At 47.1% G+C, this 244809-nt stretch overlaps 1 protein-coding gene across 3 annotated transcripts; it reads right to left on the bottom strand.

Moving 5' to 3' along the window:
* Positions 1-33959: 33959 nt before the first annotated feature.
* Positions 33960-239954, bottom strand: HDAC11 (histone deacetylase 11). Of its 3 annotated transcripts, none has more exons than XM_063940608.1 (10): positions 239783-239953; positions 176519-176667; positions 123478-123578; positions 103347-103463; positions 94852-94894; positions 92828-92904; positions 92470-92532; positions 90671-90767; positions 85058-85236; positions 33960-36279 (listed from the first exon to the last, which is right to left on the bottom strand). In XM_063940608.1, coding segments are annotated over exons 1-10 (1014 nt in total). In that variant the 5' UTR covers positions 239785-239953; the 3' UTR covers positions 33960-36093. The 3 variants fall into 3 exon arrangements, with proteins under 3 accessions (XP_063796678.1, XP_063796680.1, XP_063796679.1); XM_063940610.1 differs by lacking the exon at positions 239783-239953 and adding an exon at positions 175010-175035 and having other exon boundaries at positions 176519-176645; XM_063940609.1 differs by lacking the exon at positions 92470-92532 and having other exon boundaries at positions 239783-239954.
* Positions 239955-244809: the final 4855 nt, after the last annotated feature.

Raw genomic sequence — 244809 nt, 5'->3', positions numbered from 1 at the left:
GCGGCGACGCGCGGCTCCTTATATAGAATCCGAGTCTCGCGATAGAATCCGAGCCTCGCGAGAATCCGACAGCGGGATGATGATGTTCGGGCGCGCTCGGGTTAACCGAGCAAGGCGGGAAGATCCGAGTCGCTCGGCCCCGTGTAAAAAAAAATGAAGTTCGGGCGGGTTCGGATTCCGAGGAACCGAACCCGCTCATCTTTACTTAAAAGGTGAAACTTACATGCGAAGTGAGATATTTGCAGCCTTTATTTGTTATAATTTTGATGATTGTGGCTTACAGCTTAAAATAACCCCAAATCCAAGATCTCAGAAAAATTAGAATATTACATAAAATCAATAAAAAAAGGATTTTAAATACAGAAATGTTGTCCCTCTGAAAGGTATAATCATGCATATGTATTCAGTACTTGGTTTGGGCCCCTTTTGCGTGAATTACTGTCTCAATGCGGCGTGGCATGGATTCTAATAGCCTGTGGCACTGCTGAGGTGTTATGGAAGACCAGGATGCTTCAATAGTGGCCTTCAGCTCTTCTGCATTGTTCGGTCTCATGTCTCTCATCTTTCTCGTAGCCCTCCCACACAGCTTGTGTTTCCGGTCACGTGGGTGCGTTCCAGAGGCTGTGGAACGCACGCCACTTCCGGCTTCGCGGCAAATAGCCGCTATTAGTATTTTCAAGCAGCTTGTTTACATCTTATGATGCCTATACGTTTGATATGTACAGTGGGCAATGGTACAGCTGACGGGGTTTATCTGTATTGCAAGTTCTGTTGTCACTGACGTCATGACGTCAGACGCCCGTGCGTCAGACGTCAGACGTAAGCCAGACGCAGAGGGGAGCGGACGGGAGCGGAGGAGGGAGAAAGTTGCCGCTCGAGCTGTCAGTGACTGGCGGCTGCGAGCGGCCTGCACCGGTTCTGGCGGAGTTGAACTGCGGCGCCCTCTACTGTCTTGGGCGCCTGGAGATCGAGCTCCACTGGAACCACCCTCCCTATGCCCCTGGCTGCAGCTCTCTCTACATTGATGCTGCTGCAGCACCTCTCTCTGCTCCAGCTGCTGCTGCAGCACCTCTCTCTGCATTAAAAGCTGCAGCACATCACTCTGTCTCTCAGTCTGCTGCAGAACCCTGCTCTACCCCTCAAGTTGCTGTGGTGCAGCTCTTCTGGCCATCAGAATGCTGCAGAACAGCTCTCTCTGCCTTTCAGGCTGCTGCAAAACAGCTCTCTCTGCCGCTCAGACTGCTTCAGCGCAGCTCTCTCTACCCTTCAGGCTGCTGCAGCACAGCTCTCTCTACCCCTCAGGCTGCTGCAGCACAGCTCTCTCTACCCCTCAGGCTGCTGCAGCACAGCTCTCTACCACTCAGGCTGCTGCAGCACAGCTCTCTCTATCGTTCAGGCTGCTGAGGAACAGCTCTCTCTGCCGCTCAGGCTGCTTCAGCGCAGCTCTCTCTACCCTTCAGGCTGCTGCAGCACAGCTCTCTCTACCCCTCAGGCTGCTGCAGCACTGCTCTCTCTACCCCTCAGGCTGCTGCAGCACAGCTCTCTACCACTCAGGCTGCTGCAGCACAGCTCTCTCTATCGTTCAGGCTGCTGAGGAACAGCTCTCTCTGCCGCTCAGGCTGCTTCAGCGCAGCTCTCTCTACCCTTCAGGCTGCTGCAGCACAGCTCTCTCTACCCCTCAGGCTGCTGCAGCACAGCTCTCTACCACTCAGGCTGCTGCAGCACAGCTCTCTTTATCGTTCAGGCTGCTGAGGAACAGCTTTCTCTGCCTCTCAGGCAATTCTGGGACATTATTTTAATTGAAGCATAGTGGGATTATCAGGTTTGGGATAGCAGTTCTGGGTTGTTATTACTATAATTGAGGCATTGGGATCATCAAATTGGGTGGCTGGTGGGGCAATTTTGGTGCATTTATTTTATTGAGAGTTTAGGGGGGTTTCAGGTGTGTGGGGGGTGGAAGGGGGGGTGAGTGTCACGTTTCAGACATTATTTTCATTGAAGCTTTGGGAGATTATCAGATCTGGGGGGCCAGTTTTGGGGCATTATTTTCATTCAGAGATTGGGGGGTTATCAGGTCTATAGGGGGTCACATTTGGGGCTTTAATTCCATTGCGGAATTAGGGGGGTTATGAGGTCAGGTCAGTCAGGGCATATACAATGTTTTTAATTTATTTGAATTAAACAAGTAGTTAAATACAGCTACTTCTATTGTTCTATAGCTCTATTTCTATTGAATTTTTACCCAAAGAAAATTACTAATTTCATCAAATTCTAATTCTGTAATTTCATCACATTCTAATGCTGAAAATGCAGGTAAAGTTTAGAAAATCCTGTTTTTTTAGTTTTGCCGCATTTCTATATGTACCAAGCTCCGCAATGTGATATATTCTGGAACTTGTACCAGGTGGGTAACGCTCACATTTCTCTGACGTCCTAGTGGATGCTGGGAACTCTGTAAGGACCATGGGGAATAGCGGGCTCCGAAGGAGACTGGGCACTCTAAGAAAGAATTAGGACTATCTGGTGTGCACTGGCTCCTCCCTCTATGCCCCTCCTCCAGACCTCAGTTAGAATCTGTGCCCGGCCCGAGCTGGTTGCACACTAGGGGCTCTCCTGAGCTCCTAGTAAAGAAAGTATTTGTTAGGTTTTTTATTTTTCAGTGAGATCTGCTGGCAACAGACTCACTGCTACGAGGGACTAAGGGGAGAAGAAGCGAACCTACCTGCTTGCAGCTAGCTTGGGCTTCTTAGGCTACTGGACACCATTAGCTCCAGAGGGATCGAACACAGGCCCAGCCTCGGTCGTCTGGTCCCGGAGCCGCGCCGCCGTCCCCCTTACAGAGCCAGAAGCAAGAAGAACGTCCTGGAAATCGGCGGCTGAAGACTTCGGTCTTCATTAAGGTAGCGCACAGCACTGCAGCTGTGCGCCATTGCTCCCTATGCACACCACATACTCCGGTCACTGATGGGTGCAGGGCGCTGGGGGGGGGCGCCCTGGGCTGCAATTAGAGTACCTTAACTTTGGCAAACAACACATAATATAGCCTAATAAGCTATATATGTGTAAAAATCCCCTGCCATAATACAATTATAAGAGCGGGAGAAGTCCGCCGAAAAAGGGGCGGGGCTATCTCCCTCAGCACACTGGCGCCATTTTCTCTTCACAGTGCAGCTGGAAGACAGCTCCCCAGGCTCTCCCCTGCAGTTTCCAGGCTCAAAGGGTTAAAAAGAGAGGGGGGGGGCACTAAATTTAGGCGCAAACTGTATATAAAAAGCAGCTATAGGGATAAATCACTTTCTATTAGTGCAAATCCCTGATTAAATAGCGCTGTGGTGTGTGCTGGCATACTCTCTCTCTGTCTCCCCAAAAGACTTTGTGGGGTCCTGTCCTCAGTCAGAGCATTCCCTGTGTGTGTGCGGTGTGTCGGTACGGCTGTGTCGACTTGTTTGATGAGGAGGCTTATGTGGAGGCGGAGCAGGTGCCGATAAATGTGATGTCAGCCCCTGTGGGCCGACACCAGAGTGGGTGGATATGTGGAAGGTATTAACCGACAGTGTCAACTCCTTGCATAAAAGGCTGGATGACGTAACAGCCATGGGACAGCCGGCTTCTCAGCCCGCGCCTGCCCAGGCGTCTCAAAGGCCATCAGGGGCTCAAAAACGGCCGCTACCTCAGATGGCAGACACAGATGTCGACACGGAGTCTGACTCCAGTGTCGACGAGGTTGAGACATATACACAATCCACTAGGGGCATCCGTTGCATGATTTCGGCAATGAAAAATGTGTTACACATTTCTGACATTAACCCAAGTACCACTAAAAAGGGGTTTTATGTTTGGGGAGAAAAAGCAGCCAGTGTTTTGTTCCCCCATCAGATGAATTGAATGAAGTGTGTGAAGAAGCGTGGGTTTCCCCCGATAAGAAACTGGTAATTTCTAAAAAGTTACTGATGGCGTACCCTTTCCCGCCAGAGGATAGGTCACGTTGGGAGATATCCCCTAGGGTGGATAAGGCGCTCACACGTTTGTCAAAAAGGTGGCACTGCCGTCTCAGGATACGGCCACCTTGAAGGAGCCTGCTGATAGAAAGCAGGAGGAAATCCTGAAGTCTGTATATACACACTCAGGTACTATACTGAGACCTGCAATTGCCTCAGCATGGAGGTGTAGTGCTGCTGCAGCGTGGTCTGATACCCTGTCAGATAATGGTGTTACCCTCGACAGGGATACTATTTTGCTAACCATAGAGCATATTAAAGACGTTGTCTTATATATGGGGGATGCACAGAGGGATATTTGCCGGCTGGCATCCAGAATTAATGCAATGTCCATTTCTGCCAGGAGGGTATTATTGACCCGGCAGTGGACAGGTGATGCTGATTCTAAAAGGCACATGGAGATTCTGCCTTATAAGGGTGAGGAATTGTTTGGGGATGGTCTCTCGGACCTCGTATCCACAGCAACAGCTGGGAAGTCAATATTTTTACCTCAGGTTCCCTCACAGCCTAAGAAAGCACCGTATTATCAGGTACAGTCCTTTCGGCCTCAGAAAAGCAAGTGGGTCAAAGGCGCTTCCTTTCTGCCAGAGGAAAGGGAAGAAGGAAAAAGGCTGCACCAGACAGCAAGTTCCAAGGATCAAAAATCTTCCCCCGCTTCCTCTAAGTCCACCGCATGACGCTGGGGCTCCACAGGCTGAGCCAGGTGCGGTGGGGGCGCGTCTCAGGAACTTCAGCGACCAGTGGGCTCGCTCACAGATGGATCCCTGGGTTCTGGAAGTAGTATCACAGGGATACAAGCTGGAGTTCGAGGCGACTCCCCCTCGCCGTTACCTCAAATCAGCCTTGCCTGCTGCCCTCAGAGAAAGGGAGGTAGTACTGGCGGCAATTCACAAGCTGTATCTTCAGCAGGTGATAATCAAGGTACCCCTCCTTCAACAGGGACGGGGTTACTATTCCACAATGTTGTGGTACCGAAACCAGACGGTTCGGTGAGACCCATTCTAAATTTAAAATCCTTGAACATTTATATAAAAAAGTTCAAGTTCAAAGTACCTCAAGGGTGTGGTACAGGACTGTCATTACCAATTCCAGACGTGCCGTCTGGTCTGTCCACGGCATCGTGGGTATTTACCAAGGTAATGGCCGAAATGATGATGCTCCTCCGAAAGAAGGGAGTCATGATTATTCCGTACTTGGACGATCTCCTTATAAAGGCGAGGTCCAAAGAGCAGTTGCTAGTCGGCGTGTTACTATCTCAGGAAGTGCTGCATCAGCACGGCTGGATTCTAAATATCCCAAAGTCGCAGCTGATTCCTGCGACGCGTCTGCTGTTCTTGGGCATGATTCTGGACACAGAACAGAAGAAGATATTTCTCCCGGAGGAGAAGGCCCAGGAATTATCATCTCTAGTCAGGGTCCTCCTGAAACCAAAGCAGGTGTTGGTGCATCACTGCACGCGAGTCCTGGGAAAGATGGTAGCTTCTTACGAAGCAAGTCCCTTCGGCAGATTCCATGCAAGGATCTTCCAGTGGGATCTGTTGGACAAGTGGTCCAGATCGCATCTCCAGATGCATCGGTTAATCACCCTGTCCCCGAGGGCCAGGGTGTCTCTGCTGTGGTGGCTGCAGAGTGCTCATCTGCTCTAAGGCCGCAGATTCGGCATACAGGACTGGGTCCTGGTGACCACGGATGCAAGCCTCCGAGGTTGGGGGGCAGTCACCCAGGGAAGAAACTTCCAAGGACAATGGTCAAGTCAGGAAACTTCCCTACACATAAATATTCTGGAACTAAGGGACATTTACAACGCCCTGAGTCAAGCAGAACCCCTGCTTCAAAACCAACCGGTTCTGATTCAGTCAGACAACATCACAGCGGTCGCCCATGTAATCCGCCAGGGCGGCACAAGAAGCAGGGTGGCAATGGCAGAAGCCACAAGGATTCTTTGATGGCGGAGAATCACGTGATAGCACTGTCAGCAGTGTTCATTCCGGGAGTGGACAACTGGGAAGCAGACTTCCTCAGCAGGCACGACCTCCACCCGGGAGAGTGGGGACTTCATCCAGAGGTCTTCCAGCTGATTATGAACCGTTGGGAACGGCCACAGGTGGACATGATGACGTCCCGCCTCAACAAAAAACTAAAAAAATATTGCGCCAGGTCAAGGGACCCTCAGGCGATAGCTGTGGACGCTCTAGTGACACCGTGGGTGTACCAGTCGGTTTATGTGTTCCCTCCTCTGCCTCTCATACCCAAGGTACTGAGAATAATAAGAAGGAGAGGAGTAAGAACTATACTCGTGGTTCCGGATTGGCCAAGAAGAGCTTGGTACCCAGAACTTCAAGAAATGATCTCATAGGACCCATGGCCTCTGCCGCTCAGACAGGACCTGCTGCAGCAGGGGCCCTGTCTGTTCCAAGACTTACCGCGGCTGCGTTTGACGGCATGGCGGTTGAACACCGGATCCTAAAAGAAAAGGGCATTCCGGAGGAAGTCATTCCTACACTGATTAAAGCTAGGAAAGATGTGACCGCAAAACATTATCACCACATATGGCGGAAATATGTTGCTTGGTGTGAGGCCAGGATGGCCCCAACGGAGGAATTTCAGCTAGGTCGATTTCTGCACCTCCTACAGTCAGGGGTGACTATTGGCCTAAAATTGGGTTCCATTAAGGTCCAGATTTCGGCTCTGTCGATTTTCTTCCAAAAAGAACTGGCTTCACTGCCTGAAGTTCAGACTTTTGTAAAGGGAGTGCTGCATATTCAGCCCCCTTTTGTGCCACCAGTGGCACCTTGGGATCTCAACGTGGTGTTGGATTTCCTAAAGTCGCATTGGTTTGAGCCACTTAAAACCGTGGAGATAAAGTACCTCACGTGGAAGGTGGTCATGCTGTTGGCCTTGGCGTCGGCCAGGCGAGTATCAAAATTGGCGGCTTTGTCATGTAAAAGCCCTTATCTGATTTTTCATATGGATAGGGCGGAAGTGAGGACTCGTTCCCAATTCCTTCCTAAGGTGGTATCAGCTTTTCATGTGAACCAACCTATTGTGGTGCCTGCGGCTACTCGGGACTTGGAGGATTCCAAGTTGCTGGACGTAGTCAGGGCCCTGAAAATATATGTTTCCAGGACGGCTAGAGTCAGAAAAACTGACTCGCTATTTATCCTGTATGCACCCAACAAGCTGGGTGCTCCTGCTTCAATGCAGACTATTGCTCGCTGGATCTGTAGCACGATTCAACTTGCACATTCGGCGGCTGGACTGCCGCATCCTAAATCAGTAAAAGCCCATTCCACGAGGAAGGTGGGCTCTTCTTGGGCGGCTGCCCGAGGGGTCTCGGCTTTACAACTTTGCCGAGCTGCTACTTGGTCAAGTTCAAACACGTTTGCAAAATTCTACAAGTTTGATACCCTGGCTGAGGAGGACCTTGAGTTTGCTCATTCGGTGCTGCAGAGTCATCCGCACTCTCCCGCCCGTTTGGGAGCTTTGGTATAATCCCCATGGTCCTTACGGAGTTCCCAGCATCCACTAGGACGTCAGAGAAAATAAGAATTTATTCACCGGTAATTCTATTTCTCGTAGTCCGTAGTGGATGCTGGGCGCCCATCCCAAGTGCGGATTGTCTGCAATACTTGTATATAGTTATTGCCTAACTAAAGGGTTATTGTTTGGAGCCATCTATTCGAGAGGCTCAGTTGTTGTTCATACTGTTAACTGGGTATAGTATCACGAGTTGTACGGTGTGATTGGTGTGGCTGGTATGAGTCTTACCCGGGATTCCAAATCCTTTCCTTATTGTGTCAGCTCTTCCGGGCACAGTTTCCCTAATTGAGGTCTGGAGGAGGGGCATAGAGGGAGGAGCCAGTGCACACCAGGTAATCCTAATTCTTTCTTAGAGTGCCCAGTCTCCTTCGGAGCCCGCTATTCCCCATGGTCCTTACGGAGTTCCCAGCATCCACTACGGACTACGAGAAATAGAATTACCGGTGAGTAAATTCTTATTTTTTATGTGGCATTACCCAGTAGAAACCTATGGGCTTCTTTTCGCATTTCCCCCTCAGAGGGAACAAATTGTATCCCTTCCAGCAACCACCGCGGTGCGCAACACACTACGCATGTGTAAATAGACCCAGAAGTCCCTTGATCGCTAATCGAGAGAGTTAATACCGCCAGTTTGTACTTTATAAGTGGAGGAATATATTGCTTTTTCGCAATATGACAGAGCATTGCTTAATACATCCCGCCTTTAGGCCTCTTAGGGACTTAGGGGGAGATGTACTAAGCAGTGATAAAAGTGGAGAAGTGAGCCAGTGGAGAAGTTGCCCATGGCAACCAATCAGCAATGATGTAATCATGTAACATTTATAATTTGCATACTATAAAAGCAAATAGAGCAGCTGATTGGTTGCCATGGGCAACTTCTCCACTGACCCACTTCTCCACTTATATCACGGCTTAGTACATGTTCCCCTTAACAAAGCCGGCCCTAGGCATAGGCAAACTAGGTAAATGCCTAGGGGCACAAGCAGCTTCTGCTAATTAAAATTATATGCAGCATGCCTATATTCTGTGTGTACGAAATGCATTACTAATGGGTGGCATTATGTGTATAAGGTGTACTACAGTACTTTGTGGCGTAACGTATAGAAAGGGCACTACTGTGTGGTCTAATGTAAATAAAGTGCAATATGGTTTGGTGTAATGTCAATAAGGGGCAATACTGTGAGGAGTAACGTGGTACTACTGTGTGATGTAACGTGAATAAGAGACACTATTGCATGATATAATGGGAATCAAGTTGTAGTACCGACCGTGTGGCATAATTTCAGCTGGGGGTGATACTGATGTGAATGGCCAAATATTCTCTGTAAAGCGCTGCAGAATATGTGTGCGCTATATAAATAACTGGTAATAAATAATAAATAAATATTGTGTGGCCATGCCCCTTCCCAGCAAGAACACACCCCGTTTTGGGCTGCGCACTGAATATGCACACTATTCCTATTTAAAATATAGGGGGTAGGAGCACCAAAATGAGGACTGCTATGGGTGAGGGGTGATGGTGCTGGGAAAGGGGTGCAGGGTCAGAGGCGGAACTAACAGCAGTGCTAGGGGGCACCAGCCAAAATCTTTCCTAGGGCATCATATTGGTTAGGGCCGGCTCTGCCCCTTAATATTTCCCGCTCTGGTAAAACAGCAACAGGTGTTTCCACTAGGCCCGGTTGCAAACTAAATAACCACTCTGCAGCGGGGTACACTGGAATTCCACAGGGAATAACATCAAGGTGTAGAGTTGGATCTTGATCCGAGGCACCAACAGGCTAAAGCTTGGACTGTTCCCAAGATGCACTGCACCGCTTCCTCTATATCCCCACCTCCAGGCACTGGAGCTCAGTTTGTAAGCTGGTGCCTGCAGTGCAGGCAGCTAACAGGATGGGCTGCTCTAAGCAGCCCTAAAAAGAGCTTTTCTGAGAAGAAAGAAGACTTCAAGGGCCGCAGCACAGGCACTAGTTGCTATATGTCATGCTGACATATCGTGCTGCGGCTCCCTCACCTCCCGAAGCGGCTCTGTATACTCCAGCGCAGTGCTTAAAGTGGTCCTAGAGAGGTGGTGGAACTCACCCCCCGGCGCCCATGCAATAAAAGTATTGTGCGCGCCATAGGCAGGCGGCCCAAAAAAAGGGGCCTGGTCTCAAACTGAAAGGGTCGTGGTCACACAATAGTAATAATGCCCACAGTAGTAGCACCCCTAATACACATAATGCCCACAGTAGTAGCACCCCATAAGACATAATGCCCACAGCCGTAGCGCCCCTTTTACAATGACCACAGTAGTAGTGCTCCTTATGCAATGGACACTGTACTGGTAGTGCCCCTTATATAGAGCACATGGTAGTGGTGCCCCTTATGCAATGCCCCCAGTAGTAGTGCCCCTTATGTCCCCAGTAGTGATGCCCCTTATAAAGTGCCCCCTTTACAATGCCCTCATTAGTAGTGCCCCCATTAGTAATGCCCTTAATGGTAATGGCCCTGTGTAGTATTTCCCCCAGTAGTAATGTTGCCTGTAGTAATGCCCCCAGTCATTTAGCCCCCTGTAGTTTAGCTCCCAGTAGTAATGCCCCTGCAGTTATGACCCCAGTAGTTTACCCCCACTTTAGTTTAGCCTCCCAGTGGTAATGCCCCCAGTATTTTAGCCCCTGTAGTTTAGTTCTCTTGTAGTTTGCCCCATGTAGTTTAGCCCCCAGTGGTAATGCCCCCCTGTAGTTTAGCCCCTGCAGTTATGCCCTCAGTAGTAATGCCCCCCAGTAGTAATGCCCCCAGTAGTTTAGCCCCATGTAGTTTGCAACAAGTAGGAAATCCCCCAGTAGTTTAGCCCCTGCAGTTATGCCCCCTGTAGTTTAGCCCCCCAGTAGTTTAGCCCCCAGTAGTTTAGCCCCATGTAGTTTGCCCCCCTGTAGTTTTCCCCCTTGTAGTTTAGCCCCCCTGTAGTTATGCCCCCAGTAGTAATGTGCCCCTGTAGTTATGCCTCCAGTAGTAATGTGCCCCTGTAGTTTGCCCCCTTGTAGTTTGCTCCCAGTAGTTAGCCCCATGTAGCTTGCCCCAAGTAGTAATGCCCCCTTGTAGATTAGCCCCACTGTAGTAATGCCCCTGTAGTTTGCCCCCAGTAGTAATGCCCCTGTAGTTATGCCCCCAGTAGTAATGCACCCCTGTAGTTAGCCCCATGTAGCTTGCCCCAAGTAGTAATGCCCCCAGTAATAATGCCCTCTGTAGTTTGCCCCCTTGTAGTTTAGCCCCCCTGTAGTAATGCCCCTTGTAGTTTAGCCCCCTGTAGTAATGCCCCCCTGTAGTTTAGTCCCCAAATAATATGCCCCCAGTAGTTTAGCCCCTGTAGTTATGCCCCCAGTAGTGTGCCCCAAGCAGTAATGCCCCAGTAGTAATGCGCCCCTGTAGTTTGCCCCCAGTAGTTTACCCCTTGTAGCTTGCCCCCAGCAGACGTGCCTTAAAAAAAACCAAAAAGCAACATACTTACCAAGCCTCGCTCCCGCGTCCGACCGCTGTGATCCTCCCGACGTCCGGCTCCCTGCACTATGAGAGAGACGTCATGACGTCTCTCTCATAGCGCACACTAGAGCCGGAAGCAGGAGCTCAGTACTGAGCTCCTGCCGCCGGGCTTCCACTGTGCGGGGATAGCCGGGCGCCGCTGATAACAGCGGGCGCCCGGCATCTCCCTGCGGCGTCGGCACACATCGGGTTAGGTGAGCCGGAGGAGGTGGAACTACGCTCCGTCTTCAAGTGGAACTGGCGGAACGCAGTTCCACCCCGTTCCGGCTCACTTTAACCCCTGCTCCCGCGCCCTGGTTGCCGGGTACTTACAGCGGAGGCACTCCGGTTTCATCAGGCACACACATACCGTCGCTGCTCTCCTGGATCGTGTGGCTGCACATCTAGGGAGGAGGTAAGAGGGACCCGCCGAATTCGCGATCCGGACGCGGTCTCCGGAGACGGACCGTCCACTGGCTGTGCAGGGACCCCACTATTTCCCCCAGGGCAAGGAGCACAGGTCGGATTTACTAAAATCCGTTTCGCATAGGCTCCATAGTACCTGGTGGTGAAGTCCAGCAGAGGGGATAAGGCTCTGACCTGTAGCCCCTCCCCCAGACACAGGCGCCATCTACAGCAGATGTTCCCGCTCTGGAGCTGAATCTCTCTCTCTCCCTCACTCCTTGTCAGCGTTTAGGCGCCATTACACAGAGCTGCGCTGATTCTGGGACTGCTGGGCACAGTCTCCTCTGTAAAGCCGCCTGCCTCATCAGCGCTGTGCTTTTACAGGACACTTAAGTATTCTACATGTCGTTTAGACAGTGCTTGTTAAGAACAAGTGCATAATTATATGAATATTTAGTACAAGTACTCTGTGATATACATCTAGTGTTTACTGTGCATTGTTATATCTGTATACATACATAGCTCTATGTAGTATTACCAGTGCAGTTTTATTGTTGTATGTAATAATTTCTGCATTGTACATGTGACTCTGGGTGCCAATAGCTGCTGTGTGGTTTCCATTCAGTGCATCTCACACATATTGCTATCCCTATATTCTGTACCCTGAAGGGGGCTAAATGCGTCATGGTTATATATATATATATAATATAGTGTTTCACAGAATATACTATTTGGTAATTTTCTCTGTGTATTTTCACATCCCTATACCGCTTAAATCCTCTGTTTGTGTTCTGCGTTTGCAGTCACCTTACACAGTGGGTTTTGGTCCGGTACTGTGTTTGTCTGGCTATATTGTACTACTACGCCCTAAGGCTACGTTTCCAAGTAATGTCTGCTACACAGGGTGGGAATTCCGTGGATGATCCTGCCTCATGCAGTGCTGACGCCACGGTTTTACCTGAGGAAAATATTTCAGCTGAGGGTCCAGGTACTGGGTGTTCTGCACCCCCTAGTCAGCCTGCAGCACCGGTGGCACACCAAAACCCACCTTGGGCTGCTTTCTCTAATATGCTGACTACGCTGGTAACAATACTTACGCCCCCTGTGGGACCTCCTGTGCCATTACAGCCGCATATTGTCCCTGTAGTTAATCCGCCATGGGCGGATACTCTGTGAATTCAGTTACAGCAATTAAATCAGTCCTTGGTTAAACAAACACCTAACCCCCGCCCTCCTAGGACCAAAGGGTCATCTCAGCGGGCAACTTCTTCCTCACAGTCCACTCATGGTTCGGATACTTCATCCGATGAAGATGGGGAATATACTGATCCATCAGACACTGATGCAGCTGCTTCTGATAAGGTATCTATAACACAGGTTTATGTACATGACCTAGTGTAGGCTATCACACTGATTCTTCAGAAGGATGACCCTCCAGATACGTCTAAGAAACCTGATAAGTTCAAACGTCAGAAGGTTACTAAATTAGTTTTACCACATTCTGAACATTTAGTTGACATACGTCAGGAATCCTGGGAGTCTCCAGGAAAGAAATTCTCCCTGTCTAAATAGATGCTAGCTTGGTATCCTCTCGCTGCAGAGTTAAGTAAAAATTGGGAAACACCCCCTCCGGTGGACTTACATGTCGCACGTCTTGTGGTATCTTCTACTCTGCCTGTCACTACCGTCACCTCTCTGAACAGACGAATAAGTGTGTGGAGGGTTGTTTGAAGTCTATTTACACTCTTGTAGGTGTTGTACATAGACCTACTATAGCAGCTTCTTGGACTGCAAAAGCTATTGAAGCCTGGGTTCAAGAATTTGAGGCAGAGCTACATCTGTATATTTCTGATAATGCCAGACAGTGTCTTTCATATATTACCACAGCCTTTCATTATATTCAGGAGGCGGCCTCTGATGCCGGTGTCCTGGCAGCCAAAGCGTCTACTATGTCCATTCTGGCTCGCCGGACTTTGTGGTTACGGTCCTGGTCTGTGGATCTGGACTCTTAAAAGACCTTGGAGGTGATCCCTTTAAAGGGAAACATCCTTTTTGGGGAAGATCTGAACAAGATTGTTGCTGATTTAGCATCTGCTAAAACTGCATGCCTACCGAGTACTAATCTTTTGGCTCAGAAAGCTAAAAGTACCACCTTTCATTTCTTTCGACCTCCAAGTAAAGAAAGGCGTCAGGCATACCCAAAACAGGCTCTAAGCCCAAACCTAAATGTTCCTGGGCTGCCCTTCAGCCTGCTTCCAAACCAGCTAAAGGTGTATATACTGGCGCCGGCTGTAGGTCAAGTAATGATGGACATAATACAAATAGAATTAGGTAAAATATAACCACTATTTTATTAAACAATCTTAACAGATGTAAATTATTAAAATATAGCAATTGCTAAGAGTAGTAAAATATAGGATCAAAATTGTAAGGAACCACTGGTTATGTCCTTTAGGTGTAATGTCCCAAATTTCTGACTAGGACTCTATTCCACTTAAGCTCACAAGTTCAATTGAAGGCATATATTGATACCAGACTTGCTTCCGGAAGAGGAACCCCCTAGGAATCTCATACATGAAGATCCAAATTGGCAAACAGGGATGTATCTGGGTCTGTAAGTGACTTGTGCTGGGATAGCTATCTGTGTAAGGACCACAAGGTGTTTTTCCAACAACAACTCTGACACTATGGACTCTTTTGCATCCACCGGATCCACCTCTTTTATCCTATTTTTCTGTATCCAAACCAGCTAAGCCTGCTGCATGATGGGACGAGCAACCCCCTGGGGGACCCCAGGGTGGGAGGCCGACTTCTGCGGTTCGCCCAGGTATGGTTACAGACCACTTCAGATGCCTGGGTGAGGGAAGTCGTTGCTCACGGATACGCCATCTCTTTGAAGAAACGTCACCCTCGTCAGTTTTGCTCAACAAATATCCCTTTGGATCCGTTAAAAGTAAAAACTCTACATTTGGTGGTACAATCCCTCCTGGACACAGGAGTGATAGTGTCGGTGCCTCTGGCTCAGAAAGGCAGTGGGTACTATTCAACTCTGTTCCTAGTTCCGAAACCGAATGGATCCTCCTGGCCCATTCTCAACCTCAAGTCTTTGAACAAATTTGTGAAGGTTTCCAAGTTCCATATGGAAACTCTTCGCTCTATTGTTCTGGCCTTGGAGCCCAAGGACTATATGGTGTCCCTGGACATACAGGATGCTTACCTACATATACCTATTGCCATGTCGCATCAGCAATATCTGTGGTTTGCTATTGGCAACCTACATTATCAATTCCAGGCCTTGCCTTTTGGACTGACTACGGCTCAGCGAATCTTCACCAAGGTCACGGCGGTCATGACGGCCCTTCCCCGCGGTCATGACGGCCCTTCCCCACCGTCAGGGTATCAGGATCCTGCAGTATCTGGACGACTTGTTGATCCTGGCAAACTCCCCGGATGTTCTCCTCCGTCCACTGAAACTGACAGTTCAATGCCTGCAAGCCCACAGGTGGCTCATCAACTGGAAGAAATCCTCCCTGGTCCCTGCTCAGAGCATGGTGCACCTGGGGGCGTTACTGGACACACACAACCAACGGTTGTTCTTGTCTCCAGAGAAGGTCCTGAAACTTCAGAACAAGATAAGATGCTTACTATCTCGCCCACGTGTGTCGATACATTCTGCAATGCAAGTACTTGGCCTCATGGAGTCGGCTTTTGACAAGGTAGAGTACGCTCAATTTCATTCTCGTCCTTTCCAATTGGGACAGCCTGCCTCACCGGATCAGGTCTCACATGATTAATTTGACTCCGGAAGTTTGTCTCTGAGCTGGTGGCTCCAGGACCAACGATTGAGCAGGGATCGTCCCTTCTGGATCTCCAACTGGGTCCTCCTAATGACGGATGCCAGTCTGTGGGGTTGGGGCGCGGGGTTGGAGAAACACTCTCTTCAGGGTCGGTGGACCAGGGAGGAATCTCTCCTTCCATTAAATATTCTGAAGTTGCGGGCAGTGTTCAATGCTCTGAAACTGGCCTTACCTCTGGTACAGAACAGGCCTGTTCAAGCACAATCGGACAACGCCACCACACTGGCATACATAAATCATCAAGGTGGCACTCGAAGCCGCATGGCAATGATGGAAGTGTCAAAGATTATTCTATGGGCGGAACGCCATCTGCCAGCCATATCGGCAGTGTTCATTCCGGGGGTCCTCAACTGGGAAGCGGACTTCCTCAGTTGTCAGGACGTACACGCAGGAGAGTGGAGCCTTCACCCGGAAGTCTTTCAACTCCTAGTGGACAAGTGGGGCCTACCGGATGTAGACCTGATGGCGTCTCGATACAATCACAAGGTTCCGGTCTTCAGAGCAAGGACAAGGGATCCTCAAGCAGCATTTCGGCTGCCGTATGTGTTCCCTCCGGTGTCACTCCTGTCCAGGGTAATAAGGAAGTTCAAGCAATAAGGAGGATTACTACTTCTAATCGCTCCAGCATGGCCCAGACGGCATTGGTTCTCAGACCTGCACGGTCTCTCGATAGAGCGTCCTCTTCTACTTCCGCAATGCCCAGACCTCCTCGTTCAGGGCCCTTGTGTCTACCAGGATCTGGCCCGACTTACTTTGACGGCGTGGCTCTTGAAGCTTCACTTCTGAGGGCCAAAGGATTTTCTGAGGTGGTCATTCAAACTATGTTGAAAGCCCGTAAACCGGCTTCGGCTCGGATTTATTATAGGGTCTGGAATTCTTACTCACCTGGTGTGCAGCTAAGAATTATGATGCATACAAGTTCAGTACTGCCAAACTTTTGGCTTTTCTGAAACAGGGCCTGGACTTGGTTCATATTTCAGCCTTGTCGGTATGGTTTCAGAGAAAAATTGCGGCTCTGCCTGACGTTCATACTTTCACTCAGGGTGTTTTACGGATTCAACCTCCTGATGTCCCTCCTGTGGCTCCTTGGGATTTGTCGGTTGTTCTGGATGCCCTACAAGAGTCTCCATTTGAACCTCTTGAGTCTGTGAACCTTAAATGGCTTACACTTTAGGTCTTATTTTTGCTGGCTATTGCTCTGCTAGAAGGGTTCCAGACTTGGGTGCCTTATCCTGTCGGTCACCCTTTCTAATTTTTCACCATGACCATGCGGTTCTTAGAACTCACACTGGTTATCTGCCTATGGTGGTGTCGTCTTTCCACCTTAACCAAGAGATTGTGGTTCCGGCCTTTATCTCTCTTGGTTTGTCCTCCAAAGAACGGTCTTTGGATGTGGTATGGGCTTTCCGTATATATGGAAAGAAATGGGTGCCGATGCACTATGCAATCATTACTGTAAATTACAATATATAATATATATCTTAAGAGATTGATAGCATATAATTGGCCAATGATATGGGCTTGCGCACCGCGTCAATGTCACCTCTATCGAGCAAGTCCCTAACACTTTGGGGTTCACATTGGGGAGCAAGGCACCCCCAAATCAGCCCAGCCATGAACCCCCCCCCCCAAGGCATCACACTAGTAGAAAATCGTGAGGTGTAATAAAGTATAGGATAAGCATAGGTAGTTACTGAGTGTAGAAAGTGTTTTAAAATTAGATATAAAGTGGGTGAAAAAATATACATAGATAAAATAACACACATAGGAGGTAGTGGTTCCGGCCTTTATCTCTCCTGGTTTGTCCTCCAAAGAATGGTCTTTGGATGTGGTAAGGGCTCTCTGTATATATGTGAAGAGAACCGCCTCTCTTAGGAGATCTGATTCTCTCTTTGTCCTTTTTAGTTTTCACAAATGTGGCTGGCCTGTGAATAAGCAGACATTGGCCAGCTGGATTAGAATGGTGATTGCACAAGCTTATGTACAGGCTGGACTTCCAGCTCCTGCTACTATCAAGGCCCATTCTACTTGGTCTGTTGGACCTTCTTGGACGGCCCGCCGTGGCGCTTCCCTAGAACAATTGTGCAAGGCGGCTACGTGGTCCTCGGTGAAAATGTTCATCAGGTTCTATGCCTTTGATACTTCCGCCTCCCAGGATGCTTCCTTGGGACGCCGGGTTCTTGTGTCCGCTACAGTGCGTCCCCTCCCATAAGAAACTGCTTTAGGACATCCCCGATGTTATTCCCTGTGGAATACCAGTGTACCCCGCTGCAGAAAAGGAGATTTATGGTAAGACTTACCATTGTTAAATCTCTTTCTGCGAGGTACACTGGATCCACAGGGCGCCCACCATGACGCACTTAGCTTCTCTGGGTTTGTATGGCATTAGGCGCTCGTACCTTCTCCTGTTGTGAGAATGTGGTTATATGTGGCTACTAACTATTGTCGTCTCTTTTACCTGCTACTGCATTGGACTGGTTAACAAAACTGAACTCCAGTGCCTGGAGGCGGGGTCATAGAGGAGGCGGTGCAGTGCATCTTGGGAACAGTCAGAGCTTTAGCCTGTTGGTGCCTCGGATTAATATCCAACTCTACACCCCGATGTTATTCCCTGTGGAATCCAGTGTACCTCGCAGAAAGAGATTTAACAATGGTAAGTCTTACCATAAATCTCCTTTTTTCTGTTTTCTGATTTCAACACCAGAAGAGACTGATGATATTGTAGAAAAAATGAAGCAGTGTTTGACGATACCCAAAGAAATTATGTATAATAGTGCATTTGGAACTTAAAAAAAATTGTAAAATAAAGTACACTATTTTAAAATTCCAGTTACACTATTCATTTCATATTAGTGAAACTTTGAACATAAAATTAGGTATTTGAACAATAACATTGTTGTTAAAAACAAACAAAGGGAGAGGAATCAGCAGCAGAAAGAAAGAAGTAATAATGCCACTGTATAGGTCATTGGTACGGCCTCATCTAGAATACTGTATTCAGTTCTGGAGGCCATATCTTCAAAAGGATATTAATACATTAGAAACTGTACAAAGGAGGGCAACTAAAATGGTGCATGGCCTACATCACAAAACATACCCAGAAAGACTAAGAAATCTCAATATGTATAGTTTCGAGCAGAGAAGGGAAAGGGGGGACATGAAGAAACTTTCAAATATATCAAGGGTTTTAACAAAGTCCAGGAGGGAAACATTCTCCAAATGAAGAGAAGCAAAAGGACACGAGGACATGCACTGAGACTGGAGGGGGGGAGGTTCAGGGGAAATTTGCAAAAAAATTATTTCACAGAAAGGGTAGTGGACAAGTGGAATAGCCTCCCATCAGAGGTGGTAGAGGCTAAGACAGTAGAGCAATTTAAACATGCATGGGATAGACATAAGGATATCCTTACAAAGAAATAAGGATCAAATAAGGTTAGAGATAAAAAATAATAAAAAAAAAAAAAAGGGGGCAGACTAGATGGGCCAAGTGGTTCTTATCTGCCGACAAATTCTATGTTTCTATGTTTCTATGTAACACTACAAGGCCCGGCTCCAGACCTACTAGCAAGGGCGGATTGGCCATAGGGCTCACCGGGGAGATTCCTGGTAGGCTGACGTGTCTGTGGGACCTGTTTTGTGTGTTGTCATGTGGCCTCACACCCCACATGACAGGCAGCCCACCACACTCAGCACACTCATTGTCCCCATTCATTCTGTTTTCTCTGACGTCCTAGTGGATGCTGGGAACTCCGTAAGGACCATGGGGAATAGACGGGCTCCGCAGGAGACTGGGCACTCTAAAAGAAAGATTAGTTACTATCTGGTGTGCACTGGCTAATCCCTCTATGCCCCTCCTCCAGACCTCAGTTAGAATCTGTGCCCGGCCAGAGCTGGGTGCTCCTAGTGGGCTCTCCTGAGCTTGCTAGAAAGAAAGTATTTGTTAGGTTTTTTATTTTCAGTGAGATCTGCTGGCAACAGACTCACTGCTACGTGGGACTGAGGGGAGAGAAGCAAACCTACCTGCTTACAGCTAGCTTGTGCTTCTTAGGCTACTGGACACCATTAGCTCCAGAGGGTTCGAACACAGGGCCTGACCTCGATCGTCCGTTCCCGGAGCCGCGCCGCCGTCCCCCTTGCAGAGCCAGAAGACAGAAGAGAAGCGATGAAATCGGCGGCAGAAGACTCCTGTCTTCATTAAGGTAGCGCACAGCACCGCAGCTGTGCGCCATTGCTCCCACTGCACACCACACACTCCGGTCACTGTAGGGTGCAGGGCGCTGGGGGCGCCCTGGGCAGCAATAAAAACACCTTTGGCATAAAAATACACATAATACAGTCTGTGACTGTATATGTGTAAAACCCCCGCTATTTTTAGTCAGAAACAGGACAGAAGCCCGCCGCTGAGGAGGCGGGGCCTTCTTCCTCAGCACACCAGCGCCATTTTCTATTCACAGCTCCGCTGGAAAGAAGCTCCCCAGGCTCTCCCCTGCAGTATCCTGGTACACAAAGGGTGAAAAGAGAGGGGGGGGGGGGGGGGGCACATAAATTTAGGCGCAAAATTTGTATATACAGCAGCTACTGGGTAAACACTGAGTTGTAGTGTAATCCCTGGGTTATATAGCGCTGGGGTGTGTGCTGGCATACTCTCTCTCTGTCTCTCCAAAGGGCCTTGTGGGGGAACTGTCCTCAAATAGAGCATCCCCTGTGTGTGTGGTGTGTCGGTACGCGTGTGTCGACATGTCTGAGGTAAAAGACTCCTCTAAGGAGGTGATAGAGCGGATATGTGTGTGACAGGGTGTCTCCGTCGACAACGCCGACACCTGTTTGGATATGTGTAAGTGCTAAGGTGAATTTATTGCACAAAAGGTTAGGGAACAGAACGGAAATCTACCCATGCCTGTCCCTATGTCACAGAGACTTTCAGAGTCTCTCAATGCTCAGTATCCAAAATAACAAACACTGGTATCGACATGGAGTTTAACTCCACTGTCGACTACGATAATGCAAAGTTACAGCCAAGATGGCTAGAAGGTATTCAAAATATGATTATTGAAATAATAGATGATTTGCATATCACTGATGACTCATCTGTCCCTGACACGAGAGTACACATGTTTAAGGGGAAGAATGCTGAGGTAAATTTCCCTCCTCTCATGAGGAAAAAGAGCGGGAATCTCCAGACAAGAGACGGCAGCTTCCCACAAGAGAATTCTCAGGCTGCATCCTTTCCCCACTAGGGCCAGGATATGTTGAGAATCTTCCCCTGGGTGTCCTGTTTGCACAGACGGTAGCACTTGCTATTCTCAGGGATCCTGCAGATAGCGTGCACATTCTAGTATACTACCCAGACCGGCGATTGTGTCGGCATGGTTTATAGCGCTGTGGCAGCGTGGACAGGTACCTTATCAGCAGAGATTGAGACCCTAGTATGCATATAGATATAAATATATTAAAGATGCTGTCTTAAGTGATAGATAGATATATAGTTATAAAGCATGCCCAAAGAGACATGAGTATACTGGGTCATAGAGTCAAAGCTATGTCGATCTCTGCTTGACGTGTCCTGTAGAATATGCATTGGACAGATGATGCCGACTTAAGAGGCATATGGAAGGCTGAGGATTGTGTGGAGAAGGGTTCTCGGGCCTGGTCTCCACAGCTATAGCTGGTAATTCTGCTAGTTTGCCTTATATTCCTGCACAGCCTAAGAAAGCACGACATTATTAAATGCAGCCTTTCGAATAAAGAAACAAGAAAGTCTGAAGTGCCGCCTTTCTTGTCAGAGCCGGGCAGCTAGTTCCCAGGAACAGAAGTCCTCCCCGGCCCCTACAAAATCCACCAATGTCGCTGGGGCTCCACAGGCGGAGCTAGGCCCGGTGGGGACCCGCCTTCGTAAGTTCAGCCACAAGTGGGTTCACTCCCTGTTAGATCCCTGGGCAATAGATATTGTGTCTCAGGGATACAAGCTGGACTGTGAGAAGATGCCCCCTCACCGACGGCCCTGCGGGCTTCCCCCCAAGAGAGGGAGCCAGTGTTAACTGCAATTCACAAATTGTATCTTTAACAGGTGGTGGTCAAGGGTCCCCTCCTTCAACAAGAGGGTGTTATTATTCGACCATGTTGTAATCCCGAAACCAGACGGTTCGGTCAGACCCATATTGAATTAAAAATCCCTGAACATATACCTGAAAAGGTTCAAGTTCAAGATGGAATCGCTAAGAGCGGTCAGTGCAAGCCTAAAAAGGGGGAGACTTTATCGTGAATCGGGACATAAGGGATGCATACCTTCATGTCCCCATTTATCCACCTCATTAAGCGTACCTCAGAATTGCGGTACGGGATTGTCATTACCAATTTCAGATGTTGCCGTTTGGTCTCTCCACGGCCCCGAAAATATTCACCAAGGTAATGGCGGATATGATTGTGCTCCTGCGGAAGCAAGGTGTCACTATTATCACGTACTTGGACGATCTCCTCATAAAAGCGAGATCATGAGAGCAGTTGCTGAACAGCGTATCACTTTCTCTGGAAGTGTAACGGCGACACGGCTGGATTATATATATTCCAAAATCGCAGTTGGTTCCTACAGCTCATCTGCCTCTCCTAGGCACGATCCTAGACACAGACCAGAAAAGGGTTTATCTCCCGATAGAGAGAGCTCAGGAGCTCATGACACTGGTCAGGAATCTATTAAAACCAAAACAGGTGTCAGTGCATCACTGCACTCGAGTTCTGGGAAGGATGGTGGCATCATACGAGGCCATCCCCTTAGGCAGGTTCCATGCGAGGACCTTCCAATGGGACTTACTGGACAAGTGGTCCGGATCACCTCTTCAGAGGCATCGGTTAATCACCCTATCCCCCAGGGCCAGGGTGTATCTCCTGTGGTGGCTGCAGAGTGCTCACCTTCTCGAGGGCCGCAGATTCGGCATTCAGGACTGGATCCTGGTGACCACGGATGCAAGCCTCCGAGGGTGGGGGGCAGTTACACAGGGAAGAAATTTCCAAGGTCTGTGGTCAAGTCAACAGACTTGCCTTCACATCAATATCCTGGAACTAAGGGCCATATACAACGCCCTAAGTCAAGCGGAGATCCTGCTTCGCGACCAACCGGTTCTGATCCAGTCAGACCGCAGGGGTTCATGTAAACCGCCAAGGCGGCACAAGGAGCAGGGTGGCAAGGGTAGAAGCCACCAGAATTCTTTGCTGGGCGGAGAATCAAGTAAGCGCACTGTCAGCAGTGTTCATTCCGGGAGTGGCCAACTGGGAAGCAGACTTCCTCAGCAGGCACGACCTCCACCCGGGAAAGTGGGGACTTCATCAGGAAGTCTTCACGCAGTATGCAATTTGATGGGAACTGCCTATGGTGGACTAGATTGCGTCCCACCTCAATAAAAAGCTAAAAAAAGTTTTACGCCGGGTCAAGGGACCCTCAGGTGATAGCTGTGGTCGCACTAGTAACACCGTGGGTGTTCCAGTCGGTCTATGTATTCCCTCCTCTTCCTCTCATACCCAAGGGCTGAGAATTGTAATAAAAGGAGGAGTGAGAACAATATTCTTTGCTCCGAATTGGCCAAGAAGGACTCGGTACCCGGAGCTGCTCTCAGAGGACTCAGGGCTTCTGCCTCTCAGACAGGACATGTTGCAACAGGGGCCCTGTCTGTTCCAAGACTTACCGCGGCTGCATTTGACGGCATGGCGGTTGAACGCCGGATCCTAGCGGAAAAGGGCATTCCGGATGCAGTTATTCCTACGCTGATAAAGGCTAGGAAAGACGTGACAGCAAGGCTTTTTCACTGTATATGGCGAAAATAGGTTGCTTGGTGTGAGGCCGGGAAGGCCCTACAGAGGAATTCCAGCGGGGTCGAATCCTACACTTCCTACAGTCAGGAGTGACTATGGGCCTAAAATTAGGATCCATAAAGGTCAAGATTTCGGCCCTATACATTTTCTCTAAAAATGAACTGGCTTCACTGCCTGAAGTTCAGACGTTGTTCCGGGGGTGCTGCATATTCAGCCTCCTTTTGTGCCACCGGTGGCACCTTGGGATCTTAACGTTGTGTTGGATTTCCTGAAATCCCACTGGTTTGAGCCACTTAAGACCATGGAGCTAAAATATCTCACGTGGAAAGTGGTCATGCTATTGGCCTTAGCTTCGGCTAGGCGTGTGTCAGTATTGGCGGTTTTGTCATGTAAAAACCCTTATCTGATCTTCCATATGGACAGGGCAGAATTGAGGACTCGTCCCCAATTTCTTCCTAGGGTGGTATCATCGTTTCATTTGAACCAGCCTATTGTGGTGCCTGCGGCTACTAGGGACTTGGAGGAGTCCAAGTTGCTGGACGTAGTCCGGGCTTTGAAAATTTATGTTTCCAGAACGGCGGGAGTCAGAAAGTCTGACTCGCTGTTTATTCTGTATGCAGCCAACAAGGTTGGCACTCCTGCTTCGAAGCAGACTATTGTTCGCTGGATCTATAGCACGATTCAGCTGGTTCACTCTGCGGCTGGATTGCCGCATCAAAAATCGGTGAAAGCCCATTCCACAAGGAAGGTGGGCTCTTCTTGGGCGGCTGCCCGAGGGGTCTCGGCTTTACAGCTTTGCCGAGCTGCTACTTGGTCGGGGTCAAACACGTTTGCTAAGTTCTACAGGTTTGATACCCTGGCTGAGAAGGACCTTGAGTTTGCTCATGCGGTGCTGCAGAGTCATCCGCACTCTCCCGCCCGTTTGGGAGCTTTGGTATAATCCCCATGGTCCTTTCGGAGTTCCCAGCATCCACTAGGACGTCAGAGAAAATAAGAATTTACTCACCGGTAATTCTATTTCTCGTAGTCCGTAGTGGATGCTGGGCGCCCGTCCCAAGTGCGGACTCTCTGCAATACATGTATATAGTTATTGCTTAACTAAAGGGTTATTGTTATGAGCCATCCGTTAAATGAGGCTCAGTTGTTGTTCATACTGTTAACTGGGTATGGTTATCACAAGTTGTACAGTGTGATTGGTGTGGCTGGTATGAGTCTTACCCTGGATTCCAAATCCTTTCCTTGTTGTGTCAGCTCTTCCGGGCACAGTTTCCCTAACTGAGGTCTGGAGGAGGGGCATAGAGGGAGGAGCCAGTGCACACCAGATAGTACCTAATCTTTCTTTTAGAGTGCCCAGTCTCCTGCGGAGCCAGTCTATTCCCCACGGTCCTTACGGAGTTCCCAGCATCCACTACGGACTACGAGAAATAGAATTACCGGTGAGTAAATTCGTATTATTCCATCTCTGCAGTACAGCAACTCTGCCATCCAGTGATGCTGCCATGGCTACATGGTATGTTACACCTCCTGTGCTGCCCATGTCGGGCCACTTTCACAAAATTTTACAGGGCCACTCTTAGGGATTGGGTAAAAACTAGAACCGTCCGGACCAGGTTACGCTGGACCAGATTCCTGCAGCAATCTTAGCTAGTAGTGCGCATCCCAGTCCAGGGGTGTCTTGTCTCGGTGGTGTATATGACAGAAGTCCCCAGGAAGAAAGGGAGGGAGATTATAGCTTTTCTGTATGATCCAGGGATGTGGTAAAAAAAGGAACAATGCGGACCATACGGGTAGGCTGTAATATCTCTCCCCAGTAACCTCTGACACATACACCCAACACTGATGGGACACCCCCCAGACCGGGGCGGACAGGAATATGCACTCCTACCACCACAATGGCTGAGATAGCTGCGGTCCGGACCATTCCGGTTTTTACCAAAGCCCCCAGTAATGCTCCTTACACGAAATGCCCCCAGTAGTGCTAGTTACACATAATGCCCCCAATAGTGCTAGTTACACATAATTCCCCCTGGCAGTGCTAGATATGCATTATGCCCACAGCAATGCCAGATACACATAAAACCCCCAGCAGTTTCAGATACACGTAATGCCCTCAGTAGTGCCAGATACCTGGAATGCCCTAAGCAGTGCCAGATACACGTAATACCCTAGCAGTGCTAGATACATGTAATACCCATAGCAGTGCCAGATACATGTAATACCCCCAGTAGTGCCAGATACACGTAATGCCCCCAGTAGTGCTCACTGCTACTGGGTTTCTGCAGCCACCGCTGCTGCTGGCCTGCTGCCGCTGCTCATGTCTGAGAGGAGGGGAGGAGAGCACAGCACAGTGCCCATCTCTCCTATCCCTCACTGAGTCTGGTCTCCAGTGGCCATTTCAACTATGGCGCCGGCTCGTGAGCCAATCAAAGCTCGTGGTCTGGCAGCCAATCTGGAGCCGCCACTGCTGGTCTGCGAGCTCTGATGGCCGGCACCACATTTAAAAATTGCAGAGCTCCCTTACTAGCCCAGCGCCCCACGCGGCCGCTCCTATTAGACATGCTTGGAGCCAGCAGTGGGACAGTGTTTCTCATATCCAGTCCTCAGGACACACTAGCATTGTATGTTTTCCATGTCTCCTCACAGAATTACAAGTGAAATAATAAGAACGACCTGTGGATCTTTTAAAAATGTATCAGTCAGTATTGAATCCACCTGTGCTCCAGCAAGGAGATTACGGAAAACATGCAATGTTACTGTGTCCCGAGAACTGGATTTGAGAAGCACTACTCTAGAGGACTTGTTATTGGTAAGGATATATAAGGGGGCGGGGGGGTATTCAACTGTTGGCAAAGGGGGCAAATTGCAGCTGTCGTGGCATATAAACGCCAGCAGCCCAATTCGCACCCTTCATCCGGCCTAATTCGAACCCCTTTCACTTAAAAGTGATTGCTACCCTTTGGCAGTACAGCTGCTATGGGGCCCATCTTCCCTGTAAATGTGTTACATAAATTTTTCACCACTGGGTGGTACAAAAGGGCTCTTACAAGCTTTTGCCTTAGGGCCTGCAGTATATCTAGGTATGCCCCTGGACCTGCTCATTTTAATGTGACAGGGGCACTGTAGTATGGCATAACATGAACAGGGAACACTGTATGCCATAATGTGAATTGGGGGTACTGTGTTGCATAATGTATACTGACAGCCCTACAATGTGACATAACATGATCTGGGGTACTATTATGGTTAAGAAAATTTAATAGGGACCTATTGTGGGGGCATAACATTATCAACTGATGCACAGAGGAGTCTCTCTAGGAGCTTAGGGACAGGAGTCCTTTCAAAATATTGCTATGGGGCCCACAAAGTTCTGGCTACACCCCTGCCCTACGGGGTAGCAAACATTTTTGAGCTAGATTCTGCTGCCGTAAAGTGCAGGGAATTCAGCTGGACGAACAAGTCGCCGGCAATTGAATTCTCCCCATAGGCTTATACTTAATGGCTTAATGTAATTGCTATTTGATCTTACCATGTTTATGGAAAATGTCCAAATAAGCGCATATCATTTTGCTTTTTAGTGATTATTTATAGAAAATAAAGTGTAAACAAACCTTACTCATAAATGAATGTTATATCAGAAACATTTTTCTTTTGAATAAGAAACATAATAACTTGTACAGAAACAGTCAATGGGTGATTCCCTAATATCAAGCTGAAGAAACAGACCAGACACAATCAGGCAGAATGTGTGAATTATTAATGGTCATTTATTAACACAGAAGTCTCAATAGTGAAATCACTGGAATACTGTACAATCATAAGTCATTTAGTGTATTTAGTTAGTAAAAGGTGCTTCCAATACTAATTTGCTGATGATAAAATACTCAAACCCATCTTCAGTCCTATAAGACAAATAAATCTATACAGTATTAGGATATACAGATGTGTCCTCCTAGCATTTGTGCGATATATGGCGTGAATTAGACTCTCCACAACAGGTAGAGATTCTCACTTTTTCCTAAATTTGAGGTCTTACCCACATGGCAGCTGCATACAAATCTGCTCACAGTGTACCAGGGACACTAGATTAGTACATTTGTCACAAAGGAATTGGTAAGATGCATGATGCTGGACACTCATAAAGGAAATGTCCAGATTTGAGTCTTAGGGCCTAATTCAGACCCGATCGCTGCAGTGGCAATAATAGAAGCCTGGTACCCTTCTGGCGCACTACGCGTGCGCACCCAGTGAAAAACATCTCACTGGTTTGATCGCCTCTGCCTGATTGACAGGCAGAGGCGGTCGCGGGGCGGGAGGGGCGTGCCAACGGCATTAGAATGCCGTTGGTGGGTTGCGGTCTGGACAACACATGCGTGTTCTGGACTATTGCGTGGGTGGGCTGCGGCAGCCGCATGACGTCACGTGCAGCTGCTGCAACCCAGAATGTGGCGGGCAGCCGCCTGCCAGCACAGGCAGGGAGCTACAGTACTTGGCGGGTGCGAAAGCACCGCTCTCATGCGATGCTTTCGCACCCATGCAGGGGGTGGGGGTGGGCCTGACATGCGGGGCAGACTAGCCCTGTGCTGGGCGTCCCACCGCATGTCAGAGAAACATCCTAGATGTGCTAAATTTAGCACATCTACGATCAGCTCTGAATCACCACCTTAGTTGCACATAGAAGTACCTGCAACTCCAGCCCCAGTAGTCACCATACACTTGCATAGTAATGTTGTTAATGCACGGATGCAAATATGATGTTTGACGTGGCTAAAGACCCATACACACTGGGCGATTTTGAGCTCAAAGTAGCTCACTTTTCTCTGACGTCCTAGTGGATGCTGGGTACTCCGTAAGGACCATGGGGAATAGACGGGCTCCGCAGGAGACTGGGCACTCTTAAAAGAAAGATTAGGTACTACATCTGGTGTGCACTGGCTCCTCCCTCTATGCCCCTCCTCCAGACCTCAGTTAGAATCTGTGCCCGGCCAGAGCTGGATGCACCTAGTGGGCTCTCCTGAGCTTACTAGAAAAGAAAGTATTTGTTAGATTTTTTATTTTCAGTGAGATCTGCTGGCAACAGACTCACTGCTACGAGGGACTTAGGGGAGAGAAGCAAACCTACCTGCTTGCAGCTAGCTTGTACTTCTAAGGCTACTGGACACCATTAGCTCCAGAGGGATCGAACACAGGGCCCGACCTCGATCGTCCGTTCCCGGAGCCGCGCCGCCGCCCCCCTTGCAGAGCCAGAAGACGGAAGATTCCGGGAGAAAATCGGCGGCTGAAGACTCCGGTCTTCAATAAGGTAGCGCACAGCACTGCAGCTGTGCGCCATTGCTCCCACAGCACACCACACGCTCCGGTCACTGGTGGGTGCAAAATGCACATAATACAGTTCTAAACTGTATATGTGCCTAATCCCCCGCCATAAATATTATTAAAAAAGCGGGAGAAGCCCGCCGCTGAAGGGGCGGGGCTATCTTCCTCAGCACAGCCAGCGCCATTTTCTCTTCACAGCTCCGCTGGAAGGACGCTCCCCAGGCTCTTCCCTGCAGTATACACTACGGAAAGGGTAAAAAAGAGAGGGGGGGGCACATAAATTTAGGCGCAAAAAGGTTATATAAGCAGCTATTGGGGGAAAATTCACTTTGTATTAGTGTACATCCCTCTGTTATATAGCGCTCTGGTGTGTGCTGGCATACTCTCTTTCTGTCTCCCCAAAGGACTTTGTGGGGTCCTGTCCTCAGTCAGAGCATTCCCTGTGTGTGTGTGCTGTGTGTCGGTACGGCTGCGTCGACATGTTTGATGAGGACGCTTACGTAGAGGCAGAGCAGGAGCCGATAAGTGTGATGTCGCCCCCTGGATGGATATGTGGAAGGTATTAACCGACAGTGTCAACTCCTTGCATAAAAGGTTCGATGACGTAACAGCTTTGGGACAGCCGGCATCTCAGCCAGCGCCTGCCCAAGCGTCTCAGAGGCCATTAGGGGCTCAAAAACGCCCGCTACCTCAGATGGCAGACACAGATGTCGACACGGAGTCTGACTCCAGTGTCAACGAGGATGAGACAAATGTACAATCCACAAGGGCCATCCGATGCATGATTACGGCAATGAAAAATGTGTTGCACATTTCTGACATTAACGCGGTTACCACAAAAAAGGGTATTAGGGCCCTCATTCCGAGTTGATCGCTCGCAAGCAGCTTTACACACGCTAAGCCGCCGCCTACTGGGAGTGAATCTTAGCATAGTAAAATTGCGAACGAAAGATTCTCAAAATTGCGATTACACACCTCTTAGCAGTTTCTGAGTAGCTTCAACCTTACTCGGCATCTGCGATCAGTTCAATGCTTTTCGTTCCTGGTTTGACGTCATAAACACACCCAGCGTTCGCTCAGACACTCCTCCGTTTCTCCAGCCACTCCCGCGTTTTTCCCAGAAACGGTAGCGTTTTTCCCTCACGCCCATAAAACGGCCTGTTTCCGCCCAGAAACACCCACTTCCTGTCAATCACACTCTGATCGCCTGAACGAAGAAAAAGCCGTGAGTAAAATACCTACCTGTATAGCAAATTTACTTGGCGCAGTCGCAGTGCGAACATTGCGCATGCGCACTAAGCGGAAAATCGCTACGATGCGAAGAAATTTACCGAGCGAACAACTCGGAATGACCCCCTATGTTTGGGGAGAAAAAGCAGCCAGTGACTTTTCCCCCATCTGATGAGTTAAATGACTTGTGTGAAGAAGCGTGGTGTTCCCCAGAAAAGAAATTAGTGATTTCTAAGCGGTTACTAATGGCGTACCCTTTCCCGCCAACGGACAGGTTGCGTTGGGAAACATCCCCTAGGGTGGACAAGGCGCTCACACGCTTATCAAAAAAGGTGGCACTGCCGTCTCAGGATACTGCTGCCTTAAAGGAGCCTGCAGATAGAAAGCAGGAGGCTATCCTGAAGTCTGTGTATACACACTCAGGTACTATACTGAGACCTGCTATTGCTTCAGCATGGATGTGTAGTGCTGCAGCAGCATGGTCTGATTCCCTGTCAGATAACATTGATTCCCTTGACAGGGATACTATTTTGCTAACCAGAATTAATGCAATGTCCATTTCTGCCAGGAGAGTATTATGGACTCGGCAGTGGACAGGTGATGCTGATTCTAAAAGGCACATGGAAGTTTTGCCTTATAAGGGTGAGGAATTGTTTGGGGACGGTCTCTCGGACCTCGTATCCACAGCAACAGCTGGGAAGTCGACTTTTTTACCTCAGGTTCCCTCACAGCCTAAGAAAGCACCGTATTATCAAGTACAGTCCTTTCGGCCTCAGAAAGGCAAGTGGGTCAGAGGCGCGTCCTTTCTGCCCAGAGGCAGGGGTAGAGGGAAAAAGCTGCACCAGACAGCCAGTTCCCAGGAACAAATATCCTCCCCTGCTTCCACTAAGTCCACCGCATGACGCTGGGGCTCCACAGGTGGAGCCAGGTGCGGTGGGGGCCCGTCTCCGGAACCTCAGCGACCAGTGGGTTTGCTCACAGGTGGATCTCTGGGTTCTACATGTGGTATCTCAGGGATACAAGCTGGAGTTCGAGACGTCTCCCCCTCGCCGTTACCTCAAATCAGCCTTGCCAGCTACTCCCAAGGAAAGGGAGGTAGTACTGGCGGCAATTCACAAGCTGTACCTCCAGCAGGTGATACTCAAAGTTCCTCTCCTTCAACAGGGACGAGGTTACTATTCCACAATGTTTGTGGTACCGAACCCAGACGGTTCGGTGAGACCCATTCTAAATTTGAAATCCTTGAACACTTATATAAGGAAGTTCAAGTTCAAAATGGAATCGCTCAGGGCGGTTATTGCAAGCATGGAAGAGGGGGATTTTATGGTGTCACTGGACATCAAGGATGCTTACCTACATGTCCCCATTTACCCACCTCACCAGGAGTACCTCAGGTTTGTGGTACAGAACTGTCATTACCAATTCCAGACGTTGCCGTTTGGTCTGTCCACGGCACTGAGGGTATGTACCAAGGTAATGGCCGAAATGATGATACTCCTTCGAAAGAAGGGAGTTATAATTATCCCGTACTTGGACGATCTCCTTATAAAGGCGAGGTCCAAGGAGCAGTTGTTGGTCGGAGTAGCACTATCTCAGGAAGTGCTACAACAGCACGGCTGGATTATGAATATCCCAAAGTTGCAGCTGGTTCCTACGCGTCTGCTGATATTGGGCATGTTTCTGGACACAGAACAGAAGAAGGTGTTTCTCCCGGAGGAGAAGGCCAAGGAGTTGTCATCTCTGGTCAGAGACCTCCTGAAACCAAAACAGGTGTCGGTGCATCACTGCACGCGAGTCCTGGGAAAGATGGTAGCTTCTTACGAAGCAATTCCCTTCGGCAGGTTCCATGCAAGGAACTTTCAGTGGGATCTGTTGGACAAGTGAGGATCGCATCTTCAGATGCATCGGCTGATTACCCTGTCCCCGAGGGCCAGGGTGTCTCTGCTGTGGTGGCTGCAGAGTGCTAATCTTCTCGAGGGCCGCAGATTCGGCATTCAGGACTGGGTCCTGGTGCCCACGGATGCAAGCCTCCGAGGTTGGGGAGCAGTCACTCAGGGAAGAAACTTCCAAGGACAATGGTCGAGTCAGGAGACTTCCCTACACATAAATATTCTGGACCTAAGGGCCATTTACAATGCCCTAAGTCAAGCAGAACCCCTGCTTCAAAACCAGCCAGTGCTGATTCAGTCAGACAACATCACGGCTGTCGCCCATGTAAACCGACAAGGCGGCACAAGAAGCAGGATGGCGTTGGCAGAAGCCACAAGGATTCTCCGATGGGCGGAGAATCACGTGCTAACACTGTCAGCAGTGTTCATTCCGGGTGTGGAAAACTGGGAAGCAGACTTCCTCAGCAGGCACGACCTCCACCCGGGAGAGTGGGGACTTCATCCAGAAGTCTTCACGCAGATTGTAAACCGTTGGGAACGGCCACAGGTGGACATGATGGCGTCCCGCCTCAACAAAAAGCTAAAAAAGTATTGCGCCAGGTCAAGAGACCCTCAGGCGATAGCTGTGGACGCACTAGTGACACCGTGGGTGTACCAGTCGGTTTATGTGTTCCCTCCTCTTCCTCTCATACCCAAGGTACTGAGGATAGTAAGTAAGAGAGGAGTAAGAACTATACTCTTAGTCCCGATTGGCCAAGAAGAACTTGGTACCCAGAACTACAAGAAATGATCTCGCAGGATCCATGGCCTCTGTCTCTCAGACAGGACCTGTTAATGCAGGGGCCCTGTCTGTTCCAAGACTTACCGCGGCTGCGTTTGAAGGCTTGGCGGTTGAACGTCGGATCCTAACGGAAAAGGGCGTTCCAGATGAAGTGATTCCTACGCTGTTAAAGGCTAGGATAGACGCTGCCTGAAGTTCAGACGTTGTAAAGGGAGTGCTGCATATTCAGCCCCCTTTTGTGCCTCCAGTGGCACCTTGGGATCTCAACGTAGTGTTGGATTTCCTAAAATCACATTGGTTTTAGCCACTTCAGACCGTGTCGTTGACGTATCTCACGTGGAAGGTAGTCATGCTGTTGGCCTTGGCCTCAGCTAGGCGTGTGTCAGAATTGGCGGCTTTGTCCTGTAAAAGCCCATATCTGATTTTCCATATGGACAGGGCAGAATTGAGGACTCGTCCCCAATTTCTCCCAAAGGTGGTATCAGCGTTTCATTTGAACCAACCTATTGTGGTGCCTGCGGCTACTCGGGACTTGGAGGATTCCAAGTTGCTGGACGTAGTCCGGGCCCTGAAAATCTATGTTTCCAGGACGGCTAGAGTCAGAAAAACTGACTCGCTGTTTATCCTGCATGCACCCAACAAGCTGGGTGCTCCTGCTTCTAAGCAGACTATTGCTCGCTGGATCTGTAGCACGATTCAACTTACACATTCTGCGGCTGGACTGCCGCATCCTAAATCAGTAAAAGCCCATTCCACAAGGAAGGGGGCTATTCTTGGGCGGCTGCCCGAGGGGTCTCGGCTTTACAACTTTGCCGAGCTGCTACTTGGTCGGGATCAAACACTTTTGCAAAATTCTACAAGTTTGATACCCTGGCTGAGGAGGACCTTGAGTTTGCTCATTCGGTGCTGCAGAGTCATCCGCACTCCCCCGCCCATTTGGGAGCTTTGGTATTATCCCAATGGTCCTTACGGAGTACCCAGCATCCACTAGGACATCAGAGAAAATAAGAATTTACTCACCGGTAATTCTATTTCTCGTAGTCCGTAGTGGATGCTGGGAGCCCGTCCCAAGTGCGGACTTTCTGCAATACTTGTGTATAGTTATTGCTTAACTATAGGGTTATTGTTCTGAGCCATCTGTTGAATGAGGCTCAGTTGTTGTTCATACTGTTAACTGGGTATAGTTATCACAAGTTGTACGGTGTGATTGGTGTGGCTGGTATGAGTCTTACCCTGGATTCCAAATCCTTTCCTAGTAATGTCAGCTCTTCCGGGCACAGTTTCCCTAACTGAGGTCTGGAGGAGGGGCATAGAGGGAGGAGCCAGTGCACACCAGATGTAGTACCTAATCTTTCTTTTAAGAGTGCCTAGTCTCCTGCGGAGCCCGTCTATTCCCCATGGTCCTTACGGAGTACCCAGAATCCACTACGGACTACGAGAAATAGAATTACTGGTGAGTAAATTCTTATTTTAGCATTTTGAGCTACTGTGAGCTCAAACTCGTCCAGTGTGTATGGGCTAGCAATGAGCGCTGATGCATGCTCCCGCATCATCGCTGTCGTCTGTCGGGCTGAAGCACTTTCCACAGTCTCCTACTGTGGAAACTAAGTGCTTCACCCCCCCCCCCCCCCCTCCCCCCCCCACCGAACATCGCTGGCACAGGGAAAATATCTCAGTGTGTATGCACTTTAAGTCAAGAGGTCTGAGCTAACCCAAATGGGGCTATTTGTGGCGATTTGAACAAAGGTGTATGTGGACATGTGTTGGTTTTAGTGCGGCTATCTACTGTTGGACAACTGCTTCTCTTGTAATAATTATCCCCATTAGTGCAAATGTAAAAATTAAGATATCCTTTATTGGTGGTGCCCACTGTTGGGGTCATTATTGAAGAGGAAGTGTTGCCAATTAGTGCCATCTAGTTAAAAAAAAAAAACGATACATCCTGCATGTTACCTGATTGCCGAGATCCTCTAGGATAACTTTAGCCTTGGTCACTAAAATGTTCTGGCTGTGGATTGTATTTAGGGTCGGATTCAGAGGCAGACGCAGTTTGCATCGCTGCTGTGTCTTTGGATGCAACATCAGATCACACGACGGCTACAGTTATTGCCCATCTAAGTAAATCTAAGCTTAACGGGCAATGGAATACAACTGCCTGGCCTCGGAACACCTTCAAAACAGGGATGTGCTCCCATTTTGAAGAGCCAGGGCCGTAACTAGGTGTGTGCCAATGTTGCCTTGCCCACAGCGCAAATGCACTGAAAGAGCACCATCTGGCAGCACATCCCTCACCCGCACAGCTGCTATATCCAGTCCGACTCACTCCCGCCAGCGCCGCCGCTGCTGCAATGGACTCGGGAGCGCTTCCGCAGCCTCCAGCTCCCGGGACATGAGTGTCCACCTCTGGATGCCAGATCACCACTCCCTGCAACTCGGGAGAGACGTGCTGACATCAGACGTCTCTTACTCTGCCCTTCGCCCTGCCCTGCACCGCGAGGAGCTGCTAGCTGGGGGAGGAGGAGAAGGACTCAGGCAGGAAGGAGAAGAGGAGAGGCCTGCCAGCTGGTCACAGGAAAGTATAATACACACATGCACTCTCTCTCTCTCTCATGTGCAAAAAGGGGGACTCTGCTGCCTAATATGTAAAAAGGGAACTCTGCCTGCTTCATGTGTAAAAAGGGGACTCTGCCTGCTTCATGTGTAAAAAGGGGACTATGCCTGCTTCATGTGTAAAAAGGGGGACTCTGCTGCTGTAATGTGTAAAAAAGGGGGACTCTGCCAGCCTAATGTGAAAACAGGGGGACTCTGCCATCCTAATGTGTAAAAAAAGGGGACTCTGCCTGCCTAAGGTGTAAAAAAAGGGGGACTCTGCTGCCATAATGTGTAAAAGGGAGCTCTGTACCACCCCCCTTCCCCATGAAGCCATGCCCCTATATTTCTTTACAGCGCGCACTGGCCCTGTTTTGTATATGGGGGTGGGGCCTTGATGCTGTTTCTTGCACACAGCGCTAAAATGTCTAGTTACGGCACTGTGAAAAGCTGTCATCCTTCCCCGTCCGTTAACAGTGCTGCGTCTTGGAGCTGTGAGCGATCTCGCAGCTGGAGACCTACACATGTGCAGATCTCTTAATATCGATGTAGTACACAAACCGTTGAGTTGCAGTAGAACACTGAATCAGGCCCTTAGCATGACTGACAGCTGTTTCTGCCCCCTGCTTCCGGTTAGCAGCCCTAGAGCTATCAATCACCACTGCCCAGAAGCAAAAGCTATCTCCTTGTGTGATGCAGATGACATTCAGATGCAGCATAACCCACCAGGAGAAGGTTCCTAAACACCCTGCAAAAGTAATTATTGACGCTGCGTGAGAGATTATCCTATTCCCCTATTGCTACAAATACAGCTTGGCAACAAACTGACAAAAATTACTCTCTAAAAAGAGAAGCCCAGAAATTGTGATAAACCACACACTAGGAATATGTTTGGATGATTATTTTTTTACTTACAGAGCCTCTTTTAATGTGTACAATGTAAACAGTGATTAAACAGTGTTATGTCCTTTTTCCAGCTGAACTGTAATGAAATGGCTTTATAAATGTATTACCAAGAACAATGCCATTGGTAATCATTCAAAATCAAGGTGCTCCAGCATTTCCTGCTTCTTTTTCTTTTCCATCCAAATAAATACATAGTATTTTAGATTTTATATTACATTTTTTAAAACAAAAATGACTTTCACATTGAGTCAGTTTAAATGTCAGTTGAGCTTTCAAACCAGAGATCAAATACCAGAGTCATGTGATCCTGACAAAGTCTTATCAATAAAGCCTTGGTTGTGCAGATTGAGAATGGAATCTGCGATTATCCGCGCTGTCCTCTTCTGGTATCCTCCAGAGGTGACCATCAGGATAGGGATTGAGCGGCTTCTGGCGATGCGGAACACAATCTCATCCCTCTTTATAATTCCCTAATCATAAAAGCACAATATAAGGAGGTCATGTTCTATACAAACAATCAACGGTATCCGGACCCCAGGTCGACAACAAAAAGGTCGACACACCTTAGGTCAACGCCAATTGGTCGACACACCTTAGGTCGACATGGACAAAAGGTCGACAGGAACAAGGTCGACATGGAAAAAGGTCGACATGAGTTTTTCACAATTTTTTTCTTTGTTGGAACCTTTTCATACTTAACGATCCACGTGGACTACGATTGGAACGGTAATCTGTGCCGAGCGGAGCGGAGCGAAGGCACCATGCCCGAAGCATGGCGAGCGAAGTGAGCCATGCGAGGGGACGCGGTGCACTAATTGGGGTTCCCGGTCACTCTACGAAGAAAACGACACCCAAAAAAACATAAAAAACTCATGTCGACCTTTTTCCATGTCGACCTTGTTCCTGTCGACCTTTTGTCCATGTCTACATTTTGTCCATGTCGACCTAAGGTGTGTCGACCAATTGGCGTTGACATAAGGTGTGTCGACCTTTTTGTTGTCGACCTGGAGTCCCAGACCCCAATCAACAGAGTATCAGGCTTACAGGTTATTGACTACTGCAGTGTCGGTTCTAGCTACTTGGAATGTATTTTAACATTTTCAAAAATTAAGGGGCTAATTAAGACCTGTTCGCTCGCTAGGGTTTTTTTGCAGTCTTGCATTCGCATAGTCGCCGCCCATAGGGGAGTGTATTCTCGCTTTGCAAGTGTGCGAACGCATGGGTAGCAGAGATGTACAAACAGATTTTGTGCAGTCTTTTAGTAGCCCCGGACGTACTCAGCCGCTGCGAACACTTCAACCTGTCTGGGACTGAAATTGACGTCATGAACCCTCCCTGCAAACGCATGGACACGCCTGCGTTTTTCCAACCAGTCCCAGAAAAAGGTCAGTTGCCACAAACAAACGGCTTCTTCCTGTCAATCTCCTTGCGAACGCCCGTACGAACGGATCCTTCGCACAAACCCGTTGCTGAGTGGCGATCCACTTTGTACTCGTGCGGCGCGCCTGCACATTGCGGTGCATACGCATGCGCAGTTTAGACCTAATCGCCTGCTGTACGAAAACACAGCCTAGCGATCAGGTCTGAATTAGCCTCTAAGTTGTTTGATCTGCTGATACACAACTCCGTGTCAATGTCAGTATAATATACAAGTGTACATTATGGGTTTGATTTACAGTTGGGAGAACAGTAACAATGGAGCAAATAAGCATCATGTTACAGTGCATGTGGGGCAGATTTAAAATTTGGAAAAAAGGTTTATCCTGCACCGGCCTGATTAAATATATGAAAGATGATAATACTTGGGCCAAAATTGGACAATATTACTAGGTATTAATTATTCCGATCTGTCCCTGTGGCGGTGCGCCCAGAGTCAAAGAGAAGGTAAATACAACAAAAAAAGAGAAAGTATGACCCTTGTTTGGGCGCACTCTTATTGTATCTTAGTGTCTACTGATGAGTGATGTGTCTAAGATATGATATAGTCTTTATTTCTACTCTTAAAATAAATGGGGACTAAGCAAAAACAAAGCTTAATAGTAAAGTTGGATATGAATGAATATTGACATACCAACAAAGGCAAAAGAGAGAGAAAGAAAGGGCTGTACTATCGGTGCACATGAGGAGGATTAGATCTGGTTATCACATCCACCTGTTTTAATTATAAAATTTAACTTTTATTAATATATGCTTAAAATTGGTGCGAAATTAATTACACACAAACTAGGAGTATAGGCGAAACATAGAGGTTAAAATATGACAAAAACAAAACATGAAAGTGCGATGAGATATAATAAAGGTGATTAAAGATTAAAAAATGTGTCCGCGTGTTTACTCTAATGTCTGAGTAAGTATAATATATTAATCCTTAGTTGTATCATTAATTGTTTTATTTGTTCAGTCAGTAAACGATTTCTAAAGGAGGCATTGGAAGATGTAAATGAAACGAATGTAGGTGATATACTGTCGGATATATGACACACTGTTCTTATGCTTAGGTGTATATACTGTTATTATCCCAAGAAGGAGGACGCCTTCTTTATTAGGGACTTATAACACCTTAAGATTGTCCAGAATCAGCCTAAGTGTACTGACGGGTTGAGTATGAACAAAATATCCTTATCCGTATGACACTCTGTTACAATAACCACCTTCTATATTGGAGGCTGATGACACCTTAGAGCCGTTCGAATTCAATTCAGATATGCTGAAATGCAGTTAAATAAAATTTAGATAATTATATTGTTGGGTGTGTGACATGTTGTTGTGATGTCTGTATATTCTCACTGTTCATATAATTTAGGATATTAGAGTGTACACACTATTATTATCCCTAGAAGGAAAACACCTTCTTCATCAGGGACTGGTGACACCTTTAAGTTAATCGGAATCAATTCATATATATTGGAACCTTCATCATAGTGTATTGTCAGGTTGAATCTGGGTAACACAATATCATATATTTGATCTATTGTGACGTGCTGGTGTACACACTATTACTGTCCTTAGAAGGAAGGCGCCTTCAATATTTATGGACTGGTGACACCTCCCCAGAACTCAGTTCGCTCCCTTATCGGGTTCCTAATTATCTGCACTGTAGTTGTATTTAGTAGCAGATAAATATATAGTGATCAGTTCCGATATTCTGATGTTCAGAGTGTTTCTACCATTTCAGGGAAAGACACCTCTATTATTAAACGACAATGATATCTTTCTGAATAGTTGTATGTATTGACCGATAAATTATATGTCACCACCCAACATCTCACTAAATTATAATACAAAAAGTGTATTGTGGCTTATATAGACCACATGACTGCAGTGCATACTTTCTGAATTACTTGGAATGTTGAGGTTAGAAAAAAGGGAAATTATCTCTATATTCAGCTCAACTGTGTCCTTGGTGTTTTCATGTATTTATTACAGAGTGTGGTCTGAAACATTTATTGCAGTGATTAGTGTTAGATTATATCACAGGCGTTTCATAACATTCATTATCTTTTTTCAACTCAATATAATTGCCTATTATTCCATATATCGTTTCAAAAAATCTATTAACTGGTGCAGTGTTACTGGTTATCTCACTGGTGACTGCAGTTCTTAGTGGTTCTCTAATAATACTAGTGCAAAGCAGCTGATAGAGGATTAATAACCACTAAGAACTGCAGTCACCAGTGAGATAACCAGTAACACTGCACCAGTTAATAGATTTTTTGAAACGATATATGGAATAATAGGCAATTATATTGAGTTGAAAAAAGATAATGAATGTTATGAAACGCCTGTGATATAATCTAACACTAATCACTGCAATAAATGTTTCAGACCACACTCTGTAATAAATACATGAAAACACCAAGGACACAGTTGAGCTGAATATAGAGATAATTTCCCTTTTTTCTAACCTCAACATTCCAAGTAATTCAGAAAGTATGCACTGCAGTCATGTGGTCTATATAAGCCACAATACACTTTTTGTATTATAATTTAGTGAGATGTTGGGTGGTGACATATAATTTATCGGTCAATACATACAACTATTCAGAAAGATATCATTGTCGTTTAATAATAGAGGTGTCTTTCCCTGAAATGGTAGAAACACTCTGAACATCAGAATATCGGAACTGATCACTATATATTTATCTGCTACTAAATACAACTACAGTGCAGATAATTAGGAACCCGATAAGGGAGCGAACTGAGTTCTGGGGAGGTGTCACCAGTCCATAAATATTGAAGGCGCCTTCCTTCTAAGGACAGTAATAGTGTGTACACCAGCACGTCACAATAGATCAAATATATGATATTGTGTTACCCAGATTCAACCTGACAATACACTATGATGAAGGTTCCAATATATATGAATTGATTCCGATTAACTTAAAGGTGTCACCAGTCCCTGATGAAGAAGGTGTTTTCCTTCTAGGGATAATAATAGTGTGTACACTCTAATATCCTAAATTATATGAACAGTGAGAATATACAGACATCACAACAACATGTCACACACCCAACATTATAATTATCTAAATTTTATTTAACTGCATTTCAGCATATCTGAATTGAATTCGAACGGCTCTAAGGTGTCATCAGCCTCCAATATAGAAGGTGGTTATTGTAACAGAGTGTCATACGGATAAGGATATTTTGTTCATACTCAACCCGTCAGTACACTTAGGCTGATTCTGGACAATCTTAAGGTGTTATAAGTCCCTAATAAAGAAGGCGTCCTCCTTCTTGGGATAATAACAGTATATACACCTAAGCATAAGAACAGTGTGTCATATATCCGACAGTATATCACCTACATTCGTTTCATTTACATCTTCCAATGCCTCCTTTAGAAATCGTTTACTGACTGAACAAATAAAACAATTAATGATACAACTAAGGATTCATATATTATACTTACTCAGACATAAGAGTAAACACGCGGACACATTTTTTAATCTTTAATCACCTTTATTATATCTCATCGCACTTTCATGTTTTGTTTTTGTCATATTTTAACCTCCATGTTTCGCCTATACTCCTAGTTTGTGTGTAATTAATTTCGCACCAATTTTAAGCATATATTAATAAAAGTTAAATTTTATAATTAAAACAGGTGGATGTGATAACCAGATCTAATCCTCCTCATGTGCACCGATAGTACAGCCCTTTCTTTCTCTCTCTTTTGCATTTACCACAGCTGTAGTTGGTAGCACCCCCATAATGAATGATAATTATCAATAACGTAATTGGGGTCCTTCTCTTGGAGCCTTGACTCCGAGTCTATATATAAGAAATTGTGTGTGTGCAGATACAACATCGTCTTCCATACCAACAAAGGAAAAGATCAATTCCTGAAAAAATGGAATGTACAGATCTTAATTATGCTTTGATAAATGCATATAGGAAGATATTTACATGCCATGCTGCTTTCGTCTGCCAAAGATCTGTACAAACTGTGTTTGTATTGATAAAGCCCTAAATAGGGTTGATTTCGTGAGAGGGAGAACCCACAGACTGAAATCTGACCCTGATGATTTACCCACCCAGTAACCCCCAATGTTTATCCCTTACCAGCAGATGAACCCGCCCAGCGTGAGGCGACCAAGCAGGCTCATTTACCCAGATCCCGCCCCCAGCCACAGTCATTGGTTGCTAGTAAATGGAGGGGGCTTTAAATACCCAGGAACTCAGTATACATAAGCTGCTCTCAATGGAAGTGAACAAGCCCGTGACCGGGTGAAACGCATTTTCCCTTTTCCCTGCCTACCTGAAGACTTCATGGGTGATATTTAATACTTACCTGTATTATTGAACTGGTTTTGATGCTCCAGCTTAAATAATCACTATTGTAGTGAGATTTTTTGAACATTGCTACTGCGGGTGGTATTCATGTGACCGCCGGTCAGCTGACCGACAGTCAAATGACCTCCTCCACCAGCCCGAGGGCTCACTATCCCGATGGTCGGCATGCCGACCAACAGGGACTATATCCACTCGTGGGTGTCCACGACACCCATAGAGTGGGAATAGAACCTGTGGCGACCGTAGGTCGCCACTGAGCCCGCAGAGTGGCGAGCGCAGCAAACCCGCAAGGGGCTTGCTGCACTCGCCCCTCCCCGCCGGGGTCCCGGCGTCGGTATGCTGCCAGGATCCCGGCGTCGGTAAGCTGACCGTCGGTCACCTGACCGCCGGTCAGCAGTACTACACCCGCTACTGCTGACGCTCTTAGGGGTACTATATCCCGGTACAATCACTCCTTGAATCAATAGGGACAGGTAGAGGGGGGTCCCGCATTCCTGCAGGTACCTCACCTACCTTAATACCACAGGGTGATATTTAACTATTACTTGCTTTATATTACCAGTTCTGATGCTCCAGCTAAAATACTCATTGATGCAGTAAAAAAAAATTTGGCTCTGTGATTGCTGGCGCTCCCAGGTGCACTTTATAACTGTACAATCACTCATTGAATCAATAGGGACAGGTGGAGTGTGGTCTCACAGTTAAGTCTGTCTTAGGTATCTCAAACTGTGTTTTTTCAATTCTATATAGTCCTGTGTACATCACGCTTGTCTGACAATTGTATGTGGTTTTGAATATATAGATTGGTACAACTGAATAGGTTCCTTATGCTCCAGTTAATTACTTATCGTTTCTAAAAAAGAATTATTATGATTATTACTACTGGCGCTCCTATGTGATGTGTATCATATAACCTGATAATCACTCACTAAATGCAATAAGGACAGGCGGTGGTGTGTGGTCTCGCATCAGGTCCACCGTAGGTACTGTGCTTACACGTCCTCAGGAGGTCTTCATTCACCTCATTCTTCCTGTTAGATTTTATTTACAGTACAGAAATGTTGGGCTATTATTAACATCATAATACTTATCAGAAAATCAAGAATGGTACAAACAGATGTATACAAAGCCAATGTTGCATCCAGTACTATATTTGACTCTCAAAGGGACCAATAGGGACCCCACATTTTAGTGGACCTATTATCAACTGTTACTCTTCTTCATTGTTTTTCCCATTCTTTTCTTCCTTCTGTGAACTCTCATCCACGATTCTGGGGAGCGTGTCCCCCCTGGAGACACATCTCTTCCGTCTAACGAGGACAGCAGATTCACTCATACAAGATCTATCACCATTCTTCTTCCCCATTTTTTCCATTATCCCTCTCTCCGGAGAAAACAATCCCTCCTTCCGGTGCACTCTCATTAGTGGCACAGGGTAAGTCTTCCTACGACCATACCCCTACGCCCATGCCCAATCTCGTCCGATCTTGGAAACGGAGGTGGGCTAGGTCAGTACCTAGACGGGCGACCGCTAGGGAATACCCAGTGAAGTAGGAAGACCACATTCCCTGTGGGATAACACTAACAGCAGGATCACCACTTACACTTATTCTCACTATTTCTAGTAATTAGATCCCACCCCTGTCTTACCCTTTGCATTTTATCCAAGACAGGGGTAAATCATCAGGGTCAGATTTCAGTCTGTGGGTTCTCCCTCTCGCAAAATCAACCCTATTTAGGGCTTTGTCAATACAAACACAGTTTGTACAGATCTTTGGCAGACGGAAGCAGCATGGCATGTAGATATCTTCCTATATGCATTTATCAAAGCATAATTAAGATCTTAACATTCCATTTTTTCAGGAATTGATCTTTTCCTTTGTTGGTATGTCAATATTCATTCATATCCAACTTTACTATTAAGCTTTGTTTTTGCTTAGTCCCCATTTATTTTAAGAGTAGAAATAAAGACTATATCATATCTTAGACACATCACTCATCAGTAGACACTAAGATACAATAAGAGTGCGCCCAAACAAGAGTCATACTTTCTCTTTTTTTGTCAGATTTAAAATTTGCAGAGGGATTTAGATTTGGAAGAATTGTGTCCTGGCTCAAATCTAAAGCTGTCCAGTAATTGTGGGCTACATGCAAAATTCATGCTGCATGTATAAGCAGCCAGTATTTGCTCTGGCAATTATGAATACAACTCTCCATTCACAGATGCTACAAGTGAAGTCGTTTCCCGCTCATTATTAACTGAAGCTATAAATGAAGTTAAGGGTCTGCATGTATGAGGAAAAAAAAAGATATTATGATAATAAAAGTAGGTTTGATGTGATATGACAGTTTTATGGTTTCCATTATGCAACTTCTCAAGTTTTTTTGTCAACCCACAACACTAGTTATAGAATGCTGTTACAGGATAAAAACGGGCATAGACCTTGAAATGCAGACAATATAGCAGGTGCCCATGTGCGAATAAAGTATTGAATGCCCCCAGACTGTTTCAGGTTTGTATATTACCCTTATTGACATATGTAATAGAAAAGCAAATATTGAAACACAGGTTTGCAATTATTCCAGGTTCCTGTTTGATCCATTGCTTCCTGAGCAGCCATTCCTCCAAATAATGTGTTTAGGACACTGAGACTGGTTCAGTGTTGCATATAAGTCTATTGTAGAATTACAGATGTGTCCTCATATATCTTTGCTGCAGTCACACCAAACAGCCCCTCTTGGCACGCCAGCTCCTCTGAGACTCTGCTAGCGTCGGGCATCTTTTTGCTGTGCTGATTCATTTTATATGTGACACTTGTATATCTGTGTGCGGCTGAGTCTCTGAATCTGCATACAAAATGCTGCGATACAGTGTCCGTGTCTTTTTTTCCATAGTAAGTGCTGTTGTGTTTCATATACAGACTCAGCCGCACACAGATTTACAAGTACCACATATCAAATTAATCAGGACAGTCTCCTGGTGCGTCCTAATCACATTGCATTGTGACTTAGGGCCTGATTTATGTTTGTAAGTAAAGCAAATTATCAAGCAACTGCGCAAAGTCATGTTGTACTGCAGGTGGGGAAGATGTAACATGTGCAGAGAAACTTGGAATATGTTCAAATTGAAATCTAAATTGCAGTGTAAAAAAAAAGCTGTCTAACATTTGTGGGCTGCATGCAAAAGCAGCAAGTATTTACCCTGCACAGAAAACATATAACCCACCCAAATTTAAATATCTCTACACATGTTTCAAAACCTGCAACATGGTATTGCCCAGTTGCTTGATAATTTGCTTTACTTACAAACATGAATTAGGCCCTTAGACACATTTTCGGCAATATAAGAGGCCCATCGCTAGCAGAGTTGCACAGCACCTGTCAGCTCACTCGAGCCAGGCATCTCCCGCTGCGTGGCGTATTGAAGCTAGATGTATGAGGACATATCTGTATGTATCAGAGTTGTACATATCTCAGCCACATTTCCACTTGTGGCTGAGTGGGTGTAACTGGAAAGCAATGGGGCGCTTTCAGGGAACGTAGGTGGAATTGTGAGCTATTCAGAGATGAGCATATGGAGAAAACCTTCTGGTTTCAGATCATGATGAAGACCACTTTCACAAGCGGATGGATAGGGGCACTGCGTGCCTGCATAGATGCAGCTGATTTACAGTACATCCGATTCTGAACCAGCTCCACTCTGTCTACCTGCTCCATCTACTTTCACCACAGCCCACAACTGTTCTGAAAGTTACGATAAATAACTTCATGTACTGTGTCCTTGTTCAGCTTAGCATCTATTAGTGGCAAACTCAACTTATTTGCTGCGCATGGGTGTGCACTCGCACTGTGTGCACACCCGCTGTCCATATGATTACATAGTGAGTATGCTCCCGTGAACCAGCTACAACTAATCGCAATTGCAATGCAGGTCACTCGTGGGCTCCATTCACGGGTAAGATGACAGCAGCCATATCTGTATAACAGGTTTCTTAAAACACTTTTTAGCCATTGGAAATCTCTGATTTATAAGCCCCGTACATCAGGGATGGATTGGAGCAATTATCCAATCCCCCAGCGCCGTGGTTTGGGAATTAGGAATATCCAGCATGTTGAATTTGCAGATCCCAAACAAAAAATGATAGGGATCAACAAATCGGGAACTTTTAACATGCATATTCCCTGATGGATCAAAGATCATCAACAGAGATTTTGCTCAGCGGATTGGGGAATCACTATCTGATATATGGTCCACATTAGAATGTTTATTTCTCTTACGTCCTAGAGGATGCTGGGGACTCCGTAAGGACCATGGGGATAGACGGGCTCCGCAGGAGACATGGGCACTTTAAGAAAGACTTTAGGTATGGGTGTGCACTGGCTCCTCCCTCTATGCCAATCCTTCAGACCTCAGTTTACTACTATGCCCAGAGGAGACTGGGTGCATTACAGGGAGCGCTCCTGAGTTTCCTGTCAGAAAGTATATTTGTTAGGTTTTTTATTTTCAGGGAGCCTGCTGGCAACAGACTCCCTGCATCGAGGGACTGAGGGGAGAGAAACAGACCTACTTTAATGCTAGGCTCTGTTTCTTAGGCTACTGGACACCATTAGCTCCAGAGGGATCTGTACGCAGGTCTCACCCTCGCCGTCTGTCCCAGAGCCGCGCCGCCGTCCTCAACGCAGAGCCGGAAGATAGAAGCCGGGTGAGTATGAGAAGAAAAGAAGACTTCAGAGGCGGCAGAAGACTTCATGATCTTCACTGAGGTAACGCATAGCAGTAAAGCTGTGCGCCACTGCTCCCATACACCTCACACACGGCAGTCACTGTAAGGGTGTAGGGCGCAGGGGGGTGGGGGTGCGCCCTGGGCAGCATATGAGCCTCTCTTTGGCAAAAATATATATATACAGCTGGGCACTGTATATATAAAGAGCCCCCGCCAATTTTTTAGTATATTTGAGCGGGACAGAAGCCCGCCGCCGAGGGGGCGGGGCTTCTCCCTCAGCACTCACCAGCGCCATTTTCTCCACAGCACAGCGCTGAGAGGAAACTCCCCGGACTCTCCCCTGCTTATTCCACGGTGAAAGAGGGTTTTAAAGAAGGGGGGGGGCACATAATTTGGCGCATATATATATATATATATATATATATATATAAACAGCGCTACTGGGTAAACATATATTTATTATGTTTTTTCCTGGGTCATATAGCGCTGGGTGTGTGCTGGCATACTCTCTCTCTGTCTCTCCAAAGGGCCTTGTGAGGGAACTGTCTTCAGATAAGAGGATTCCCTGAGTGTGTGGTGTGTCGGTACGCGTGTGTCGACATGTCTGAGGTAGAAGGCTCGCCTAGGGAGGAGGGGGAGCAAATGAATGTGGTGTCTCCATCGACAACGCCGACACCTGACTGGATAGATATGTGGAATGTTTTAAGTGCTAATGTAAATTTATTGCACAAAAGATTAGACAAAGCTGAAGCTAGGGAACAGCCAGGGAGTCAACCCATGTCTGTCCCTATGTCGCAGGGACCTTCGGGGTCTCAAAAGCGCCCACTATCCCAAATAGTAGACACAGATACCGACACGGACTCTGACTCCAGTGTCGACTACGATGATGCAAAGTTACAGCCAAAAGTGGCTAAATGTATTCGATATATGATTATTGCAATAAAAGATGTTTTGCATATCACAGAGGAACCCCTTGTCCCTGACACGAGGGTACACATGTATAAGGGAAAGAAACCTGAGGTAACCTTTTCCCCCTCACATGAGTTTAACGAATTATGTGAAAAAGCTTGGGAATCTCCAGACAAAAAACTGCAGATTCCCAAAAGGATTCTTATGGCGAATCCTTTCCCGCCAACGGACAGGATACGGTGGGAATCCTCCCCCGTAGGGTAGACAAAGCATTGACACGCTTATCCAAAAAGGTAGCGCTGCCATCCCAAGATACGGCTACCCTCAGGGATCCTGCTGACCGCAAGCAGGAGGTTACCTTGAAGTCCATTTACACACATTCTGGTACCTTACTCAGACCGGCAATTGCGTCGTCCTGGGGTTGTAGCGCTGTAGCAGCATGGACAGATACCTTATCAGCGGAAATTGAGACCCTAGATAAGGATACCATTTTATTGACCCTAGGGCATATAAAAGATGCTGTCTTATATATGAGAGATGCTCAAAGAGACATTAGTCTACTGGGTTCTAGAATCAACGCTATGTCGATTTCTGCTAGACGAGTCCTATGGACCCGGTAATGGACAGGTGATGCCGACTCAAAGAGGCATATGGAGGTTTTACCTTACAAGGGTGAGGAATTGTTTGGGGAAGGTCTCTCGGACCTGGTCTCCACAGCTACAGCTGGTAAATCAAATTTTTTTGCCTTATATTTCCTCACAGCCTAAGAAAGCGCCACATTATCAAATGCAGTCCTTTCGATCACAAAGAAACAAGAAAGTACGAGGCACGTCCTTTCTTGCCAGAGGTAGGGGCAGAGGAAAAAAGCTGCACAACACAGCTAGTTCCCAGGAAAAGAAGTCCTCCCCGGCCTCTACAAAATCCACCGCATGACGCTGGGGCTCCGCTAAAGGAGTCCGCCCCAGTGGGGGCACGTCTTCGAGTTTTCAGCCACATCTGGGTTCACTCACAGGTGGATCCCTGGGCAATGGAAATTGTTTCTCAGGGTTACAAGCTGGAATTTGAAGAGGTGCCTCCTCGCCGGTTTTTCAAATCGGCCCTACCAGCTTCTCCCCCGGAAAGGGAGATAGTGTTAAATGCAATTCACAAATTGTATCTTCAACAGGTGGTGGTCAAGGTTCCCCTGCTTCAACAAGGGAGGGGATATTACTCAACCCTGTTTGTAGTCCCGAAACCGGACGGTTCGGTCAGACCCATTTTAAATTTAAAATCCCTGAACCTATACTTGAAAAGGTTCAAGTTCAAGATGGAATCGCTAAGAGCGGTCATCGCCAGCCTGGAAGGGGGGGATTTTATGGTATCTCTGGACATAAAGGATGCATACCTTCATGTTCCCATTTATCCACCTCATCAGGCGTACCTGAGATTTGCGGTACAGGATAGTCATTACCAATTTCAGATGTTGCCGTTTGGGCTTTCCACGGCCCCGAGGATTTTCACCAAGGTAATGGCGGAAATGATGGTGCTCCTGCGCAAGCAAGGTGTCACAATTATCCCGTACTTGGACGATCTCCTCATAAAAGCGAGATCAAGAGAGCAGTTGCTGAACAGCGTCTCACTTTCACTGAAGGTGTTACAGCAACACGGCTGGATTCTCAATATCCCGAAGTCGCAGTTGGTTCCTACGACTCGTCTGACCTTCTTGGGCATGATTCTGGATACAGACCAGAAAAGGGTTTATCTTCCGATAGAAAAAGCTCAGGAACTCATGACTCTGGTCAGGAACCTATTGAAGCCAAAACAGGTGTCAGTGCATCACTGCACTCGAGTCCTGGGAAAGATGGTGGCATCATACGAAGCCATTCCCTTCGGCAGGTTCCATGCGAGGACTTTCCAATGGGACCTACTGGACAAGTGGTCCGGGTCACATCTACAAATTCATCAGTTGATCACCCTATCCCCCAGAGCCAGGGTATCTCTCCTGTGGTGGCTGCAGAGTGCTCACCTTCTAGAAGGCCGCAGGTTCGGCATTCAGGACTGGATCCTGGTGACCACGGACGCGAGCCTCCGAGGGTGGGGAGCAGTCACACAGGGAAGAAACTTCCAAGGTCTTTGGTCAAGTCAAGAGACTTGTCTTCACATCAACATCCTGGAACTGAGGGCCATATACAACGCCCTACGTCAAGCGGAGACCTTACTTCGCGACCAACCAGTTCTGATCCAGTCAGACAACATCACCGCAGTGGCTCATGTAAACCGCCAAGGCGGCACAAGGTTTTAGAGTGGCAATGGCGGAAGCCACCAGGATTCTTCGCTGGGCGGAAAATTATGTAAGCGCACTGTCAGCAGTGTTCATTCCGGGAGTGGACAACTGGGAAGCAGACTTCCTCAGCAGACACGATCTGCATCCAGGAGAGTGGGGACTTCATCAGGAAGTCTTCGCACAGATTGCAAGTCAGTGGGGACTGCCCCAGATAGACATGATGGCGTCCCGCCTCAACAAAAAGCTACAGAGGGGGGAGTGGGGGCGTGGCCTGGAGCCGGACCAAGGTGGCAGCACGGACGAGGAGCTCCTCGGCTGCATTCATCTTTTCATCCCCATACCTCTCCCCCCGTGCCTCTCCCCCCTCCTAATTCCGTCCCCTCTCTTCTGTGACCCCTGCCTGCCGCTGGACTACGGCCGCGGAGTCGGGGAGCCGGTATACTGGCTCCTGCGGATTGCGGCCTGTCCGATACGCGGAGGCCGGGGCCTCGATTCCTGACTGGCGGTGCCGGAAGTCCGTAGAGGCCCTCCCCGCGGCTTCTACCGAGGGACTGCGCTCGGCACCCCTTGCCTGGACCCTTACCCCGAGCCCCGCTGAGCCTCTTTGCGCCCGAGGAGGCCTGGGGACCTGACCGGACTCGGCCGCACAAGCTCCGTACACCCGGCGGTGGCGGCCATCTTCCCCCCTCGTGTGCCGGAGGGCGCTGCGGGAGACGCACGACCCGGCCGCCACCTCTACACTTCCGACGAGGGACAGGGGCCTCTCTCCTGCTGCAATCCAGACGGGGGACAGCAGCTGCTCTCCTGCAACCCTCCAGACGCTGCTTCCTGGAGGACTTGCTTGTGACACTGGAGGGAACATCAGCCTGCTCTCCCTGTGCCCGTGGTCTGGTGCCGGATCCGTGGGCCCTCAGTGTGATAACGGCCCGTCAGGTAATTTGACCGGACCCCCATCCCGTGTGAAGCCTTTTCCTGGTGGGCGCAGCTCACTCTGCCCCCCTGACCGCCTGTGACTCCATATTACACCCAGGCCCGGGCCCCTGGATTGCTGGGCCCCTTGCTGCGCCCCTCTGGCGCCTACAGTCAGGCCTCTATAGGAGACCAGGGCCCTCTCCCTGGCTACACACAGCTCCACGAGGCCCTGCACCACCTTGCTCCCCCCACCCCCTGTGGGCCCTCCGGTAGAGCCGGGCCTAGGCCCCCCCGCCTCTGCTGTCTGGTCGTGGTGTGACCCCGGCCACTGGCTAGTCCGTGTCCGGGCCCCATTTGCACCAGAGGGCTTTGCCCTATACTCTTCCTGACGGCCTAGCCTCTCCATGGGACCGTGGGGACCCTCGCCTCTGCCGGAGCCCCCCTGGCCCTGGGCCACCTGCCTTGCTAGGCGAGCTACGCCGTGATGTCTCCCTAGAGCTCCTGCCTCACCCCCCCTGGCCCTGAGCTCTGCTGCCGGAGCGCCTCCTCTACTTCACACCCTCCTCATCACCCTCCTTCTTATATATTCACGATGCCCAGGGGCAGCAAAAAGTCACAGGGCTCCGACCTCACACCATTTCTCACCAAAAAGAGCACCCCAGCCATACTCAGGCCCAATGCTCCGGACCCTCCCCAGGGTTCCTCCGACTCTGAGGCCGATGGCGATGACCTCACGCCCCTTACCAGAAGAGACTTCCTCTCCCTCCTCAAGGAGGTGCGGGATGTTAAAACCTCCGTCCAGGCTCTTCACTCCCTGAAATCCGACATTGCCGACATCGGCTCCAGGACGGACCACCTTGAACGCCGGATGGAAGAGGTGGTGACGTTCCAGCAAACGGTTGAGACCGACTTTCACCAACTCCGCCAAGATGTCGCCCAATTGAGGGAGGAGCATGAGGATCAAGACAATAGGGCGATGAGAAACAACCTGAGGATTCGGGGCATCCCTGAAGAGGTCGAGGCGGCTCACCTTAACCTCTACCTTAAGCGCCTTTTTGCCCTTCTATTGCCTGACACCCCTGAAGAACACCTCCTCCTGGACCGAGCACACCGAGCCCTCCGCCCTCGCTCCCAGGACTCCTCTCAACCCAGAGATGTCATTATCAGACTACATTACTTTACTGCAAAGGAGGCTATTATGAGGGAGGCCCGACGGATGGGCTCTGTGACTTTCCAGAATGTCCCCCTGCAGATCTTCCAGGATCTCTCCCACCGCTCACCCTCGCCAAAAGTAAAGCCCATCACTTCCCTGCTTACCCGTCACAATGTGAAATACCGATGGGGCTTCCCTTTTCGTATCCTGGTGTGGCATCAGGGGAAGCTGCTTACAGCCAGGAATCTCCCCGAGGCTCAAGCTCTCCTATCCAAGCTGGGCATCCACAACACTGAACAAGAGGTTTCTGCTCAACGCCCTCCACCGCGGACACAACGAACCCCACCTCAGCCTCCTCGATCGGAATGGTTACCGATCCCAACGTCAGCAGCCTCGACGATTCCACCTCCAGTTCCCTGATGGACTTCCAGCTTCCTGAGTTATTGTCTTTCTGTAATTGTTTCGACCTTCCCTGGTCGACCCCCCTACCCGGGGAGTAGTTTCACTTTTGTTCTCATACATCTTGCTCTCCCGAACCCTTAGATCAGAGGTTCTCAAACTCGGTCCTCGGGAGCCCACACAGTGCATGTTTTGCAGGTAACCCAGCAGGTGCACAGGTGTATTAATTACTCACTGACACATTTTAAAAGGTCCACAGGTGGAGCTAATTATTTCACTTGCGATTCTGTGAGACCTGCAAAACATGCACTGTGTGGGCCCCCAAGGAACGAGTTTGAGAACCTCTGCCTTAGATGGTTCTTAACTGTTTGATTGTTATCTCTTACTACAATGTTGACATGTTTATTTGCCCCTATGTTGCGTAATGCTAAACTGCTTCCTTTCTTTCTTGTCTTGTTCTCCTTTCGATTCCTTGCTCCTCTCTTCTTCTCTTTTTGGAGTTGGCGCTCCATCTGTCCCTCTTCCTCGCTTTCTTTCCAGTTTTCTCCCCCAGGCTCCCCCAGGGGTGGTGGGCCTCCTGGCTGTGGCTATGCGGTTGGTAATCCACCCCCCGGACTCCATCCCGCGCCCCCTTAGGTCCTTGAGCCCTCTTGCTGACCTAGGTGCCCCCCAGGCACCTGGTATCCCTTCCCCCTGTCAGCACTACTGGTCCTGGCCCCTACTGCCGGACGACCACCTACCTTCCTCCCCCTTCCGGTCTCCTTCCCTTCTTCCCCCTCTCACACCAAAGTGTCTCTTGTTTCTTCTCTTCCTTTGCCCTCTTTCTTTCTCTTTCCTCTACTCTTTATGCTCTACGCTTCATCTTCTCTGCCTACCTCTTTGTGGCTTGCCCATGGGTCTCCGAGTTCTGTCCTTTAATGTGAAGGGCCTGAACAGCCCCCAGAAGCGAGGTAAGCTCTTTGACTCCCTTAAACCTCACAAGGGCGACCTGGTCTTCCTCCAGGAGACCCACTTCCTCCACGGCTCCCACCCCGCCCTGCGCTGCAAACCATATCCTGACTCCTTCCATGCCTGTGATCACTCTGCCAAAAAACGCGGGGTCGCGATTTTGCTCGCCCGCCACCTCACATTTGAGCTTCTGGACTCCCACGCCGATAAAGAGGGCAGGTTTCTTATCTTAGTGGGGAAACTTAATAACAAACTTTGCACCCTCGCCAACATTTATGCCCCTAACCAGCAGCAGGACTCATTCTTTACAAAATTGGACACCCTCCTTACCCAAGTCCGGCAAGGCGACCTTATTCTTGCTGGGGACTTTAATTCGGTACTGAATCCGAAATTAGACCGTTCTCCTACCCCTCCTACTACCTCCCCATCAGACTCTCGTCACTCCCGATCCCTCCTCCGCCTCATGCGATCCCAGCTTCTCTACGACTCCTGGAGGATAAAAGACCCCCTCTGCTCGGGACTATACCTTTTATTCTGCCCTTCACAATTCTTACTCCCGCATTGATATGATCCTGCTCAGCCTCGATTTCGCCCTGAACCTTCGCGCTGCCCACATACATCCCCTGATCTGGTCTGACCACGCCCCTATCTCTTGTGATCTCTCAGGACTGCTCTCCCGCCCTCGCCCCATGACTTGGCGCCTTAATGACTCCCTACTCCATAGCCCGGAAATAAGCTCCCAACTTCGGGACACGATTTCCGACTACTTTGCCTTAACCGACTCCCCTGATATTTCGAGGCCCACTCTCTGGCTGGCACACAAGGCAGACCCAACATATGACGTCCTCCGATCCGGCGGTCTTGTCTGAACTCCGTATGGTTAAGGCGGAACTTAATCTCCTTCTCTCCAGACGGGTGGCCAAACGTCTTAAATGGCTTCGCCAGTCTTTCTATGAGAAGGGAGATAAAGCAGACAAGATCCTGGCGGCACGACTCCGCTCCACGAGAGCCAAAACCAATATTATCTCCATCCGGAACTCTCTTAATCAGCTTGTTCATGATCCCAACGCCATCAGAGCTGCCTTTCAATCCTACTACGCTGATCTCTATAACCTCCCACCCCCCCTGCTTGGCTCTCCCTCCCCACCCCACCCTGACCTGGTCTCTCACTTTCTCTCAGCGGCCAACCTACCCCAGCTCCCCCAGGACGCCATGGACCATCTCAACAGTGAGATCTCGATGGAGGAAATTGCACAGACTATACTCATGCAAAAAATTGGTAAATCTCCAGGCCCGGACGGGTTCACGGCTCTCTACTACAAAAGATTCTCCGATCTCCTGTCCCCCCACCTCCACTCCCTGTTTAATAGGATTGTCCATGGCGACCCCTTCCCACCTGAGATGCTGGAGGCTAGAATAGTGGTGATCCCCAAGGAGGGCAAGGACCCCCTCAATTGTGCCAGCTACCGACCAATATCCCTCCTGAACCTGGACTTGAAAATTTTTGGCAAAATACTAGCCAACCGCCTTAACCCGTACCTCCCTGCCCTTATCCACTACGACCAGGTGGGGTTCATCCCGGGCCGCCAGGCGAGGGATAACACCAGACATGCTATTGACCTTATACATATTTCGAACTCCAGGGGCTCCCCCGCCATTATCCTCTCCCTAGATGCTGAGAAGGCATTTGATCGGATCTCCTGGAGCTTCTTGAGAGCGGCCTTGGAGGCCTACAGCTTGTCTGGTGGCTTCCTCACTGGTATCCTGGCGCTGTACCCCTTCCGCCACGGTTTTAATCAATGGAATCCCGTCCGCTCCGGTCCGCATCGCAAACGGAACACGTCAGGGTTGCCCTCTCTCACCGCTAATTTTTGCCCTTATTATTGAACCCCTAGCTTCTCAAATCAGAGCCCACCCAAATATACATGGTATACAAATAGGCCGTACTGATCCCAAAATCTCTCTCTTCGCCGATGATGTTCTACTCACACTGACCCAACCCCTAATCTCACTCCCTAATCTTTTTTCAGTACTGCACTCTTACAGCCTCGTATCTGGCTACAAGATTAATTACTCTAAGTCTGAGGCTATGCTACTTCATGTCCCACGTCGAGAAGCTGAATCCCTTCGGGCCAATTTCAATTTTAAATGGCACTCCACCAAGATTAAATACCTAGGAATCTACTTAACCACATGTTATGACTCCCTTTTCCGGGAAAACTTTCCACCTCTTCTCACCAAATCACTCGCTGACCTCTCTTCCTGGAACAACCTGTTCATCTCGTGGCTGGGTAAGATCATAACGGTTAAAATGTCTGTAATCCCTAAATGGCTCTATCTTTTCCAGACCCTCCCTGTGGCCGTTCCGGCTTCCTTTCTCCGGACTATTCATCGTGCCCTCATGCGTTTCATCTGGAACCATAGACCCCCCCCGCATCGCCGCTAATACCCTGAAGCGACCTACCTCCGCTGGCGGAAGAGGGCTCCATGATATTAAACTTTATTACCTGGCCTCCCACCTGTCCCATATTGTCACCTCTTATGCCCCGCCGGGATCTACAGCCTGGCTAGATATTGAGGCAGCCCTTGTTGGTCTCTCCGATATGACCCCCTTGTGGGGTCTCCCACCTGCCTCCCGGCCCCCAACCTCCAAACTTCTCCCCACGGTCACATTTAACCTCAAAATTTGGGACTCTCTCTCTCGGAAGATGGGCCTCTCCACTACCCCTTCGCCCTTGACCCCTATCTGGCAGAACCCGATGTTCCCCCCCAGACTCTCGACTACGAGATTTTGTCTATGGACGACGTTGGGCTTTAAATTCCCGATTAACTTTGCCGATCGAGGCCAATGGCTGTCCCTACCTGATCTTCAAAAGAGGACCCCTTCACACTCGCTTAGCCCTTCCAATTTTTACAAATCCGCCATTTCCTAAGCTCTCTGCCCTCTCCCTCCCTGCTCCGTGCCCTCACCCCTTTTGAAAATCTATGCATTTCTTCTCACCTCTCCAAGGGCCTGATCTCCCAACTTTATTCCCTTTTACTAGACATTTCTCTCCCTTCCTCCCGACTCCACGAACTTGCTTGGGAGCGCGACCTGGGGCCCCCCCCGGAAGGTGCGGAGTGGGAGGACATGAGACTCGGGATAGCTAAATCCTCTATTGCTACGGCTTTTAAGGAGACGGCCTACAAATTCTACTATCGCTGGTACTATACCCCTGACAGGCTCAGCAAACTTTTTCCGTCCTCCTCTCCTAGCTGCTGGAGGAATTGTGGAGCTAGAGGAACGATGCTACACATATGGTGGACTTGTCCATCCATCACCCCATTCTGGAATTTGGTCCACTCCCTCCTTAACTCGCTTCTGGATTCCCCTGTCCAGAAGGATCCATGGATCTTTCTGATGTGCTACCCTCCCTCGACACTTTCCAAATTATCCCAAAAACTGGTTGCGCACATTCTAGCAGCGGCTAAATCGCTGATAGCCCTCAATTGGAAGAACCCCTCTGCGCCCTCCCTCCTGTCTCTCAAAGCCAAAATATGGCATATTGCATCCATGGAGAAGATCACGTACTATCTCCATGATCGAGGCCATATCTTTGAGCAGGTCTGGGCCCCCTGGCTCTTCGCCGAACGCGGACCTCCGCCCTCCTCCTCCCCCCCAGACCATATCGCAGTCCCATGGGCACCGCTTGTCGCTCTGACTTACTTCTCTTCCTTCCTGTCCTACCTTCTCTCTATTCCCTACCTCTTCTCCTTTTCTTCACTGTCACCTCTTCCTGTCTCTCTTAGCCTTGTTTCTTCCCATTCTCCTTCTTCTATTTCACTCCAGGACAGACACTGTGAGTAGGATACTATCCGGTTCCCCTCCCTATGTCCCCCCCCTCCTCCCTTTCCCCCCCTCCCTGAACCCTATAAATATTTCCCATTGTTCATTTTTCTGTTTGTTTTAGATGTTATCTGAAAAATTGTGGTTTCTGATGGACATTCGGTCATACGACCATCTGCCCTGCATGCCTATGTATTGTCTGCCTACTCTGTTTAACCACACATAAATAAAGAATTAAAAAAAAAAAAAAAGCTACAGAGGTATTGAGCCAGATCAAAAGACCCTCAGGCGGTAGCTGTAGACGCCCTTGTGACACCGTAGGTATTCCAGTCGGTCTATGTGTTTCCTTCTCTTCCTCTCATACCCAAGGTGTTGAGAATAATAAGAAAAAGAGGAGTGAGAACAATTCTCATTGTTCCAGATTGGCCACGAAGGACCTGGTATCCGGATCTGCTGGAAATGCTCACAAAAGATCCGTGGCCTCTTCCTCTATGACAGGACCTGTTGCAACAGGGGCCCTGTCTGTTCCAAGACTTACCGCGGCTGCGTTTGACGGCGTGGCGGTTGAACGCAGGATCCTAGCGGAAAAAGGCGTTCCGGATGAGGTCATTCCTACGCTGATAAAGGCTAGGAAGGACGTGACAGCTAAACATTATCACCGTATATGGCGAAAATATGTTTCTTGGTGTGAGGCCAGGAATGCTCCTACGGAAGAATTCCATCTGGGCCGTTTCCTTCACTTCCTACAGACTGGAGTGAATTTGGGCCTAAAATTAGGCTCCATTAAGGTTCAGATTTCGGCCTTATCCATTTTCTTTCAAAAAGAATTGGCTTCTCTCCCAGAAGTACAGACTTTTGTGAAGGGAGTGCTGCATATTCAGCCACCTTTTATACCTCCGGTGGCGCCTTGGGACCTTAACGTGGTGTTGAGTTTCCTTAAGTCGCACTGGTTTGAACCACTTCAAATAGTGGAGTTAAAATATCTAACTTGGAAGGTGGTCATGTTATTAGCCTTGGCTTCGGCTAGGCGAGTGTCGGAATTGGCAGCTTTGTCTCATAAAAGCCCCTATCTGGTTTTCCATATGGATAGAGCAGAATTGCGGACCCGTCCTCAATTCTTGCCTAAGGTGGTGTCATCTTTTCATATGAACCAACCTATTGTGGTGCCTGTGGCTACGCGAGATTTGGAGGATTCCGAGTCCCTTGATGTAGTCAGGGCTTTGAAAATTTACGTGGCCAGAACGGCTAGAGTCAGAAAAACAGAAGCACTGTTTGTCCTATATGCAGCCAACAAGGTTGGCGCCCCTGCTTCAAAGCAGACTATTGCTCGCTGGATCTGTAACATGATTCAGCAGGCGCATTCTACGGCTGGATTGCCGTTACCAAAATCGGTCAAGGCCCATTCCACTAGGAAGGTGGGCTCGTCTTGGGCGGCTGCCCGAGGGGTCTCTGCACTACAACTATGCCGAGCTGCTACTTGGTCGGGTTCAAACACCTTTGCAAAGTTCTATAAATTTGATACCCTGGCTGAGGAGGACCTCCTGTTTGCTCAGTCGTTGCTGCAGAGTCATCCGCACTCTCCCGCCCGTTTGGGAGCTTTGGTATAATCCCCATGGTCCTTACGGAGTCCCCAGCATCCTCTAGGACGTAAGAGAAAATAAGATTTTAAACCTACTGGTAAATCTTTTTCTCCTAGTCCGTAGAGGATGCTGGGCGCCCGTCCCAAGTGCGGACTACTTCTGCAAGACTTGTATATAGTTTTGCTTACATAAGGGTTATGTTATAGTTTTCATCGGTTTTGGACTGATGCTATGTTGTTTTCATACTGTTAACTGGATTAACAAAAATCCTTTCCTCGTACTGTCCGTCTCCTCTGGGCACAGTTTCTCTAACCGAGGTCTGGAGGAGGGGCATAGAGGGAGGAGCCAGTGCACACCCAAACTTAAAGTCTTTCTTAAAGTGCCCATGTCTCCTGCGGAGCCCGTCTATCCCCATGGTCCTTACGGAGTCCCCAGCATCCTCTACGGACTAGGAGAAAAAGATTTACCAGTAGGTTTACAATCTTGTTTTTCCTAGAAACCAACATCATGGGGGCATATGTAATAGGGTCTGAGTTTGCCAGAGGTGTGGGATGCCGGCCGATCTCTGATTTTTTTAAAAGCGGCAATCATTTACAAAGCATGGTTTTGCATTGTAAATGATTGCCGCTTTAAAAAAAACCAAATGTCCGAGATCGGCCAGCATCCCACATCCCCGCAAACTCAGACCCAATGACATATGCCTCCATATACCTGATTTGACATATTATTGTACTAGAAATGAGTTCCTAGGAGTATGAGCCGTAAGCACCCAAAAGAAGACATAGGTTCCTTTAGAAAATATATCATACAAGGTGTATTGGGCAGTTTCTCATTCCTAAGGGTCTGCTTATACAGCATGTTTCCCACCTGCAAATCAGGAGCACAAAGGTATTGTTAACTTTGTACATGATCATGTGTGCCAATTATTCCACCTGTAATTCCATACAAACAGTCAGACACCTGTACTCTCACTTTGTGGACTGGAGATGAGAATCCTTATCCTGAAGAAAAAAGTAGGGAACAGTGGCCTCGCTGTCAGTTTGACCGCAACAGTGTCTACATTCCCCCTTTGTTTTATCACATTTTCTATGTGTGGCATCCCACTCCCGAGTGATACCCCTTAGGGAGGCAACAGAAAAGACTACAAGCTGTGGCTTGTTTGTATCTGCAGTAATTGTGCTGGACGGTAACAGTGATAAGCTCTGGAATTGCACCCTGGTTGCTAGGCAACTGAACTGTAAAAGGCAAGGACAATCCGGAGGGTGTTAGGACCTAGGAGAGACTGACTGGGGCTGAAGAAGAGCGGGAAGACGGAGGAGCTATATATATGCTGCAGAGGAGGATGTGACGTCAGATGCGAGAGGAGTCTGCTCAGACGGAGCGACTGTACCTGACGGAGCTGAAGCAGCGTGATCCGGGCAGAGAGAGCATCCCACATGCGGTGGTGAGGTCAGGCTCGGCAATGGAGAGAGGAGCAGTAGAGCAGTGTGTTTGTGCCACTGAGTATCTGAGTGGCGCTGACTGGAGCCGAGGAGACATGGGCAGTGCAACGCGTCACCAGCTGAGAAGCGTTACTGATGTGAAGCGGTCCCTGCATAACAGATCATCACTACAGTCCTGGGACACGTGAGTCTGGCAAACCTAGACACTGAGGTGTGAGGTACGCAGCACAGTGCGGTGGGGCAGTAGAAAAGGCTGCAGTTCTTACCCAGCCAATGGAGCAACAGAAAGCCTGGGATAAAACCTATAACACTGCAGTATAACAAAGTGACTGTGCATGAGTGAAAAGCCCCTTGATTAGTCTTCACAGCGGCATAACACAAGCATTAAGTTACCTATCCTACGATGGACCCCAAGATTGGCAGGACACATTTATAGTCAAAGAGACTCTGGTCATTAGTGACTGAAGAATCACAGTTGTTTAAATCGCATTGGTAATAGACAGAGACAGAACGATACCCCAGAGGGAATTCTACAGAGGCCACACGAACTGAGATTTACATTACGGTCAGTGACATTGTTTGGGCCCACACTGGATACTGCCCATATTATTACTCTTGGCGACATCTTAAACTGCCACCGTCAGTACTTGTGCGTCATAAGGGCAGCAAGACCAAGCGACAGACTAAAACCCTGTGCACAGGTGCAAGTGACAAAGTGGGGCATATATATATATAGAGGAGAAAAGGGGGGGATGAGGGATATGTAGCGACCACAGTGTTAATTAATACAATTAAAATTGCCAATTACAATAGAAACTATTTATTACCATAAAACATAAAAGAGACACATATAAAAATGGGACAACAATACATACACAGCTGAACTAAAAGCACTTAAATGAACGTATTAAAACTAAAGTAAGATCAAGTAAAACAGAATTTCCTTATCTTAAAATGGAGGTAGGTACCTGGCGGCATTTGAGCACTTAAAAGGCAGACAGTGATGGGGTATGACACTTCGGCTGTAACTAACTCTGCTATCTTGGATCTTTTGTGGGCATATAATGATGGAAAGCTTGAGAAAGGTCCGGATGGACCGAAACGTCGCTGCTATTTCTCTGCCATGCATTTAAAAAAGCCTTGCAGTTTTGTATTGTGAGTATTGGATTAAAAATACCTTAAAGCTTGCTGAAGTTTGGAGAGTGCCTATGTTTGGACTATATCGGAAATTCCCTTTGCGTAAGTGGCTTTCTGTGTAGTGCACCCCGCTGGTGTTAATCAAGATGAGAGTGCTGGACTTCTTCTATTATATATATATATCAGTGGAAAAAAACGCACTCATTTCCAGATAAATAGATTTGGGTGCTGCAGCCTCATATTATAATATTAAGTCCTCCTGTGTAGAGCATACCTTCCAGCAGCCGTTCACATAAAGACCAGCACACCACGTATAAATGTCAAGAGATTCTTTAAGAATTCATTAAGTGCAGAAATTGCTTCAAACAAGGTTTCATACAGCAACAGTCATTGTAACAATTCCGATTGATATGGGTAAGCTTAAAACCATGAAACTTATCGTGTCAGCTTGCAGACATACCATCCTTTCATATTAAGCCCGACAGCCGTTTCGGTGCATGACCACCTTCCTCTAGGGCTCCATACATAATAGCCAAAAGGTTGCTGATTAAATAGCCTGGGCGCCCGTCATCAGCACACTGATGTCTCACACATGTGTTACCCCACTCACCTGTCCGTTCACGCCGCACTAGCCTCCGTCTCCACACAGCCACTGTGAACCGCACGCCGTCTGTCGCTGGAACGCATTTCCGGTTCCGCTCTGTGCGGCCACTTTCTTGTCCGTACGGGAACGCGGCTACTGAAGAGCGCCGGCCCGTGGTGCACATCCCACGTACCGGCGGCCGCTTCACCCGCGCTCTTAGGACATAAATCCACACTCACTACTCTAGAGTGTGGAAACCGGACTCGAAAATACAGTGTATCAGACTGCAATACGTGTTCCGCTGCTCTAGCCTGGGGATTGGTTCCATGTCTAGGTTCCATTATATTCTTGCCCCCAAAGACACTTCTTGCAGTCTCATATATGCCCGGTCCTTATAAACAAATATGCATGGAATTAAACAGAAAGCCAGCCGGTCTGTGATGGTCACAGGTTAATGTAAGGTCACACAGCGCAGAACACCACTGAAGCCTGACAGGCGCCTCACGGCTATTCATTAATAAATTCACTACAATAAGCAATAATCCAGGAAAACTGAAACATTGCACCAACTAATCTAACATAACAAAAAAATGTGACAATAACAACAGGGTTTTTTTGTTTTTTTTAATACTGTAACAACACTGTCATCTATTATCACCTACACTAGCAGTTCATATGAACTAATCTAATAGGGGATTTAATAAACCCTTTAAATATCATCCCCTGTGCAAGCAGCCCTCTTAAAATCCTATAAGAAAACATTTAAATTCAATTCCTCATTAAGGCCTCCTGGATACATTGTATCAAATTTATAAATCGGTTCACACTCCCGCTGGAGTAATAATTTATGACAATCTCCTCCCCTCTTCAGGGGTCTTATTTGATCCAAGGGCATAAATCTAAAGTCCTTCAGTGTGTGTCCGGCTTCAGCAAAATGTTTAGCTACTGGTGGCGTGCTCTGATCAATTTTAACCATAGCTTTTTTAATGGACGAGCGGTGCATTCCAATCCTCTCTTTCAGCATCCTGATGGTTTTGCCGATATATAACAATTGACAGGGACAGATTATGAGGTAGATAACATATTTGCTATCACATGTCATATGTTGTCGTAAAAGATGTTTCATTCCCGTCTTTGGATGTATAAAGAGATCACCTGTTATTAAATGTTGGCAATTCACGCATCTCCCGCATTGATGTGAGCCATTCTTTAATTATAGCCAATTGTGTTTGGAGACTGTTGGGCTTATGTCAGATGATGTTAATTGATCCTTTAGGTTCCTGCTTCTTTTGTAGGCAAACAATGGCTTATTCTGGCAATATTCACACATAATAGGATCAGTCTCCAATATATGCCAGTGTCTTAGTACAGAGTCTCTCAAAAACCGTGAGGCTATGGAAAAGGTGCTAGGAAAAATTAACCTGTTGATTTCTTTATCCTTTCTATTGCCAATCAATAAATTTTCCCTATCTAGGGTCAAACATTTCTGTATCGCCTCATCCACATCATGTTTATTATAGTCTCGTTGGATAAAATCAGTCCCCATTTTCAGTAAAGCTTCATTCAAGAGGGCGGGGTTAGAGGTTATCCTGACCACTCGTGACAACTGAGAGAATGGTAAACCCAGTTTCAATGGTTTGGGGTGAAAACTTTCTGCCAAAAGTACCGTCTTCTTATCTGTACTTTTCTTAAAAATCGATGTCTCAAAGACACCATCCTTAATGGAAATAGATACATCGAGGAAATCTATGCTAAAGGAACTGCTTGCACAAGTGAGCCAGATGGTGCTTGTAAGACTGTTCAAATGCGTAATGAATTCATTGAGGCTTGTTAAGTCACCAGTCCATACCATAAAAATATCGTCAATAAAACGAGCAAAAAATGCTATATATGACGAAAATTTGGTATTATTCAAAAAATGTGTTTTTTTCATATTCATGCATGAATAAATTTGCGTATGCAGGGGCCATATTTGACCCCATTGCTGTTCGTCGCAGTTGTAAATAAAAAGAATTTTCAAACAAAAAATAATTCTTATGCAGAATTATATCAATTAACAGCAACAAAAATTCTACTGTAGGACCTTTATAGTAGGGACTGGCGACAATGGATTTTTTAATAGCCTCAATTCCTTCTATATGTCCTATGTTGGTGTATAGACTAACAATGTCGCATGTGACCAGTAGACACCCTGGTGGAGGATTACCGTATGTCCTTAATTTAATCAAAAAATCTGTTGTGTCTTTCAAAACAGTGGGGGTGTTGAGAACTATCGCTTGTAGGAAAAAGTCAACGTATTGAGACAGACTCTGGCAGAGAGAACCCCTTGAAGAAATAATGGGTCTCCCTGGTAGTTTTAACAATGATTTGTGGATCTTTGGGAGTATGTATAATAAAGGAGTGACCGGATTATCTTGTGTCAAAAATTTTGATGTAGCCTCATCTATCCAAACATTCCCCAATCCCAGGGCGATCACAGCATCTATCTGCTTATACCCAAATGTTGGATCATAAAGTAACTTTTTATAACAGGCTGAGTCCGCTAATTGTCTATACACCTCTGAAATATAGTCAACCCGATTTAGAACTACCACCCCTCCGCCCTTATCTGCTGCACGGATGATAATGGAATCATTGGGGCAGATGTATTAACCTGGAGAAGGCATAAGGAAGTGATAAACCAGTGATATGTGCAAGGTGATAAAGGCAGCAGCCAATCAGCTCCAATATGTAAATTAACAGTTAGGATCTGATTGGCTGCTGCCTTTATCACCTTGCACATATCACTGGTTTATCATTTCCTTATGCCTTCTCCAGGTTAATACATCTGCCCCATTATTCCTAAGACTCAAGATGGCTTATTGTTCTGCCTTGGTCATATTGCTATAGGAACACTTTTGCTTCTTTTTTTTTGTGTAAACTGTTTTTATTGGTTACAGCAGCAGACAAAACATTACAGCAATACTTTTCAAAAAAGAAAAAAGAAGGGAGAGGGAACAAAAACATCACATAACATATATATGTCAGTACGCTACGCATAGAGCGCCCCTATTAGAAAAATAATTTGTCTGCTTTACTGACAACATTAAAACTTATAAAGGAGGAACATTTTAACAAAACAGCTTAGGAAAAAGGGAAAGAAGAGAAAGAAAGAGAAGAGAAGAAGGAGAGGGGAGAAGCGAGGGAAAATTAGGATGGGAAGAGTCAGGTGTAAGAGTCTGCGCAGTAGGTGTAGACTATTTGGGAGGCGGAGGGGCGTTCTCCATCAATTATGGGTCTGAGCCATGTTATAGAGACATCGTTGTCGGAATATGAATATGGATATGAGTATGAATATGGGTATAAGTATGAGTATGTTTATGATTATGAGGGGGGTTATGTCGCCATGTAGGACCGATACAACGGTGTGTCCTTAAAATCGTACCAGGGAAACCAAATAGCTATAAAATTAACTGTTTTCCCGGATGAGAAGGGGACTAGGTCTTCCATATCTAAAAAGTAATCAACCTTTGTGAACCATAATTTAATCGAGGGTGGAGAGGTGGATCTCCAAAGGATTGGAACCACCGCTTTAGCTGCGTTGCTAAGATGTTTCAACAGGGAATGTTTGTAGGAGTGTGTTCCTGCGGGGGTGTGATTGAGGAGCCAAAAACCTGGGTCTTTCGGAATCTCATCTCCCACTATCTGTTCGGTGCATTTAAATACCTCTGCCCAAAATGGAGTTATAAGAGGGCAATCCCACCAAATATGTATAAAACTCCCTAGGGCGTTTTTGCATCTCCAGCACAGGTTCGAGAGAGAGGGAAACATTTTATTGAGAACACGAGGAGTCCTATACCACCGATATATAAGTTTATAGAGGGTCTCTAATGTCGATGAGCATAGAGAACTCGCCTGGGCGTTCTTAAATACGGAATCCCAGTTAATCTGCGTAGGTAGCCCCGACAATTCCTTCTCCCAGGAAGCCAGAAAGGTAGGAGGTTGTGGAAAAAAGTTTTCCATGATAATCGTATAGATTTGTGAGATAGTATGTGTGGGAGAACTGGGAGAGGTGCATAGTTTTTCAAACCCGGTGAGATCCCTAGTTATGTCAGAGAGGTTCTTAGAAGATGATATGAAATGATGAACCTGCAGGAACCTCCAAAACTCAGCACTATGTAGGTTCCAAGAAGACTGAACATCTGAGCTCACCAGCTGACCGACTCTAAAAATCCCGGCTTCCGCCCATGGAGCGAAAGCAGTCCCTTGAAAGCCAGGGGCAAACTCGGAGTTATGGAGAAGCGAGGTTAGGGGGGACCATTTTGAGGATATATGCCACTGGGATCTCAGCGTGGCCCATAGTTTGAGCGTGGGGGAGACCGTGGGGTGTGAAACCTTCGGGAGGGTAGGAAGCCAAGGTGAAATTTCAATATAATGTGGGAGACAGCCCTCTTCCAATAGGACCCATTGTTTGCGGTCTTTGGCACGCGTCCATTCCAGAATCCAATTCAAGTGCACCGCGTGGTAGTAGTTAGGAATATGTGGGAGTTGTTGCCCCCCTTGATGTTTTCTCCTAAACAAAATGTCGTGTTTAAACCTGGGTGTCTTACAACCCCATACAAATGCGCGAATAAGACTCTGGACGTCTCGGAGCCAAAGCGAGGGGATGTGTATCGGAAGGGTCTGGAGAAAGAATAGTATCCTAGGGAGGGCATTCATTTTGACAATGTTAATCCTGCCGAACCAGGACAGTCTTAGTTTCTTCCATTTCAGGAAGTCTAGGCGAATCCTAGCCAATAAGGGGTTAAAATTTAGGGAGAACAATTTGGATAAATCATTGGTCAGTAACACCCCCAAGTATTTTAATTTATGATCATGCCAGGTGAAAGGGAAGGCATGTTTCAGGTTTTCTACTATAGCAGGAGGAGTAGTTAAATTCATAGCAATAGATTTGGAATAATTTATTTTGAAGTTAGAGAGGGCTCCAAACTTCTCAAATTCTGCCATCAAGTTTGGCAAAGAGGTGACCGGTTTTGTGATTATAACGAGTAGATCGTCGGCATATAAAGCCAGTTTGTATTCGGTCCCCTTTACCAACAATCCCGAAATACTCGGGTTAGCCCTAATGCTTCGGGCTAATGTTTCCATGCAAAGGACAAAGAGCAATGGGGATAATGGGCAGCCCTGTCGCGTGCCATTGGAAATTGGAAAGGAATCAGAAAGGGAGCCATTAATCCTAATTTTGGCGGACGGGGAGGTATAGAGGGATAGGATTCTGTGAAGACAGGCATTACCAAGTCCCAGATGCTTCAATATACCAGTCAGAAAGTCCCAGTCCACTCTGTCAAATGCTTTTTCGGCATCGGTCGACAGTAGGATTGATGGGGATGAAAGCTGGCCGGCATAGTGAATCATGTTGAGCACTTTAGAGGTATTATCCCTAGCTTCTCGGCCTAAAACAAATCCAGCTTGATCTCCATGTATCAGACCAGGTAATAATAGTTTAAGGCGGTTTGCAATCAGTTTTGCGAAAAGTTTTATGGCTATATTTAATAGTGAGATTGGCCGGTAACTGGAGCAAAGACTGGGGTCTTTACCCTCCTTGGGTAGAACTGCAATATGGGCTTCGAGCGATTGTGGGGAGAAAAGTGATTGTTCTGATATGGTGTTAAAGGCTCTCGTGAGTATAGGGATTAATTTCTCTTTAGAAGCTTTGTAATAGGCAATAGTATATCCATCAGGGCCGGGACTCTTGCCATTGGGAGAGGATTCAATGGCTTTCTGAACCTCCTCAGTGGAAAACGGGGCATCTAGATCTTCTACTTCGTCTACGGTTAGCGTGGGGAAATCTAAGGCCCGTAAGTAGTCGGCTATGGCTGTTTGATGGGACAGAGAGGTTATACAGAGTGGAATAATATGTCCTAAAGGCCCTAGCTATGTGGGGTGTCTGGTGTTGGGATTGGCCGTGACTATTTTTAACTGTATGAATAAAAGTAAGAGCACGTTGTTCTCTAAGTGCTTTGGCTAGTAATTTCCCAGGCTTATTGCCCCATTGATAGTATCTGCTACGGCACTTCCGATAAGAAAACTTGACTCTATCAGAGAGTAACCTATTCAGATCTGCCCTAGCAGTTTCGAGATCGGCATAATGTTGTGGGGTTTGGGATTTTTTGTGTAGAAGCTCGAGGGATTGTATCTTAGACAATAAACCCCAAAGTTTCTCTCTCTGCTTCTTACGGAAGGATCCTATTTGAACACAAACCCCCCTAATGACACATTTGTGAGCTTCCCAGACTGAGACTTTGGAAATGTCATCTAAGTCGTTGGTACAAATGTAAGAATCTAAAGCGTTGTCGATTCGGGACTTACAGTCTGCGTCCTGCAGGAAGGTGTCGTTAAAACGCCAGGACCACTGGCGATGTGTATTGGGAGGCAAGCGTAGGGTGAGGTTAACTGGGGCATGATCTGACCACACAATCTGTCCTATAGAGGCATCAGAAAGAAGGTGTAAATGCCGGTGGCTCAGAAATAAGTAATCAATTCTGGAATATGTCTGATGTGGGTGCGAGAAAAAGGAATAATCTATCTCAGTAGGATGTGTCAGTCTCCATGTATCAATCAGCTGGTGGTCGAGCAGGGCGCGCCTCATTCCCCTATGCTCCCTCTCTGGCCTACAGGAAATCTTTTTAGAATTGTCCTGGCGGGGATCTAGGGCCCAATTTAGATCACCTCCCATCACGACCACCCCTTCTAAAAGAGGTTCCGCGTCATCTAGAACTGAGGATATAAAGGAGGGTTGTTTAGCGTTAGGAGCGTATATGTTCAAGAAAGAGAAACGTTGGCCGTGTATGTCGCATTTCACCAGCAACCCCCTACCCTCAGCTATTCTGTGGGAGGCAACATTGAGGACAGGCAGATGGCGAGCTAATAATATGGCCACGCCTAGTGTCTTACCAGCAGAGTTATTAGACAGGAAAACATGCGGATAATAGTGAGATTTTAGGGACGGGACGTGTCCCATCTTGAAGTGTGTTTCCTGAATAAAAGCAACGTCAATTTTCTCATCTCTAAGCCATTTGAGAAGTTTAGACCTTTTTTCAGGAACATTCAGCCCTTTGACGTTAAGGGTAGTTACGTGTAGATAATTCACCCCCATTATCAGACAAATCTAGTCGCTTCACATTAGTCTTCCCTACGGCAGACCCAGGGGAAGGTGAGGGAAAGAGCAGCAAGAGGAGGAGATAGGAAAAAAGGGAAAGCGAGGAAAAGAAGAGAAAAAGATGCAGCGTGGGAGACCACGCCGAAAGGTACTTTGACAGTAAACAGAAATGGTACTACTACAAAAAGGACTGCTGCAAAAAGGACAGGAGCGGAATCCTGCCGACTCCCAGTCCAAAAAAACAGGGGATGCAGCATAGTGGGGTCCTGCGGGGGGCCCAGGACAGCGACTATTCTCAAGATAGTATCTAGATAAATGTGTGGTATTACCGAGGTGTGCGTAAGGCACGAGTGAAACAAGAGTAAAAATATATAACAATATAAAAGTATACATGCTTATATAAGAGCGTACAGATAATTCTTAAATTATCAAACCAGGCTTCATGAAACCGTGGCATCTGCACACTATTACCCAATTACAAAAACCGATCTCACGTGCACTATTTAAGATAGAAAAAACTCAGTGTATAACATAGGTAGCAAGTAAATTCACGTCCACTCGGGACAGGCTTCTCATTCAGGGAGGCTTTGAAGGACGTGGACCAGGAGTGGCTCCCCGCATCCGTGGAGAACGAACTTGCTGCCACGCGTCGTCTGGAGGGAGTACAACAGGCAAGTCCGGCAGGTGGTGAAAAGCGTCCCAGTCTGGTACCGGAACCGGAGGGATTTCCAAGATCATGAAGAAGGCCTGTAAATCCGAAGGTCTAGAGAGACTTGCGATTTTGCCACCGTGAGAGACCTGGAGGGAGAAAGGGAAGCCCCATCTGTATTTCAGCTCGAGTTTCCTGAGAGAGTCTGTAAGAGGTTTCAATGCTCGACGTTGTTGTAAGGTCGACCAGGCAAGGTCAGGAAATATCTGAATCTTGTCGCCTTGAAAGTCAATGCTGTCTAGCTGACGGGCCGACCTCATTATTTCCTCTTTTTGGACATAATAATGGAGCCTGCAAATCACGTCTCGTGGCTTGTCGGAGGGTAAGCCCCGAGGACGGAGGGCTCTGTGAGCTCTATCGAATATAATGTCCTTGTTCGGATCCAGGTCAATAAGTTCTCCGAATATCTTAGATAAGGCGGCTATCAGGTCCACCTGCTGGACACTCTCAGGTAGGCCCCTGACTCTAATATTATTTCGCCGGCCGCGATTATCCATATCCTCAATTCGTGATTTTAGAAAGGAGATATCGTCCCGTTGGTGAGATAACACTTCATGAAATTTAGTCAGAGAATCCACAGTAGACGATTCATGGCGTTCCAGGATATCGACTCGAGTCGCGATTTGGGACATATCTTGTCGGAGCGCTGTCACTTCCTGAGTGATGGTGGAAAGTAGGCGAGTCTCCAAGGCCGAGAAATCTTGTTTCGTGGGAAGTGTCCTTACATGAGACAATATCTCGCTTATCTCCGCAGACAGAGAGAGGGCCTGTGGGGGCAACGGAGTCCCAGGGGATGCCATGTCGTCCACCGGGTCGTGTAGACTCGGGGAGGTCGGGACAGTAGAAGAAGCAGCGGGGGTTGAGGTTGGAGAAGTTAAGAACTGACGTAGGTCTGACGAGTGTCGGTTCGCGGGAGATGGGATCGCGTCCGGCTTGGTCTTGGCCTTTTTTTTCTTTATCCCTCTCACCATGAGATCGGTCTTTAAATAAAGCGATTTAGAATTACCCTTTCACATATCTTCTGCACTGTAAAGCATGAGGGTCGTCGACGTGCAAAAGCCCCCACGTGGTCTTAGGGTGACATCAGGCAGGCATGCATATGGCTAGGGATCTATACGTCAACTCACAATGGCAGTACATCCGATATGGCCTGATGGGGGCGTAACTGCGGGACCCCGGGCCAGTAAGCAGGAAACCGGTCGACACCGACACCTGAATGGATGGATGGATGGATGGATGAGTGGGGGGGGCACTTTGACGGGTTTTATATTGCTCAAAGGCCTGTGTGGCCCAGCCTTATGTGTATCCCTCCCCTCCCCCCCCACCCAGGCACCGCAGGATACTGACCCAGGGATCGCAATCCCACTTAATAGCCCAGCAGGAGTGAGATCTTCAGCTCTTTTCACTGAATCCAAGATGGCCGCCGGGCGCCCTCCGACGCCGTCTCGCGCGTCGCGTTGCCGGGTCCCCACCGGGCAAGTATGTGTAGTTTGGAGCTAGGGGCAGGGAGACACTTCTAGCCGCGGCCAGCGGCTAGCGGCAGTAGGAAGGACGGAGCTCCGGAGGAGGTCCGCGGCCCGAGCAGCGGGTCCCGGAGCCGTCCCCGGCCTGCAGCCAAACTCGAGGTCCCGGCCTCCCCAAGCCCCGCAGGCCACAACCCGCAGGAGCAGTTAAAACTGCTCCCCGATTCCGCGGCACTGCAGGGGGCTCAGCAGGGGGTGCAGGAAGGGTAGTAGAGGAAGTGGGGTAATCGAGGAGGCGCAGGAGGGAGAGAAATAGTTAGTTTGAGCCGTGGATCCCGGAAGCTCTCATAAAACCTGTCTGCCTCCTTCAGTATCCAGACCACGCCCCCCCCCCCCCCCCCGTTTTTGCTTCTTAATATATGGGATGGTGTCCTGTAACCAATCTCATAAAGGTGTTTATTGATGGATTATTACAAGGAGGATCGAATGTGCTCTATCCGCCTGATCTTGTCTAGCAAAAAAGTTTTTCAATTTCAATTGATGATGAAATTTATGTAATTCCACTTCGCATTCAAAGGCTCTCTGCCTGTAGGTTTGTACAAATGACAAGCCCTTAGACAACACCTCTGATTCTACCTCTGTGAGTGTATGGTTTGACAGATTAAAAACCGTCACTTCCTCTGTCCTCTGCCCGCAGTTTCTCTGGCGGTGCCTATTCTTGCACCCGCCCCTCCTGCAACGTTTTGGTATTTTTTGTTTCTGGTTCTGACCAGTGAACCGTCCTTTAAAAAAGACTCACTATTTGATGTAGACTGGTCAGAATCAGATAGGAAAAAAGGTTTGTAGGCGCTGAGCAGGGTCGTGCAAATATAACACTGATAATGGCAGCCACTTGGTAAGGAGGTAGCCAGCCTCCTAAAAGTAAAACAACTTAGAGCAAACCACCAAGTAGGCGCACAGTACCAATGATGTTGATAAAAAAACAATTTATTGACATAAAAACAATAACAGACTCATTAAAAGACCACAACAATACACAGAGCTCTGTGTATTGTTGTGGTCTTTTAATGAGTCTGTTATTGTTTTTATGTCAATAAATTGTTTTTTATCAACATCATTGGTACTGTGCGCCTACTTGGTGGTTTGCTCTAAGTGGTCAGAATCAGATGTCTGTGACTCAATATCTGTGTATGGCCTGTCTGGTCGCCTCCTTCCATCCAATCTGGGTTTCCATTGGCGTGTTCTTAGTTCTTTATAATCTTCCCTGACCTTTTTGTATTTGTTTTTTTTAAAGGTTAACAATTCTGCTCTAAACTTAGAAACATTACTCTCTAGTTTATTTAGCCAATCAGAAGATGAATCGGTTCTCAACATTTCTAAACCCCCTGTCTCACATTTCAGTATTTCCTTTTCTAGAACCTGGATGTCAGCATTGACCTGTTGTATTACAAGCACCATTAGGTCCAGACTACACTGATTCAAAATATGGCACCACTGTTTGCAGAAATCCTTATTGTTCCTGCCAATTGTGGGCTGGTTCTTTATCCTGAAGCCACGTGGTATGCATTTCTCCTTATGGTATTGTGATAGTGTGAGGCCATGAAGTTCCAACTCAACCTGCCTCTTTTTCATTTTTAACAGATCAGCATAAATCTTGGCTGGACTATCAACATCAAATTTCAGAGAGTCTGTATTATTGAATAGAATTTTGGAAATATCCTCTTCTAGGAACCTTTTGGTGCCTGCCAGGTCACTTGCATCCAGATCCATATTACTTATTGTGTGTTCCAATAATCAATAAAAAAAAACAGACAGTCTATTTCTTCAATATTTACTAATGTGATTTATATGTTCAACAATTAAATTGATATGGTGCTGGTTTCGCATAATATCTTGCATAAACATCAGTGGAAAAAAACGCACTCATTTCCAGATAAATAGATTTGGGTGCTGCAGCCTCATATTATAATATATAGTCCTCCTGTGTAGAGCATTCCTTCCAGCAGCCGTTCACATAAAGACCAGCACACCACGTATAAATGTCAAGAGATTCTTTAAGAATTCATAAAGTGCAGAAATTGCTTCAAACAAGGTTTCATACAGCAACAGTCATTGTAACAATTCCGATTGATATGGGTAAGCTTAAAACCATGAAACTTATCGTGTCAGCTTGCAGACATATCATCCTTTCATATTAAGCCCGACAGCCGTTTCGGTGCATGACCACCTTCCTCTAGGGCTCCATACATAATAGCCAAAAGGTTGCTGATTAAATAGCCTGGGCGCCCGTCATCAGCACACTGATGTCCCACACATGTGTCACCCCACTCACCTGTCCGTTCACGCCGCACTAGCCTCCGTCTCCACACAGCCGCTGTGAACCGCACGCCGTCTGTCGCTGGAACGCATTTCCGGTTCCGCTCTGTGCGGCCACTATCTTGTCCGTACGGGAACGCGGCTACTGAAGAGCGCCGGCCCGTGGTGCACATCCCACGTACCGGCGGCCGCTTCACCCGCGCTCTTAGGACATAAATCCACACTCACTACTCTAGAGTGTGGAAACCGGACTCGAAAATACAGTGTATCAGACTGCAATACGTGTTCCGCTGCTCTAGCCTGGGGATTGGTTCCATGTCTAGGTTCCATTATATTCTTGCCCCCAAAGACACTTCTTACAGTCTCATGTCACAATGAATAGCCGTGAGGCGCCTGTCAGGCTTCAGTGGTGTTCTGCGCTGTGTGACCTTACATTAACCTGTGACCATCACAGACCGGCTGGCTTTCTGTTTAATTCCATGCATATTTGTTTATATGGACCGGGCATATATGAGACTGTAAGAAGTGTCTTTGGGGGCAAGAATATAATGGAACCTAGACATGGAACCAATCCCCAGGCTATATGTATATATACATACATACATACATACACATATATAGTGTGTGTGTGTGTGTGTGTATATATATATATATATATATATATATATATAATATGCATATCTCTATCGTGTGTGTGTGTGTGTGTATATATATATATATATACACACACACACACACACACACACACACACAACCCAGAGCCTACGTTTAAATTTAATACATAACTTAAAAAAAAAAATAAACAGCTCATCCTGACCTTACAGACAGGACTGGAGCCTGTCTCCTCACCCGGCCAGTACACATGTGCTGGCAGGGAGCGTCCTTCTTTCCTGCAGCCTGCGTGCTCAGCCAGTCACTGAGCAGCAGGCTGCAGCATGACTCACTATTGGGCAGCTGAGCCGTCGCTCAGCAAGCAGCCCAGAAAGCGCTCAGCGGCGCCGGCGGCTGTTCGAGCGGCTGCTGCTGCTGGGCTGTAAGTGGGGAGGGGAGCGCAGTGCCGCGGATCGGATCGATTACAGATCCGATCTGTGGCGCGTGATGGGGGCCCTTTCAGACAGGGGGGCTCGGGGTACTTAACCCCAGAGCCCCCCCCTTAATCCGTCTCTGGTCTGAGGATCTCATTTCGGTACCTAATGGCAGTCAAGCTACCTCTGGCGAGCACATGAAGGGCTGTGCGGCCCCCCAAAGAAATGCCACCCCACACCATTACTGACCCACTGCCAAACCGGTCATGCTGGAGGATGTTGCAGGCAGCAGAACGTTCTCCTTGGCATCTCCAGACTCTGTCACATCTGTCACATGTGCTAAGTGAGAACCTGCTTTCATCTGTGAAGAGCACAGGGCGTCAGTGGCGAATTTGCCAATCTTGGTGTTCTCTGGCAAATGCCCAACATCCTGCACGGTGTTGGGCTGTAAGCACAACCCCCACCTGTGGACGTCGGGCCCTCATACCACCCTCATTGAGTCTGCTTCTGATCGTTTGAGTAGACACATGCACATTTGTGGCTTGCTGGAGGTCATTTTGCAGGGCTCTAGCAGTGCTTCTCCTGTTCCACCTTGCACAAAGGCGGAGGTAGCGGTCCTGCTGCTGGGTTGTTGCCCTCCTACGGCCTCCTCCACGTCTCCTGATGTAATGGCCTGTCTCCTGGTAGCGCCTCCATGTTCTGGACACTACGCTGACAGACACAGCAAACCTTCTTGCCACAGCTCGCATTGATGTGCCATCCTGGATGAGCTGCACTACCTGAGCCACTTGTGTGGGTTTTAGACTCCGTCTCATGCTACCACTAGAGTGAAAGCACCGCCAGCTTTCAAAAGTGACCAAAACATCAGCCAGAAAGCATAGGAGCTGAGAAGTGGTCTGTGGTCACCACCTGCAGAACAACTCCTTTATTGGGGGTGTCTTGCTAATTACCTGTAATTTCCACCTGTTGTCTATTCCATTTGCACAACAGCATGTGAAATTGAAATTGTCAATCAGTGTTGCTTCCTAAGTGGACAGTTTGATTTCACAGAAGTGTGATTGACTTGGAGTTACATTGTGTTGTTCAAGTGTTCCCTTTATTTTTTTTGAGCATTTTATATATATATATATATATATATATAGATATATATAGATATAGATAGATATAGATAGATATAGATATAGATATATATATGATTTTATGTGTGTTCGGGTACCCGATATTAACAGTGATACAGTAACTGAGATTTGATTGAGGTAATTAACTGATGCTATGTTTGATAATTATTCTTCCTAAGATATTAAACTAATTGAACCGGTGGGTTCAGGGAAAGGTCAGAGAGTTGAGCAGGTCTAACCCCAACTCTGCAGAGTATAATTGCCATTTGTATTAAAGACCAATGGTGAAGCAATGTTATAGTGATTCCTGAGTGATCGTGCTGAGAGTTAATTTGCACGAAATAATAGTTAATCAGTAGTAGAGAAGTGATTATCAGATCAGTACAAAGTGAGCTTTAAGCAGCAAGTATCATAGACAGATCCAGGCTCTAAGGGTTGTCTAATTTGTAACCAATTGCGTCATATTTGATTATCATTGTGATTGCCTATCTTTGATGAATCATACACCAAATCCTGCACCAAATAAACGCATGTTATTAGTGAATGTTGTCTCTCCTATGTAAGAAAAGGTGTCACTCGCATTCCCAGACCTCTCCGTGAAGAGAACAGAGGTGACAACGCACCATTGTATTTCGGTAAGAGTATTACTACCAAGGGATAACCTGAGGGTACCACATATGATTGCTCTATTTAATTGGCTTCTGACTAAACTGGTCCTAGTGGCGTATGTTTGCATGCCTGTGGTGAGACAGATATGCCAGCACTACTGGGGCGTGGAAATACTCACATGTGTCTGAATAAAATGATCTTATTGCAAAGTGTTGTGCAATATACTGTAAGGCAAGCTGAAACTGTAATAGATATAACCCTAGCCATGTTATGACATAGCCATAGCGTTTATATTGTGCAAACTCAGGGCCGAAACTAGAATTTTTGGCACCAGCGGCAAGGCAGTAATTTGGCGCCCCCCATGCACATACACACTTTGGAACCATGTCAAAAACAAAGTAATAAACAGTTGGCAAAGTGACAACCAGCATCGTCAGCGTGCATCCAGCATACATTACCTAGGAAAATGGATAGGAAGGAACACAAGAAAACTAACATGCACCTCAGATACAGTATTGTGGGGGACTCTGACTGGCCAACTGCCGTAGAACTACAATGCCCAGTATGCCAGTCAGGACCTAGTACTAACTCTTTCTCGGGAGGGGACACACACAATGTGGGTTATCCTGGCTGAGAGAGGAGTCCCTAGGACTGACTGGTGATATATACCTGATATAAGCCATGCAATCACACACACTGGGGAGAGGACTCCAACTGGCCAACTGCTGTAGGACTACAAAGCCCAGTATGCCAGTTAGGACCCAGTACCAACTTTCTGGGTAGGGGACACACACAGTGTGGGTTAATCCTGGCTGAGAGACGAGTCCCTAGGACTGACTTGTGATATATACTGATATAAGCCATACAATCACTGTATCACACACACTGGGGAGGGGACTCCAAGTGGCCAACTGCTGTACTACAAAGCCCTGCATGCAAGTTGAACCAAGGACCACACTTTGGGAGGCAGCAGCTGTCCTGGCGTATATAGAGACCTCACCTCAGTGCCCAGAGTAATTATTGGCTGCTGCTGCTTCCTCTCACCCTGTCCTCCACTGGTGGAGCTTCCGTGCAGGAAGGGGGAGGCCATGAGGAACAGGGCCAGGGGCAGACATAGTTTACACAGGCACAGGAGTGTGTGTGCTTCCTCTCACCCTGTCCTCCACTGGTGGAGCTTCCGTGCAGGAAGGGGGAGGCCCTGAGGAACAGGGCCAGGGGCAGACATAGTTTACACAGGCACAGGAGTGTGTGGACAGCCACCCCCGCCCCATTCATAAGTGTTCTAGTTGCCAGGAGGGTTGGTTTCCCAGGACTCCACATTGGTGGTACTGGGAAGCAACAAGGATTCTGGGACTCGGCAGTACGTACCCCTTATGGCCCTGTCCTCCTCTGGTGGAGCTGTGTGCGGGAAGGGGGGGGGGGCACTGGGGAACAGCCCTGGGGGTAGACACAGAGGCGGAACTACCGCCAGTGCAACCAGTGCGTTGCACTGGGGCCTGCCACTGTCCAGGGGCCCAAAGCATGTAATGAGTCAAACTGACTCATTACATGCCACTGTGTGCTGCGGGCAACCGCTGCCCGCAGCAAACAGCCGCCCGGACAGAGAGGAGAGGAGCGCAGCGGTACGGGGGAGAAGGAGGAGGAGTGAGGTGGATGAGGGAGCCGCAGCAGCGCTTTACTACTGATTGAGGCGCTGCTGCTGCTGTCCCTCTGCTTCACTATAGGCTGTCTTCCGAGTACAGACTATAGTGAAGCAGAGGGGCAGCAGCAGCAGCGCCTCCACCAATAACACAGGGCTGCTGCGGCTCCCTCCTCCACCTCCCTCCTCCTCCTCCTCTCCTGCCCGGGAATCGTGACCAGAAGCTGCACCGAGGAGCCTGAGCCAGCGGAGAGGGTAAGTATAATTCTTCTTTCTTTCTTTCTTTCTTTCTTTCTTTCTTTCTTTCTTTCTTTCTTTCTTTCTTCCTTCCATATACAAAAAGGGGGACTGCCTGCCGCAATGTGTAAAAATGGGGGACTGCCTGCCGCAATGTGTATAAATGGGGGACTGCCTGCCGCAATGTGTAAAAAGGGGGAATCTGCTTGCCGCAATGTGTAAAAAGGGGGAATCTGCTTGCCGCAATGTGTAAAAAGGGGGAATCTGCTTGCTGCAATGTGTAAAAAGGGGGAATCTGCCTGCCGCAATGTGTAAAAAATAAGAATTTACTTACCGATAATTCTATTTCTCGTAGTCCGTAGTGGATGCTGGGGACTCCGTAAGGACCATGGGGAATAGCGGCTCCGCAGGAGACTGGGCACATCTAAAGAAAGCTTTAGGACTATGTGGTGTGCACTGGCTCCTCCCCCTATGACCCTCCTCCAAGCCTCAGTTAGGATACTGTGCCCGGACGAGCGTACACAATAAGGAAGGATTTTGAATCCCGGGTAAGACTCATACCAGCCACACCAATCACACCGTACAACTTGTGATCTGAACCCAGTTAACAGCATGATAACAGAGGAGCCTCTAGAAAAGATGGCTCACTACAGCAATAACCCGATTTTTTGGTAACAATAACTATGTACCAGTATTGCAGACAATCCGCACTTGGGATGGGCGCCCAGCATCCACTACGGACTACGAGAAATAGAATTATCGGTAAGTAAATTCTTATTTTCTCTAACGTCCTAAGTGGATGCTGGGGACTCCGTAAGGACCATGGGGATTATACCAAAGCTCCCAAACGGGCGGGAGAGTGCGGATGACTCTGCAGCACCAAATGAGAGAACTCCAGGTCCTCCTCAGCCAGGGTATCAATTTTGTAGAATTTTACAAACGTATTTGCTCCTGACCAAGTAGCTGCTCGGCAAAGTTGTAAAGCCGAGACCCCTCGGGCAGCCGCCCAAGATGAGCCCACCTTCCTTGTGGAGTGGGCATTTACAGATTTTTGGCTGTGGCAGGCCTGCCACCGAAAGTGCAAGCTGAATTGTACTACAAATCCAACGAGCAATAGTCTGCTTAGAAGCAGGAGCACCCAGCTTGTTGGGTGCATACAGGATAAACAGCGAGTCAGTTTTCCTGACTCCAGCCGTCCTGGAAACATATATTTTCAGGGCCCTGACAAAGTCTAGCAACTTGGAGTCCTCCAAGTCCCTAGTAGCCGCAGGCACCACAATAGGTTGGTTCAGGTGAAACGCTGAAACCACCTTAGGGAGAAACTGAGGACGAGTCCTCAATTCCGCCCTGTCCGAATGGAAAATCAGATAAGGGCTTTTACAGGATAAAGCCGCCAATTCTGACACGCGCCTGGCCCAGGCCAGGGCCAACAGCATGACCACATTCCATGTGAGATATTTTAACTCCACAGATTTAAGTGGTTCAAACCCATGTGACTTTTGGAACCCAAAAACTACATTGAGATCCCAAAGTGCCACTGAAGGCACAAAAGGAGGCTGTATATGCTGTACCCCTTTTACAAACGTCTGAACTTCAGGAACTGAAGCTAGCTCTTTTTGGAAGAAAATTGACAGGGCCGAAATTTGAACCTTAATGGATCCCAATTTCAGGCCCATAGACACTCCTGTTTGCAGGAAATGTAGGAAACGACCCAGTTGAATTTCCTCCGTCGGGCCTTACTGGCCTCGCACCACGCAACATATTTTCGCCAAATGCGGTGATAATGTTTTGCGGTTACATCCTTCCTGGCTTTGATCAGGATAGGGATGACTTCATCCGGAATGCCTTTTCAGGATCCGGCGTTCAACCGCCATGCCGTCAAACGCAGCCGCGGTAAGTCTTGGAACAGACAGGGTCCTTGCTGGAGCAGGTCCCTTCTTAGAGGTAGAGGCCACGGATCCTCCGTGAGCATCTCTTGAAGTTCCGGTTACCAAGTCCTTCTTGGCCAATCCGGAGCCACGAATATAGTGCTTACTCCTCTCCATCTTATCAATCTCAGTACCTTGGGTATGAGAGGCAGAGGAGGGAACACATACACTGACTGGTACACCCACGGTGTTACCAGAACGTCTACAGCTATTGCCTGAGGGTCCCTTGACCTGGCGCAATACTTGTCGAGTTTTTCCCAACGGTTTATAATCATGTGGAAGACTTCTGGGTGAAGTCCCCACTCTCCCGGGTGGAGATCGTGCTGAGGAAGTCTGCTTCCCAGTTGTCCACTCCCGGAATGAATACTGCTGACAGTGCTATCACATGATATTCCGCCCAGCGAAGAATCCTTGCAGCTTCTGCCATTGCCCTCCTGCTTCTTGTGCCACCCTGTCTATTTACGTGGGTGACTGCCGTGATGTTGTCCGACTGGATCAACACCGGCTGACCTTGAAGCAGAGGTCTTGCTAAGCTTAGAGCATTGTAAATGGCCCTTAGCTTCAGGATATTTATGTGAAGTGATGTCTCCAGACTTGACCATAAGCCCTGGATATTCCTTCCCTGTGTGACTGCTCCCCAGCCTCGCAGGCTGGCATCCGTGGTCACCAGGACCCAGTCCTGAATGCCGAATCTGCGGCCCTCTAGAAGATGAGCATTTTGCAACCACCACAGGAGGGACACCCTTGTCCTTGGTGACAGGGTTATCCGCTGATGCATCTGAAAATGCGACCCGGACCATTTGTCCAGCAGGTCCCACTGGAAAGTTCTTGCGTGGAATCTGCCGAATGGGATTGCTTCGTAGGAAGCCACCATTTTACCCAGAACCCTTGTGCATTGATGCACTGAGACTTGGCTCGGTTTTAGGAGGTTCCTGACTAGCTCGGATAACTCCCTGGCTTTCTCCTCCGGGAGAAAAGCCTTTTTCTGGACTGTGTCCAGGATCATCCCTAGGAACAGAAGACAAGTCGTCGGAACCAGCTGCGATTTTGGAATATTGAGAATCCAATCGTGCTGCCGCAACACTACCTGAAATAGTGCTACACCGACCTCCAACTGTTCCCTGGATCTTACCCTTATCAGGGAATCGTCCAAGTAAAGGATAACTAAAATTCCCTTCCTTCGAAGGAATATCATCATTTCGGCCATTACCTTGGTAAAGACCCGGGGTGCCGTGGACCATCCATACGGCAGCGTCTGAACTGATAGTGACAGTTCTGTACCATAAACCTGAGGTACCCTTGATGAGAAGGGTAAATTTTGACATGAAGGTAAGTATCCTTGATGTCCCGAGACATCATGTAGTCCCCTTCTTCCAGGTTCGCAATCACTGCTCTGAGTGACTCAATCTTGAATTTGAACCTCTGTATGTAAGTGTTCAAAGATTTTAGATTTAGAATCGGTCTCACCGAGCCGTCCGGCTTCGGTACCACAACAGTGTGGAATAATACCCCGTTCCCTGTTGCAGGAGGGGTACCTTGTTATCACCTGCTGGGAATACAGCTTGTGAATGGCTTCCAAAACAGTCTCCCTGTCAGAAGGAGACATTGGTAAAGCCGACTTTAGGAAACGGCGAGGGGGAGACGTCTCGAATTCTAATTTGTACCCCTGAGATATCACCTGAAGGATCCAGGGGTCTACTTGCGAGTGAGCCCACTGCGCGCTGAAATTCATTGAGACGGGCCCCCCACCGTGCCTGATTCTGCTTGTAAAGCCCCAGCGTCATACTGAGGGCTTGGCAGAGGCGGGAGAGGGTTTCTGTTCCTGGGAACTGGCTGATTTCTGCAGCCTTTTTCCTCTCCCTCTGTCACGGGGCAGAAATGAGGAATCTTTTGCCCGCTTGTCCACGAAAAGACTGTGCCTGATAATACGGCGTCTTCTCATGTTGAGAGGCGACCTGGGGTACAAACGTGGATTTCCCAGCTGTTGCCGTGGCCACCAGGTCTGAAAGACCGACCCCAAATAACTCCTCCCTTTAATAAGGCAATACTTCCAAATGCCGTTTGGAATACGCATCACCTGACCACTGACGTGTCCATAACCCTCTACTGGTAGAAATGGACAACGCACTTAGACTTGATGCCAGTCGGCAAATATTCCGCTGTGCATCACGCATATATAGAAATGCATCTTTTAAATGCTCTATAGGCAATAATATACTGTCCCTATCTAGGGTATCAATATTTTCAGTCAGGGAATCCGACCACGCCAATCCAGCACTGCACATCCAGGCTGAGGCGATTGCTGGTCGCAGTATAACACCAGTATGTGTGTAAATACATTTTAGGATACCCTCCTGCTTTCTATCAGCAGGATCCTTAAGGGCGACCATCTCAGGAGAGGGTAGAGCCCTTACAAGCGTGTGAGCGCTTTATCCCCCCTAGGGGGTGTTTCCCAACGCACCCTAACCTCTGCGGGAAAGGATATAATGCCAATAACATTTTAGAAATTATCAGTTGTTATCGGGGGAAAACCACGCATCATCACACACCTCATTTAATTTCTCAGATTCAGGAAAACTACAGGTTTTTCCTCACCGAACATAATACCCCTTTTTGGTGGTACTCGTATTATCAGAAATGTGTAATAACATTTTTCATTGCCTCAATCATGTAACGTGTGGCCCTACTGGAAGTCACATTTGTCTCTTCACCGTCGACACTGGAGTCAGTATCCGTGTCGGCGTCTATAACTGCCATCTGAGGTAACGGGCGCTTTAGAGCCCCTGACGGCCTATGAGACGTCTGGACAGGCACAAGCTGAGTAGCCGGCTGTCTCATGTCAACCACTGTCTTTTATACAGAGCTGACACTGTCATGTAATTCCTTCCAACAGTTCATCCACTCAGGTGTCGACCCCCTAGGGGGTGACATCACTATTACAGGCAATCTGCTCCGTCTCCACATCATTTTTCTCCTCATACATGTCGACACAAATGTACCGACATACAGCACACACACAGGGAATGCTCTGATAGAGGACAGGACCCCACTAGCCCTTTGGGGAGACAGAGGGAGAGTTTGCCAGCACACACCAGAGCGCTATATATATATACAGGGATAACCTTATATAAGTGTTTTTCCCCTTATAGCTGCTGTATCTTTAATACTGCGCGTAATTAGTGCCCCCCCTCTCTTTTATAACCCTTTCTGTAGTGTAGTGACTGCAGGGGAGAGACAGGGAGCTTCCCTCCAACGGAGCTGTGAGGGAAAATGGCGCCAGTGTGCTGAGGAGATAGGCTCCGCCCCCTTATCGGCGGCCTTATCTCCCGTTTTTCTATGTATTTTGGCAGGGGTTAAATGCATCCATATAGCCCAGGAGCTATATGTGATGCATTCTTTTGCCATCCAAGGTGTTTATTATTGCGTCTCAGGGCGCTCCCCCCCAGCGCCCTGCACCCTCAGTGACCGGAGTGTGAAGTGTGCTGAGAGCAATGGCGCACAGCTGCGGTGCTGTGCGCTACCTTGTTGAAGACAGGACGTCTTCTGCCGCCGATTTTCCGGACCTCTTCTGCCTTCTGGCTCTGTAAGGGGGCCGGCGGCGCGGCTCTGGGACCCATCCAGGCTGGGCCTGTGATCGTCCCTCTGGAGCTAATGTCCAGTAGCCTAAGAAGCCCAATCCACTCTGCACGCAGGTGAGTTCGCTTCTTCTCCCCTTAGTCCCTCGATGCAGTGAGCCTGTTGCCAGCAGGTCTCACTGAAAATAAAAAACCTAAACTAAAACTTTCACTAAGAAGCTCAGGAGAGCCCCTAGTGTGCACCCTTCTCGTTCGGGCACAAAAATCTAACTGAGGCTTGGAGGAGGGTCATAGGGGGAGGAGCCAGTGCACACCAGATAGTCCTAAAGCTTTCTTTAGATGTGCCCAGTCTCCTGCGGAGCCGCTATTCCCCATGGTCCTTACGGAGTCCCCAGCATCCACTTAGGACGTTAGAGAAAGGGGGAATCTGCCTGACGTAATGAGTAAAAAGGAGGAATCTGCCTGACGCGATATGTAAAAAGGGGGAATCTGTCTGCCGTGATGTGTAACAAGGGCACACTGTCTGCTGCTATGTTTAACAAGGGCACGCTGTCTGCCGTTATGTGTAAAAAGTGTACGCTGTCTGCCGCTATGTGTAACAAGAGCACACTGTCTGCCGTGATGTGTAAAAAGGGGACGCTGTCTGCCGTTATGTGTAAAAAGGGGGACGCTGTCTGCCGTAATGTGTAAAAAGGGGACACTGTCTGTTGTAATGTGTAAAAAGAGGAATCTGTCCGCTGTAAGGTGTAAAAGGGTCTGTACCTGGTGTAGTGGTGCTACTGTGCGGCGTAATTTGAATAATGGAGACTACTGTGTACCGTTTTATGAATCGGTATTATTTTGTGGCCACACCCCTTCCCCACGAAGCCACGCCACTATGTATTTTTGCGCGCGCCTACGGCTGCCCCTGTTTTGCATGCAGGGGTGGGGCTCCGATGCCGTTTCTTGCACACAGTGCTAAAATGTCTAGTTACGGCACTGTTGCTAGGTATCCCTTTCTCTGGCCCTGAGCAGGTCCCCCTCACCAGATCCTCTCCAGGGGTGAGGGGGTGGACTTGGATGGGATGGGGGGCCCAAAGCATTTTGTCGCACCTGGGCCCACCGCTCGCTAGTTCCGCCACTGGGTAGACATCACTTACACAGGCACAGGAGTGTGTGAGCAGCCATGGACCAGCGCTTGGGAAATTAAAGGGGTCAGCTGGAGAGTCCTTGGTCACCACCCCTGTCCATTCATTAGTGTTCTAGTTGCCAGGGAGGGGGGAGTGTCATTGGTGGTGCTGGGGAGCGGGTGTCTGCAGTGAGGGTTCTCAGACCCAACAGAAGGTATCCCTTTAGGGCTGAGAGGAAGGAGGGGAGGTAGAGTACCCATCTCTGCACCCTCTCAGATTCTGCACCGGGGGCACATGCCCCCTTAGCCCCCCTTCCCTATTTGCGGCCATGGCAAACTGAACAAGAATCCTCTAATGTGTGGGAATCAGTGAGATATCACTTTTTCTCAATATAGTGCAAATTATATTAATGCTGATCACACACACATGTGGCCATTTTGTATCACAGACTGAGCCATTTAGTATTGTCAGTCAATGTTCACACAAACCTGCAGATCTAATCATCATCCAATCAGATGTAAAATAAGTCAGGATAAAAGGTAACTGTTTGGGGCACAACAGTCATTCTGACCACTCGGTACAATGCATGATCCTGACCGGATTCCGCTCACTGAAAGCAATAGTTTATATAGGTTACAGAACACATGTGTTATTTCCATCATGTTATTTATTAGTCCATTATTACCCTCATATGCAGTCACATTACTTACTTGAGGGGAAATGGACAGACCTCCAAGTGGATCCCCATCCAATATATCGGTGCCTGCATTGTACACGATCACATCTGGAGTGATTTCATTCAGTGCCCCTTTGACATGTGTTTCTACTTTTTCCAGATATTCTTTGTCTTCAGTGCCCCAGTCTAGCTCAATCCTCCGTTTTATTGCTCCTGTATGGTGTATGTACAAGTTAGGTTAGTATTCACATATTGTATGGATGTCTTATACAGCATAAGTACATGGCATTCTGCATGCCTGCTTTGCAACAGGTATAAACCTCATAGACGTTTGTACTTCACTGGTGCTGTGGTGCGTAATTTCTCAAAGTATTTTTTCCACATCAACAGGTTTTGCGTAACAAATACAAAAAAAAAAGACACAAACATTTATAACTAGCTGTTGAGCAAGGAGTTGAATTGGGTGTATTTGTTTTTGTTTGTGGTGTTTGGTGTTTTTTTTCTTGTCCTTGATTTCTCTCTCCCTTTATTTTCTCTCCATCTCCCTGTATTCCCTCTCGTTCTCTCTATATCCCCTCTCCCTCCCCTTCTATATTCTCTCTTCATCTCCCTGTATTCCCTCTCGTTCTCTCTATATCCCTCTATATTCTCTCTCCATATCTCTGTATTCCCTCTCGTTCTCTCTATATCCCCTCTCCCTCCCCTTCTATATTCTCTCTCCATCTCCCTGTATTCCCTCTCTTTTTCTCTCTATGGGGGTCATTTTGACCCGTTCGTACGCTGCCGTTTTTTGCAGCGCATCGATCAGGTCACTACTGCGCATGCATATGCACCGCAATGCGCAGGCGCGTCATATGGGTACAAAGCGGATCGTTGCTGAGTGATGGATTTAACGAAGAATCCATTCGCACAGCCGATCGCAAGGAGATTGACAGGAAGAGGGCGTTTATGGGTGTCAACTGACCATTTTCTGGGAGTGTTTGGGAAAACACAGGCGTGTCCAAGCGTTTGCAGGGCGGGTGTCTGACGTCAATTCCGGGACCAGACAGGCTGAAGTGATCGCAAGGGCTGAGTAAGTTCAGAGCTACTCAGAAACTGCACAAATTTTTTTTGCAGAGCTCGGCTGCACAGGCGTTCGCACACTTGCAAAGCAAAAATACACTCCCCTATAGATGGCGACTATCTGATCGCAGCGCTGCAAAAAGTAGCTAGCGTGCGATCAACTCGGACTGCCCCCATATATCCCCTCTCCCTCTATATTCTCTCTCCATCTCCATGTATTCCCTCTCTTTCTCTCTCTTTATCCCCTCTCCCTCTATGGTGGTCATTCCGAGTTGTTCGCTCGCAAGCTGCTTTTAGCAGCTTTGCACACGCTAAGCCGCCGCCTACTGGGAGTGAATCTTAGCTTATCAAAATTGCGAACGAAAGATTAGCAAATTTGCGAATAGACACTTCTTAGCAGTTTCTGAGTAGCTCCACACTTACTCGGCATCTGCGATCAGTTCAGTGCTTGTCGTTCCTGGTTTGACGTCACAAACACACCCAGCGTTCGCCCAGACACTCCTCCGTTTCTCCAACCACTCCCGCGTTTTTCCCAGAAACGGTCGCGTTTTTTCACACACTCCCATAAAACGGCCAGTTTCCGCCCAGAAACACCCACTTCCTGTCAATCACATTACGATCACCAGAACGAAGAAAAAACCTCGTAATGCCGTGAGTAAAATACCTAACTGCATAGCAAATTTACTTGGCGCAGTCGCACTGCCGACATTGCGCATGCACATTAGCGACTATTCGCTCCGTTGCGACAAAAAAATAACGAGCGAACAACTCGGAATGACCCCCAATATTCTCTCTCCATCTCCCTGTATTCCCTCTCTTTCTCTCTCTATATTCCCTCTCACTGTATTATCGCTCCTTCCGCCTGTATTACCTCTACCTCTACTCACTCCCTCTCCCTGTATTCCCTTCTCCTTCTCCCACTATATTCTCTCTCCTTCTCCCTGTATTCCCTACTCTCTCTCCCTGTATTCCCTTCTCTTTCTCCCACTATATTCTCTCTCCTTCTCCCTGTATTCCCTACTCTCTCTCCCTGTATTCTAGTGGTTCTCAAACTGTGTGCTTAGGAATCCTGGAATGCATAGGGGCACTTGCAGGGGTGCCGTGGTCAATGTAATAGCCACCAGCACTGGATGTGCCTGTCAATAATAAAATATGTGGACAATAGAAGCAAATCTTGTCCCTCACCACACAATTGAACCTAAGGATGACATGTAAAACACAATTTACTTAATTTAATATTTCTTTCTAAATTTCGCAAGAAACTTTTGGCCTAGAGGTGCCGTGAAAACTTTTCTGATGCTCTAGGGTGTCGTGATTCAAGTTCAGGAACCACCATAGGCAAACATAGGGGATGTGGTTTCCAGTTGCCCCAAAAAAACTTTCCCCTTAGCCTGGCCAGTGGTCACTAAATGCAGTATAAAGGGCACTCGTCCAGTGGCAGCAGATGTGTGTGTGTGTGTGTGTGTGTGTGTGTGTGTGTGTGTATCTGAGTGCTGTATCATCGCAATAGAGAGAGAATCTGGTAAGTGGCATACTATGATGATTGGACCTGAATAAGGGCCTAATTCAGACCTGATCGCAGCCGCAAAATTGTTCTCTAATGGGCAAAGGGGGTAATTCTGAGTTGATCGCAGCAGGAACTTTGGGTGTCATTCCGAGTTGTCCACTCGCTAGCTGCTTTTAGCAGCATTGCACACGCTAGTCCGCCGCCCTCTGGTAGTGTATCTTAGCTTAGCAGAATAGCGAACGAAAGAGTAGCAGAACTGCTACTAAATAATTCTTTGCAGTTTCTGAGTAGCTCCAGATCTACTCCTAGATTGCGATCAGCTCAGTCCGTTTAGTTCCTGGATTGACGTCACAAACACGCCCTGCGTTCGGCCAGCCACTCCCCCGTTTCTCCCTGACACGCCTGCGTTTTTTAGCACACTCCCGGAAAACGCTCAGTTACCACCCAGAAACGCCCTTTTGCTGTCAATCATTCACCGATCAGCAGTGCGACTGAAAAGCGCCGCAGGATCCACAGCAAAACTGCTAAGTTTTTAGTTAAATAACTAAGCGCATGCGCCCTGCGTGCCTTGCGCATGCGCAATTAGCAACAAATCGCAGCATAGCAAAAATCGACAACGAGCAAACTCGGAATGACCCCCTTTGTTAGCAGTTGGGCAAAACCATATGCACTGCAGGGGAGGCAGATATAACATGTGCAGAAAGAGTTAGAGTTGGGTGGGTTATTTTGTTTCTGTGCAGGGTAAATACTGGCTGCTTTATTTTTACACTGCAATTTAGATTTTAGATTGAACACACCACACCCAAATCTAACTCTCTCTGCACATGTTATATCTGTCCCCTCTGCAGTGCACATGGTTTTGCCCAACTGCTAACAAAGTTCCTGCTGCGATCAACTCAGAATTACCCCCAAAACCATGTGCACTGCAAGGGGGACAGATATAACATGTACAGTGGAAATTTAGATTTGAGTGGGTTAATTTGTTTCTGTGCAGGGTAAATACTGGCTGCTTTATTTTTACACTGCAATTTAGATTTCAGTTTGAACACACCCCACCCAAATCTAAAGGGCCCTACACATTGAGCGATCCGCTGCTGAGCTGCCCGACGGCGGATATGGGCGAACCGTCGGCGTGGGCAAGTGACGGGGGGACTGAAGTTTCTTCACTCCCCCCGTCACCCGGCTCCATAGAAATGCAGGCAAATATGGACGAGATCGTCCATATTGGCCTGCATGCACAGGCGACGGGGCACCAGCGATGAACGAGCGCGGGGCCGCGCATCGTTCATCGCTGGTGCCTCCACACTCAAAGATATGAACGTTATCTCGTTCATTAATGAACGAGACCGTTCATATCTTTGAGTATTATCACCCAGTGTGTAGGGCCTATTACTCTCTGTGCACATGTTATATCTGCCCCCCCCCCCCCCCCCCCCCCCGCAGTGCACATAGTTTTGCCCACCTGCTAACAAATTTGCTGCTACAATCAGGTCTGAATTACCCCCTATATTCTCTACCCTCTCCATGTATTCGCTCTTCCTATTGGGGGTAATTCCAAGTTGATCGCAGCAGGATTTTTGATAGCAATTGGGCAAAACCGTGTGCACGGCAGGGGAGGCAGATATAACGTGCAGAGAGAGTTAGATTTGGGTGGGTTATTTTATTTCTGTGCAGGGTAAATACTGGCTGCTTTATTTTTACACTGCAAATTAGATTGCAGATTGAACACACCCCAACCAAATCTAACTCTCTCTGCACATGTTATATCTGCCTCCCCTGCAGTGCACATGGTTTTGCCCAATTGCTATCAAAAATCCTGCTGCGATCAACTTGGAATTACCCCCATAGTCCCTCTCTCTCTCGCTGCATTCTGCCCCTCTGGCTCGCTCTCATATCTCATCTCAGATCATGCCCGGGTTTCACAGAGGTAGAGACAGGGGATGAAATATACTTTTGCTGCATCCGCAATGTTAGTTACATATTTTTTGTCTCCCCAAGAAAAATCTAATATATATTCACTTTGTCTTTCTGGTACACGCACACACAAAATAAAAACAGACTCACAATATACGTCTGACCAACTTAATGCTACAAAAGAAAAATCCCGACATAGGGGATGATTCTGAGTCGGACAAATCTCTGTGCATGGGCGCAAGCAGCAAGATTTTGCATACGGCGCATGCGCAGATGCGAATTTAAGCATTTTTGCGTATGTCCCTCCTATGCAGAGTGTACAGAACTCAAATCTATCTTTCTGTGAAATTGGGCATTTCAGGGTGGCAACAATGGGAGTACATGGAACCACTATGAAATGTGGGAGTGTGTCATTTCTTTAAGTCAGTCTGATGTACAAGGCTGTAGACAGCCTGTCTGCACCCTGGTACTGCAGGCTGGGCAGTCGAGAGCCGGGATGGGCCCAGGTACTTTTCAAGGGGCATGGCCTAATCACAGGAGGCGTGGTCATGTACCCTTGGAAAAAAATACTGAAAAAATAGTATTTTAAGCACCTCCATGGCCACACTGCAGCCCAGTACACAGCAGCGTGTGCTGGGCCTAGGAAAAGAGCTGCAGCTGCTGCTGCTAGGTAAGGGGGAGGGGGCCTGGGCCCTCACTGGGCCCCTCCATCAGACCTGGGCCTGGGTAATTTGTACCCTCACCCCCCTCTCTCGGCATCACTGACTGCAGGTGACGTGGCCTAATCACCACAATGTGGCCACTCCCCTTAGAAAAACATGAAAAAAAGACTATTGGCAACCTGCACATTGGGACACAGTGTATCCCACAGACAGGAACAGACCCAGGGGATGGGTACGATCAGTGCAATCGCTAACCTTCCCCTGCATGCACTGGCTGCATGCTGCAGGCTGACAGGTAAGAAGGGTGGGGGTGGAATCGAGCCCCTCCAACAAACTCGGCCCTGGGTAATTAATACTCGCCCCCCTCCCTCTCTACACTAATATTATACTATGTAATTGGATTGTTGCTAGCAACAAAACCTCAGAAATCTCCTAATATGGAAAAATGAAATAAACAATAATGATTTTACATGGGCTATGTTATCTAAGTTATATTACATACGCTTTGCTATAGTATCTCCAGGATAAATATGCCGGTTGTACACATCCATAATGTAGACCCTTTTATCATCCATGAAATCTCTTCCATGTCCATTACCCTAATGAAAACGATGTAGTGTTAGCGAATTTCCAAAACAAATCACATCAAATACTGTATAAAGCTTAATATGTGCCCCATACAGATCCATGTCCTATATTAATCACAGTGCCAGTAATCTAACCCCAGGTGTACTATGCATTTTCATTGTCAATAAAGCTGGACATTTATCCCTTCTTGAGCTCTGATTGGCTGCCAGAGTTCACTGACATTGAAGTTGAAGATTGAGATTGGGAAGTGTTTGCTTAAAGGCCCTACAGACACGGCGATACGCTGCCGAGCTGCCCGACCGCCGATACGGCAGACGGGCGACCCGGCGGCGGGGGGGGGGCAGTAACTGGGGGAGTGAAGTTTCTTCACTCCCCCCGTCACACGGCTCCATACAAGTGCAGGCAAATATGGATGAGATCGTCCATATTGGCCTGCATGCACAGCCGACGGGGCACCAGCGATGAACGAGCGCGGGGCCGCGCATCGTTCATCGCTGGTGACTCCACACTCAAAGATATGAACGTTATCTCGTTCAATAATGAACAAGATCGTTCATATCTTTGAGGATTGTCGGCCAGTGTGTAGGGCCTATTAGACTGCACAGTGCATCTGATGCTTTTTTCTTACAGCAAACTGGCTGGTAACCACTGCCATAAGAATTTACTATATACCTGCAAACATACAGTAGGTCTATTTACTATTATACATTTTTTTAGGCACTCAAACTGTATGTTTTTATTTTCCCTTTGTATATGTCTAATGTAAATATGGGATAAATATATGAATATATACTGTAAATGTCATCTTTACCCATTTTCTATTATGGTGCAAGTAAATATGCTTGCAAATCTCAACATTCAGTAGATGTGCCATTGTTTGCTTGTCCTTCCCCATAATATTTTTACCTCCATCCAGAGCCCACCTGCCAATATCATTTAAGTGTGATAATCCTCTCTCAATACAATAGGTTGAGGATGCAGCTATGTAGCAGGTGATATGTGTGATATCATTAGAGATTGAGTAAGAAGTGTTAACCACAAATACTTTGCAGAACATTGGCCCTCATTCCGAGTTGTTTGCTCGTTATTTTTTTTCGCAACGGAGCGATTTGTCGCAAACTGCGCATGCGCAATGTTCGCAGTGCGTCTGCGCCAAGTAAATTTGCTAAAAAGTTTGGTATTTTACTCACGGCTTAACGAAGAAATCTCTTCGTTCTGGTGATCGTAGTGTGATTGACAGGAAGTGGGTGTTTCTGGGCGGAAACTGGCTGTTTTATGGGTGTGTGTGAAAAAACGCTGCAGTTTCTGGGAAAAACGCGGGAGTGGCTGGAGAAACAGGGGAGTGTCTGGGCGAACGCTGGGTGTGTTTGTGACTTCAAACCAGGAACGAAACTGACTGAACTGATCGCAGTGGCAGAGTAATTCTCGAGCTACTCAGAAACTGCAAAGAAATTTCTTTTCGCAATTCTGCGAATCTTTCGTTCGCAATTCTGCAAAGCTAAGATTCACTCCCACTAGGCGGCGGCTTAGCGTGTGCAATGCTGCTTAAAGCAGCTTGCGAGCGAACAACTCGGAATGAGGGCATTTGTGTCTATATACTGTACATTCACTTGTTTTATAAGCAAATTAGCTTTTTGATGTTACATTGTAACTTTTATCACCTTGGCGAGATTATGAAATGATATATATGTATATACAGAAATATTTCAGTACCTGATGGGCATCCAGGTCTATTATGGTTGCCTTGGATACACTTTCAACATGATCAAATAAAAACTACAAAAGGAAGACAAATAATATAAAATATCTTATGACTTTATTTGTCCACACATATTTTAGCTCTGATTACTGTTCTTATCTACTATTTTTCTATGCATATTTTATTTCTATGACAGTTGGAGCTTCCATGCTGGTTGTTTGATATAAATGAAAATAACCCGAGACCCTGTAGGAAAACTGCCCTGTTGTGACACGTGGTCACTTTGGTTTTGTTGATCAACAATACTGTAGCTCTAGAAAATATATATTGATTAAAATCAGTTTTAAGTCATGCTTTAGTATAATACAGTACCTTTATAGCTAATGTAATATCCGCATATGCACAGAATCCTCCACCTTTATCACTGGAGCAGTGATGGAAGCCTCCGCCTTGTAACAAAACAAAAATAAAAGGTTACTATAAGATAGCTAGGCTAGGGAGTTGCAACAACATAGTGTACAGACACACACAATAACATGCAATATAACTCATATTTCTCTCTCACACAGGTGGCCGTTTCTAAATAACTGGTTGATCAGCTATAATTTTTATTTATAATTAGTTATGTTTTTCCAGAGTATTACATATTCCATAAATATGATTGGCCCAAGGACTACTTACCAAAATTACAATTAGGGGCAAAATATGCACTAAATGTCAACAACCTATCTGATATTTCTTTATATCTGTCTAGTGCAAGTCATGCATTGAAAGCCAGTGTCTGCTTGATTTTGTGTAAATTTATGCCACAATGTTATCAAATGAGACACAGTAGCCACTAAGAGCCTGAGTTGCCTAAAGCGCACACAGCAGTGTGAATTGGTGGTCACCCATCTGCAAGTTTATGCAAATGCCATTGCAAATTAATTCCCTTGTGTACGTCCATGCGGAATGTCTGACATGCCCACTTTTAGCAGTCGCGCATAATGTAATACCGATTGGTGCATCCTTAATAGCCACCATCAAAATTTGGACCAGCATTTGCCATTTCTCCATCTGACCATGGCCTCCTATGCTTGCGGCTGACTGGCTTTGCGTGCAGCTGCATCCACTGACAGACCTGCAACTTTCCAATAATATGCCCACTGAATGGACCTTATTTGCTTGCACTACTAGCCGCCTCCCGGTCAGCTCCCAGGAAAGCTCATCACTTTCCAACCACATTTCTGATACCCATACACAAGAGCACCTTTGTGTGTGCACTCTCTGTGTAGCACATTGTGCCGTATATGCAGTTGCAAAATAATCACTATGTGAACAATCGCATTGTGTTCGGATTGCGTGTAACCAGGAATCAGTCCCCAAAAATGCACCAAAGGCTATACGAAGAGACTGAAAACATTTTTCACATTTAATGGGGTAAACTCAGGTGTGTCATGGCCGCTCAGACGATGTTTTCTGGGCGTGCATAAATCAGCAATTGCAATCTTGCTGGCTACTGAATATCCCTCAGCATCCCAGGAGAGCGGCTCAGCCTGCGTTTCTACAGAGGCACTTAAGACTCTGCAACATGACTCGATTTGCGATGATGGTACCGATGTATCAGCAGTTATACGCCATCGAATGGAAATGATTCGACTGCAATGAGCGTCCCTGTGCTCAGGTTAGCATCTGCCCATATTAGCATATAATGGCAATAGCATATGGCAAAAGATAGCAACCACAGCAGCAAGAACAACCACATCTGAATCAGGCCCATTACATATCTGATAGCAAAGAAAAAAATACTAATCCTTTGCATGTCTATGAATGTTCCAGAATGGAAAGTCATTGCATAAAGGCCTGGGGAAAGATGATTATATAATACCCCTTTTCCACTAGCTCAAGAAACACGGGTAAATGCACGGGGGCGCGCATTTACCCGTGTTTTTTGCAAGTGGAAAAGGGTCAACCCGGATCAAGTGACCCGTGAATCCTACCCGGCTATCTACCTGGGTAGGACACGGGAATGATCCGGGTAGGGTTGTAGTGTAAAGGGGAGCCGTGTCGATGCGACACGGCTCCCGTTCACAGTGCATAGGGAGGGCGGCGCTGGGAGACCATGTGATCTCCCAGCGCCGCCCCTGACTCGTCACTAGCGCGTCACCAACCCGGCAATTGCCGGGTTGGTGAGCGCTGTCTGCAGGGGGCTGTAGCACGGGTCGCAGTCGTGTCAGGCGACACGGCTGCGACCCGTGCTACGCTAGTGGAAAAGGGGTATTAGTTGCATGTCCGGTCATCATCCTGCTTATTAATATTATACAGGTCTATTGTAGCACTAACATGGGGGGGTAATGTTCATAGGGCCACACAGACCTTACTTTATGTTGTCATGAGAAACTAAAATGTATATTTACCAACATTTATCGCCCATCCTCTGTCAATAGCCAGTTTCCCAGCCTGAAAGAAAAGTACATGTTCAATTGTCTGGTTGCCTGGCTTTATGTCCATCACTTTCAGACTGAAGCCTGTACTGTACGTATGTATGCAATTTCATGTAGTTACTACCCACAGCAAGACAGCTGCATGGCTTTTTTTAAATGTGCTGGTCTTGCTATTACAGAAAAACTAGCATATTACACTGTTCACCACAGTATCATCACTAGGTTACTGCAGCCACCACCACTGTGTGTCCTTCTTCAGGTTCCATGACATCCTCTACTTCTAGCTCACTTCAGTTGCCATCATTGTATACCCAACTGACCAACGAGTGTAAACAATCCAAATCCAACATGATTTATTCTGGATGGATTTAATGAAATCTGGAGGGATGGAAAAGTAAGTTTACAGCTGACAGCTCTCAGCTTGTGTTTGACGTCACAGGACAGCTCTTAAAGTGGTTTTGCTTTATTGCATACTGTGCTCCCTGTACTGTATTTAGCGTTCATCCATGGAGTGAGCATGCAATACAGCACATCCCATGCTGAGAGCTGCATGTCTGAGAGGAGCTTTATGCATTGTCCCAGACTGATAATTCATATGTCACACATCTCCATGGAGCATAGTGCATGCCAACGCAAGGATCTGTGTGGTTTCAAGCGGGAAGCAGCTCTGCCTCTGCCTATTGTTTTCCTCCTATACCGGCAACCATCATCATTAGTACTTGCACCATCCCCATGTAAAGGCCCGTACACACGGTGAGATTCGGGCTATGCCCGATTCTCACCATGCGACAGGGGCTAGGTCGGCACATAGTATCGGAAAGCACATAATGAGTGTGCTCGCGATACTGACTGTCATGCCGCGGCCGCCGTACTTACCCCTCCGGGCACGCTGGGTCTCCGTGCGGCCGTCCTCGCTGGCGGTCTCCGGCTCCCGGCGCTCCGTCCCGCGATCGTGAGTGTGGACATCGCGGGTACGCCCGGCGTCCACTGAAGGTGCGGGTGACGTCATCAACACTTCCCACCAATCAGGTACTGGCGGGAAGTTCAAATTCAGACGCCGGGCTGAGCTCCGGCGCCTGAGTATCATCTTTTCTACTTAGAAGTTGTGATCTCCAGTGCTCCTGTATTGCTGTGGCTCTCAGTGCCTCCAAGCACCTCAGCGTCTCCACGCACCTCAGTGCCTCCAAGTACCTCAGCGTCTCCACGCACCTCAGTGCCTCCAAGTACCTCAGCGTCTCCACGCACCTCAGTGTCACTCTTGGTGAGCTCACGGTATTCTTCACCAAATTCATCAGCGCCTTTTCAAGTCTTGTCTTGAAAACCTACATTCGGCCATCTCTGCTGCGGCCCAGTTGCGGTTCCTCTTCCCGGTCATCGGAAGAAACCCCGAGTCCACAACACTCCCAAACCAGGTCAGTGATAGTATACTCAGGCCTCATGGACCCGGGGAATCGGAACACAGAGTCGAGCACCATCCAAAGTTTGGCTTCCCGAGTTCAGACTCAGGAGGCGACACAGGGCCAGGTGATGCAATATCTCCAGAAATTGTCCGGCCGATTGGATCAAATTCAAGCATCCTTAGCTTCCGTAATTCCGGTTTCAGTTCCCGTAACTGCTCCAGTTGCCGTTTCCAGTAACATCCAACCTCCGGCCGGTACCAGGTCACGCCTTCAGCTTCCTACTCCTTCCCGCTATAATGGGAATCCAAAGAATTGCCGTGGTTTTTTAAACCAGTGTGAGGTGCACTTCGAGCTTCTCTCTCATAATTTTCCTATGGATCGGTCTAAGGTGGCGTATATTATTTCTCTGCTCGAAGGGTCAGCGTTAGATTGGGTGTCTCCGTTATGGGAACGATCTGATCCCGTGGTTTCCAACTACACCAACTTCATCACGTCCTTTCGAAGAATCTTCGACGAGCCCGGCAGGATGACCACTGCTTCTTCTGACTTGCTCCCTGTCCGTCAGGGCTCCCGCTCCGTGGGTCAGTACGTGGTTCATTTCCAGACCATTGCCTCTGAACTTCGCTGGAATAATGACGCCCTGAGGGCTGCCTTCTGGAACGGTCTCTCCGACCGGCTGAAAGATGAGTTGGTCACTAGGGATCTGCCGGATCCATTAGAAGAGTTGATCTCCCTCTGCGTCAAGGTGGATCTTCGGATGCAGGAGCGTGGAGGAGAACGTAGTCGTTCAGATCGTTCCAGGTTCCGGCTTCCTCCTCCTAGGCCGGCGGCTGTGTCCAGTTCGGACGAACCCATGCAAATTAACCGGTCCCGACTGTCTTCGGAGGAACGACAGCGTCGTCGTGAGGGTAAACTTTGCCTTTACTGTGGAGCCGCAGATCATTTCCTCAAGTTTTGTAAATCCCGTCCGGGAAACGGGCAGGCCTAGCTTGTTTCGGAGGAGTCAAGTTGGGAGTCAAGTCCAAATCTTCTCCGACTTTGGATTGCTTACTTTCCGTGTCTTTGACCTCCAAGTCAGTTGTCAAATCTTTTAATGCCCTATTGGACTCTGGGGCTGCTGGGAATTTCGTTTCTTTCTCCTGTGCCCAAGGTCTGGATTTAAAGTTGCGGTCTATCAAACGGCCTATTTCTTTGACTGCTATTAATGGAACCAGAATATCCAATGGCCTCATTACATATCGCACAGAGCCCGTTAGGCTGCAGGTCGGAGCGCTACATCAAGAACATCTAGAACTCCTAGTGATTCCGGAGATGCCTCACGACCTTGTCCTCGGGTTGCCTTGGCTCAAAACCCATAATTCCCACGTCGACTGGAAGTCTTCACAAATTCTGTCTTGGAGTTCTTTTTGTCATGCTAACTGTCTCACTCCTGTCTGTCCGCTCCGTGTCTCTTCTAAGTCGGATGAAGAGCTTATTCCGGAGGCGTATCAAGAGTACAAGGATGTGTTTTCGGAACATGCGGCTGACCAGTTACCACCCCATAGGCCTTGGGACTGTCCCATTGACCTAATCCCAGAGAATATGCCGCCCAGTGGCCGCACATATCCTTTGTCACTTCCCGAGACTCAAGCCATGTCGGACTATATTAAGTCCAATCTTCTCAAGGGATTCATTCGCCCCTCTACCTCCCCGGCTGGAGCAGGTTTCTTTTTCGTGATGAAGAAGGACGGGGGGGTTAAGATCATGTATCGATTACCGCGGCCTAAACGATATCACCGTCAAAAATAAATACCCCTTGCCACTAATTACGGAGTTGTTTGATAGGGTTCGTGGTGCCCACGTTTTCTCCAAGCTCGATTTGAGGGGAGCCTATAATCTTATACGTATCCGAGAAGGGGATGAATGGAAGACAGCCTTCAATACGAGGGATGGGCATTACGAATATCTGGTGATGCCGTTCGGCCTTAGTAATACCCCCGCCGTCTTTCAAGGATTCGTCAACGAGATCTTTCGAGACATGTTATATCGAAGTGTTGTGGTATATTTAGACGACATACTGATTTTTTCCAAAGATCTTACTGAACACAGGACACAGGTCAAAGAGGTGCTCCACCGTTTACGAAAGAATCATCTCTATGCGAAGATCTCCAAATGTACCTTCGAAGTAACATCAATTCCGTTCCTCGGTTATATCATCTCGGGGAAGGAGCTTCGCATGGACCCGGAGAAACTTTCCGCCATTCGTGACTGGACTCAGCCCCTCTCTTTGAAAGCAATACAAAGATTCCTGGGCTTTGCGAATTATTACAGGAAATTCATTAGGGGTTTCTCGACTATAGTCGCACCCATTACCGCCTTGACCAGAAAGGGCTCCAACCCGGATTTGTGGTCTCTCGAGGCCATGGAAGCTTTCACCTATTTAAAATCAGCTTTTATGTCAGCCCCGGTCCTCCAACAACCAAATTTCAAAGAACCTTTTTTCCTGGAAGTTGATGCGTCCTCGGTCGGAGTCGGAGCCGTTCTCTCCCAGTACTCCTCGGATAAGAAATTGCATCCGTGTGGCTTCCACTCTCGTAAATTCTCTCCGGCCGAACGGAATTATTCTATTGGTGATCAGGAACTTTTAGCAATAAAATCCGCTTTGGAGGAGTGGAGGTATCTTTTAGAAGGGGCCAAACATGTAATTACTATCTACACCGATCACAAAAATTTGTTGTACATCAAAACCGCACAGTGAAACCTCGTCAAGCTAGGTGGGCGCTTTTCTTCACTCGATTTTCTTTTGTTATCAAGTACCGGGCCGGGACTTTCAATACTAAAGCGGATGCGCTTTCTCGTTCACAAACTCCCATAGATGAAGAGAATTATTTTAAGCGGAGTTTAATTCTGAATCCAATTTCTGTTTCCGCTGCTTCCACTACTCCGAGTCCTCCCCCTGGAAGGATGTCTGTACCAACTAAATTCCGGCCGAAAATACTGCAGTGGGCTCATAACTCCAAGTTCCCCGGTCATCCTGGTGTCCAGAAGATGTTCAAGTTTCTGCAAAAATCTTACTGGTGGGACACCATGAGGAAGGATGTACAGGATGACGTTAACTCTTGCCCACAGTGTACGCAGCATAAATCTCCTCGTCTGCTTCCTGCCGGGTTGCTTCGTCCTCTGTCCATTCCTTTGAAACCCTGGACTCATATTTCCATGGACTTCATTACCGAGTTGCCCTGTTCCAAAGGTTACAATACCGTCTGGGTGATTGTCGACCGTTTTTCTAAGATGGCGCACTTCATTCCATTGACGGGTCTGCCGACAGCTCCCAAATTGGCTCTATTATTCATCCAGGAACACTTTCGGTTGCACGGTTTACCTCAAGAAATAGTCTCTGATCAAGGGGTACAGTTTACTGCAAGGTTCTGGAGAGCCCTCTGCTCAGCCTTACAAATTAAACTTAAATTTACGTCTGCCTATCATCCCCAAACGAATGGTCAAACGGAACGAGTCAACCAAGATTTGGAGACTTTGCTCTGCCTTTATCTCTCCCCTTCACAGGACAACTGGGTGGAGTTGTTACCTTGGGCGGAGTTTGCCCATAAACATTTATTTCATTCTTCCACTGGCGAATCTCCGTTCTTCATCAACTATGGGTTCCACCCACGAGTTCCGGAATTGCCAATCCTTCCGACAGAAGAGGTTCCAGCTGTGACTTCCACTTTATTACACTTTAGACAAATTTGGAGTAAGGTTCATGCTAGTCTTAAAAAGGTTTCTGTCCGATACAAGTACTTCGCGGACAAGAAACGGCGAGCCGCTCCTCAATACAAGGTTGGTGATAGGGTATGGCTATCCACACGTAATCTCCGGTTAAAGGTACCCACTATGAAGTTTGCTCCAAGGTTCATCGGTCCTTATCCTGTGCTACAAGTTCTGAATCCTGTGGTCTGCAAGTTGGGTTTACCTTCTCATCTACGCATACCAAATGCCTTCCATGTTTCTCTTCTTCGTCCTCTTGTCCTTAATCGTTTCCATTCAAAGTCTTCTAGCCCCACCTCAGTAGAAACTGAAACCGGTACAGACTTCGAGATCAAAAGTATTCTGGACTCTCGTTATCATCATAAGAACCTGCAATATCTGGTAGAGTGGAAAGGTTATGGTCCTGAGGAGAGAAGTTGGATAAAGCTTCTGAGGTCTCAGCTCCTCGACTAATCCGGATTTTCCATTCTAGACACCCTACGAAGCCAGGGAAGTGTCCAGGGGCCACTCCTAGAGGAGGGGGTACTATCATGCCGCGGCCGCCGTACTTACCCCTCCGGGCACGCTGGGTCTCCGTGCGGACGTCCTCGCTGGCGGTCTCCGGCTCCCAGCGCTCCGTCCCGCGATCGTGAGTGTGGACGTCGTGGGTACGCCCGGCGTCCACTGAAGGTGCGGGTGACGTCATCAACACTTCCCACCAATCAGGTACTGGCGGGAAGTTCAAATTCAGACGCCGGGCTGAGCTCCGGCGCCTGAGTATCATCTTTTCTACTTAGAAGTTGTGATCTCCAGTACTCCTGTATTGCTGTGGCTCTCAGTACCTCCAAGCACCTCAGCGTCTCCACGCACCTCAGTGCCTCCAAGTACCTCAGCGTCCCCACGCACCTCAGTGCCTCCAAGTACCTCAGCGTCTCCAAGTACCTCAGTGCCTCCAAGTACCTCAGCGTCTCCACGCACCTCAGTGCCTCCAAGCACCTCAGCATCTCCACGCACCTCAGTGCCTCCAAGTACCTCAGCGTCTCCACGCACCTCAGTGCCTCCGAGTACCCCAGCTTCTCCACGCACCTCAGTGCCTCCAAGTACCTCAGCGTCTCCACGCACCTCAGTGCCTCCAAGCACCTCAGCGTCTCCATGCACCTCAGCGTCTCCACGCACCTCTGTGCCTCCACGCACCTCAGCGTCTCCACGCACCTCAGCGTCTCCACGCACCTCAGTGCCTCCAAGCACCTCAGTGTCTCCGAGCACCTCAGTGCCTCCAAGCACCTCAGTGCCTCCCAGCTCCTCAGTATCGCTCTCGGTGAGCTCACGGTATTCTTCACCAAATTCATCAGCGCCTTTTCAAGTCTTGTCTTTCAGGAGACCTTCCGCATCCACACGTGCCTCCTGCCTGTCATCCAAATCCTGCATGAGGAAAACCTACATTCGACCATCTCTGCTGCGGCCCAGTTGCGGTTCCTCTTCCCGGTCATCGGAAGAAACCCAGAGTCCACATCACTCCCAAACCAGGTCAGTGATACTGACTATGTGCGATTTTGGCTAAGTGTCAATTTTGACTATCTCTTCTATAGAGATAGTCAAAATTGACTTGCCTGCACAGTCTATATATTCTTGTGATGGGGGCCGCGCATCGGCATCGAATCGGGATCGCAAGGTGACTTTCACCTTGCGATCTGCACTAACTTTTCTTACGATTTTGACTATATAGTCAAAATCGTAAGAAAAAATCTCACCGTGTGTACACACCATAAGATGCAAGAGGTCCATTAGAAACAGGTTTCCTTCCACTGTACACACTACTGAGAATAGCCCAGAACTCTTGCCCATGATACAGCCAGGGCACCCCCATAAGACAGAACAGTTCTGTGCCAACGCATTATTGCCACCCTGTTCCCGCCCCAAACACCCAATTCATGCAAAGTGAGAACCAGCAAACATCCATCTGACCTAGAATAGGCCGGAGATATGCAAAAATGTGCAAATTCACTTCTGCGCATGCTTTGTATATTAACATTCGCTATTTGCAGGCCTGCGACACAGGGTGTGCTATAGCAAGTGCCTTCACCCAAGGGGCTCAGGATAACTCCCATTTTATACCCAAAAATATATTGCGCACAAAGCACTATATAATAAAGAAAGGAAATAATTATTTAAAATAGTGGGATAGCACATGCAATCTGATTGCATTCATATACCAAAGGATAGCCACAAATTTGCCACATATTCAAATTACTCACAAATCAATTGGATTACAATAAAAAATTACAATTGGATTCCACCTTGACACTCATCAATAAGCACAATAAGCACTCATATGCTACAAAATGCAAATCAGCAAATTAAACAACAGGTTTCCTGTGTGCTTGTCAAGATTCCCTTCCAATGATGAGTACCAGAGCAGGCCCTAGGCATAGGGAAACTAGGCAAATGCCTAGGGCATGTGGTATGCCTAAGGGCACAAACAGCTTCTGCTGATTAAAATGATATGTGGCATTCTGTGTGTGACTGTGGCTGTATCTGCATACGAAATGCTATGTTACAGTGTATTCCTGGAAATCACTTTAACGTAGCATTTTATATGCAGATACAGCCACAGACGCACACAGAATATAAGCATGCTGCATATCATTTTAGTCAGAAGTTGCTTGTGTATCCTAGCCACAGAGCAAAATAAATAAGATGCATTTTCATCAAAAAAGGTGCCCAACGTTAGCAGATCTGCCAGCAGACTCACTCCAGGCAACTCCTGCTGCATAGTGCATGGGTACCCAACTTAGGTCGACACTCATTAGGTCGACCACTGAAGGTCGACAATGCCATTAGGTCGATATGGGCATTAGGTCGACATGTACTAGGTCAACAGGTCAAAAGGTCGACATGAGTTTTTTTACTGTTTTTGGTGTCATTTTCTTCGTAAAGTGACGGGGAACCCAAATTAGTGCACCGTGTCCCCTCGCATGGCTCGCATTGTCCTATGCTAAGAACTAAGGGGTCTATTTACTAAGCCTTGGACAGATATAAAGTGGATGGAGATAAAGTACCAGCCAATCAGCTCATAACTGTCATTTTTCAAACACAGCCTGTAACATTGTAGTTAGGAGCTGATTGGCTGGTACTTTATCTCCTTCCACTTTATCTCTATCCAAGACTTAGTAAATAGACACCTAAAACTCCAGAGTCAACTGAAAATCCTCTCTACAGGATTATTTCAATGGATCCCATGAAGACAATAGGTCTTAGCAGTTCAGCAAGCCATGCATTGTATAATTCAGCCTATAAAGTATTAGCAGGATAGTTACAAGGAAATATTTTGTGTACTGTACATACCATTATAGTCCCCCCTGTCTGAGTCCTCAGGGGCTTTAACACTCTTCTTTGCACTAGGAAGTTGGGGAGCAGGAAAAGTGGTGGGATCTCCGTTATTGTGGCCACCACATATGACCACTAGAATACAAATATTGTTCTGAACAGTTACATCATTTATTTTACATAATTAATGACTGTAGATAAGTATTACCATTTAATTCTGCTCACTAAACATAGTGAACCTACACAATTCTTGCTTGGCAAGAACTCCTGGCATTGGTGTAATGAATGCCCACACACAGATTCCTTCGTTAATAAAGTAATTAATTGCACTAGATTTGAATATGTTGGGACCCAACATACATTGTGCACTATTTGTTGCGATAACTTGAAATGATCCTTGATCAACGAAGTACACAAATTACGAAGGTAAGAAAACCATGTATCTACCAACCTCTGAGTAGCATTCAGTTCTGTTATGTTTACAACCATCCGTGTAATATTGTTCAAGGCACATTTATTAATATGAGAAGATGAGAATATTTTGCACATATTTAAAATGATCCACCTTGTATACAGGATATACATTGGACCCAGGCATGATTGCGGCAAGTTTGACCATATTTCTAAAGCAAAGTAATTTAAAAGGCAATACCATATATACAGTATGTGGATAGTATGGTATTTTTAGGATGTGAATTGGTTCATAGATAAAGGTGACAAGTGCTCGCATACCACAGTGAAAAATAAAACCGCCTTCTCTGTATGGTGTATAGACAAGGGAACTCCAAAGGGATCTTGAGTGTTTTCGGATGTATGGACTTCCCAATCGTTATAGAAAATAAGAGTATACGCAACAGTGTAATACAGTATTATTAGAAAAAATAAGATTTTACTCACCGGTAAATCTATTTCTCGTAGTCCGTAGTGGATGCTGGGACTCCGTAAGGACCATGGGGAATAGCGGCTCCGCAGGAGACTGGGCACAACTAAAGAAAGCTTTAGGACTACCTGGTGTGCACTGGCTCCTCCCACTATGACCCTCCTCCAGACCTCAGTTAGGATACTGTGCCCGGAAGAGCTGACACAATAAGGAAGGATTTTGAATCCCGGGTAAGACTCATACCAGCCACACCAATCACACCGTATAACTCGTGATACTATACCCAGTTAACAGTATGAAATATAACTGAGCCTCTCAACAGATGGCTCAACAATAACCCTTTAGTTAAACAATAACTATATACAAGTATTACAGACAATCCGCACTTGGGATGGGCGCCCAGCATCCACTACGGACTACGAGAAATAGATTTACCGGTGAGTAAAATCTTATTTTCTCTGACGTCCTAAGTGGATGCTGGGACTCCGTAAGGACCATGGGGATTATACCAAAGCTCCCAAACGGGCGGGAGAGTGCGGATGACTCTGCAGCACCGAATGAGCAAACTCTAGGTCCTCCTCAGCCAGGGTATCAAACTTGTAGAATTTTGCAAATGTGTTTGACCCCGACCAAGTAGCTGCTCGGCAAAGTTGTAAAGCCGAGACCCCTCGGGCAGCCGCCCAAGAAGGGCCCACCTTCCTCGTGGAATGGGCTTTCACTGATCTAGGATGCGGCAGTCCAGCCGCAGAATGTGCAAGCTGAATCATACTACAGATCCAGCGAGCAATAGTCTGCTTTGAAGCAGGAGCACCCAGCTTGTTGGGTGCATACAGGATAAATAGCGAGTCAGTTTTCCTGACACTAGCTATCCTGGAAACATAAATTTTCAGGGCCCTGACTACGTCCAACAACTTGGAATCCTCCAAGTCTTTAGTAGCCGCAGGCACTACAATAGGTTGGTTCAAATGAAAAGCTGATACCACCGTAGGGAGAAACTGGGGACGAGTCCTCAATTCTGCCCTATCCATATGGAAAATCAGATAAGGGCTTTTACATGACAAAGCCGCCAATTCTGACACACGCCTGGCCGAAGCCAAGGCCAACAGCATGACCACTTTCCACGTGAGATATTTCAAATCCACGGTTTTAAGTGGCTCAAACCAATGCGACTTTAGGAAATCCAACACCACGTTGAGATCCCAAGGTGCCACTGGAGGCACAAAAGGGGGCTGAATATGCAGCACTCCCTTAACAAATGTCTGAACTTCAGGCAGTGAAGCCAGTTCTTTCTGGAAGAAAATCGACAGAGCCGAAATCTGGACCTTAATGGAACCCAATTTTAGGCCCATAGTCACCCCTGACTGTAGGAAGTGCACAAAACGGCCCAGCTGAAATTCCTCCGTTGGGGCCTTCCTGGCCTCACACCACGCAACATATTTTCGCCATATGCGGTGATAATGGTTTGCGGTCACTTCTTTCCTAGCTTTAATCAGCGTAGGGATGACTTCCTCCGGAATGCCCTTTTCCTTCAGGATCCGGCGTTCAACCGCCATGCCGTCAAACGCAGCCACGGTAAGTCTTGGAACAGACAGGGCCCCTGCTGCAGCAGGTCCTGTCTGAGCGGCAGAGGCCATGGGTCCTCTGAGATCAGTTCTTGAAGTTCCGGGTACCAAGCTCTTCTTGGCCAATCCTGAACAATGAGTATAGTTCTTACTCCTCTTTTTCTTATTATCCTCAGTACCTTGGGTATGAGAGGAAGAGGAGGGAACACATAAACCGACTGGTACACCCACGGTGTCACCAGAGCGTCCACAGCTATCGCCTGAGGGTCCCTTGACCTGGCGCAATATCTTTTTAGCTTTTTGTTGAGGCGGGACGCCATCATGTCCACCTGTGGCCTTTCCCAATGGTGTACAATCATTTGGAAGACTTCTGGATGAAATCCCCACTCTCCCGGGTGGAAGTCGTGCCAGCTAAGAAAGTCTGCTTCCCAGTTGTCCACTCCGGAAATGAACACTGCTGACAGTGCTAACACATGATTTTCCGCCCAACGGAAAATCCTTGTGGCTTCTGCCATCGCCATCCTGCTTCTTGTGCCGCCCTGTTGGTATACATGGGCGACCGCCGTGATGTTGTCTGACTGGATCAGCACCGGCTGGTGTTGAAGCAGGGGTCTAGCCTAACTTAGGGCATTGTAAATGTCCCTTAGTTCCAGAATATTTATGTGTAGGGAAGTCTCCTTACTCGACCATAGTCCTTGGAAGTTTCTTCCCTGTGTGACTGCCCTCCAGCCTCGAAGGCTGGCATCCGTGGTCACCAGGACCCAGTCCTGTATGCCGAATCTGCGGCCCTCTAGAAGATGAGCACTCTGCAGCCACCACAACAGCGACACCCTGGCCCTTGGAGACAGGGTTATCAGCCGATGCATCTGAAGATGCGACCCGGACCACTTGTCCAACAGATCCCACTGGAAGATCCTTGCATGGAACCTGCCGAATGTAATTTCTTCGTAAGAAGCTACCATCTTTCCCAGGACTCGCGTGAATTGATGCACCGACACCTGTATTTGTTTTAGGAGGTCTCTGACTAGAGATGACAACTCCTTGGCCTTCTCCTCCGGGAGAAACACTTTTTCCCTGTTCTGTGTCCAGAACCATACCCAGGAACAGTAGACGCGTCGTAGGAACCAACTGCGACTTTGGAATATTCAGAATCCAGCCGTGCTGTTGTAGCACTTCCCGAGATAGTGCTACTCCGACCAACAACTGCTCCCTGGACCTCGCCTTTATAAGGAGATCGTCCAAGTAGGGATAATTATAACTCCCTTTTTTTTTTTTTTTCGAAGGAGTATCATCATTTCGGCCATTACCTTGGTAAATACCCTCGGTGCCGGGGACAGACCAACGGCAACGTCTGGAATTGGTAATGACAGTCCTGTACCACAATTCTGAGGTACTCCTGGTGAGGAGGGTAAATGGGGACATGCAGGTAAGCATCTTTGATGTCCAGTGATACCATGTAATCCCCTTCGTCCAGGCTTGCAATAACCGCCCTGAGCGATTCCATTTTGAACTTGAACCTTCGTATATAAGTGTTCAAGGATTTCAATTTTAGAATGGGTCTCACCGAACCGTCTGGTTTCGGTACCACAAACATTGTGGAATAGTAACCCCGGCCTTGTTGAAGGAGGGGTACCTTGATTATCACCAGCTGGAAGTACAGCTTGTGAATTGCCGCCAGTACTACCTCCCCTTTCTCCGAGGGCAGCAGGCAAGGCTGATTTGAGGTAACGGCGAGGGGGAGTCGCCTCGAACTCCAGCTTGTATCCCTGTGATACTACTTGCAGAACCCAGGGATCCACCTATGAGCGAGCCCACTGGTCGCTGAAGTTCCCGAAACGCGCCCCCACCACACCTGGCTCCACCTGTGGAGCCCCAGCGTCATGCGGTGGACTCAGAGGAAGCGGGGGAAGATTTTTGATCCTGGGAACTGGCTGTCTGATGCAGCTTTTTTCCCTCTTCCCTTGACTCTGTGCAGGAAGGAAGCGCCTTTGACCCGCTTGCTTTTCTGAAGCCGAAAGGACTGTACCTGATAATACAGTGCTTTCTTAGGCTGTGAGGAAACCTGAGGTAAAAAAATTTCTTCCCAGCTGTTGCTGTGGATACGAGGTCCCAGAGACCATCCCCAACAATTCCTCACCCTTATAAGGCAGATGTGCCTTTTAAAGTCAGCATCACCTGTCCACTGCCGGGTCCCTAATACCCTCCTGGCAGAATGGACATTGCATTAATTCTGGATGCCAGCCGGCAAATATCCCTCTGTGCATCCCTCATATATAAGACTACGTCTTTAATATGCTCTATGGTTAGCAAAATAGTATCCCTGTCCTGACAGGGTAACAGACCACGCTGCAGCAGCACTATCCATGCTGAGGCAATTGCAGGTCTCAGTATAGTACCTGAGTGTGCATATACAGACTTCAGGATAGCCTCCTACTTTTTATCAGCAGGCTCCTTCAAAGTGGCCGTATCCTAAGACGGCAGTGCCACCTTTTTTGACAAACGTGTGAGCGCCTTATCCACCCTAGGGGATATCTCCCAACGTGACCTATCCTCTGGCGGGAAAGGGTACGCCATCAGTAACTTTTTAGAAATTACCAGTTTCTTATCGGGGGAACCCACGCCTCTTCACACACTTCATTCACTCATCTGATGGGGGAACAAAACACTAGCTGCTTTTCCTCCCCAAACATAAAACCCCTTTTTTTTTTTTTTTGTGGTACTTGGGTTAATGTCAGAAATGTGTAACACATTTTTCATTGCCGAGATCATGTAACGGATGTTCCTAGTGGATTGTGTATATGTCTCAACCTCGTCGACACTGGAGTCAGACTCCGTGTCGACATCTGTGTCTGCCATCTGAGGTAGCGGGCGTTTTTTGAGCCCCTGATGGCCTTTGAGACGCCTGGGCAGGCGCGGGCTGAGAAGCCGGCTGTCCCACAGCTGTTACGTCATCCAGCCTTTTATGTAAGGAGTTGACACTGTCGGTTAATACCTTCCACCTATCCATCCACTCTGGTGTCGGCCCCACAGGGGGCGACATCACATTTATCGGCATCTGCTCCGCCTTCCACGTAACCTTCCTCATCAAACATGTCGACACAGCCGTACCGACACACCGCACACACACAGGGAATGCTCTGACTGAGGACAGGACCCCACAAAGTCCTTTGGGGAGACAGAGAGAGAGTATGCCAGCACACACCAAAGCGCTATATAATACAGGGATTCACACTACCCACAGTGATTTTTCCCTTATAGCTGCTATAATACCCAATTTTGCGCCTAAATTTAGTGCCCCCCCCTCTCTTTTTAACCCTTTGAGCCTGAAAACTACAGGGGAGAGCCTGGGGAGCTGTCTTCCAGCTGCACTGTGAAGAGAAAATGGCGCCAGTGTGCTGAGGGAGATAGCCCCGCCCCTTTTTCGGCTGACTTTCTCCCGCTTTTTTATGGATCTCTGGCAGGGGTATTTTTCACATATATAGCCTCTAGGACTATATATTGTGACTTTTTTGCCAGCCAAGGTGTTAATATTGCTGCTCAGGGCGCCCCCCCCCCAGCGCCCTGCACCCATCAGTGACCGGAGTGTGAGGTGTGCATGAGGAGCAATGGCGCACAGCTGCAGTGCTGTGCGCTACCTTGTTGAAGACCGAAGTCTTCTGCCGCCGATTTTCAGGACCATCTTCTTGCTTCTGGCTCTGTAAGGGGGACGGCGGCGCGGCTCCGGGACCGGACGATCGAGGTCGGGCCCTGTGTTCGATCCCTCTGGAGCTAATGGTGTCCAGTAGCCTAAGAAGCCCAAGCTAGCTGCAAGCAGGTAGGTTCGCTTCTTCTCCCCTTAGTCCCTCGTAGCAGTGAGTCTGTTGCCAGCAGATCTCACTGAAAATAAAAAACCTAAAAGTATACTTTCTTTTCTAGGAGCTCAGGAGAGCCCCTAGTGTGCATCCAGCTCAGCCGGGCACAAGATTCTAACTGAGGTCTGGAGGAGGGTCATAGTGGGAGGAGCCAGTGCACACCAGGTAGTCCTAAAGCTTTCTTTAGTTGTGCCCAGTCTCCTGCGGAGCCGCTATTCCCCATTGTCCTTACGGAGTCCCAGCATCCACTTACGACGTCAGAGAAATATATTTAAAAAAAAAGACAAAGGTATGTACACTATGCACCAAAATGCGTGTAATCAAGAGCTGCAGACTTACAAAAGGCCTCCTCAAATAATGTGTTTCAAAAGCTTTGAAGACTATTCTCCAAGATCACAGAAAGATATAAACATGGAATTTGACGGTAGATTAGAACCACTTGGCCTATGTAGTCTGCCCCTTTTTTAACCATATTGTTACCTTAAACCCTATTTAATACTTATTTTTTTGTAATTGTATCCTTATGTCTACCCCATGCATGTTTACATTGCTCTACTGTCTTAGCCTCTACCACCTCAGCCAATCAGGGTGCTAGATCGGGATGTAGTTATGTGACCAGCGGTCAGGAGACCGCCGGTCACATTACCTCCCCTTACATCCCGCCCCCTCACAATCCCGATAGTCGGCATGCCGACCAACAGGGACTATTCCCACTCGCGAGTGTCCACGAGACCCATAAAGTGGAAATAGAACCTGTGGTGACTCGTTGCACTCACCCCTCCGCCTGCATTCCGCTGCCGGGATGCCGATGTCAGTATACTGACCATGCAATACACACCCACACCTCCCAACTGTCCAGATTTTCACGGGACAGTCTCGTTTTTTTGGGGCCTGTCCCGCTGTCCCTCCCACGGGTCACAGTGTCCCTTGTGTGTGTTGGGGGGGGGGGGGGGGGGCAGTTGGGAGTCTCCCAATCACTCGCAGTTCAGAGCAGAGCAGCGGTGAATAGACGCTGTGCGCATGCGCACACCATCTATTCCAGTGAGGCAGAGGGACTGGGGGCATGGCCAGCAGCTCACAGAGCGCTGGCCATGCCCCCACTGTGACGGAAATAGGAGGCGTGGCTCGTGATCACTTCATTCACAAAATGCCATGCTCCTTTCCAGTAGGGCACGCCCCCTTTTTGGCCCTGCACGGCTTACCCGTGCATGGAGTTAGGGATGGCAATTGATGGTTGCCATCGATGGTGAAACAGTGAGTGACCATCGATGGTTACTAACTATGCTATGGTAGACCATCAATGGTTTCACTCATCGATGGCCACCCCTGTTAGTTTTGTGAATGACCCGCCGGCTAATCATAGGCCAGGGGCATGGCTTCACGGGTGCCACGGGCGGAGCTATGCTCCATGTCCCAGCATCTTTACAAAAAAAACAAAAACTATTCGTTTAGGCAAATCCATCGATGGAGAGAAACCATCTGGTTCTCTCCCATTGATGGCTAAACTATTCGACATTGGATGTAAACCATCGATGATTAGGAATCATCGATGGTCGATGGCCATCCCTACATAGAGTTCCGTGTCGCAGCCTCCAGATGTTGGGAGATATGCACACCCGCTAGATCATGTACTGAGTCAGTACTGTCATGATTCTGACTGTATTTCTTATATTTGGTGACTTACCTCTGCCATCTGTCCTGGATCCTGTGTCTTTTCTGCTCACTGGGATAAACAGCTTGCCAGTACCATGAGTTTCCTGAGTGCTGAGAGGTAACGAGCTCCACCAGTGTTGATTAACCTTCTGTATGAACATTGAATTCAGCAAGTCTCTCTATGCTGTGCCTACACAGCAATCATTGTTGTCATTATACTATATGCCTCTCTGACTCCAGTGCCATCAGATACATCCTCCATTGTGCTCAGCTCTCTGGTGTTTGGGCCTAAAAGCCAGCATCCTCTGTTTATTTTAGGAGTTTAGGCTTCAGTGTTTTTCCGACCTGCTAGGCCTCACTCCACATCAGAGCCTAACCTGGACTACTGACATGACAGGGTCTGATCACCTGACCTGGAGCTATCCAATCCTGTGCCAGCCTGAGACTTTCTGAATCACCTGACCCTGTTCACCAATCATCAAGGACCAGGAAGTATAAGTAAAGAGACTTGTGTTACAGAAGAGGCCAGTTCCTTGTATCACACAGCTCTGTGTGAGCTTCGTAGCTGAGCTCCCTAAGAGGTAACACTTTAACTTTGGTTCCTGTAAAACTCTGCCCTTTCGCTACCCAGTCTGGATTACAGTTGTATTACCAGTTATATCCAGTATCAGTCTCGTCTTAAAGACGCAGCCGCAGTATTCATCAGTCTCATCTTAAAGATACAGCTGCAGTATTCTTCAGCCTCGTCTTAAAGCCATAGCCGCAGTATTCATCAGTCTCGTCTTAAAGCCACAGCCGCAGTATTCATCAGTCTCATCTTAAAGCCACAGCAGCAGTATTCTTCAGTCTCGTCTTAAAGCCACAGCAGCAGTATTCTTCAGTCTCTTCTTAAAGACATAGCTGCAGTATTCTTCAGCCTCGTCTTAAAGCCATAGCCGCAGTATTCATCAGTCTCGTCTTAAACCACAGCCGCAGTATTCATCAGTCTCGTCTTAAAGCCACAGCCGCAGTATTCATCAGTCTCGTCTTAAAGCCACAGCCGCAGTATTCATCAGTCTCGTCTTAAAGCCACAGCCGCAGTATTCTTTAGTCTCGCCTTAAAGCCACAGCTGCAGTATTCTTCAGTCTCGTCTTAAAGAACCAGGCACAGTCTTGAGTTCATCTTCAGCCTTGTCTTAAAGTCACAGCCACAGTCATTGTTCTACATACAGCTGGGTTTCCAGTTATACCGGTACCCAGGCCGGTTTACTGTGCGGTTCTCACCGGTAACCAGCCCGGTTCTCAGTCTCACCAGTAACCAGCCCAGTTTCCGTCTCACCGGTAACCAGTCAGGTTCAATGTCTTCAGCTCTTCCCCCAGATTTGCATAACTCCAGAGAGCCTGTTTCATAGTAACTTTGAGTACACAAACACCTACTCCTGTGACAGTATATCTAGTTCGTTCTCACCAATACATTCACCATCCTGCTATCAACACCAAGTCCCTGGTGATCCAGTGGTCAGGATAGAGCTCCCTCTGCCGAGGTTCGGGTTCGATCCCCGGTCAGGGATTGCTCCTTACTAATTTATCTTGCTGATTCCCACAGACCAGCCACATGTACACAGAGTCCTCCAGTTACCCGCACGGACTTCACATACACGCCGGGTTCACAAAAACCACAGTCATGACAAGTACAGCTGATTGACAGTGTGTCACCCAACCTTTCCATCACTTCTGTGGAAGCTGCTCAGGGTTCCTTGTGGTAATACAATATGATCATTATCTCCTTCTTTATGAGTTCCGCTACTTGGTGGAAAAGGTCTCCCAGGATACTCAAGAGGGACCACTACAGATACATAAATTATTATTGATTATAATTATTAGGTGTGTATGATTATTACACAACTTTTAGATTGAGGTGTTTTTTATGGACTGAACAAATCCCATGTTAGTTAGTCACACTACTAATACATTGCATTTACATATGCTATGGATCTCATTTAAAGCTAGTCATCCATTTTTGTGAGCCATAAATATATTAATTTTCCTACTGTGTATGTGTATGAAAAAGCATCTATACCTAGATTTCAGCACGTCAAACTTGCAGACCCTTATTCTTGGTGTGCAGAAAGGGATGGGAAATTGTAAATTAATTCCAATAAGAACCTGCAGATGTACGTAAGTGTAGCATGTTACTTAGAGATACAACCTCAAACTCAGATGTATCTTTAGATACGTTTGTTAGGAGGCATTGGCATACAGATATGTGCTGATGACACCAGCAGTACGATCTAACTGATTCTGATTGGCTGTTTGCATTCTGACCCCACCAGATGCTTGTACTTCATTCATTAGTGTTGTGAATATATTCCATCACGTCATGGCTGTCTATTCAGAATACTAATGTATTATTTCCTTTTAAAGAAAGTTATAATATGAGCGCCTGAAATTTTTCGGGTTTTGTGTTTTGGTTTTGGGTTCGGTTCCGCGGCCGTGTTTTGGGTTCGAACGCGTTTTGGCAAAACCTCACCGAATTATTTTTGTCGGATTCGGGTGTTTTTTTCCAAAAACACTAAAAAACAGCTTAAATCATAGAATTTGGGGGTCATTTTGATCCCAAAGTATTATTAACCTCAAAAACCATAATTTACACTCATTTGCAGTCTATTCTGAATACCTCACACCTCACAATATTATTTTTAGTCCTAAAATTTGCACCGAGGTCGCTGTGTGAGTAAGATAAGCGACCCTAGTGGCCGACACAAACACCGGGCCCATCTAGGAGTGGCACTGCAGTGTCACGCAGGATGTCCCTTCCAAAAAACCCTCCCCAAACAGCACATGACGCAAAGAAAAAAAGAGGCGCAATGAGGTAGCTGTGTGAGTAAGATTAGCGACCCTAGTGGCCGACACAAACACCGGGCCCATCTAGGAGTGGCACTGCAGTGTCACGCAGGATGGCCCTTCCAAAAAACCCTCCCCAAACAGCACATGACGCAAAGAAAAAAAGAGGCGCAATGAGGTAGCTGACTGTGTGAGTAAGATTAGCGACCCTAGTGGCCGACACAAACACCGGGCCCATCTAGGAGTGGCACTGCAGTGTCACGCAGGATGGCCCTTCCAAAAAACCCTCCCCAAACAGCACATGACGCAAAGAAAAAAAGAGGCGCAATGAGGTAGCTGACTGTGTGAGTAAGATTAGCGACCCTAGTGGCCGACACAAACACCGGGCCCATCTAGGAGTGGCACTGCAGTGTCACGCAGGATGTCCCTTCCAAAAAACCCTCCCCAAACAGCACATGACGCAAAGAAAAAAAGAGGCGCAATGAGGTAGCTGTGTGAGTAAGATTAGCGACCCTAGTGGCCGACACAAACACCGGGCCCATCTAGGAGTGGCACTGCAGTGTCACGCAGGATGTCCCTTCCAAAAAACCCTCCCCAAACAGCACATGACGCAAAGAAAAAAAGAGGCGCAATGAGGTAGCTGTGTGAGTAAGATTAGCGACCCTAGTGGCCGACACAAACACCGGGCCCATCTAGGAGTGGCACTGCAGTGTCACGCAGGATGTCCCTTCCAAAAAACCCTCCCCAAACAGCACATGACGCAAAGAAAAAAAGAGGCGCAATGAGGTAGCTGACTGTGTGAGTAAGATTAGCGACCCTAGTGGCCGACACAAACACCGGGCCCATTTAGGAGTGGCACTGCAGTGTCACGCAGGATGTCCCTTCCAAAAAACCCTCCCCAATCAGCACATGATGCAAAGAAAAAGAAAAGAAAAAAGAGGTGCAAGATGGAATTATCCTTGGGCCCTCCCACCCACCCTTATGTTGTATAAACAAAACAGGACATGCACACTTTAACCAACCCATCATTTCAGTGACAGGGTCTGCCACACGACTGTGACTGATATGACGGGTTGGTTTGGACCCCCCCCAAAAAAGAAGCAATTAATCTCTCCTTGCACAAACTGGCTCTACAGAGGCAAGATGTCCACCTCATCTTCACCCTCCGATATATCACCGTGTACATCCCCCTCCTCACAGATTATCAATTCGTCCCCACTGGAATCCACCATCTCAGCTCCCTGTGTACTTTGTGGAGGCAATTGCTGCTGGTCAATGTCTCCGCGGAGGAATTGATTATAATTCATTTTAATGAACATCATCTTCTCCACATTTTCTGGATGTAACCTCGTACGCCGATTGCTGACAATGTGAGCGGCGGCACTAAACACTCTTTCGGAGTACACACTTGTGGGAGGGCAACTTAGGTAGAATAAAGCCAGTTTGTGCAAGGGCCTCCAAATTGCCTCTTTTTCCTGCCAGTATAAGTACGGACTGTGTGACGTGCCTACTTGGATGCGGTCACTCATATAATCCTCCACCATTCTATCAATGTTGAGAGAATCATATGCAGTGACAGTAGACGACATGTCCGTAATCGTTGTCAGGTCCTTCAGTCCGGACCAGATGTCAGCATCAGCAGTCGCTCCAGACTGCCCTGCATCACCGCCAGCGGGTGGGCTCGGAATTCTGAGCCTTTTCCTCGCACCCCCAGTTGCGGGAGAATGTGAAGGAGGAGATGTTGACAGGTCGCGTTCCGCTTGACTTGACAATTTTGTCACCAGCAGGTCTTTCAACCCCAGCAGACCTGTGTCTGCCGGAAAGAGAGATCCAAGGTAGGCTTTAAATCTAGGATCGAGCACGGTGGCCAAAATGTAGTGCTCTGATTTCAACAGATTGACCACCCGTGAATCCTTGTTAAGCGAATTAAGGGCTGCATCCACAAGTCCCACATGCCTAGCGGAATCGCTCCCTTTTAGCTCCTTCTTCAATGCCTCCAGTTTCTTCTGCAAAAGCCTGATGAGGGGAATGACCTGACTCAGGCTGGCAGTGTCTGAACTGACTTCACGTGTGGCAAGTTCAAAGGGCATCAGAACCTTGCACAACGTTGAAATCATTCTCCACTGCACTTGAGACAGGTGCATTCCATCTCCTATATCGTGCTCAATTGTATAGGCTTGAATGGCCTTTTGCTGCTCCTCCAACCTCTGAAGCATATAGAGGGTTGAATTCCACCTCGTTACCACTTCTTGCTTCAGATGATGGCAGGGCAGGTTCAGTAGTTTTTGGTGGTGCTCCAGTCTTCTGTACGTGGTGCCTGTACGCCGAAAGTGTCCCGCAATTTTTCTGGCCACCGACAGCATCTCTTGCACGCCCCTGTCGTTTTTTAAAAAATTCTGCACCACCAAATTCAAGGTATGTGCAAAACATGGGACGTGCTGGAATTTGCCCATATTTAATGCACACACAATATTGCTGGCGTTGTCCGATGCCACAAATCCACAGGAGAGTCCAATTGGGGTAAGCCATTCCGCGATGATCTTCCTCAGTTGCCGTAAGAGGTTTTCAGCTGTGTGCGTATTCTGGAAAGCGGTGATACAAAGCGTAGCCTGCCTAGGAAAGAGTTGGCGTTTGCGAGATGCTGCTACTGGTGCCGCCGCTGCTGTTCTTGCGGCGGGAGTCCATACATCTACCCAGTGGGCTGTCACAGTCATATAGTCCTGACCCTGCCCTGCTCCACTTGTCCACATGTCCGTGGTTAAGTGGACATTGGGTACAACTGCATTTTTTAGGAGACTGGTGAGTCTTTTTCTGACGTCCGTGTACATTCTCGGTATCGCCTGCCTAGAGAAGTGGAACCTAGATGGTATTTGGTAACGGGGGCACACTGCCTCAATAAATTGTCTAGTTCCCTGTGAACTAACGGCGGATACCGGACGCACGTCTAACACCAACATAGTTGTCAAGGACTCAGTTATCCGCTTTGCAGTAGGATGACTGCTGTGATATTTCATCTTCCTCGCAAAGGACTGTTGAACAGTCAATTGCTTACTGGAAGTAGTACAAGTGGGCTTACGACTTCCCCTCTGGGATGACCATCGACTCCCAGCGGCAACAACAGCAGCGCCAGCAGCAGTAGGCGTTACACGCAAGGATGCATCGGAGGAATCCCAGGCAGGAGAGGACTCGTCAGACTTGCCAGTGACATGGCCTGCAGGACTATTGGCATTCCTGGGGAAGGAGGAAATTGACACTGAGGGAGTTGGTGGGGTGGTTTGCGTGAGCTTGGTTACAAGAGGAAGGGATTTACTGGTCAGTGGACTGCTTCCGCTGTCACCCAAAGTTTTTGAACTTGTCACTGACTTATTATGAATGCGCTGCAGGTGACGTATAAGGGAGGATGTTCCGAGGTGGTTAACGTCCTTACCCCTACTTATTACAGCTTGACAAAGGGAACACACGGCTTGACACCTGTTGTCCGCATTTCTGGTGAAATACCTCCACACCGAAGAGCTGATTTTTTTGGTATTTTCACCTGGCATGTCAACGGCCATATTCCTCCCACGGACAACAGGTGTCTCCCCGGGTGCCTGACTTAAACAAACCACCTCACCATCAGAATCCTCCTGGTCAATTTCCTCCCCAGCGCCAGCAACACCCATATCCTCCTCATCCTGGTGTACTTCAACACTGACATCTTCAATCTGACTATCAGGAACTGGACTGCGGGTGCTCCTTCCAGCACTTGCAGGGGGCGTGCAAATGGTGGAAGGCGCATGCTCTTCACGTCCAGTGTTGGGAAGGTCAGGCATCGCAACCGACACAATTGGACTCTCCTTGTGGATTTGGGATTTCAAAGAACGCACAGTTCTTTGCGGTGCTTTTGCCAGCTTGAGTCTTTTCAGTTTTCTAGCGAGAGGCTGAGTGCTTCCATCCTCATGTGAAGCTGAACCACTAGCCATGAACATAGGCCAGGGCCTCAGCCGTTCCTTGCCACTCCGTGTGGTAAATGGCATATTGGCAAGTTTACGCTTCTCCTCCGACAATTTTATTTTAGGTTTTGGAGTCCTTTTTTTACTGATATTTGGTGTTTTGGTTTTGACATGCTCTGTACTATGCCATTGGGCATCGGCCTTGGCAGACGACGTTGCTGGCATTTCATCGTCTCGGCCATGACTAGTGGCAGCAGCTTCAGCACGAGGTGGAAGTGGATCTTGATCTTTCCCTAATTTTGGAACCTCAACATTTTTGTTCTCCATATTTTAATAGGCACAACTAAAAGGCACCTCAGGTAAACAATGCAGATGGATGGATTGGATACTAGTATACAATTATGGACGGGCTGCGGAGTGCCGACACAGAGGTAGCCACAGCCGTGAACTACCGCACTGTACTGTGTCTGCTGCTAATATATAGACTGGTTGATAAAGAGATAGTATACTCGTAACTAGTATGTATGTATAAAGAAAGAAAAAAAAACCACGGTTAGGTCACTGGTATATACAATTATGGACGGGCTGCCGAGTGCCGACACAGAGGTAGCCACAGCCGTGAACTACCGCACTGTACTGTGTCTGCTGCTAATATATAGACTGGTTGATAAAGAGATAGTATACTCGTAACTAGTATGTATGTATAAAGAAAGAAAAAAAAACCACGGTTAGGTCACTGGTATATACAATTATGGACGGGCTGCCGAGTGCCGACACAGAGGTAGCCACAGCCGTGAACTACCGCACTGTACTGTGTCTGCTGCTAATATATAGACTGGTTGATAAAGAGATAGTATACTCGTAACTAGTATGTATGTATAAAGAAAGAAAGAAAAACCACGGTTAGGTCACTGGTATATACAATTATGGACGGGCTGCCGAGTGCCGACACAGAGGTAGCCACAGCCGTGAACTACCGCACTGTACTGTGTCTGCTGCTAATATATAGACTGGTTGATAAAGAGATAGTATACTCGTAACTAGTATGTATGTATAAAGAAAGAAAAAAAAACCACGGTTAGGTCACTGGTATATACAATTATGGACGGGCTGCGGAGTGCCGACACAGAGGTAGCCACAGCCGTGAACTACCGCACTGTACTGTGTCTGCTGCTAATATATAGACTGGTTGATAAAGAGATAGTATACTCGTAACTAGTATGTATGTATAAAGAAAGAAAAAAAAACCACGGTTAGGTGGTATATACAATTATGGACGGGCTGCCGAGTGCCGACACAGAGGTAGCCACAGCCGTGAACTACCGCACTGTACTGTGTCTGCTGCTAATATATAGACTGGTTGATAAAGAGATAGTATACTCGTAACTAGTATGTATGTATAAAGAAAGAAAAAAAAAACACGGTTAGGTCACTGGTATATACAATTATGGACGGGCTGCCGAGTGCCGACACAGAGGTAGCCACAGCCGTGAACTACCGCACTGTACACTGGTTGATAAAGAGATAGTAGTATACTCGTAACAACTAGTATGACGACGGTATAAAGAATGAAAAAAAAACCACGGTTAGGTGGTATATAATACAATTATGGTTGGACGGACTGCCTGCCGAGTGCCGACACAGAGGTAGCCACAGCCGTGAACTACCGCACTGTACACTGGTTGATAAAGAGATAGTAGTATACTCGTAACAACTAGTATGACGACGGTATAAAGAATGAAAAAAAAACCACGGTTAGGTCACTGGTATATACAATTATGGACGGGCTGCGGAGTGCCGACACAGAGGTAGCCACAGCCGTGAACTACCGCACTGTACTGTGTCTGCTGCTAATATATAGACTGGTTGATAAAGAGATAGTATACTCGTAACTAGTATGTATGTATAAAGAAAGAAAAAAAAACCACGGTTAGGTGGTATATACAATTATGGACGGGCTGCCGAGTGCCGACACAGAGGTAGCCACAGCCGTGAACTACCGCACTGTACTGTGTCTGCTGCTAATATATAGACTGGTTGATAAAGAGATAGTATACTCGTAACTAGTATGTATGTATAAAGAAAGAAAAAAAAACCACGGTTAGGTCACTGGTATATACAATTATGGACGGGCTGCCGAGTGCCGACACAGAGGTAGCCACAGCCGTGAACTACCGCACTGTACACTGGTTGATAAAGAGATAGTAGTATACTCGTAACAACTAGTATGACGACGGTATAAAGAATGAAAAAAAAACCACGGTTAGGTGGTATATAATACAATTATGGTTGGACGGACTGCCTGCCGAGTGCCGACACAGAGGTAGCCACAGCCGTGAACTACCGCACTGTACACTGGTTGATAAAGAGATAGTAGTATACTCGTAACAACTAGTATGACGACGGTATAAAGAATGAAAAAAAAACCACGGTTAGGTGGTATATAATACAATTATGGTTGGACGGACTGCCTGCCGAGTGCCGACACAGAGGTAGCCACAGCCGTGAACTACCGCACTGTACACTGGTTGATAAAGAGATAGTAGTATACTCGTAACAACTAGTATGACGACGGTATAAAGAACGAAAAAAAAACCACGGTTAGGTGGTATATATTATAATACAATTATGGATGGACGGACTGCCTGCCGAGTTCCGACACAGAGGTAGCCACAGCCGTGAACTACCGCACTGTACACTGGTTGATAAAGAGATAGTAGTATACTCGTAACAACTAGTATGACGACGGTATAAAGAACGAAAAAAAAACCACGGTTAGGTGGTATATATTATAATACAATTATGGATGGACGGACTGCCTGCCGAGTGCCGACACAGAGGTAGCCACAGCCGTGAACTACCGCACTGTACTGTGTCTGCTGCTAATATAGACTGGTTGATAAAGAGATAGTATACAATACTACTAATATACTGGTGGTCAGGCACTGGTCACCACTAGTCACACTGGCAGTGGCACTCCTGCAGCAAAAGTGTGCACTGTTTAATTTTAATATAATATTATTTATCATGTACTCCTGGCTCCTGCTATAACAACCTGCAGTGCTCCCCAGTCTCCCCCACAATTATAAGCTTTATATACAATACATTGATGTGCAGCACACTGGGCTGAGCAGTGCACACAGACTGAGTCACTGTGTGACTGTGTATCGTTTTTTTCAGGCAGAGAACGGATATATTAAATAAAACAAACAACTGCACTGTCTCTGGTGGTCACTGGTCACTGTGGTCGTCAGTCACTAAACTCTGTCTGCACTCTGCACTCTCTTCTAATCTACAGTATCACAGCAATCTCTCTCTCTCTCTCTCTTCTAAATCTAATCTAAATGGAGAGGACGCCAGCCACGTCCTCTCCCTATCAATCTCAATGCACGTGTGAAAATGGCGGCGACGCGCGGCTCCTTATATAGAATCCGAGTCTCGCGATAGAATCCGAGCCTCGCGAGAATCCGACAGCGTCATGATGACGTTCGGGCGCGCTCGGGTTAACCGAGCAAGGCGGGAAGATCCGAGTCGCTCGGACCCGTGAAAAAAAAAGTGAAGTTCGTGCGGGTTCGGATTCAAAGAAACCGAACCCGCTCATCTCTAGTTATAAAGCAGTAAATTTAAAACGTATGAGCGCACATGTATTCAAAGTGGTTAATTAGGCTGCTGGTTTGGTAAATAAAATATATTTTTATTAAAAGAACAACAGACTAAATAAACATTCATAAATTAAAAAACATCATGCTGGAAATCGCAGAATAATTTGTATCATACTTATAATCACTGCATGAAATTCAATAGATACCCCCGCACTAGCCAATTGGACTTATATAATTAATTTAAAGCATGCATGCTTAATTGATTAACTGGTTAGTTAATTGGACCAGTAGTCAGTCCCAGAATACAGTCCTGGTTGTTAGTAACTGTTAATCCCTCCAGGGATTTTATTGATGTTAGTAATTAGTTGGTTAAATAGACAGAATAGAAATTGTCCCTGGGTGTATATGACAACACAGTCCTTTTAGGATAATGAAACTTTCCTCTGGTGATATTTCTGTGCCAATTTATTCCATTTAATGTAATATTGGGAGGTTACATAACCACTTGGTAACCCGTCGTGGCACTCATAGGGGCACTGCTTACCCTCCACTCTGCGGCGGTATTGGTGTCCACGGCTGGGCTAAGGCACTCTGAGGCTGGAAAGTTTCCTATCTGGCTGAGGCGGTGACACGCTGCACGTGTGTAGCTGGGAGCGCTTGGCCGCGCGCCGCGGCTTCCGGGTTGTATAGAGCTTCCGGCTTGCGATGCGCTCCAGCTGCGTTCCACTTGACGTCGTTAAGGTCACCTGACGCGTTTCTCCGCCTTTTGTGGGTGGCGGTTTCTTCAGAGGTTTACCTCTATACAACCCGGAAGCCGCGGCGCGCGGCCAAGCGCTCCCAGCTACACACGTGCAGCGTGTCACCGCCTCAGCCAGATAGGAAACTTTCCAGCCTCAGAGTGCCTTAGCCCAGCCGTGGACACCAATACCGCCGCAGAGTGGAGGGTAAGCAGTGCCCCTATGAGTGCCACGACGGGTTACCAAGTGGTTATGTAACCTCCCAATATTACATTAAATGGAATAAATTGGCACAGAAATATCACCGGAGGAAAGTTTCATTATCCTAAAAGGACTGTGTTGTCATATACACCCAGGGACAATTTCTATTCTGTCTATTTAACCAACTAATTACTAACATCAATAAAATCCCTGGAGGGATTAACAGTTACTAACAACCAGGACTGTATTCTGGGACTGACTACTGGTCCAATTAACTAACCAGTTAATCAATTAAGCATGCATGCTTTAAATTAATTATATAAGTCCAATTGGCTAGTGCGGGGGTATCTATTGAATTTCATGCAGTGATTATAAGTATGATACAAATTATTCTGCGATTTCCAGCATGATGTTTTTTAATTTATGAATGTTTATTTAGTCTGTTGTTCTTTTAATAAAAATATATTTTATTTACCAAACCAGCAGCCTAATTAACCACTTTGAATACATGTGCGCTCATACGTTTTAAATTTGTGTACAGGGACAGGTCCCTTTGTTCAGGAGGACTTCCAGATCCTCCTTGTGTGAGCTGCAATTACGTATCCAAATTGACAGTGCAAACTTAGCGCCCAGTATATATTATTTAAAGCAGTAAATGACAGATATGTGAGAGCATTACATTTCATAAGCAAAATGAGATTTATTAATAAAACTGTCAATATACTAGTCTCTCTTGTGTATATGACACTTCATGACACTGTGCACGATTATAGTAATGTGCATTTATATGTCTAATGCAGTAGAATTTTCTATGCACATTCATGATGCAAATTGCATCAAACTGTAAATAAGGCCATATAGAGAGACTTTAGAAACCAAGGGGGTCATTTAGCTTAAAAATACATTACCTTCAATTTGTTTAGGTAGCGTCTAGTATGTACAACCAGTAAATCTTCCTCAGTCGCCTCCTTAGCTGCTACAATAGTGTCATCTGTTATCAGCTTCTCATCTAAAAAAGGAAAATGGAACATTTACTATTGACTGGTTAGACAAAAAACAGAAGGCTTAGCACAGAACTAATGCAAGAACTAATACTGCCGAGCACTGGAATTCATCTCCATTATTCTATGTATTGTTCAATGTGGATATACAGTTTTAAGATTGTGATTTTTTTTTATCATTAATAATTGTCAAGGTGCATACACACTTGTCGAGAAAATTTTCATCCTTCCTGAGCGACATTGTTCACTTTCACAGCAAGTGTGTATGCCGGTGATGACGAGCGATGCGCGGCCCCGCGGGGCGTTAATGACCCTCGCTGTTGGCCGTGCATGCAGCTCAATTTGGACTGTCGTCCAAGAGTTGCATGCACGGCCCGGCTGCTGTGTGACGTCCCTGAGTGACCTGGTTGTCATATCGCTCAATGTGTACACCCTGCAGCCGACTGGACCGGCCAGGGAGGGGAAACACTAGGCAACGTCACTCATAGAGCATGTCGCCTAGTGTGTACCCACCTTCAGTTCAACTTCTAAAATTGTATTTATAGCCTGAATAGGCAATTTGTTTATCTTGTCTTTGGGTGAAAAGATCTTTCTAACATAAAAATAATTAACATATTAATTCCCCCAAAGGGAGTGAATCCATTGCGCACACTGTTCATTATTTGAGATAGATATATATATATATATATATATATATATATATACACAAACATTTACTATTGATGCAATGTGAATATGTACACTGAGCAGGTGGAGGGGAACAGTGGTGGGGTGATAGATATGAGGGGGACATTAGGCTGCAGGGGGTTCTGGGTGAGGAGGCAGTGAGATGGGGTAGTGGGCTGGTTTGGGAGGGTAGGGGTAAGACACTGAGATGGGGGGGTCAGTGAGCAAGTGAGGGCCACTTAACTGGAGAGGGGGAGGGGTGATATAAGTGGAGGACAATGGGCTGGATGGGAAAAGGGACAGTGAAATGGAGATGGGAGGAGTGAACACTAGGGGATCTAGGAATTCAGATCTGATTGCTAGGCAGTGGTTTTTGCAGTCCTTCAATCAGTTAGTCGCCACCTACAGGGAGAGTGTATTTTTGCTGTGCATGTGTAGCAGAGATGCACAAACTGATTTTGTGCAGTCTCTGCGCAGCCCAGGACTTACTCAGCCGCTGCAATCACTTCAGACACCCTCCCTTCAAATGGTCAGTTGTCCCCCACAAACACTCTCTTCCTGTCAATCTCCTTGCGAACACCCGTTTGAATGAATCCTTAGCACAAACCCGTCTCTGACCGGCGATCCAATTTGCAGCCATCCGTCGCACCTGCACATTGCGGTGCATACACATGCGCAGTTCGGATCTGATTGCCCGCTGTGTGAAAACGCACAGCAGTGATCAGATCTGAATTGCCCCCAAGGCTGTGAAAAGGAGGGGATACTGTGATGAATGGGACTGAGGGGCAATGTGACTGGACTGGCAGGGAGAGGGATGATGGGGGCCACTGGGATGGAAAAGGGGAGACACTGGGGTAGGTGAGGGTTAGATAAAATGGTGGGAAGGAGGGGGGGGGGTGGCACTGGGCTGGGGACATGGGATGTTAGCTCTGAACTGGGGTTGCTTGCCTGGCCCACACACACACGCGCACACACACGCACACGCACACACTCACTGCAGCACTACTATAAATGTCCCCTGAGTGTGAGTATATATAGAGGTGGTGTCTATTACACCATACTGACAATGGCACACAGCAAGTGTGGCCTCGGGGTCCCCTGGTGTGTGTACATAAATTCTCCCCTGAGTGTGCATACACAGGTGGGGCCCCAAGGTGCGTCTGTATACAGGTGGGGCCCCCAGGTATGTGTATACATACAGGTGCTCACAAAATAGAGCAGCCACAGCTCCTTTCAAGACACCATCCTACTTCTGCACTCGGCTCCGTGTCATGGCCTGGGCTTCCATGAAGGAAGGTGCTGTTACTGATTTGGTGCAGGGGGAGCAGCGAGCCCTGGGCCTTTGCCAGCCTGGGCCCCATAGCAGCCACATCCCCTGCACCTATGGTAGTTATGCCACATAAATAATAACATACTATTAAAATAATTCCTTAACAGCTGATTCAAACTAACTGTGGGTTATGTAACGGACCAGTCTGTGGGCCTAATTCAGACCCGATTGCTGCAGCGGCAGTGATCGTAGCCTGATGCCCTTTGGGGAGTGCGTACGCACAGCAGGCACACTGTGCGTGCGCACCCAGTGAGACATGGACAACGCAGGTGTGTCTGGAACATCGCAGGGGCGGGCACGCAGCCACTGCAACCCAGAACATGGTGGGTAGCCGCCTGCCAGCGCAGCTACACTGCGCAGGCAGGGAGCTACTTGGCGGGTGCGAAAGCATAACCGCCGTGCGATGCTTTTGCACTTATGCGGGGGGGGGGATCAGGGCCTGACATGCAGGGCGGACTAGCCCTATGCTGGGCATCCCCCCGTATGTCAGAGAAACTGATCTATTTTTAGCATATCTACGATCAGGTCTGAATCACCCCCTATACTTGTAGTAAGACCCCTTCTGCACCTTGTAGGCTTAATCTTAAGCAGGTAATAGCATTTCTTGGTAGATGTTGCCCATTTTAATTCAAACCTTCAAACACACAGTATTCATACTAGATACAGAACAGATCACAGCCCTACAGTATGTATGTACTGTCTTTTGGGGCCGATTTAGACCTGATCGCTGCTGTGCGTTTTCTCACAGTGGGAGTTCAGGCACAAACTGCACATGCATATGCACCGCAATGCGCAGGCGCGTTGCTCGGCTACAAAGTGGATCGTCGTTCAGCGATGGGTTTGCGCGACGGATCCGTTCACACGGGCGTTCGCAAGGAGATTGACAGGAAGAGGGTGTCTGTGCGTGTCAACTGACCGTTGTCAGGGAGTGTTTGGAAAATGCAGGCGTGCCTATGCATTTACAGGGAGGGTTCCTGACATCAATTCCGGGTCCGAACAGGCTGATGTGATCGCAGCGGCTGAGTAAGTCCTGGGCTGCGCAGAGACTGCACAAAATCTGTCTGTACAGCTCTGCTACACATGCATTCGCACACTTGCACAGCTAAAATACACTCCCCCAGTAGGTAGCGACTATACAAAAACCACTGCCCAGCAATCAGGTCTGAATTAGCCCCATTGTTTGTTAAATTTTTGTTTTGTTTTAATGCAATGCAAGGATGTTAAAAAAAACTAGCTGATTCAGTAATGATTAGTCAGAAAACCTCAACTCAACACGCAGCACAAATAGCAAAAATAACTGTTGATGCACTGAGATTGGGGGCGGCGACAGGGAAGGTGGTGGCGGCTAGCATGTTGGGCGGCCTTGCCCTGCGATGGGCGGCCCACAACATGAGAGACAAAGTACACATGCTGCGCCGGCCGGCGGTGATTGACAGCTGAACTGGGGGGGGGGGGGGTGTACACGTCAGCCCAGTTCATGACTGTGTCTGAAAAATGTCAGTTAGGAGCTGAATGGCTATTTTTTAACTCTCCATTTTATCACGTTCCAAGCGATGATGCATCTAGGGCTATGTGATTATCTTCATGCTGCAGGATTCCAGATAAAATGTTATGAATAAGCACGACTCTTTTATTTTAAATATATAAGTAATGCCTTACCTCCTTTTTATTGTGTATACTGTATGTTAATAAATGCTCCCATATATTACACGATATAGTTCTGTTCAGTTTTTTCTTAGTGTTAGATGAGAATGAAATCTGTCAATGAAGAGGGTTCGGTATGGATGACAGGCAGATGGGATGCCGGCTGTCAATATTCCGACAGTGTCATCCCACCCACCAGAATGCCGGCAGCGGGTCGAGCACTAAGAGTCCCCTTGCGAGCTTGTTATGCTCGCCACACTGCGGGCTCTGTGTGAATCACTTAGCACATATAAACATACATGTGCTGATGTATGTAATATATGTGCTGGCTGGTTCCCCCAGGGATCAGCAGCAATGTATGTACCAGGCGTCATGGGGTACCTGGGACTCAGCATAAGGCATCACACTCCTTCTAAGCCCACCCCCAGACTCCCATTGGCTAGTTTCACAGGACTCTGGGGATGGGGTTAGAAGGAGTGTGATGCCTTATGCTGAGTCCCAGGTGTCGCATGACGACTGATTTACACAGCGCTGCCGATCCTGGCGAGAAGAAGTCAGCACATATATTACATACATTAGAACATATATGTTCATATGTGCTAAGTGGTTCTCACTGCACTATATGGTCGGCGCTGCTGTTTGTAATCTCCATTCTTCATGTTCATAAAACCTGTATACAAAGAGCGGTAGGGTAATCATTTTGAATTGCCTGCTGCAGAACTTCTGTAATTTGTAATAAGAATTTATCAATATCAAGCCCCATTCTCAACACACTTCCCAAGCTGCTGGGCTGCTCTGCTGTGTAAGGTAGATAAAATCTATGGGACACTGCAGCCTGTGTCTGCGGGTATGTGCATGAAAAATCTATAGAGTTTGCAGGGCTGCTTTTACTCCCTCACCACATGGGCATAATTGACAACCATTGGGCTGCCCTATCCAGGAGGTGGTGATACATAATATTATGTATATATATATATATATATATATATATATATATATATGTCATCAAAATGTATAAGTGTACGCTCATGTGGATCAAATATAATCTGTAGTAAAATATTAAAATATTTTCTTATAATTAAAATATTTACACATGCATTCCTCACAAACGTGGGTGGCAGCTGATAACAAATTATGGCGCCTCGAGTGCCTCTTCATCTGGGTGGCTTCTTTTTTGAGGTGAAGTCTGTTTGAATCTCTCCCTGAAGAAGAATGTTCTCTGGGATTTTGCTGTCTCGATCACTGGGTCCGGTGATAAATCGGAGTCGCTATTCGAATCTGCTCTTTGTAGAGCGGAAAACCTGTTTCTTGTTAAAAGCCTGTTTTTTGCAGATGGATTGTAAATGTCTCTTTGTGGTCGCACGTATGTAAACTTTTATTTATGTTGACGTGGTGTTTGAATCCATCTTTTCTGTTCCCCATATCTAGTGGGTTTCACTACTGGTCTAACGTTGTTTCTACTCCAATTTTTAACTTTATTGTTGAGGTAGTCTTGTTTGTCTCGTATAAATTTCTTCTCCTTACCCTTTATCACCTCTTCTTCAATTCTCTCCAGTTTTTTGGTAAGAGTTAAATCATTAGCTTTAAAACTTTCTTTATCTTTATGTAGTACCTGTACGAGGATCTGCTCTTTTCATTTAAGCTCCTCTTCTATTTTGATCAGGGTTTTCTTTTTCTCGTCAATAATCAGTTTCATTAAGCTAATCGAACATTCATGTAGTATGTTGTCCCATTTGTTAATAAAGTCTGTATCCTCTAGGCTAAATGTGGGTTTTTTTTTTAATTCTTAATCCCCTAGGGATCCTGTTTGCCATAATGTAATGTTCAAGACCCTTGATTTCCCACCATGCCTTTATTTCTTTAGTTAAGAGTCTCTCTGCTTCCCAAAATAGTGCATCCGTATCCTCAGCATCTATCTGGGGTGTCTGCAGTGCCGTTTCTAGCGGCGGGCGAGCCGTGCAACCGCACGGGGCGGCCGCCGCGGCACTTTGTTACTCCTTCTCGCCTCTCCCGAGCGCTCCTGCTCGGGGGGCGGAGTTTCGCGGAATGACGCGTTGCGTCGTGACGTCGCGACGCAAACGCGTCATTCCACGAAACTCCGCCCCCCGAGCAGGAGCGCTCGGGAGAGGCGAGAAGGAGATAAGCATGAAGGAGGAGGCGGCCGGCGCGAGGGACGTGAGGCGGCGGGACCGAAGAGCGGGAAGACGTAAGTATTCTCTCTCTCCCCCTTCCTTCCCCTCAACTTGAAACCTGCCTGCCGCTGCCGCACTGTGTAAAATGGGGACACCTGCTTATGGGGATACCTGCCTGCCGCACTGTGTAAAATGGGGGCACCTGCCTGCGTACTGTGTAATATGGGGGCACCTGCCTGCGTACTGTGTAATATGGGGGCACCTGCCTGCGTACTGTGTAATATGGGGGCACCTGCCTGCGTACTGTGTAATATGGGGGCACCTGCCTGCGTACTGTGTAATATGGGGGCACCTGCCTGCGTACTGTGTAATATGGGGGCATCTGCCTGCGTACTGTGTAATATGGGGGCACCTGCCTGCGTACTGTGTAATATGGGGGCACCTGCCTGCGTACTGTGTAATATGGGGGCACCTGCCTGCGTACTGTGTAATATGGGGGCATCTGCCTGCGTACTGTGTAATATGGGGGCATCTGCCTGCGTACTGTGTAATATGGGGGCACCTGCCTGCGTACTGTGTAATATGGGGGCACCTGCCTGCGTACTGTGTAATATGGGGGCACCTGCCTGCGTACTGTGTAATATGGGGGCATCTGCCTGCGTTCTGTGTAAAATGGGGATATCTGCCTGCCGCGCTGTGTAAAATGGGGATACCCGCCTGCCGCACTGTGTAAACTAGGGATACCTGCCTGCGTACTGTGTAATATGGGGGCACCTGCCTGCGTACTGTGTAATATGGGGGCATCTGCCTGCGTACTGTGTAAAATGGGGATATCTGCCTGCCGTGCTGTGTAAAATGGGGGCACCTGCCTGCCGCACTGTGTAATATGGGGATACCTGCCTGCCGCACTGTGTAATATGGGGGCACCTGCCTGCGTACTGTGTAAAATGGGGATATCTGCCTGCCGTGCTGTGTAAAATGGGGATATCTGCCTGCCGCACTGTGTAAAATGGGGATATCTGCCTGCCGTGCTGTGTAAAATGGGGATACCTGCCTGCCGCACTGTGTAAAATGGGGATACCTGCCTGCTGCACTTTGTAAAATGGGGGCACCTGCCTGCGTACTGTGTAAAATGGGGATACCTGCCTACCGTACTGTGTAAAATGGGGATATCTGCCTTCCGTACTGTGTAAAATGGGGACACCTGCCTGCCGCGGTGTGTAATATGGGGACACTTGCCTGCTGTAATGTGTAAAAAGGGGACTTTTTTATTTTTATTTTTTCCCCCCTGTGGTGGGTGTGATGATATCAGATGAGGCCATGCCCACTTTAATGAGACCACGCCCATTTTAATCAGGCCACACACCCTTGTCGGGAGCGCGCGCGCCTAAGGCGCGCGCATGCTTTTTCTTTTTATGGCTATATGGGGGGGGGCACACATTTTTTTTTTTAGAGCAATAGGGGGGGGGGGGGGGCGCATTTTGAAATCTCGCACTGGGAGCCAAATTGTCTAGAAACGGCCCTGGGTGTCTGTATTGTATTGGACTCATTACCAAAGATCCTATGTATGTGTATGTATTGTTTGTTCCACATTGCTAATCACTTCCTGTCAGCTGATGACAGGAAGTGAGGTCATGTTGTTTGTTCCACATGTCTCCACCATCTTAAGTACCAGAGGTATAAATACATCTAAATGCCTCTGGGTCATTATCCCCTTGATGAAGTCTTTTGCATTGGGCCGAAACACGCCGGGAGTTACCCTGGACCCTCTTTTGATGGACAGATAAGCTTTTATATCAATTGTTTCTTGTACGTGTGATACCTGCTTGTTTTAAACCGTGGGTTTAATTTATGTACTAAAGTAAATGTGAAGGGAGATACCCTGGACCCTATTTTTATGGACAGATAAGCTTCTATATCATTTGTTTCTTGTACGTGCGATACCTGCTCGTTTTAAACCGTGGATATATTTTATGTACTTAATTAAATGTGAAAAATTATATTTCTACTACACTATTGTGGAGTGTGATATTCTGGGAGCATTTCCAATTAACACTCACTAAGTAGAAAAATGCTATAAGTACATATAGGTTTAAACGGTACACACTATTGGTTATTTCTTTTTCTCTTTTGCATATCACTATGATGATACTGGTCTGAAGACCGAAGATTCCTATCTGAGATAAGTGCTTGTCCCATTTTTTTCACTAAATTTCATTCTATGTCCCCACCGTCATTTTCTGGGCATTATTAGGCACTGATTACTTCTATTTTTATATATATATATATATATATATATATATATATATATATATATAGAACGGTGGACAAGGCACTCCAAAACGCTTGTAAACCTAAAGAGCCGGTGCCTCCGTAGATACAGGATAATAGCAGGGAGAAGAACGTGGCACTCACGGCAAGTTTCAATAATCACAACCACAGCATATAGCGTAGAGCAACGTTTCAGTGGCACCCCACTGTCGTCAGGCTTTATTAATAAAATGTTAAAACGGTCCTACCTTTATAGAACACCCACGTGTATGTTGTACAGATCGTCCGGACCCAAACTTCCGGACAAAAAAGCGGAAATGATGTGATAGTGCCGTCAGCGCACTGAGAGATCAAAGCCCATCACCATGGAGACCTGATTGTTAGAAGTAGCAGAACATGGATACTAATACAGCGTGTAGACATTTGTGGCAATCATTAGACACATAGTGTAAAATAAGTAGCAATCATGCGGCAATAACATAAAACAGCATTGACATACTGTAACAGATATTTGTATGCTAGAATACACATATATTTATCCCACAATCCGAAAGTAATTCACAAAGTAAAGGAAGCATGAGATATATTATATATATATAATATATCTCATGCTTCCTTTACTTTGTGAATTACTTTCGGATTGTGGGATAAATATATGTGTATTCTAGCATACAAATATCTGTTACAGTATGTCAATGCTGTTTTATGTTATTGCCGCATGATTGCTACTTATTTTACACTATGGGGTATATTTACTAAGCTCCCGATTTTGACCGAGATGCCGTTTTTTCTTCAAAGTGTCATCTCGGTTAATCTCGGTCATTTACTAAACACTAATCACGGCAGTGATGAGGGCATTCGTAATTTTTTGCTAGTTCAGGTAAAAAATTACGAATGAATACACCATCGGTCAAATTACGCCTGTTTAGATATGAATCTCGGTCATTTACTAAGAAGTGCAAAGCAAAAAAACACAAAACACTGCCGTGAAAAATTACAACTCGTAAAAAAGTCCTAAAAAAAAACAGACCTGCTTTTTTTTTCCGTGATTTGAGATGCATGCAGGGATCCATGAGATCCGTGCATGTATATCAGTGGGAAGGGGTGGGAAAGTGCTTATTTTTGCCAAAAAAATTGCGTGGGGTCCCCCCTCCTAAGCATAACCAGCCTCGGGCTCTTTGAGCCGATCCTGGTTGCAGAAATATGGGGAAAAAAATGACAGGGGTTCCCCCATATTTAAGCAACCAGCATCGGGCTCTGCGCCTGGTCCTGGTCCCAAAAATACGGGGGACAAAAAGAGTAGGGGTCCCCCGTATTTTTAAAACCAGCACCGGGCTCCACTAGCTGGACAGATAATGCCACAGCCGGGGGTCACTTTTATACAGCGCCCTGCGGCCGTGGCATCAAAAATCCAACTAGTCACCCCTGGCCGGGGTACCCTGGGGGAGTGGGAACCCCTTCAATCAAGGGGTCCCCCCCCCCCAGCCACCCAAGGGCCAGGGGTGAAGCCCGAGGCTGTCCCCCCCCATCCAATGGGCTGCGGATGGGAGGGCTGATAGCCTTTGTTGTAAAATAAGATATTGTTTTTAGTAGCAGTACTACAAGTCCCAGCAAGCCTCCCCCGCATGCTGGTACTTGGAGAACCACAAGTACCAGCATGCGGCGGAAAAACGGGCCCGCTGGTACCTGTAGTACTACCACTAAAAAAATACCCAAAAAAACACAAGACACACACACCGTGAAAGTATAATTTTATTACATACATACACACATACATACATACTTACCTTATGTTCTCACGCAGGTCGGTCCTCTTCTCCAGTAGAATCCAAGGGCTACCTGTTGAAGAAATTCTACTCACCAGATCCATGGGTCCAGGCTCCTCGGCAAATCCAGGGTTAATCCACGTACTTGAATAAAAAAAAAAAACGGTGTCCCGACCACGAACTGAAAGGGGACCCATGTTTGCACATGGGTCACCTTCCCACGAATGCCAGAAACCCACTTTGACTTCTGTCTAAGTGGGTTTCTTCAGCCAATCAGGGAGTGCCACGTTGTAGCACTCTCCTGATCAGCTGTGTGCTGCTGTCCTCACTGACAGGCGGCACACGGCAGTGTTACAATGTAGCGCCTATGCGCTCCATTGTAACCAATGCTGGGAACTTTCTGCTCAGCGGTGACGTCACTTTAGGTCAACCGCAGGGCAGAAAGTTCCCATCATTGGTTACAATGTAGCGCATAGGCGCTACATTGTAACACTGCCGTGTGCCGCCTGTCAGTGAGGACAGCAGCACACAGCTGATCAGGAGAGTGCTACAACGTGGCACTCCCTGATTGGCTGAAGAAACCCACTTAGACAGAAGTCAAAGTGGGTTTCTGGCATTCGTGGGAAGGTGACCCATGTGCAAACATGGGTCCCCTTTCAGTTCGTGGTCGGGACACCGTTTTTTTTATTTATTCAAGTACGTGGATTAACCCTGGATTTGCCGAGGAGCCTGGACCCATGGATCTGGTGAGTAGAATTTCTTCAACAGGTAGCCCTTGGATTCTACTGGAGAAGAGGACCGACCTGCGTGAGAACATAAGGTAAGTATGTATGTATGTGTGTAAGTATGTAATAAAATTATACTTTCACGGTGTGTGTGTCTTGTGTTTTTTTGGGTATTTTTTTAGTGGTAGTACTACAGGTACCAGCGGGCCCGTTTTTCCGCCGCATGCTGGTACTTGTGGTTCTCCAAGTACCAGCATGCGGGGGAGGCTTGCTGGGACTTGTAGTACTGCTACTAAAAACAATATCTTTTCATTATCACAAATGGCTATCAGCCTCCCCATCCGCAGCCCATTGGATGGGGGGGACAGCCTCGGGCTTCACCCCTGGCCCTTGGGTGGCTGGGGGGGGGGGACCCCTTGATTGAAGGGGTCCCCACTCCCCCAGGGTACCCCGGCCAGGGGTGACTAGTTGGATTTTTGATGCCACGGCCGCAGGGCGCTGTATAAAAGTGACCCCCGGCTGTGGCATTATCTGTCCAGCTAGTGGAGCCCGGTGCTGGTTTTAAAAATACGGGGGACCCCTACTCTTTTTGTCCCCCGTATTTTTGGAACCAGGACCAGGCGCAGAGCCCGATGCTGGTTGCTTAAATATGGGGGAACCCCTGTCAATTTTTTCCCCATATTTCTGCAACCAGGATCGGCTCAAAGAGCCCGAGGCTGGTTATGCTTAGGAGGGGGGACCCCACGCATTTTTTTGGGGGATTTTACATTGTTTAATTAAAAAAAAAAAAAAATAAGAACCCCAGCACGGATCACACAGATCCGGCCGAGATTGATTGTAAAAAAAAACGGCAGTGTTTTGCTAATCACTGCCGTAAAAATAGGTAAAAAAAAACGAATGACATCGACATCGGAAGCAAAGAAAAATACGAATACGACAGCTTAGTAAATCCATCGTAATCAATTCAAAAAGTTGCAGTTTTACACTGTCGATGTCATTCGTGATTGAACTTTGACCTATTTTCGGAAATTACGAATCTTAGTAAATATACCCCAATGTGTCTAATGATTGCCACAAATGTCTACACGCTGTATTAGTATCCATGTTCTGCTACTTCTAACAATCAGGTCTCCATGGTGATGGGCTTTGATCTCTCAGTGCGCTGACGGCACTATCACATCATTTCCGCTTTTTTGTCCGGAAGTTTGGGTCCGGACGATCTGTACAACATACACGTGGGTGTTCTATAAAGGTAGGACCGTTTTAACATTTTATTAATAAAGCCTGACGACAGTGGGGTGCCACTGAAACGTTGCTCTACGCTATATGCTGTGGTTGTGATTATTGAAACTTGCCGTGAGTGCCACGTTCTTCTCCCTGCTATTATCCTGTATCTACGGAGGCACCGGCTCTTTAGGTTTACAAGCGTTTTGGAGTGCCTTGTCCACCGTTCTATATATGGTAAAACACTGGCTGTGTTTTTCCTTGACAAAAGGCAACCTGCTTATTTACTCACTGAACTGTCCACAAGGTTTGTTGTATTGGGGTCCATTTGTTTGGACATTTTTTTAAAACACTGACTGGGTGTTTTTTTCTTGGAATACCTGTGGAGTTGCAGTTAAATCAGTGACGGTTATTTTGGTCCATTATGGAGGAAACCCAAGAACAGTGGGGTCACTTTAACTTCCCTGTGGGAGATATACACTCGTTCTCAGAATCTGATGCAGAGTCAATCCTTCGCAAGAAGGGCATGCAAGATGAGGCACAAGCAATGGCTCCTAACATCATCTTTAGAGACCTGCTTAATCTAAAAAAGAAAGAGGTCGATTTTGATTTACACGGTTTATCTTTGAGCGATTACTTTAGATCGAAAAAAATACCACGGGGTTTCCGGGTCCATAACTGCCCTACCATTGGCAGACATGATGCGGCGTTTTGCCGCAAATGGATTGCAATCCTTAATAAATGCTCACTTGATTTAATTTTATTAGTTATAGAACAATCTACAAAAGAACTTGAGATTGTCAAATCTAAAATTACAGCGTTTGAGAGTGTTAATTTGCCTGTACTGACCGCTGACACTGAAGGCAATTGGATTAACAAATTACAGACACAGATCACACAATATAAGAAAGATCTGATTGACTTCAAAAAGAAGAAATTATCCAAAGTGGAGGAGGATTATGAGAGACACACCGTATACCGATGGTTATCGGGTGGAAATACTAATGAGAGGAAACGACCATTCTTTTGCCGTCAATTTAAACATAATCCTCGTCCTGAAATTGAATCTTCTTTAGAATCTACTAGTGGATCAGACAGATCTAATCAAGCAGCAGCCCCTTTAGGAACGACTGCAAGGGGTATTGCCACTTCAGGAAACGTCGGTTTACAAGAAGAGGTCGTCAATGCCAAAGGCAGAGGTCGAGCCGGCAGGCCACCTCGATCCAACAAGAAATAATTTGTAATTTGTCTACTTATCAATTATCTGATACTGAGACTAAATTACTCAGCAAAGGACTTTCTTTTGTGCCTTCTGTTCCATTTAACAACTTACAATGGAACATCGAAAAATATAAACTTCAACGCAAAGTCAAACTACGGGAACATTTTGGTGACCAGAGAAGTAATGTGGTTGATCATCCTATTCCTACCAAACTCCTCCCTTTTCGCCCTAAATCAGTTTTTGACCCGTTATCAAATAATGCTAGTTTAAAAACTTTCATGAGAATACTTGAACATGATGTGAAAGATGCTGTTGACACCGGGGGATATTCACATCCTAATCTTACCAAAGCCGAAAAAGAAGCTCTTCATAAATTATCTAGCAACGATAATTTGATTATTAGACCTGCGGACAAGGGGGGTACAATTGTTTTGCAAGACTTCTATGACTATAATTTGGAAGCCTTACGTCAATTAGATTGTTCTGATGTTTATATTAAATTACATACCAATCCTACTGCAAAATGTAAGAAGCGTTTGGTAGATGCTTTGTTTCAGGCTGTGCATGTCAAATTGATCACTGAAGAGATTATGAATATTTTGATACCGGAATTTCCTATAGTTCCTTTGTTCTATTTGCTTCCGAAAATCCACAAGGGAACCAATCCTCCCCCTGGTCGACCTATTGTGTCGGCACGGGGGTCGCTATTGCAACCATTGTCGATTTTCTTAGATCATTTATTACAGCCTTTGTTGATGGATGAACCCAGTTTTTTGATTGACACAACGGCATTTCTTAATAACCTCTTGGCGATTGATACCGTACCGGACGACTGTTGGTTGGCAACAGTCGACGTAGTGAGTCTATATACATCGATTCCCCATGACCTGGGGCTACTTGCTGTTAAAAAATTTCTTACTAAAAAACAAGCTTTTGATGCTGCTAAAATTGAAGTAATTCTACTGCTGTTAGAATTAGTTTTGACTAATAATTTTTTCCTGTATGGTAGACAATTCTTCCAGCAAGTCCAAGGGTGTGCGATGGGATCTGCAGTTTCCCCCACCTATGCTAATATCGTTATGTTTTTGGTTGAAGAGGATTTATTTTATAATAATGAGACATTTACATCTGCAGCTTTATTATTCAATCGCTACATAGATGATTTGTTCATCCTTTGGAAAGGCGATAAATCTGGACTAATTGATTTGTTAGAGTCCTATAATTCAAGCACCAGTCCCATTAAATTTACATTTCAACTAAATCAACATACAATTAACTATTTGGATGTCAGTGTAACGATTTACAATAATCACGTCAGTACTTCTATATATGTGAAACCTACTGACCAGGGTCAATTACTGCATGCACGCAGCTGTCATCCTTCCTCTCTAAAGAGAGGACTGCCATACTCTCAGATGATCAGGATAATGAGAATCAATAGTGATAGGGAAATAGCTTTACAACAGATTGATGTGCTAATTGCTAAACTATTGCTCAGGGGTTATTCCCAAGATTCACTACAGTTAGCTAAAAGTAAAGTTATGAGTATGAATAGAACAGCACTATTGCAGAAAAAATCACAGACAGTTAAACAACAAATTAATTTTCCCTGGGTGAACAAATTTAACACCAGTTCTGAGACAGTTACAAAAATTGGTAAAAAACATTGGCCATTGTTGCAGACAGATGCTCAATTGCATCTCACTGAGTCAAAATTGATGCCCTGTTATTCCAGAGGTAAAAATTTGCGTGATTATCTCGTTAAAACTGATGTCTCAAGGGTACGAATGGAGACACCAAGTTCCACCCGTTTTTTGTCAGCACAGAACGTCAGATTGGGATGTTTCAAGTGTACATGTGTCACCTGTCAGTATTTACTGGTAGGTGATTCATTTAATCATCCACACACTGGCAAGAGGATTTTGATAAAACATCGACTTACATGTAATTCTACCTTCATTATCTATCAAATCCTCTGCCCGTGTGGCCTTAGTTACATTGGCAAATCTGAGCGCAAATTCAAGGAAAGGATGACTTGCCACAGATCTGCTATCAGAAATGCTCTGGAGTCAGGAACCAGTGAGCAACCTGTGGCCAGACATTTTGCTGCGTGCAGACATTCTATTAGCAGTATTCGCTACAGAATGATCGACCATGTCCCTATGCACATCAGGGGTGGTGATCGTGCTACAAAATTATTACAGGTAGAGGCAAGGTGGATAGCCTATCTTGATGTGATTTACCCGAGAGGACTGAATGAACAGTTCTCTTATTCTTGTTTCTTATAACAATTTGAAATTTATAGGATTAAATTAATATCTGAGGGCTGATATAATATATCTCATGCTTCCTTTACTTTGTGAATTACTTTCGGATTGTGGGATAAATATATGTGTATTCTAGCATACAAATATCTGTTACAGTATGTCAATGCTGTTTTATGTTATTGCCGCATGATTGCTACTTATTTTACACTATGTGTCTAATGATTGCCACAAATGTCTACACGCTGTATTAGTATCCATGTTCTGCTACTTCTAACAATCAGGTCTCCATGGTGATGGGCTTTGATCTCTCAGTGCGCTGACGGCACTATCACATAATTTCCGCTTTTTTGTCCGGAAGTTTGGGTCCGGACGATCTGTACAACATACACGTGGGTGTTCTATAAAGGTAGGACCGTTTTAACATTTTATTAATAAAGCCTGACGACAGTGGGGTGCCACTGAAACGTTGCTCTACGCTATATGCTGTGGTTGTGATTATTGAAACTTGCCGTGAGTGCCACGTTCTTCTCCCTGCTATATATATATATATATATATATATATATATATATATATATATATATATATAATTGTTTAATATGTTTTAAAGGAATAATCTGACTGTCCTGATTGAAAAATATTATGTAACACCAATATCTGCGCCCCATATTAGAAGAGAAACTGAATATGACAGCCAGCACACATAAGCGGCAATTAAAGCCATGAGGGATACACTTTGTTGTTAAGACCAAACGTGCAGTGCTGGAAGAACACAGATGCGGCAATTGAAGCCATGGTGATGGCGTTCCGTATCCATAGTAAGACATTGAATGCCAGAAGAACGTCTGCGCGGCAATATAAGCCGCAGTGTTTAAATAGGAGTCACAGAGGGACAGTAGCTCACTTCTGAGGAAGCCGCTAATGCCGGAAGGAGGCAGATAAACGCGTCACGGTTCACCTCACTTGATTTACACCACCCGATTGTGTCACGATCCGGATACTGAGACACCATTTCCCTTCTGGATGTACGTCCTCCATGGGCCTCTGCTGCCACTCCTGTCTTGCTGACCGCCGCGCGCCGCTGGGCGCATGTTATTCTGCTACTGCGGCCTACATCGCAAGTGTTGCACCTTCCCTATAGTACTTAATTCCCCTTCTTTGTTTGTTCATGGGCGCAGCCATGTTAGACTCCAGTCACATGACATTATTCCTCCTATCCATGGTGCTGGAGCCTTGTCATAATTGCTCAGCCAATCCCTGCTATGCAGCAGGTATAAATATCCGGTCCCAGCTCCCAAAAGATCGTCAGTGCTTTCATTGTCATCTGTGATTCCAGCATACAAGCTTCACTACAGACTTTCTCCTGCAATTCCATTCTGCAGATCAGCCTGACTTCCCTGGTGATTACACTCTGCCTGTGTAACCCGACTCTCCAGTGTTAACCCCTACAGCCTACTTTGGATTCCTGTGTTTGGACTTTTGTTTTGCAGTAATCATCCTTCATTCTTCAGTTCCTGCGTACTCCAGTTTCATTCCTCATCTTCCAGTGAACCCCAGCCTCATTTATTGTTTACAGGACTTTCTTCCATATTCCAGGTTACTGGCCTTCACCGATTGTGAACTTAATTATCACGTGTGACTTTATATTATTCTTTTGCACGTTATCTGACTTTTTATTTAATAAAAGCACTTAAGGAATTCCCAGTTGTCGTGGTCACGCCCTCGGGCATTCTTTGCTGCTGTCAATACGTATGTCCAGGAGTCCCATAGCTCCTCCTAAATTTAAGTACCCGTCAGCCCCTACAACTGAGGCTCCCAGTCACGGTCCCCAGCCCTCAGTTGTGACAGTAAGCACTGACCAAATGGATCCAGCCGGAGACCTGTCCCAAGCGCTTAGGCTGATACAAGAATTGGCAACCCGCCTTGAACGTCAGGAGGCTGCTCAGGACCATGTTGTTCGCTGTCTCCAGGACCTCTCCTCCCGGCTGGATGAAATTCAAGCGGCCCTCCGTGGATCAGGGGCGTCCAGTGTGCCGACTCCAGCGCCTCCGGTGGTGTCCCCACCCACCGTACCTGTTCCTGCTCCCTATCTTCACTTGCCGACTCCTGCTAAATATGATGGATCCCCTAAAGCCTGCAGGGGTTTCCTAAACCAGTGCGAGATCCAATTTGAATTGCAACCCAGCAGTTTCCCTACTGACCGCATTAAGGTGGCATACCTTATTTCTCTACTCACTGGTGCCGCTCTAGACTGGGCCTCACCTATATGGGAAAGGTCTGATGTCCTGTTGTCATCCTATGCTAACTTCGTGGCAACGTTCAGACGAATTTTCGATGAGCCAGGTCGAGTGACATCAGCTTCCTCAGAGATCCTTCGACTGCGTCAGGGGACGCGAACTGTCGGTCAGTATTTGGTGCAATTCCAGACCTTGGCATCTGAAGTCTCCTGGAATGATGACGCTCTTTATGCAGCCTTCTGGGGAGGGCTATCCGAGCGTATCAAAGATGAGCTCGCTGCTAGAGACTTGCCTTTAACTTTAAACGAGCTAATTTCCCTCTGCACTAAGGTCGATTTACGGTTCCGTGAAAGGGCTGTTGAACGAGGAAGATCTACATTTCCCAGGATTCCTACGGTTTCCATCCCTCGTCAGCCATCTCCGTCTCTGGAGGAACCTATGCAGATAGGTCGCTCTCGTTTATCTCAGGCAGAGCGTAGTAGACGTCTCGCTGAGCGTCTCTGTTTGTATTGTGCCGAATCTTCTCACGTTATCAAGTCCTGTCCCAAGCGTCCGGGACAACCTCAAGTCCTAGCCCTCCAAGGAGAAGGTCAGCTAGGAGTGACGAATTTCTCTCCATTTCCAAGTAACTGCAATCTCTCAGTTTCTCTGCAGGTGGCTCCGCGTACAAAGAATCTCACTGCCTTATTGGATTCTGGAGCAGCCGGAAACTTTATTACAGAGAAGTTCGTTAAGCAGTGGTCTCTTCCCACTGAGAGACTGTCATCACCGATATCTCTAACTGCCGTGGACGGCAGTAGGATTCCTGAGGCGGTGATTACCTCCAAGACCTTACCTATCCGTCTGAAGGTAGGGGACCAGCATACAGAGTTGATTTCTTTCCAGGTTATCCCCAGGGCCACCCATCCTGTGGTCCTAGGCCTTCCATGGCTACGTCTGCATAATCCTCAAGTTGATTGGAAGTCGACCCGTATCCTGGCATGGGGTCCTTCCTGCTCAGAGACCTGTCTCCAAAAAGAGCTTCCAGTTCGCATATCCTCCTACAAGTCTTCTGATGTCCCGTCTCCTCTGTGCCAAGACTCCAAGCTACAGTTTTGTCCAGGGTCACCGAATCACAAGGCTGATGCTCTTTCCCGCTCTCGGGAGCAAGAAAATGAGTCTGAGTCTACTGACAAGCATTGTATTGTTGATCCAGTGGCGTTCTCCGCAGTGAGTATGGACTCTATGCCCCCGCCTGGGAAAAATTTTGTGAAGCCGGCTTTCAGGAAGAAGCTCTTGCATCGGGCACATTCCTCTCGCTTTGCCGGACACGCGGGCATACGCAAGACCTTAAAATTCGTCTCCAGGTCAAATTGGTGGCCGACCCTAAAGAAGGACATTGCTGAATTTGTGGCCTCCTGCCCGAAATGTGCCCAGCACAAAGTATCCCGCCAGTTACCCACTAGGCAACTGGTTTCCTTGTCTGATCCTCATCGTCCATGGTCTCATCCCTCGATGGATTCTGTCATGGATTCCCCACTTCCAAGTTGGTACAAGTTTTCATCCAGAAGTTCCATTCCAGATGGCCAGGTAAACTTAAGAAGTGTCCTGGGGCCACTCCTAAAAGGGGGGGTACTGTCACGATCCGGATACTGAGACACCATTTCCCTTCTGGATGTACGTCCTCCATGGGCCTCTGCTGCCACTCCTGTCTCGCTGACCGCCGCGCGCCGCTGGGCGCATGTTATTCTGCTACTGCGGCCTACATCGCAAGTGTTGCACCTTCCCTATAGTACTTAATTCCCCTTCTTTGTTTGTTCATGGGCGCAGCCATGTTAGACTCCAGTCACATGACATTATTCCTCCTATCCATGGTGCTGGAGCCTTGTCATAATTGCTCAGCCAATCCCTGCTATGCAGCAGGTATAAATATCCGGTCCCAGCTCCCAAAAGATCGTCAGTGCTTTCATTGTCATCTGTGATTCCAGCATACAAGCTTCACTACAGACTTTCTCCTGCAATTCCATTCTGCAGATCAGCCTGACTTCCCTGGTGATTACACTCTGCCTGTGTAACCCGACTCTCCAGTGTTAACCCCTACAGCCTACTTTGAATTCCTGTGTTTGGACTTTTGTTTTGCAGTAATCATCCTTCATTCTTCAGTTCCTGCGTACTCCAGTTTCATTCCTCATCTTCCAGTGAACCCCAGCCTCATTTATTGTTTACAGGACTTTCTTCCATATTCCAGGTTACTGGCCTTCACCGATTGTGAACTTAATTATCACGTGTGACTTTATATTATTCTTTTGCACGTTATCTGACTTTTTATTTAATAAAAGCACTTAAGGAATTCCCAGTTGTCGTGGTCACGCCCTCGGGCATTCTTTGCTGCTGTCAATACGTATGTCCAGGAGTCCCATAGCTCCTCCTAAATTTAAGTACCCGTCAGCCCCTACAACTGAGGCTCCCAGTCACGGTCCCCAGCCCTCAGTTGTGACAGATTGGACTTATACACACAGCACTCTGCAGTATATCAGACCTGGAGTTTCCACCAGCAGTCCCCCAAAGATGTCTGCAACATAAGGTTAACAGCACCAGCAGTCGGGGAGGACCATTGCTCTGTAGTTAAAAAGTGTGGCGAGTCCACTATATAATTTATTGAGTCTGGCCAGAGTAAGAAACAATGGGGTTAACTCAGACCTGATCGATGGGCCATGATTTTTGCAGCTCTGCGATCGGATAGGCGCCGCCTACGGGGGGAGTGTATTTTTGCTGTGTAAGTGTGCAATCGCATGTGTAGCAGAGCTGTACATGCAGGTTTTGTGCAGTCTCTGCGCAGCCCAGGACTTACTCAGCCGGTGCAATCACTACAGCCAGTTCAGGACCGGAATTGACATCAGGAACCCTCCCTGCAAACACATGGACACGCCTGCGTTTTTCCAAACACTCCCTGAAAACGGTCAGTTGCCACCCACAAACGCCTTCTTCATGTTAATCTCCTTGCGATCGCCCGTGCGAACAGATCCATCGTACAAACCCATCGCTGAGCGGTAATCCGCTTTGTACCCGTGTGACACGCTTGTGCATTGTGGTGCATATGTACGCGCAATTTGTGTCTGATCGCCCGCTGTGCGAAAACGCACAGCAGCGATCAGGTCTGAATCGGACCCAATGTGTTGAATGAATATATTGGATTCCTTTTTGGATACTGAATATAAATGGAACCATTTGGTATTTATAATACTGATTGCATAAACTGTGGCTTCTATACCAAGAGGAATCATTTGGTATTTATAATACTGACAGTATCAACGGTGACTTTCATATAGTAACGAATGCAGCATTTAGATCAACTCATGTGAAACTAATCAATACTAAGTTGATATACTTCTGGCACACATCTAAGTAAGCTACAAAATAACAAACCAAACCAGAAAGGACAGTTAATAAATTTGTTGTGCTTTTTACTAGACCAATGCTGCATAGTCTATATCACTAGTTTTCTATTGTGGAAAAGGGAACCGGCCGGTGGATATAATGTTTTATATATATCTTATATATAATTATTATATATTTTAAATAAACTGAGTGCACTCAATTCCAGTGCGCTGTAATATTGTTTTTTTTTTTTAGTAATTCCTATTTTTACTAGCTGCACAGGAATTGTTTTTTGATAAGCGCTGGGTCAGTTTCTATAAGTATAGAATAGGGGTGATCAATGTTGTGTGCACACCTCCCAATATTCTGAGGCTTGAATCAGGGACTTGGTGCGTGTCATCATGCTAACATGATGATGGGCCTATTTTTATGTGGAGGCTGCCCAGTGTGTAATGGTTAACGGTGACAACACAGAATGTAATTAGTTAGTGTAGTACTTTTCACAATGACAGATGTAGCTGATACAGGAATGATTGTAACATACATGTGGGTTATACTAACAATTGTGTCTATTTATAATATATGATACCGACGCTGGGATCCCGGCATTTAGATGCCGGGGGAATGGGGAGGCGCAACAAAGCCTATGGGTGCCGTGGACACCCACAAGTGGAAATAGTCCCTGTTGGTCGGCATGCTGGACAGCAGGATATTGAGGGATTAGGATCCCGCCATCGGTATTGTGACCGGCCATATGTACAGCATGAAAAAAATCTAGTATTTAATAATGGTGGTGACCAAACTTGCCACTACTTCCTGTTTGAAGCAAAGTTGGATCAACCTGCACAATAGGCAGTAGTGTAAAGCTAGGTACACAGTAGGCTGACGGACTGGCCATCCGTCTGGTTCCCAAACTATCTGACAATCAGTAAGTGCATACACACTTACCGATTGTCGGCACGATGCGTTGTGCCTGATGTCACAACTGGGTGGGCATTTACATGTGCCCACCCAGTTGTGCTGTCAGTCACCGGCAACCTCTGCAGCAAGTGTACAGGCAGTCTGCACTCCACTGCCAATAACATTTTCCTGTTCAGACGCAAGTCTGAATCACAGCTCAGCAGAGGTAAATTCAGAGGTGAGTGTGCCTAATCTTGTTACATTGATTACAGTGACGGGTTGGGTTTGTGTGATCGGCGAGCGCAACGAAGCCCCTTGTTAGCTCGGTGGCTCGCCACAGGTTCTATTCCCACTCTGTGGGTGTCGTGGACACAGAGCCAGCCTTAGGCATAGGCAAACTAGGCAAATGCCTAGGGCATTTGGTATGCTTAGGGGCACCAGCAGCTTCTGCTGATTAAAATTATATGCGGCATGCCTATATTCTGTGTGACTGCGTCTGTATCTGCATACGAAATGCTACGTTACAGTGTATTCCTGGAAATCACTGTAATGTATGCAGATACAGCTGCAGTCGCACACAGAATATAGGCATGCTGCATATCATTTTAATCAGCAGAAGCTGCTTGTGCATCCTTGACACATAGTAATGCAAATAATATGATGCATTTTCATAAACAAAAGGCGCCCGACGTTAGCAGAGCTACCAGCTGACTCATGCCAGGCATCTCCGGCAGAACTAGCGGCGGTGCTAGGGGGTACCAGCCAACATCTTGCCTAGGGCATCATATTGGTTAGGGCCGGCTCTGCGTGGACACCGACGAGTGGGAATAGTCCCTGTTGGTCGGCATGCCGACCGGTGGGCTATTGAGCCTTCGGGATCCCAGCAGCGGTATTGTGACCCACATAACCGCATCCCACAGTGACGTGTGGTAATGTGAGGCAGAGCCTTTCCTGTCAGACTAACGTTTGCACCAGAGTTTTGACTGTATAAAGTGTATGAAACATACAAAGATTATGTTAGAAATGTCTTCTTTTTATTATTCTAATTATTTTTATAGTCAAAACTCTGGAGTAAAAAGTATTTGGCGGGGAGGCGCCTATCTCTTCTGCATATCTCTGATCAAAACTCCCCAAATTTCCAGGAGTTTATACTGCTGCACCTGTGTATAATGGCCAGATGTACCCTTTAGCTCATATAGTGGGGGGAATTTAAATGTTTGAAAAGTCGGTTGGGTGTGTTTTTTTTCCTGTCTATTAGATAGGAAAAAACAGACACCCAATTGACTTTTCAAACAATTGGATGTCCCCCAGTGTGTCTAAATCTGGCTCTAGCACTCTGGAACGTCCCTGATTGATTGGTTATAAGCTTTAAATTGATGATAGCAAAAAATTGTATACCAACAGGTAATAGATCGGGCGCTTAAGGTTGCTGCACCTCTAATGCTGCTGCTAATTATAGTGGGGTAGTCACACCCAATTAAATCAAAACACAAACAAACAAATAGCAGCGCTGATAAACTTGCTAATACATACGGATTGAGTGAAAAATATTCAATTTAATATAGACGGCAATCATTAGCCTATTAAAACCAACATACACAACTCATAAAAATAATTAAAATGGGTCTCAATTATAATTGCCTCTAATAAACAGTCCGTTCCTATTTAATGAACTGGATAAGCAGATGTATAATGCATAGAAAGAGAGACTGACTGCGCAGTCTACCATCCAACTTTACCAATACCGCTAGAGGTGAAGTCCCTTGGTAGTTTGTTTGTAAGTGTCCAAGCGGATTCCTCAATGCTTTGCGGTGTCCTTTTCCTTAGGTTGGAAGTTGTAGGATGTAAAGAAATCTTTCCTTATTTTATCTGCAAGGGTGGAAGTCCAGTTCTGGTCCGGATATGGGCAATAAATTTGGCAAGTGATGACCCAAGGATGACAGTTCCTGACGCGTTTCGCTGTACAAGATGACCAAACATTTTTAACATTTTTTAAGGATAAGGATTGAGTGAACAGGTGCAGAACGTTTGGTCATCAATACTGGTATAAATACCAGACCAGCTCAGCTATACAGTTATCCTCTGAAAAAGCTGTAGCTTGTACAGCGAAACGCGTCAGGAACTGTCATCCTTGGGTCATCACTTGCCAAATTTATTGCCCATATCCGGACCAGAACTGGACTTCCACCCTTGCAGATAAAATAAGGAAAGATTTCTTTACATCCTACAACTTCCAACCTAAGGAAAAGGACACCGCAAAGCATTGAGGAATCCGCTTGGACACTTACAAACAAACTACCAAGGGACTTCACCTCTAGCGGTATTGGTAAAGTTGGATGGTAGACTGCGCAGTCAGTCTCTCTTTCTATGCATTATACATCTGCTTATCCAGTTCATTAAATAGGAACGGACTGTTTATTAGAGGCAATTATAATTGAGACCCATTTTAATTATTTTTATGAGTTGTGTATGTTGGTTTTAATAGGCTAATGATTGCCGTCTATATTAAATTGAATATTTTTCACTCAATCCGTATGTATTAGCAAGTTTATCAGCGCTGCTATTTGTTTGTTTGTGTTTTAAATTGATGATAGCCAATTTAATAAAATAATAATAAAGCCACTATGACTATTTTTTTTATTAATGTATGTATTTACTAGAGATGAGCGGGTTCGGTTCCTCGGAATCCGAACCCGCCCGAACTTCAGCTTTTTTTACACGGATCCGAGCGACTCGGATCTTCCCGCCTTGCTCGGTTAACCCGAGCGCGCCCGAACGTCATCATGACGCTGTCGGATTCTCGCGAGGCTCGGATTCTATCGCGAGACTCGGATTCTATATAAGGAGCCGCGCGTCGCCGCCATTTTCACACGTGCATTGAGATTGATAGGGAGAGGACGTGGCTGGCGTCCTCTCCATTTAGATTAGAAGAGAGAGAGTGAGATTGAGACAGAGACACTTGATTTACTGGAGCTTAGGAGTACTAGAGAGTGCAGAGTTTACTAGTGACTGACCACTGACCAGTGACCACCAGTGCAGTTTTATTTAATATAATCCGTTCTCTGCCTGAAAAAAACGATACACAGTGACTCAGTCACATACCATATCTGTGCTCAGCCCAGTGTGCTGCATCATCTATGTATAATATCTGACTGTGCTCACACAGCTTAATTGTGGGGGAGACTGGGGAGCAGTTATAGGTTATAGCAGGAGCCAGGAGTACATATTATTAAAATTAAACAGTGCACACTTTTGCTGCAGGAGTGCCACTGCCAGTGTGACTGACCAGTGACCTGACCACACTGACCACCAGTATAGTATACTATATTGTGATTGCCTGAAAAAGTTAAACACTCGTCGTGTGACTTGTGTGGTGTTTTTTTATTCTATAAAAAACTAATTCTGCTGACAGACAGTGTCCAGCAGGTCCGTCATTATATAATATATACCTGTCCGGCTGCAGTAGTGATATATAAATATTTTTTATATCATTATTTATCATCCAGTCGCAGCAGACACAGTACGGTAGTTCACGGCTGTAGCTACCTCTGTGTCGGCACTCGGCAGTCCATCCATAATTGTATACCACCTACCCGTGGTTTTTTTTTTCTTTCTTCTTTATACATACTACATCTCATTATCATCCAGTCTATATTAGCAGCAGACACAGTACAGTACGGTAGTCCACGGCTGTAGCTACCTCTGTGTCGGCACTCGGCAGTCCATCCATAATTGTATACCACCTACCCATGGTTTTTTTTTCTTCTTTATACATACATCTCATTATCATCCAGTCTATATTAGCAGCAGACACAGTACAGTACGGTAGTCCACGGCTGTAGCTACCTCTGTGTCGGCACTCGGCAGTCCATCCATAATTGTATACCACCTACCCGTGGTTTTTTTTTCTTTCTTCTTTATACATACTACATCTCATTATCATCCAGTCTATATTAGCAGCAGACACAGTACAGTACGGTAGTCCACGGCTGTAGCTACCTCTGTTTCGGCACTCGGCAGTCCGTCCATAATTGTATACCACCTACCCGTGTTTTTTTTTTCTTTCTTCTTTATACATACTACATCTCATTATCAACCAGTCTATATTAGCAGCAGACACAGTACAGTACGGTAGTCCACGGCTGTAGCTACCTCTGTGTCGGCACTCGGCAGTCCATCCATAATTGTATACCACCTACCCGTGGTTTTTTTTTCTTTCTTCTTTATACATACTACATCTCATTATCATCCAGTCTATATTAGCAGCAGACACAGTACAGTACGGTAGTCCACGGCTGTAGCTACCTCTGTGTCGGCACTCGGCAGTCTGTCCATAATTGTATACCACCTACCCGTGGTTTTTTTTTCTTTCTTCTTTATACATACATACTACATCTCATTATCAACCAGTCTATATTAGCAGCAGACACAGTACAGTACGGTAGTCCACGGCTGTAGCTACCTCTGTGTCGGCACTCGGCAGTCCGTCCATAATTGTATACTGTCACAACTGAGGGCCTGAGCTGACGGGAGGCAGCCTCAGTTGTAGGGGCTGAGATGTACCGGAACCTGGGAGGTTGTATCAGACCCCTGGACATGTAAGTAACATGAATAATAACTGCCCGAAGGCGTGACCACGACAACTTGGATAAAAGTCAATGATGTTTATTATGACAACTCCGCAACACAGCAGCAGTAAAAGAAAACGTAAAAGTCAGCAAAGAATAAATACAGTTCCTGGGTACTACAGGATGGCAGGAGCCACAGGGCACTGGTAGTGTGAGATAGTTCTTATGATCTTCTAGATGGAAAGTCCTTACCAGGCCCGACTGTAGCAATGGAGATAACCCAGGATTGTGCCAGCTGGTGTACCAGGAAAAGCTGGGTTGCTGAAGATAAAACAGCTGCTGTGGATACTGGCTGGAACCAGACTGTTGTTAGCACGGAGTGGATACTGGCTGGAACCAGTTAAATAATAAATGAACTTGGGAGCGATGAAATATGAACTGAAATGTAGAACTTGAGAGCGGAGAAATAATAATACCGGTGGAGAGTGGTAAAGTGTAGAAAGGACACCGGCCCTTTAAGGGAAGCTGTACTCTGCTGGAAGCTGAGCTGGAAGCAGGTAATGTTGTAGCTGGAAACAGATGAATCCACAATGGATTGGAGAGTCAGGCTACACCGCAGGTGGAATGCTGGTGCGGGTCTCTATGGTGGAAGTCTTGAGACAGGAGCTGGAACCTGGAAGACAATCACAGGAGAGAGACAAACAGGAACTAGGTTTGACAACCAAAGCACTGACGCCTTCCTTGCTCAGGCACAGTGTATTTATACCTGCAGCAAGGAAGGGATTGGCTAGGCAATTATGCAGATTAACAATACAGACAATGGATTGGTGGAAATGATCAGCTGACAACATCCAAGATGGCTGCGCCCATGCAGACACTTGGAGGAAAGTTTGGTTTGTAATCCATGTGGTAATGAAGACAGTAATGGCGGCGCCAGCCACCGGAGACAGGAGACGCCAGGCTGACAAGTGCACATCCAACCACGCGGACACAGCGGAGGCCGCGGCTGACGTAATCGCCACTCTGACACTCTGCATGCAGAAGCTCAGGGACGGCGGCGGAGGCCGCGGGAGACGCCATGCCAGATGTATTATGGCGTTACTGTGACAGCGTCTCAGAGAGACAGGAGAGGATGCAGGGATGTGAACATTAGGATAACAGATGGGATCCGGTCCTGGAGCGCTGAGCCAGCCTTAGGAGGCATCTGATGGGTAAGAAGTGGCGTCCAGATACCCGGATCGTGACAGCACCCCCCCCTTTAGGAGTGGCCCCAGGACACTTCTTTGGCTTTTGAGGAAACTTGGAATGGAATCTCCGGACCAAGGCAGGAGCATGGACATCAGAAGCATTGGTCCATGAACGTTCCTCAGGGCCATAACCCTTCCAGTCAATAAGATACTGTAGTTGACCGTAACGGTGACGTGAGTCCAGGATCTTGGCCACTTCATACTCAACGCCTCGTTGAGTTTGGACTTTCGGAGTTGGAGGAAGTGAGGAATGAAACCGATTCAAGATCAGCGGTTTCAACAGGGAAACATGGAATGTCCTGGGTATCTTTAAGAAGGGAGGCAACTGGAGTCTGTAAGCAACAGGATTGATGACTTGTTCAATTTTAAAAGGACCAATGTAGCGAGGTGCAAACTTCATACTGGGAACTCTTAACCTCAAATTCTTCGTGGATAACCATACCCGATCACCCACCTTGAGAGCAGGAACTGCTCGACGCTTCTTATCCGCAAACTTCTTGTACCTGAATGATGCCTTGAGCAGAGCTGATCGTACGCTCTTCCAGATATTGGCAAACTGATGCAAGGTGATATCCACTGCTGGAACAGAAGTTGCTGGAAGCGGTTGGAACTCAGGGACTTTAGGGTGGAATCCAAAGTTAGTGAAGAATGGTGTAGAAGAAGATGAGGAATGATACTGGTTGTTATGACAGAACTCGGCCCAGGGAAGTAATTGAACCCAGTCATCTTGAGAGGAGGACACATAGATGCGGAGGAAGGCCTCCAAGTCCTGATTCACCCTCTCAGTTTGACCATTGGTCTGAGGATGGTAAGCCGTGGAAAACTTTAGCTTGACTTGGAGGACTTGACATAAACTTCGCCAGAATTTGGCTGTGAATTGAACTCCTCGATCTGAGATAATTTCTTCAGGAAGACCGTGGAGTCGGAAGATCTCTTGTATGAATACTTGAGCCAACTTGGAAGCTGACGGAAGACCGGTGAGAGGAATGAAGTGTGCCATCTTGGTGAACCGGTCAACTACCACCCAGATGGTATTGAACTTGTTGCACATGGGTAAGTCTGTAATGAAATCCATCGACAAGTGGGTCCATGGTCGACGGGGAACGGATAGTGGAACCAGTTGCCCCGCAGGCGACTGGCAGGATACTTTATGTTGGGCACACTTTGGGCAAGATGCAATAAACTCCAAGACGTCCTTTTTCAGAGTTGGCCACCAATAGGACCTAGAGATAAACTCCAGGGTTTTTTGGATACCTGTATGTCCGGCAAAACGGGAAGCATGGGCCCAATGCATGAGCTTCTTCCTTAGCATCGGCTTCACAAAACTTTTCCCTGATGGGGGCGTAGAGTCCATCCCTACCGTGGAGAATGCCAACGGATTTATAATAGGATGCTTGTCTGAAGACTCTGACTCATTTTCTTGCTCCCATGAGCGGGAAAGGGCATCGGCCTTGCGATTCTGAGAACCCGGACAGAACTGGAGTTTAAAGTCGAACCTGGAAAAGAAAAGTGCCCATCTGGCCTGACGAGGGTTGAGACATTGTGCGCCCTTCAGGTATAAAAGGTTCTTGTGGTCTGTAAGTATGGTGATTGAATGAGAAGCTCCCTCCAACAGATACCTCCACTCTTCTAGAGCGAGCTTGATGGCTAGCAACTCCTGGTCGCCAATGGCATAGTTGCGCTCAGCTGGGGAGAACTTCCGGGAGAAGAAACTGCAAGGGTGTAAATGGCCATCTTTAGCCCTCTGAGATAACACCGCTCCTACTCCAACGGAGGAGGCATCCACCTCTAAGATGAAAGGAGAGTCGATGTCAGGCTGTTTCAGAACAGGCGCAGAGATGAACCTTTGTTTTAAAAGATGAAATGCTTGCATGGCTTCTTCCGACCACTTGGACGGGTTAGCACCCTTCTTAGTGAAAGCAGTAATAGGCGCCACAATGGTGGAAAAGTCTCGTATAAACTTTCGGTAATAGTTGGCGAACCCTAAGAACCTCTGGACCCCTTTGAGGGTTAAGGGTACCGGCCAATTTTGGATTGCTTGTAGTTTCTCAGGATCCATCTCTAGTCCGGAACCGGACACAATGTACCCTAGAAACGGAATGGACTTGACTTCAAAGACGCATTTTTCTAATTTGCAATAGAGATGATTGACACGGAGACGGGACAGAACCTCTTTAACCCAAAAACGATGTTCCTCTAAATCGTTGGCAAAAATGAGGATATCGTCTAGATAGACCACGACATGACGGTGTAGAATGTCTCTGAAGATCTCATTGACAAAATGCTGGAAGACAGCTGGAGCATTGCTCAATCCGAAGGGCATGACGAGGTACTCATAATGTCCGTCACGGGTGTTAAAGGCGGTCTTCCACTCGTCACCCTCACGGATCCGGATGAGATTGTATGCACCTCGCAAGTCCAGCTTTGTAAAGATGGTAGCTCCGCTAACTCTGTCAAAGAGCTCAGTAATCAGGGGTAAAGGATAACGGTTCTTGATGGTAATGTCGTTCAAACCTCTGTAGTCGATGCACGGCCGCAGACCACCATCTTTCTTTTTTACAAAAAAGAAGCCTGCGCCGGCTGGAGAAGAAGAAGGTCGAATGAACCCCTTTGCTAGGTTCTCTTTAATATATTCCTCCATAGAATGCGTCTCAGGCAGAGACAACGGATAAGTTCGGCCTCGAGGTGGAACCTTCCCTGGAACGAGATCAATCGGACAGTCCCATTCTCTATGAGGAGGAAGGATATCAGCAGAAGCTTTACTGAACACATCCGTGAAATCTTGATATGGAGGAGGTGGAACATCAGACGACCTGGGGGAGGAAGAACAGACAGGCAATACTTTAAACAAACATGTCTCAGCACAGGAGGAACCCCATGCCAGGATTTGCGTAGTCGTCCAATCAATTGTAGGATTGTGAAGACGGAGCCATGGAAGGCCCAGGACCACAGGATGTGTGGCTCTTGGAATCACTAAAAAAGAAATAAGTTCGGAATGAAGAACTCCCACTCTCAGACGAACTGGTAGAGTCCTTAAAGAAATAACTGCATCAAAAATTTTGCTGCCATCCACGGCAGTTAAAGAAATGGACGAAGGAAGTCTCTCGGTGGGTAGGGACCACCGTTTAACATAGGCTTCGGTAATAAAGTTCCCAGCTGCTCCGGAATCAAGGAGGGCAATGACGTTCCGATAACGTTGAGCAACTTGAAGCGAGACTGGGAGATTACAATCTTGAGGAGATGGAGAGGAGATCATTACTCCTAGCCGGCCCTCTCCTTGGCGAGCTAGGATTTGGAGTTTCCCGGACGTTTGGGACAGGCATTAATGGTGTGAGACGGAGCTGCACAATAGAGACAGAGAAACTCGGAGAGACGTCTTCGGCGCTCAGCAGGAGTTAAACGGGAACGGCCAAGTTGCATGGGCTCATCTTTAGATGGTGACAGTTGACGAGGAGGAGGAGCAGAAGATTTTGGAGCAGATGATCTTCCACGCTCAGTTGCTCTCTCTCTGAAACGTAAATCAACTTTCGTGCAGAGTGAGATTAGCTCATCTAACTTAGAAGGTAAGTCTCTGGTAGCTAACTCATCTTTAATACGCTCAGATAAGCCATGCCAGAATGCAGCATACAGGGCCTCGTCGTTCCATGCCAGTTCGGATGCCAGGATCTGAAACTGTGTCAGATATTGTCCTACAGTACGTGACCCCTGGCGTAAACGGAGAATCTCGGATGAAGCTGAGGTTACCCGGCCTGGCTCGTCGAAGATGCGCCTGAATGTTGACACGAAGGCAGTGTAGGAAGATAGCAGGGTGTCGGACCTCTCCCATAACGGTGATGCCCAATCAAGGGCTGAGCCACTGAGAAGAGAAATAATGTAGGCAATTTTTGTACGGTCACTGGGAAAATTGCCAGGTTGTAGCTCAAACTGAATCTCACACTGGTTGAGAAATCCCCTGCAGAATCTTGGAGATCCGTCAAATTTTGCTGGCGTTGGAAGATGAAGACGTGGAGCAGAAATGGGTAAGGTGGGTGGGGTTATAGCTGGAGTCACTGTGGTTGACGCACCAGACGCGCCTGATCCACGGAGAGTTGTCTGAATCCCATCCAGCCGAGTAGAGAGATCCTGGAGACAGCGGATGATGTGGCCCTGTGCAGCCTCCTGATGTTCTAGTCGGGCTGCCAGTTCTTGCATCGGCCTGGCCGCTTGATCCTGGTCTCCGGCTGGATTCATTAGGTCAGTGCTTACTGTCACAACTGAGGGCCTGAGCTGACGGGAGGCAGCCTCAGTTGTAGGGGCTGAGATGTACCGGAACCTGGGAGGTTGTATCAGACCCCTGGACATGTAAGTAACATGAATAATAACTGCCCGAAGGCGTGACCACGACAACTTGGATAAAAGTCAATGATGTTTATTATGACAACTCCGCAACACAGCAGCAGTAAAAGAAAACGTAAAAGTCAGCAAAGAATAAATACAGTTCCTGGGTACTACAGGATGGCAGGAGCCACAGGGCACTGGTAGTGTGAGATAGTTCTTATGATCTTCTAGATGGAAAGTCCTTACCAGGCCCGACTGTAGCAATGGAGATAACCCAGGATTGTGCCAGCTGGTGTTCCAGGAAAAGCTGGGTTGCTGAAGATAAAACAGCTGCTGTGGATACTGGCTGGAACCAGACTGTTGTTAGCACGGAGTGGATACTGGCTGGAACCAGTTAAATAATAAATGAACTTGGGAGCGATGAAATATGAACTGAAATGTAGAACTTGAGAGCGGAGAAATAATAATACCGGTGGAGAGTGGTAAAGTGTAGAAAGGACACCGGCCCTTTAAGGGAAGCTGTACTCTGCTGGAAGCTGAGCTGGAAGCAGGTAATGTTGTAGCTGGAAACAGATGAATCCACAATGGATTGGAGAGTCAGGCTACACCGCAGGTGGAATGCTGGTGCGGGTCTCTATGGTGGAAGTCTTGAGACAGGAGCTGGAACCTGGAAGACAATCACAGGAGAGAGACGAACAGGAACTAGGTTTGACAACCAAAGCACTGACGCCTTCCTTGCTCAGGCACAGTGTATTTATACCTGCAACAAGGAAGGGATTGGCTAGGCAATTATGCAGATTAACAATACAGACAATGGATTGGTGGAAATGATCAGCTGACAACATCCAAGATGGCTGCGCCCATGCAGACACTTGGAGGGAAGTTTGGTTTGTAATCCATGTGGTAATGAAGACAGTAATGGCGGCGCCAGCCACCGGAGACAGGAGACGCCAGGCTGACAAGTGCACATCCAACCACGCGGACACAGCGGAGGCCGCGGCTGGCGTAATCGCCACTCTGACACTCTGCATGCAGAAGCTCAGGGACGGCGGCGGAGGCCGCGGGAGACGCCATGCCAGATGTATTATGGCGTTACTGTGACAGCGTCTCAGAGAGACAGGAGAGGATGCAGGGATGTGAACATTAGGATAACAGATGGGATCCGGTCCTGGAGCGCTGAGCCAGCCTTAGGAGGCATCTGATGGGTAAGAAGTGGCGTCCAGATACCCGGATCGTGACATATACCACCTACCCGTGGTTTTTTTTTCTTTCTTCTTTATACATACATACTACATCTCATTATCAACCAGTCTATATTAGCAGCAGACACAGTACAGTACGGTAGTCCACGGCTGTAGCTACCTCTGTGTCGGCACTCGGCAGTCCATCCATAATTGTATACCACCTACCCGTGGTTTTTTTTTCTTTCTTCTTTATACATACTACATCTCATTATCATCCAGTCTATATTAGCAGCAGACACAGTACAGTACGGTAGTCCACGGCTGTAGCTACCTCTGTGTCGGCACTCGGCAGTCCGTCCATAATTGTATACCACCTACCCGTGGTTTTTTTTTCTTTCTTCTTTATACATACTACATCTCATTATCATCCAGTCTATATTAGCAGCAGACACAGTACAGTACGGTAGTCCACGGCTGTAGCTACCTCTGTGTCGGCACTCGGCAGTCCGTCCATAATTGTATACCACCTACCCGTGGTTTTTTTTTCTTTCTTCTTTATACATACATACTACATCTCATTATCAACCAGTCTATATTAGCAGCAGACACAGTACAGTACGGTAGTCCACGGCTGTAGCTACCTCTGTGTCGGCACTCGGCAGTCCGTCCATAATTGTATACCACCTACCCGTGGTTTTTTTTTCTTTCTTCTTTATACATACTACATCTCATTATCATCCAGTCTATATTAGCAGCAGACACAGTACAGTACGGTAGTCCACGGCTGTAGCTACCTCTGTGTCGGCACTCGGCAGTCAGTCCATAATTGTATACCACCTACCCGTGTTTTTTTTTTCTTTCTTCTTTATACATACATACTACATCTCATTATCAACCAGTCTATATTAGCAGCAGACACAGTACAGTACGGTAGTCCACGGCTGTAGCTACCTCTGTGTCGGCACTCGGCAGTCCGTCCATAATTGTATACCACCTACCCGTGGTTTTTTTTTCTTTCTTCTTTATACATACATACTACATCTCATTATCAACCAGTCTATATTAGCAGCAGACACAGTACAGTACGGTAGTCCACGGCTGTAGCTACCTCTGTGTCGGCACTCGGCAGTCCATCCATAATTGTATACTAGTATCCATCCATCTCCATTGTTTACCTGAGGTGCCTTTTAGTTGTGCCTATTAAAATATGGAGAACAAAAATGTTGAGGTTCCAAAATTAGGGAAAGATCAAGATCCACTTCCACCTCGTGCTGAAGCTGCTGCCACTAGTCATGGCCGAGACGATGAAATGCCAGCAACGTCGTCTGCCAAGGCCGATGCCCAATGTCATAGTACAGAGCATGTCAAATCCAAAACACCAAATATCAGTAAAAAAAGGACTCCAAAATCTAAAATAAAATTGTCGGAGGAGAAGCGTAAACTTGCCAATATGCCATTTACCACACGGAGTGGCAAGGAACGGCTGAGGCCCTGGCCTATGTTCATGGCTAGTGGTTCAGCTTCACATGAGGATGGAAGCACTCAGCCTCTCGCTAGAAAAATGAAAAGACTCAAGCTGGAAAAAGCACAGCAAAGAACTGTGCGTTCTTCGAAATCCCAAATCCACAAGGAGAGTCCAATTGTGTCGGTTGCGATGCCTGACCTTCCCAACACTGGACGTAAAGAGCATGCGCCTTCCACCATTTGCACGCCCCCTGCAAGTGCTGGAAGGAGCACCCGCAGTCCAGTTCCTGATAGTCAGATTGAAGATGTCAGTGTTGAAGTACACCAGGATGAGGAGGATATGGGTGTTGCTGGCGCTGGGGAGGAAATTGACCAGGAGGATTCTGATGGTGAGGTGGTTTGTTTAAGTCAGGCACCCGGGGAGACACCTGTTGTCCGTGGGAGGAATATGGCCGTTGACATGCCTGGTGAAAATACCAAAAAAATCAGCTCTTCGGTGTGGAAGTATTTCACCAGAAAAGCGGACAACATTTGTCAAGCCGTATGTTCCCTTTGTCAAGCTGTAATAAGTAGGGGTAAGGACGTTAACCACCTCGGAACATCCTCCCTTATACGTCACCTGCAGCGCATTCATAATAAGTCAGTGACAAGTTCAAAAACTTTGGCCGACAGCGGAAGCAGTCCACTGACCAGTAAATCCCTTCCTCTTGTAACCAAGCTCACGCAAACCACCCCACCAACTCCCTCAGTGTCAATTTCCTCCTTCCCCAGGAATGCCAATAGTCCTGCAGGCCATGTCACTGGCAATTCTGATGATTCCTCTCCTGCCTGGGATTCCTCCGATGCATCCTTGCGTGTAACGCCTACTGCTGCTGGCGCTGCTGTTGTTGCTGCTGGGAGTCGATGGTCATCCCAGAGGGGAAGTCGTAAGCCCACTTGTACTACTTCCAGTAAGCAATTGACTGTTCAACAGTCCTTTGCGAGGAAGATGAAATATCACAGCAGTCATCCTGCTGCAAAGCGGATAACTGAGGCCTTGACAACTATGTTGGTGTTAGACGTGCGTCTGGTATCCGCCGTTAGTTCACAGGGAACTAGACAATTTATTGAGGCAGTGTGCCCCCGTTACCAAATACCATCTAGGTTCCACTTCTCTAGGCAGGCGATACCGAGAATGTACACGGACGTCAGAAAAAGACTCACCAGTGTCCTAAAAAATGCAGTTGTACCCAATGTCCACTTAACCACGGACATGTGGACAAGTGGAGCAGGGCAGGGTCAGGACTATATGACTGTGACAGCCCACTGGGTAGATGTATGGACTCCCGCCGCAAGAACAGCAGCGGCGGCACCAGTAGCAGCATCTCGCAAACGCCAACTCTTTCCTAGGCAGGCTACGCTTTGTATCACCGGTTTCCAGAATACGCACACAGCTGAAAACCTCTTACGGCAACTGAGGAAGATCATCGCGGAATGGCTTACCCCAATTGGACTCTCCTGTGGATTTGTGGCATCGGACAACGCCAGCAATATTGTGTGTGCATTAAATATGGGCAAATTCCAGCACGTCCCATGTTTTGCACATACCTTGAATTTGGTGGTGCAGAATTTTTTTAAAAACGACAGGGGCGTGCAAGAGATGCTGTCGGTGGCCAGAATAATTGCGGGACACTTTCGGCGTACAGGCACCACGTACAGAAGACTGGAGCACCACCAAAAACTACTGAACCTGCCCTGCCATCATCTGAAGCAAGAAGTGGTAACGAGGTGGAATTCAACCCTCTATATGCTTCAGAGGTTGGAGGAGCAGCAAAAGGCCATTCAAGCCTATACAATTGAGCACGATATAGGAGGTGGAATGCACCTGTCTCAAGCGCAGTGGAGAATGATTTCAACGTTGTGCAAGGTTCTGATGCCCTTTGAACTTGCCACACGTGAAGTCAGTTCAGACACTGCCAGCCTGAGTCAGGTCATTCCCCTCATCAGGCTTTTGCAGAAGAAGCTGGAGACATTGAAGGAGGAGCTAACACGGAGCGATTCCGCTAGGCATGTGGGACTTGTGGATGGAGCCCTTAATTCGCTTAACAAGGATTCACGGGTGGTCAATCTGTTGAAATCAGAGCACTACATTTTGGCCACCGTGCTCGATCCTAGATTTAAAGCCTACCTTGGATCTCTCTTTCCGGCAGACACAAGTCTGCTGGGGTTGAAAGACCTGCTGGTGAGAAAATTGTCAAGTCAAGCGGAACGCGACCTGTCAACATCTCCTCCTTCACATTCTCCCGCAACTGGGGGTGCGAGGAAAAGGCTCAGAATTCCGAGCCCACCCGCTGGCGGTGATGCAGGGCAGTCTGGAGCGACTGCTGATGCTGACATCTGGTCCGGACTGAAGGACCTGACAACGATTACGGATATGGACATGTCGTCTACTGGCACTGCATATGATTCTCTCCCCATTGAAAGAATGGTGGAGGATTATATGAGTGACCGCATCCAAGTAGGCACGTCACACAGTCCGTACTTATACTGGCAGGAAAAAGAGGCAATTTGGAGGCCCTTGCACAAACTGGCTTTATTCTACCTAAGTTGCCCTCCCACAAGTGTGTACTCCGAAAGAGTGTTTAGTGCCGCCGCTCACCTTGTCAGCAATCGGCGGCGTACGAGGTTACATCCAGAAAATGTGGAGAAGATGATGTTCATTAAAATGAATTATAATCAATTCCTCCGCGGAGACATTGACCAGCAGCAATTGCCTCCACAAAGTACACAGGGAGCTGAGATGGTGGATTCCAGTGGGGACGAATTGATAATCTGTGAGGAGGGGGATGTATACGGTGATATATCGGAGGATGATGATGAGGTGGACATCTTGCCTCTGTAGAGCCAGTTTGTGCAAGGAGAGATTAATTGCTTCTTTTTTGGGGGGGGTCCAAACCAACCCGTCATATCAGTCACAGTCGTGTGGCAGACCCTGTCACTGAAATGATGGGTTGGTTAAAGTGTGCATGTCCTGTTTTGTTTATACAACATAAGGGTGGGTGGGAGGGCCCAAGGACAATTCCATCTTGCACCTCTTTTTTCTTTTATTTTCTTTGCGTCATGTGCTGTTTGGGGAGTGTTTTTTGGAAGGGCCATCCTGCGTGACACTGCAGTGCCACTCCTAGATGGGCCCGGTGTTTGTGTCGGCCACTAGGGTCGCTTATCTTACTCACACAGTCAGCTACCTCATTGCGCCTCTTTTTTTCTTTGCGTCATGTGCTGTTTGGGGAGGGTTTTTTGGAAGGGACATCCTGCGTGACACTGCAGTGCCACTCCTAGATGGGCCCGGTGTTTGTGTCGGCCACTAGGGTCGCTTATCTTACTCACACAGTCAGCTACCTCATTGCGCCTCTTTTTTTCTTTGCGTCATGTGCTGTTTGGGGAGGGTTTTTTGGAAGGGACATCCTGCGTGACACTGCAGTGCCACTCCTAGATGGGCCCGGTGTTTGTGTCGGCCACTAGGGTCGCTTATCTTACTCACACAGTCAGCTACCTCATTGCGCCTCTTTTTTTCTTTGCGTCATGTGCTGTTTGGGGAGGGTTTTTTGGAAGGGACATCCTGCGTGACACTGCAGTGCCACTCCTAGATGGGCCCGGTGTTTGTGTCGGCCACTAGGGTCGCTTATCTTACTCACACAGTCAGCTACCTCATTGCGCCTCTTTTTTTCTTTGCGTCATGTGCTGTTTGGGGAGGGTTTTTTGGAAGGGACATCCTGCGTGACACTGCAGTGCCACTCCTAGATGGGCCCGGTGTTTGTGTCGGCCACTAGGGTCGCTTATCTTACTCACACAGTCAGCTACCTCATTGCGCCTCTTTTTTTCTTTGCGTCATGTGCTGTTTGGGGAGGGTTTTTTGGAAGGGACATCCTGCGTGACACTGCAGTGCCACTCCTAGATGGGCCCGGTGTTTGTGTCGGCCACTAGGGTCGCTTATCTTACTCACACAGCTACCTCATTGCGCCTCTTTTTTTCTTTGCGTCATGTGCTGTTTGGGGAGGGTTTTTTGGAAGGGACATCCTGCGTGTCACTGCAGTGCCACTCCTAGATGGGCCCGGTGTTTGTGTCGGCCACTAGGGTCGCTTATCTTACTCACACAGCGACCTCGGTGCAAATTTTAGGACTAAAAATAATATTGTGAGGTGTGAGGTATTCAGAATAGACTGAAAATGAGTGGAAATTATGGTTTTTGAGGTTAATAATACTTTGGGATCAAAATGACCCCCAAATTCTATGATTTAAGCTGTTTTTTAGGGTTTTTTGAAAAAAACACCCGAATCCAAAACACACCCGAATCCGACAAAAAAAATTCGGTGAGGTTTTGCCAAAACGCGGTCGAACCCAAAACACGGCCGCGGAACCGAACCCAAAACCAAAACACAAAACCCGAAAAATTTCCGGCGCTCATCTCTAGTATTTACTAAGTAGGACAGCTTACAGGGGCAGTATGTGCATGTCCTACCCATTTACACTTCATTAAAGATGGCATATGGTACAGTACAGTGGACATATTTTACAGTTACTGGTACATTTGATTCTGACAGTACCAACACAAGCATCCAAGTGGCGCCCGCAAACCAGTGCTACTCCTAGGCACGTGCCTAATGGGAAATTTGTCACTGAGCTCAGCAGCTACAGCAGGGGCCATAGCAGCAGCGCTCAGTGATCTCATATCCGCATGGAGGGCACTCCCTCCGTCATGCTGCTTTGTACCTGCAGCTAAGTACCCAGTCAATAAAGGGCAGGGAGCACTGTGATAAGGTCACTGCCATCCCTACCTATCAATGACAGGAAATTGCATCATCAGGTCTCTAGTGCCTCTCTCCATGTTGAGATTTAAGGTAAGAAGAGGAGGACGTTGTGGGGTTGATTCCTGCAAATTTACAGCACAAAAAGCAATCATACTATGTGGGTATGTAATTAATGATATTAGTTCGAATGGTCAATAGTATATTTTCCTCACTAACAAACCCTAAGTAATGAATCAATGAAACACATAGATATAGCTGATAAAGCTAAATATTTATCTTATATAAAACCCTTTATGAGGTCTAAGAACACTGTACGCTATTCACGTATGGAGTACCGTAAGGGTACGCTTGTTGCGTAGCAATCACTTAGCCGTAGTCGAGACGCTCAAGCGTCACGTTCGCTCACGGCCAAGAGATCACAGGCAGGCACGCTATTGGCTGCCGTCTATCGTAATGATTCGCTATAGCGTAGCGGACGCTCGGGACCACGAGGAGATCACCAGCGGCGCTGACGCTCACAATGTTAAACCTTTATATCTAAACCATAAACAGTATATTATGCAGTAAAACCTTAGTGTAGTGATAGAGTGTAAATGCAACACAGTATAACCTTATTAACTCGAATGCTGTTCGAGCGTCACCGACGCTCTGAGAATACTTAACACTATAAGAAATACACAGATATCGTGCTTAGGGTCTAACGCCTTATATATATATTATGAATGTTATACTTGCAAAAGAATTAATACAATACAAGTCATACACTACAATATAACATAGACTACCTAACCAGATAACTACACAGGAAATACAATACAATACAATTACGTTTTAAGGGAAAATAAGTGAGAAAGAGGAGAAGAGAGAGAGAGAGAAATGGCTCACAATAACAGTAAGAACAATATGGTTGCAGATAAAAATACACATGTGAGAGACAATCGCTGCGCAGTTAGTCAATGCTGAATACCGCATGGGATGGAAGCTAGACTCCATTTTGAGAAAACTCCCATGATTCCAAAGACTGCAACACATGGTTGAAAGGGGGAGGGGAAAACACCCGGCAGCAGCCATTTTAGATTTGCAGGTCCAAACACATGGCACTCTCTGCTACACCACAATCACATAGCAGAAGACACAAGACTCCATTTTATTCCAAAATGTCCAAGCCTCAAAACAATGCATATGTTCTGATTTTACAATTCCAAACCATCTAAATCACCTTTCACAATTTCAAGCAAACACAGTATCTCAATAACCAGAGCATATGAGCTATCACAAGACCAGACCACCAGGTACCCACAAGTATCAGCCTGCCATTGCTACAAGCACATATTCAAAAGTACTGCATGGTCTTATTCATGATTAACAAGATATATTATAACAAACCAGCACAATCTATTTTAAATCACCATAGGCAAACAAATACCACAAATACTATGCTACAGATTGTCTACTGTTCCAATTCATCACAGACTTCACAGAGTATCAACAGAAACACCCAACAATCACACAACTGCCCAAACCTCGTTAACCTTAAGCAATTTGTATCTCCAAACTAACTAATCTATGCCAATCAGCCATGAGATATTGAGATTATGATACTTAGCCTTTCGTAAGGAGCCTGGTGATGATCCAGCCATGCTTGCTGTGTGTAAGGTAGCTGTGTGAGTGAGTTACAGTATATCTGTCCTCAGAGGCCCCCACAACTGACCCCGACCCCCCCCCCCCCCCCCCCCCGACAGGAACTATTCTCCTGTGTGTCTGTTCCTGGGGGAGGGGTCTCTCTCTCTCCTTTATGATTGAGTCACTATTCTCTTTGTATATGCTGATCAGGTTCAGCCCTGAAAACTTAGTAAATGGTTGGCTTGATCATTCATTGTTCTAACTAAGTGATCTTAGCTTTTATGCATATAATCATATCTATCCGCTGCAATGTCCCACAACTTCACAACAAGCATCAAACTAACCCACACATCATTCTGCTTGCTTCAATACCAAACATGACGGGCGCATCTGGTTCTGTTCAAATAATACACATTCATGACATCAATTCATCAGCCAATTCTAAATCTCCATGATGTCTGGTGCCCGACATTATTATAACCATGTACTGTATGAAACAAGCGCCGAATCCATCTCCGTGCCATGTCCGAGCAAATGCGTGTGTTACTATATATTGCTGTGCTCGCTGCACATATTTGCAAGTATAGCGACTTAAATGTGTGCAGTTTGTATGTTCTCTCTATGTAATATTTTTGACTTTGACATAGCTTTTCCACTGTGAAGATTATTCAGAATCTTACTGTTTGAAGCACTTTGCAAACTTTTGTTAGGAGAGTTCATTACAAGTCACATTGAAAATGAGGGAAAACACAAGTTGTTTTTTATTGAAGACACACCACACATTAAAATGCTGACTTCTTAGCTAATTCATTATATTTCATTTTCAATAGATGGAATTTCATCTGCATTTGAATCTGTACAAGTGAATGAATATTGATTAAGAGTCTTTTTGGGAGCCTGTGGTTTATTTGGGCTGCATTTGAGGACTGAGCTCTAATAAGAAATAATTGTAGGCGCAGGTGTTTGGTTTATTGAATTACTCCTAATATAACTAGAGTTTACTAGTTTATGTTCAATTATTGTTATTAATATCTATGAAAAAGCACTTTTTGAACTCTCTTTTCTTACTGATAACTAATTACAGAAATAAACAGGATGTAGTTATGTGACCGACGGCCACAATAACCCCCCCTGCATCCCGGCCACTCATAACACCGACAGTCGGCATGCTGACTACAGACTGCGGTCGCCACTGAGCCCGCTAAGGGCTTGTTGTGCTCGCACCCCCCATCCTGCCGGCATTGTGCGGCTGGAATCCCACCATCGGGATGCTGACCTCTGGGGTCCAGGATGCCGGTAACGCGGCCCCAACCTAATAAACACTAGTATTTGTATAATGACCTATTACCCTCAGATGTTTCAAAATCATGTTTGAAGGTATGGACGTCGTGTTCCCATGACTTTCCAGATTTCACATTCTCTTCTCATGTTTTTAAGCACATCCCCTTAGTTCTAAAATAGCTTGAATCAGCCAAACTGCAGGAAATCCATATTAAATTCCTCAATAAGGCTTTCATATCGCAAGCCCAATGGAGCCATATAACCTGCTCACAGTCCAGCCCGAAGTGTCCTCATACTCACGCTGATTTTGTCAGCAATGTTTTGCAGTGTTCTAAAATTAAAACTTTTTGGCATAAGGTACATAACTTTGTCCATTCATTTACGAGAGCCTGATTGCCATTTACATGGGAATAATTTTTATTAGCAGATTTTATCAATTGGATCCCTGCTCTGCTGCCCGTCACTGTACGTCCTTTCCTCACAGTCCTTACTACCTTGGCTAGAAAATTGATCTTACCAACTGTACCGACAATAGAAATGCTGAAACTGGGACTATTAGATATAATTTATTTTGATAGACGCACTGCCTTATATGTAATTGAAATGGGTGTAAATAAATTTCACTCGAACTGGGAACTGTATCTAAACTATCGACCTGAAGAAAGTTCCCATAATATCATGAAGGTGTTTGAAAATACTACCTGGTTGCTTTTGAGACATTTCACTTAATAGCCCTGATGTTGATTATCTTACCATTAATGAGCTTGTACTTATTCAGACATATACTTGGTATTAACCAGCAAAATATTAGAGTAAATGTCCCCATCCTCCTCTTTTCATCTAGTTTTCTCTCTATTTACTCTACTTTCCTTCTCTACTTTTTACTTGTTTACTCTTTATGTTATATTATAAAATGTAAATTCAGCTATGGTACTTTCATCACATCTCTGTCAATTATGACATGAAGTCCTGCCTCGATGTATGATTCCCCCTGTGATTTGCTTGTTATTTGGTACTGTATTGTCATTATTTCTATTTAACTCACTTACTTGATTTCTCATGTATGATGTATCATGCTGGATCTCTTAATAAAACTGTTTTTTTTAAAAAGCACTAACGAGGTGCTTTACCTATTATGTTTATGCATTTTTATTATACTGGTAAGGTTATATTAATGACTACTTTTCAACAAAAATTAAAAGACATTCTGGAGGCAGCAGAGAACATTTACTAGCAATATGCCTAGGAAAATGAATGAGTTAATGAATGATATCCTCTATTAAGCTTTAAAGAAGTTTTATAAAAAAAATATATAAATAAAGTGATTGTATTATGTAGGTCAAATAAAAACATTTTAAAGCATCTTTTAATTACCTATGAGAACAGGTGTGTATACGGTATAACGTATAGTCCACTTTCTGTATTATTTCCTTTCCTTATTACAGTCCCTGCACCTCTCTCCCTGCAGTGCATCCCCCCGCTGCCGCAATCATGTTACCCCGCTGTCAGCACCTCCCGCCGTCCGCCGATCAATGCTCCCCCCGCCGCCCGCAGCACCTCTCTTCCGGCTGCCTGCGGCTCCACACAGGTCCCCCGCAGCCAGCCCCTCCCGCTCACGGCCGCCGCTCTGTGCTCCACTGGCTGCTGCTGTTAGTGCATCCGCAGCAGCTGACAACAGCGGCCTGACAGGACGGCCAAATCCGACAGTCGGATTTGGCCGCTCTTTTGAATAGGGGTTGTCAGGTCCATTCCGACAACTGCATGTCGGAATAGACCTGACTCCTATTGAATATACCCCTTTAACTCCATTCTGCCTGCTCACAAGTACCTCCCCATCCACTATATTACAGGAAGTCTCTCCACAAATCACCAATAAGCTATAAACTGACTACACAAATATCCAGTGTAAGAGCAAGTACGTTTCTGATTGGTGTAGAGTAAGAGGAAGTACTGCTTGACAAGAACATTTAAAAAAAGCTGCCGGGGGCGTGGCCTAGAAGCCATTCAGAGCGGATGTGTTCTCCTTGGGCTCCTACTTACCAGTGGATATAACCACTCATACTCCCCCCAGGCACGCTCCAAATCCCTGTGTTTTATTCCCCCTTTGCCTCACCTATCAGGGGACAGTGCTCGCGGAGCCGGGAGAGGCTCTAGGCCTCTCTGCGGGTTGCGGCCTGCTCCCCCTGCACGGACTGGGACCTGGAGTTTTAGGTCTGCCCAGCTGACGGACCGCAGGATACCACCGGCCCTCCTGATCCCTTCCGATACCCGGCCCGACCCCTGTTACACCTACTACAGCAGGTGCAGTCCTCTCTGCCTCCCGCCTTGGCTCTCTGCGGCTGCCGCAGCTGCTCGTCTCCCCGGACCGGGCTGACTCCCGTCATCCTCCGTCACCCCCTGAGACGGCTCCCGGAGCGGTGCTTCCTGCCGCGTAGAGACGGAGCGGCGGCTGTGCAGGACGGAGCACCCGGCGTCTCACCTGCCCTCTGCAGCCTGACGGGGGATCGCGTAGTGGACGGGGGACCCGGCGGCGGGAGGTAAGGCTCGCTGGCGCGCGGCGGTGACTGGCTGACGCTCCTGGTGCACTTGGTGCGCTGCTCCCCGGCCCGCAGTACTCGGCCCTGCAAGTGCCGTTCAGTAGCGGGAGCCGGCGGATGAGAGCGGCCCCCACTAAAACGTTACTCCGGCAAAATAATAAAGCAGGTGACGGCGTGGCCTGGCTGTTGAGGGAAGCGGACATATTCTGAGAAGCTCCTATAGCTGGGATTCCTAAATCCCTTATTTATCCCCTCTCAACACTCTCATTCTGTTCCTGCTGGCTCCCTTGTCTCCCTCTGTCCCTCTGGGGTGTCCCTGTTAGTGCTGCGGAATTGGGGAGCGGCGCCTAAAGCTCCCGCGTATTGTCGCCTACAGGAATCCCCAAAGCCGGGGCCTCAATTTACCTAGGCTGACGGAGGTGCCCGGAGCTTCGGAATTGGGCCGCTGGTCTCGCCGCCACCTCCTGGTGCCTGTGCTGCTGCTGACCGCGACGGGACGACATCCCCTGCGGCCCCCTGTCTGCTTCTTCTCCTCGGAGGTGTCGGGACCCGCGGTGACCGGACGGAGCCGCGTGGAGCCCGGCGGCCATCTTGGTGGATCTCTAACTCTGACCACGGATGCACATGTAACTATGGGAAGACCCCTAGCTACTCTCTGGAAGATGTGTCTGCTTGCTTGATGTCGCCTTAAAGCCATGTGGGGGGCTACGGCATGGCGACGACCCGCGCATTCTTATATTGCCAGGGCTATGTGAAAGTGTAATACTGCAACACCTTCCTTACAGACCGATCTCATGGTGAGAGGCACGAGGAAGAAAAAGGCCAAAACCAAGCCAGACGAGACTCCAAAATCCGCGACACGTCATTCGTCGGACCTGCGTCAGTTCTCAACTACGCCGACCTCAGGCCCTACTTTCATCTCAGTGGCACCGGATTCCCCGACTCCTCAAACTCCGGAAAGCGGCATGTCGGTCCCCAAAGACACACATTCCCCGTTGGCCTCCTCTTCGTCTGCAGAAATCAGTGAAATTCTATCTCACGTCAAAACGCTTCCCACCAAACAAGATTTCTCTGCATTAGAGACTCGCTTGCGTTCTACTATTAAACAGGAGGTGGCAGCACTCCAACAGGATATATCTCAAGTAGCGGCTCGTGTTGATATATTGGAACGCCATGAGACGTCTAGCGTAGACACTCTAACTAAAATTCAAGAGGTGCTCACTCATCAGAGGGGTGATATTGCCTTTCTCAGGGCACGTATTGAGGATATGGATAACCGCGGGAGGCGGAATAATATTAGGGTCAGAGGCCTCCCCGAAAGTGTCCAGCAGGCTGAACTAACGACTGCCCTTACTACAATATTTGGAAAGCTTATTGAACTAGACCCGAACGAGGCAATCACGTTTGATAGAGCACACCAAACCCTCCGTCCTCGTGGTATATCGTTAGACAAGCCGCGGGATGTGATTTGCAGGCTCCACTATTATGCCCAAAAGGAGGAGATAATGAGAAGGGCCCGTCAGCTGAACGACATCGACTTCCAAGGGGAAAAGATTCAGCTATTTCCGGATCTCACATGGTCAACACTGCAACAACGCCGTGCCCTACGGCCTCTCACCGATTCCCTACGGAAACAAGAGCTGAAATACAGATGGGGCTTCCCTTTCTCCCTTCAGGTTTCCCACAATGGCAGAGCAGTTATCCTATCCAGACCTTCAGAGTTACCGGCCTTCCTTACGACTTTAGGTCTGCAGTCGGTATTGCTACCTGACTGGGACTCTTTTCACTACCAACCTGAAATACCAGCCGTGACCCCTCCGGATGACGTGTGGCAACAAGTGCGATCCCCGCGGCCGCGGGGAACCTGCCCTACCAGCACACACACTGCTGAGCCTCCATGACTTTGACACCTTGCTCTATGGTGATGTAATTGTTTTTGTTATTGCAGTTGTATAATTGGTTTCTTTTGCTCCTCTGTGCTGCAATACGTCATTGATATTTACAATCGGTTCTGTAATGGTTTTTTCTAAAATAAGCAAAATGTTTTCGTTAGGACGTGTTTCAATTATATTTAGGCCATACTTTTGCTAAAGATGTTAATACTTTCTTCATTCCTTGGTAATTCTCTCCACATAGAATAGCCTTTCGAACCGCGGGAGGTCGCTGTCCGTGGCCCCCCGTAGACCCCCATTATGCTGCATCCCCTGTCTCTTCGGGTTGGGAGCTGACAGGATTCCGCTCCTGTCCCTATTGCAGCGGCCCTTTTTCTAATACTGCGGTTAGCTATGTTTGTTATTATGGCAATTTGTGGTGTGGATCCCCACACTACGCTCTCCTTTCTTCTTTTTCTTGGTCACATTTTGACTTTCTTTCTTACCTCTGCCGTCCTATCTTCTTCTCTTTCTTCTATTACGGTTGGGATGTCTAATATAAATCTACTGGGCTTAAGCTATAATGGGTCAAGGTGATTTGCAGATTACTTCCCTTAATGTGAAGGGCTTAAATATCCCTGAGAAAAGGTCTAAACTTCTCAAATGGCTCAGGGATGAGAGAGTAGACGTTGCCTTTATTCAGGAAACTTATTTCAAGATTGGCCATGTACCGTCACTTAAGTGTCATTATTACCCTCATGTCTTTATGACCAATAACCCTTCTGGTAAGACATTGGGTGTGGCTGACCTATTTGCCCGTCACCTACCTGTCCAAAATGTCTCATCTCATAGATTAGTTGAAGGCAGGGGGTTGCTGATTAAATGTGATATCCATAATCAACGTTTTTCCTTTTTGACTGTCTATGCTTCCAATACAAAGCAGCCTGCCTTCCTGACCTCGGTTTTGGAACTCGCCGAGCCTCTTTTGGAGGGAGTGGTGGTGATGGGAGGCGACCTGAACTGGACCCTTGACCCTCTCCATGACACCTCTAAAAAGGTTTCTCTTAAGCCAGAGAAGGAGTATAGGAGGGTGAGGCGCGCTCTGCTTGACCACCAGCTGATCGACACGTGGAGACTGACACACCCCTCGGAGGTAGACTATTTTTTCTTTTCTCATCCCCATCAGACATATTCTAGAATTGATTACTTGTTTTTAAGCCACCGACACCTGCACTTAATGTCTGACACTTCCATAGGACAAATTGTATGGTCCGATCATGCCCCTGTTAATCTCACGATACGCCGCCCCTCAAGCCCCAAGCGCCAATGGTCGTGGCGCTTCAACGACACACTTTTACAAGATGTGGTGTGTCGCTCTCAAATAGAATCAGCCATTGACTCCTATATTAACACCAATGACTTAGATGATATATCTAAACTTTCGGTATGGGAGGCACATAAATGTGTCTTAAGGGGGGTCTAAATTCAGATAGGCTCTCTTCGCAAAAAACAGAGGGAACAGCTCAGGGATGACTTGTTACTTAAGATAAAATCCTTAGAACTTCTACATAAGAAATCCCACACTCTACAACATTATACAGATCTCGAGGCGGCTAGGGCAGACCAGAATAGACTGCTCTCTGATAGAGTCAAGTTCTCCTATCGGAAGTGTCGGAGCAGCTACTATCAATGGGGCAATAAACCGGGGAAATTATTAGCCAGGGCTCTTCGTGAACAACGAGCTATTACCTTTATCCATTGCATCAAAGATGGTAGGGGGAAACTCCACCACGAGACACCTCACATAGCTAGAGCCTTTCGGGCCTATTATTCAGCCTTGTACAACCTTTCTGGGCCATTGGGGAGGGCGGATAGGATAACACACCAAACGGCCATAGCAGACTACTTAAAACTCATAGGTTTCCCTAGTTTGTCCAGAGAAGATGCAGAGGGTTTGGATGCCCCCTTCTCCCCGGAGGAGGTTTTGAAAGTTATTGAATCCTCCCCCAATGGCAAAAGTCCGGGCCCCGACGGGTATACCATTGCCTACTATAAAGCCTTTAAGGAGAAATTAACCCCTCTTCTTACAAGAGCATTTAACACTATTTCCGAAAAATCACAGTTCTCTTCTCAATCCCTAGAGGCACATGTTACAGTCTTACCTAAGGAGGGTAAAGACCCCAGCCTCTGTTCCAGTTACCGGCCGATCTCGTTGTTAAATATAGATATAAAACTCTTCGCAAAACTGATTGCAAACCGCCTTAAATTGCTGTTGCCAGATTTGATTCATGGAGACCAGGCGGGTTTTGTCCTGGGTCAGGAAGCCAAGGATAATACTTCCAAGGTGCTTAATATGATTCACTATGCCAACCAGGCAACACCCCCCTCGATTATATTGTCAACTGATGCTGAAAAGGCGTTTGATAGGGTGGACTGGGACTTCCTGTCCCGCGTCCTAAGACACCTGGGGCTGGGCAACGCCTGTCTCCATAGAATTTTATCTCTCTACTCTACCCCGTCCGCTAAAATTAAGATTAATGGTTCCTTATCAGACCCCTTTACCATTTCCAATGGCACACGACAGGGATGCCCATTATCCCCACTACTTTTTGTATTATGCATGGAAGCTCTGGCGAGAAGCATTAGGGCTAACCAAAATATCTCCGGTTTGTTAATGAGAGGAAGCGAATACAAATTGGCTCTTTATGCTGATGATTTGTTGGCTCTGATTTCAAACCCGGTTACTTCTCTCCCAAATCTGATGCAAGAATTTGATAGGTTTGGAGCCCTTTCTAATTTTAAGATAAACTATTCCAAACCTATCGCAATGAATCTAACTACTTCCCCTGATGTAATAGCGGGTCTGAAGGGTTCCTTCCCTTTTACCTGGCATGCCCATAAAGTTAAATATTTAGGGGTTATGCTATCTAACGATTTATCTAAAATATTTTCCTTAAATTTTAGCCCCTTACTGAAAAAGCTTCGTATAGACTTCCAGAAGTGGAAGAAATTGCGTATATCCTGGTTTGGCAGGATTAATTTAATATAGTCAAAATGAACGCTCTCCCCAGGATCTTATTTTTTCTCCAAACCCTCCCCATACACATCCCTCTTCTATGGTTCAGGGACGTTCAGAATCTCATTCGAACGTTCGTCTGGGGCGGTAAAACACCCAGATTTAAACATGACATTCTATTCCGGAGAAAACACCAAGGGGGACAACAGCTCCCACATATTCCCAGCTACTACCATGCTGTACAGTTAAATAGAGTTTTAGAATTGACAAGGGCCAAAGACTGTAAACAGTGGGTGCTTTTGGAGGAGGGCTGTCTCCCACATCATATAGAAGTCGCTCCATGGTTACCCACCCTCTCGAAAGTCACCCACCCCACGGTCTCCCCTACGCTTAAATTATGGAACAAGCTCAGGTCGAGGAGCCATATCTCCTCTAAGTGGTCGCCCCTAACCTCTTTTCTTTACAACCCCAAATTTGTTCCAGGACTCCATGGTTTGGCTTTTGCTCCATGGGCCGAAGCTGGGCTTTTTAGGGTCGGTCAGCTGGTGAGTTCAGGTAGGGTGCGGTCATTTTCAGATATTCAATCTCATTGGAATATATCAAGCATTGATTATTGGAAGTTCATTCAGGTCCATCATTTCCTAACTTACTCTAAGAATCTCTCTGACATCACTAGAGATCTCACTAATTTCGAAAAAATTATGCGTTTCCACTCGTTCTCCTGCACATACCATCTCCCAAATTTACACACTTATTGTGGAGGATCTATTTTCTCAGCCCCCTGCCTTCATGACTTCCTGGGAGAAAGATATACCTAGGTTAGCTATACAGGCCAATTGGGACACTATATTTCGTAATGCCCAGGCAAGATCTCTATGTCTGTCAACGAAGGAAACACTATATAAGCTCATATATAGATGGTACAGGACTCCTCGTGTCCTTAATAAAATGTTTCCTACCCTTTCGAATCTCTGTTGGAGATGCAAGGGGGCCTCAGGGAGCTTTTTAGACATTTGGTGGGACTGCCCTCTAATAATCCCTTTCTGGAATGACGTTTTTAAATGCTCTGAGTTGATAGTGGGGGATGCGGTACCCAGAGGGCCGGAGTTTTGGCTTTTTAATCTTACCTCAGCAAGTGTGCATTCTTATAAAGGTTCACTTTTGAGGCACCTCAGCAATGCTGCAAGGGCCGTGATACCGGCTCTTTGGAGGTCCACCTCCCCGCCCTCAATCAAACAATGGTTTAATAAGATCACCTACTTCTTAGACATGGAAGACCTTGTCTCCTTCTCGATGGGAAGAACCACTGACTTTACCGCTATTTGGTTCCCCTGGTATGACTTTATGGAGTCTCCGATATATCGGTCCTATGTGGTAACCTAGTTGTCTTCCCAGTATTCATCCTGACAATTCCTCAACCCCTTATACACCTCCAGATACGTAACCCATCCCATCTTACTCCTTTAGGACTCTTTTCCTCTTTCTATTTCTCACACTTTTTCCTTTTCTATTCTCTATTCTTTTTCTACATTTTTCTTAGCTAATTCTTTATAATGTCTATATTCATAGATATATTTTCGATTGTTGAACAGACAACTTTTTCTATGTTGCCCTACATGCTTAAAACAAAGTCAATAAGAATGTACGACCAGAGATGTTTTATGTTGTTTTTATTTCTGGATATTATTGTCTGAAAATGTTGTACTATTGATATATCTACAGCTTTAATAAAAACAGATTAAATAAAAAAAAAAAAAAAAAAAAGCTGCCAGTATTAGGCAGTGAAATGCGTTGGTATCACCTACCTGAAAGCCTGAACCAGCTCCTGTAACTAGTAGAGAAAAACATCAGCCTGCAGATAAGCATAACAGCTACACCATCTTACTTGGAATATTTAATTGGTATACACCGTGTCATCTAAGAACTCCGTACGCGCTGTGGTTAAGATTTACCTCCAGGAAAACATTCCTCTAAGGGCTATTACACACGCTCCAGGCAGCAAAATACCGGACTGCTTTTTGCCGCGGCCGTGCTGCTGAGACACATGTAGAGCAATGTGTCAATTCCCACGGCACGGCTGCCGGCTTGCAGCCGGAAATATACACTGAAAGGTCCGGCTGCCGTGCCGGGGCCGTGCCGTCCTTACAGGCAGGGAGTTACGTGTGTGAATGGGCGCTTTCACACACAACGGATTTTTTAGTGCCGTGCTGCTGCTGCGGCCCATGCGCACAGCCTTAAACATGACACAAAACCGTTGTGTGTGAAAGACCCTCCCGGATGGCAAAAAGCCGGACAAAGTTTGACCGGCTTTTTGCCATCCGGGGAAAACCGGAGTGTGTGAAACAGCCCTCAGGGCTAAAACACACAAGCCGGCTGGCGCCGCCCGGCAAAAACCAGGTCGGCTTGTAACCGCTGCCGTGATGCAAAGACACATTAAGCGCAATGTGTCCTTACACACGGCACGGTCCCGGCCCGGCTGCCGGGCTGCAACCGGAACTATCCACTGGAAGGTCCGGCTGCCGGGCCGTCGCCGGGCCGTCTTTGCAGCCAGTAAACTGTGTGTGTGAAGGGGAGCTTTCACACACGTTTTTTTCCCGAGCCGTGTCTGATGCTGCGCATGCGCACAGCATCACACACGGCTCAAAGTTTGTCCGGCTTTTTGCCATCCGGGAGAAACCGGCCAGTGTGTTACAGCCCTTATGGTGTTCTGCAGCTGCTGCCCTGATACAACTCTGGACTTTTTTTTAAATATACATCGATCAGCCAACCCCAGATGGTAATATTTTATTGGATCCGGAGGCACTATAAGGAACATGCACACATCGGGAAACTTAATTAACTATCCATATATTACTATGAGTGAGGTACCTGCTCACTATACTGATATATACCTGCTCACTATACTGATATATGATTACCTGTTGTAAAAGCATTTTGAATTGTTTTTAATGAGAATCTCTACATATTAAATGTCTCTAATTCTTACCTTATAAGTTATTATTTTTTATTATGTATGCAGTTAAACGTGCTACTATATATTGTTGTTTTTCTTGTATTGTAAGGGATCTGACTAACCCTATTAGGTAGCCGCTTGGTCAAACATATCACATCAGTGTCTGTACAAGAACCTTGCTGGGTGTCTTTCATTTGCCTTGACAAGAACATGACTGATAGCTCGGACATAAACCTGCCTCAATAGTTATTAATATATATATGATGCAATGTCAATAGTGGAATTTTGATATTCCTTAAATGTTACAGTGTAGATGTCAGCAGTAAAGTAACCCATAGAATATACAATAACATTAAATTACCTCTGAGAAAGTTTATAACTTTTCCCCATTTTCCGGAGTCAAAAGGATGGAGTTTCTCAAGTCCGATAAACGTGATGTTATAGTCAGTAGAATACACAATTGGCCAGCAAGTTGAAGGAATGTCCTCATACAGTTTTGTTGTGTGAGGCCTATACAATACACAGAAACAACACATTCTTAGTTTATATATATAGTAGAAGACTGTTCTGCTTCATGTTCAGTGGTTTTATACTATTGAGACATAATGTACCGCTTGGACATCACCTGCTGTAATTGTTATAGAATGCATTATCTTTCTAGAATCTTCAAATGCAGTAAAGAAATCTACAAATAAAAAAACAATGTGTTGATTGTAGTATGTAGAGAACAAGGGGTGAGATGTACTAAAGCTGAAAATGTGTCCAAAACTCAGAAAATCAAATATTTCAGATTTTTCCTACATTTCCACATGTACCAAGCTCCGGCATGCAATACATTCTGGTGCTTGGACCTGGAGGGTAACATCATCTTTATGCAGGCTCGGACTGGCCCACAGGGGTACAGGTGAAACCACCGGTAGGCCCCACTGCCCTGGGGGGCCCTCCTCCTCTAGGGGTCAGGTTCTACACTGTGCACTTGAATTATATATTATACATATGTTACCTTATACTGCACATGATTATGATGTATTCTCTACAGTACATTGCTGTTATTAGTCTGGCACATTATCAAGAATGCACTGGCATTAATTACTATATAAATTATCAAGGAGTCCAGACCAGGTACTCTATAATGGTTAGCCAAACCCCTGTGGTGGCTGACCACACCCCCTTTGGAGCCTGGCCACACCTCTAATCATGGGCCCCTACCACTGCATACCCCCGGTGGGCCCTTCATGCTCCAGTCCGACACTGTCTTCATGTGGTATTACCCTATGGAAGCCTGTGGGCTTCTTTTTGCATTTTCCCAAGAGGGATCCAATCGGATCTCTTCCAGCACACCCCGCGTCACTCTGCACATGCGCAGAAGTATTCTTGAGTCCTAAACCCAGAAATCCTTCTATCACAAAGGACAGCTCTTATCGGGAAAGCTGTCCCTTGTGATTTTAATCGCATATCTAAGTACATACCGGCGTTATTAACACCAGTATGTATCCGATAAGTGGCGGGATGTACTTCCACTATTGAAATTAAAGTAATTTGAATGTAGAAATTTTTTTTTAAAAAGTTATTTTTACCATTCCATTTTTTATTTCTGAATAGGCTTAAACATTTGATTAAGATAGATGTCCCTGAACTCAGTGGCGTCCATACTTTGATGACACCGGTGCAAGACTCGCAGGTAGGGGGCATAGCCTCATGGCCCAAACCCTTGTTTTCATCACTCAGGGGGTCCGGAGATGCTGGGCTACCCCAGCAGACCAATCTTTGTGCTGTTCCGGCTCCTACACTGTTACAGGAGCCGGATGCTGCATCTAATGAAACAGTGCGACACCCGGCTCCTGTCGCTAAACAGGAGGCGGCACTTTGGTGTCACTACTCAGCGGGAGACACCAGGGTGCGGTCCGCATCTCCCGCACCCCTGCAGTGACACCACTGACAACTACATTTTAAATTTTCAATAACTTATAGTTGCCTAGACACACAAATTAAAGAGAGACCTGCAAGGGAATTTCAGAAGTAGTGTTCAATATAATAGAACCACTGTGAAAATTATACATTATATACCATTCATTAGGAGTCACAACTTTTGTTTTACTAGAATAAAGAAATGTGGAATCATGGAGTGTGAAATTGTTTTGAGACTAACAAAAGTGCGCATGAAAAATATTCACTTTATTAATAAAGTTCATTTAATATAAGTAAGCCTATAAAAACTTGCATAATAAAACATAACATTCTATTCTGCTCTTTTCACCACATATAGCTCTTAGCAATGAGAAATAGAGAGTAAGAACCACAATCATCTGCACTGGTAACATGTAGTAGTACTCATCATCGGTTACAACGACGTCATAAGCAAAGCCGTTAAAGTGGTAACATATTGGTAAAAGATTCAATTGTTAAATGATCCCCTTTTCAGTTACATTTCAACAATATGTATATTTTTAACTGCTATTATTCTATATTTGTCATGCAATTGTTATAGTTTAGCCTCTTTAAATAAATACATCAATAAATACCATTGCTTTTATAATATGTCGAAGTCGAAAATATTATAGCCACACGCATCACGTACAAACACCACACAGATGGCCTCCGTGTGAGTGCTTGTTCTGCCGTACGTGTGCATACCATACTTGCCTACCTGACCCTCTCCATGAGGGAGAAAATACTCTGTTCCTGGACTTTCCTGGTAATGTATGATTGCCATCACCTGTGGTGAGCTAGTTAATTGATAAGAAAGGTGTTTCACCACAGGTGATGGCAATCATACATTACCAAGAAAGTCCAGGAACAGAGCATTTTCTCCCTCATGGAGAGGGTCAGGTAGGCAAGTATGGTGCATACTCGCAAGCTACGTATAATCGCTCACGTGGTCTTGCGTGTTAGCGCGTGGTATGAGTAATTACGGTAGCATATGCACTCGCATGGAAAAGCCACAAAGACATATTTCATATTCAATCCACAGTGCATAATTTACACATAGCCCACATGCACCACACCAGCGAGTTACATATGCTTTAAAGGCATAACGGTGGGATTCGACTTTACAGGATATGAGGGGACAGAATTAGGTTAGGAGGTGGTGTTTGGTATCCAGCTGTACAGTATTTTAAGAGCAATATTCCGGTAGCAGTTTGCAGAATATAGCACGCTCCTGCGCATAGATATGCGCAGGAACAGAATAGTAATATTACCTGTATTTACTGTACTCTTGATATTCGGCGGGAACCCAGAGGAGAACAACTGCAAGTGCACCTGGACCAGGCATCGCCCACCTATTCAAACCGATCTATGACCCCTCCTGTACTGTAAATAACCAGCCCTTTGTCCTATAGGGGGAGAGATTACAGTTCCCATTGTTTCATGATTTGGACTAATGTATAAAAGCCAAGCATCCTGACCGGTCATACACATTCTCTGAAGGTCATCTACCCAGATTGACTGAGGACCGACACCGGGTGGCGCAGGCGAACAAACGTATGTATCCATTGATTGTAGCCTTTTCTCTTATATGATTGTATTTTTTGTTGTACCCCCTTTCTAGTAAATAATTGTTGGTGGGTTGGATCCCAACATTTTAAATACAATTGGTGTCACATTCCTTTTTCCTTTTAGGGGTTATAGAGTGTATTCCGCCGCATGTGTAGCTACTCTGAGCTAACAGCGTGACGGCGTGCGCACGCAACGTGTATGCATTTGATAGGGGTTATACACACACACGCTTAACGGTCGCAGCGGCCTGAACATCGGTGTATTTAAAGTATTGCTTTATTCCTGTAAGTTAATTAGACTTCACAAATAATTAAAGTATTTTGCTAACCAAAGTATCTTTCTAAGATAAACACTTAAAATAGCGTTTGAAGGTTATGTGATGACCATGCGGGTCATTCCGAGTTAATTGCTTGCTGCCATTTTTTGCAGCGCAGCGATCAGGTTACTACTGCGCATGCGTATGCACCGCAATGCGCACGCACGTCGTACGGGTACAAAGCGGATCGTTGCTGGGCGATGGTTTTAACAAATAATCCATTTGCACAGCTGATCGCAAGGAGATTGACAGGAAGAAGGCATTCATGGGTGTCAACTGACCATTTTCTGTGAGTGTTTGGGAAAATGCAGGCGTTTTCAAGCGTTTGCAGGGCGGGTGTCTGACGTCAATTCCGGGACTGGACAGGCTGAAGTGATCGCAAGGGCTGAGTAAGTTCAGACCTACTCAGAACTGCAAAAAACTTTTTCGGCCCGCTCGGCTGCACATGCGTTCGCACACTTGCAAAGCAAAAATACACTCCCCCGTGGACGGCGACTATGCGTTTGCACAGCTGCTAAAAGTAGCTAGCGAGCGTTCAACTCGGATTGAGGGCCTATGTATGGATAAACGTTGTGTTGTCACCAAACCTACACATAGTTTACTCATAAAATGTCCATACAAGAATGGTGGAAAATGTGTCCAATACTGATTAAGAGAAACAATATAAACAACACGCTAAACTATGTTTCCAGCCATATTATTGGTTTATTCTACAAACAGAAGTGACATCATCTACAGTGACCAGATATTGAAGGAGGAACCAGAAGATCCAATCAGGTGTAATTTGATTGGAACCGTTGGTAACTGTTGTAAATTACGTATGATATGTACAGCTGTCCCTTCCTCTGTCTACTCGTTTTGCTGTTGTTGTTTTTAAATCTCTTTACTGTCATAAAACAGACAAAAAAATAGTACAACATATTACAGTATACAGGAGAAAGGGAATGGGAAGGCATGGGTATTGACAACAACAAGAAAATGTGACAATAACTCATCAGGATAAGTGATTACGGTACATCCAGGTACAAGTAACTTGGTAAGGAATTTGTAGGGATGGGGGGGGGGGAGGGAATGGACAACAAAATAAAGATCGGCAGAATCGCTCAATGGGATAAAAAATTTAAATGGGGGAGGGAGCGAATAAAGTGACGCAATTGTAAATACAGGTTGAGTATCCCTTATCCAAAATGCTTGGGACCAGAGGTATTTTGGATATCGGATTTTTCCGTATTTTGGAATAATTGCATACCATAATGAGATATCATGGTGATGGGGCCTAAATCTAAGCACATAATGCATTTATGTTTCATATACACCTTATACACACAGCCTGAAGGTCATTTTAGACAATATTTTTTATAACTTTGTACATTAAACAAAGTGTGTGTACATTCACACAATTCATTTATGTTTCATATACACCTTATACACACAGCCTGAAGGTCATTTAATACAATATTTTTAATAACTTTGTGTATTAAACAAAGTTTGTGTACATTGAGTCATCAAAAAACAAAGGTTTCACTATCTCACTCTCACTCAAAAAAGTCCGTATTTCGGAATATTCCGTATTTCGGAATATTTGGATATGGGATACTCAACCTGTATTGAAAAAAGTTAGAATAGGGAATCATGTGATTTCTTGGAGCTCCTGAAATGAGTATGGCGCAAATTTACCAACAACATGGGGGACTCTAGTGATGCCCAATGCGGCCCACATAGAAGCCATTTCAGAGCTTTGTCCCGCAGGGAACAGTGGATGGTTCCACAGGGAAGTCACTGGAGAGGGATGGCAGAAAGGTGAAAAGAGGAGTCGACCCTGTCCCAGAGAGATAACGTGAGAGCAACTACGGGGACCTGTCATGAGGATTTGGGCCTATGTTTTGCTAAAGAGCCAGGGAGTATGCAAGCGCAGGCCTGCAGCCACATGGTCACCCTCCATATCCACCCATGGTTTCACCTATGATGGGGTGTGCCAAGCCTGCATTTAGCGGTGGCATATGGCTTTGTAATATCTACAAAAATCTGGTAAACCCAGGCCTCTGGCAGATGTGGGTTTAAACATTACGCTCTTGCTGTCGATGGTTCAGAGCGAATAGGGGAAAAAGTAGTTTGCAAAGAGCAGAGAATGGGGGTTGGTCCTGGGACTGGGAGTGTTGGAAATAGGTGTAGAAGCCGTGGGAGGTTACTTATTTTTATTGCATTAATACGACCTATTCATGAAATGTATTATGTATGCCAAATAAGAAGGCCATTTTTTATTTATTTTTTGGTGGGGGGGAGGGAGGGGGCATCAGAGGCGAATAGTTGGCCTTAAAAGTTGGGAATATGACCTAGATATATGGACGCCCTGGTATTTTATGGAAGAGTTACAGCATTAGAATCAAGGTTAAGTTTTAGCAGATTTTGAAGGGTGTCAGTCAGATTTAGAATGATTAATTTTGTAGCTAGAAACCACACTGAATTTGGACAGCTCGCAGGGTAGAGAGGTAAGTGGCTTTGAGAAAGAAGGGCATCATCTGTAAAAAAAAGTTTTATAGTAAGAGTCCTTAACTGCAATCCCATTAATATCGGGGCTGGAACAAATTTTAGAGACCAGAGGTTCAATGACCAAGATGAAGATCAGTGGAGAAAGAGGGCAGCCCTGTCTGGTGCCCTTAGTGATAGGAAAGCCATCAGAGAGGGTTCCACCAGCTAAGACACATGAAAAGAGATTGTGGTAGAGGCCAGGATGGCTTGTAAGAATTTACCCGTGAAACCAAATTTTAAGAGAGTTTAGGTTATGAAGGGCCAAGCTATCCTATCAAAGGTCTTCTCCGCGTGCAAGGCAAGCACTACAGCGGGTATATGGAGACTGTTTATATGATGATTAAGGTGTTATCCAGTGCCTGCCTAGATGGGACAAAGCCAACTTGATCATGGTGGATCAATAAGGGTAAGAGGGGATTCAATCAGTTCGCCAACACCTTAGCAAACTTTTTTAGATCTGTGTTTATGTGATCTTTGCCTTGGTCCTCTTGAGGTAGAAGAAATGACCATCCAAAATATGAACATATCGGTCAGGGGGGACAGGAGGACTGAATGCAAAGTCTTGTAGTAAGACACTGGAAGGACATTTAGACCACTACCTGTTAAGCATTGAACATTCTGATTGAAGCTTATGCAGAGATTAGCCAGGCTGTATTCTAAACTTAGAATAAACTCCACTTTTTAGAAAGAAAAAAAAAGATTTTAAACCTACCGGTAAATCTTTTTCTCCTAGTCCGTAGAGGATGCTGGGGACTCCGTAAGGACCATGGGGTATAGACGGGCCCCGCAGGAGACATGGGCACTATAAAGAACTTTAGAATGGGTGTGCACTGGCTCGTCCCTCTATGCCCCTCCTCCAGACCTCAGTTAGAGAACTGTGCCCAGAGGAGACGGACAGTACGAGGGAAGGATTTTTGGTAATCCAAGGGCAAGATTCATACCAGCTCACACCATCCACACCGTATAACCTGGAATATACGCAACCAGTTAACAGTATGAACAAAACAGTATCAGGCAAAGACGGATTTCAACTGTAACATAACCCTTATGTAAGCAATAACTATATACAAGCCTTGCAGAAAATAGTCCGCACTGGGACGGGCACCCAGCATCCTCTACGGACTAGGAGAAAAAGATTTACCGGTAGGTTTAAAATCTTATTTTCTCTTACGTCCTAGAGGATGCTTGGGACTCCGTAAGGACCATGGGGTTTATACCAAAGCTCCAGACCGGGCGGGAGAGTGCGGACGACTCTGCAGCACCGACTGAGCAAACGCACGGTCCTCATCAGCCAGGGTATCAAACTTATAGAACTTTGCAAAAGTGTTTGAACCCGACCAGGTAGCTGCTCGGCAAAGCTGTAAAGCCGAGACGCCTCGGGCAGCCGCCCAAGAAGAACCCACCTTCCTAGTGGAATGGGTCTTTACCGAATTTAGTAACGGCAATCCAGCCGTAGAATGCGCCTGCTGAATCGTGTTACAGATCCAGCGAGCAATAGTCTGCTTTGAAGCAGGAGCGCCAAGTTTGTTGGCTGCATACAGGACAAACAGTGCCTCTGTTTTCCTAACCCGAGCCGTCCTGGCGGGTGCAGTATCGTATGCCGGTGGTCGGGCTCCCGGCGACCAGCATACCGGCGCCGGGAGCCCGGCCGCTGGCATACCGACAGTGTGGCGAGCGCAAATGAGCCCCTTTGCGGGCGCGCTGCGCTCGCCACGCTGCGGGCACGGTGGCGCGCTACGCGCGCCATGTTGTTTTATTCTCCCTCCAGGGGGGTCGTGGACCCCCACGAGGGAGAATAAGTGTCGGTATGCCGGCTGTCGGGATTCCGGCGTCGGACTACTGAGCGCCGGGATCCCGACAACCGGCATACTGAAGACCACCCGTCCTGGCTACATAGATTTTTAAGGCCCTGACTACATCCAGGGACTTGGAATCCTCCAAGTCCCCCGCAGCCACAGGCACCACAATAGGCTGGTTCATATGAAATGATGAAACCACCTTGGGCAAAAATTGAGGACGAGTCCTCAACTCCGCTCTATCCATATGGAAAATCAGATAGGGGCTCTTGTGAGACAAGGCCGCCAATTCGGACACCCGCCTCGCAGATGCCAAGGCCAACAACATGACCACCTTCCAAGTGAGAAATTTTAATTCAACCGTCTGAAGCGGTTCAAACCAGTGAGAGTTTAGGAAGCGTAACACCACGTTAAGGTCCCATGGTGCCACTGGGGGCACAAAAGAAGGCTGGATGTGCAGCACTCCCTTTACAAAAGTCTGGACTTCTGGGCGAGAAGCCAATTCCTTCTGAAAGAAAATAGATAGGGCTGAAATCTGTACCTTAATGGAGCCTAACTTCAGGCCCATATCCACTCCTGTCTGTAGAAAGTGGAGAAAACGGCCCAGATGGAAATCTTCCGTAGGAGCATTCTTGGCTTCACACCAAGATACATACTTCCTCCAGATACGGTGATAATGTTTCGCCGTCACCTCTTTCCTAGCCTTAATCAGCGCAGGGATGACTTCTTCCGGAATACCTTTCCCAGCTAGGATTCGGTGTTCAACCGCCATGCCGTCAAACGTAACCGCGGTAAGTCTTGGAACACGCAGGGCCCCTGCTGCAACAGGTCCTCCCTGAGAGGAAGAGGCCACGGATCTTCTGTGAGCATTTCCTGAAGATCTGAATACCAGGCCCTTCGAGGCCAATCTGGAACAATGAGTATTGTCTGCACTCTTTTTCGTCTTATGATTCTCAATATTTTTGAGATGAGAGGAAGAGGAGGGAACACATAGACCGACTGAAACACCCATGGTGTCACCAGGGCGTCCACCGCTACTGCCTGAGGGTCCCTTGACCTGGCACAATACCTCCGAAGCTTCTTGTTGAGGCGTGACGCCATCATGTCTACTTGAGGGAGTCCCCAATGACTTGTTATCTCTGCAAAAACTTCTTGATGAAGTCCCCACTCTCCTGGATGGAGATCGTGTCTGCTGAGGAAGTCTGCTTCCCAGTTGTCCACTCCCAGAATGAAGACTGCTGACAGAGCGCTTACGTAATTTTCCGCCCAGCGAAGAATCCTGGTGGCTTCCGCCATTGCCACTCTGCTCCTTGTCCCGCCTTGGCGGTTTACATGAGCCACGGCTGTGAAGTTGTTTGATTGAATCAGAACCGGTAGGTCGCGAAGAAGATTCTCCGCTTGTCGTAGGCCGTTGTATATGGCCCTCAATCCTGAAAATTTCTTCCTTGTGTGACTGCTACCCATCCTCGAGGGCTCGCGTCCGTGGTTATCAGAACCCAGTCTTGAATGCCGAACCTGCGACCCTCTAGAAGGTGAGCACTCTGCAGCCACCACAGGAGAGACACCCGGGGGGACAGGCTTATCTTCTGATGTATTTGTAGATGGGTCCTGGACCACTTGTCCAGAAGGTCCCACTGAAATGTCCTCGCATGGAACCTGCCGAAGGGGATGGCCTCGTAGGCTGCCACCATTTTTCCCAGAACTCGAGTGCATTGATGAACAGACACTCTTTTTGGTTTTAGCAGGTCTCTGACCATGTTCTGGAGGTCCTGGGCTTTTTCCATTGGGAGAAAAACCCTCTTCTGTTCCGTGTCCAGAATCATGCCTAGGAATGATAGACGAGTCGTTGGAATCAATTGAGATTTTGGCAGATTTAGAATCCAATTGTGCTGTTGTAGCACTCTCAGGGAGAGCGACACGCTTTTCTGCAATTGATCTCTCGATCTCGCTTTTATCAGGAGATCGTCCAAGTACGGGATAATTGTGACTCCCTGCCTGGGCAGGAGCACCATCATCTCCGCCATCACCTTGGTGAAAATCGTCGGGCCCGTGGAAAGCCCAAACGGCAACGTCTGAAACTGGTAATGACAGTCCTGTACAGTGAATCTCAGGTCCTCCTGATGAGGAGGATATATGGGGACATGAAGGTATGCATCCTTTATGTCTAGTGACACCATAAAATCCCCCCCTTCCAGGCTGGAGATCACTGCCCGGAGCGATTCCATCTTGAATTTTAACTTTTTCAAGTACAGGTTTAGGGATTTTAGATTTAAAATGGGTCTGACCGAGCCATCCGGTTTCGGGACCACGAACAGGGTTGAATAGTACCCTTTCCCCTGTTGGACTAGGGGAACCTTGATAATCACTAGCTGTTGACACAGCTTTTGAATTGCAGCTAACACTATTTCCCCCTCTGGGGGAGCAGCTGGCAAGGCCGACTTGAAAAATCGGCGAGGAGGCACCTCTTCTAATTCCAGTTTGTAGCCTTGGAACAAAATTTCCAGCGCCCAAGGATCCACGTCTGACAGAACCCAGACCTGGCTGAAGAGTCGAAGACGTGCCCCCAGCGGTGCGGACTCCCTCAGTGGAGCCCCAGCGTCATGCGGTGGATTTAGTGGAAGCCGGGGAGGACTTCTGCTCCTGGGAACTAGCCGTAGCAGGCGTTCTTTTCCCGCTAATCTTACCTCTGGCGAGGAAGGATGAGCCCCGACCTCTTCTGGACTTATGCGACCGAAAGGACTGCATCTGATATTGTGGAGTTTTCTTTTGCTGTGGGGGAACAAAAGGCAAAAAAGTAGATTTACCCGCGGTAGCTGTGGAAACCAGGTCCGCGAGACCTTCCCCAAATAGAACCTCACCTTTGTAAGGTAAAACCTCCATATGCCTCTTTGAGTCGGCATCACCCGTCCATTGGCAGGTCCACAGGGCTCGCCTAGCCGAAATCGCCATGGCGTTGGCTCTCGAACCTAGCAGCCCAACGTCTCTCTGAGCGTCTCTCATATATAAGACTGCGTCTTTAATGTGACCTAAGGTCAATAAAATGGTATCCCTATCTAGGGTATCAATGTCAGCTGACAAGGTATCTGTCCAAGCTGCAACTGCGCTACATACCCATGCCGATGCTATTGCCGGCCTGAGTAAAGCACCCGTATGTGTATAAATAGATTTTAAGGTAGTTTCCTGTCTGCGATCAGCAGGATCCTTGAGGGCTGCCGTGTCTGGAGACGGTAGCGCCACCTTCTTGGACAAGCGCGTTAAAGCCTTGTCCACCCTGGGCGAGGATTCCCACCGTACCCTGTCCCGGGAATCTGCAGTTTTTTATCTGGAGCTTCCCAAGCTTTTTCAAATAACTTGTTTAGCTCATGAGATGGGGGGAAGGTCACCTCAGGTTTCTTTTCCTTAAACATGTGCACCCTCGTGTCAGGGACAGAGGGGTCATCTGTGATATGCAAAACATCTTTTATTGCAATAATCATATAATGAATACTTTTGGCCACCCTTGGGTGTAACCTTGCATCATCGTAGTCGACACTGGAGTCAGAATCCGTGTCGGTATCAGTGTCTGCTATTTGGGAAATAGGAGTTTTTGGGACCCTGAAGGGCCCTGTGACACAGCCAAAGCCATAGATTGACTACCTGCTTTTTCCCTGGACTCTGCTTTGTCCATCCTTTTATGTAATAAAGTCAAGTTTGCATTTAAAACATTCCACATGTGCAACCAATCAGGTGTCGGCGTTGCCGACGGAGACACCACAATCATCTGCTCCACCTCCTCCTTAGATGAACCTTCCGCTTCAGACATGCCGACACACTCGTACCGACACCCCCACACACACAGGGATATATTTATATGGAGACAGTTCCCCAATAAGGCCCTTTGGAGAGACAGAGAGAGAGTATGCCAGCACACACCCAGCGCCAACTCACACTGGAAACAAAATTCCAAGATAAATAGCGCTTTTATATGTAATTATCTGTATATAATACACTCACTGCGCCTTACAAATGCCCCCTCCCCCTCTTTTCTGCCCTGTGTCACCGTGTTCAGCAGGGGAAAGTCCGGGGAGCCAGCTTCTCTGCAGTGCTCTGTGGAGAAAATGGCGCTGGTCAGTGCTGTGGGATCAAGCTCCACCCCCTCCAGCGGCGGGCTTCGGTCCCGCTCAATTTTGTAATACTGGCGTGGGATTTTAATATATACTGCCTCCGCAGCCTATATATGTACTAGCCAGTCCTAGAGGTGTAATATTGCTGCCCAGGGCGCCCCCCCTGCGCCCTGCACCCATCCGTGCCTGCAGTGTGTTGTGTGTGGGAGCAATGGCGTGCAGCGTTACCGCTGCGCGTTACCTCAGAGAAGATCTGAAGTCTTCTACCGCCTTTGAAGTCTTCTTTCTTCTTATACTCACTCGGCTTCTTTCTTCCGGCTCTGTGAGGAGGACGGCGGCGCGGCTCTGGGACGAACGGCGAGGGGAGACCTGCGTTCCGACTCCCTCTGGAGCTAATGGTGTCCAGTAGCCTAAGAAGCAGAGCCTATCACTTAAGTAGGTCTGCTTCTCTCTCCTCAGTCCCACGATGCAGGGAGCCTGTTGCCAGCAGTGCTCCCTGAAAATAAAAAACCTAACAAAATTCTTTTTTCAGAGAAACTCAGGAGAGCTCCCTGTAATGCACCCAGTTTCCTCTGGGCACAGGAACTAACTGAGGTCTGGAGGAGGGGCATAGAGGGAGGAGCCAGTGCACACCCATTCTAAAGTTCTTTATAGTGCCCATGTCTCCTGCGGAGCCCGTCTATACCCCATGGTCCTTACGGAGTCCCCAGCATCCTCTAGGACGTAACAGAAATTACAATTAGAGAGAATAATCAATTATTAACCTTAGCTGTTAGCTGTTATATCCGGTGTTGCCTAGCTTTTTTTTTTGTCTCCTCCCCTTCAACTCTCTCCACTTCACCGTATAGTTCTCTCTAGTTGGCCTCCATCCACTCCAACATACCTCAGTCAGCCGCTGTCCTGCTTACTCGCATGCTGTTGCATACCGGTCACGGGGCAGGCAGAATCTTCTGGGGGGTTTTCTACAAGAACAGCAGCAGACCCTCCAACATGACCCGCCCCACTAGGTACGAAATGCTCTGTTTCTGGACTTCCCTCTTTATTTATTATTGCCATCACCTGTGAAGAAACAGCTTTCTTATCAGTTAACTAGTTCAACACAGGTGATGGAAATAATAAATAAAGAGGGAAGTCCAGAAACAGAGCATTTTGTACCTAGTGGGGCGGGTCATGTTGGAGGGTATGCAGCAGTAATAGTAGCCTGTGTGCACCATGTACAATAAGTCTAAGTTTGCGCGTGCAAATGTGGTGACATAATTTTCATCACCACAGAGCTTTATTATATAGATTCCTTAAACCAGAGGTGGCCAAACAGATGATGGCGATCTATCAGTAAATTATTGCCACTTTTTTGGTAGTTTGTGGGATTAGTTGCCATAGTATACTCCTCACCCTTTTATTCTCCTTTACTTTTTTGCAACTTGTTATGCAAATGAGGACACTTTATTTGCAATCAAAATCTGCCTTGAAACACCGAGAGAGCCCTCTTTCCAATAGGGGTGTGGCGTTAGAGCAATATTCATAGTAATAAGCTCCCTAAAACTGAATCTTGCGGTCTTTACCAAAAAAACGCTGTTTGCTTACAGGTACTTGGATAACCCGGGCCTTCTAGCTCCAAATAGTAGTGGCTTAATTTAGTATATTTCTAGTGGTACTTGAAGTGCTGGAACAGCATCCTCAAGTAGGTCCACGTGGTGCAAGAGTTTATATGACAGGTACTTTATATGGTGGACTCAGAAAAGGTAATTGTAGAAACTTCAGAGATCAGGCCAAAATACCAAAATGCAAGGTCAATCCAGGTCAATAATAAGACACTCATTAACACATGTTCAGCAACTGGGTCAGTGGGGACTATCACCTGCACAGCTGCAGCAAACAGGAAGCTATTTAAATCCTGAGAGTGAGATCTGGAGAACCAGACTACTCCTAATTAGCAAGCATGACACCTGAAGCATAGGAAATTTCAGGCACCCAAGGGAAAGCTTCCAGGGCAACTGTCCCTGAAGCCAGAAGAGTTGTGGTGCCTGCGTTCAGCACTCCAGTGCTGCCACTGTATCTAAAATCTGCACTCTTTGGCTGTGTATATATGAGGAATGAGGTGTTGTAATGGAACTGTAACTTCATTTTATCAGTATGTTTTAGATTGCTTAGAAATTAACAGAGAAATTAAGCACGGATCTCTCCGTGTGTGTGTGCCCATAGCAATAGCGATGCGCGGCCCCGCGCGGCACTATCGCTGACTCTAGATTTGGCATGCATGTATGCAAAATCTAGTCAGGTCGGTCATTTCACCGCTGAGTAAAATGAGCGCTTGTCCCCGTCCCCCCTCACTCAGCACACATCCTGCTGTGTGCTGAGCGGGGGGAGAGATGTGTGCTGAGTGGTCTGTGCTACATCGCTCGGCACACGTCTCCCCTGTGTGTACAGGGCCATACACGTGGGTGAGATGTGTGCGGAGCGATCTAGCACAGACCGCTCAGCACACATCTCTCCCCCCGCTCAGCACAGCGCGATGTGTGCTGAGTGAGGGCGTGCGGGACGGGCGCTCATTTAACCCAGCGGTGAAATTAGCTATGTGCTAGATTGAGCCTGCATGCAGGCCAATCTAGCACTGGCAATAGCGCCACGCATCGCTATCACTGTGGTGCATACACACGGAGAGATCCGTGCTTAAGTTCTAAGCAATGTAATCAGATTGTTTAGAATTTAAGCACGGATCTCTCCGTGTGTACCCTACTATTACAGAGGACGATATACGCTTGGTGATACAAGAGCAAATTCATTAATATGTTACTTATCTCTGCACTGACATCACGCACCACCACTTATCGCAGAGATGCAGCAACATATCAAATACTTGCCTGTTCTTCCACTCTCACAGCCAGAGACCTTTTCTGATACCAAACCCATTGTAGTTTACCTTTTGCAAATAATAGGAGAAGGTGCAATTGAAAGGTGAAACTACGTAATAAAATGTATGATAGGAACATCTAAAAAAAAATAAAAATGCATTCTTATGGTGGTATTCAAATGATATATCACGCCCAATCTCCTTTCTAAAGTGATCCCCGTTATCGCGCCCATAGTAATTAGGTTCAACTGTGTAAAGGGTTGGGCGCCCTCGCTACTCCAGGGGTAGTGAGCTGAAATGATTATACCACACCCGTCAGCAGAAACAGAACAGGGTGTGAAAGGGGGTGAAAAGAATTGAATACTGCCCTTTATGTAGTATCTCTTTCATAATTGAAGACATCACTGATGCTCAGCTAAGCAGATATTATAAAATATAAATGTCATGATAGGAGGGAGTGTATCTGGAGTACTTGTAAGATTAACTTTCAAATTACAGGTTTAATGATCCTACCATTGACATTTATGGACTGAGGATGCATTATCACACAAAAGGTTGCAGAGTTTTATGGCGGCAATTTGCAAAAGCTGAATGTGGATAGGTTTCTGGTGAATGTATAAACTACATGGATTAGCATTATGAGGACATGGGTTTGCTGGCCTGTGGGAGGGGAGGCAGTTGCAGAGTAGTTGAGCATAGCTACTACATGTTATTCTGTGCCATAAATATACCCTTGATGAGTAAATGTTCAATGCCAATGATCAATTAGAAGCCGTCTGTGCAAACAGCCATGTGATGTTGTACAGCATGTGATGACAGGTGTGTGGGCAGGCAGGTACGTACGTACGTACGTACGTACGTACGTACGTACGTGGGTATGGGGGATTGCTGCTACTGCGTGCACAATGAATTATTTTTGCCTCATGTAAAGTGCAAATCCTATCATCTGAGATCATTAGAGGACAATATATTGTATAGTCACAATAAAATAATGCAATATGAATTCAACTGAATATAGGCAAATGTATACAACAGCAAATTTGGAACAAATAACCATAGAAAAGGTTTCTATACATCAGACTGGGCAATGCCCTAATCCGCCGACCAGCAGGAAGCGCTGAACTGCCATCGATGATCGGCGATTCGTCGGGATCAGGGAAGTGAACCATGTTAAAAATGCCAGATTCCCTGATCATGACCGAAAATGGTCGGAATTGGGGTTGTTAAACATGTTTTATATTCCTGTTCCCCTGACGCGAATGTCGCAGAAACGGGGGATTGCTGCAATCTGTCGCTGGTGTATGGGGGGACGTTACGCCAAACAGTCACTATTCATATTACTTAAGAACAATTCAAGTAAACAAGTAAGTTAATGGGTTAGAATGACAAACTGTGCTTGATAAACCTGACCAGTCACTTTTTACAAGTATTACATTATGGTCAGAACAACTATTAGACTCACCACCTGCTCATCTACAGGTATTATGTACAGATAATCAAGAAAACTAGGCTGAAATCAGTAATCAAGCAGATCATCAGGATGCTCACAGTATCAGAGTAACTCATGATACAAGTGTGTTCATCTTGGTGGAGGCAATGACCTGTGCACTCATGTGATGGTCAAACATTCAAAGCTAGAGGAAAGAAGTCATGTGATAGGTGAGGACAGGACTGCACGTGAAGGGCACTGTCATGATGTGAGGAGGAGCGTGGAGACAGGTGGGAAGCCAACCATACCAAGCTATGTAGTGGAAGGAGCGGGGTCTGCAACACCACAGTGATTCATGCAGTATCTAGAATCTCCCTTAATTCATCTGGGGGTCGAGCTTTTAGTCATGCAGCTCCGACTCTATGGAACTCACTTCCCCGCACAGTGCGAGAGGCCCCAACTATAGAATCCTTCAAAAATAGACTAAAGACTTTCCTGTTTACTCAAGCATTATGTCCCTTTAGTATCTCCATGCTTCTGTATTTTATGAAAAGCTGTTCTATACTTCATTGTTTCTGTACTATATTATGCTATGTATCTGATAAGCGCCTTGAGTCCTATTGGAGAAAGAGCGCTATATAAATAAAATTATTATTATTATTATTATTATGCATCCAATATAGTCCCTTTATTTAAATATTGTGCCATTTCATATGTATGTTTGGGTGTGGTATGATATGTCAGCATGCAGAAGGTTGATATTCATCATGTCCACAGAAACCATACACATTATTCTGATTCAGCCAACCATACATTTCGGTTCCGTTCTGCATGTTGCAATTTTATTATTTCTTATCCTCTCACATCTGCACCACAATCTTCGGTGATTTAGCAAACCCAACCCATTTAAACATGGAAATGATTATCCCGTTCTCCTTGTGACGCCAAACTACTCTAACCATGAGTGGATTGGGATGGAAAACCAGCCTGGGAAATTTATGGAAGCAGCCCTAATGGGGGTGCGGTCTGATGAGGAGATGGGGTCTGTTGAGGGGGCGGGATCCCTCCTCACAGAGGGCCAGATGTACTAAGCCTGAAAAGTGATAAATATCACAGTGATAAAGTACCAGCCAATCGGCTCCTAACTGTCATTTTTCAAACACAGCCTGTGACATGACAGTTAGGAGCCGATTGGCTGGTGCTTTATCACAGTGATATTTATCACTTTTCAGGCTTAGTACATCTCCCCCATAGTCTGACTGTATGCAAATGCGGCATTCCTTGCATCTTTTGCTGCAGACTCGGGGCAGATTGGGAACTAAAAGTGGCTTTATAAAATTTTGTAGAAATGGCCCGATATGAGCAGCACAAGAGGCAGGGGCGTATCTCAGGAGGACAGTACCCATGTGCAGTCTCCACGTGTGGGACCCCTTCTCCTTCGTAGCAGGCAGTGAAGTTAGTGCTCTGAGCACTAGAGAGCCTCTGGCACAGTGCCAGAGACAACAGCGATTGCACAGGTGTCTGGGAAAAATGGCGCGGCGGCCATTTTTCCGAAGACCTGCACAAGGTTTAGACTCTGGCACAGTGCCAGAGTCTCTCTAGTGCTCAGAGCACTAACTGCGCTGCCTGCTATGGAGGAGGAGAGGGCTCACACGCGGAGATGCCGATGGACACCAGAAAGGTAAGTATAGACGAAATGGGATGTAGTGTTCTGCAGTGTGGGCTCCCTCTGGACCCAGGGGCCTATGTGCTCAGCACACACTGCACCCATTATAGATATGCCACTGACAAGAGGTGTAACATACCTTGTAGCCATGAGAGCATCGCTGGATAGCAGAGTTGCTGTACTATATAGAGATGGAATAACAGAATGAATGGGGACAATGATGTGTATTGTACTGAGTGCAATGGGATGCCTGTCATGTGGGGGTAGGGTTACCAGCTCATCCCTTTAATTCTGGACACATATCAATTATACAGGTTCTGTGGCTGATTAAAACCAGGTGAAATGGAGGCTTGAAGTCAGCAAGCCACAGAACCTGTGTAATTAATATGTGTCCAGAATTAAAGGGATGAGGTGGTAACTTCACACAAAACAGGTCCTGCAGATGTACTAAGCCTTGGAGAGAGATTAAGTGGAACGAGATATGACAGTGAATAAGAATTAACAATTACATGACAATACTGATGGAACCCAGATTATATTTATGGTTTATCTGTTAACAGCATCTTAATCAAAACCATTTTTTTTTTTTTTTTTGCATCACCCTAGTATCATGTTGAGACCCTTTATCTCCTTGGCTGCAGCTATGTATACACCTTGGCACCAGTCAAAATCCTTTTTTGCCCTTCGGGTACAGTGCATAGTAGGGATCGCCATCGGTGGGTTATCAATCGATGTTTACCATCGATGGTACCACCGGTGGATAATCTCGATGGTGGGCAACCATTTGTAAGGGAACCATCGATGGTTTTGCCCATCGATGGTCCCCATTACTTTAGTATTGAGGTAGAAGTGGGACAATCAGAGCCCGGGGGCGTGGCTGCACGGGTGTCCAGGGGCGGAGCTATGCTCTGTGTCCCTGACACCCTAGAGAAAAAATAATATTTTTGTTATAACTCTTTACCATTGATGGCGGGAAACAATCTGGTTCTCCCCCATCGATGGTAAAAGTAGTTATATATATAATGTGGCAGTCCAGTCCGGATGCCACCCCTGGTGTTTGCAGGACAGGGCACAACAGTTCGGGTACCCCAAGCCAAAACGACCCAGGTTTAGGACTGGACCAAGAGGAAGCCCAGGGAGGTGTTGGGACACAGCAGGTTGTCATTCGGCCTTAGTACAGCCGGTTTTGGGTCCCTGGGGTTTGGATGGGAGAGAGAGTGGGCGGGCTCCCATTCATGTAGGTCCGGTTCAGGTTTTGTAGCAGACAATCCCAGCAATCAGGCACACATGTGCCACACTTTTATAAAGCTCGTTACGGCAAGGGCTCAGGGCTCCTGATGCCAACAAGTGGCCAGGCGATAGAGGGCGGGCCAGTGGGTTAGAAACAGGGAGCCTGAGATTTGTGTACATGCTGTTTGTGGACTGGTGCCTGGATAAGGTACCCAGTAAACTTGCCATGATAAAGAACTGTTTGCTGTGCTGTGGAAGTAAACAGACTGCTTTCCCTATACGGGTCTATGTTACACAGACGCTTGGGATCCCGGCGCCCAGCATACCGGTGCTGGGATCCCGGCAGCGGGGCGAGCACAAAAGAGTCCCTTGCAGGCTCACTGCGCTCGCCACGCTGCGGGCACGGTGGCGCACTACGCTATTTATTCTCCCTCCAGGGGTGTCGTGGACACCCCAAGAGGGAGAATAGTTGTCGGAATGCCGGCTGTCGGGATCCCGGCATTGGTATGCTGAGCGCTGGGATCCCGACAGCCGGCATATCGAATGCCTCCCCACTATACAACTGTGTCAGCGTCTTGTTTAGTGGAAGGTCGCTTTGTTACTATATATATATATATATATATATATATATATATATATAAACCAAGCCCAGCTGCATTGGTCCTTCCAAGAAGAAGCATCAGGATAATCTATACTGTGGGAAAGTCCCGCACCGGTAGATTCTAAATCACACTGAGATCTAGCACTAAGACTAGGGGTGTCATGTGTATTGTTAATTGTAATTACTATTGTGATTCACCTATGAACAGAGCCGGCCATAGGCATAGGCAAACTAGGCAATTGCCTAGGGCATTTGATATGCCTAGGGGCATCAGCAGCTTCTGCTGATTAAAATGATATGCGGCATGCCTATATTCTGTGTGTAGCATTTCATATGCAGATACAGCCACAGTCACACAGTATTTAGGCATGCTGCATATCATTTTAATCAGCAGAATCAACTTGTGCATCCTAGCCACATAGCAATGCAAATAAGATGCATTTTCATAAAAAGGTGGGCGACGTTAGCATTGGGGCAATATTTATGAGGACACATCTGTATCTAAGCAGAGGCAGAGGTCACAGTGTTAGTGGCAGTGTGAGTGTTGTGTGCATGTGAGTGGGTTGGTTGTGCAGTAGTGTTCGAAATATGTGTAAGGAGCATTATGTGTGTCACGTAACAGGGTACTACTGTATGTGTGTCATTGTGTGTATAGGGGCACTAATAATGTGCAGCAAATGTGTAGGGGGCACTATGTGTGTCATTATGTGTATAAGGGCATTAATAATGTGCGGCATATATGTAAGGAACATTATGTGTAAAAGGGCATTAATAAAGGTTGTCATAATGTGTAAGGCGCATTATGTTTATAAGGACATTAATAATGTGTAAGGGGCATTACTGTGGGAATTATGTGTATAAATGCATTACTAATGTTTGGCATTATGTGTATAAGGTTCTCTACTATGTGGCGTTGTGTATAGAAAGGGCACTATTGTGTCATCTAATATGAATAAAGAGCAATAGGGTGTGGTGTAATGCGAATAAGGAGCAATTCGGTGTCATGTAATGTGAATAAGGGGCTCTACTGTGATGAGTAATGTTTATAAGGTAAAGCAATACTACTGTGGGATGTAATATGAATTATGGACACTATCGCATGATCAAATGTGAATAAAGTTGCAGTACTGTGTGGTGTAATTGGAGTTGGGGTTACTATTGTGTGGCAATGCCCCTTGCCAGCAAAAACACACCCCTTTTTGGGCTGTGCGCCAAATGTGCGAACTGTTTCTATTTAAAATATAGGGGGTACAAACACCAAAATAAGGACTGCTATGGGTGAGGGGTGATGATGCTGGGAAAGAGGTGCAGGGTCAGAGGCGGAACTAGCGGTGGTGCTAGGGGGCACCAGCCAAAATCTTGCCTAGGGCATCATATTGGTTAGGGCCGGCTCTGCCTATGAATTTGTATAGGTGGGATTGGAGCTCACAACCTTATGCTTTCTACTATGCTGCCTTAGACCACTGGACCAATGCAGCTGGGCTAGGTAATATATATATAGAAAATGTAAGAACATACAATGTACAAGTGGAAAGCGATATGATCAAGTAAAATGCAATCAGACTTAATCCAATATATAAAAGACTTTAAAAAGTATGTATAACTGTGAGATATGGCAATCCCTTGATTGGTAGCAGAATCATGAGACTACTCGAAATGCCACGCCGGTCACCCGAACCCAACCCCTGGCAGTTATATGTGGAGCGCAGGTGGTATAAAGCAGGGTGTATTTATTCCGGATACACAGCCTGCAGGGCTCCAAGTCTTGTAACCGTGCAGAAGTTCCTTAGTGGTAAAAGAGTTTCTCCATGCACACTGGTACGCTGATGCGTTTTGAGCATATAACTCTTTCCGGAGCACACCCTGCTTTTTACCACCTGCGATTCCAGATCTCACTGCCGTGTATGACTTGCCTTTCAGCCTATATGATTGTCCACATTATGGGGCCGATTTGTCATCATCTGCATTTCAGGATGCGGATGTGAGGTAATAAAATCGGCCCAATCCACAATACGATTATTGATTACATCGCAATGGATGTATCAAAAATTGCATGTAGGGAACGAGCTTGCGAGAAAGCTCTGTCCCTGGGATGCCACCCCGCAGCCATATCAGGGTATTTTTCATGAAAAATACCCGGAGTAATGGCTGTGCACGTGCTGCCGCCAACATCTCTGCCACTACTGCCACCGGCAAACCCATCGCAAATAACACCCCCACCCCACCTCCCCTTCCCAGCATACTGACCCAGAGATCGTCGCTCCTCCGGCTCCGGCCATGTGATTGCCTTTTTGCTGTACTATGACCCAGATATCTGGTGCTGTAAACTGCTGTAAATGCTGGTTTACATCAGATGACCAGAGATCACATGACTGGAGCCGGAGGAGGGCATCGGAGCACTGATCAATCGGGAATAAAAGTATATTTTTTACACAGTAATCAGCTTGTGTGTCCAGCGAACACACATAACTGATCACACTGGCTGGTTCCCCGCTCAGCTTTCTCAGCCTAGGGGCAGATAAAGCTGTGCAGGGATAGGGGATCCGCAGTGAGCCCTGTCATTACACCAGCTGAAGCTAGTATTATTATCACAGGGCTCACTGTGATATTTTTTTGATTTTTTTTTACTAAATTCGGTCAGATCGCATTTCCCTTTATAAGTATGGGAAAGGCGATCTGGTTACTAAAATAAAATGAATTAAAGGGCTTGAAGCAGTTTTTCACCAAAACTGCTCTACAAGCCCCTTAATACATTTAAGTGAAACGAAAATAATGGGAAAATGGTATAAAATAAAAATGTTCACATTATTTTAGTAAAAAAGTGAATAAATCTGCCCTTATATGACTTTTTGTTGCTGATTTCTGCCAATCAAGGGATTGCCATGTTCCAGAGTATATACATACTTTTAAAGTCTTATATTAGACTCTGATTGCATTTCACTTTGATCATATTGCTTTTCACTTGTATATTGGCTTTTGTATAAGTTCTTACATTATATATATATATATATATATATATATATATATATGTTTGATTTATACTTGCTATACAAATTCTATGTTTTATTGAATAAATACTGAGCACCCAGGAGCCTGACACCTAACATTGTTATAGATTCACATATTCAGGAACTATTGGGAGATTCTAAGGGGGATATCCAATTACCCGCTGTAATGTACTGCAGATATCCCCCCGATGATATCACTTTGGGTTATCCTATTGGCCCCAATAACCCACGGCTATCTAACTGGATACCCCGTAAAAAAACATTGGTGAAACATTGGGGGTCATTCCGACCCAATCACACGCTGCGTTCTGTCGCAGCTGTGCGATTGGGTCGGAACTGCGCATGCGCTGCGCTTGCATTGTGCATGCGCATCATTGCCTGTCAATGGACGTCGCCAGGCAGCGACACCACTAACGAAGAAAGCAGTCACAGTGGCGACCGCAAGAAGAGTGACAGGAGGAAGGCGTTCCGGGGCGTCAACTCACCATTTTCTGGGCGTGAAGATCCGAACACAAGCATTTCGAGGCATTTGGAGGGCGGATGTCTGACGTCAATTCCGGGACCTGCAACGCTGGATTCATCGCACAGGGTAAGTAAGTCTTACCCTGGTCTTGTTTTACACAAAACTTTTTTTGCATAGCAGGGCTGCACAAGCGATTGCAGCCTTGCTATGCAAAAAAACACTCCCCCATAGGCGGCGTCTAGTTGATCGCACGGGCAGCAAAAAGTTGCTACGTGTGATCAACTCGGAATGACCCCCACTGTCCGATGTTTCATTGCACCTAATTGGATACCGCCCTTAGTGTGCCAAGATCCAGGCAACTGGAAAAGGTAGCGCCATTGTCCCTCACAACCTATTTTTTGCAAGTACGTTGGTTATATTTATCCTGTCTGCAGTTATTGACCAATACGAACATAAACTTGAATATTATTTACTCGTTCCTCTTCTATATATAGAAATATATGTTATAGACAATTTCTGAACTTGATTTGCTGTCTGTGTCTTTTATGAGAGCAAAATATGAGTATTTCTAGGGGAGATTTGAACTCATAACCTTGTACACTTAACCTTGTACACCTTGCTGTCTTAACCCACGTGGCCATTTTTCTTTTGCCAAGTTGGATCAAGCACATACTGTACAGTGGAAATATTTTTTTTTATTTTGAGCCAAGTGATGTCAACCCCAATATATAGATGTAATGTCTGCAAATAGATAAAAAATTTTTTTACAGTATATGTATATTTGGTATTATTATTATTATTATTATTATTATTATAATACATTAATATATAATAATATATGAACTTGTTTTAATTACAATTCATTCATTATATTAAATGAACTGATGAGCCTGGTATTTTTACTGAAAGTGTTTCATGGCTGCTAGCACACAAGTGTCCTAATTCTATCCAGTGCCGTAACGAGACATTTTAGCGCTGTATGCAAGAAACGGCTTTGGCGCCCCCCTTCATCTAAAATAGGGGCAGTGTGCGCCGTAGGCGTGCACAAAAAATATAGGGGCGTGGCTTCATGAGGAAGGGGTGTTGCCACAAAATAATACCAATTCATATTACGGTGCACAGTAGTCTCCATTATTCAAATTACGCCACACAGTAGCGCCACTATACCAGGTAGAGCCCCTTTTACACATTACGGCATACAGTCCCCATTTTTACACATTGCGGAAAACAGCGTCCCTTTTTTACACATTACGGCAGACAGAATCCTCTTTTTACACATTACGGCAGACAGAGTCCACCTTTTATACTTTACGGCAGACAGAGTCCACCTTTTACACTTTACGGCAGACAGCGTCCCCTTTTTATACATTACGACAGACAGTCCCCCTTTTTACACATTACGGCAGACAGCGTCTCCTTTTTACACATTATGGCAGACAGCATCCCCTTTTTACACATTACGGCAGACAGAGTCCCCCTTTTTACACATTTCGGCAGCCAGTCCCCCTTTTTACACATTACAGCAGACAGTCCCCCTTTTTACACATTACAACAGCCAACCCCCTTTTTACACATTACGGCAGACAGTCCCACTTTTTACACATTACAGCAGACATACCCCCTTTTTACACATTACAACAGCTAGTCCCCCTTTTTACACATTACGGCAGACAGTACCCATTTTTACACATTACGGCAGACAGAGTCCACCTTTTACACTTTACGGCAGACAGCGTCCCCTTTTTATACATTACGACAGACTGTCCCCCTTTGGACACATTACGGCAGACAGTCCCACTTTTTACACATTACGGCAGACAGTCTCCCTTTTTTGCTGGGATGAGGGAAGCGCATCCCAGCATTCACAGCAGCGGCAGCCAGCCTATGTGGAAGGAGAGGGACAGCTGCAGCAGCGCTGCCACCTATTACAGTGCACTGCTGCGGCTCCCGAGTCCCCCTCCTTCTCCCCTGCCTCCGGCGCTGCTGCTCCTCTCCTCTCAGGCGGCTTGTAATGAGTCAGTTTAACTCATTACGATGCCGCTGACTAAAGTCATGGGGATGCGGCCAGTTGCGCCCTCAGGGCGACTGCGCTGTGCGCCAGGTACAACTGGCACACACGTAGTTACGGCTTTGAGTCTATCACTTTATGAAAGACAATTGTGATTGTTAGCTGGACATTTAAATACAGGACCTGGCAAAGAGCTGTCAATCTTCGAAATCCCCCTGAAGAAAGCACTGATAAAAAAAGAGGTGCAGAAACGCTTAAGGGTCACCTCATTGGACTCCTCCATGATTCTCCAGTGAGGACTGCCTGTCTAGCACTCTGTTGCCTGCTGCCAGTGCTGCAAAAATGGTTGCGCCCTCCCTCCTCCCCGACACAAAGGAACCATTTCTCCTTTACTTCAAGTCCGATATTAGCCTGCGGCCAGAGTATTCCACGCAGTGAGAAGCTGGAGGGAGGTAGAGCCAGGGCTGTTTCTAGCCAATTTGGCTCCCAGTGCGAGATTTCAAAATGCACCCCCCCCCCCATAGATCTAAAAGCAAAAAATGCGCGCGGCAAGGAGGTGTGGTCTCATTAAAATGGGCGTGGCCTCATCTGATATCACGGCCACCACAGGAAGAAAAAAAAAAAGGCCCCATTTTACACACTACGGCAGGCAAGAGTCCCCATTTTACACATTACGCAGGCACATGTCCCCATTTTACTTGGTGCGGCAGGCACGTGTCCCCATTTTACACAGTAGGCAGGCAAGAGTCCCCATTTTACACATTACGGCAGGCAAGAATCCCCATTTTACACATTACGGCAGGCAAGAGTCCCTATTTTACACATTGCGGCAGGCATGTGTCCCCATTTTACACAGTATGCAGGCAAGAGTCCCCATTTTACATATTGCGGCAGACAAGAGTCCCCATTTTACACATTGCGGCAAGCAAGAGTCCCCAATTTGCGGCTCGCCCGCCGCAAGAAACGGCACTGGGTACAGCATAGTGCTGACCACTATACTGACATTGATATCTGCAAGCTTGCACTCCTAATGAGCTATACCGGGCTTAAATATAGCTTGATTTTTCTTAAAAGCAGTTTGCACCAACAAAGAGCCACACTGGGCTAAGATATAGCTTGACTTTCTTACAAAGGCACCCACTACTGGAAGTCACTTTATTGGAACGACAAAGTCAGTGGCGTAAGTTCGTCCTAGACGCCCGGAGGCAATATAAATACAGGTGCCCCCCTATATAGAGGCAAAAAAATAAAATTATATATATATATATATATATATATATATATATACACATACACACACACCACACCAATATTGATCCTGCAGGCTATATATATATAGGCAGAATGAGGGGTCATTGTATATATGAGGCGGGATGAGGCAGAATGGGGGTCATTGTATATATGACAAAAATGCAGATTCATTAAACGGGCATTGAAACGTTGCACTACTTCAATTGGTGTCAGTGTGCAAATCATTGGAGTGCCGCACCACCTCTATTTTGCTAAACTACTTTGCTGTGAGGGCACCCAATGTATTAGTCTATTATGTGGCTGTGCCAGACCCCTACCTCTATCTATATATACAAACATACATACAGTATACTGGCAGTGCACTTATACAGGGAGAAAGGGAGCATAGATGGATACCTTGTGTAGTGAAAGAAGGCTCTACTCTCCTCCCCAATTACCGGAGGCAGAGTGCAATTAGGAAGTGGAATACAAGGCAAGCGTGGTACCAGCTCTTAAACTCCGCCTCGCACGTGTGTCCATCCATCCCGTCCCCCCCTTCCCCACAGCAGCGGGGCAACGGTAGCAGCAGCTCCTCTCCTACCTCCCACAGCAGGCGCTCACCAGCGTACTCTCCTGGGGTTTGCGCTGTGGTGGCGGCTTACAGGAATGAGTCAGTTCAGTGACGTAACTAGAAATTTTTCTCCCCCAAGCCAAAAAATTATTTGCCCCCCCCCCCCCCCCTCCATAATTGGCAGTATAGAGTGTGTGGCTTCGTTGGGATGGCTTACCATAAAGGGGCGTGACATTGCAGGAAAAGACTGCGTTATACCCCAGTTTTCCAACCTGCACGCCCAGACGGGAAAGAAAAATAATCCTGATTCATGCCCCTTACATTATTTGTAATTTTTCCTCCTTATAGTAATGCCCAGTATACATTATGCCACATACTGCAGTGGCCCTTAGACATTATGCCACACACAATAATGCACATGACACAATATGCACACACCATAATGCCCACGACACATTATGCCACACACCGTAATGCCCCCGACACATTATGACAGGAATCGCAATGCCCGTTATACATTATGCTACACACTGCAATGCCCCTGATACATTATACCACACACCGTAATGCCTGTGACACATTATGACAGGAATCACAATGCCCATTATACATTATGCTACACACTGCAATGCCCTTGATACATTATAGCACATACAATGTCTTTGACACAGTATAACACACACCACAATGAGCCTGAGACATTATACCACATATCACAATGCCCGCGATATAGTATACCATACACCGTAATGCCCGACACATTATGACACACACCGCAATGTCCGTGATACATTATGCCACACACCGTAATGCCCATTACACATTAAGTTCTACAGTAAGGCTTCTAATTACTTTTAAATTACCTGCTCGTTGCCAGGGGTTTCATGCTCTTGGTTCCATGCACGGTGCCAGGGGTTTTCATGCTCAGGGTGTCATGCTCGTTGCCAGGGGTTTCATGCACTGGGTGTCATGCTCGTTGCCAGCGGTTCCATGCACGGTGCCAGGGGATTTCATGCTCAGGGTGTCATGCTCGTTGCCAGGGGGTTCATGCACTGGGTGTCATGCTCGTTGCTAGGGGGTAGTGCTTGTTGCTAGGGCCGTGCTCCCAGTGCCACATATGCCCCCAGTGCCAGATATTCCCCCAGTGTCAGGTATATGCCTCCAGTGCCAGGTACATGCCCCCAGTGCCAAATATACCCCCCCCCCAGTGCCACATATGCCCCCTCAGTGCCTGCTCCCCCCAGTGCCAAATATTCCACCACAGTGCCACATATGCCCCCTCAGTGCCTACTCCCCCACAGTGCCAGCTATATGCCCCCAGTGCCTGATATTCCTCCACAGTGCCAGGCATATGCCCCCAGTGCCAGATATTCCCCCCACAGGGCCAGGTATATGCCCCCAGTGCCAGATCTTCCCCCACAGTGCCAGGTGTATGCCCCCAGTGCCAGATATTCCCCCACAGGGCCAGGTATATGCCCCCAGTGCCAGATCTTCCCCCCACAGTGCCAGGTATATGCCCCCAGTGCCAGATATTCCCCCACAGGGCCAGGTATATGCACCCAGTGCCAGGTATATGCCCCCAGTGCCAGATATTCCCCCACAGGGCCAGGTATATGCCCCCAGTGTCAGATCTTCCCCCACAGTGCCAGGTATATGCCACCAGTGCCAAATATATCCCTCTCCCCAGTGCCACATATGCCCCCCGCCCCAGTGCCAGGTATATGCCCCCCAGTGCCTGGTATATGCCCCCCAGTGCCAGGTCTTCCCCCACAGTGCCAGGTATATGCCCCCCAGTGCCAGGTGTATGCCCCCCAGTGCCAGGTCTTCACCCCCAGTGCCAGGTATATGCCCCCCAGTGCCAGGTATATGCCCCCCAGTGCCAGGTCTTCCCCCACAGTGCCATGTATATGCCCCCCCAGTGCCAGGTATATGCCCCCCAGTGCCAGGTCTCCCCCCCCTCCCTCCCTCGTGCCAGGTATATGCCCCCCAGTGCCAGGTATATGCCCCCAGTGCCTGCCCCCCCTTGTGTTGGAGGGACACGGAGCGCATAGAGCGTCTCTCCTGTGTCCCTCCCTGGCTCTCTCCCCCGGCTGGTCTAATACAGGAAGTGCCGGTTCGTGAGCCAATCAGAGCTCACGAACGGCACTTCCTGTATTAGACCGCCGGGGGAGAGAGCCAGGGAGGGACACAGGAGAGACGCTCTATGCGCTCCGTGTCCCTCCAACACAGCAGGGAGGGAGACCGCAGATTGACATGCGGACGCTCGTCCGCGTGTCAATCTGTGTAAAGTCAGTGGGCGCTGCGAGGCGCCCTCTTCAGGTTAGGAGCCCGGCGGCAGCCGACTCCGCTGCCTCCGGGACTTCCGCCCCTGGACAAAGTACTGAACTTCTATCCACATTAACACTAGATTCTACATTCACTGCTACCCAGACACTGTCTAGACAAGTATAAACTCACCTGGAACTATACCTTCCTGATTGGAGCACAACTGTCTGAAAATTATATCTATATGAGTTTGTGTTGTAAGGAGATTGTCCAAACTTTTATATATTGTAATGTTTTAATATATGTATTCTTTATTAATGCTTTTATATATGTATTACAGGTTGAGTATCCCATATCCAAATATTCCGAAATACGGAATATTCCGAAATACGGACTTTTTTGAGTGAGAGTGAGATAGTAAAACCTTTGTTTTTTGATGGCTCAATGAACACAAACTTTGTTTAATACACAAAGTTATTAAAAATATTGTATTAAATGTACTTCAGGCTGTGTGTATAAGGTATATATGAAACATAAATGAATTGTGTGAATGTACACACACTTTGTTTTATGCACAAAGTTATAAAAAATATTGGCTAAAATGACCTTCAGGCTGTGTGTATAAGGTGTATATGTAACATAAATGCATTCTGTGCTTAGATTTAGGTCCCATCACCATGATATCTCATTATGGTATGCATTTATTCCAAAATACGGAAAAATCCCATATCCAAAATACCTCTGGTCCCAAGCATTTTGGATAAGGGATACTCAACCTGTATTAAATTCATGTTGATTTGAATACTGATTTTGTGCATGCATTCTCTTTGGTGAAACACATTTATCACATTAATTGTGCAGTACACATGCCTGTGTCTGGGCATCAGCTAGCCAGTAAGAGCTGTTAGGGGAGGGGCTGGGGACAGGGTCTCCCTCCAGCTCTCACTGCGCAAACGCTAGACAAACATTTTGTAGGATTATATAAAATATAACTGTCAAGAGGCAGTTTATTAAAATCACATAGACTGCCACCTTAAAAGGACTTAATACATACTTTCCTGTTTGGGTAACAAACATAACATTTTGATCATACAACATATTGCCTAATATTACCCTGAATTCAACCCATAAATTACACTTTATGGTCTATTATGGCTCTATGGAGGACTAATATGCATTTTTAAACCTTAGAGAAAGCAGCAGGTAGCACTTAGTTTTCATATCCACTGGAGCAACTCACGCAGCTGCTTTACTGCCCAACAGTATGACCTCCCGGGGATGACGTCCTGTCCGCTACACTGGTCGCTGCTCTGGTGCATGGGCAGTGAAGGGCTTCAATGTGCATGCGCCAGCCCCTGAGTGCAGTCCTGGTACACGCTCAGAAGAGTAGTTCTCTTGGCCCCTTGTCATAATGATTAAAATAATAAAAAGATATTTATGACAGAGTCTGTGATAAATATCTTCATTTATTATTTTAATAATGTCCCCCCCGTGAAAATGTTGGGCTGGGAGGCTGCGGGAGAGGTGCCTCCCGCTGCTAACATTAAAGTCCGGGCAGAGGGGGGTGGGCAGGGGGCGGGGAGCAGCAATGGGCTGTGAAAGCCCATTGAAAAAGAATGGGGAAGCGGCACCTTTACTGGTGCCTCAATGACAGGGGCGTGCATTCAGCCCCGATGAATGCACGCCCCTGTCAGTCCCCCAGATGTGATTGGTCCAGCGGATCTAGTGCTGGATCCACTGTCCAATCAGTAGCGAGCCCCCTTCCCGGCTGCAGCAGGCGCCGTGGGCTGTGTGGGCGCCCGCTGCAGCCGGCGCCGCTGACTGACATTAGAGGTCATAAAATTGACCCCTAGTGTCTGAGCGGCGCTACTATGGGAGAGACGTCATGAGTCATGATGTCTCTCCCATAGTAGAGAGGAGCCGGCGGACGGAGACGGAGGACAGCGCAGCAGGAGCGGTAAGTATGTGTGTGTGTATTTTTTTATTTTTTGTATGTGTTTGTGTTTGGGGCACTGGCACAGCTAGGAGGCACAACTACCGGGGGCACAACTACAAGGGGCACAGCTACAGGGGCACAACTACAAGGGGCACAGCTACAAGGGGCACAGCCACAAGGGGCACAGCTACTGGGGGCACAGCAACTGGGGGCACAACTACAAGGGGCACAGCTACTGGGGGCACAGCTACAAGGGGCACAGCTACAGGGGGCACAGCTACAGGGGGCACAGCTGCAAGGGGCACAGCTACAAGGTGCACAATTACAGGGGTCACAACTACTGGGGGCACAGCCACAAGGGGCACAGCTACTGGGGGCACAATTACAGGGGTCAAAACTACTGGGGGCACAGCCACAAGGGGCACAGCTACTGGGGGCAAAGCTACAGGGGGCACAGCTACTGGGGGCACAACTACGGGGTCACAACTACTGGGGCACAGCTACAGGGGGCACAGCTACAGGGGGCACAGCGACTGGGGGCACAACTACAGGGGGCACAACTACTCAGGGCACTGCTACAAGGGGCACAGCAACTGGGGGCACAATTACAGGGGTCACAACTACTGGGGGCACAGCCACAAGGGGCACAGCTACAGGGGGCACAGGTACTGGGGGGATCAGTACTAAATGCCGCCGGCCGGAATCCCGGCGATCGAAATACCGACGCCGGAATCCCGACCACACAATCCCGACAGGGGTGGCGAGTGGAACGCAGCCCCTTGCGGGCACGCTTTGCTCGCCACGCTGCGGGCACGGTGCCTCGCTACGCTCGGCACACTATTATATTCTCCCTCTATGGGTGTCGTGGACACCCACGGAGGGAGAATATGTCGGGATTGTGGCGGTCGGGATTCCGGCGTCGGTATTTCGACTGCCGGGATTCCGGCCGCCGGCATCTTGACTGCATCCCGTACTGGGGGCACAGCGACTGGGGGCACAGCAACTGGGGTCACAACTACTGGGGGCACTGCTACTGGGGGCACAGCGACAGGGGGCACAACTACAGGGGTCACAACTACTCAGGGCACTGCTACAAGGGGCACAGCTAGGAGGAACAGCTATTGGGGCAAAGCTACAGGTGGCACAGCTACAAGGGGCACAGCTACTGGGGGCACAGCGACTGGGTGCACAACTACTCAGGGCACTGCTACAAGGGGCACAGCTACAAGGGGCACAGCTACAGGGGGCACAGCTACAGGGGTCACAACTACTGGGGCAAAGCTACAGGGGGCAGAGCTACAAGGGGCACAGCGACTGGGGGCACAACTACAGGGGTCACAACTACTCGGGGCACTGCTACAGGGGGCAAAGCTACTGGGGGCACAGCTAGAGGGGTCACAACTACTGGGGGCACAGCTACTGGGCTCACAACTATTGGGGGCGCCTGCTCCATCCTCCCAGCCAGCAGCAGCACTCTCCCCTGTCTGTGCTAACGTCTTCCCACGTCAGTGAGTGCATAATAGTCATTCATTTCTCTCTATCTCTCTCTCTCTCTCCTCCTGTGGATTACTTCGTTTGTAAGTATAATTGTCATTTTTACAGGTACTCCTATTGGATTCTACTGGACAAGTGGACGTGATCGGCGTGGGATGTAGGTAAGTAATCTCTCTCTCATTTTTACAGGAACCACCTATTGGATTCTACATGGACAAGTGGACGTGACCGGCGTGGGATCTAGGTAAGTATGTGTGAGTGTGTACGTGTGTTTTAATACATTTTTACTTTCCCGGTGTGTGTTGTGTTTATTTTTGGGTATTTTTGTTGTTGTAGAACTACAGGTACCAGCGGGCCCGTTATTTCCCCACATGCTGGTACTTGAGGTTCTCCAAGTACCAGCAAGCAGGGGAGGCTTGCTGGGCCTTGTAGTTCCACAACAAAACACAATATTCCTTTTTTTACACACTTATGGCTATCAGCCTGGCACCCACCGCCCAGGGGTGCTGGGGACAGCCTCGAGCTTCACCCCTGGCCCTTGGGTGCCTGGAGAAGGGGGGGGAAACCCCTTGATTTAAGGGGTACCCATTCCTCCAGGGAACCCCGGCCAGGGGTGACTAGTTGGGGGGGTAATGCCATGGCCGCAAGGACCTACATAAATGTGTCCCCCAGCTGTGGCATTATGTCCCTGGCTAGTGGAGCCCGGTGCTGGTTGTCTAAATACGGGGAACCCCTGTCCAATTTTTTCCCAGTATTTAAACAGCCAGGACCGGCTCAAAGAGCCCGAGGCTGGTTATACTGGTATCCGGACTCCAGGTCGACAAAAAAGGTCGACATGTCTTAGGTCGACGCCAATTTGTCGACACACCTTAGGTCGACATGAACAAAAGGTCGGCATGGACAAAAGGTCGACAGGAGCAAGGTCGACATGGAAAAAAGTCGACATGAGTTTTTCACAATTTTTTTCTTTTTTCGAACCTTTTCATACTTAACGATCCACGTGGACTACGATTGGAACGGTAATCTGTGCCGAGCGAAGCGAAGGCACCATGCCCGAAGCATGGCGAGCGAAGCGAGCCATCCAAGGGGACACGGTGCACTAATTGGGGTTCCCGGTTACTCTGCGAAGAAAACGACTCCAAAAAAACATAAAAAACTCATGTCGACATTTTTCCATGTCGACCTTGTTCCTGTTGACCTTTTGTCCATGTCGACCCTTTGTCCATGTCGACCTAAGGTGTCTCGACCAATTGGCGTCGACCTAATGTGTGTCGACCTTTTTGTTGTCGACCTGGAGTCCCAGACTCGGTTATACTTAGGGGGGGGACCTCACGCATTTTTTTTTTTACATTTTTTAACCCATTCAGACCCTTCTCCATTAAGTTAATGGAAGCCCTGGACAACAAAATTGCATTCATATCTTCCTCCCACTCCCTTTCCAGTCCCAAACACTAATTTTTATTTTTTTTCTATAAAAATGTACAATATATCGCAAGTATGATGAGCAGGCAGGCAGCGGGCATTGGCGGCATCGGACTGAGATGCAAATTAGTGGTGGAGGGCTGGGTCAGTTGATGGTGGGCAAGTTTGTAAGCCATTGGCTGTGGCAGCAGGCATCGGCTCAGAGGCAGTAGCGGGCTTTGGCTCGGCGGCGGTAGGGGTCATCGGCAGGATCCGGTGGACATTATGGCTGTAGTGCCTCACCAGCCACTGACCTCACCGCACGCCACTACAGAAGAGCGCATTTTGGACTCAATTTTCCAAATGTCAAATGTAAAACAGACGTTGTACATGGGAGGTCATTCCGAGTCGTTCGCTCGGAAAAATTCTTCGCATCGCAGCGTTTTTCCGCTTAGTGCGCATGCGCAATGTCCGCACTGCGACTGCGCCAAGTAAATTTGCTATGAAGTTTGGATTTTTACTCACCGCTTTTTCTTCGCTCAGGCGATCGTAGTGTGATTGACAGGAAATGGGTGTTACTGGGCGGAAACAGGCCGTTTTATGGGCGTGTGGGAAAAAACGCTACAGTTTCCGGAAAAAACGCGGGAGTGGCTGGAGAAACGGAGGAGTGTCTGGGCGAACGCTGGGTGTGTTTGTGACGTCAAACCAGGAACGATAAGCACTGAACTGATCGCAGATGCCGAGTAAGTCTGAAGCTACTCTGAAACTGCTACGAGATGTGTAATCGCAATATTGCGAATCTTTCGTTCGCAATTTTAAGAAGCTAAGATTCACTCCCAGTAGGCGGCGGCTTAGCGTGTGCAATACTGCTAAAATCGCCTTGCGAGCAAACAACTCGGAATGAGGGCCATGATCCGCTGTAGTTTTCTACTTATTATGGGGGTGTTTCTGTGCGCCGCAGTTATAAAGGTAGATTACAGCTTAAGATGTACTGTAATGACTTTTCTTGTGGTCTTTAGCTTGACTTTAGCTACTGGGCCCTACACACTAAGCGATTACACTGAAAGATATGAACGATCTCGTTCATTAATGAATGAGATATCGTTCATATCTTTTAGTGTGTATGCACCAACGATGAACAATGCGTGGCCCCGCACTCGTTCATCGTTGGTGCCGGGTTGTTTACACATGCATGTCAGTATGGACAATCTCGTCCATATTAGCATGCAGGGCTATGGCCAGGTGATGGAGGGAGTGAAGAAACTTCACTCCCCTCGTCACTTCCTACCCCCGCTGCCGGGTCGCCAGTCGGCCGTATCGCCCGTCGGCGAAAATGCCCAGTGTGTAGGGCCCTTAACTTTTCCTGATGGACCAAATCCTCTACTTATTAAAAGGGGAACTATCATCATACCTTCTTCTCTAGACTTTGTTGCATTTCTAAGTTCCTTAACGCTATTTTCCCTCTCTCAGCCATTCAACTGAATATGGGGTCGATAGGGGCCGTTTGAGAGGCTAAGTCACACGCAGCCACTGCGGCCCTTAACATGGTGGGTAGCTGCCTGCCTTAACAGCTAGGCTGCGCAGGCAGATGGTTACTCAAAACATGCAAAAAGCATCGCCACCATGTGATGCTCTCGCATGTCTGCGGACATTTTATAAAATAGACAGCCTACTGCTATAACCAGGTCAAATGCAGCCTTCAAGTCAGACAGCCACGAAACCTGTGTAATTAATTAGTGTCCCAGTTTAAAGGGATAGTATGGTAAGTCTATGTAATTTATGCCTTAATTTTGCATGTACTGTATAGGTATGCTCTGTATGTGCAACACTTTTTATGACGTTATTATCATTCCTCCCAACTGTCCCGAATCCAGCGGGACAGTCTCGCTATTCGGACACTGTTCCTCCCGTGGCTTGCTCAAGCCTCCTTTTAAAGATTCTTCCCATGGGAATTACCCGGCAAGTGAAATTTAGCCTCCCTAACAAAGCCAATGGCTGACCTCCCTACCCAGCACCTCAACTCATACTTGCCTACTCTCCCGGAATGGCCGGGAGGCTCCCGAAAATCGGGTGACCCTCCCGGCCCCACGGAAGAGCAGGCAAGTCTCCCGGAACCAGCAGTCACCCTGCCCGTCCGCCCACTTACTGTGTAAAGTGGGCGGTCCGGGCAGTTGATGACGCGATTCTTGCTGAATCGCGTCATCATAGCCACGCCCCCTGCAGTGTAATGCCGGGGATCGCGGCATTACAGAGCGGGGGGCGTGGCTTAAAGGGTGTGACGTGATAAGTCCGCCCCCGGTCCGCCCCCGTCCCGCATCCTCCCCACGTCACATCCTGTCCCTGCCCCCCTGCTGAGCCGACCTGGCTGCTCTCTCCCGCAGAGAGCAGCCAGAATATCGGCAAGTATGCCTCAACTTTGTCCGCTGGCAACCTGCATTCCGCTTTTTCTGATTAGATTTCTATGCCCAAATATGATATTATTGTCTTTGGCCCCTCGGTCTTTTCCTGCGCAATGGGAACGCCAAATTTCATTAGCATGCTCTGGAGCTCCTGCAACAGTCGGCCGCACTGAACTGACTGTGGGGAGCCTGCCAGCAAGAAATCGTCCAGGTAATGCACTACGGTTTTTGCCCCTGTGCGCTTCTCCAGGCACCATTGCAGAAACAAGCTAAAAGCTTCAAAGTAAACGCATGAGATTGCGCAACCCATGGGCAAACATTTGTCTATGAACAAATAACCGTCAAAGCGTAAACCCATAATCCTGAAACTGTCGGGATGCAGGGGGAGGAGCCTAAAAGCCGTTTCGATGTACAGCTTTGCCATGAGCGCGCCCCTTCCCTGCCCTCTCACCAGCTGCACTGCTCTATCAAATGACTGGTACTGGACTGAACACTGACCTTTATCCAGCACATCGTTTACCGATGCCCCTTCTGGGTATGATAGGTGCTGAATGAGGAGGAATTTCCCCTGCACTTTCTTAGGGCCCAGCCCCAGAGGTAACTCACTAGCCTGAATGGACCAGCCATCCTGCCCAGCACCAACTCCTTCACAATCTTGTCTTGTACCACCAACAGCTGCTCCCTGATGGGTTAAAAATTTCAGCTATTAACTGTGGGCGGGACGCTTCACGATATAGGAATCCTAAACTTCTCTGCAAACCCTGTCCGCAACAGTTTGGCTTCATCAAGCTTGGGGTACCTGGACAGCCACTCCAGGACCCTGCCTAAGTTAACTGGGCTAATTGCCTTTGCTAGGCCCCGCTGCTGCGGGTAGCTTTTGTGCATAACTAGCCCTTTTCTTGCTGCAATTTTTTCCTGAGTAATTTACGTTGCAGAAATTGCAGGTATGCTTAAACTTGCACTGCGCCCACGTGCACTGTGATTTGTTAAACGCCCAGCATTTGAATTCCTGCTTCTGCGTGTTAGACCTCCCTGCACTGTGCGTATGCCCCGCCGGCCCTTTTCCAGCCACCCCACTAGGCTGCGCTCTTACCCACTTGTCTAAATCCCCGATTCCGAAAATAGATGGGTTTGCTGCCTGCCTCATTCTGCCTAAATGCCTCAACGTACTTGCACCACACAGAGCTGCCGCATTCCTTATACGCTGTATAGATAAGGTCTGTATACTTCAGCAAGCCCATGGCTGCTTCCGGATAGGCCTCCGTATAACAGCCCGTGTAGGCAAACATACCACGTAACCAGTTCTCTATTGTCTTGTAAGCATCCGATTGCTCGCCCCCTATGCCGTAGCCTTCTCTTTTTCTCTCAAACCTGCCACCGTAAGTGAGCAAATGTCTACAAATGCCCCTTTCACAATCTCCTTCCTAGTCAACTTCGGCAAGCGCCTAGCCACTGATCCCAACATGCATCCCACTGACACCCCTTCCTGCAGGAACCCCCCTACCTTCTTCTGCTTTACCTGGCCCATCTGGATACTAACCACGTCTACCCCTGGGGTACTGGCCCTTTTCTTTTTACTATTCTCCCTTGCTAGCTTAAGCTGCTCCTTCAACACCCTAACTGACTCGTCCTCCTCAGACTCTGAGGAACTTCTGTCCTGCGCGCTGACCCACACTGGTGACCTAGTACCGTACATACCTGTAAATCTTACAATAGCATTGCTAACATTCTGAACAATCCCTGCATTAACATTCACATTATCAACATTGCAATTATTGATGTTCCCACCCGCCGTGCGCGAAGAATCGCTAACCACACTGTTGATGTCCGCTGTGGCTCGCTCGCGCTGGCGGTGGCGTGAGGAGCCTGGGCCACTGCTGCTGAAGCCATGCTGAACATAGCGCTGGCTGTACCATTGTTCCATTGTGCCGGTCTTCTGGGCGTGGTGACTGATCGAGCCGCTGAAGAAGCCGCCAATTTGGTTGCCTGTTGTGCCGCTGTGGTAACCCCGCTGAGTGCGGCTCAGGCCGTGTTGCAATTCTCTGTAGGTGCTCCCACCTCCTGATGCTTCTCTCCTTGCGGAGAAGGGGTTGGTGTAGTGATGGTGCTGCCGACTGCAGCGCTGGCTGCTGCTGCGTAAAAGCTGGTGGATGTCCCCTCGCATGTCCCTCTGATAATGCCTATCCAAACGTTCACAGCAGCAGCGACAGCTGTGTAGCGCTGCATGGTGATCCTCTGCTGTGATGGAAACCGCTGCCAAGTGGACCCAGCTGGCAACATCTGGGCCCTTCCGTATCTGTAAGGAGAGGGGCAATAGAGTATGCTCCTGGGGGAAGAGAAGTATTGAGGGGAGCCTTGCCGTTGATACAGTGTCCCTGATGAACGGCTCTCTTGCTGCCCCCGCCCCCTTCTATACTGGGTCTCAATCGGACGACCTATACCCCTTTGGATAAATGGAGGTGGCTTCATGGCCTATTTAAACAGCTGCGTAGGGCCGAGATACACCCACGCGCCATGCGTGTCTATAGCAGGGTCCTGCTCACTGTCGTATGCTTCCAGACCCTGGCGCTGCCCCACTGACTTCCCTTGAGAGTCCTCCCTATTCGACGGATATGCTGGGTGGTGGGCCGTCCGCCCTGACTGCGATGCTGGGGAGCTGGGAATGATAACTGGCTGCTCCCAATAACTCTCCTGTTTCTCCCCTCCAGACCCTCGGACATCTGACTCCGTGGCCACGGCCCTCCCTCAGCTCCCTTCGGGGAGCCACTCACCCCTTGCTGATGGCTGATGCTGCCAGGAAGTAGCCCAATTCGCCCCTTCTTCCTTGTTGCCTCTGCTCTCTGCTTAGCACTCTGTCATGCCGGGAGTGTTCAGCCCTCCGACCACCAGGGGGAGCTCTAGCCACCCGAGTCTTGCTGCTGCCGGCTTCTTCCTCTCTGCTCTGCTCCATGCTTCCATGGTTGGTTCTAAATAGGAGTGGGAGAAGGGACCTTCTGACGTCATTAGGGGAGGAGACACGTCACCAGGGGGAGGAGCTACGGACAAACACGCTTCGGGCTCGGTAGCTCGCTCCGCTCGCCACCTGATTACTAAAGGTAATAGTTGGTGGCGTGGATAGTAGAACTACTATCCGGCTGGTCTAGCTCCTCCCCCTTGTGTCGTGGCTCCTCCCCCTGACGTAAAAGGTCCCTTAGGCCACTTGAATCTAGCATCTACCATGCTTCCATGCTCTGCTGCCTCCCAAAAACGCTGGGGCAATGTTCTCTTCCTTGCTGCCCTGGCTTGTGGGCCTTGCTGGAAATCCATGCTGCAGTGGTAAGCCTTCCTTTGTCCCTTTGCCTGATGCAGCGGCGTGAACGCTGCCTTTGGTGCTGCCTGAGAATGACTCCGACACCCTCCTGCCCCCGGATTTTAACCCCTTGTGCACTGCCCCTGCCTTCGCTGGCCCCCACTGGCAACCTGACTACCTCGGGTGTGAAAGGGGAAGGGTGGGCGTCCCTCCTCTCCCTCCCCCTTAGCCTGCTTCTGGCGCCATCTTCGCAGTGCTTGTGCTTCTGTTTCTCCTATTTAAGAGATTGAAATTTCTTCTCCTGTCTGTACAGTGACTTACAGCTTCTCCCATGTATACAATGACCTGCTGCCTGCTCTCTCTTCTCCCATGTATACACTGACATGCTGCCTGCATTTTCTTCTGCAATCTATACACTGACCTGCTGCGACCTGCAACCTTTTCTCCAATTCATTGAGCTGCAGTCTAAACTCTCTTCTCCCATGTGTACAATCACCTGCTGCACTCTCTTCTCCCATATATACACTGACAAGAAGTGGTTACCATACCGCTAGTCGGAATCCTGGATGTCACAATGCCAATGCCGGAATCCAGACTAGCGGTAAAATACAGACGCCGGAATCCCGACGCCACAGGCTTTTCACTAAAAACCTAGTGGATACTGGGGTTTGGTACTTTAGTACCATGGGGGTAAAGATCGGGTCCACTGGAGCCTGGCACTTTAAAACCTTTAGTGTGTGTATGTGTGTGCTGGCTCCTCCCCTCTATGCCCCTCCTACCAGACACAGTTTAGAAAAATGTGCCTAAGGAGCCGGGTGCATTTCTCTGGAGTTACAGAGAGTTTCCTTTATTTTTTTATTTTAGTTAGTTATTTTCAGATAGCCCTGGTTGACAACCAGGCTACCTGCTTCGTGGGACTTAGAGGGGGGACCGAACCAACCTCCTGAGGGTCAATGGTTTGTAATCCCAGCTGACAGGACACTGAGCTCCTGAGGTGCTGATCACACATCATTAGTATGTGTGACCACACTGGCAGCGTGCCGCCACTCTCTAACAGATGCCGAAGTTCAAGGTGCGGTGAGTTTTACACCGGGGTCCCGGTTAGCAGGTCCCTGGTGCAGTTGGTGGCAGGTTGCGTGGCGGTCAAAGGCCAAGAGCTGCGGTGCCCGCCGTGGACATAACTGGCTCTCCTCAGCAGTGCTTACTGTCAGAAAAGGCTTTGTGTGCACTGTCAGATTTTTACTATGTATAACGGAGCCAGTATAAATAATTCATATCACAGGGACCGCGCGCCATTGCAAGGGGTGGGGATTCCCGGAGCGGGACCAGAAGCTGGATTACATGCAGCCATTTCCTGCTGCATGTACACTGCTCCTCCGGAGACCCATGCGGTTACAGACTTCTGTCCTGGTACCAGGGGGTCATAGCAGGGGGGAGCTCTCCAGCAGCAGCCTCACTGCACTTATATTAGATATACACTTACATTCACATATTGGGGCTGTGTTTATGTGCTGGTCTCCGTTTCCTCAGCGTCATGCCAGGGGCTCTTTAGGGTCTGTGTGGAGGCGTTTTCAGTGAGCTGCACTGTATTTTCACTTGTGTCGATATGTCTATGGACATGGTTATGTGTGCTGCTTGTAACTCTACCCCTTCATCAGCGGGGTCCCTCATGTGTGAACGATGCTCCTTATCTCCACAGGGACACAGTTCCCAGGCATCTGACTGGTTAGACAATTTTAAATGCATAATTCAGAATGTCAATTCAGAATTAGCTGCAGCTAAAAAGGAAAGACAGGTGTTGAAGTAGTCTATTGATTCTATGGCCAAAGCAGCAGATACCAGAAAGGCTTCTCAGCCCTCTCTGTTGGTTTCACATAAACGCTCACTGCCACAGGTGCTCCAGTCTGAGCTGATGTAGATGATGATGATGATGATGATATGGATGAGGACAGATCTCTGTCCCCAGGGGTGGAGGCCCTCATTTTTGCTGTTATAGAGGATCTTCACATCCCAGATCAGGAGTCAGAACCGGATGAGGAGTTGTACGTTAATGTTAGACCAAAGGCCTCAGCAACTCTTCCTGTGTCTAAAGAATTAAACTCCCTGGCCAGGGAAGCATGGTTAAACCTGGATAAGAAATTTAAAATTCCTCAGAGGTTTTAAAATACCTTTCCCCTCCCCGCTGAGGACAGGAAGGTCTGGGAAAAACCCCCGTTGGTCGATACATCTTTGTCCAGACTGTCTAAGAAATTGGTAATGTTGGTACCAGGGACTATATCCCTAAAAGAACCAGCTGACCGTAAAATTGAGACCACTTTCAAGGCAATATATACGGCGGTGGGTGTGACACAGCGCCCTACAGTAGTTTGTGGGTGGATTTCCAGGGCAATGGTTAAGTTGATTGATGGTTTAGACTCTCTGCCCGGGATGAGGTCATTACTCTGCTACAACACATACAGGATGCTGCTAACTTTATGAGCGAGGCTATAAAGGAATTGTGTAAGATAATTGGCCGCACTACTGCTATGACTGTTTTGGCACGCAAAGCTTTATGGTTACGTCAATGGTCAGCGGACGCTGATTCCAAAAAGGGTATAGAAAATCTTCCCTTTACAGGTACAGGTGACAAATTAAATAAATGGATCTCCCAGGCAACAGCGGGTAAGTCTACCTATCTGCCGTCGGCTGCGCCACCTGCTAGACGTTCTTACACAGGACCCTCCTTGCAGTCCTTTCGTGTGGCAAGGTTCAGAGGCAGGGGCGTCTCCACCACTCCGAGAGGATCTCGTGGTAAGTCCCGTAAACCTTCAGCTGCTACCTCCCTGGACCAGACCACCGGATCCCCTGCTGCTAAGCCTTCCGCGTGACGGTTGGCCCCAGTAGCAAGGCGATTTTCAGGTAGGTGCTCGCCTTCAACACTTCACCCACGTGTGGGCGAAGTCCTGCCGGGATCCTTGGGTGCGGGACCTAATTTACCAAGGATACCAGCTGGAATTTCAAGCACTTCCTCCTCACAGAATTTTCAAATCGGGCTTACCAGTTTTGCCCACAGCAAAAGTTACCTTGCAAGAGGCCATTCAAAAACTTTTGCGGACAGGGGTGGTGGTTCCTGTACCTCCTCCGTTACACAACAGGGGATTTTACTCCAGTCTTTTTATTGTTCCAAAACCAGATGGTTCGGTGCGACCCATCTTAAACCTGAAGTCTCTAAACCCGTATCTGCGGGTGTTCAAATTCAAGATGGAATCCCTGCGGGCAGTGGTGTCCGGTCTGGAAGAGGGGGAATTCCTGGTATCCCTAGTTGTCAAGGATGCTTACCTACACATTTCCATGTGGCCCCCTCATCAGGCTTACCTCAGGTTCGCCATCTTGGATGACCATTTCCAGTTTCAGGCCTTGCCCTTTGGCCTGTCCACAGCTCAGAGGGTATTCACCAAAGTCATGGCAGAGATGATGCTGCAACTGTGCATGATGGAAGTCAACATAGTCCCCTACTTGGAAGATCTCCTGATAAAGGCTATATCCAGGGAGCGTCTATTGCACAGCACCGATCTGACGACTTGCCTGCTTACGGATCATGTGTGGATCCTAAACTTCCAGAAATCTCACCTGGAACCGACCTATTATCTTCAGTTCCTGGGAATGATACTGGATACAGTGTCTCAAAAGGTGTTTCTCCCAATGGACAAGGCCATGGCTATCCAGGCTATGGTCCGCTCAGTGCTCCGTCCTCGCAAGCTGTCAATTCATCTTTGCATACGCTTGCTGGGCAGGATGGTAGCGGCTTGCGAGGCAATCCAATATAAAAGATTTCATGTCCGGCCATTACAGCTAGATCTGCTGGACAAATGGTTGGAGTCTCACCTTCACATGCATCAGGAAGTGACCTTATCTCCGAAAGCCCGTATTTCTCTATTATGGTGGCTGCAAGTTCCTTACCTGATCAAAGGCAGGAATTTCAATATCCACTTGTGGATTCTACTCACAACAGATGCCAGCCTCCGGGGTTGGGGGGCTGTGACCCAAGGGACCCAGTTCCAGGGGATATGGTCAGTTCAGGAATCGGCTCTACCAATAAACATCCTGGAACTCAGGGCAATTTACAATGCTCTTCTGCAGGCTTCCCTGAGGGATCAGCCGATCCAGGATCAATCGGACAACGCCACGGCGGTGGCGTACATAAACTGACAAGGGGGAACAAGAAGCAGAGCAGCGATGCAAGAAGTGTCAAAAATCTTCCTCTGGGTGGAGGCCAACGCAAGGGCCATCTCAGTTATATTCATTCCAGGAGTGGACAACTGGGAAGCAGACTTCCTCAGCAAACACGAACTCCATCCGGGGAATGGGGCCTACATCCCCAGGTGTTTCAACAGCTGATTCACCAGTGGGGCTGTCCGCAGATAGATCTGATGGCTTCTTGTCTCAACAAGAAGCTATGCCGTTACTGTTCCAGAATGAGGGATCCGCAGGCTGTAGCAGTGAACACGCTGACGACGTCTTGGACGTACCAGTTTGTGTACCTGTTCCCTCCTCTACCGCTAATCCCAAGGGTTCTAAAAAGACTAAGAACGGAAAGCGCTCAAGCAATTCTAATTGCCCCGGATTGGCCTCGACGGGTGTGGTACTCGGACCTCCTTACCATGGCTCTGGAGGATTCCTGGCCTCTATTGCTCCAAAAGTATCTTCATCAACAAGGTCCGTTCGTCTATCCAGACTGTGGCTACGTTTGATGGCTTGGAAGTTCAGTGGGAGATTCTAGCAAGAAAGGGTTATTTCCAACATGGTCCAAGCCAGGAAGATGGTGACGTCAAAACATTATCATCGTATCTGGAAGAAATATGTTTCCTGGTGTGACAGTAGAAAGGTGTCTCCTATGGAATTTAGAATTTGCCGTTTTCTACTTTTCCTCCAAGCGGGAGTGGAGATTGGCCTACGTTTAGGCTCCATCAAAGTCCAGATTTCGGCGCTCTCTATTTTCTTCTAGAAAAAACTTGCTGGAAGTACAAACTTTCTTAAAAGGAGTTCTTCATATGCAACTGCCCTTTGTACCTCCTACGGCTCCGTGGGATCTCAATGTGGTTTTGTCCTTTTTTCAATCGGACTGGTTTGAACCCTTGCATAGGGTGGAGTTAAAATTTCTCACCTGGAAAACGGGGATGTTATTGGCATTGCATACCCTCCAACATTTTACGCTGGTACAAATTAGGAAAAGGGGCATGTCCACACCCCCTCTCCTATACTTTCAATGGAGATTTAATGAGTCAAAAATCTGTATAAAGCCCTTTTTGGCTGGTACCGACCATTAAAAAAACGGTACTGTACCTGCCAAAAAGGTACAGTTGAAGGGTTTGGCATTGGCGTCTGCAAGACGTGTCTCTGAATTGGGGGCCTTGTCCTGTAAGAGTCCTTATTTTTTTTAATCAATTGTTTTTTTTATTGCTTTTCAAGAACAGTACAACATTAAACAATACAAAACATTCAAACAAACAAACAGATGCAGAACCGTATTTGTGCTCTTCATATTTCCATATCAGAATTTAGCCATATCGCATGGCAGAGACATATCCATATATCAGGTGCATGTCCATCTAGTACCAATACAATCTGTAGGCATAATGTAAAGAGGGTTTCAAACAAAACAGCCAGCATCGATGCAAAAAAGATGTCACATCCTCAGTAAATAAAAGAGATATATCAGTACCAGTCATCTGAGTAACTAAAAAGGATATGGAGGAAAAATTGTGAGAATCAAATATTACGCACTGAGAGACGTGGGAGGTAGGCTGGTCTGCGTCTGGGACAATGCAACGCTGCAAACAATGTAGTCACACTGAATTTAAGATGGAGGATCAATAAAATGCAGAGAGTTCCTCCAGGAGCCCCATATCTTATCAAATTTCTGTGGACAGTTACGTTTAGTGTACATAAAATGCTCATGAGAGAGCGTAATATTCATCAGGGCAATCCATTCAGCAGACGACGGAGGGGCATGAGCCATCCAGTTACGGGCAATACATACTCTGGCCAATATTAAAGCAGTATTAACATAGAGACGGGAATGAAGTGGGAGGGATCCCTGCAAATCAAGGCCAAATATACCTATACGCAGAGTCATCAACGGAATCCGTATTCCTGTGTGACTCACAGAGGTCGTGATATCTTCCAAGAAGGCATGCACACGCGGGCACTGCCAGAGCAAGTGCCAGAGCCCAGCAGCTGGAGCAGAACATTTCGGACAGTTATCAGAAGCCAAGCCTCCAAACTTAAACAAACCACAGGGAGTCCAGTAGACCCTATGTAGGATGTACAGATGTATCTGTTGGAATCTAGCACTCGCCGAGGCCGAACGCGGGGAGACCAGGATATGGTACCAATCTTCATCAGCAATTGCACCCAAATCTAGTACCCATTTAGCCTGGAGGGCGCTCAGCCCATCCGAACCAGAGAAGGAGAGAAGGGAGGAGTAGAGATCCGAGACCCTTCCACAAGAAGGCAACGTACGGATTATTGTATGAACAGGGGATTCAGAAAGTTGTGGAGCAGAGCCCCGCCACTGCGCCGGAGCTGTAAATACCGAAAAAAATAATGTCTAGGGATGGCATATGTAGTATATAAATGATCAAAACTATGGAGCATTTCATCCTGATAGAGGTGCCCCAAGGCAGACACCCCAAAAGAGGTCCAGCCAGAACTGACCTCCAAACCATAAAGTTCAGAAAAAGACAAATTGTTCCAGAGCAGAGAACAGGGGTCTATTGTGGAATCTCCCATTAATTTCTCAGCCGCCAGCCATACTCTACGAGTCTGTTGTAACAACGGGGGAAGAGAGGACAATGAAGTACGTGTTAGTAGAAACTGCAACGGAGAAAACAATAGGCCAGCTTTATACAAAAGAGCCACTGGGAGGTTCCCATAATCCCCCGGGGCAACCCACTCACACAGTTGTACCAGCTGGGCAGCTAAATAATACAGACTCATGTCCGGCAATGCCAGACCACCTTCTGCTCTGGGTCTGCTAAGTGTTTTATAGGCAATACGGGCCCGTTTAGCACCCCAAATAAAGGAGGCATTATATTGGGAAATTAGCGAAAATTGTGAGGCAGGGATATAGGTGGTCATTCCGATTTGATCGCTCGCTAGCTGCTTTTAGCAGCATTGCAAACGCTAGGCCGCGGCTCTCTGGGAGTGTATCTTAGCTTAGCAGAATAGCGAACGAAAGATTAGCAGAACTGCTACTAAATAATTCCCTGCAGTTTCTGAGTAGCTCCAGACCTACTCCTATACTGCGATCACCTCAGTCCGTTTAGTTCCTGGTTTTTTAACGCACAAACACGCCCTGCGTTCGGCCAGCCACTCCCCCGTTTCTCCAGCCACTCCTGCGTTTTTACCTGGCACGCCTGCGTTTTTTAGCACACTCCCTAAAAACGGACAGTTTCCACCCAGAAACACCAACTTCCTGTCAATCACACTACGATCACTTGAGCGTTGAAAAAACGTCGCTCGAGCTTGTGTAAAAGTGCAAAGTTTTGTGTGAAAGTACTTAGCGCATGCGCGCTGCGTACCATGCGCATGCGCATTTTTGACGTTTTTTCACTTAATCGCTGCATTGCGAAAATCGGCAGTGAGCGAACAACTCGGAATGACCACCACAAGCCAATGCATTCTGTAGTATATAAAGAAATTTGGGCTGGATGATCAGTTTGATAACATTCACACGGCCTGTAACAGTTAAAGGGAGTTTCTGCCAAATTCGCAACTTTATACGTAAATGATCAATCTGGGGGGATCAAATTCAAGGCGACAAAATCTTTAGGAGAATGAGAAATTTGAATGCCGAGATATTTAAACTGGGTACACCATTTAAGGGGGAGATCGTAGGAGGGGGGAGGTGATGTGGAAGGACATAACGGAAACACCACTGATTTGCCCCAATTAATACAGATACCTGGGAAAGAGCCAAACACCTCTACCAAGTCAAGAAGGGCAGGCACTGAAAGGGATCCTTCAAAAATAATATCATATCGTCTGCGTATAAACCAATTTTTTCTTCTTGACCCACAACACGAAGCCCTGTTATATTCACGGCAGCCCTAACAGAGCAAGCCAAGGGTTCTATGGCAAGAGCAAATAGTAGTGGGGAGAGAGGGTACCCCTGTCGAATTCCCCTCCCCAGCAGGAGTCAGTGGTGAAGCCGTTAACCACAACCCTCGCAGCTGGACAGGAATACAGGAGTTTAACCCAGGACAGGAAGTTCGTGCCTACCCCAAATCTTACAAGAACCTCAGATCTGCCCGTCATAAAGCCAGTTTGGTCAAAATGGACCATCTCCAGAACCACAGTATTAAGCCGGAGCGCTAAAAGTTTGGCTAGAATTTTAATGTCAGTTGACAGCAAGGAGATAGGACGGTACGAGTCTAAGGAGAGGGGGTCCTTACCAGGCTTCGGTATCAACACGATCAGCGCCTCGGCCATAGATGGGGGAGAGTACCACCCTGTAACAGAGACTCAAAAATCAACAGAAGTTTGGGGGCGAAGAAATCCAGATGAGTTGTATACAGGTCAATAGGAAGACCATCTATCCCAGGGGCATTATTACTGGGAAAAGACCTAATGGCATTCTCCACCTCCTCCAATGTGATGGGTGTTTCTAAGAGTTGTCGCGATTCAGGACTCAGGGCAGGAACCTCAATCATATTCAAATAATCTGAAAGTGCTGAATGCGTGTATTGTACCCTTGACTTATAAACATCTAGAAAATGTGCATGAAAACTAGAAGCTATAGAAGGGGTATCTGTATAAATAACACCAGACATGCTGCTAATACTGTGCACAGTGGCCCTCAATCCGAGTTGTTCGCTCGCTAGCTGCTTTTAGCAGCATTGCACACGCTAGGCCGCCGCCCCTCTGGGAGTGTATCTTAGCTTAGCAGAATAGCGAACGAAAGATTAGCAGAACTGCTACTAAATAATTCTTTGCAGTTTCTGAGTAGCTCCAGACCTACTCACAGATTGCGATCAGCTCAGTCCGTTTAGTTCCTGGTTTGACGTCACAAACACGCCCTGCGTTCGGCCAGACACTCCCGTGTTTTTCCCTGACACGCCTGCGTTTTTTAGCACACTCCGGAAAATGCTCAGTTACCACCCAGAAACGCCCCTTTCCTGTCAATCATTCACCGATCAGCAGTGCGACTGAAAAGCGCTGCAGGATCCACAGCAAAACTGCTAAGTTTTTAGTTAAATAACTAAGCGCATGCGCCCTGCGTGTCTTGCGCATGCGCAATGTCAAAGTCGAAAAATATCATGATTCACATGCCTTGTACTAACCCCAATGCACATGCCCGCTGCTTGTGCACCCACTCCCCCGTGCGTACGCATCCCCTCAGGTTGCGTAGGGGACGCTCCAACGTCTCCTGCGCATGGAGATGTGTATTTACGGCGGAGTTTGTAAGCGTCTAGTGAGCGACTCGATCGCAACATATTTAACCCATATAGTGTGTTTTATAGATAATATTCCCCTTAACAATGTCAGCAAGTATGTTTAGTTTAAACGGTTCTTGGACAGAGAGATCCCTCTTTGCATGATAGGAAGGGTCAGATAAAGGTTGAACAGTGGTGTATAGTATCCATCTGTAGAGTATTTTAATGGTAACATTTCGGTGTTGGTTAGGAAAAGATTGCTCGCTCCTGCGTATAGTTATGTACAAAAGTAGTTTATGGACATTTACTGTATTTGCTGTTCATTATCCATGCGGCGGGAATCCTGAGGATACCTCCCACCTGAGCAGTTGGAGAAAGACACAGCCCACCTGTTCAAACCCACCTATGACCTTTTGTTATAATGCAGAGACACATTCCTGTGTCCAATGAACAATGAGATTATAGGGACCATTGTATTGTTACTGTATGCTGTGTATATAAGGACCACCATTGCCTGGGCCAGTCACTCACTCTCTCTGAAAGGCTTTCTCATTGAATGCTGAGGGCTGGATCCAGGACGCACTTGCGAATCATTCCCACGTATGTATTGTTTTCTGTAGCCATTTTATTATCCTTAGTGTTTGCCATTTATTCTCATTCTATTTGCTTGTGTTTGTAATTGTATGCTATTGTCCATATTATTCCTTGTTATTCTGTTTAGATTTTGATGTTAGTTTTGTAGTGTATAAGCTGTACTGTTTTTCCCTTTTTACTCTAAAGAATCATCCACAAAGGTGTTAGAGCCGGAGTGGTTTTTAAATCCAAACCAGGTCTTGTGTTTTCACTAGTTACTGTAAAGGGTTTTCTTAGCGTCTCAATCGCTCAAACAGCTTTCATATTAGCAAGGTTAATAAGCGTTACATCATTGTAGGATTACATTGCTAAGGTTTTGAGTATAAGCATACCCTTACTGTGTGTTGTTAACAAGGTTTACTGTGTGTCATTCTGTGAGCGTCTGCGCCGCTCGTGTCTCACTCGCACGGCGCAGCGTCCACTACGCCGATAGCGTAGCATTACGGTACTCGGGACGCCTTTAGCGTGTTCGATACTAAGCGTGAGTCTGTGAGCGTACGTGTCGCTCGTGCGTCGCGCCCACGGCCTAGCATCTGCTACGCTAAGTGCGTACCCTTACGGTACTCTGTGCGCCAATAGCGTACTTAGTCCGTAAATAGTATATTGCTTATGTTTAAAGGTAATATTTGACATTATCAATTGGGGGCATCGTCCGGGCCTCCTCATATCCACAGCCTAGCGGGACAAGGCAGACTTTAACCATCAGCAAAGGGCGGGAAGGTAGTATCCCCTGTTAGCCGTTCGGTGGTCGGGGATACGGTAGTGCTGATTAGATAAGCGTCTGCTCCGCTTGGTTTGTAGGGATGCTGGTGGGATCCGGAACTGAAAGGTAAGTACGCAAAGCTATTGTTTTTATTGTCTTTTAAATCTGTTTAAATTTCTGTTTGGTTTCAACTGTGCACGCAAAACACGCAACACACGCACGCACCTGTATTTTATTTGTGTACTCTGCATATCTTTTCGCTTGTTGCCATTAGCATTGATTATTAGATACATTTTGACCCGTGCTGAGAAATTTGTTGCTATTTAGTTAAAAATATAAAGTAGTATTTAAGGGAGTACATGTAAAACACACACGCAGCCTGGCCAAGTTATAAAGGTTTATACAGGAGATACTGTGTGGTGTGGGTAAGCGATTATAGTTGAATATCGTTTACATTTATAGAAGCATGTTATTTGTATTGCGGCGGACGCATCCGGCCTGTGTACACGTGTCTCGGGCAACGTGCGAGATTGCGTACGCAACGCAAAGGCCTACACACGTGGCGTATATTACGCAACGTGCGTACAGATACGCCCACTAAATACAAATCACACGATAGCATTGTTTTAGTTTAGGCGAGACGGTAGCCACGCGATAATAGCACAAATTGATCAGTATCCAATATTTAGTTTAAAAACACCTTTTTTTCTGTATTACCTCTGGGGAAAGCTATCAGTTAACAAGAAATTATTTTTCTGATCAGAAAACTATAGAATGTTAGTGTGGGCTGAAAAAGGTATGAGTGTATTGAATCCCGCTTGGTGGTCTTGGTGATCTTGGTGAAGCTTGGTGAAGCACGGTCTAGGTGAAAACGTGCGAGCACGGTTTTGGTGAACACGTGCGACGGAGTGTGATAAAGTTTTCGTGGTATTACGCTCCGGCTGTTGTGGAGCACAGACGGAAGAGACTCCAATGATCCTACCATTTATAGATAACAAGTGTCTATAAGTGGTACGATTGGACCGCACGGTTGTATGTGTAAACAATTGACGCAACATGATATGAGGTTGCATATTCGTGCGTAAATCTTATCCTCATACGCGTTGTAGTGAGCACATGCAATCGTGATTTGTGTAAAATAGAGGTAGGGCCTGCAACGGCTACACGAGTCTGCTAAAAGGCGGACCGGGGATACCCTGAGCAGAAGAAGTTCAGTGGAAGAGCTTGAAGGATTTCCACCGTAGACCGTGTTTGGTGCATTTTAGGAAGTTTTTCTGTGTTAAAAAGGTCCACAATGGAAGCCAAGTGCACAACACAGGGACGTTTAGCAGTCAGGGTTCAGACTGCAGAGATTTGCAGACCCCGGGGGTCTGCTCGGTTAGTAATGTGGGGGAAGTATGGTCCCCACACTGAGACCTTTTGTGATGAATGGACACGAATGACTGTGGGGGATAAAGCACCATTTCCTGGGATAGGTAGTTTTGACTCAGAGCTGTTACATAATCTAAGGCTTAGGATCTGTCTGTTAAAGTCCCAAAAACAAAGGATCAGACACACTAACTGTTTACATTTATGGCAACGAGAGAGTGATATACAGAAGGAATTAGTTTACACAGCTGGTTCTAACCCTAACAGGAAACTGATGGCAACTGGAGAGACAATGGCTACAGAGAATGGCATACTGGGACATGATGATAATAGTGCACTTAATAAATGTAGTAATGACAATAAGAGTAAATGTAATAAATGTGTTAATGACGATAGGAGTAAAACTGATAAATATACAAATTCTAACCCGTGCAAGTTGCACCCCATGTTAAACTTCCCTCAGGATTACAAGCAAGAAAGTGAGCCCAGCACGATGTGGGCACTTTCTCCAGCAGCCACCATAGAAGACACCCAGGTGGGCACGGCCCAATCGGTAAAGGCAGTAGTAAAGCCCCCTAACGGAGGGTCAGGTGAGGTCGTGTCCACAGGTAAGTACGGTATTGTACATTATGCACAGACAATTGCTCCTCACATTGTAGAGTCAACACAAGATGGTGTAGTTGAACTTAATCCTGTCAGGGTGATTGCAGTCCCAAATGGAAAGACTGACGCTCAGGGAGTCACTCCCGCCAGAGACATTGCCATGCATCGTCCCTGGTCCCGGACAAGATTAAGGACAATTATGTCTGAATTTCCTGATCCCAGGAAAGATCTAGCCGCATGCCAAAGGTTCATTAAAGAAATAGGTAACGCCGCCGAACCCACTAACAAAGATTGGCGGACAGTACTGCGGGCATGTTTGCCCTCTACCATTGACCCTTTGAAATTCATTACTGATTGTAAGTTAGATGAAGAGAAACCTCTCACTGATGCTTACAATCAGGAAAATGTTAAACAGATCAATCTGCAGTTAGGAATATATTTCCCAACTGTTGTCAAGTGGAGCAGAATTTTCTCCATTAGACAAAAAGAAGGTGAAACTGCTTCTGATTATTTCAATCGAGCACTGCAGGTAATGGCTAGATCTACTGGGATCGCGGACATTGAGGAAAGTGTACATCATAGAGAGGTAGTGGTGTCCGTATTAATGGAAGGTTTAAAAGAAGTGTTGAGAACAAGGGTACAGACCACTCAACTTAACTGGAGAGGTATCTCGGTGGCTGCATTAAGAAAGTCCGCTGTTAAGCACGATCGGAACATCAGTAAACACAGGGAGTCACAAGGGGGTAAGCTGATGACAAGAAGTATAAAAGCCCTGACAACGAAGCCACATCAGCCTAAACCCCAGACCCCTGTTGGTAAGTCATATATGGTAAGATGTTATAACTGCCAGAGGGAAGGACATTATGCACGGAGTTGCAGATTTAGAGACCAACATAAGGTATATCGACCTCCTAGACAAGAACACGAGCAAAGTTATGACACACGTAATTGTAATCAGGGATCATATAGGAAAAATTTTGGGCCGCACCTATAGTCTGCAGCCAGTGAAGTTGATTGTTAGCCTTGATAGTAAGCCTGAGGTTACAGTCGGTGTAATTGGTAGGTCATTCCTTGTAGACACAAGGGCGGCCAGGTAAACCCTGTGATTTATCTTTAAATGTTTCCTCTTCACCTCTGACGTTCACCAGCAGAACTACAGCTCAAACGTCACATGTCTACTTGGTCTTTTCAGAGGTCTGCCCAACCCCAGTATATCTTACCAGCATCATTGTGCCTGGCCACGCACAGAGGGTGGAAATACTGGTGGGGGAGACTGTGCAGAGATACCGATAGACATGTTGGTGTGACAGCCTGATGGTGAACGGAAATCTGACAATTTTTCTCTTTTTCTATTATTCTCTCTCTTTTTGTTCTTTCATGTTTTACGGATGGTATAGCACACAACAGTTAAACAAATGGTAATGCAAGATTTATGCTCCTTACAGAAATATCGCTGATTCAGAAAGAATATCATATCACTGAAGTGTTCGTTTTTGGGAAGAATGAGAGGCAGCACTGTGGAGACGGCATCTGAGCAAGAAGAACAACAAGACTAGAGACGAATTATCGTAACAATTTTCTTTCCCTTCTAATTATTTTCTTTCCCCCATTACAACTCTTTCTTTCTCCTCCTGCAAGATGGACTTGCCCCAAGAGACTGCATTCCGTGTTTTCCTGTTGACCCTGTTGTTGACCAGAGCAGTCTGTTTCGGTGAGAGTACCAGTGAGGTCGAGAGAGGATCTGGAATGGGTTCTGATGACCAGGATGGATTCGTAGAATTCCGAGAGCAACACAATCACCGAGCAAAGGCGAGTATCAGAAAACGATCTGGTAGCAATGACACTAACAGACATTGTGAAGGATTGTTAGCTGAAGAGAGTTGTATCTGTAGGAATTGTGACAACATAGTTGAGGACGGGTGCATCCAGAGATGTCAGTCCAGCATTAATATCAACATGGACCGTCATCCATTAAGTGACTATCACTCATTAGTGGGTAAGGTTTTAAACCAAACGGAATGCTGGGTGTGCTCACAAGTACCTCAAGGTCACAGAAAGTCAGGACTAGTGCCATACTCTTTAACGATAGATGAGGTACTTGAATTAAGGGGTGGGAGACCGGTGGATAAGAAATTTAATATTTCTAGGCCTCCTAGTTTGAAGCTCCACCAATATCATGTGGATAGGTCCTTAATATGTTTTAACATTTCCAATCCCCGAAAGCCGGGAAATTGGGAAGTGACATGGAACAACCAAACCATGACATTCTCACACAGAGCCGATAGAATGCCCATAGACTCAGAGCTTATACGCCAAATAGCCAACGGTGGGAGATATTTTCAGTATAGGTACACTCTAGGAAGTAGGACCATGCGAGTTGGAGAAGTATCACCAGGATACTGTGCGCATATCATACAGCCTGATACGTGTACTAGACAAATGAGAGAGTTAGGGATAGGATTTTTCACCTGGAAGGTTTGTAATATGGTGATGTCATATTCTGTCCCATATGTCCTACCCGATGATGCATATTTCATATGTGGGACGAAGGCGTATAAGTGGCTTGCCCCAAACTCAGAGGGATTGTGTTACATTGGAAGAGTGTTGCCAGAAGTAATGACCATTACCCATGAAAAGATGAAAGACGTTCACCGCAATGCTCAAGCTCCTTACACTCACACCCATTACGAACACATTGTAAAAAGACACCTTATAGATAGGACAGAGCATGCAGCCTCTGATTTGATCCACGAATCCACCGGGATTCAACTCCTACTCGCGCTAGATATCACCCGTACCGCCAGAGGAGTTATAAATTTTAGGTATATTACCGCGCTAGCGAACCTGATAGACAATATCACCGAGATGTATGATGACACCTTCAGGTATACTGGGAGAGAATTGCAAGCTTACAAAACGGAACTGATCCAGCACAGGATGGTTCTCAATTACATCACAGCGGTGACAGGCGGGTATTGTGTCACCCTAGCAACTCAGTGTGGTGTAAAGTGCTGTACGTATATCACAAACAGCACTGATGACCCAACCGAGGTCATAGATCAAAAGATGGACGATATCTTGCAATTGAAGTGGGAGTTCCGAAGGAGGCACAACCTTACCCTTACTTCTGTGAGTAATGAACTGACCGGCTGGGTATCATGGTTGGACCCACGCAATTGGTTCTCAGGTTTAGGAGAATGGGCCCAAAATGTTATCGTTACTGTAGGGAAATTCCTCTTATGTATCCTAGGAGTTGTCATAATGATTGGATTGATATTTAGATGTGTTCGGATTTTAATGAATTGCAAGCGCAGTACCAAATTGATGAGTTTGAGGAGCGAGGGCATTGTAACAACAACTGGTTTAATTTATGACCCATCAATCGAGACAATGCTGTGATAAAATGTGATTCCACGGTCCGTTTCTTTCACCTGTTTCTCCTTTGTTTTTCTCCAAGGTAAAAAGAGACCGACTCGGAAGAAGATTTTGATGACCCTTTATACAAACCACTGATGAACTTTTTACAGACATTTGATGAACTTTTAGAGACTTTAACTTTATGGACACTTGAAAAAAAACTTTGCTTGTCATTTACAGCAAAGATACAGCAACCCGGACAAGACATCAACAAGACTTCAACAAGACATCCAAGGACAATCACATACAATATCATATGAATGCATTTATAACGCATGTTTCTTATCTTCATCTCTACTATCTTCAGGTAGTGACACACATAGTCGACAGGTAATATAGGCACATATATTAGCACTCACATATTTTCCCCCCTTCATGTATCATCAACTAATGTGCACCCCATTTGTTGGAACTAAAAAGCCGAAAAGAGCTCGGTAGAGTTTGTTAGCCCACTTACAGGCCGTGGGCGTCGCGCCCACGGCCTAGCGTCTGCTACGCTAAGTGCGTACCCTTACGGTACTCTGTGCGCCAATAGCGTACTTAGTCCGTAAATAGTATATTGCTTATGTTTAAAGGTAATATTTGACATTATCAGCAATTAGCAACAAATTGCAGCATAGCGAAAATCGGCAACGAGCGAACAACTCGGAATGACCCCCAGTGTTAGGGGCTATCTCTTGTCTAGCCAAGTAGGCCAAAAAATTCCCGGATCGATCTACCTGAATATAAAAATCATGGGCGCAAAACAGTAAACCTCTCCTTGATTTATCAAGAAGTAGATCAGTCAGTTGTTTATGAACAATCAGCCATTCCACCCGATCCACAGGGAGTACGCTACGTAAATATGCCTGCTCAAGTTCTCCACTCCTCCTCTCCAGCTCCCACTCAGATTTTCTACTAAATATCTTCAATTGGGCGACTCTGGAAATTAAGGAACCGCGCAGGAACGCCTTATAGGTATCCCACACCAATGGGGCATTATTGCAAATAGGATTATTAGTAAAGAACTCCTCCCAGAGCTCAATTAATTCAGAGGCAGCACCCATCTGAGTCAACTAAAAAGGGTTAAACCTCCAGAAGGATGCTCCTCTAGGTATATCAAAGCTCATAGATAATAATACAGGAGAGTGATCAGGTATCCCAGGTGACAAATATTTCAGAGGATACACAGGGAAGTAATGACCGAGTAAGCAGTGCCATATCTATACGGGAAAATACTCCTTGGGAACTTGAAAAGCAGGAGAAACAGGTGACAGAAGGATTGCGCAAGCGCCAGACATCCACAAGACCAAGCTCAGAGATCAGGCGGGCAAAGGCAGTGCGCCCAGTAGACGCAACCTGGGCAGCGGGCCTCCATCTATCAGCAACTCTGGGAGGCAACGGAGTCATCTGCCGCCGGGCTCCTATTCTGAAGGGGGGCACCTCTCCTCCCATTCTGTGACACCATTCTATCATAATTGATAGCTGCCACTATCTCTTCAGTGGCTGACTTCCTCACTTGTCCCTGCACCTTATACCTCACACCCTTTTTATTATAGATACACATTTTTACAAGTGTCATACCCAGGATTAGAACCCACGCCCTATTACACTGGAAGCAGGCACCTTACTGATGGAGCTATTTGCTCCTGTATAGGAAGCATGAGATTTCTAACTATATGAAGTTACTTCTCTGACAATTACAAGTAACTTCACATAGTTAGAATGCTCCCGTTTCCCATACAGGAGCAAATAGCTCCATCAGTAAAGTGTCTGCTGTCAGTGAAACAGGACATGGTTTCTAATTCTGGATATGACTGCTTAGAAATGTGTGATTTAAAATAAAAGACAATGAAATGTATATATACAGTATATACATTTTTATTTCAGAACAACCCGTATACAAAAAAATAAATAAATAAATGTAAAATATATATATAAATATATATATATATAATCTAAATTTAGGGGGGCACCAATATTTATCTTGCCTCCGGGCAACTGGGACGAACTTACGCCACTGCAGCAGCCTCATCCAGAACAGCATTAAAATTACCAATGCATATAGCTGGAGCAGAGAGAAATTCCTGCATAAAGGCGCAAGCCTTCACCAACGTTGTAAGGAGGGGGGGTATATATATGGCCAGTGACACAAAAGGGAAGCTATGTATTGTGCCAGCCAGAAACACGTAGCATCCTAGTGGGTCAATTTGGACCTTAGTACAGACAAAATTCGAATTTTTATGAATCAGTAGCGATACACCCCTAGAATTAGAATGGAAGGTGGAGTGAAATGCCCACCCCACCCAAGGCTTCCTGAGGGAAAGAACCCGGCTATCAACCAGATGCGTCTCCATAAGGCAAACCAAACCCGGATTTTGGGTCCTAATATATTTTAAAACTAAAGAACGCTTAACCTTATCATTAAGGCCCCGAACGTTTCATGAGAAAATGTTTACCATAGTGACGCATAAAATTGGAGTACATACAGTAAATACTAAACCAGCATTGTCCCAGCTCGGTACCAGCCACCCTCCTCCCAGCAAGAAGGCAGACGTAGAGCAGCACGTGAAATACAAAAGAGCACAAGAAAAGCACATACAAAAGAACAAAAAACAACGGTAAGAAAAATAACAAAACCCAATCACCCCCACCCAGCATACCAACCCAAACAGAGGTATACCTATCCCTAAACTTTGTAAAAGACTCTAGAAGAGAGTCAGACAAAAAAAGAAAAATTAACCAATTTCGGGGCAACTAAACCCCATAACCAATAGGACATGAAGACCCCAGGCTATCATCAGGAACATATTAAGAGCAGTAATAATTTATCAGCCCTGACAAAAGACATCATCAGAGACATCCGTCTCACAATTATCAATCAACGAATATTAGAAAAAAGGGGGAGACCTAAGCATGGAATACACATAAAAGATACTCAAGGTGGAGCAGCCCGGTAATTAGGTTGTAGATCAATCCAGGCAGAGGCCTCCCTTGGAGTGTCAAAGAAATACGTGCAGTTGCCAGACACCACCCAGAGCCACGCAGGAATATAATATAGAACATAGAATATTGTAGTTGTAGATCCCGCAGCCTCTGCTTAACTTGCGTGTATTGCGAACGGGATTTCTGGTCCTCAGCCGAAAAGTCCTGAAACACAGCCACTCTCTGACCCCTATGTTCCAGCAGGCCTTTAATCCTAGCAAGATGCAATTTTGTAGTGAAGGATCCTAGCGATAAAAGTCCTGGACTGTGCACCTGGAGGAAGGGGGCGGGTGGGAACTCGGTAGGCCCGTACAACAGCAAACTGTGGAGTAAACGAATCTTTGCTGAATAAGGACAGTAGCCAGATTTCCAGGAATTTTTCCGGTTGGGAACCCTCCGCCTTTTTTGGAAGGCCCACAAAACGAACATTGTTCCGTCTAAGGCGCCCTTCGATATCCATCAATTTAAGCTTACACGCAGACATCTGTGATTCCAGGGAAGAAAGGCGGGCAGGAATAGGCGTATAGGAGTCTTCCAGAGTAGAAATATACGATTCTCCGTCTTCCCCACCCTATCTCTGAGCTTCTGCATATCCTGGCGAATAAGCGAGTTATCAGAATGAACCTCCGCGACTTTATCCGCGAGACGCTTCTCAGAGTCCGTGATGGCTTGCAGGAGCTGACACATAGTAACTTCAACAGTTTCCGCCATGTTGGGAGAAGGGGAAGAGGAGGCAACTGACAACTGAGAGGAAGTTGCAGAAGAAACAGGAGTCCGTTCTATGTGGGCAAACTGTGCTAAACGGGCCGCATTAGAGGCACGGTGCCTCCGGTCCATCAGGCCAACACAGTAGAGCCAAATAGAGGCAGGTTATGTTATAAATCCTCTGGCAGGCAAAACAGAAGGGATCAGGGACGACAACACCACTTTGAAATAAAAATATATCCGTATAGAGCGAGGAATGGAACACCTTAGTAGCATATGCTACAGCATGTAGAATCGTAGCAGTGGGGTATGTGGCACAGGTGCATAACACGGGGGAGAAAATGGAAATCGCCACTCACCTCCCCACAGCAGCCAGGCACCTCCAGCAGCAGTAATAGGTAGGCAGCACCAGATGCTGGGTATATGGTTGCAGTCCAGTACCTCCAGCAGCAACACCAGGCAGGTAGCCCCAAATGCAGAATATATGGCAGCAAATCAGGAAGGCAGTAGTGGCTATGGCAGGATCAGTGTGAGAGCTGTGGACATCTCCCACACAGACAGGAGACTCAGCCCAAGTGCATGGTGCTTCCGCAGCAGTGGATAGGAGACCCCACAGCCCCCAGCTCAAGCCGGCAATCCAGGCTACAAGCTGTAGGGGGAGGCACAGGCGGCAGCGGGTCCATGTTCTCCGCCGGATCCAAAATGGCGATCAGCGGCCACAGCACGGGCAGCGCGTCCATCGCGGCGGGCACACCGCACGGAGAGGGAACAGCGCCGGGAGCAGGGAGAGCAGCAGTCCCCGCGATCCACCCCTCGGGTGAGCAGGAACAAAGCAGGCCGGTCAGGAGGCAGGAGCAGGCTGTACACTGCAGGCCGCGGCGGTCCCGAAGATGGCGCAGGCTCACACAGGGCGGGTTCGACCAAGGCAGCACGGCACACTCCAGAGTGCTGTGCAGGGAGGTAAGCTGCAGAATCTGCCCCAAACACAGCTCAGGGTGGGCAGCAAGTGTTCAGACGTCCAAGCAGGACAATTAGGGCTTTAATACAGGGCAGAAGGATATCAGTCAGGAGTATTAGGCTGGGGAGCAAAGGAGTCATGTCCTACTCCATGTCTCGCTAGGCCACGCCCCCCGTAAGAGCCCTTATTTGATTTTTCAAGAAGACAGGGCAGAACTCAGGGCCCGTCCTCAGTTTTCACCAAAGGTGGTTTCAGGTTTTCATGTCAATCAACCCATTGTGGTTCCAGTGTTGTCTGATGATTCCATTGGGCCAGAGTCCATAGATGTGGTGATGGCTCTGAAGATTTATGTAAAGAGGACGGCTCATCATCGGAAATCTAATTCGCTGTTTGTCCTTTATGATGCCACCAAGATTTGTCGTCCGGCTTCCAAGCAATCCATTGCTCGTTGGCTCAGGTTGACCGTTCAACAGGCCTATACTTCAGCGGCTCTGCCTTTGCCGCTGTCTATTCAGGCCCACTCGACGAGGTCTGTCAGCTCTTCCTGGGTGGCTGCCCAGGGTGTCTCGGCCTAAAAGTTGTGCTGAGCTGCTACTTGGTCTGGTTCGAACCCTTTTGTGAAATTTTATCGGTTCGACACCTTTGCCAAGGAGGACCTTCAGTTTGGTCAGGTGGTGTTACAGGGGTCTCAGCACTCGTAGTAACATAGTAACATAGTATCTGAGGTTGAAAAAAGACAATTGTCCATCGAGTTCAACCTATTTGTGGTGTCCTCTGCATGATGATTCCGTAGTGGATACTGGGCACCCGCCTCAGTGCTTCAATTCCTGCATTCCTGAGTAAGTATTTGGTTGGCCGCAGTTGCGGTCCTGTTATGTTGTTGGGATAGCTGTGCTATCCTGGTTGGGTTGGTGTTGCTATCCTCTGTTCTGGTTAGCACCCCTTCTTTTGGTTATGGTTGTGTGTTGGCTTGTTGCCTCACCGCTGTTGTCTTTATTCCTTCTCTCATGGTATGTCTTTCTCCTCGGGCACAGTTTTCCTAGACTGAGTCTGGTAGGAGGGGCATAGAGGGGAGTAGTCAGCACAGACATACACACACTAAAGGTTTTAAAGTGCCAGGCTTCCGTGGACCCAATCTATACCCCATGGTACTAAAGTACAGAACCCCCGATATCCACTACGGACTACAAGATAAGGAATTACCGGTAGGTATCAAACTGCTATTTTCTCCCTCTATGGGTGTCCCACGACACCCAAAGAGGGAGAATAAATCCTCTGGCAAGCTCAGCGAGCCACCGTGACCGCAGCATGGTGAGTGCAGCGAGCCCGCAAGGTGCTTGCTAGCGCTCGCCCCGCTCCCAGCATACTGGTGTCTGGGATCCCGCTGTTTTTACATACTGATCCCACACTGACACTCTGAATTCTCTTCTCCCATGTATACAATACACTGACATGCTGAATGCACTCTCTTCTCTAATGTATACTCTGACTGCAATCTCTTCTCCAATCTATGGCCCTCATTCAGCTGGGAACGTTAGCCTGCGCATATGCAGCATTGTGAATGCGCGTGGATGCAGTCAAAATGTGATCGCATCCTGGGGGTATGCAATCTCATATTGATTGACAGCAGCGGCCGTTAGGGAGGGGCAATGTTACAGGGGAATGGTCCAGCTAACGCAGGCATGGCTGGATCATGTTCGGGGCGGCTACATAACATCACATGCAGTCGCTCTGATAAAGAAAATGGCGGTGATGTAGCGGCATACTGCCGGGGGGCATCCACAATTCCCTGGTCAGTGATAGAATCACAATTAGATTGTTATCGCAATTATTTATTTATTATTTATTTATATAGCGCACACATATTCAGTCCCTGCCCCAGTGGAGCTTACACCCTATATTCCCTACCACGTGTACATTCATACACATTGACGCTAGGGTTCATTTTGTTGAGAGCCAATTAACCTACCTGTATATTTTTGGAGTGTGGGAGGAAACCGGAGTACCCGAAGGAAACCCACGGAAAATATACAAACTCCACACAGTTAGGGCCATGGTGGGAATCGAACCCATTACTTCAGTGCTGTGAGGCAGTAATGATAACCATTACACCGTCCGTGCTGCCTTAGATTGCGATCGCAATGTGGGAATTTGCATGCTTTGCAGCCTTGCCTTGTGCTGGATGACCCCCAGCATGCGATTGTACTGAGTAGCAGAATCTGCTACTAACCTGAATGGAGTCCTATACACTGACCTGCTGACTGCAACCTGCAGGCTGAACTCCCTTCTCCTGTCTATACAGTGACACGCAGAATGCACTCTCTTGTCTGCAGTGACCAAAAGCCTGCACTCTCTTCTCCGGTCTAGCAGACTACACACTGACCCACCACAACCTACACTATTTTCATGTCTATAGTGACCTAAGCACTCACTATATTCTACTGTCTATACAGTAACCCAGGCCAGCAGTCTGAACTCCCTATTCTCCTGTCTGTATACTGACCAGCAGCCTGCGTCCCTTCATCTGTGTTTACAATAATCAGAAGGCAGCACTCTCTGCACTTCTATGTGTATACTGACCAGCAGTCTGAGTCCTATCTCCTCTCTTCCTACACAGTGATCAAAAGCCTGTCATTTCCCTCACATGTTTATACACAAACCAGCAATCTTCACTCCCTCTCATACTACGGTCTACATGCTGAACAGCAGCCAGCTCTCCCTTTTGTTCTGTTAACATACAAGGCATTGCCGCCCCCCATCCCTATGGTTACTCACATGTTTCCTTCCGCAAGGCCGGATCACTTCTCAGGAAATCAGACTGACAAATGACGTCAGACAAAAGGAGGGACTTGTGCACTTGTCACAATGACATCATGGCAACCTGGTCACACTGTAACAACGTGTGCTAATATGACAAGCATATAAAGGGTTACTATGCTCTCGCCTGCTATTAAATTATCTCTTCCTAGTGTAATTGCTATAAGAGGGTAAGAAATATGAAACAAGACTACAGCAGAGCACAGAGCTGCCTGGATTAGGAAGGGGGGGGGGGGGGGGGGGTGTATATGTGTGTTGGGGGGAGTGTCTGGTGTGGTAACATAGTACCAGCTTCAGGTGTACATACAAAAAGGAAGTACAGTATAGGTATAAACAGCTGCTATCCCCTGTGTAACATTTCCAGGTGACATGCCATATGCAACTGTAAAGAAGAACTTTAGAAGGGAATCTATATGTATAGAACAGAATATGTAGCTTGAAAGTAAGGAGTTATGCAAATGGTCCAGAAGCCATATAAAGCAGCAGGTTGCACTGTGCAAAGCACATCAACGTGATGTTATATACAGGGTTGGACTGGCCCACAGGGGTACAGGGGAAACTACCGGTGGGCCTCAGTGCCTGGGGACCCACCCTCTCCTCTGGGGATCAGATTTTACACCTGAATTACACATTATGCATACTGTATGTTACATTATACTGCACAGGACTATGGTGTACTTTCTACAGTGTTATTAATCTGGTACATTATCATGCATGCACTAGCAGTATTTGCTATATACAGTATATATATATATATATATATATATATATCTATATCTCTCAAGGGGCCCAGAACATGCACTACTGGTTAGCCAAGCCTCTAAGCATGGGCCCCTATTACTGGTTATATATGTAACACAGGTATTCCCAACATTGGTCCCCTGTCACACTAAAGGGGCCCATACACTAGACGACCTGTAAACGATGCATTCTCGTTAGCGATTTCCCTTGAACTCCCCTGGCAGTTCCCGGCAATCTTGGGCAAAGGTTATAGCATACCTCCCAACATTGGGAGTAGAGAAGAAGGGACTCTTTGGTGTGGTGCCTGAAAAGGGGGTGTGGTCTATAGGAAAGGGGCATGGCTTTGTGGGAGTACCACGATCGCGAGCCATGCCCCCATTTTCCGTCACTATGGGAGCATGGCCAGCGCTCTATGAGCTGCTGGCATGCCCCCTCTCCCTCCGTCTCTAGTGAATAGACCCTGTGCATGCCAAGTTTGCCTATGCCTAAGGCCGACTCTGGCTAGCCAGCATGTGAGGAATCATATAGGACACTGAGGCCAATTTCCCTATATATATATAGAAATCCAATGTCAGCCGGCACTCAAAACTGAATAACAGCTTGCTCCGGTGCCCGTATTTAGAAAGAGATACGAATCCAATAATAACGGCACTCAGAGATCATATAGTGAAAAATAGAGTATATTCATTAACGTTTCGGGGCAGCAAGCCCCGTCCTCAGAATGAACACAAAAGCATAAATACAAAGACAAACTTACGCCCTTAAGTAACCCGCCGTGCATCGCCGGTCCCGCTGTCTTCCACTTCCGTCACCGCGTCCCGTCCACCCAGCTGCATCCGCCGCGTCATGTCCCAGCGCAGGGCTAGCGGTTGTCTAGGGAACGCAAAGATGCGTTCCACCTAGGTCCTGCGCTGCGTTCCACGGCTCGCAAACGTGGGGAAGTCAGTTAGGGAGGAAACTGCAGGAGAAAAAAGGGATAGGAGGCGCCAGCATTAAAACCAATACAAATAAGTGAACACATACAGAACCACAATTGCATAAATGCAGAAAACCACATCTTGCACAAACAATATATACAAATAAGGGCAGTGTGCAATAAAGGCATCAGCAGCACACAAGAACACCATAATATACAAATATCACAAATGTAAACTAGATAGTACAGGAGAACTTATAGCAAAGGAACAGAGAAGTTCCCAGCTATACTAGTGAGTTCCAATTTATTTTCTCATTAAGTCCACCCGGGAATGTAGTCCCTAATCTGGTGATCCAACGAGCTTCTTTAATCAATAATGCTTTAGCTCTATCCCCCCCACGTAGTGACAGAGGGACATGGTCAATGATGAAATAACGAAGGGACTCTAAAGAATGGCCAGCCTGTTTAAAATGTTTAGCCACAGGCTGGTCAACCTGTTTACTCTCAAGAATGAGTTTGATGGCCGACCTGTGAGCAGCCATTCGTTCAGAGAATTTACGAATGGTTTGTCCCACATAAAATAGTCCGCAGGGACAAATAATGATGTAGACCACATGGGTAGAGGTACAAGTAAGGACAAATCTGATATCATATTTTTTCTTCTCACAGTGGGGATGTTGAAAGGCTTTACAGTTAAACATAAAGCTGCAGGTGGTGCATCCACTACACCGGTAGCAGCCCGGTGGTTTATAGTGTACGTTAGGAATTTTGGAGGTTCCCATGCCCGTGATATCAGTTTTAACCACTCTGTCTCGGATGTTCCTCCCACGTCTAAATGCCATATATATATATATATATATATATATATACAGCAATGTCAGCCCGGCACTCTGTTCTATGATCCAAACGCTGCCCTGGTGCCTTCAGTGTGAATTTCGATATCGTTCAAAAAAGGCTGCGGCACTCAAGGTCTTTTACAAAAGTCAAGTGTATTCAAATAGTCAAAAACATTCCATCGACGTTTCGGGGACTCCAACCCCTTTGTCCAGATGTGGACATGACTATTTGAATACACTTGACTTTTCTAAAAGACCTTGAGTGCCGCAGCCTCTTTTGAACGATATATATATATATATATATATATATATATATGTATATATATTGTATATGGGGTCTAGTGGGGATATTCAACCAGGGTTGGGTATGGGATGCTGGTGGTCAGAAAACCGCCAGCAGCATTCCGACCACCATAATCCCGACATTTTGAATTTAATTAATTAACCCTATCCCTTACTCTTCACCTAACCCTCCCTCCCCGCAGCAAAAGCCTAAACCCAACCCTCCCTGGCATACTAACATTCAGGATTACCGGCTATCGGCATTCTGACTGGTGTCAGGATTCCGGTTCCGGTATCCTGAACACTGACATCCCGTCCGTCGGGATGCCAACTACATCCCTATAATTGTAAGTCTATACCAGGGGTGTATCTAGGTGTCCAAGTGCCCCAGGCAAAATAAGGAGCAGGTTTCCCCCCCTCCCCACCCCCCCATATTCCTCCTTCCCTATGTTTTTCCACAGGTAAAAAAAAAAAAAAAAAACAGAGATTGATTTAATGTAAAAAAAAAAGTAGTTTGAGATGTGTATAATAAATAATAATAATAATAATAATAATAATAATAATACCACATAGTGTATTCGGGGAGCTGTGTAATAACTCCTCATACATCACTGTACAGTCCACTCTCCCCTATATAATAATACCACATTTTAGTGTGTAGCAGGGACTGTGTTATTCCCCTCACAGTGCTTGAAGTGGGCCTATACACCAGAGCTGGATTAAGGCATCGGGGGTCCCGGGTACTTAAGACAGGGGGGCCCCAAGTGTGTGTATATATATATATATATATATATATATATATAAATGTCCATGTAGTGGCCGGCACTCGGAAGGCCTCCAAGGGCTTTCTGGCTCAGGTGCCATCCTATGAGGTTTCCACCTCCATCAATAACCCATATAAAGAAGGCGGCACTCAGAGACTTTGAAAGTGCAAACATTTTTTAGTGAACAAACTGCAGAGTTACATCACATCAACGTTTCGGGGCCCGTAGCCCCTTCATCAGGATAACCCCCCAATGCAAATAAACCAACATTTAGAGGTGCACGAGCAGGACTCTTCCGCTGGAAGTGACGTAGCGGGTCCCAGCCACGTTGCCGCGGCAACCCTGCAAAACAAACAAACAACCCAAATGAGTGAACGGACCTGCAGGGAATCACGGACGGGTCATTGAAACACGTGCTATGCTGGATATTTCTGAATGAAAAAAGTGCAAAGTGCATATGTATGTGGGTGTGAAAATAAGATTTTACTCACCGGTAAATCTATTTCTCGTAGTCCGTAGTTGATGCTGGGGACTCCGTAAGGACCATGGGGAATAGCGGGCTCCGCAGGAGACTGGGCACTCTAAAGAAAGATTTAGTACTATCTGGTGTGCACTGGCTCCTCCCTCTATGCCCCTCCTCCAGACCTCAGTTAAGGAAACTGTGCCCGGAAGAGCTGACATTACAAGGAAAGGATTTTGGAATCCAGGGTAAGACTCATACCAGCCACACCAATCACACTGTACAACTTGTGATAAACTTACCCAGTTAACAGTATGAACAACAACTGAGCATCACTCAACCGATGCTACATAACCATAAACAGAGCATCCGATAAACCTGATGCAACCATAAAATAACCCTTAGTTAAGCAATAACTATATACAAGTATTGCAGAAGAAGTCCGCACTTGGGACGGGCGCCCAGCATCCACTACGGACTACGAGAAATAGATTTACAGGTGAGTAAAATCTTATTTTCTCTAACGTCCTAGTGGATGCTGGGGACTCCGTAAGGACCATGGGGATTATACCAAAGCTCCCAAACTGGCGGGAGAGTGCGGATGACTCTGCAGCACCGAATGGGCAAACACAAGGTCCTCCTCAGCCAGGGTATCAAACTTGTAGAATTTTGCAAATGTGTTTGAACCCGACCAAGTAGCAGCTCGGCAAAGCTGTAATGCCGAGACCCCTCGGGCAGCCGCCTAAGAAGAGCCCACCTTCCTTGTGGAATGGGCTTTCACTGATTTTGGATGCGGCAATCCAGCCGCAGAATGAGCCTGCTGAATCGTGTTACAGATCCAGCGAGCAATAGCTTGCTTTGAAGCAGGAGCACCCACTTTGTTGGATGCATACAGGATAAACAGCGAGTCAGTTTTCCTGACTCCAGCTGTCCTGGCAACATAGATCTTCAAAGCCCTGACTACATCAAGCAACTTGGAATCCTCC

Source organism: Pseudophryne corroboree, chromosome 9, assembly GCF_028390025.1.
Source record: "Pseudophryne corroboree isolate aPseCor3 chromosome 9, aPseCor3.hap2, whole genome shotgun sequence".
Classification (NCBI taxonomy): Eukaryota; Metazoa; Chordata; class Amphibia; order Anura; family Myobatrachidae; genus Pseudophryne; species Pseudophryne corroboree.
Note: the sequence above shows the minus strand (reverse complement) of the source record. Positions and strands in the feature narration are given on the sequence as shown.

Bases quoted from the DNA above. Each gene is read 5' to 3' on its own strand.
- HDAC11 (XM_063940608.1), bottom strand. The intron at 92,905-94,851 runs GTAAATATACAT...TTTTGTTACAAG, and splicing joins AGGATGGGCGATAAATGTTG to GCGGAGGCTTCCATCACTGC. The intron at 36,280-85,057 runs GTAAGTAATGTG...TTTTATGATTAG, and splicing joins GTCTGTCCATTTCCCCTCAA to GGAATTATAAAGAGGGATGA.